Below are 288,358 nucleotides of genomic sequence, written 5' to 3' on the forward strand. Positions count from 1 at the left end.
GTGAAAATATTTTATAATATTAAATAGCTTGACTAGAAGCTGTTTGCAGTGCCTGCTGACACTCCTCGCTTTCCTTATGTTATTTAACAAATATCATTGTGTTTGTTGTCTAAAAATAATATTTTGCTAAAATAATATAATGCTGACAATATTGGTTGAACACTTGTTATGGGCTCATGATTGTTCTAAGCACTTGGCATGAATTGACTAATTTAAATTTCATTAGAATTCTGTGAAGTAGGTACTGTTTACGCATTAGGACTCCAGCGCATGGAGAGCTTGGAACCTTTGCCCACCGCTCACAACTAGTAAAGCAGAACTGAAATTTGATCCCAGGCAATCTCAGACCAGCAATTGCTGGTTCAACCACTAAGCTATATCTGGCTGAAATTGTATGTACCTTACACCTGGAAGACTGTAAAGAATTAGACACAGTTTGTACCTCTACTGGGCTGAGTAGCGTTCCTCCAAAATTCTCGTTCACTCGGAACCTTGGAATGTGACTTCATTTGGAAAGAAGATCTTTGCAGATACAATGAGTTAGGGTGAGGGCATACTGCGTTAATGCGGGCCCCATAAAGTGTCCTTATAAGGAGAGGGAGATTTGCAAGCAGACACATATGCAGAGGGAAGATGGCCCTGTCGACACCTTGGTTTTCATGTTTCTAACCTCCAGAAGTGCGACAGAATACATTTCTGTTGTTTTAAGTTACCTAATTTGTGATAATTTGTTACAGTAGCCCTGGGAAACTACTATAGTACCCTTAAAGTCTCATAGGCTGGTAGGGGAAATGGATAAGGAAATGAATAATTAAAAATGATATGATAATATATACAAAAATAAATATATAAAATATATATTTTATATAACCATCATGAAAATTGTATATGTACAATTATATATAGATATATATCCATCATGATGATTTTTTAGATGGACCGAGGAAGCAATACCATGTGCTAAGTAAAAGGAAAAAGACGGCCTGACTTTGAATCTTGACTGTGTGACCTTGGAAAGTGACTTTAGCTCCCCGCGCCCCACCGTCCTCATCCACAAAATGGTTTTCGGATACCTTTGACATTCGTGGTTTCATCTTGTTCTCACAGCAGCCTTGAAAGGTGGGTGGGTGGGGCAAATATCATCATCCTCATTTTGCAAACATTGCCTAGCGTCTCATAGCTGGTACTCGATGGCTGGATCTACCTCTGTGATCGTGGCCTTCACTGTGCTTTGTTGCAGTTTTCTTACCCACGAAATAATGATCATGATGCTGATGCCGCTGATGCTGGTGATGCTGCTGCTGCTGTTGCTGATGATGATGGTGAGGATGCTTTTGCTGCTGATGGCGGTGATGGGGGGGAGGGGCGGTAAGATCATATGGTCATGATGAGGACTCTGGCTTATTCTCTAAGTAAGATGGGAAGCCATTGGAGGTTTAAAGCAAAGTGACGTGATCTGAATTATGCCTTAAAAGGAACTTTCTGCCTGTTATCTTTCTTTCTCTCTCTTCCCCACTACCATATCCCCAAATCTTTCTCCATAGAAAGCAAGGGTAGCTTAAGAAATGATTATCCATTGAATTTGAGGAAATCTTCATTAGTTCTGACACTGGCACATGGAGGGTCTCCTAGCCCTTGGTTGTATCATTTTTGAGGACCCAGAGCCTTCCGTCTGCTTGAAGACTGACCAAGCTGCTCATTCCATGAGCAGCCCCGGGTCCTCTGAGAAGGCCAGTGTGATCGCCACTTCCCAAAGAGCACTGCAGGGCTCTGCACTCCTCTCTGAAGATGCACTCACCTCTTTATAAACCATTGTGCCAAAGCGCTTAAGTACTTTGAAATGCTGGCTTGTGGTCTAAAAGCCTCTCGTGCACACTCCTCTCAGCTTGAAGCAAACTATATTACCGACGTTCAAAGTGCATTTGCACCAAAGGAGGAATATCGCAACTTTCCTTAGGTGGGGGCATGTGTGACAGTGTGACGGCCATGTTCTCCCCTTCAAAAATGGAAATAAACACTTCTAAATTGAATTCCGTTGGTCATTTTTTCCCATCCCCAGTATCGTTTCGGCCATCAGTCCCATAAAATATTGACTCTGTGAAGATATTCTTAATGCTGTACACACAATTTCTCTTAAGCATTTTGAACAGAAACATTCTATTATATACCCTCCTTTACCAGTTTGTTTTGCCATTCATGAGGGTAGGTGAGTGATACTGTGACTTTTTTCTTTGCAGGCTTTCATTGCCCTCGACACTGTGGGTGTAGCGAAAGGTCATAGGAAACAAGCCGTGCCGAATGTTCAGCCTCTGACGTGGCAGGACTGAGGTGAGATGTTTAACTCATAGAGCTTCGGTTTATCTATTGCTCAAAGGATGGATGCCGACCCTTTGTGGTCTGGCCACCCTGAGCAATTGTTGCAGTTGAATTCTGTTGTAGACAGAAGAACATGTTGTTGGGTGGAAAGCACTGTATGAATATGAGGACGTGGTGTTAGCTTTGGTTCTTCCACTTTGTGATCTCTGAAGAGCATGTATTACTTGAACCATTCAAATTATACTTAAAGAAAGAGAAAACTGAATTGGCGAAAATAAGGAAAATTTATAGCGAAGGTTGAAAGATTCAAAAAGGAATATCTGGTGGACATAGAAATTACATTCATCCTACAAATTGGCTTCGAGTTGAAGGTAGGCAATGCATAAACTTAAAAAAATTCCAACTAGATTATTTTTTTTTGTTTTCCAAAGCTGTGAATCATATAATACGGAATTTTGTGCTGTGTTTTGGTTAGAACCTTCTTACTTGATATTTAGCTAAATATTTGCTAAATATCAAGTAAGAAAAATGTAAAATGACATTTATTTAATCTTTATTGGAAGGTTTGTTTTCAGAATTTGGCGGATCTGTTCAGCAGCATGGATGCGGAGCTTAATGCTAACACTGTTTGGAAGGATTTTTAAAAATCTACAGTCAGCCTGATTTGTAGGGTCTGTTTTGGGCCAAGGTGTTTGAAAATGCCATAAAGACTCCTAAGGCTTAATTTAAAAATGTTTGAAAGACAAATCCCCATTATCTGAAAAATAGTGGCGGTGGTTGGTCACTTCATATAATTGTATGGGTTGGAAAAACTTATAACTTTGTCAACAGGCACAGCACACCCTCCTTCCCCAGCTTTGTTCTAGTTCAGAGTAATATTGGGTTGGCCAAAAGTTTGTTCGTTTTTTTTCTGTACGATGGCTCTAGGACTGCTTGGTTGTCTTTAACTTCATTTGAAACAATTTTGTTAGAGTGTATTGTGACAGCTGTCATATCAACATGCATTAAAAAACTTATCAAAATTTGTGAACTTTTGTGCAGCCATTTTAATATTGAAGATGGAAGAAAATAAACATTTTCAACATATCGTGCTTTATGATTTTAAGAAAGGTAAAAATGCAACTGAAATGCAAAAAGAAAGATTTGTGCAGTGTATGGAGAAGGTGCTGTGACTGATCAAACATGTCAAAAGTGGTTTGCAAAGTTCTGTGCTGGAGATTTCTCTCTGGATGATGCTCTGTGGTCGAGGAGACCAGCTGACTTCCATAGCAATCAGATCAAGACATCACTGGTAATTGAGAACAATCAGTGTGTCATACCACGCAGGAGAGAGCCAACATCCTTAAAGTAGCCAAATAATAAAGTTGTTGGTGAAAACGAGAAATGTGTCTTTTATTTTACAGAAAAAACTCAATGGACTTTTTGGCCAACCCAATGATGTTCATTGGGCATTGCAGAGAGCCCATGAACATACCCACTTTCTTCCAGAAGCTTCCAATCTCACGAAAACAGGTAGTAAGTTCCTCAGGGCTGTGATTTTACTCTTGAACTATTTTCCTTCAAATACTATTACGAGAGAAAATGTCCTAAACAAAAATTCCAGTAACATTTTTAGAGGAATTATCTATTTCGCCAGACTGTGTGGCACTCAGAATCCTTTCCCTGAGATTTGATCTTGTTTATGTAACCCAAATTGGTACATTCAAGAGTTCTTTCCTCTGAATGTGGACTAGAATTAGAGAAAAGCCAAGAATTCCTCTTGCCATCCAGGGTGCCTTTGCCTACTTAAGTGGCTGGCAGATATGTTTCAAGGTAAATCTTTAAAAATTTTTCTAATGTGGAGACTACGCTCCCCAGAAAATTATGTGGTGCACACATTGATTAGACATGATCATTTAGCTGAGGATTTCCCCTTAGGTGCCTTCTCATTTCACCATATGCAGAGGCGGGGCTCTTCCCAGGACACTTCTGGGGTCAGGCCCATATTGGGAGGCATTCAGTCTCAATTTTACTGTTTTGTGGTAGAAGGAACAGAATCAAGACCAAGCAAAGACTTTGCTTTATTAATTTGGAAAGGAATGAGCAGTAAGACGGAAATAGTATTTCAGAAATGCTGCAAAAAGCCTGGCATTAATCTTGCCAAGGTAAGACACTGTGAAGCATTTTACCCTGTCATAACCAATACTATTTACACTAATAATACTTTTATTATTATCTATTAATCATAGAGATTTTACTATGTGTTAGACTAATGGCTTCACTTGCATTTTTTCTCAGTTTATCCTCTTAAAACTCTATGAAACAGAAACCACTCAGAAAAGTCACGTAACTTCCCCAAGATCACTCTGTTGCTAGGTAGCTGAGCCAGGCTTTCTATTGCCCATATTCATGCTTTTAGCCTTTCCGCAATATTCCTCTCTATGGAAATGAGTCACTATTTGAATAGGTTTAAGAGGCCATAACCATTAACCTATGAATTCACATCTTCCTGAAAATATTATGATGTATATCTTTGGCTAAGGAAAATGTACTGCGGTCAAGATGAGTTAATTCTACTTCACTGGGGTTCTCACATATTTTTTTCATCTTGGAACTCTATTCCTGATAAAATCATGATGGGTAGGTGGACAGGTTGGGCTTTTGTATTTATTTTCACTTGGATATTTTACGATTCCTCAGTGTTCTTGGAACATTTCCATATCTCATATGAAGTGTCCAGCATTATATTCCACTTACAATGACTCTATCAATTTTCCACATCTCCATTTTCCTATTTCTACAATGAGAATAATATTTTTTTTCTTTCTTTATGGGGAAACTAAAGCTACTGTTATAAGAATAATATAATAGCTATATAAGGCTTCAAGCTTATAAGGGAGACCAGGAACAAAAATCCAAGTTACCATTGCCATCTAAATTATTCACATTGTTGTGTAAAAACAGCCCTGGCTGGCGTAGCTCAGTGGATTGAGCATGGGCTGCGAATCAAAGGGTCGCCTGTTTGATTCCCAGTCAGGGCACGTGCCTGGGTTGCGGGCCAGGTCCCCAGTGGGGGCCACGTGAGAGGCAACCACACATTGATATTTCTCTCCCTCTCTTTCTCCCTCCCCCTCTCTCTAAAAATAAATAAATAAATAAAATCTTAAAAAAAAAACAAAACCCAGAGAGACTCTCAGCGAAGTTCTGTGGCACACTTAGCTTTATTGAAATTGAACAAATACTTTTTTTTAAATAACCCCTTTTACAGCACATGTAAAATTTAATTTTTTTTCATTATATTTTACAGGTTGTCTTTTATCTGAGTAAGCAAAAATACGTCTTTTATTTGTTTTCTTACTTAAAACATGTAGCCAGGATTCAAACCACATAGCTCTGGTACCAAAAAGGCAACGGGTTATGAAAATCACAGTACAACTTTAAAATTCTTTAAGTTAGTTACGGATATTGAAAATGATATTCACTTGGATGGACAGTAGAAATCATGGGTCAGTTGACATTGGGACTAGTAGTCACACCTACAATGAGAGCCGAAATGGGAAGTTCAAGCTAATACGAGCTACACCGTTCAGGACACACCACCACCTCCATAAATACTGTGGTCGAGAGGTTGCAATGGCTAAGTCACACTTGAGCACTTCGCACAGAAACATAGCCACAGCGGAAAAAGTATATATGCGCTAACTTGGATCTGACATAAAATGGGCATTTGTTTTAAAGAGGGTATACTATCAAAGCAATTACACAAGACACAATTTAACCCCCCAAATTACATCTAGGAAAGACAAATAATATTAAAATGCACACCCACACGGACAGTAAAGTAGAAATCTGTTCTTTGTGATTGGTGTTTATTTTTTGTTCTTGTTTTTTTTTGATAAGTAGAAAGAATTTATGACCCACAAAAGGATTTCTCAGGTGAAACACTAATTACAGGCATTGTAAAGAACATAGCTCAGGAGGCTCGTTTTAAAAATGAGGCAGCGTTTTCCTGAAAAAGTTTGGTCCTCAACTCACTATAGGCTAGTCACTATGGTCAGATGGTTAGCATTTTCCGTGTGTGTCTGTGTGTGTGTGTGTGTGTTTTAAGCTAATTTTTCAGTACCAGAATTAGTCAAAACCAGACCAAAAGACAAATTGCTCTCAAGAACTTGACCTTGCATTATCATGTCTAATTGATGCATCATCTGAAAGAACAATGCTGAAGACTATGAAGGGAATTATACTCACATGATTCTGCAACAACTTAATTTTGTGCGAACATTTTCCTTCATTGCCGTATAACTTTGTTCACATAGGTGCCAGGAAACCCACCCCAAGATCCTCCCTCCCCCTCCCCCAATCTTTGCCTCTGTCAAAGTGATATAAAGACAATTGCACTGTGTATTTACAAGCACAACACTTAGGCAAGAAGGTCCCAGGATTTGAAGGGCACATCTATTTCTTGTGGACATCTTCATGCCGAATGATCTTGTATGTGATCCAGTAAAAGATGTTGAAAATGAGGAAAGCCAACGGGAAGGCAGCCCGAGAAATCGTGTCAATCCTTTTTGCCCGGTCCACAAACTTCTTCTTGATGGCATCTGCATCTTTTGGGGGTTGCGGGATCGCGTTGGCAGGTGTAGGCTTGACAGCTGTTCCGTCCTTCACTTGGAGGCAGTGACCCATCCCATAACCACTGAAATTAAAACGGCTTTCGCGAGTAACATCTTCTTCCTGAGAGAAGAAAGGCAGAGGAAGCACAGAGTGGTTGTCAGTCAAATCAGATGGAAGATGCTTTAAATTCCTCTGAAGTAAAAGTATAAATCACAGTTAACTGGTAGCGTGGGAGGCTTTTAGAATGGGTAGTTCTCTTTCAAGTTTAACTTAATTATTCATGGAACAGATCCAGTTCATTAACTTTTCAGGCTGAGAAATGTAGGGTAAGAATAATCACTTTGTGGTCATTTTAATTAATTAACAAACAGAAACACCTACATTATATTCAGCACTGACTTTCCCAAAATCTAGTGTATTAGTCTATAGCTTTGAGTAGACTTTATTTTTTATTTTATTTTTAGAAATATTTATTTATTTTTTAAATAAAACATTTTTTAATTTTTAAAATTTTTTTAAATTTGATATTTTTAGAGAGAGTGGAAGGGTGGGAAAAAGAGAGGGAGAGAAACATCCATGTGTGGTTGCCTCTCACGCAACCCCTGCTGGGGACCTGGCTCACAACCCAGGCATGTGCCCTGACTGGGAATCAAACCTGCAACCCTTTGGTTCTCAGGCTGGCACTCAGTCCATGGAGCCACACCAGCCAGGGCTGAATGAACTGTTTTAAAGTGAAGTCTCTAAATCCCAATATAATACTCTAAAACAGTTAAGAGGACAATTCGTTCATTTACTCATTAATTAAGTAATTCATTCATTCATTCATTCAAAAAAGCATTTACTCCTGCTCTGTACCTGGCCCTTAGGTAGGAATTTCTAGTATTGTGGCTCATTCACAGCCCAGTTCCTTCTGTTGATATTGAATTTAATGTTAATGGTAGATCTAAGATGAACTCATTAAATGTACACATTTCCCCTCCAGCCCTCTAGTTCATTTCAGTTGTATGGCAGAAATTAAATATTCATCATTTGGTATTGGATATTTATACCATGGTTGATTATTCTAGTGTCAGTTTTTAAGATTGATTCTTCGGGTAGTTATTTATTTCTATTATCTTTAAACATGTGTCCTTTTAGCTGATGTCAGTGGTATTTTGTGTTGATTATTTCTACATGATTTAGATAAAAGACTGAAAAATTGTATTTATTCCTCACTGTAAAGAGTAAATAGCCTTAGTAGAGACAAACATGTGGAATCCAGGTGTGAGGTGGGTCCAATGGCGGTTTGAAAAGGCAGGATTGAAATGCCCTACTTAATAGAAATTTAGCTCTAAATAGCCATCGATTGAATCTTCTTCTGAAACTAGATTACAGCCTCCCACAATACTGTGCAACCCCTTTAAGTAACCAGAAGCACTGCACTCTTTAGCTTGCCAAATAATAATAATTGTTGTGTTTCCTAAAAGGCAAGAAAAATTGGTATTAATTTTATCTCATCAATGTTTACTGCATGTTGATAGTGCCTTCAGCCTCATGTAAAAGATATACTGAACACAGGACTATTAACATAATATGAAAGACAGTCCAACTGTGAGCCAATGGAATGCAACAACAGATTGTATCTTATGTATTGAAATGAGTTTTGTAAGGTCAACAGGAGATCCCTAGATAAGTAAGGAAAGTAAGAAGAGTGCTTTAGTTAATATACTTCATCCTGTACAAAATGGGGAGTGAGAGAGCATGTGGTTTAAAGAAGCGCAAGGTCCTCAGGATAGATTATGGTATGTGCTCCCTTGGTGAGTGCAGCCCCTGGAAACAAAGAGAGATGTGCTTCCCTATGGCTCACTTAGCTAGATCAGTACTCAGGTGCCACTTCCCTCTGTGGGAGCTGTACGCAGGCTGAAAATGAAGAGGAGAGTCCGACAGAGTCCTTAAGGCCTTTGGCTCATCGGCACCACCCGCCCCTGTAATACAGCACGTCTGGTCAGGCCAACCCTGAACATGGCTCAATGGCTAAATGTGGCATTGCCGCCTGACAGTCACTCCAGGGAATCTGAGCTGGAGAAATAGCCGATGTGAATAATTGCCAAACACTCCATGTCACTCTTCACTGCGTCCATCAGATCTCTAGAAAAATCAGGCTAGAAAACAGAAGGCTCATGTACCGGATGCATTAGTAGTTCTTATCAATGAATGCATCTCGTGCTACCAGTAACAGACATGAATTAGAGCCTTTAATCAGCCTGTTTGTCAGAAAAATCAGGCTAGAGCTCTTGTAATAAAGTAACTTTAAAACACTCCTCTGTAAAACCATCTACCCGGTACTTTTATTTATATGGGATTGTCCTGTACAAGTCAGTTTGAGATAGATGCTCTGTGTCATTTCTGAACAAAATGTAATAAGGGATTTTTCATTCAACCATTAATTGTTGAGTGTTGAATCAGTGGCTGACCTTGCACTGCATGCCGGGAGTCAGTGGATGAACTTGGACAAAGGCCTTACCTACATGGCGCTTTCAGAACCCAGTGGAAGAGGCTGACCTAACGGCATTATCATAAAAGAAAGCTGGCAAAGCCCTGGCACGGTAGCACAGCCGCCGAATGTCGTCCCGATAAATGAAGGTTGCTGGTTTGACCCCCAGGCAGGGCACATACACGAATCAACCAATGTATGCATAAATAAGTGGGACAACAAATCACTGTCTCTGTCTCTCTCAAATCAATAAAGAAATATTAAAAGGAAGCCGGCAAAGAAAACCTAGCTTGACATTAGAGTACTTCCATGTACTCAGCTTTATAAGCTCAATAATGAAGATGTAAGTTGGACTCGGATTCAAGTATTAAATCATTTTTCTTTGCCTTAAAATCTGAATCCTATATTTTATGGATGCAAAAGTTTCAATTAAGTATAGTATTTCAAGATATGGAATAAACAGATATATTAATCATTGCAGTGTCATTATTCAGTACTTAGCAAGAAAGGAAGCATAGAGGTCATTAGGGGAAAGGGTCTTTGCTTATCACATGGATTATAGGCGGTCTTAGACATCCTTTTACTCATTGAATATTAGCTCTCAAGCAGTGTATGAGAGAAGAAGAAATGGGGTCAGTTGGTTTAGTAAAGAGAGATCCAGACCAGGAATCCGGGTATTTGGATTCTAGGCCTGGCTGCAAGGGTTATAAGCTATGTTGATCTTAAGCAAGATATTTATTCTTTTAAGGCCTCAGGGATCCCATGCCAAAAATGTGGAGGCTGGACTAGCTCTGTGGGTCTCAGATTTGGCTGCTGGGGAACGTTTATAAGTATGTGTCTGCCTGCCTCCCCTCTCAGCCCCTTCCAGACCAACTGAATCAGAATATCTGGGGAGGAGAACCGAGAATCCGTATTTTTAAAAATCCAGTGACTGTGATACAAAAGGTAGATGAGCTCTAACGTCTGGCTCTGAAATGCTGAACCTATTAGATATTACTGACTCTAAAATGACTTTTCAAATGGAAACGATTCCTTAAATACACTTCCCCTTCTCTGCCTAAATTCACTGTGTTGTTTATTCTTCCCATGTCTGTAGAATCCTGCAAATTGCTGTTCCCACCTCTATGAATGTTTAGAAACTCATGATTAAGCATATAATTTACTGCCTGACTGAGATAAGATAATTTTAAAATTCCTGGGCCCCTGAAGAAATAGAAAGGGTAGTTAGCTGGTAACCTGTTTTTAGCACATAAAACAAAAGGCAACGTAAATGCACACATTCGTATTTCTTCTCAGGCTGACTCATTCATTTACACTCTATAGTCTTTCCTCCACATACCGTGAATGGATAGCTGAAGAGGTTAACTCACCTCACTGCCAGACTAGAATAGAATGATGCCAGTTAGGTTATAATTATGTTGTACGTTGCCATGCAAACTGTGGGTGCTTAATAAACGTTTGCTGAATAACGAACAAAAGGGAACTTGAAGAGGGTTTTCTCTATGCTTGAATATACTTTCCTCATTCATTCAACGGTATTTTAAATTATGCTTCTTAGCATAGTTACAGCTAATTAAATCAATTCTTTAAAATTCTCCACCATAAAAATAAATCTGTCCTAGGTAGAAATTATCCATTTAATGTTTCACATGCAGGAGATTTGACTGCTAGTGTGAGGGTCTTCTTATTTACCATTATGACTCGTTCAATGCCTTTTAAATATAGAACCTTAAATGATCCACATGAAAGAGTATGGTTTTTCTTCAGAAAACATAATTGCAAGCAGTTTGAATTTTTGTGTTATAATGAATGACTAATTGCTTTTATAGCAGGTTCAGAATAGAATGGCATAGCAATATGGGAAGATTCCTATATGAGGACAGAGTGAAGGTGAGCTCGAGTCAAGGGCAAACTAAAGCTAACATAAAGGACAATCTGTGCTCACTGCTTAGTTGGCCGTATTCACAGGGCGAGTCAGTTAGATCCTCTCAGTAAGAATAGAATTTGAGGCACGTATTATCCATTTTTTTCTGCTTAGCCAGGAAACCAATAAGTTAATTATTGCTGCCCACCAGCCATCTTCAGTAACTGAGCAGAAAACACTTCGAGCGCACTCTGTTTTCTTACTCACTGATTAAATTCCCACAGAAAATGACACATTCAGTCCAAGTGTCAATACATACAATTTCTATATCCCACTTTGATAAAATCATAAATCTTATCTGCCCTATGAAGCACTGCCATGAAACTATGCAATTACTTTGAGACTATCTCTTTTTTTTTAAAGAAAATTAATTTATTTTTAGAGAGGGGGATGGAAGGGAGAAAGAGAGGGAGAGAAACATCATACAGTTGCCTCTTGCATGCCCCCAACTGGGGACCGAACCTGCAATCCAGGTACCATATTTTTTGGATGACATGATGCACTGGACCATAAGATGCACCTAGCTTTTAGAGGAGGAAAATAGGAAAAAAATTTTTTGAAGCAAAAAATGTGGTCCTGCTCCAGCCTCCTGTGACCCCGCTGCACCCCTGCTCCCCCAACCCCAGCAAGCCAGGTAAGCTACATTTGGACTATAAGACGCACCTATATTTCCCCCCAAATTTGGGGGGGGGTGCATCTTATAGTCCAAAAAATAAGGTATGTGCCCTGATGGGAAATGAACAAAACCTGTGAACTTTTCCTTTGCTGGATTATGCCCAGACAACTTGAGCCACCTCTGTCCAGGCGAGACTTATTATCTTATTTTATGCACCACTTTTACTTATTATAAAACTTACTCATTCCTGTGTTCAGAATAACTCTTGTCTAGATGTGAAATTAGACCTAAAGCATCACCAGAAATGCATTGTAGTGAATTATTCAAGAAAAGAATTTCAATATAATTAAAGAACATGATACTTATAAAATGAAAGGTTTTAACAGAGCCTATATTTTCAATTATTTTATGCCCTAGAGAGGGGGAGATAAAAGGACTCCTGAAAACTGAGGTAGGGGAAAATTCTTTCCATCAAACTTCTAACCCATTCTTGGATTGGATGGAGCCTCGCTTTTGTTGGAATAGGAAATGGCTTAGTTGGAACTGAGGCTGTACTGAGCCCCAGTCAATGCAAGGACACAATGGGATCTCTGGCCCTCCTTAGGAAACAGTGCGAGTCCCAACACGGCAGGTTTTCACCAGAAAAGTCCCCTGAACAAATGAAGGCTAGAGGATGCTTCATTGTAGGCCTGCTGATGTTTATCACTTGGACTTGGGGAAGAGGGATGACCTTGAGGAGTGCTCAGTTTTTGTGGCCTCAATTTCCTGCCCTGTATCACAGGCACTTGGGGATAGATGTGAAGAATGAAAAGATATCATTATTGATTATGACTGTACACCATGCAGTTAAAATTACAGTCTGTCCTATACTGACCCTGCCAATCACATGCTTTCTGGGGAAATCGAGGCTGGGACCAGTGACGCGGCTTCCCAAAGTTATATTGCTAATCAGTATTGAAGCTGAGATTCCAATCCAGGCATGTCTGATTCCAAAGACTCTGGAAGTACTTGTCCCTATAAAATGCCAAATGGATTTCATTGAAGGTTATGGATGAAGAATGTGACTGAACTTTGCAGAGCAACAAAGTTGAAGTAAACCAAATAGAAGTATTTGTTTCTTAATGACTTGTGGTAGATTAATTAAAACTGTCGAAGTGTCATTTTGGGAAGACAGTAATAGGCAAGTTTTCTAAAAGAAAAGCGTATCAATAGATCATTTCTTTTTCAGTGAAGGATAGAATTATTATTGAGTTTTGAAGAAGAAAGTTCTGGTATGCATTTCTTGAGCACTTGCCATTCATGTATTTATATTTCCGACAAATATTCATTGGGTGCCTACTATATGCCAGGCATGTGGTGGGGATGCAGCAGTGAACAAGAAGACAACGTCTCTGCTTTTTTGAAGGTCACATTCTAGTGGGGAGAACATGTAGTAACAAATAAAGAAATTATATACAAACAGTGGCAAACACATGCTTATACACACATTTGTATGTATGTGTGTGTGTACACAAGACACTTCCACATACATGCACATACACACAGATAATTGTGGGTGCTTTGAAGAAAAGCAGTCAATGTAAGAGACTAAGAGAGGTGAGTGGCAGGAAAATGTATGTGTTAGATTGAGTGGTCCGAAGAGGCCTGCGCAGATGCCAGGCGCTGTGCCATGTGCTGGGATGCAGGAGTGAGCAAACTAGATCAGATGCTTGCCTTCAAGGAGTTTTCAACCTTGAGATGAAGACGAAAATCAAATGGTCACATGAATATATAATTATTAACTATGATAAGGGCCCTGAAGGAAAATTATAGGGTGGTCTGAGAGCTTATTAATGGGGGTCCACATCTAATCTGACAAATAGGGGAAGCTTTGCCCCGAGGAAGTGATATTTCATTAGCAATAATGAAAAATGAGAGGCATTAAAGAGGTGAACGCAGAGCTGGGAGGTTCTGAGATGGGAGGGTTTGCTGCGATTGAGAGATGGTGGCAGCGGGGAGGTGGGGTGAGACAGAGTTTCAGAAGTGACCTGGGGCTAGATCACGTAGGGCCTTGCAAACCATCTGCCTATTTGGAACTTTATTTTAAGAACCAAGGGAAGAAAAAGATGAATAAGGCCTTGGGCTTTTTGGGAGCCGGGGCATAGAGAACTAAATAGAGTATAATATGAGAGATATTTTTGAGATAAGTACAAAGGCTTATGGGCATTCACGTGATCCTGAAATCTCCAGAGTTGGTGAGGTAATACTGCTGAGATACACAAATCATCTACGACTCCCCCGATCTGCAAAGGGCTCAGTAGCCGCCTGTTGGTTTTCAGTATTCATTTCTATTTTTGCTTATTATTATTTTTAAATACTTGCTTCCCAATCACATTAAAGAATATGTAGTCTGAATTTTGATAGCTGATTTCCACTATTGCCTTCACTCACTGGAGGATGAGCTGCTGGGAATGCGCCAGGGTCATCTCTGTAGCCCTGTTTCCTAGTACGATGCTGGGCCCAGGACAGCTGTGCAATAGCTGTGCTTGGAATGGTCCTCTTGATTCTGAGTAAGGGCTCAGAAAGGTCGTGCTCCCCGTGGGAGAGGAGGGGACAGCAGTGATCTCCTAGCTGATTTCCCTTTTTTTTTTTTTTTGTGCCAGTTACAGACCTTTGCATAGCCTCTGGATCAATCTTCCCCAGAGAAGTTCCACCCCGTGACTCAATAGCCTCGATGTTGGATGTTGTACGGGAGAAGAGTAAAACAAAGGGAAAGAGCCTGGAAGGCTGAATTCACCTCTTTACTACCTCCCCAACTGGTGAGTTTAGGACAGACCCTCAGCTTTCCTGCTCTCCTATTTCCTTATCTTTAAAATAAAGACATTAGCCATTTGGCCATTTTCTGAGTTGGGATATAGGACGATAGTGCTGGCTAGTGTATTGCCTTGAGCCTGGTCTCTAGCTGACTGATATGTGTTAAGACTTTTCTTCCCAGAGAGTAGATAGCATGCAAATAAGGGTGTTTAAAATTTTTTTATAAGAGTTGATTTGAGCCAAACTGATGACTTATGCCCAGGAGCAAGCTCTCAAATGCATCACAAATAAAGGTCTGCATATCTTGGTGCTGCTGCTACTGCCAGGGTTGGCCTCAAGGGCACGCATAGGGCCCAGTGCTTGGAAGCGTCCTATAACTGGTTTAACGCTCTGTTGTAGCCATCTTGAAATTCGTAATAAGTTTTGAACAAGGGCCTCATGTTTCCATTTTGTAGTGGGCCATACCCGCTTTCTGCTGTAGTAGAATTGATGGAATGCCATTGGCCCATTGCTTCCATTCCCAGCCTTAAATACTTTTCAAGTTTGTCATCTCCTTAATGACCGCTCCCAAGCTTCTTTGTGTAACATTCCAGGACTCCTATGTCCTGCTTTATGCCTGTGTCTCTCCTGCGGTTTTATGATCTTTGACTTTAGTCATCTGCATCCCTTTGCATATAATACTCTTCCCCTCTCGCCACCTGGTGAGCTCCTGCATGTTCTGCAAGACTCTGCTCAGCCATCGTCTCATTCGAGATGCCTTTTCTTGGCTCCTGAGCCTGGGCCACCGGTTTCTTCTCAGCTCCTGTACCACCTGGTACTTGCCTCTGTAGTGGGACCTCTGTTAAAATCAGCTGTTTACATGTTCGCCTCTTTTATGTAACCTTCAAGTGCAGGCACCCAGTTTTGCCTAACTTGATAGCCACAGTACCTAGAACAATACTTGCCTAAAGCTTCCTACATTGCATATATACAAAGTCAATTCTTCTTAAATGAATGATAGAAAATAAGTGTTTTATAATATGAAAAGTCTTTTCTTTGCTTGTTTATTATGTGGCTTATTTTTGCATATTGAATTTATATAATATAAAGGCAAACCTTAAACTCAACAATACCACTCAGGAACTGAGGTATTTATGATCTGTCTTTGAAACACTGTCCATTTTTGGGCTCAGTGTTAAGCTAATGAGCAGCTCAGATAGTGTGAAAATATGTAAAATTAGATCCACCTTATTAACAATCTTGGTAAAAAAAAAATGCGTGCTTCTTTGCAAAGAAAAGAAATGGAATAGATAAACACTCCAGAATACAAAGGAATATGTTTGTTATTTATGTATCTATTGGCAAATTAAAATAATAAATCTAGTAAATGAAAAGCCAGTATGTATTAGATATATGCAAGTATTTCACCAAATAAATTAGACCTTATTAGTTCTTACCCATAACAAAAGACCAAGGAGGCTCTACATAACAGTAAGGGTATTTGGACCATCGATCATCCATCTGGGTTTGGTAAAGAGAGTAAAATTCCTGTAAATCTATGGTTATCCAAACATCAGTTTTAAGTCCTAAAATTCTAATTAATGAAATGTTTTTCTTCACAAATCTCTTAAAGAAATTAACTGTGATACTGTTTACCATTTGACTGTCATTACACAGAATCTCCTTCATTACCTTGATCACACATGTTCAATGAAGTTAAAATTTATTTTTGTTAAAAAAATCCAGCAGGGTCTCTTATTCAGCATCAAGCTCACCCCCAACAATGGGGAAAATATGTGCATACAGACGGACAGACAGAATTCAGCTGTGCTGTGAGCAGAGGGATGGATTCCAGAATGGATGTTGCTCCAAGGACTGAGGCATAGGGAATCGGGCTGGCTAGATTTCTAGTTACCCCCCGAAACCTGTCTTTCCTTCTTCTTCCTGAGGAGGATCTTCGTGGAGCTCAGGGTTGCTTAACTGAACACTACTGACATTTGGGACCAGGCAATTGTTTGCTGTAGGAACTGCGTTGTGTATTTCAGAATGTTTAGCAGCGTTCCTGGCCTCTACTCACTAGATGCCAGTAGCACCCCCTGCCCCCACCCCGAGTTGTGACAATGAAAAATGTCTCCAGAATTTTTGTCTCATGGGGGACAAAATTGCCACTACTTGAGAAAGCCTGCTTTAGCTGGTCACACAGGTGCGTGTGGGGACCCTGCGTTTTCTAACCTCCCTGCACCTGTGTGGGACTAGGCACCTCTTCTAGTGTCAGGAGGTCCAATCAGTTCAATATCCAAACCAGAATCTGGTCACTTCTTACCACCCCCAACACTACCCAGTGATCTGAGCTCCTCGATGGTGACTCACCAAATCATTCCCACCAGAATTATCGTAGTGTTCTACCTGGTCTCCTGGCTTTTGGACCCTCCTTCCCAACATAATGTTTGTTCTCAATGCAGCAACTGGAGGGATCCTGTTACATGTGAGTCCCATCAGATCTTCATCAGCTCAAAACTCTCCAGTGGCTCTCACCTCACTCAGTCAAAAGCAAGTCCTTATAATGTCCCCTTTACCTCTCAGACCTCACCTCCTGCCACTCACCTTCTAGCCTAGGTGTCAGCAAACATTTCCTTAAACTGCCTGGTAGTAACTATCTTAGACTTCATGGGCCAGTCTCTGAAGAACACATCTTTTCAATGTATATTTTGAAACAAATTTTCTAAAGTGAAATAGACACTCCAGTGTACTTTGGACCACACCTTGTCTACAGCACCATATTTTTAATGGACTGGATGTAATTATTTGAGAATAAGTGTTTGACTTTTGGCTTAAAATCTATAAAGTTGAAATGTTTTCACTTAATGTCCGCTGTAGTCTTAGGGAGTAGTTTAGAAATCGATTATTGGTTGTAATGTTTTGATTCCTCAAGAGGAAAGCAGTACCTGGCACGTGGAAAGTTTTTTCTAGTAACCTCTGTCAATTCTAGTCTATCTAGAGTGCTCGGAAGACACACTGTATCCCAAGAAGCATGAAGGTGAACACCTCCCATCTGGAGTATGAGCTGTTCAATGATGAACATCGTTTGCCATCTGTTCAGGGTGCAATGGGAGCACTGAGGCTGTCTCCACAGCGCACGCTGAAGGAGACAGGCGACCAGGAGATGAGCCCCCTGCCAGGGTAAAAAGAAGAGTGATGATGGCACCACCACCAACTCACATCAGGCATTTATTTGCTTTCTAACTTGGACCATCACAACTGCCAAGTTCTCCAGACCACTATTGTTACACATACACACACACACACACACACTTGGTGTGAAAAAGTGGAATTATCTGTTGTTTACCTGGCACCACCACTCCTGTGGGAGTACCTGCGTAATGCTGGGAAGAACTACATTTCCCAGAATTCCCTTCTTGATTGGTTTTTGGGTTAGGCTTTGCCAGTGAGAGGAACTTGGGAGATTCGGAAGGTGGAAGGGAAGCAGAGGCAACTGTTTTGGAGGATATGTGAGGGTCAGATTAGGCTGCTTTATTAGATACAACAGCATTCCAGACCTTTCTGTGGGATCCCATTGTATGACCTCACTTCAGCAGCTAGACATGGTGGCTTCTCAGATTTCCCAGAGAACACCTCATTTTCCACCCAGTGCTTCAGGTTGAAGTCCCATCTTCTGACTATAGCCTTCCCTTCCCCCAGTTACTTTCATAGTCATATAAACCCTAATTTCTACATTAAACCTCTTATTCTGGTAGCAGGTTTAGTGTCTGTTTTCCTGACGAAACCCAAAAAGATCCAGGAATGCATGTGCTGCAGACCTTTTAACCACAGAACGTTATTTCAATGCAAGCGACTGTAGTTTTCTTCAATGAAAATTTAGTGGGCACCAGAATGTACCAAGGATGAGAAAGAAATAGGATAAAAAGCCGAGTCCTGCCCTTGAAGTCAGTGTAGGTCAAGAACACGTAGATCAGTGGTTCCCGACCAGGAGTAATTTTGCCATGAGGAGACATGAGGCCATGTCAGGGTACATGTTTGCTTTTCACAACAGGAGAGAGGGTCCTATTGGCATCTAGTGGGTAGAGGCGAGGATACTGCTAAGCGTCCTACTATACACAGGACAGTCCCCCACAACAAAGCATGAATTACCTCGCTTCAAATGTCAGTAGTACTGAGGCTGGGAAACACGGGTGCAGAAATGTGAATCTAATGTAATGTGATATCCGCTATGATAAAGGAACACGCCGGCCAGAGAATAGACAGGTTAGAGGTCATCTTATGCTGGAGTAATTAGAGGAAAGCTAGCTGGCATTGTTTCTGTAATAGCATCATGGAATGGACTGCCTCTAGAAGATTTACGTGAATATTAATTACACACATGTTGCAGAAAAGCAACCTATGTAAAGGCAGCTTCATTTTGTTAACCGAGCTTGCTTTTTTTTTTTTAGTGCAACTGCAGAAGAGCTCAAAGGTGCCTCCCTCTGCCGTTTGGCCAGGAGTTAGTATCTTTTAATCTTCCTGTATCTTAATCAGGAAGGGCGGAGGACAGAAACCTACTCACGGTAGCTTATAAATGGGGAATTTCTTTGAAAATTACTATTAAAATTATTGCAAGAAAATCTCATGAGTCTCCAAGGGTAGGGGAGCAGTGCCCTTATAGGTAAGAAGCGCGGGTTCTGGATCCAGAGCTCCTGCTTTCAAATCTAGGCTCTGCCTCTACGCAGTGTGGGAGCTGGGGAAGTCTCTCAAACCTCTACGTGCCTCAGTCTCGTCTGCAGTAAAAATGGCAATAATGAGCCCTTCCCTATAGGATTCTTGAAAGGATTCAGTGAGATAATGCACATTGAAGGGTTGTGACAGTGTCTGCTACACAGTAGGTCTACTCAATAAGTGTTAGTAATGATCACGATGTGGATGATGGTGTAAGAAGGGCTCCCTAACCCAGGAAACTCCAATGAGCAAGTCAGCAAATGAGATTCTTCTCCATCTCCCAGGGCTGTTATTCTCCACCGGTTCTGCTTTCCTCCTTTCATCTTCCTTTATTTACTCATGTTCCAGCTGGGCCCCCCAGCCGCAGCCCAGCTGGAACCTTTTCAACTCCAGTCCTTACCATCATCTCATTAGAGCACAGGTGGCAGACACAAGGCCCTCCACCTTGTTTTATCTGGCCCGGCACCTTGTCTCTCTACCCGGCAGTAGTGCCGAGCTCTCGCTTCACTGTTAAGGAGCAGTTACATGTACACAGTCCTGAAATTACATTCGGCCCTTCGCAGGCAACTGCAAGGCTGACGTGGTCCCCGGTCAACATGAGTTTGACACTCCTGCATTAGAGTTTCTTCCTTCAAACTCTTGAAAGAGAGGTTCTCATTGATACCCCAGTTTATGGACTGTTGACCTTGGGACATTGGATGGAAAGGGGTAGAAGACACCCAGGACCACCTGTGGATGGGATGGGGGGCAAGATACTGCTCCCAGGGTGGTGAGTGTTCCTGAAAGCGCACCACAGGGGAACCATGGAAGAAACTAGAGAGGCCAGCCTTGAAAACAGATGAGGCTGGCTCATATAGAAGGTGTTTTCAAAAGGGTGAAGAGCATTTGTATTAATGGCCGCAAGGCTGCTAACCGGAAGCATTTGGTTGACATTACAGGGCGACAGAATTTAACTCACTACGAGAAAGAACTTTCAACAAGTCTGACTGAACACGGAGCCCAGCACCTTGAAAGGTAATGAAATCCTTGTTGCTAGAGATAATCAAGTGTTTCATCATTTGTCGGGGATGTTGGGTATGAATGTAACTTGTGGCTTCAAGGCAGATGACCATTTATGTGCCTTCTAATTGTGGGAGGCTTTGATTGGGTGTGGAAGTTGCTAAGGTAGGAAGTCCGGAAGGGCAAACCGCGTGGAAGTCGAGGACCCAAGTGCAGGAAAGATGTATCCAACACGCTGTGCCCTGCCGTGCTCGTCCTTGACCTCCTAGCCATGTCTCGTCCGTGTGATCCCCTTTCGAGAAACCCACGGCTGCAGGCGGGTTCAGGAGTATTGTCTCTTCCATTTACCTTCAACTTACAAAATGCTTTATTTCATTATTTCTAAGGGTGTCATTTGAGCGGTAAGTCCCTTGCCGCTGTTATAATTTTGAAGAAAATTCTAATATAGAACATATAAAACATAGAATATAGAATAATAAAGACCATGAAAGAGTAACCTGTAGCCCACATTGTGGAAAGAACTAGGCAGGCAGCGAATGGCTGTGTTCTAGAGGCGAACACACCACGTTCCTAGAGGCCTGTCGTTATTATGTCCAGTCTGGGTAGCCCGGAGGCTCCGAGCAATAATATCAACCTTCCAGATCCCCCCTTCTTTGTTCCTGCCCTTCCCTCCCACCGCTCAAAGCCTGCTGAAAGGAGCTCAGAGGGTGAGGAGCCGATGCTCTTGGCCATCACACTTTGGCAAGCTATTTATTTCAATAAACTCGAAAACTGAGAACTCAGTCAGTAGGGTTGAATCCATGTTTGGTCTCGCCCTTGATCCCTCCTTTTCTACTTTGAGGAGATAGGTTAATGCCATGTTGAAATCACTCAGGTGTGGCTCGGAGAAGCATTTGGAGGTTTTGAAAGGGGGACAGTGAGACATAGCCCAAGGAAAGACATGGCTGTGGGCCATCAGGCCCTTGCTTTCCACAGCTGCAGAGCAAGCACGGGTTCTCCAGGTGAGACACTATAAACCTGCTTTCTCCGGCCAATCTTAATTCCTTCTCCTGAATTTGAATGAACCTGGTAGGCTAGGTCTTCTGTAATAAATGTGGACTGTTAGTTCTGTTTCAAAATCAGCAGAAACTGAAGCAGATGAACGCTGTACCATCAGGAGGCACTTTCCTACTGCTTCTCCCGAGGATGTTCAAAGCCGCAAAGTGAACCAGAAACAGTCCGCGCCTCATTATTCAGGCTTATTATTTAGTTTTGCAGGTTGTCTAACCCCTAGCTCTCTCCTGTCTTCCCTGCAGCCATTTCTTCACTAGCACTTCAACGAGAGCTGCCTGTAAGCAACTCTAGCAAAAAATAATTAGGAAAAGGCAAATGGAAAAGAATGGATAAAATGAGGTGTTTTTTTTTCTTTTAGTGTATCTGCAGTACATTGCCAAGATTTCACCTTCTTTCTGTTTCATTACTATGGTTACCAGATTTAAGATTTCAGACAGAAACTTGTCTGTATCCCCAGAGGGAAGAATGATTGCAGTAAACACAGAAGACAGAAGTTGGGCACAATTTAACAATAATACCAGTACCTGTTGATCTGATTGTTTACCAACTGAGTTTCTAGCTTAGAAAGTGTGTGAAGATATGTAGCATCATCACTTAAATGAGGAGCCTGCCTCCTTTTCCTTCCGAGAGATGTCAACCCAATAGTTACAATCAGGGCCAAGAGGAAACCGGATGTAGTTATACGAAGATATATGTTCCTAGAAGAAAGATTTAAGCCCTGGGTAGGTTTTTTCCTCCCCTTCCCCCAGTGTGTGCCTCCTTATGAGACAGTTGTCACACCCAGCTGAAAATGACAGCTTCCACACTGCCTGCACAGGTCACTGCACGATGAACCGCGGTCATGGGCATCCCAGTCCTGGGGCGGAGGGCAGGGTGGGTGCAGACTGACAAAGCAAGGGCGGGGTGCTCAGTGAGTTTTAGTGAGGTGCAAGGCATGCCTCCTGTCCCTGTCATCATGGCCACCAAAAAAGGACCACCCCCCCGCCGAATGGACCTGTGACCGACACTTAAGGGTATCTGAAAAGATTTAAGCCATAGAAACTTGGGTGAACTTCTTTACCTTCTTTGATATACTGAGAGCACTTTTTTTTTTTTTGCCCCAATCTGAAGTAGAAAATATTTCCCATTACCTACCAGGTCGCATACATGCACACACATGAAGCTCTCTAACAGAAACAAAAGTTTCGCAAGGTGGTTTTTACTTTTCCAAAGCAGAATACACTCCGGTATTATCTAATTTTTTCCCTAAGCTTTATTTTTTTTAAAAAAAGCTGGCGGTGAGCCGCTGAACTGACTTCATGACCCACAAGTCCCTCGCTCCCCACAGTTTGACAAGTACTGCATTTAATGGTCTTGATTGGTTTCTCTGCTGTCAGTATTCATTTATCAGGCATTTCCTGAGCACTCACCGCATGACAGGCATGTGCTAGTTACGGGGATCGGACGGGGAGGCTCCCAAGTGCATGGCAGAGTCCTGATGCAGAGTCACTCAGGTTCAACTCGTGGCTGCTCTCGTCCGTGGTGCTCCAGAAGGTGCTGGGACGTCACCGGGAGTCTGGGAAACAGCCTGCTGTGCGCCAGGCATCACGCTAGGCCCTGAGACTTCCTGCCTCCTTAGCTCAAATTCTAGCACCCTCTAGGGGGCTCTTTCCTCCTGATTCTTCCACTGTGTTTAGTGGTAACCACACCTCCCCCCCCCCCCCCGCCCGCCTCCTCCATTCGCCCCCAAATGCCTGCATTTATTAGGTTGGATTTTAACAATATAGTTGTGAGTCTCTTGTGTACTGAATAGTGGGCAACTGAATTAATCACAATAATACACAGGATCATTTTAAAGAGTCAGAGGATATTTTATATGGTAAGTTGACATAAAGAGCTCAGTTATGCTATTCCAGGTAGCTGTGCATTTGGTTTTGCACAGATTTGTGCATTGGGCTAGAAATTTGATGCTAGTGAGCTGGCTTCTTAAGAAGCCATTGCTATCTATAAGTAAAGTGCCCCCTATAAGACATGGCATGACTTCTGATGGTATAGTACTGGCTGCTTTTCCACCTTCGGACCTCTGAGCTATGAGCCCTCAGTAGAAACCAGCAATTCATTCAGCCAGCAGTACCTAGTATGTACCAGACAACGTGACAGTCTTCAGATTAAAAGATGAATAATAGCGTCTGCTGTTTAGAAGACCTCTGAGACTTTCCTGGGGGTTTTTACAAGACACGTGAAGGGAAAGGAAATATCCGATGAGTGCTGGCTGTGTACAAGGCACCTGTGTTCACGTGTATAATCTTGTTTACGCCAACTAGTGATTCCACGGGAAAGAGTTTCATTAGACCCCTTTGCAGATGAAGAAACTAAGATCCAGAGTGATTAGACAATGGCTCCCAATCCCCTAGCACATATAATCCCAGCGAGGATTGGAATTCAGTCACCTACACTCCTGGCTGAAAGTCATTTCGCTATGCCATGCTTCTCTCCCATCTCTTTATTTGTGTGAGTTGAAGAGCAAAGGTACATATTTTGTAAGAGGACAGAAATTCACCTGGCAGAATTACTCCAGAAAAGGGTACTATAATGAAACATGTTGATAGGGTACTTGGCAGGGATGAAGACAGCTGGCTTTATGACAGGGATTTTTATGTGTTTTTTTTTTAATCACAGGAAGTGTGAAAGAACAGTCGATGATTCTATGATGAATTAAGGCATCTAAAGTCTGGCAGCCAGAAAGTGGCTGTACGACATTTAGCAAACCTCATCTATTCCCTGTGGAGACATTACTGCCAAACCACCTTAATTGGAAGCAGTTTGTGCTTTCCAGAATAAAGCCGTATGACTATTTAGAACAATGGTTTTACTATGATACACGTGTGCAGTTCAATCCTGTTAACTAATGCGAGACCCCTCACCTTGGCATGGATTCTGTCGGATGGCATTTCAGGTCCTCTCCCCTGTGCACGTGAACCCAGAGCTGAGATGGCACCTTCTCAGCTACAGCAAAAGGTGTCATGGGGGCTTCGCATTTGGCTCCCAGCACCAGAATGATAATCCTAGGCCACCGCATAGCTAGTGCTACTCTCCTTAAGAAGAATAATACAATAAGCAACATAGGAGTGCATTACTCTATGTGGTTGAAATCTTTCATAATTTAAGAGAAGTCATATTTACTGAAACAACACAGGCAGCCATAGCGATGAGCGTAGCATTTTTCATGAAGCGAACGTTAATTTTATTTAGAGCTTTCGGGCACTTTTCCATGCCTTAATAGTGTGCCTTGTTTTATACTGTGCATATTGCACAGTAAAAATGTGTACATTTTTAAACAGACTATTTGCACTATGCTCTAGCTCAGCACTTCTCAACCTTCAGTGTGTGCTCCCCAGAGTGGGGCGGGGGCGCGGTGGTTCTTGCTATAAGGCAGATTCTGATTCCCTAGGTCCGGGGTGGGTCCCGAGAGTTTATCTCTCACAAGCCCCAGGTGATGCCGGTGCTGCTGGTCACCAAAAGACACTTTAAGAAGCAAGGATCTAGAGCAGTAATTCTCAAACTTGGCTGCCCACTGGAATCAAGTGGGAAGTCTTAAAAATTCAAGATGTCGCCATGGCTGGTGTGGCTCAGTGGATTGAATGCAGACCTGTAAACCAAAGGGTCGCCAGTTCAATTCCTAGTCAGGGCACATGTCTGGGTTTCAGGCCAGGTCCCCAGTAGGGGGCACTCAAGAGGCAACCACACACTGATGTTTCTCTTCTTCTCTTTCTCCCTCCCTTCCCCTCTGTCTAAAAATAAATAAGTAAAGTCTTAAAAAAATCAAGATGACTTGATTTTTTTCTATCCCCAGAGATGCTCTGATGCAATTGGTGTGAGGTGGGTGGGGTATGGACACTTAAAAAGTCCCCAGGTGACCATAATGTGCAGCCAGGATTGAGAACCTTGCTTTCGTGGGTTAGCTCATCTCTAGAAAATAGGGCTCATTTCTGGTGTGACGTTTACTGCTCTTGAATAAATCCAGCAGCAGAGTGAAATGAAGTAGGAATGTTCAATAACTTAGCCTACTAATGTTTACACCCATGTCAACTTTTTGAAAAGCAGTTATATCATACACCCAACAGAATTCATACCTCTGTTACCAGTGCAAAGAACCAGACTTTGGATCCCTTTTCACTCTCCCAGTGTAAAGAAAAGAAGCTTACACAGAGTAAAAAGCTAACTAACTAAAGAGGAAATTTTTAATTGAAAGGTTTTTCAGGCTGTGTCGCCTTTTGGGTTATACTAGCTCTAATTAATTTCTCCTGAGGGGAGTGATATCTTTGTTCATAAGCAGGTTGTAATTATGGAACTAAGCTTTTAAAACATCTCCTGTCAGAATGCTCCATCCTCTGTGTGCACAGCATGTCTCTCTCCCTTAGGTCAGGGTTTCTCAACCTCAGTACCGTTTGCTGAGGGTGTGGCGCCCTGCGCATTATGGGACACTTAGCAGCATTCCCCAGCCTCCAGCCATGCAGTACCAACAGCACCCAGTCTCCCACCCTCCCAGGCTGTGAGAACCAAGCATGCCTTCAGACACTGCCAGGTGTACCCTGGGGCCGCGGAGAAATAGCCCCTGCTTGAGAACCAGTGCCTTAGACCAACAGAGATTTCCCTGTGACTGACTCACACTTTCATCTGGACTCTCTACTGTAGGAACTAGGATTCTCTGATGGAAATGACAGGCAATCAGCACGGGAGGGTGAGGCCACTTACTGGTGAGCACTGAATGCCACCTTCAAGAGTGGAATTTTCATTGCCTGTTTAATGATTTAATTCTATTTCATTTATGCACAATAACAAGACGAGGTTAGAATAATTTACAGTTAACACTCCAAGACGAAGCGAAGTTTACAAATGCCACTTCTTCCTTGAGAATAGCTCCCCCTCATCAGCTGCAGGTACTTTCTCTTTCTAGAAATTGCCACGACTCCAACTATAACTATTATGATTAATGTTCTTTATCGCATATTAGAAACATTTTGCACTTATTTTTTTTCTCTTACTGATTTCTAAAGCTGCCTGAAAACAGGTTTCAAGGAGTTTTCATGGGCTCATTCTCCTTTATGTAAAACAGACCTTTGAACAGAGCAAGCATTCCATAAAATATTGGTTGAAGAAATGAATTCCAGGGTTGTCCAGCAGCTTAGAGTTAAAGCTAAGAAAACGGGGGCCATTTCTTTATTATTTCTGAACAGAGCCAGGGTCACATATTTTCTAAATGGTTGCCCTTGCTTCTGATGCTAATACATCAATTAAGTGGGAAATAACTCCAGCTTTACTTAAATATGTTGTTTCCAAATGAGCTTCTTAGAAACCATAATCTTGATAGAAGACAAATTAATACTGTGATTAGACAAATGCACATCTCTTTAATGTAACACTAGGGAAGGACCAGACTTGTCTCTTATTCAGTTTGATGTTTTTATGTGTCCAGTTATGTTGAAATGAGCATTCTTCACCATGAAGAATTCTAGAGCAATTAAGAGCTGCAAAGTTAAGGAGAAGGTTTAAGGTGTCTGCCATCGTAGACTTCCTAGGATATTAATAGAGCTGAAGGCACAGGATTTCAGGGACGTAAAGAATTGTATTATGAAAGCTGTCAATTTGTTTGGAAAACCCAGTAGCACAAAAATATTTGAGTAATGCCAACAGGAAGTTGCAATAGCTGAAATTCAATCATCTATCTCAGGGGTGTCAAACTCATTTTCACCGAGGGCAACATCAGCCTCGGAGTTGCCTTCAAAGGGCCGAATGTAATTTTAGGGCTGTATAAATGTAACTACTCCTTCACTGTTAAGTGAGAGCTCAGCGTTGTTGCCCGGTAGAGACAGGATGCTGGGCTGGATAACACAAGGTGGAGGGCCGGATTCGGCCTGCAGGCCTTGTGTTTGCCACCTGTGGTTTATCTGTAATTCGGAGAAAGGACTATTATGCCTTCAAGGATGGCGCTTACTGCTCCTTCTGTATCCTTAGCCCTCTTTCTCCACACTTTGGGCACAAAGGTACCCTGGGATCTGTTTAGCATTTGGTGAGGAGGCAGAGGATGGGGTTAAATGGGACTGTGATTGACATCAGGCTCTTGGCCCAGCAGGCATTGCACCTTAGTTTGTTTTTGTTCTTTCTAAAGCAACCCCAAGATAAGGATGGGAGAGCAAGTAGTTTGTTTGGAAGGCAGTATCAGAAGCGCTGCGAGGGAGTGAGACGGTGGGACGGGAAAAGTAGGGAAGTCAGTACAGGGTGTGTGGGTGACCCGCGGATTACCACTGTTGGCAAATATGGCTCAGATCTCTGAGACTCGGACTTGACCTACCGAGGGCTGAGAGGGCGCTGGGTATTATTAGGCCTCCAACCCCCTAGCTCTCAGTGGTTGAGGGTCACTCCTGGGGCATTCCCCAGCTGGCACTTCTGGTGTGCCTGGAGTTGCGTGGAGCACACTAGAGTGGCCTGCAGACCCTCCCAGATGGTCCCAGGAAACCATTGCTGTGTGTGGTTGTCAGAAGAATGGCTACCAATGATGCCCGTGTCCTAATTCCTGGGACCTGTGAATAGGTCACTTAACAGGGCAAAGGGAGTTTGCCGGCGTGAGTAAGTTAAGGAACTAGAGATGGAGAGAGGGCCCTGGATTATCCAGGTGAGTCCATATGTAATTATATGGCTCTGTAAGTGCAGACCCTTTCTCAGCTGTGGTCAGAGGGAGACTGGACTCTGGAATTACGCTCAGAGAGACACAACATTGCCTGCTTTGAAGAGGGAGGAAGGGGGCTATAAGTCAAGGACTGTGGGTGGCTGCTAGCCATGGGAAAAGACAAGAAATCAGATTCTCCCCTAGAACCCCGTTACGGACATGAGACAGAGGTGACCACTGCGTATTGGTTGTTTATTTCTTCACTGCAGACTGAGACCTGTTAGCTCAAAAGCCTGCTGGCACCAAAGTGAAGCTGCACACGTTGGATAATTTTTAAAATGGCCCAAACAAGCATATTTTAGCCATCTACAGCCTGCCTGCTTCGCATCCCTTGTGAAACTATGTCCAGCATCTGCTACTGGTGATTACAAGACCTCAAGCTGCTGCTGCCCTTCAGAGCTCTAGGACACAGACGCTCCCCGCGTGCTGCTGAGCAACGCCACCTACACAGTAAGTCCCCTTTCTGGTACTCTCTTCCCTTCTGCTGGTAGCTCCTTGCTGTAAGCCTGTGGACCATCTCACGCTGGGACATCTCAACCCTGGACAAGTGCATCCCACACAGCTAGTTGTGTGGTTCTGCCTCTGGTGAGTGTATCTTTTTCCTTGATCAGCTCCCGAATCCCAGGAACTCCCACCAGCCTCTGGAAACAATATAACCTTGACGACACCTTGATTTTTGCCCAGGGAGGCCTGTATCGGATTTCTGACCCTCAGAATTGTAGATAATACATTTGTCTTCTTTCAAGGCACCAAAGTTGTGGTGATGTTATAGCAATGATGGGAAGCATTTGTTACTGCAAATTAATTCAAACCACACAGGCATTTTTGTATTTATGATTGCTTGACAAGCTTTGCTAAGGTCTTGGTATGTATCCCAGATTTGGAAAGGTAATTCCAGCAAAATTACAGAAAGATGAACTAGCGTGTATTCATGATGATCTATGCCTCCGGGGCAGGGGAGGCACTTTCGGGTCAGTGTAGACGAATCATAGAATCAAAAGTGTGTTTCAATAGCAATGCTTGAAGCAGCATTTTCCTGACCTGGCGCCTCATTTCAGTCTGACCCTTTCTACACAGAGTGATATTTCTACAGTCCTATCTGATTATAGTATCTTTAAAACCTTTCGGTGGCTCCCACTTCGTGAACAATGGAAGTCTTTCTTCCTCTCGGGCCTCATTGCCACATGTCCTCCGCTCCCTTCCAGTCCCAACTCTTGGCAGTCCCCTGGAAGCACTGTGTTGTTTTTTTTGCCTCTAAACCTTTGCGTGACTGCTCCCTCGGCCTGAACACCCTCCTCGCCCCCTTGTCATCTGTCAAATTCCTAGTCCTGTCGCAAGACCCAGGTGAATAGTCAATTCTCTGGTGCGACATCCGTGGTCATCACGTAACCCTCACTTGTCTGTGAGTCTGTCTGTCCTAGCATGAAAAGTAACACCAAAAGGTTAGTTGATACAGACTTTTCTTTTCATTTTAATATTGAATTCCCTCTGTAGCAAACATGGCCTATGTGCAATCGAAAACTAGAACTTAAGCTAAGTCTGATAATTAGAGACACATATAGGACCATTGATATTCAAGGCCTGAGGTGACTGTTTTATTGGAAAAAATAAGTGGGGGGGTTACTCTTGTATTTTATTGGTCATGTTTTCATTTATATATAAAATGTTCTCTTTTCATTCTCATTCTTCTCCTCTTTACATTATTATTCATTTCTCTAAGCCCCCCTCCCTCGGACCATCCCATGAGCCATAGTTTTGTCCATTCGTCCATTCTGTCTGGTGACACCCTCACCCTTCATGGGCACGTGACCTGCACAGACGCACAGGAGCTCGTGCTCAGAAGGGTCCTGTTCTTGGTGTAGTGCTCTGCTGTCGTCATCTTGGAACTCTTGATTTTCCACCAAGGGCCCCACATTTTTATTTCACTTGGTCCTGCTGGATGGATCAGTTCTGGAAGCCACCATTTTGTTCTGGTTTGAAGTTGCTGACCCCTCTGGAAAGCCTCAGGCTGACACATTGAGCCCTAACAGATTGAACCTCCGCCTCAGCTGGGCACTAGGGCTGTTAGGTTAGGAAAACTCCTGTGGGCTCCTGGTGATGCATTTCCCAATTCGCCAATGTTTCAAACCTTTCCCACTGTTTTCATCCTTTCTGCTCTGTCACTTTCTTATTTACTCTCTGAAAATGAATATGTTTCCCCTGTCACAGGAAACAATTAGGTTCTGTCACAGAAAACAGTTGGATGCCATCAAGGGTGGACTTCTTCAACAGCCTGCTTGCCCATCCCAGAACATACTCTCTCCTTATTTCTTCCTTCATTCTCTCTCATCAACATTTAAGTGCTCCTCGAGTCTCATTAAAAACAAGTGTAAACCAAACACATGGTCTACGTACGTGATCAGTCACTTCTGTCTCTTTTTCTCGGGGAAGTTGATCATCCTGTGTCCTCACTTCCTCACTTCCCTTTCACCTCTGTCCTCCCCGGTATCTTGTGTCTGCCTCTGTCTCTCCACTGACCCTGCTGCTGTTGAGTTCGCCAACATCCTGTGAGTTTCTAAAAGCCATGGCAACCTCTTAGCTTTGACCTTATTTGAACTGTGCATCTTTAGACACTGTGAACTTGTCCTGGCTGTATTTCTTCTGGCTTCTGAGTGGTCACACACTCCCGGTTTTCTCCTGCCCCCTGCCTGTCTCTGACGTGCTGCAGCTCACAGGGCTTTGTCCTCAGCCCCCTTCTTTTCCCCACCTCCCTTCCTTCTCTTTTCCCTCTTTGTATTTCTCCTAGGTGATCTCCTCCACATACATAGCTTTAACCTGCATCTGTATCCCGATGCGTCGTCATTGTGTCTGTCCAGCCACTCCCCTGTCCTGGTCTCTACATGACCTCATGGACATCTTCACCTCCATGTCTCCCGTGTCAGTTTATCCCTCACTGAACCTCTCCCAGCCAGGCTTCACCCCACAGCATGACATTTCCCTTCTTGATGAAGCCCTACTCCCGAAAGTTCTCTTAAGATTCTTCCCCCTTATACTCTCTATATTCAATTCATGCCCACCCTATTAATTTCGTTTTCTTAAGTATGTAGAAATCACTTAATTTATTGGTACCCGCTCCGGCCTCATCATCTCTGGCTTTGATTTCAGCGAGAACCTTTTCCTGTTCTTCCTGCCTATGATCCGGCTCTGTTGGACTCATTCTTTACCATGCTCCACTGGATTGATTTGTTCTCCATAATGCAAATTTGACTATGCTCGCCTCCCTGTTTAAAAACCCTCGCCAGTCTCCCATTGCCTGGAGGAGGAAGTCCAGCCTCCTTGGTGTGAGGTGGAGCCTTTCCTTGCCTAGCTCTCCAGCCTCCCGTCTTGTTACTCAATTCTGAGGGAGCCCAGGTGTTGGCCCGGTGCTTGTATTAGTTGGCTTTTTCTAAAAGGCCCCAAGACAAGGATTTGAGTGCCAATAGTTTCTCTGGGAGGTGATCTCAGGAGGCACCAGTAAAGGGGTGGGAAAGTGAGGCAAGGACAGAGCATCAATTCAAGGTGCATTAGTAAGCAGGTTATAGTGCGGGTGACTGGAGCTCAATCCCGGTCCCACTCGGGACCGCTAGGAGTCAATATAGAACATGCCTCAGAGGGACAGAGGAGCTGGAATATTTATCCCCGGCCCCCAGCTATTATTGGCACTTGTGTGATCTTAGAACAATCTTCAGTATTTTCAGCTTGCCCTGCAAAACCTGAGCATGCTTCCGGGCCTGAGCAAGACACTCTCTCCCCACACCAAGGCAGTAGGAAGCTATGACTAGATGTGGAAACAGTGAGTGCCACAAGGATATAGGTCGGGCATCAAGAGCACTTACCACGGGGGGTCTCTGCTGTGTTGCCGTAGCGTTCCTATGGCCTCTAACACAGTGCATGTCACATGTACATAGAAAATGTGTCTGCTTATTAGTCTCTCCCTGGACTGGGAGCATCCCAAGAGCCAAAGCTATTGTGGATGTCTTGTAGTAGGGATGCAGAACATTTGCACTAGTCTATGAATGAATGAATGAAGGAGTCAATAAAATGAGATAGTCTGAAGACATCAGATTGGGGGTAAGAGAAAGAGAAACTTATGAAAAGATGAAAATGAGAGCTAGAAAAGTATGATCTAGTAGGAAGGAAGGTAGTAAAGAAAAGAGATATAATGGTAAGTGGCTTGAGATGAAAGGAGGAATTGAAGAGAGACATGAAAAAGACAGGGATTTCACTTGCGAGGCTGCTGCAGCAAATCTCTTTGCATGTTGCAGAGAGAGAATTCCATATTGCAAGCCCTAAAATAACAGTCCATCATAACACCTAGCAAAATGGAACAAGCTTGGCAGAAAAATACCTTAAAAATATTCCAGGCCTCTACGTCCCTGACAAGTGCCAGCTCTCCACCCTGGTGCTATAGGGAAATTACAGAGTGCCATGACATTTTTATTACATGACATTTTTGCTGGCTTTCACAATTAAGTGCAAATTCCTAATCCACACAGTCTGTTAAAGACTCATCTAAACCGCTCAACCTTTAAGACAAAAAACAAACATGCCTTCACCTCGCTGGGGAAGAAGTTACAAGCTCTCCAACATCCTGCTTGCTAAGGAAGCAGTTGTTATCTTAATTAATGTTCTATGAAACCCTCTTTAAATACCTTGTGCAAACATGCAGCGCAATGTGAAAAAATGCTAAATGACAAAAGAGAACACATACTGTTTCACTGTATTCTTCCTTAAGAGAGAGGGGGAAAAAAAGCTAAAATCACGGATATTGTAGAGATTCCTTTCCAAGGACAAGGAAGGAGATCTGTAGAGATTTCTAGTCTAAAAGCGTCTTTATAGAGCACCTTCTTTTCTGTTGGTGAATCTTTCAATGGCTAGTTTCGCACCATGGCATCACTGCGGTTAATGCCCTCGACATGACTATGGACACATTAGTAGCAAAGGTATGAAGTAATCATAGCACTGTTTTTACAAAAAGCCATTTAAGAGTCCTCTGGATCCTTGCTAGTCACAGTGCAGTTCTCTGGACCAGCAGCATCAGCATCAGCTGGTACCTGCTTGGTGGAAAAGTCAAGTTTCAGGTGCTGACTCACTGGGTCAGACTTCCTTGGGCTGGGGCCCACGGATGCGTGTTTTACCGAGACCTCCACGTGATTCTCCTGTGCACCAGTCTGGGAAGCACTGATGTAGAGTAGAGAGACCAAGATGTGGTCCGTACGCCAGTGCCAGTGTGTAAACTGTTGCAGTCTGCACCTGGACAAGTGCTTTTGTTACTGGTTATTCTCAGTTCCTGTGCTTTGTTGCTAGACTAACTGAGAAGAATTCTTATATGCGTTCTCCCAGTACTGATAAGAAACCCAGTATAGAAAATTCCTCCTGGATTCTTTGTGGAATGGATGACATTGTTGTGCTCTTTGTTTAACACCGTCCCACTGCCTTCCCATTTTCTTTAATAGCAAACATCTCTGCGTGCGCCTGTTCATCACCCACATTTACGTGTTAATCCTAAAAATAAGCTTTCATTATGACTCTTCACACCACAGCCCCGTCCCTAAACAGGTGTGATAAAGAACTTCATTTTGTCCTACACACATGCAAGCATCTTCATCTCCCAGAATCTGGATATTAATGCAGAGTCTGATCCTAATATTTCTCAGATGTGGGCTCTGCCTTATTATAGCATCGGAGATCTCGGGTAGGGCATGCGGTGTGTGCATCCATACGGTTTATGTCTTTACTTCATGAAGGAAGCCAATCAGATTTAGTTTCTGTTTATACTCAATTGGGTGTGAATTTAAATGAACGAATCCAATTTTCAAAGATAGGCTGCTGGGTAGAACTTGCCTTTTCCTAATGCAAGGGACAACTGGCTATCACCCAGGGGGCCTCCCTCTCTCTCAGTCGTGCCGGAATCCACTGTGACTGAGCTTAGCAGAACCGAAAGTTTGCCCCTGGCTTCGTGGGCAGATGATTGCAAGGCAGACACAATTTGCCTACAAGGAACAAAATAATTAAGACAGTTTCGTATTGAGCAGTGTAGCCTAACAATGTTAGAAACCAGGGTTTTCTCCACTGAACAGTTAGGGCTGGATGATTCTTTGTGGTGGGGGCTGTCCTGTGCATTGCAGGATGTCACCTCCCCTTAGATGAGCCAACCAAACCTAAGTCTTGCTTCATGTTCCTTGATGGGCAGAATCGCCCCGGTGCAGAACCACTGCTCTAAGCCTTTGGAGAAGAGGAGAAAAAAGGGAGAAACCTGAAGCAAGATTCTCCAAGGTTGACCCTCCTTTGATTATAGTTCAGTGGGTTCCTCATTTGCTTAGATTTGTCTGGTTGATTAGGCTTAGTGGTAGTAACGTCTGCATCTCAACAGCCTTCTTTCACAGTCAGTTTACATTCTAATCGACTTGGAAGGATCTTAATGGGTTCTCAACTTTTGGGGAAAGTGCCCTTGTACTTAATATGTACATCAGCCAAAGTCAGAGTCAGTGGGAGATAAAATGGAAGATTTCAGCTTGTCCCTAATTCTTTCCACTTTTCTTGTTTAGACCCTGTACAGTAAAAGCACAAACTCATTATTTCCATGCTGTGATTATAAAAATAGTTGTACATGGGTCACATCTCATTGTGCGATCTAATTTCTCTTTGTGAAAGAAGGAGGAGTAATATAGGGGAGTATGTAGGCAGCCTTTCGCGGCTATTCCACGATATTTGATTTTGATTTGTAGACCATGTCCCCCAGTAAATTGAGCAAAAGCTTTATGACCCAGAGCCTGCTCCATACTTCCGTGGTAGGAAAAAGTAGATACTGAAATGAGCACTCACTACACATAGAAATTTCCATGTGCCAGGCGTCTTTTATGACCTTTATCCATGGGACACATTTTCTTCTGACCACAGTCCTATGAGGTGAATGCTGTTAACTCCGTTTTACAGATGGGAAGAGTGAGGCACAGAGCAATGTTTTCTTACGTAACTGCTGAGGACACAGAACGGGTGAATTAAAGAGCCCCCGTTAGAATGCTTGCAGCTTGGCCCGTCATTTTAGGAGGCGCGCACCACAAGTCCAAAATTTCAGGCTCGCTCTCAGAATACCGACCTCAGACAAGGTTGGTCTGAGACCGTGAGAACGGGAGACACAACAAGGCCACTTCCTAATTTTGTCTTAAGCACAGGCGAAAAGAAAGTCACGGTGCCATTCACAAAACAGTAAACATCCTCCTTTTGGTTAAAATGAGTGCTGCTGAATTACCAATTTCAGGGTTTTTTTAATCCTCACCCGAGGATATGTTTATTGATTTTAAAAATCAATAAAAATGAGTGTGTGTGTATGTGTGTGTGTGCGTAGGGAGAGAGAGAGAGAGAGAGAGAGAGAGAGATGACAGATGACAGAGAAACATCGATGTGAGACAGAAACGTCAATCAGTTGCCTCCCATAGGTGCCCTGACTGGGAATCAAACCACAACCTTTTAGCGTATGGGGATGATGCTCCAACTAACAGCCACGTGGCCAGGGCCCAATTATAGTTTTATCCTTAGTCTATCTAGTCTGTCCTGTTATAGGTAAGATTTATTGAGATGCCCAGTCATAGAGTTTACCCTGCTTTCTGACAGCATCCAGTCTAGAGTGATCCCCTGCTGCCTCTCAAATCACCCAATTTACCGAGGCACCGTCTCCATGGCTCCCCATGGCATGCCTTCTCCCACACTGCAAAGAGTAGTAAACCCAGCTTGTTTAACTACATACGGGCTTGCTTTTCGTGGCCTTTGGCTGATGGGTGTGGACACCTATTTGTCAATGTTACAAAGCTAGTAATTTTCTAAATCAGTATCAAAAAGCTTAACACAATCTAGAAAAATGGGCGAAATACAATGAGGGGAAATTTTACAGGAAGACATATAGTACTTCTTTTTTTTAGTTTAGAAAAAACCCAAGCACATAATCAAGAAGAGATAACTTGATAGCTATTCATATTAATAATAGGACAAAAAGAGTTAGGAAATTAACAAGCATTAGCAAGGTCAAAACGAGCCAATAGGGGAATATGACTACTTAAAAGCACTACTGTAATTTAATGCTCTATTAAAAAGCGCACACAAAGAGAGGGGATATTACCGCTCTTCTGTGTTATGTGTTGATCATGTAACTGTTTTTCAGATTATGTGACTCAGACTTGAAGATCCTCATTAGCAAACTAGAGAAAAGGTGACCAGTGCGCTGAGGCGCTGTAAGCCGTATCATAGGAAGGACTAGATCTGTTTATCTCAGAAGATTTGAAAAGACCTGCTAGGTCACCATCCTGAAGTGTTTGAGGGGATGTGTCCAGGAAGAGAGGAGATTTTTACCCCTAAGGAAGAGCAGTGCCGGTCTAACTGGGAACACTCCAGGACCCCTTGATCTAAATAAGCCACTCCCAGGTGACCATGTGCTTTGAGTCCTTGTCTTTTGTCCTTCCTCAGTCAGGCTTGGTGTTCTCTGGGAAAAGGAAGATCTAAGACCCTTGGATCTTTGGGAAGGAAATAGATAGTGCAGGGCTTCTGGGCCAATCAAGTGGAGGGACAAAGGCTTCTTCTAAGTTGGTCCCCTCCTGGCCCATCGCACTGGGATTTCAGGCTGACACCTGGATAAAAATAAGGTAGTTTACGGTCCTTGTAAGTTTATTTCCCTCCAATCGGTCAATGGGAAGATGATCAGTTGAAAGCAGTATTCAGGTGTTAATAGGTGAAGTGTCCTAACTAGCTAGCATTCCCATCTTAATCTTGTATTCATGTCCAACAAATAGGTAGAAGTGATACATGTTATAAAAAGGAGCAAATCAGGAAGTATGAGGGCTTGAAAGAGTGGGATTATTTCAGCCCTGTGTGGGATCAGGAAATTCTCCTTTGAGGAATGAACAGTTTAGCTAAGATTCAAAGGATACAGAAGGTTGAGGAGGGCAGAGAAAATCATGGAAACAATGAGTACTGAATTCTTACTTTGCCAAGTTAACATCGCCTGAGACATTGTGCTCAGGGCCTCCCTTTCTTGCCCTGTTGCCTAATTCGGTGATTTCTTCCTTGGGAGGTTGAAGTCTAAACAGTGTGTTAACATCATTCTCTTTAAAAGGCGGCTTATCATAAAAGTCATAACCATGTTCTAAAGCCACAATGTCTGATTAGCCACTGAAAACAAAGAAGGGCTGTGTGGGCAGCTGGGAACCTCTGAAATCAGACACCCTGCCAGAAGTCAGACAGGGTGTGGCCAGATGTAAGAGGAAAGGGAGAAATGCACGTGAGTCTTTACAGTTCTTGTGGGGAAGTTGTCATAACCTCACAGTGTGTGAGAACTGCTTATTGGAGCTGCCGAGGTAATGTAAAAATAGTATTTACCACATAGACCTGGGCATGAGCTTCTAATAAACTGGGGTTAGCTCGGCCATAGGGATTTGCAAGTTCTGTCAGTAATGATCTGGGGTTATTTCTGAGAAACTCGCTTCGGTGAAATTGGCAGTAACTGCTTTTAGAGATGGAGGAAAGATAAAGCAAATACACTGAGTTGCAAATTACCGAGTCCTTCCTTGAAAGTGACTTCATTTTGTAATTTGATTGTTCAATAAACACCAGGCACTCTTCCCATACAAGTAAGTGTAACCTCAGGTGTTTTCTCAAGGAATATCTTCCTTGAATAAATCTTAATGCTAATGTCACTTGCAGAAATAATCTGCTCTTGGTTTACTAATACCTTCTAAAGAATCAACCTATAGTGTATTGCAAAGATCACTTCCCCGGTGGAAAAATAGAGAGATGACTTTTTTCATTGGCGGTGGTGGTGTTTTTCTAACTGAGGCCACAACCCATTAAGGTCTGTGAAAATTTAGTGGTCCATGAGCAGCTGGGCTGGAACTAGGGCCAGGCAAGTAAGGCCTCAGGTACAAAATTTAAGGAGATGCCAAAACCCCACTACTGTAGATAAATAGTTTAGTGCAGCATTAACAAAATTCATTGTTAATGCAAAAATCCATGGTGAAGAAAATACCAATTTTAATAAAAACAGGATCTGACCCTGCACTTGCGTGACTTACCTGCACTTGTGTGTCACTTGCCTTACCCTAATCTCATCCCTGATGACCAGCATTAAAAAAAAACAGAATAGAAAATATGAGAGTGCATTAGAGGTGTCTTGTGTGTGTGTGTGTGACAGAGACAGACAGAGAGAGACAGAGAGAGACAGAGAGAGAGAGAGAGAGAGAGGATGAGAGAGAAAGACAGAGTGAGATGTTGCAAGAATGCACCCTAATGTGAGATGTAAAATGTGAAGTGTGCGTGCAGCAGCGGATCCATTCAGGGATGCTGGAGCCAGACTGCTGCACATGTGGCTTTTGAACATTTTACTTAACCTCGCGTTGCTTTCGTTTCCTCATCTATAAGACGGAGATAAGAACACTGCCTTCCTTATTGGCAGGATGGCCACTTAATTTATCCCAACAAGGATAATTTTGATAGTGGGAAGTGGTACTAACAGACAGTGCAGCTTTCTAATGTTAAGTATTGCAAAAATTAAAGAGGCATTATCCAACAATAAAACAGTTACACATTTATAGCGTGTAAAAATAACAAAACCAATCATGAACGTTCAGATATTCAACAGCAAGAATGTTCTGCCTCTCTTTTGTTTCACGTTCATGGAATTCTCTACATTTTTCACTGACCCCACCAAGTAGTGGCCTAGGAGCTTCATGGATTTTGCATGCCGCGCCATGGACCAAAACTGGTGCCCAAGTGGCCAGCAGGACAGGAGAGTCCGACCATTGACAGAGACTAAGGAAAGGAATCATTTCTCCCCAGCCTCTTGTGTCTGAGTGCACTGCGTTTTATCAGCAAGCCCCTTTGAGCTATTTTGGAAAGAGGGTCAGTTATGACGTTGCTTCTGGAAAGAGCCAAGAAAAGAGGGCAGGGAAAATGATGGTTATTTTCTAGATGATAGCACGTGCTACAGTGAGAACGTGTGCAGTGCACGTGCGCACACCTGCCCCAGGAGATCACACCATGGCAGAACCCAGGTGCACCAAGTGGAGGGCACCACACCCACCTCAGGTTATTTCATGCTAACTCACACAAGGCACTAGGAAAACACCGAAACCAGGACTTTTCATGGCAAGCGAGGCTGTGGGACCTCACCGCTCCCAGAGTTGTGGGAATTAAATCAGTTACTCTGATGGGAAGTGCCTAGGATAGTGTGTGCTATATGGTAAGCACTCAAGCAATGTTAGCTCTTGTTACCCTTTTGTTTTTCTTACCACGGTTCAGAATCAGAAAACTTGAAAAGTGCTGCCTTAGAGAGAAAGATGCCACTTCCTAAGGGACAGATCATTGGAAATGTCTCCTGCTCTTTTTTTCAAACTTGAATAGTCCATGACAATAACTGCCTTGACTACAAAGGTCAAATCTGATTTGTTTTGCTCCCCACTCTCCCTCAAGTCTTACCTCTGTTAATTAAACTTTGTTTTGAATAGCCAGTTTGAGAAGCACAGTGAAAATCAAGAACATCTCCATATAAAACACATAGGCTTGGGTTTCTCAAGTTTTTCAGAAAGCCAAGCAGTGACTCCAACCATAGGAGTATATGACTAAGGTTGAATAGAGGAAAAATTGATGGCAAGCCAGTCCAGGAATCGGGAAGCCAAGGATGGGGTCAGTTATTTCTATGGATATTGAAGCCCTTCCAGGAAAGGTAATGTTAATCAGAGTGTTGGATTGATTGTGAAAAAAGTGCTGAAGTCATTAACTAACAAGGAGCGTGGCTGTAGGTGTGTAGGTAACAGCAGTGATAGGAGAAATCAGCGCCGAAGGTGATTGACCTGAAGCTCAGAGGCTCCAGTGGAGCTGGCTTTGAGGAAGGAGGAAAGCAAAATGATAGTCCAGACATTGCGATGAGGAGCAAGGAGGATGCTTGAGACGGCTGATAGTGGCGGACATTAAAGGGAGACTCCTTAGAGATGCCACGTATATCTCATGTCTTGCCGACTCTACTGGCATGGCTCATAGACATCTAAATTCAACAGCATCAAAATATGAATTTTGAGTTCTACCCCAAATGTGCTCTGTCATAATAGTCCCCGTCTTAAATAGTAATGCTGCCCACCCAGTTGCTTAAGCCCAATATCTGAGTCATATTCTTCTTTTCCTCGCCTTCCCACATCAAATGCATCAGCTTGACCTATTGGTTTTACCTCCAAAGGATAAACTACTAGAATGTAAGTTTCATCAAGGGATTGCTCTTCATCTGTCCCATTCAACAGTGTGTTCTAAGGCTTCAGACAGTGCTTGGCACACAGTAGGAAGCAAGTATTTGTGGAATGAATGAATGAATCTTGAATCTGACCGCTCGGCTCCATTGTCATGACCAATGCCATAGTCGAAGCTAGCAGCGTCTCTCACCTGTATCTCTACCACAGCCTCCTCACTGATCTGCTGCTGCTGCTGTTGACCCCACAGACGTCCGTGCAATAGCCTGACACTTGCCATGTTGAAACTAACCAGTGGACTTTATCAGTTAGAATAAAATTCATTCCTTTATACTGGTCTGCAAAGTCCTGTTTGAACCTGAACTTAGCCTCATTTTCTACTCCTTTGTCTTTCTCATTTGCTACTCCCTGCTGTAGTACTGCCCGGGTTTCCCCACACTTACTTTATCACAATAAGACTCACCAGGACGCTTGTGAGAAACACTTCAGTAATTCACAGTGACCTGTCTGCAGACTCTGATTCATAAGGTTTGGGGTGGAACAAGAGAATGTGTACTTTTAACAAGCACTCCAGGTGATTCTTATGATAAGCTCAGGTACAGATACAGCCTGGGAATCCTCCCCACAGCATTCCAATTATTCAGACTTGAGAAGCAAAATGAAACTCATTTTCTCTCTCCGGTCAAGGAGAACATACAGTCAGTGGCCACCTGCTGTGCTGTGCAGGGAGTCCTGGGAATACAGTGTATGTGCTGAAATGGCCTGACGTTCTAGTAACATTTCCTTGGTAGCACAATGACCTTAAACTTGTGTCACTTTATGCCAGATTCCTGGGGATCAGGTGGAAGAGATGGTTATCACCAATAGGGAGGCAGGGAGGAGGAGACTGGGCATGGGTTGATATTCAACAGTGTGTGGCAATGATAGTATTTGCGTGTGCGTGCGTTTGTGTGTTCCTTAGGCTGTGGCTGGACAGAAGAGTCCTGAGAGGTGGGGAAGAGAAAGAGACAGGGCAACCGGCAGGGTATCGGTCCAGAGTACGTGCAGGAAACATTTTGCACACGTAGCCGGGACTCAGTGAGCTCTTACACTTATAAGCTCTTCAGTGTAAGCAACATCTAAACCACAACCCTAACCCAGTTTTATATCTTGATCTGGAAGCATTAAACTTGACAAGGAAACATCTTTGGTATTGCTCCGATAGGGTAGCATGTAACTATGGCTTTACCGGCAGGCTTAACTTACTGACTTGTAGGGGGGATTTTGAAAAATATCTCTTATCTCCTGTATATAAACATTTGACGTTAGCTCTCTAGCGATATTATTACCAGCACTAGCATTCTCTGTATCAAAGGGCATGTTTGTGTCCCAGAATCTGAAACTGAAAGCAAGGACGAGCCTTCTGGTTTCCTGTCGGAACTTGGCTTATAAACCAGAGCAGTGCTTCTCAAAGGTGACCGACCACACACTGCAACTGCCTGGGGGAGGGAGCGTCAGAAATACTGACTCCTGTGCTCTATCCCAAGACTGGGATTGAATTGGTATGGAGCGTGGGCAGGGCTTGGGACTTTTGAAAGATCCCCCGGCTAATTGAATGTGGAAGCAAGTTGTTTGGGAACCACTGAACTGGAGATTTTGAGCCATGTATTTCAAACCTCAAGCCTCTGGATAGTATAAAGTTGGGGTTTGTGCATTAATGTTTAAGTTGAGACGATAAGATCCAACTGATTGGATTTAAAAGGTTGCAATCAACATGGGTGGGGGCCTTATTTACATAAAGCCAGAGCAATTGATGAAAAAGTTAATCAAGGGAGTTTATGTGCACGGAGTTACACATGCACGCACATACCAATTATCAATGTTCAAAACAACAGGATTTTAAAGTAATTTTGTCAGATTGAGTAAATATCTCCAATTAGAGTTGTCAGATAAAACACAGGGCTCCCAGTTAAATTTGAACTTCAGATAAACAACAAATAATTTATTAACATTAAGTATGTCCCGTGTAATATTTGGGACATACATATCCTCAATAGTGTTTATGGTTTATGTGGAATTCAAGTTTGGGAGTGTGCCCTGTATTGTTATTTGCTAAGTGTGGCAACGCTGGCCCAATGGTAAAGGACTAGCATGAGCAGTACTGCAATAGAGTGGGACAGGTCAGGGCAAAAAGTTAACCTTAGCTTCTCGCTCATGATGTGCTCTGTTTTCTGAATTATGTTGTCTGCCCCACCACCTCAAATGCAACCTGCCCATCTGCTAGAGGCTCGACTGTACCTTATTCTGCCTCTTCTGTCGTCTTCGGAGCCGCAGGAACTCCTTGTGCTGCCTGGAGACAAAGTTCACTGCTGCGTACTCCAGTAGGGCGGCGAACACAAACAGAAGGCACACTGCCATCCAGATGTCAATGGCTTTGACATAGGAGACCTAAGAGAGACAGACAGAGACAGGCGCCGTGAAAGCTTGTGCAGAAACCCTGTTCCTAATGTTGTGAGCAGCAGAAGAACCTCGTTTGCAGATGCTGGGCGGAGCTGGGAAAGTTACGTGCTGCCACAGGCCCCCCCACCCCCCACCAACAATGTCCTGAGCCGGGTTCCATCTCGCTCAGTGTAGGCCCCTCCCTGAGAACGGCTCCACAGATGACTACAAGGATTTCCTTCGTGAAGAAAAGAGAAATAAAAACAAAGCTTTGAGGTAAAATAGAGTGGACACCATGCTCGGAACTGCTCGTTTTCTTGGTTTTTTTTTTTTTTCCTTTTCCCCTTAACATTTAAAAACAAATATAATTAAGATCATTCCAAAACATGGATGAGAAATAAACTATGTATGGCCTTTGACCCTTCAAAAACCAATTTTTAATTTTCATCGACCTGTTGACCCTAACTGGCATGAAAACGCTTTTCTTAAATGGTTTGAAACTATCACCATTCAAGAACATGGAACGAAAACAAGACATCAGGGCCCTAGCCTTGGGGAAGGCACCTGCCTAGTTGAGGATTCGGTACACCTTATAATTTAATACAGCAGATTTTCAGGGCAAATACTTCTTACTTGCAATGGAAAGTGCTCCTCGTCTCACTTAACTTCCAATTCTTTCTTTAAATACAAGGGGGAAAAGAACTAGATGGAGTTGAAATATACTGTCCCGCAGACTACAAAGGATGCTTATCAAACTGCCAGCTGAATGTGTACTAACTAGTCCTAATTTTGAAATAGGAAATTTTTCAATTTTTTCCTAAAATTTTCCTTTTTTTTTTTTTTTTTGGTGGCTAACACTGAGTTCTTGCCAACCAGTATTTTAAACATTTTCTGTGTATTAATTTTGTAACCATCACAACAGTTGTATTGTCCCCATTTTCTGATGAGGAAAGTGGGTTATAGAGGGGTTAAATTATTACCCGAGGTCACAAAGTGAGTAAGTGGCCGAGCTAAGATTGGAATTGGACCCCAGCCGACTAGTGAATTTCCTTTCCGGACACACACAAACACTTCAGGAGGATTGTACAGTTTGTGTCTTGCATTTCCCTTTGACCTTTATCGTGAGCATTTTCCATGTCGTTTAACTTTCTTCTAAACCATAATTTCCAATGCTTGCCTAATGGCCCATGCCATGATCAATCAGTCTGTGCTATAGGACATTTAGGTGATTGTTAGTTTCATTTTGGGGGGCTGTGAAAATTCTTCCTCCCAAATATTTCACTGGATGCTTATTTATTAGATCAACTTTTAGACTGCGATTGTGGGAATAAATGCTATGAAAATAGGTTCTTGAATTAGAAAGTTAGTAGCAGCACAGAGGATGTAAAAGCAGAGATTCCAGAGCGAGATGCCCCGATAAGAAGCGCTGTTCCTGGTGGTCTCCAGAAGTTTGCCTGGTGTTAACCCATCTGTGGCCCCTTCCTCATCTGTACGTGGGGTAATAGTACCTGTCCTATAGAATTATATGGAGAAAATCACTTAATATATACAAAGTGCTTAGAATAGTGTCTGGCACAGAATAAGTGCTATGGAAATATTTACAATTTGGCTACATGTGAGTGTGATTTTGTTAATGGATAAATACTGGAAGAGACAAAAATCAACAAGGAAAAAAGAAATCACTCACACTCCTAATATATTCCGATTACTTTTAAGGCTACCACCTTCCTTACACTGTCTCAGTCAACCTGAACTACTTGGCGGTCCCACATAAGTTGTGACAAAGCAGTCCAGCCTTTTGTCATCTTCAGCCCTGTCAGTGACCACTCTTCCTACCTGGGATGCTCTTCTCATTCTTCCCGATTAACAGGCTCCTCAGAACCCTTCAGGACTTGGCTCATGAACCGGCTCCCCTGAGATGCCTCCCTAACCTTTGTGCTTTCTCCCATCTGGGTTAGGGGCCGCTTGGCTCTCCTCCCTTATCACTTTCTATTGAAACTATCTGCCGTTCCTTTTTTCAACTGCAAGCTTCCCTGACCCCACCACTAGACCTGTGAGTTTTTTTTCCTGCAGAGGCCCTGGGAAGTATTACCAGCACAGGACCTGCAAATAGTGAGTAAGCATTAGATCTGAGGGATGGATGGATACATGAATGATTGAATGATGGAAGGATGGGAGGAATGAAAGAACTATCTGGCCACCTTTCTATTTTCCTGCTTTAATTTCAACAACTCTACACTATATCACATTATCCACAATTTCGTATATTTGATATTTTTAACTGTGGACTATTAGCGCATTTCAGTTCTCTCGGCACACCTAGCATTCCTGGAATGTTTCTTTCCTTAATAAGCAACAATCTGTCTTGTATTTGCTCTTTGGGAGCAATCCTATTCTCTTGTAACGATAGAGCATTTCCAATCACAGGATTCCCAGTTATATATTATTCAGATGGCCCATAAATGTTTTAAGACCCAATAATGAAAGGAATTTGTCAATGCTTGAGATATGTCCATACCGGAAGCTGAGTCCAAGAGAGCTGACCATCATCCCTCCCCTTCCTGGTGTTTAAAACATTCGGTAATTTGTAAACCATTTCCCCATCTCTTTCTAGCCATCGGCAGGCCAAGCACGTATTTGGCTTCTTTTATAGCTGCTCATAAATGAATCCTTTCAGTCTCTTAATCATTTTGGTTGGTTTCTGACTCTTTCCAGCATTGAAGTGCTGGTATTAAATGCATTATTCACATGGATTTAGAGGGTGTTGTGAGACATCTATTACATAGGGTGTGATGTCCCTTGGTGCTAGTCTCTCAGGATTGAAATGCCTTTCTGTGGCTTTTACCCAGCTCTGATGTCAGATTCTCTCTCTGTGGCAGCTAATCCTTAGATGTTTTCAGCTCGCATCTTCCCCTGTCACGTTCTTTTGTATGATTCTTGGGCTTATAGGATGCCTTCTTGAACCACTTTACTACAATCTCACAAAATAGTTTTCAAAGGTCATTAAGCTCTCAAAATGCTATTACGACTCACTGAGTTCCAGGCATATTTCATTTAGAAAAATAAACATTGCTAGCCTACTACGTGGAAGGCACCATACTAAGTGCTGGGAGATGGGATAGAAGACATAAGGATAACTGAGATGCACATTAGTTCTTCCTAGGGCTTCCCGGACCATACTCCAGGAAACCCCATTCACTCTGTGCTCCAGAAAGTGTCATTCACATAGGTCAGGGAGCAGCAAATTAGGGCCTGTGGATCAAATCTGGTTCACCATATGTTTTATAAATAAAGTTTTATTGGAACACAGCCATACTCATTCATTTACATATTGCCTACAGATGCTTTTGAACTAAAATGGCGTAGTCGAGTGGTGACAGAGACCATATGGCCTGCAAAGATTAAAATACTTACTATGTGGCCTTTTACAGAAAACGTTTGCCAGCCCTTGACCTAGACTGTAGTGTCATTTGGTTTGTCCCGGGGTTGTACATCCCAGTGGCCCTGCTTGATACTTGAGAAACCCATGGTCTATTGAGGGAGAAAGTCAAGTGACAAAATGGATGGTCCCACGTGCCCAAGTACGGGAAAGATCAAAAGGCTGATGGAATACAGGGAGGTTGATGTTGACAGGGAAAATCAGAAAAGGCTTTATTGCTGGATGGTGCGGCATTTGACTCAGGGCTTGAGAAAAGCCAGGCCTTTTACGGGTGCAAGAAGCCTGAAAGGCAGAGCCATGAAGATGGGAGAGAGTAGATGGGCTCGGGAATGATGGAACAGCCCAGTGGCAGGGATAGGCTGGGTCCCCAGGAAGTGCCTGGTGAGATGTGGACAGACAGCGGGGGCCAGCACGTTGAAGGACAGGCAGAGGGGTTTGAGTTTCAGAATGCTGCTAACAATACGCCAATGATGGTTTTGAGGTGGGGTATTGATGTGCAAGTCCTTTTCGAGTGTTTGTCAATTTCTTTGTGTACAAAAGCAAGAGTCTTAGCAAGAGCGGGCATTTCCCCCCCTCACAGGAATTTACCTCCCCTCATCTTGCCACTCTCAACTCTGCACAGGTCTGGTTCTCTTCCAGGCTTTCCAACGACACCTCTGAATCTTTTGCTGGATCTTCTATTTGTTATTATGTTCCTTGAACTTTTTCTTTTTCAGTTTTCACTCTTAGTCTTCATGTCCTTAATGAACTCATCTGCTCCTATAGTTTTCTTCTTACTTGTGTGTGTCCTACAGCAGAGGTTGTCCAAGTTCTCATGAATCCCATTTCTTCTTCCTGGGACATCAGTAAACTAACATTTCCATTTCATTTGGACCCCCAGTGGAATGTGGACAGACGTAGTATACAGCATTTCAAGGCCTTTGAAATCTCCCATGAGGTCCTTAGAACTTAACCCTTCTGCAGCCACCTTGGATGTTGCCTATTTAAGATGGCAGTGCCATAAAATAGAAGAAGTCGGGATTTCTAAAAAGGCCCAGGGCTACCCGCTCCGCAGTGGAGTGTAATGTGAATGAGAAGTAAATTTGTACTGTATGAAGCCACTCAGATTTCAGGCTTTTGTGTCCCAACACTCCCAAATTCATCACTGAGACCTGACCTCTCACCGGCATTCCTGTGTTAATTCCAAGAGGCCTGCAGTTAGCATGTGCAAAATCAAACTCACGAAATGCCCCTCCTTTCCCATTTTATCTCATTGGAATCTTCCCACTAGCAACCCTAGTTTCATCATTGGTTCTTTCCTTACCTTCATCTCTAATATTCAGTCTATTGAAAAGTCTTACCATTTCTTTCTGCACAGCACCCTTGGCTTTGCTCCTTTGTCTCCATTCCAAAGATGTCACTACAACCGGGACCATCAACACTTACACCTGCTTATTATAACACTTCCTAACTGATCCCCCTGTATGCAGTTTCTCTCCATGGCACTTTATGCTTTTGCTTCTGCACGATTAAATTTAAAACACCAATTTTATTTTGCAACACACCTGCTTAAGAATGACTCTGGCTGCCCATGACAAGCTCTGGTATCCAAGATCTTGCCCAGTGGGTGTCCACCCTAGTTATTCAGTCTTACTCCACTCTTCTCTAACACAAACCTTGTACTTTGTTAGCGCAATTCTGCTTAACCTTCAGGCAGCCGCGTCCATTCCTACTGAGAATCCCAGTCGTTCTCAGATAGATGTGATTTTGCACTCCAGGGGACACTTGGCGACATCTGCAGATATTTTGGGTTGTGACGGTCAGGGGAAGGTGCTAATGGAATCTAGTAGGCTGAGGTCAGGAATGTTGCTAAACATCTGATCACGTACAGGACAGTGGCCATGATGACGTTATACGGTGCCGAACGTCAATAATTCTGAGTTTGATACATTCTGAGATTGAGAAAGCAACCCTCCCCTAACCAGGGGTCATGTCTACTCCAGTAGTTCTCAGTTGGGGTCAGGTTGCCCCAATAGGACATTCCCAATGTCTGAAGATGTTTTTCATTGTCCTGACTGGGGAGTGGGGTTTTGCCCCTGGCTCCCCGTGGGTGGAGGCCAGGCACACTGCTGGATGTCTGACCATGCATAAGACAGCGCCCATGACGAAGAACTATCCAAGCCCCGAATGCTCATTGCATTAAGGTGGAGAAATCCTTACACTCTTCTCTCAGCATAGACATTCTTCCCGCCTTTTCTATATCTTTATTTCCAGATAATTTCTCAAGAAATAGCTCAAATTCCATCTCCAGAGTGATACTTTCTCTGTCTATTCTAGCTTTGAGCCCAGTGGTCCTACCTGTCTTTGGAATTTGTAATGCACTTACAGTCAGGATCATGCAATTTAGCGTTTGCTTCATGTATGCGTGCTTTATCCGCCCACCTAAAGTATAGGTACTTGGCAGGTAAAGGCTCAGTGGTGTTTTTTGTATCTATGCCACCAGTGACAAGTCTTTGTGCCCCATAGTAACTGCCCCATTGTTTCTGTTGATTGACACATTATTCAGGCCATATATAAATTCAAATTCTTTTCATAGTCTGTGCTATGTACAAAGGCTTGGATAGAAGAGAGCGGCGGTGGGGGGGAGAGAGAATGAAGTGACAGGAAAAAATGGCTTAGGTCTTTGAAAGCTGATAGCTGATGATACCCAGATTATTCTTGATTTATTTTTACTTATGGCAAGAAGAATGCTTATTATTCTCATGACTTTACATCGTGAAGAAGTAGAGCCAGTCAAGTGCTTTAGTTTTTTGCGGCACTAAATAAACAGCAGATACTCGAACAGATCAAGTAGGTGGTGGAATTGAGCTCATTGCTCAGTTTTGGCATCATGCTGACATTTCCAGTTGCCTTGAGCCAGCCTTTTATTAAATATATATTCATATCAGTTTCAAAATGGAAAATGAAGCCATGAATTTATTTACTTTAGTCCCATAGTTTGTTTTGTCTATATTCAAAACCTATACCATTTTCTGTGTCATAAAGCTAGTCGTTCATGAGCTGGGCCATTTTCTTTCTTTCTTTCTTTGTTAATAGTTTTTTTAAAAAGATTTTATTTATTTATTTTTAGACAGAGGCAGAGAGAGAGAAAGAGAGGGAGAGAAACATCCATGTGTGGTTGCCTCTCTCACACCCCCTACTGGGGACCTGGCCCGCAACCCAGGCATGTGCCCTGACTGGGAATTGAACCAGGGACCCTTTGGTTCACAGGCCAGCACTCAGTCCAATGAGCCATACCGGCCAGGGCTGGGCTATTTTCTACCTGGTGTTTATCCCCAGCACGGAAGAGTGGCTCCCTGTGTAAGGATTGTCTAACTGTCCTTACAGCTCAGATGCCCTTGCCATCCCTCATGGACAAGGCAATCCCATCCAGCAACTCGCTAACTAAAATGTACCCACATTGCTAACCAGTAGGCTGACCCCAAGAGTTTGTGACGTCCCTCTAGCAGCCAATCCGGGAGGATTGGTTATGAACATGTATAGACAAGTCCTCTACAGTGGAGGAAAATGACTCGTGACTGTAATCAACCAAGTGTTGTTTTTAATAGAAAAGAGACAGAATGTAATTCATAGGGCAACCCGAAAGTACTCAGATATTTTTCTTTCTTTAAGTGGAATGGTCTGTCACACGTACCTGCTTGAGCCATGTTTAATCCTTCCCGCACTATGCATGGAAACCACTGCTAAAGCAGAATAGAAGCTTTCTGCTCTGTATGGTGTAATTTCCTTTCATTTAATTTAGGAGACAAATTGTAATTAACCCTGATAGTGGAGCTGTGAAGCGAAAGATGCCCGTGGGTCACAGGCACCGGACTGGTTTCCGTGACATGTCAGTAGCTCCGGTCAACTTTTTGGGTGAGTGCTATGGAGTACATCACCATCCTCTCCGTCCTCACTTTCTGGGAGAGAAAAGTAAGCTTATTAAATACATGCCTAAATCTTACACAGCAAGTAGTCAGCAAAGGTGGAAAGGAGAATCCTTGCTTTGATTTTTTGATTTCGTCTCTCACCTACATTCAGTCACTGTAAAAATATCATCAGAAAAAATATAGACTGTCAAATTAATCCTAATGCCAAAGATCCATGGCGGTGTATAATTTTATCTTACAGTTTCACTGCCAAGTTGCCATTTTTATTGCCTGATGAAAGAGCTGACATCTGTTTCATGCCAGGAGAATCAGATTGCCTTGGCAGAGGGGTAGTGGCAGCACCGAGTCCCTGGCCTATCCCGATGTCAACAGTGCCACGCCATTGTCTCTCTCTGTCTTACGCTCTCTTTGGGTTCTGGGTAGTGTATTGAGTAAACACTACTCGTGCAAAGGTGCTGTTTGCACAAACAGCCATTGGGTGGCAGTGCCTCCAAGCCTGGTATCTGCAGGAGCCAACTAGTTAAATGGTACTCGTTAACGAAAGTTTCCTGAGGACAGGAACTGAACAACCTCCGGGGACCACTTCGTTGGGTGCTGGTTGACACCCTGGCCTAGTTAACTGATATTGCTTCCAAAGAGGAATAAGTTTCTGTCCCTTGTGTTGGTCAGAAAACTTCAAAGTATCCACATGAGTTTTGTGAGGAGAGAGGTAAGAGAAGGGTGGGGCTGCCAGCCCCAGAATACCCGAGGAATACTAGATGATACCCATTGTTAGAGGTACCGCAGCGATGGCTTACAGAAAGGTACCCCCAAATGTCAGCCTTACGTGAATGTAGGCATCTGGGAGAGGGAGCCAAGGTGGGCAGGGAGTGGCATCGGGAGGAAGCAGGGCTAGCGGGCACCTTCTCCCCTGTGTTTGCATTGGCCACATGACTCATCACAGGCTCCGCTGATAGACAGGAACACTGATGCCTTCCATTGTCTGCCTCCTGTGGCTGCACTTTCAACCACAAAACAAGTGCAGTGCACTGCTTCTCAAACGGGAGCAGGAGTGAGGACGGAGTGGGAGTCAGGAGCAAAGTGTCCGCTAGTGTAAAAACAACCCCAGTGAAGAGTCAACTGGGTCATCGCAGTATTGGAAAGACAGCCCCAGGCTTTGGGGACTAATGAGATGACGCTCCACTTAATAGAGATTTGTCTAGGTAGTATGTGTGTATGCACACGCGTGTGTGTAGAGCAGGGGAGAAATTGGGGAGAACATGAAGATGGGAGAGAAAGGAAGGAAATGAACAGCTTTGGAACCAGGCCAACTTGGATTTGGATCCTAGCTGAATGGGCGGTGAACTGGGGGAAATTACTTAACCTTTTGGAATCTCATATTGAAGTAGGGCCCAAGGATTCCAATGTTGTGGAGTTGGTGAAGGATCGGATAAGACACTTTATGTAAATCTTAACAGTCATTTGGCAGATTGTAGGGACTTAGTCACATTGGCTTGCCAGGGATGAGCTCTTGAAGACATTGCATAATTCAAAACTTGCATAATTCAAGGCAGTTTTCCCTAGAGGAAAAATGTTAAGTAGAATTTGTTGTATTTCATGTTCTGTGCATGCATTAAGACTCTATTAGTATTTTTGTATCGCCCTATTTCAAATTCACATAAGCTGATGTTGCATAAAATGGAACCTTGGTGGAGCGAGCACTGCTGTATGTCACGGGGAATGAGATACGCTGTTACAAATACAAAACAAAACAGCTAACCACCACCACTGTCAAAAGAGGAAGCTTGCAACAACACAACTCTGTGAGTTACATCCATGATTAATATAAGAAAACTGAGATCACTCTCACTAACTTTGCCAAGATCTCACAGAGAACGAGTGGTTGAACCGCTGTTCACATCTGCTCTGGCTTAATGCCGCACTCTGTGCTTTTCAGGCTCACTGACCCCTGTGGGAGCGTCCCTGTTTGGGGAGTGAGTCAGGAGAGTGACTCACATGCTGTGGTTTCACCAGAAGACAGCATCTAATGTGAGAGAGAGAGGTGAAAAAGTGCATGCAGTGGGGACAGACAAAGGATGAAATGTGTAAAGATGAGAGATGACCACACTGTTCTTCATTTGCTTTGCCAGTCAGCAATAAGTGCCGTTTCCACTTCTGTATTTAGGTCCCCAACCACCCACCCCAAGTTCAATTTTCATACTTGTAAGCAAGGAAGGAGAGGAGGGAAGTTGAACCTAAACTGTCCAGTCTTGTTCTTTGGATGGAGGCTGAGTGAAAGGCTCCCAATGGTGGATAGGGTTTATAGTGATGGCAGAGCTTTTCTCCTGCTTTCCATCTGGGGTTCCTCACAGAGGGGACTTGATGGGAAGGGTAGGCAAGTATGGAAAAGCTGAGGAGCACACACCCCCTAGACGGGGATTTTCAAGTTGGCTACGCTCCTTAGAGTAGGGTGAGGAGGCCAGACTGGGAAGGCAGCATGGAGCAAACTTCTCCCCCGCAACCATTTCTGAAACGCAGCACGTTATGAAAGCGAGTGGAAGGCCAGCGCAGAGTGGGCCCATGCAGGCTCTTTGCCATCAGACCGCAATGGCGGTGGTGTGTCCCGATGCCAGCCTGAGATGGGTAAGATAGCTGGGGAAGGGGGGATTCTCGGCCACAAAATGCTGGCAGCCTTCAGAAGCCCAGTTCAGCCTGCAGCGGTAGAGAAGCCATTTCTTCAAGAGTACCTAGAACCTTGTGATGACTCCAAGGTACAAAGAGGTTTCTCTAGGCGTGGAGTTTCCCGACTCTGCACCTGACGCCTCTGAGCACTGGGATGCTGCATCCTGCCAATGAGGACAGGTATTTCCTTGGTGTAGGGCCAAAGAGTATTTCACAACTGAGAATATAGTGTGAAATCGTAATGTCATTGAACGGCAGGGTCAGTGGAAGCCAAGAAGTTTTACTGCCCAGCCCCCGGCCTGTGGCCTGGTTTTAGCATCGTCTCTGTACTTTAATGGGAGCTCACAGTGGAGGCAGCAAGTTGGTGAGGAAGTCTCCACGGGATCCACCTTGACAGAAACCTTCCATTCTTAGCATGAGACCCCGGGCACTCAGGCCTGGTGTGCGCTAAAGCTCTTGAAGCTAATCAGCTACCTACCGGCTTATATCGTCTAAAGTGAAACCAAAATAGCAAAATCCCAGGCGCCCATCACGTTGCAGGTTACATGTGGGGAGGAGAAACACAGGAAGAGGAGCTGCAGGTCAATCAGGGGTTGGGAGTTAATGTGGCACAAAAGCCTCTGACTGGGTGGGTGACCTCACTTTTCGTTACTGTAAATTACCAGACAACTGGCCTCCACTGCGTCCATTTCCTGTAGCTGAGCAGCATTTTGATGCAAGTCGGCTCTACGCTTTTCTCCTCGCCTCAGAAACCAGAAGCACAAACCACCCACTAGTAATTACTTATTTGCGATAGATATTAGCCTGCTGAAGCCTGGTATAATTAAAAAGAAATCCTACAGCCTCTTGAATGGAAGGACACAAATAGATGTGCAAGCTCTTTGAAGAAATCAAAAAGGCCGTGCCTTCAGGAGGCATTATTATATTGCAGTTCGGAAGTGTACAGACTGCGAAGAAAGATAAATTGTCAATGTGAAGAGATTTCGGTTGGGCTCATTGAGCATATCAGTTGCTAATATATCCGTTGCATGCATCTGCTTCAGAGAGATCAGTCTCAGTCCCTGGGTGGGAATCAGTCCTGTAGGATTATAACGAAGAGGAGGTGGCAGGGCTGTGATGGAGGGAGCTGGGAGATGCCAGGGATGTTTGTGGGTCTTGGCAGAATTGGCCACATCATTTCACCTTGCTGGGCCTCAGGTTCCTTCTGGAAACTATTAAGGGCTTCCAAGAGTATCTCTAAGGTATTCTAGGATTCTCTGCCATTCTAGGGTTCTGTGACTCATGGAAAAGAGAAAGTGGTGAGAGAGGAAGCGGAGTTAGTAGTGGGCTGGGGTCCCAATCTGAAGGTGGTCAGAGCCCCGAGTCCCAGCGGCAGCCTTCTGGCCCTCTGCTCCGCCTTCTTCCTCCCTCCAGGGTCATCCAGTAACGCATACTCGTTGAGTGCCTCTATGTGCCAGGCAAAACTTGCCTCAGATGGTGAATTCCTTGCTTAGAAACCAATTGTGTCCATGAGATTTACATGTGGAAGACTCAGTGTAGCAGATGCACTGAGTTCACCTGCAAATTAGCAGCAAAGTCTGCTATAAACTGTCAGCAACTCACCTCAAGGCCTTGAACCCCTTAGCTTTTTTGTCTAAGAGATTTTTCTGGCACTTCAATAACTTTCTCAACTTACATGAAAGGAAGCTACACTTCAGGGACAGCCCTTATCCACAAACGGATGGGAGATGGCGGATAAAGACCCCAGATTCCTGGTTACTTGGTGGGACAGGTCTGATGAGAATTTTGTAAGGTTATCCCGAGAATCCCCAGCAGGACCGACCCCCTAGTTGCCCTCCAGGGTAACCAACTGAGAAATATACTTGTTTGGCTTTTCTCCTCTCCTCGTTTACACTCCACACGCTCTCACTTGTCCTTGCTGAGACCGAATCCCAACTGAACTGTCTGCACCCGAACATTGGTTATAGGATCTGCAGCTCATTGAAAGAAATGACCCGAACCTCAAATAGATCAGGGAAGCCCGACACAAAAATGATGCCACATCATGCACCATTTAGAACCAGGATGGCAAACAAACCAGGCATCCTCCGGAAAAGCCCTTTCTTATTGACAAAAGCCCTGTATTTGCCTGGTTTGCATGTCATCAGTAAGAATGGAGTGTAGACACAGTTCAAAAACCAATCTGGAGAAGTGGGTAGGAAATCAATTTGGGATCTATATTACCCACATAACTTAACACTCCTCACCCCCCTTTTTGCTCTGCACAGCTAGCTTTAAATTGATGAGATTAGAATTATGTAACTATAATAAAATTGAACATTTCCTATCTAATATGATGCAAGGATTATTCAGCATATACCAACTTTCCTGGGGACTGGGAAATAATGAAGGCACCTTATTTGCTGACACACCATGTAAATAATCTGTTCCTGCTAGGTATGAAGCTTCTTAGGGAAACTGAGTTGCAGCTCTACTTTGAGCCTGTAAGAATGTAGACATTCTGAAGGTGCAAATTACACCTGTTGGCAGGACATCAATTAGAATTGTTAACAGCATTATACTGAAAGATCAGTGCAGACTCCGTGTTAATAGTGCATGGTAGGCAGCCTTCTCTAAGGGCCCCCGATGATTCTTGCCTCCTGTTACTCACATCCTTGGGTAACCCCCTTCCCTTGACAGTGGGCTGGACCTAGCAACTTGCTTCTAACAAAAACCATATTGCAAAAGTGATGGGATGTTACTTTCAGGATTACACTATAAAAGACCAACTTTCCTTCTTGCTTGCGCTTTCTTTCTGGCTGGCATTCTCTCTCTGGCTCTTTTCTGGTTCCCTTGGTGGAGAGGGCCTATCTGGCAAGGAACTGAGGGTCACATTGAGCAAACAGGCACTGCGGAGCTGAGACCTCAGTCCAATGGCTCAGAAGTAACTGAATCCTGTCAACAGCCACATGAGCGATTTGGGAAGTGGGTCCTTCTCTAGTTGTGCCTTCATGTGAGACAACAGTCCCAGCTGACACCTTGATTTAAGCTTCCTGAGAAACCTTGGAACAGGGATCCCATTTAAGTTGTGCCTGAATTCTTGAGCTACAGAAACTGTGAGCTTAAAGTGTTGTTTTTTTAAGCCACTAAGTTTGCGGGAAGCAATTTGTTATGCAACAATAGATAACTAATAATGATGTCTTTAGGTGAGGGAGGGAAAGAGCTGAGAGATAAGTTGTTTATTTTGGGCCTCACAAATCCAGAATTTGGTAAGATTTGATGGTTTACTTTTGAACTTTTAAAGAGGGAATTTTAGCGAAGGAAAAGGAGAAATAAGATATCTGTAAGAATAATTACTAGTATAAGAGAATATGAGCCATAATATTTTCATTTTCAATCTACTCAGTCAGCCTCCTGCTTGAACATGTATATGGTAGCTATTAAAAATAAACTTACTTATGTTGGGATCCAGGGTTGGCAAACTACTGCCCAGGGGTTAGATCAAGTTTGCTACCATACGCGTCCATTTACGTATTGTCTATGGTAGAGTCGCGTAGTTGCAACATAGATCTTACAGGCCAGAAAGCCCAATATATTCACTATCTTACTCTTTTTAGAAAACTCATTAAGACCTCCTGTTTTAATCATATATTATAATTGAAGCTAACCACCATCCAGGGTTGTCTGAATTCATACATTTTCTCTTTATTTTGATCAACATAGGATGTAAAACTGGATAATTTCTACTCCAAAACATTCCATTGTAAAGTGTTTTTTTTTTTTTTCTGGAATCACTTAAATTCTCATCTCAATTTCTTGTTTTCCTTGCATATACAGTTATAGGGTCCCAAAATGAATTGCATATTTTTAGCAGTCAGTCAACAAATCATTGTAAACTATTCCTCCTGTGAGAGGCCGAGAGATAATATTTGGTTCCTGCCTTGAGAACCCTGTTTACAGAGGTGAAGAAAAGAACTGGGCTGGGTCGGTGTAGTGGCAAAACCCATTAGCACCAGCATTCAACTTTGAGGACCCAATCAGGTCTTGCCTTTTTCTAGCTTGGCCAAGATACTTAATCACTCTGTGTCTCAGACCCTCAGCTGAAAAATCGATACATTAAGAGCCCATTTCATGGGTTTGCTGTAAGGATTGAGATTGACATGAAATGAGTGGGTATTGCTTAGAACTGGGCCTGGTACCTTGTCAATGCTCAAACACATTACGTCTCATCATCACGGTAGAGTTGACCTTTTGTACTCCCATCCTGCTATTAGAATTGCTGCCTTGACTACTGCAAATTAGTTAGATTAATTGATGATTTCATCCAATTTAGGATCTTCATTAAAGTTAAATGTGGGAGTCAGGCTCATGTAACTGTTTCCTAGATGGCAGCAGTTGAGAAATTTCAGGCAACTGCTGTACGTGAAATCAAAGGTATCAGTGAAGGGCTAGTTTTCTTGCTACTATTCTTGTTTTAAAATTATCCTTTGGACTTCTGGTCAAGATGGTGGCATAGGTAAATGCTATACTTGCATCCTCCCACAACCACATCAAAATTACAGCTAAACTGAAGAACAACAATCACATAACCACATGAAATCTAGCTGACTGGAAGTCCTGCAACTAGGGATTTAAAGAAGAAGCCATATCGAGACTGGTAGGAAGGGTGGAGATGAGGAATGGGATGTTCACAAACCCATATGTAGCAGATAAACATTGGGAGGAATATCACAACTCTGGAGGTCCCCCTTGAGGAGTGAGGGGTCCCAGCCCCACACCAGGCCTTCCAGCCCAGGGTTCCAGAGCCAGAAAGAGAACAGGAAATATCTCCAGAAAAAGAACTAAATGAAATGTAGGCAAGCAAACTGCCAGATACAGAGTTCAAAACATTGCTTATAAGCATGCTCAAGGAATTTAGTGAGGACTTCAACACCATGAAAAAGGACATAGAAACCATACAAAAGAACCAGTTTGAAATGAAGGATACACTAGCTTAAATGAAGAATAATTTACAGGGAATTAACATAGAGTAGGTGAAGCTGAGAATCAAATCACCAATTTGGAATATAAGGAAGCAAAAAACACCCAATCAGAACAGCAAAAAGAAAAAAGGAATTTAAGAAAATGAAGATAGTGTAAGGAGCCTCTGGGACAACTTAAAGCATACCAGTATAAATTTCATGGGGGTGCTGGAGGGAGAAGAGGGAAAGTAAGAAATTGAAAACCCATTTGAAAAAAATAATGACAGAAAACTTCCCTAACGTGGTGAAGGAAATAGACATATAAGTCCAGGAAATGCAGATGGTCCCAAACAAGATGGACCCAAAGAGACCCACAGCAAGACACATCATAATTAAAATGCAAAAGGTTAAAGACAAAGAGAGAATCTTAAAAGCAGCAAGAGAAAAGCAGTTAGTTACCTGCAGGGGAGCTCCCATAAGACTGTCAGCTGATATCTCAACAGAAACTTTGCAGGCCAGAAACAAGTGGCAAGGAATATTCAAAGTGATGAAAAGCAAGTACCTACAACCAAGATTACTCTGCCCAACAAAGCTATCATTTAGAATGGGAGGACAGATAAAGAGCTTCCCAGATAAGAAAAAGCTAAAGGAGTTCATCACCACCAAATCAGCATTATAAAAAGTGTTAAAAGGGTCTTCTTTGAGAAGAAAAAAAAATATCAAAATTATGAACAATAAGATTGCAATAAAGACATATCTATTGACAATTGTATCTGAAAAAACAAATGTACAAGCAGAACAGAAACAGACTCATAGTTACAGAGAACATTTTCACAGTTACCAGATAGGAGGGGGATTCAGAGGATTGGTGAAAAAGGTGAGGGGATTAAGAAGTACAAATTGGTTGTTATAGAATAGCCACAGGGAGTAAAGTACAGCTTAGGGAATATAGTCAATAATATCCTAATAACCATGTATGGTGTCAGATGGGTAATACATTTATCAGGATGATCACTTAGTAAGTTATATAATGTCTAATCCCTGGGCTGTACATCTGACACTAATACAGTATTGGATATCAACTGTAACTGAAAAATATAAAATGACTTCAAAAATAAATAAATTATTGTTTGTCCTGAAATGGCTCAGTTTTACATTTAAATCTAAAAATGTTAATTTCAGAAAACTGGGCAAAATTATTCCTGTGGAATTTTAGATAAACAGGATGCAAATTGTATTCTCTCAAATGCTACTTCGAGGTTCATTTATGCTTTTATAATTCATAATTGAATTTGATCTTTTCCATAAACTTTTGTTGAGCTTTATCCAATATGACTTATGGTGATAATATTGAAGGCATTCTGTTTATGGGTAACATTATGAAAATACTAAATTTTCATAATATCACCCAATTTTCTCTACTATTCTGAAGCATATTGTCATCATCAACTATTAGTATTATGTATGTTGTGTAGGATACATTGAGCTTTCAAAAATATTTCAGTATAGCCCTGGCTGGTGTGGCTCAGTGGATTGAACACTGGCCTGCCAACCGAAAGGTCATCAGTTTGATTCCTGGTGAATGCATGGGTTGTGAGTAACCCCTTCTTTCTTTCTGCTGCATAGTATTCCTTTGTGTAAATGTACCATAGTTTTTTGATCCACTCATTTACTGATGGGCACTTACGTTGCTTCCAACACTTGGCTGTTGTAAATTGTGCTGCTATAAACATTGGAGTATATAAGTTCTTTTGAATTGGTGTTTCAGGGCTCTTAGGGTATAATCCCAGCAGTGGAATTGCTGGGTCAAAAGGCAGTTCCATTTTTAGTTTTCTGAGGCAATTCCACACTGTTTTCCACAGTGGCTGCACCAGTCTGCATTCCCACCAACAGTGTACTAGGGCTCCCTTTTCTCCACTACCTCACCAGCACTTGTTGTTTGTTGATTTGTTTATGATGGAGATTCTCACCGGTGTGAGGTGGTATCTCGTTGTGGTTTTAATTTGCATCTCTCTGCTGGCTAGTGATGCTGAGCATCCTTAATGTTTGATTGACCAGAATGCTTCCTATAACACCTATAATCCCTCTTTCCAGGCGATTTATGCCTGTGGCTTTGGACCAGATGCTCTCTTACATGCTTCCCCATTCTTTTATTTGTCTTTGATCATGGTAACAGAATTTTTAAAATAAAATTAATAAATTTATTGCAGTAACATTGATTAATAACATTATATAAATCTCAGGTGTACAACTTTACAATACAACATCTTTGTACCCTTTTGTGTACTTTCCCCCAAAGTCAAGTCTCCTGTCACTGTGTATTTGACCCCCTTTACCCTGTTTGTTTTCCTCCCAGCCCCCCTAACCCTCTGGTAACTGCTGTTCTGTTGCTTGTATCTGTGAGTTTGTTTTTCTTCATCAGAACTCCTAACTTTATTTATTTACATAAATAAAAAGTGTTCTCTATTGTTTTTTTTCTAAAGTCCAGGTATAGCATGTTTCTATATTAGCAGCTTGAAGATGTATAATTGTGTCTTCAATTATGCTGCTATAGTTCTTATTTGGAAAACATCTTTCAAAATATTGCTACATTACTTTTAAGGTGATACACAGGAATTAGACATTCAAGTTCTATAAATAAACAGAATTTTAGAGAAAAAAGATAACTAGGCAATAGTCTAAATTATACCATACAATTCTGCTATTGCTCCAGCTTTGTGTGTGTGTGAGAGTGAGTGAGTAGGTGAGTGAGTAGGTGAGAGAGAGAGAGAGACACAGGCAGGCAGAGTACATGAGTGAACTGAGAGAATACCCATGTGTTTTTCTCCATTCGTGAGAAAGTCTTGGGATGGGTGAATCTGTTAGTTGAAAGTCCATCTACTATAATAAATGGAGACCCCAAATCAGCAGGCCACACAGGAGAGTTTGTGACAGTGCTGATTTTAGCTGGTGAATTACAAGGAGACCCTATATTGCTGTTGTTTCTATTAAGAGCATCTGAATGGATGATAGACATTCATATCAGAAGAAAACACATTGGTTATACTTTGGAAAAACCTCTTTGGCTGATATTCCAATACCATGTTATCTTTTCTTTTTAATGATGCAAGGATACTTGATCTTATAGTGTATAGTGTTGGTGGAACTTTGTCTTCTTATTGTGAATTGTCGTGTAGGACTGGGAATAGGACCTGCAAACAAACTGGTGCAACTCAAGTTTGTAACGAGGGAGCAGCTGCTGGTGGGAGAAGCTGCTGAGGATACTGGCATTAAATCCATACAATTTGGACAAGATTTTTCTTTCTAAACTGTTGTCACTCAAGTTCAAACTTACTTCCCAAGATCAACTTTATCTGTATTGTAGTTTGTAATGCCCATTCATGCATTGTTTCATTATTTATTAAATCCATGGTGTCTTTCTGTTTGATTTGATAAAGGTGACTGATAGAAGTAGGCGACTGATAGAAGATGAGAGAAGGTGGCAAAAAGCCAGTGAGTGTTACATCATAAACATTGCGCTGTTTCTTCTAGTTCTTAATGTGCCAGCTTGGAACACCTGTGAATTATCACCGAGCTCATTGATTAAAAGGGCACTGTTGGATCTTCTCAGGATGTTGCCATCTGTGCTGATTGGACTCGGCAGCAGCTCAATGTTTAGTCCCATTTTCTCCTGTGCCATATCCGTGTTGAGGAAGGAACTACTGCTTAGTTCTGAGTTCTCAAGGTTTCCTGGGCCTGTTCACATAAGGACAGGTCAGCTGCTATCTTGGTGCACCAGCCGGGCGCTGCGTCTCTGTACACCTGTACATTTGTTTTTTATGTGTGTGTTTATTTTCTTTGTTCATTTCTTGCTTTTTGTTTTATATCCCACATGCAAATGAATGATACAGTTCTTGTCCTTTTCTGTCTGACTTAACTTATTTCACTTAGTATAATACTCCTGAGATTCATCCATATTGTCACAGATAGCAATATTTTATCTTTTTTGTGGCTGAGTCATATTCCATTGTATGTATGTATGGCATCTAGTATGTATGACTTTATCTGGTCACCTATTGAAGGACACTTAGGTTGTTTCCATGCCTCAGCTATTGTGAATAATACTGCAATGAACATAGGGATGCGTATATCTTTACAAGTAAATGTTTTCAAAATTTGTGGGTACATACCCAGAAGAGGGATTGCTGGGTCTTATGGTAGCTCTATTTTTAATTTTTTGAGGAACCTCCGTACTGTTTTCCATCGTGGCTGTACCAGTTATTTTTTGTCTTAGTAATAGCCATTCTAACAGTGTGAGGTGGTTTTCATATTGGTTTTGATTTGCATTTCCCTTACAACTCATGATATTGAGAATATTTTCATATATCTGTTGGCCATCTGTTTGTCTTCTTTGGAAAAGTTTCTACTTACATGCTCTACCCATTTTTTATTGGATTATTTGTTTTGGTGGTGAGTTGTATGTTGCTGAGTTCTTTACATATTTTGCATATCAGCCCATTGCTAACAGATTTTTGTTGTTCAGTATGAGGATGATTTGTGCCTCAGTGGTGTGCATGACCGAAGACTGACTTTACAATCCCCCTCCTTAATTTGAAGGTTTATTATTCAATATATATTTCAACATTTGCCTTGCTTGTTTGCACTAAGTCTCCAATGGTGATTGAGGTTATTTATAGTATTTTGCAAAGGATAGATAACAGAATACCAATCACAGAATTTTAGAGCTAGGACAACTTTCTAGAGCTCATCAAGTTCCGTAATTCTTTTTAGATAAGGAAAGGGAAGCAGAAGGGCAAGACTGTATATGGGTACCTGCTTTAAACTATGCTGATTCCATGCATTCTGAAAGCATCATTAAGCATGGATGTAATGTGGGCTATTCAGAAAAGATAAGTAACAACTAACTAAAAATTTATTTCCATCAGCGGGCTCCCATTTAGGGATGAATATATGTCCTGAAAAATTAAGTTGAGTCAGTCACAACTCACTGCTAATTTACTTTAATAAAACCAATACTCAATTGAGACTGGCTTTAATTGGCTGGAATTTCCAACACAGAAAGGAGAAAAAGGACTGAGGAGGTTTCTCGACTGTGGAACCAGAGCGGTCATATGAGATTAGTTGCTTCTTCAGGGGCAGGGTACAGAATAAAGGAAGTAGAAAATGCTGGTAATGAACACTCGCCACTTTGCCATTCTTCCTGGTACACTTGGACTGATGGCATGCTATTGGCCACATCTGGGGACCAATATGGTAGGCTGCAATGTCTGGATGGGAATCATAGGACTTGTTTGGAAGACTACCTACTTGCCAGGCACCTCCAATCTATCCTTAATATTTTCTTCCTGTTTTTCACCTTCTCTCTAAGAGGAATTCTAAAGGCATGAACGTTACAGAGATATTCATTCATTCAACAAATGATTCTGAGAACCTTCTATGTGCCAAGAGCTGCCAGGTCCTGAGAATACAACAGCATACAAGACACGATCCCTGTTCTCAAGGATTTTGAATGCGCTGGGAAATATTACAGTGCAAGAATTGTTAAAATAACAGGAAGTGCGGGAGGGAGGGGCAGAAAGAAAAAGATCCAATATGGCCTAGGGAGTGCATCGTTTGAAAACATGTATCAGAGGAAGTGTCTGATGAGCTGAGACTTGAAGTGAGCACAAAGGAAGACCTAGTAATATAATTAATGAGAAAGATCTAACTGATATTTTCTGAACTCTGTAAATAAAGAATATGCTCTCCTTGCAAATGCCTATAGAATATTCATAAAATCAACCATGTACTACACTGCCAAAAAATCTCAATAAATTTCAAAAATTCGAAATAATACGGCAAACATTTTCTTATGATAATATGGCAAAACTGGAACTAACAAAAACAAGAAGAACAAAACCCAGAAAATAAAATGTCCTTACATTCTGGGGGAAAAGTGACTTTCTCTTAATCCTTGAATAAAAAGGGGAAATATTAACTGAAATTGCATACTATTTAGAATATAGTAATAAAACAATATGAATTGCAATTATAAGGCATATCTAGAGCAGTACTCAGAATATTTATATTTCATATTTCTATCAGTAAACAACAAAATAGGCTATAGGAAAAATAGAAGGAGGGATTATAAAGATAAAAGCAGGAATTAATGAGTTAGAAAACTAAATTATTTTAAAAATAAATGCAATGAAAAACTCTTTATATAAAACACCAAGACAAACCACTGGGTAGACTAATATGTATTTTTTTTTGCACAAAAACTTCAGTCAGTAAACATTTTTGAATGAAAAAGAAAAGAAAAAATATAACTATCTAAAATAAGAAATGACGATGAGGAATAAAACAGAAAAGTAACTAGAAAATAATAAGAGACTACTTTGTTCAACCTAAACAGACATGTTTCAAAACCTGGATGAAATAGACAATGTTATAGAGAAATATGATTTGTTAAAACAGATCCCAAAAGAAATTGTTAAAAATTCATGTAGACCATTTCTTCAAGGGCTACCTTATTCAGCATATAGACAACCATGTAATTTGTCTTCTTAAATAAATTAATATGAAGTATTTTAGCAATAGATTTTCTTATAGCAAATTATCATTTCATTCTTGAATAAATCCTAGTTGATCACAACTTACTATTTTGTAATGGCTTGAATTGCCTGTCATATGGAATCATAGTGTCCATTTTCTGAGTAAGACTCACATGTAGTTGTCTTGTGTGTGTGTGTGTGTGTGTAATCTTTCTGAGGAAATTTGGTATCACTGTCACATTTATTTTAAAGAAGTTTTTCTTTCCTACACTAGGTTCTGGAGTAGAAAAACAGATAAGAATTATTTATTTCAAGGTATACCAGAAGTCCTCTGTGAAACCATCTGGGCCTGGAACTTTAATGTGAAAACTTAACGAGGTCATCTACTGATATGCTAAACAGATGTTTGTAAAATTCAACATGAATTCTTGATAAAATATTTAATAATATTAATTTATGGGATATGTATGCAAAGGCCAAAACTATGTTTAATGGGAAAACACAACTAAAATGACAACTAGTGCTACGAACAAGACAGGGAAGCCTACATTACCATTATCCAGCATCATTGTACATTAAGACAAGTAGGCAGAAGAACTTAACTCCGTTTGAAGGTCATATTTGATCCTTTACTGACACCTACTTGAACATGGCTTCCTAAATATCACTGAAAGTAAATGAAACAATGTGAGGTCTTCTGTCTCCCATAGAAGGAAAATATTCCTTTCTCAAAGTGTGAGAAGGAGGCTCCGTTTTGCTAGGGTTGCTGCCTCTGTGATGAGGTTTCATTCACCATTCATCCTATTGGCTACGCAGAGCCAAGGTCAAGGCAAAAGAAGTGTAAAACACAGTAACTTGATTTACAGTGTGAAGAATACAAAGCTACTCTAGTGAAAAAAAAAAAGGATTTGGAAAGAAGGAGAAGGGGGGAGAGAGAGAGAGCACAGGAGCCATCCTGGGATGGGTTTCAGGAAGAGTGTCAGAAGTTTGGAACAACTAGGATTGGCGGCGGCTCCACGTACTGCTTTGTAGACTTGAGGGATGCTGGAGGGTGCGTGGAGGGATGGGAAGGATGGAGATGGAGCCTTAGAAGTGTTGCTCTGTGTTATGAATGCAGTTCTCCTGCTGGAGTTTTTAGAGAGAATGCAATAAAGACGGAAACTACAATTTAATTTTACAGTGTAGGACTTGGAATAAAACCACTTTATTGCCTGGCCTGGAGGCAATCTAACTTTGTAAGGGCTATATAAGTACAGCACTAAGCGCAGAGCCTGACACAGAGCTTAAAATGGTGATTATATAGTTTTTGCTATGGTATTTATACCTGAGGAGGGGGAGAGAAGGGAAAGCTGCATAGACAGTAAACTCTTAAGTTGAACTTTATAAAAATGAGCAGGTGTTTGTCAAGCAGGTAAACGGCATGACATGAGCTCAGGCTTTAGAACCAGAAAGTCTGGACTTTGAAGCCTGGTGTGATCACTTCTTGCATGCCTTTGCATAAGCTGCCCCAAATCTGTAAGATTCAGGTTCCCGGGAATGAAGATGACAGTAACTAATATTTAAGGGGATTGTAAGAATCAAATCTGAGGACCCATGTAAGGTCTTTAGAAGAGAGATGAAATGTAATGAAGTTTATCTTGTGTTGTAATGAGTGGTTAACCTGCACCACTGGTGCCAAATAGCATGTGCAAAAGGAGAGACCGGTCATGGATATATTCATCATCATCATCACCATCACCAGTCATCGCCGTCAAACATTGTTTCTCTGGGGGCTCATATTCTCACTTCAGGATTTTGCAATTGGGGCTCTTATAATTGAGACACAAATCTATGAACCCTAGATGCACTTCGGCAGTTGAAGTTTATAAATAAAACCATGACATCTGAAAAAGTGGTTCAAGAAGGAAGACAGCAACGAAATAATGTCCTGCTTCTCGGATGGAACTAGAAACTCATGCGGTCTGGCAGTGGAGCTGTGCTTCGGCACTCTGACACCAGGCCTGGGGGCTGGCTTCTCCTGGTCCTGGTTTCGTGGGCAGTTCCCAGAGCTCTGATAAATCACAGGGGAAGAGACAAAAGCACAAGGGTACCTGAATGGGCCTTTTCATCACACCAGAGAGCAGGAGTAAATCTGTTGAACTCAAGACACCTAGAGTTGTAAATACTCTCTCTGTATGTGCTTTGGAAGCACAGTCCTGCGGATTCCAAAGTAAGTTACTATATTGAAGAGCAGAAAAGTTGACCCAATGATGATGATGCTCTGGCTTCTTGTTACTCTTCTGCTTCCCCAAATAAAGATATTTTTGCCTTCAGGTAAATTACATTTCCCATAAATGCACTTGAGCTTTGATAGTTTCAAGCTTGGATTATTTTCATCAAGAGTAACAGACTTCTCATGGGAATCTGATCTGATCATCCCCTCGCCCCATGAGAGGCTGAGAGAAAAATGAAGTGAGGCCCCTTCCAGGAGTTCTTTTCCAGAGTATAGAATGGAGATGGGCAAGCCGCACATGAGTAACAGAGAGCCTCGGCAGGCCCTCAGCTCCCTGCCCCACAGATGCTCCCAGCACCCCAAATTGGCTCTGATCTCACCTGCCTTGTTGTTACCTTGCTTCTCTCATTTCCAAAATGAAACCTAAAGATTCTGGGATTTACCCAAGTAAGCTCTTACCTCCAGTTTTAAACAATTCCCACTGTTCAGGTAGCCCCTGCTCAGCATGGCTATCGCTCCTGGCTTATTTGCTTCTACCCAAAGAGCTCTCCCTCTCCTCCATTTTGGAATACCTTGAGAATCCAGGGTACCATGTTCTTCATCCCCAAATATTTTCAGTATCTATTATGCTTAGGGCACTGAGTGTGAGTGTACGTTTCCCAGGGGGGGATTCTGATTTCACAGACTAAAACTGGATGAGGAGCAGAAATGTCCACAGGCTAACTCTGTGTGGGTAGAGCACTGGAACAGGGAGAACGGAGCAGCGTGTTTCCTCTACCTCAAGGACACCAGGACGGCTCTGCCCTCATTTATGTCCAGTCATCCATATTTGAGTTCTGCTCGGGCACGCGAGGCAGTGACTAGATGACAGCCTAGAGAAAGCGTGCTAAGCCACGCCGGTCACTTATGTTCCAAGTTACGTGTGTTCTTCAGAGCTTTACATTTCAATGACCTACATAATGTAAACGTAAAATTACATTTTACAGTGGGATATCTGAATACAATAGCATGCAGTTAAGCTAAAATTGGGTGATATAATGTAAAATGTAAATGTATAGTTTAATATTGTTGTATTTTAAATTATATAGTATAATTTCATATTATAATGTAATTATAATATAATACCAGGCCTAGCTTTACTTTGAAATCTCTCAACACTGTGATCCTTACATCTAAAAAAGCACATTGCTCACTGTCCATGGGTTTAGAATTACAAAGTGTGGGGAAAAAAAGAGTTTTCTGAAATGATTGAAAAGCTCCTGCTTGAACTTCATTTATTAGCAAATTCTTCCCTTGTGAAGCAGTAATACCACCTTAACAAATGATTAAGGTCTTGGTGTTATTCAATTTAAACAGAAGAAGTATAAAGAATATATTCATGTGTGCACGTAGTTGTCTCAGAGATGGCGTGGACTACAGTGAATACTACACTATGATATTTAAACTGTTGACATGTATATTCTGGAATGCAGAGAGCTTTACTGATACCATTATGTAGGTCACAGGTGGCGAACACAAGGCCTGAGGGCCAAATCCGGCCCTCCACCTTGTTCTATCTGCCAGCACCTTGTTTCTACCCGGCGGCAGCACCGAGCTCCTTGCCCCTAGTTAAGGAGCAGTTACATGTATGCAGTCCTGAAATCACATTCGGTCCCTGGAAGGCAACTGCGAGGCTGATGTGGCCCCCAGTGAAAATGAGTTTGACCCCCCAATGTCGATAATGAACAAAAAGGTATAGGAAAAATGCTTTCTTCCACCTTCCATCCAAAAACACACTTCTCAGCATCAACATTCCCAAAAGGGTATTCTTTTAATTTTTAGTTAAGTAACATTCCAGAGAATCCGCCATTCTCTAATTCTAGAATAAGTCACTAAAACAATGAAATCCCATAGCAAAGAGATCAAGGTAGGGATGCCACAGTTAGGCTTTCTCTAGCCTTACAAATACTGGCCAATATGGATGCTCCTGTTTTCTCTTTTGCGGAAGTAAATAAAAATGAGACCCTTGTGTGCTTGGGAGCACTGGAATGGAGAGGAAGAGATTATGATAAAATGGAAGGCAAAAAAATAGGCTGTCTTTATTTTAATAAAAAATGCAGTGCACATTGGTCCATGCTGATTAGATTGCTTCTAGGATTCCTTGATGGGTAGAAAGGAGCTGGGATCCAGTCCTTAGGTCTCATGCGCAGGCGCCATTGGGGAGCAGGCTGGAAGGAGGGGTTAGAGGTTCTCTCTAATGAGATGGGAGACTCTGTTTTCCCAAAGGTGAAAGGTACAAGGAACATGCAGATGGATTTTCCCTTCCTGCCATATTTACTTGATTAACATATCCCGAAAGAACAAAAGAACCCAAGGGAACAGGGATTTTGTTAATTTTTTTTTTTATGAACAGAGCTTAATTTGCACACCATGAAAAAAAATTGATCCTTTTTTTTTTTACGTCTGCTACTCTATTGAGAGTATCCTATGCAGAAAATCAATTTCTTTGTCTCAAGTTGGCTTGCCTGCTTAATTAACTTAGAGGCTTAATGGAGACAAACATGACTAAAACACAATTTAAGAACGCTTTCAAAATTGTCATTTATTATATATAATAATATTTCATCAGAGATCTCTCTGTGGTAATCATGGTGTGTTTAGATTTTTGTTTTCCTTGCAGCACCAATGTTGTATTAGCTCTTGAAGGTGATTAGTGCAGTAGTCCTGTGATAATCAGAAACTAAAATATTCTTCTTATGCTTTAATATATGCAATATAATATTACCCGGGTTGGAGTATCCTGTTTCATATGAATCTGTAACTTGGTGTTTTGTTTGGCGTAGTCAGAAATCTTGCACTGAGCAATCATTACCTAATTGTCAACTAACATTCAAAACAATGAAGAGTTTTAAAGACCAACTTTTATGACATCACTGTTTATATCTGCTTAATATTTTTAGCTCTACATTTTTTTTAGAGTAAGTGACCCAAATCCATATATCTCTGATGAAATAGAGAAGACGACTTAGGAATATATATTTGGAATAAGATTAGGCAGATCAGAGAAAACTTAGATATTAGGGAGAAAGATGACATGTTGCATCTTGGACTTTATTTACCTTAAACATTTCTTTGTAAAATTATTTGAATCTCTAAGCATTAAAAATAAAGTTTGTTTACAGTTGCTTAAGTATTTTTAAATAACTGGGCAGTGAACTTACTCTTCTCATTGTCCGCTAATTTTTGCCCGCTGTGCTGTGTCTACATCATCAAAGCAGAGAAAGCCATTATGCACTGTTGTCTGCTGTGTAGCCTTAACTTATTCTTACTTCTATAGAGAGATAAGTACCACCAGTCCTCACTCTCTTAAAGTTTACAGTATAGATGTACTGCAGTGTGCTTATGTATCCAACCACGGATGGACATTTGGGCTGTGTTCAGTGTTAGGATGTTGTGCTTTATTTATACAACAACACACCTCCGTCCATCTCACCTTAAACACTGGGTTGGCCAAAAAGTTCACTAATTTTTTTCTGTAAAATAAAAGGTACATTTTTTCACCAATAACTTTATTAATTTGGATATTTTGAGTATGTCAGCGATCTCCCGCATTGTAAAATATTGATTGTTCTCAATTAATGTCTCAATTTGACCGCTATCCGCTACAACTGGTGTACCCGATGGTGGAGCATCGTCCAGTGAGAAATCTCCAGCATGAAACTTCGCAAACCACTTTTGACAGGTTCGATCAGTCACAGCACCTTCTCCATACACGGCACAAACCTTTTTCTGCATTTCAGTTGTGGTTTTACCTTTCTTCACATCATAAAGCATAATGTGCCAAAAACGTGGCTTATTTTCTTTTATCTTCAATATTAAAATGGCTACACAAAAATTCACCAATTTTGATTATTTTAGAAATGCACGCTGTTACAACACACTCTAACAGAGTTGTTTCGAATGAAATGAAAGACAACTAAGCGCCACTAGAGCCATCTTATGGAGAAGACCAAACGAACTTTTTGGCCAACCCAGTAAAATACTTTGTGTGTGTTCTTTGCTTCCTACCATTCCTCTCTTGATACCTATCTCCTGGCTGTGGCGTGGTCTCCTCTATTAGTAGCCCCCCCTTGCTGCCCTGTTGCTCCTCTCTCCAAATCGCCCTGCTCATCCTCACGTAACCTCAGAGAAGGAGTCCTGAGATCTGGACCCCAGCTTTAGCTCTCAGGCACGGGCAACAGCTGGGCCTGGGCCCGTAACTGTCTCCTCTGCGAAGGCTGCTCTGGAAATTCAATAATACAATGGATGGCAAAGCCACTTGTAAATTTAACATGCCCTACAAGTATAAACTATGATGATCATTATTGAAATCAACTTTAAGCTTGAATGCATGCATCTCTCAACCCCACTGCTGAAGGCAAACGTGTTTGGGAGGAAGGTGTTAGGGCAGGTGTATTTTTGACATTCCTGAAAATGGCTCTTGACCCCCGAGTCTTCTTATGAGCAAAGCAAGCCCTGAACACCACCTCTTGTTCCTCCCTGCATTTTGCTTCATGTTTAATTAGATGCTTTTGGATCCCTGTATGCAGTGCCCAACATCTGTTCACACATCCTCATGTGAGGGTTTCTAAAGCTGACGTGAAGGAAAATGATGACTTCTTTTGCCTGATTTACTCAGGTTTTTGCAGTTGTGGAAACCTGGCCCAAAAGTGGCTGTCACTGTTTTTTAATGAGGTCCATCCAGGATACAGATGGCAGGAAAGGAAAGCTGAAGCCAAGTAAGCAGTCACTTCCTATTTGCAACACCATCAAACGGTGTTGCCTCCCTAGGCAAAACTGTGAGCTTATGGAAACTGGGCTGCCCACCTTCCTTTGCTAATGAACCCTCCCCGCCTTTGTTAAACCTTCCCCTCTCGACTCTGGCAGCCCCCGTGTTCTCCGTCACGTGTGCAGCTGAACATCCCAATTATCCTCTGCAAGCCCTCTGAATTGGTCTGAGACTGAGTCTGGCTCCCCAAATTCCATTTACTTTCCTGACTCCCTCTCGTAGGGAAGGGTCACGTGAGTTATTTGATGACACAGGGAGACGCCACGGTTAAGCGCACAGGCTCTGGTGCAAGATATGCTGAGTTCCGTTTCCGGGTCTGTCATGCTCCCTTTATGATAACTGCAAGTTACTGAATTTCTTTTGGCCTCAGCTTATACAACTGTACAAAGGACTGCTGAGAGTCCTTACCTCATTTGTTGTTTGATTAAATGAATGAATTGAAGGGTTTGATGAGTTACTCACGTAAAGAATTCATTACATTGCCCAGTACCAAGTGAGCAGTCAGTACAAGCGCAGTATACCAGTTAATTGAATTAAAGGAACCTAGAACATAGCCATAAAGCACACGGCTTCAGACTCTCTATTGTCTAGGTTCTAATCTTGTCTGTGCCACTTACTGGCCACACAATCTAAGTCTAGGCAATTAATCTCTGTAAGCTGAATTTCTTCAGCTGTAATAATAGTGCCTCCACCGTATAGGGTTGTGTTAAGCATCAGATACCATGATACATATAAATCACTTTTCACAGGCCCTGGTGCATAATAAGCATGCAATTGAATTGGCTATTTTTATTTCTTGAGTTACTGGAATTCCCCTCTCTAATCCTTTAATCATGGTCTCCTGGAGCACTCTCCAGTCGTCTACTTATTCCAGAGGGATGGCTTTAATGGTATATTTTTAAAGTTAGGTTGGAAGGTAGAGGAGCTGTTTTCCAAAAACACATCTATCTCATTCTACGGTTAAAGAGCAGCCATCTAATATCGCACCAAGTCCAGCAAGCCCCAGATGGACTTTGTTTCAAAAGTTGTGATGAGTTCTTGTTCTAGTCTTTCCTTTAGGTTCATAACAAAGAGGCAAGATAATAGATTGAAAGCTGTGTTCTGTTTGGATCTATGTTTAAAGAATTTTGCTTTGAAAAATGATGTCATTTGCATATACATGCGTCTAATGATGGACTTAAAGAAGAAAAGACCAACAATGGAGTTCACAGTCATTTCTCTGTGTTTTTCTCAGTTTTTTTTATTGCTAAAACTATAACTTAATTCCCATCCCAGAGAAAGAGCTTGGGAAACATAACCCAGTGAGAATATGAAGCACATATAATTATCAAAAATGGAGAAGAGAAAAATGGAGGCATCAATTAAGTGTTCATCTTTACTAGTGCAAGAAAAGGAAGAATATTTATTAGGCATTTTGATCTGTAGGTGAAGAGGATCTATGGCTCAAATCAAAGAAAATATACATCTCCCACCTCGCAATGGTCTTTTACCCACCCAGGTCGAGGAATCAAACCATGGGCGGAGCCAGCATGGAGCTCGCTGTTCACTTTGACCTTCCTAGGCTATTGCTAGGGATCATGAAAGTCCTATCAGTTGTATCCAATCAATACTTCTCATTAATGCCCAAATAGGAAAATTGGTCAGATCACTTTTATTTATGTCACCATCAGAATTCTTTGCATGAAGATGAAGATTTAAGCCCTAATGTTTTCAGAGATTGAACAAGGAGCAGTATTTACATAACTCATTGAAGTGTTGTGATTAGTACTACAGGTTAGCACTGGAAAGGAATGGGATAAATAAGCAAGAAAGAAATCGCTGTTATAAACTATAAAGCCAAAAGCAAATACTGAACTGAATTATCTTCTCCTGTTAATTTTCCCCCTCAAATCAGCGTGTAATATATGACTAGTTAGAATGTTTAAGGATAGAGTGATACTTTAAACAATTTAGAAGCACTCACTTAGGTAGGAAATAAAAAATGATTGCTTGGTAGACCCAGGAGACTTTTAGGGTTTTTTTAAAGTGTGCCAATTAAAAAGATAAATAAAATCCATCCTCTGAAGCTTTATATCAGCAAAAGAAACACTGTAAGTTATGATAATAAAATACATTACACTGGTTTGACGCCCTGGGCTTTTCCTTTTGAGAGTTTGGGAGTAGCGAATGCCATACTTCTTTACCTTGCTTGAACTGACAGGCTTTGAATCCCCATTTTTTCCCCGTAAAGAACTCTCTATTTTTTTTTAAAGAAAACTTGGCATATCATTTGAAAGAGGGATTTTCCAAATGTCTACATTGCCCCCATGAGTTTATTAAAATTCATGTCCCTTAATTTCTCGATTCCTGCATCCCCTTCATTTCTTTGATTGCCCGTTAGTCTATCAAAACTCCAGCTTTCCATTAAACAAAGCAAGAGATATGTGTTCTAGTGACGAGAGGACTCTGAAAGAAAAGTGTCATTAAGGCACTATCATGGGGAATATCTCCAGGAAAAAAATCTGTCCTAAGAACTGGCACGGCTCTCCTGCTGGCCACAGTGGAGAGGGGCAAAGGAGGTCAGGAGTACAGAGAAAATCCAGCCGGACCGGAGGCACACCTGCGGAAGGAAGCCCAGTGGGGTAGTCCACGCCACAGCAGAGGGCCAGCAGACCTGTTCCTAGCCGCTGTAGAGAGTGGAGCAGCGTGTCCCTGTCTTAGAGGTTTCCTGCTTTAAGGAGACCCATACTTCTATCCTCTTTCTCTTCCAGGATTCCTGAACCCACACATATTATACTTTCTTGTAATACTAGAAATTTCAAAATATTTGTTATTGCCACTTTCCACCTTCCACTTTTCTGACACCTTGTGACACCTGTGTTGTGCTTTGTGATAATGATGCATGATCCCAATTCATTCACCGAGCTGTTGTGGCATGCCTGACCTTGGCCACATTGCTGCAGGAATGACCAAGAGCTCTTCTAAGCCCAGGAGAAAAGGGAAGCGCAAAAGCAATGTGACGTTCCTGCTATGATTCAAGTTTGAGGAGAAATGATTGTCAAGCCCAGCACCTGGTGAAGTCTCTTACGCTTCCACCAGAAGACTCAATATTCTTTTCCTTGCCCCAATTATGTTATGATAACTACTGGCAGGATGGTATCAATTGGAGCCTCCTCTTCTTGAGATTATCTCATGATCTATAATAACCTGAGTTAATCCCTGGGTGTTTCTCAGCTGTTTAATTTTCTTTACCCAATCCACCTTTATTGCTTGGCTATTTAAAAGAACGCAAAGAGAAGAAATCAAGTGCGTTAGCTTTCCATTGCCCTCGAACATATTACCACGAATTTAGTGGCTTACGTATGGGCGTTTAAGAACGCCCATTTTGTTAGCGCGTGCTGTAGGTTGGCAGTCCGAGGTGCAAGGGCGTTTTCAGGATTCTGCCCACCACACCGGGTTGATGAGCCTATGAAAAAGGATCCCGGGGCTGCCTTTCCTTTGAGTGAAATAATTCTCAAAAATCATTTTCTTAAAATCCAAGAAATACAAAGTTAAAAGAAAACCTTAATAAAAATCATTTTCTGCTCGATGGACATATTCATAGCAAGAAATCCGTGTTGCCCTAACTTAATGAATTGTACAAAAAATCCTGACCAAGTGCAAATCACTGTGCATTGTTACCTGAGCGTTTATGGGAAGCTCACATCCTGACGGCGGTGGAGGAGAAAGGATGTGATTCCCTTCTGAATCTAATGAGGCAGCGGGCACAGTCACTCAGCACTGTTCCCTGTTCTCATTGCATCAGACGACTGAAGAGCTAGGTGATTGAACGATCACACCTGGTTGTGCCTTAAAATGTCTCTCTCCTGAAAAATTGTTTCTGACATGACATTGGCACATGCAAAGGGGTGGAGATGAAGACTTATTTCTTCCAGTATTAGGAGGAGCAGATTCTCATTAGCAGAAGAACTGCCAGGCACCTAGCCTAGGCAGATGGACTTAATGAGAGAAAATGGCCATTGCCCCTTTTATCGACAGAGGGGAAGTGCTCTTACTTAGGTGATTTCTCCCCTGCCACATTTGACTGGTGCTCTCTGGCTACTTGGATGTCCTTGAGTATATAACCTTTGTAAGAGTGCCTTATAGATTATATGAAATGATTCTTGTGGAACCCATGTTTCCATTTTATTAAAGTATTTCTGCATCCTGGGCTGCCTGGAAGGGGAGCTGCTCTTTTTATCCTAAATCTTTTAGTTCCTATTCAGAGCCAGACTGAACAATTTACAAGTCATGAATATGTATAATTTGGCCTGGGGTCCTCCAAGCCAAATGGGCCAGAAAGAACATTTCAACAGGCTTTAGTGATCATTTCCGTGGTCATTTCACATGACGAGTTCTGGAGATTCACATCCAATCTCCCAGGTTTTGTCTGAGCGGTCCAGATCCCCATGCAAATGTTTCCCCCCATTCATTAGATAATGTTCTAACCTTATCTTCATTGAACAGACACAATGAGGGCTTAATCTAGCACCCCAAGTAATGTTACCAATAACTACTATTTACTGACGCCTTGCTGCACACTGCGCTCCACTCTGAGAGCATTATATAGGTTTAACCCCATGAGCTCCGCAGCACCATGAGGCAAGTCCTGTCGTGGTCCCCATTATACAAGTGAGGTGTCAGAGGCATGTAAATACAACCGATATCATATGACTTCACCTCAGTCTGTGCTCTGAACTGTAAGGGGTTTTATCTCACTTCTGATAATACATGCAGGGTGGGAATCCTACCGCATAGAATTCTGCGCTTGAAAAAAAAAAAGGTCATTTTGAAATCCCTAGTTTTTTAAGACACCACAGAGAACTGCTAATAAGGCAAAAGTTATTATTACCCTGAAAAATATCGTTAGATCGGTTTACTAAAATTAGGTACAACTCAACACATGTACTCAGATAATAGAGTTCAAACCAAAAATTGTGCTTGGGTAATAATGGAACAAGCTCTTCACAAGAGAAGATAACTAATGCCAATGGGCACATGAAAAGGTGCTCATCATCTTTAGCCATTAGGGGTTTGCAAGTTAAAACCACAGTGAGCTACCTCTGAGTAACAGCTGAATGGCGAAAATGAAGAAGACTGACAATCGTGAGTGTTGACGTCAGCGTGGGGCTGCTGGACCTCTCGTACACTGTGTCAATCAGTTGGGAAAACGGTTAATACAGACTGGAGCCAAGCATATTCATACCATGGCCTAGCAATTCCTCCCCTCGATACATTCTCAAGATAAATGAGTGTGTGCGCCCATGGAAGTTCTGTATCAAATGTCATAATGGATTTAAAACACAATACACTGAGACCTGGAAGTGATGCCCATCAACAGGAGAATGGACAACAAAAAGGAATCAATTACAGCTACACAAACAACATGGATACGTCCCACAGAAATTATGTTCTATGAAAGAAGCCAGGCAGAAAAGAATACATAATGTAAAATTTCATTGATATGAAATTCAAGAAGAGGCAAAAAAAGAGGTTAATCTACAGTTAAATAAGTCAGAACATTGGTTAATTTTGGTGGAGGGGGTATTGACTATAAAGGGAAAATAAACTTTTGCGGAAATATTGATATGAAGCATACGCGTATATACATGTAAAAATTCATTGGGCAGAGTACTTAACACTATGGCATTTTAAGCATTTTAATGTGTTTTGTTTGTTTGTTTTTTTACTCCAATGAGAAGGAAAGGAAGTTCTGGGCCTGGGAAATTTTTTACTTGTGATTGAACAGGGCATTTTAGCTTTTTTCATTTCCTTTTTCACTTACACGATATTCTTTTCCTTATGGTGCAAGCAATACACTTATTGATTATTTTTCTTACGATGAGTTTACCATGTAATGTTAGGTATCTTCCAAACAAACTGTGGAGGCATTACACATTTCCTTCCTCAACAATGCCTGCTGTATGCTGCCTATCTCTTGGCAAAGCAATGGGCAGTTTGAGACCTCCTTCCCCCTCCTCTCCCCTCCCCTCCTCCTCTGTCTCCTCCTTCTTCTTGCCACAGCCACAGATCTTTAACAAAAGCAAGCGTTAAAGTATATGTCCATTTAAAATGTGTATCTCCGCACTGTGGTTGGGGTTGGGTGCTGCTCTACTATGGCTGTGCGAAGGGGAAGGAGCCATGCAAGGGCGTGGAAACAGAGATGCAAAATATTCTTCCATTTAGGTGCTCAAATTGAATTTCAGTGTTAAAATACTGGTAGGATCACCAGATATGTGAAAATCACGTAGAAAATATATTTATTTTATACATCATACGTAATGTTTTTACTATGACTATTTTGACATCTATTTCGACATCTATTTCAGCATCAGCTGTTCTTTATGATTAAGTACTCTGGAAAGTAATAGAAGTATCCAAGTTTTTAAAAAGCTGTATGGAAACATTCACATCAAAGATAAGAAGAGTAAATGTAGCAAACAAACACATGGGGGTTTATTTAACTAGGGTTGAATTTTCCTCAAGTTTGGACAGATTTCAGTCTTTTTGTGGGCTTTCTGGCAGAACTGCTAATGAAGGGCAGCCTGGAGGAGTAGGAATCAGGGGCACCAGACTCAGAACTGAGAGCTGGCATTAACAATTGTCCCTGGGGTTCCCGTACTGACACTGCCACAGGAAAAGTCTTGTCACTAAATGGCAAAAACCATAACTTAAGTGCGGGAGGGAAATTTTTCTAAGAGTGTTAAATCGCCTCATTTAGCTAATTCAATGCGGAGGATTTCCTTGCCTCTGCTGTGGGATTTCCTCCAATGGGAAGGTCCCAATCTGGCTTTAGTCATTCATTTGACAAATAGGTATCGGGCAGCTGCTTCCCAAGCTCTGTCTGTGCTGGGTGCACAGTGGGTCTCTGTCTCCATGAGGTATGTGGCCTGCGGCGCCACAGTTCTCAGCGTTGGGCATGTGATTCCTGTTAAGAGTCACCTGGGAAGGAAAGTTTGGGTGACTTCCTGAGAAAGATGGACTGGAGTTTGAAGGAAAAGAGAAGAGAACTATCTTTTATGGAATATACCATGAAAGACTTGACTTATGGACTATGTTATGAAAGACAGCACAGCAGCCTTAAGAGGCAGCTATCCTAACACTGGCTTGACCAAGGGCGCGTACAGCTAATGAGGGGTTCAGAGCCAAGGAAATTTGAACCCTGACTATTTTATTGTACTGTGGAAGACTGCCTCACCACCACCCTTCCCAAGGATCCTTGGCCAACCTACCTTTTCATTTTTTATTATTTTTATGGCTGTTCAATTACAGTTGTCCCCATCCCCCCCCATTACTCTCCCCTGTCCTATATGGAACTGTAAACGACCCTGAATAGCTTCAGCAATTTTGAGAAAGAAGAACAGAGTAGGAGGGATCGCAATACCTGATATCAAATTATATTACAAGGTCAGTGTAATGTAAACAGTCTGGTACTGGCATAAGAATGGACACATAGATCAATAGAACAAAATAGAGAGCCCAGAAATAAACCCATGTCTGTATGGTTAATTAATATTCATCAAAGGGACCAGGACCATAAAATGGAGTAAAAATAGCCTCTTCAACAAATGGTATTGGGACATCTGGAGAGGTACATGCAAAAAAAATGAAACCCAACCACCAACTTACACCATACAGAAAAATAAACTCAAGGTGGATAAAAGACTTAAATATAAGTTGTGACACCACAGAAGTCCTAGAGGAAAACACAGGCAGGAAAATCTCAGATATCCCATGTGGCAATATTTTCACCGATATGTCCCCTAGAGTGAGGGAGATAAAGGAAAGAATAAACAAATGGGACTACATCAAAATAAAAAGCTTCTGCATGGCTAAAGAAACCATCATCAAAATGAAAAGGGAATCAAGCGTATGGGAAAATGTATTTGCCAATGATACCTCAGAGAAGGGTTTGATCTCCAAAATATATAAAGAACTCACACGACTCCACTCCAGGAAGACAAACAACCCAATTAAAAAATGGGCAAAGGACCTGAACAGACACTCTGCCAAGGAAGACATACAGAGGGCCCAGAGACATATGAAAGGATTCTCAGCATCACTAGTCTTCAGAGAGATGCAAATTAAAACCACAATGAGGTACCACTTCACACGGGTCAGAATGGCCATTATAAATAAATCAACAAACAAGTGCTGGTGAGGTAGTGGAGAAAAGGGAACCCTAGTGCACTGTTGGTGGGAATGCAGACTGGTGCAGCCACTGTGGAAAACAGTATGGAATTTCCTCAGAAAACTAAAGATGGAACTGCCTTTTGACCCAGCAATCCCACTGCTGGGACTATACCCTAAGAACCCTGAAACACCAATTCAAACCTTCCTTTTCATAGGTCCCAATACTTCAAAGAAACCACATAGTAAGTAGCTGTGGTGTGCTTTTACCTACACGCTGAAAGTGCCAATTCAGTAATCCCTTTCCATCTGACACTGTGTGCCAGAGTTCAAGGGCACTGGGTTAGTGGATAGGAGACAGCTGTGACCTTACACTTCATTTAGGGAAACCTTCCCAGGTACGCCTCTCTTACCCATAAACGGCAGGAGTAGTATTTGACTTGTTCATGTCCAAGAATTGTTTTGATAATTAAAAACTAACATAGAAGAGATTTGAGCACTACAAACATTATGTAAAAATAAGGTATTATTATTAATAGAATTAGCCTATCCTCTAAAACTAGCATAGATGTTGTGTGTTTTCCTTTCAGTGTTTTAAGGTTTTGTCTCTTTCTTGTATGATTTTTATTTTCGTGGCTCATGTTTTCAGAGCTACATAGAAATTGATATTTATGTTCTTCATTATGTGTACTATTATATATGTATCCCTTATATGAAACCCGTGGGAGCTGTTAAGCACTGTAATTCAGGCTTTTTCAGGTTTTATTAAGGTAATACCATCACATACACAATTTATTACATATTACTTACTCCTAGTGGGGCTTCGGGAAGACCCTATAATCAAACACATTAACATTTCTTTGGCAAACAGTATGAATATTCGCACTAAATATGTAGAGCCTATAATTAGCTTCCCATCAGTTCCATACAGGTTTGCTGCCAAATGAGCTATGGAAAACCTTTTGGTTTTCAGAGCTTTGGGGATTTCACAAGTGTGGGTAAGGGATTTTGGACCTGTGCATTTTCAGAAGTGCTAAATATTGATGTTTCATATTCAGTCTGTGCTCCCCCCTCAATCTTAGATGCTTTATGGTCATTCCTTTATTGGGCGGGAGCTACCCTGCCCTCTTTTCTGCTCTCCGCCCTGTGAGAAAATCCTCCTCTTCTTCGCCTCCACCTCCCCGTGGCTCCCCATCATCCACTGGGAAGGGTCTCCGGGTGTGTAACTCTATTTCCTTGATGGAAAATGATTGGTCCAGGGTGAACAGGCAGCCTAAGCTAGGCTAATCAGAGTCCTTTCCTTGAACCTGCCTATGGCAACTAATGGAAAGAGAGGTGGACTCCTATTCTGAGTCCCTTTCCTCTGGGAATTTGGAAATAGGCCAGAAAGAAAGAGAGCAGTCCCTCTTCAGGTGTCTGGAATTATACAACGTGAACATCCCGGCATTCTCTACGGCCAGGCTTTCTACCCTGTGTGGATGAGAGATAAAGAAGAGGGAGAGAATAGAACAAATTAGGTCTCTTATTTAGAGAGAGACAGAGAGACAGAGACAGAGAGAGAGAGAGAGAGAGAGAGAGAGAGAGAGAGAGAGGATTCCCGTAGCCTTTTCCATCTCTCTCATCCAGGTTGGAGGCCCAGGCACGCATTTGTTCTCAGATTCTACAAGACATTTCAGTTGTTTAAAAATAGATATCACTTTTTAAATATTTTTAAAGGTTTAGAATAATGTTGGATTTATAGAAAGGGCAAAGATAACACAGTCAATTTCCATATACCCTCCACTCAGTTTTCTGTGATGTTAACATCTGACTGGTATGGTCCATTTGTTGCACCTAATGAACCAATTGTGATACTTGAGTTTTTACCTACTTTTTGTTGGTGGTGTCCATCTCTACCATCCAGGATACCATATTACATTACAGTCTCTCCCCAGGCTTCTATGGGCTGTGACCGGCTCTCAGACTTGTTTTTTATGACCTTGGCAGTTTTGGGCCTTATTGGTTAGGCATTTTATGGAATGCCCCCCAACTGGAAACGGATGCTTTTCCCGAGATCACCAGGGTTCTGGGTTTTGGGGGAGAAGACTACAGAGTTAAAGTTCCCTTGTCATCCTGTTATCAAGGGTGTATACTGTGAACATAACATCACTGTTGATGTCGATCTTCTGACTGAGGTAGTGTGCTCAGGATTCTTCACTGTGAAGGTATCCTTTTTCCCCTTTCCTTGCTGTCTTTGGAGGAAGTCACTAAGCACAACCGGTATTCAAGGGGGGAGGTATGTTCCACCTCCTTGAGGGTTAAATATCTACATAAAACATTTAGAATACTTCTGCATGGGAAATTTGTCTACTGTCCTTACCTATCTTTATCCAATCATTTGTTTATATCAGTATGGACTCATGGTTATTTATTTTATGATATGGGTTATATAATCCAATACTATATTATTAATTTTGTTGCTTAAATTGTTCCAGCTTTGACCACTGGAACTCATTCAGGTGGCTTTTATGTCTCTTTGACATATCCCTCGCATTACGTTTTTTTTCTTTGTTTTCTTTGTCCCTAAACCCAGTGTTGGGATGGCCAGAGAAGACCAGGAGCAATGGTTCCACATGGGCCCTAGGGAAAGTATGTCTTTACTTTCAAATCAAACTGCTATATCTGATCCCCATGATTTCTAGATGAGAGGCATATTCAAGACTCCTCCCGAGGAGTTGTTTCTCATAGAGATAACATGAGACACACATTTCACGTGACCTGATTAATTTCACACAAGGAGGAAATGAACACTTCTCTGGAGACTGTCACAGAGCACGACCGAACTTGTCTTGCATTCTCCTAGTTTGAAGTGTGCATTCTCCTTTAACAGTCCGTTTTCTTCTGACTAGTAACATAGACTCCGGCCTTCATGTTTCTCTTATTTGTTTATTGTGACATTTACTAACCAAAGAAACATTCCTACTCATAAGCCACCACCTAGGTAGTCTCACAGACATACAGGTGTTATACTAACAGATCCTGCCGATGGATGGTGTCACTATTTGCACCTAGAAATCTTCATTAGATGATTCAGGACCTCTTGTTTCAGCCACACACGTGTGCTCAGGCTCCATTTTTGCTGTCTATCTTCCTTATACATATTAGATTCTACAGTTATTTACTCTCATTGTAGTTCAGAAGGTTCATTTAAATGCTACCTGCTTAATTCTTTTCTTTAAAATGCTGCTTAAAAACCATGTCTTTGTGGAACACTATGCATTTTACAAAATGATTTCTATGCAGATACCAGCGATTGCAGGAGGATTTGAGAATCTTTTTCAGCTCTCCTGTCTTCTCAGGTTAAACTTGCCATAGGCAATTTTGTCTGCTGTTACATAATTAATAGAACACATAAGATTTTTACTGATTTCCACAGCTTTATTCATTTTAATACCATACTGATTTAATTTTAACCCATTTGAATTATTTATTCAAAACTCCATGCAAAAATGTATTCAAACATAAAGATTAATTTACTTAATTAACCTTTTGATTAAAAAATAAAACCCCAGTACTTATCTGTATGGATTTTCCCCTTGAAATAGACTGTAGAGAATTACAACTTAGAAGCTGTATTTCAAGTGGCTACTAATTATGGTCCAATCTACATGATGAAGAAATCAAAGGAATTAATCCATTGCAAGCTCTCTCACCAAACCGCTTGTTGAAAATAAAGGCACTAGTGCTGTGACGAGTGAGCATTTCCACTCCTTGTCTGTCAGCTGGTCTTTAAACTATTTCTGCAGGGCCTCGGGGTCTAGTTAGACAGCCCAAATGGTTTGGGCTGAAGTGGACGGTTTCATTTATTAATTCCACAAATAATTTTGCTCCACTGCTGAGTTTCATATCCATGCTAGAAACAGTAGGGATTCAAAAATGAGCAATATATAATCATTGCCCTAAATGTCAAGATTGTCTAGCAGAGGAACAAAGGGAAGTGCGAAAATAACCATAATAGAAGGCAGAATGAGATAAAGGGCCCAAGGAAGCAGCTTAAGCGCTCTAGGAAAGGAAGACATTATTTCTGTCTGGGACAGTCCAAAGGGCTTATACGTTTTCTTCCTTCCCCTCTCACTCATGCGTATCATCAACATTCCAGCTAAGTAGGACTGTTTTGTCCCCCACATCTTCAGTGCTTACTCATCTCTGGTATTTATTTCAGGTCTCCCCTTGTCAATTCTGCTTATTGTAATTCTACCAAATCTTTTTTAAAATTTTTTTTAAAAAGATTTATTTATTTATTTCTAGAGAGAGGAGGAGAGAGGGAGAAAGAGAGGGAGAGAAGCAGCAACGTGTGGTTGCCTTTCACACGCTCCCACCTGGGGACCTGGCCCGCAACCCAGGCATGTGCCCTGACTGGGAATCAAACTGGCAACCCTTTGGTTCACAGGCTGGTGCTCAGTTCACTGAGCCACACCAGCCAGGTGAATGAAACCCATTTAAAGTAAATAAATAGCTATGTGTTTTAAGTGAGAGCATTGGGGGGAGGGGGAGCAAGCAGGTAAGAGAAATTAACATGTGAAGCGGAATTTCTGAATAGGAGATAAGGTCCCCTCTTCGGAAAGCAGTCCAAAGTGTGTTATAGAAAAAGAATTAAGAATGATTAGTCAATTATAAGCCTAAACGTGTTCGAATATAACACTTGGAAGCAAATCTTCTGATGGAACATTTTGTAGAGCAAGACTGGTGTACCCCTTAAGATACTATTTGTGCCCATACATACCAATTATTAATGTTTTTACAAAACATTTGTTCTCAGTCTTAGAGTTCATAGACCATTTATTTAGTAAATGTGGTCTTCATTGATTAGAACAACTGTGCTCTTAGCATTTACAAGCTAATGCTGGTTCTGATAATTATTTCAATTATCTAAGTTGTCACATTTAATTTATTTATATCCCATGTCAAAACTTTTTTGTAAACCAAGGATTCAAAACCATGGCATTAACTTCTACTTAAGGCCAAGATGGAGTAACAGGGACCAGATTTACCCTCTATCCTGAATTAACTACAAAAATCGGGACAAAACATGAAAAGGTGGTTTTTAAGGCATGAGAGATTAGGCGAAAAGGACCCTGATTCCCTGAAACAAGGAAAACAAATGAGAGCAGCCCTCTCTGGCTCCAGCTTGCTGTCTTGAGAGAGTTCACAGGTCCTGCTGCAGAGAGGAGGAACCTAAGCAGAGCGCAGCGAGCTCCTGAAATCGAAGAGATGGAACTGGGGGCCTGGAGAGACCAGAGAAGCCAGAGGTCACAGGGTGGGAACTGAGGTTGGAAAGAGCCAGTAAACCTCAGGGAACTAGGAAGGTAGAAAAGAAGGAAAAGCTTAAAGAACAGATGGGACAAATAAAATAGTAGATTTAATCCTAACCACATTGGCAGTCACGTTAAATGTCAAGGGTCTCAACATCTAATTAGGAAACCCCTGGGTGGGGTGTCCTGCCAAGGGCCAATGGTCATGGACCCACAGGTTGGTGGGGTCACAACAGTGGGGCTGCCATTACTGTTTCCTGTTGATACCAGTGGACTCCCCCACTGCTACTCCGGTTCAGGTGGGCACTGCTTGATCCATTGTGCTCTGACAGTAACCCTGAATCGGGAAGGACACGTTAGCATCCATTGACACTATTCTTTGGTGTATAAAGCTACCAATCAGTGCTTCTTGTGTTCCCAGTGTTTTGTGGAGGATGCTTTTCCATTGTTCCTCACAGCCTTCCTCGCCTAGTACTGAAGTCTGAACCCAGATTATACTCAAAACACCTAGTTCTCCCAATCGTGAGATGTTGTCCTTCGCTCAAGCCTGTGAACCCTCATTTTTAATTCCCTTAAGATGAGTTCTCTTCCAGTACTTGACTTTGCCTTCATTTCTGGCTGTAGCAATGCCTTATATTTATAGACAGTCACTATGTCCCATTAATTCTGCCTCCAAAATTTATCTCAAATGTATCCATTTCTTTTCACTCCCATAGCCAATACCCTATCCAAGCCACCTCTCCCTTGTTGTTGGGATCTTCCCAGCCTCAAATCCTACATACTTGCATCTTCCTCCTCTGGGATCATCCCCTGCCACATCATCTAGACACGTCTTATACTTCAAGCCTCACTTGGACTTCAGTCCCTTGGGAAAAGCCTTCTTTGACGCTTGTTACGTGCTTCCTTGACACCCAGGGTTACTTCTTAATAAGTATTATCAGCCAATGACCTGCTCAATATTTGTCACTCCAGCAGATGTGAGCTCTTTGCGGTCTGGGAGCATGTCTCTTCGACTCACTCTCTATGATTAGTACCAAGCATAATGGCTGGCTCTAAACGAAGTTCAGGATCGTAGTTCATTAAATCTAAGATGCCAGTGATTGTAAAATGCACCATGATTTTACACACCACTAAGGAAGACAAACACCTTCAATTAAACCCTGATTTGTCTTCCACATTAAGCTGCAACCCAAACTCAGAGCCAGTGAAAATAAGAAAGAGTATGTCTTAGAATACAGGATATACTATGAATAGTAATTAAACTGAATGGATGAGAAAAGACTAATCCCATAACGCATATTTCCGGCTTTGCAGAGCATACTTTCTGTGGAGCTCCACCAAAGGAGCCACGCACGAACCCGGTTTGGAACCAATAATCAAATTTAGGGTAAAGGAGAATGGCCTTCTATGAGAGCCAGTCACAAAATGCCAATTCCTTTTTAAAGGGGTCTTTTAATTAGGGTTACATAGGGCAAGAAACCTTATTAAGTACCGATTTCTCTTTAGTATCTAGTACTTTCAGATTCTCACTAATGACAAGAGGGCTGTTAATTTCCAATTTCATAAAAAAGGATTGTTTAGAAAGTGAGCTGGAGACAGCCCTGAGGAGCAAAATAAAGGGTGGGACTGTTCCAGGGAGAAGTCAGAACTGGATGGAGATTCATTATTACCCAAGAGTGTAAAGTATAATTTAAGAATATGGAGGATTATTTGTGTTACAGATTCCTTTGACTGCCATCAGCCAACCGTCAAGCACGCCCCGGGGTGTCCAACCTGTGGCCCGTGGGCTTCATGCAGCCCAGGATGGCTACGAATGCGGCCCAACGCAAAATTGTAAATTTACTTAAAACATGATGAGATCTTTCTTGTGATTACATGTTGCAATGTATTTCATGTGTGACCCAAGACAACTCTTCTTCTTTCAGTGTGGACCAGAGATGCCAAAAGGTTGGACACTCCTGAAACTATAACAGGCATAAAAACGACATCCATTTTAAAGGCTGAGGGGCCATTGATGGCTATAAAATGTGAAGGAGAGTAGCATAGTAAGAGAGGAGTAGAGCTTAGGGTCCAATTAAGTTTGAATTCTAGCTTTGGCACTTATTAGTTGTATAATCTTGAGTCTCAATTTGTTTATATAGAAAGAGGGACCAATAATACCTGGGTCATTTGGCTGTGGAGAGGGTTACACATTATACGAGTGTGAATGAAGAACACTTAGTACAGGTCTGCAGCCTACAGTCAATAAATACCGGCTTCTGTTACATTTATTCTGAAAAAGGAAGAAGAGGAAACTGCCCATGGTGTATGAGTGCTCTCTATTATTTATTCACTATTAGTACAATCTAGATTTTCTAAACTTTTAAAAAAAATTTATATATTTATTTTTAGAGAGGGGAAGGGAGGGAGAAAGAGAGGGAGAGAAACATCCATGTGTGGTTGCCTCTCACGTTCCCCCTACTGGGGACCTGGCCTGTAACCCAGGCATGTGCCCTGACTGGGAATCGAACCAACGACCCTTTGGTTTGCAGGCCAGCGCTCAATGCACTGAGCCACCAGCCAGGGCCAGATTTTTAAAATATTTTTATTAAAATATTTAAAAGTTCCAGGACTAAAATGTTTCTGTGAGCTTAATTAGGGAACCTGTATTTCTTCGCTTTACCAAGCAAACCTTGTCCATGCTTTTATAAAGAAAATTTCCCACTCGTATTGCAAAAGAGGATAGCAGGATCCTATCTGTACAGTTTAGTGAATCACTACGAAATGAACATGCCCATATAACCACAACCCAGCTCAAGAAATAAAATGTGACTCGCCCCCTGAAGCTCCACACCTCATGGTTTCTCCCGATACTTGTATCTTGCTGGATCCAGCCATCATTCTGGTTTAATACCATAGATGAATTTTGTCTGTGAATGTTTTGTGCTTGTTAACTTTTCCTCAACATTTGATTTGAGGGGTTCATCTCTTTTATGTGTATTTGCAGTTCTACATTTTGGTTTCCATCTAGTATTTCATTGTATGAATGGACCACAATTTAACCATTTTATTGTTGACGGCCACCCAATCTGCTTTTGTTAAAACCTTTTAGCTTCCATTAAATGATGCATAATGACTTTTATCTGATTGAGCTCTTAACATAATCATATCTGTCAGTTGATGAAAATGACTGTTAGAATGGCTATAGTTGATAGAAGCAATAAACAGCAACCGAGTTCAGTTAGAAAGTCTGTTGAGGGACACTGTGTAATGGAAGCCTCAGGAACCATTGTAACATTCGTAATAGCAAAGAAGAAAGGGCAATCAGGCGAGCATTGTCTTGTCATCAAAACGATGAACAGAGGTGCCAATGGCATATGATCCACAGTGAATGCAATACGTGTAGACAAAAGACAGGGGTTTTGGAGGCTGGAAAATAACCTCTCACAGTCAAAAGCTTCCACCTGTAATTAGCATGACATGGACAATATGCTGGAACTGAAAGTTCTTAGTTCTTAGTTGGGAACATTTGAATTGATCAGTGGTTTGAATCTTCATTCTTCACTTGATAGAAACATGACTGTGGGCGAATGCCTTGACCTGTTTAGGTTTCAGTTTTCCTACCTGCAAAGTGGTGATGCAAAAGAGTACTTACGACACCTGTGTGCTGTGAGACAACCTATGTGAAGGGTTTGACACAGTGCCAGGCATGGAGGAGGAACTGTTGACTATGAGGGGTGGTGTGGCATAGTGATTCATCATACCAACTCAGAGTGGACTGCGTGCATCAAGATCTAGCTCTGTGTGAATTTTTGCAAGGTATTCAAGGCCTTTGTGCCTTAGTATCCTCATCTACAAACCAAGCATAGCAGTGATATCCAGTTCATAGTGTTGTTGTGAAGTTTAAATGAATATATATTCCATACATGCGAACACAGTGAAAGCCCTTCCCCAGACAACAACAAGATTTAGAGCCACAGTTCTCAGCCATGACCACACATTAGAATAGTCTGGGCCACTTTATCCCTGGCTGGTGTGGCTCAGTGGATTGACTGCCGGCCTGTGGACCAACGGGTTGCCGGTTCAATTCCTCATCAGGGCACATGCCTCTAGTGTGGGCCAGGTCCCTAGTGGGGGGCGTGCGAGAGGCAACCACACACTGATGTTTCTCTCCCTTTCTCCCTCCCTTCCCCTGTGTCTAAATAAATAAATAAATAGATAACATCTTTAAAAAAAAGAAGAAAAGGGAATATTTTCTGATGTTTGGGCCCCCATGAAAGCGTATGGGGCTGCACCGCTGGCCTAGAGTGGCTGCAGAGAGCTCAGACGAGGACACACCTGAATGCCTTGATCAGAATTTAAAAATCTGCTTGCATTCAGACACACTGGAGAGGTAAGGAGGGCAAATAGACACTTGCATCGGTGCACTGAGAAACCTCCAACTCAGTTGTGACTGTGCTGAGGAAGCAAAATGGACATAGAAATAGCCTGTCCACATGCCCTCTCATCGGAACCATTGCTGTTTATTATTATTTCTTTGGTTAGATTGCGTATAAGAAATAGCTGTCAAAGAAAAATGAATGTAACGCTACTTGATATAATCAGTCAGAGAAGCGAAACTTTTATATAAAAGTGTCATTATGTTACAGTAACATAATGCAGGCAACCAGGATTCTCTGTAGTAAAGAACAGTCAGTTAAGGTATCCTAGAGAAAGGTTAGAGGGATGTTTCTCAGCGACTAGGCTTTAGAGGTGTATATATTCATTCATTCACTCAACCAAGAAACATTTATTGAGAATATACCATAGGCTGGGTGCTATTATAGGAAGCAAACCGGATAAAGATCTTTGCCTTTATGGAGCTCATAGTCAAGCTAAGGGAAACAGACAATATACAATAAACATAACCCATAGTGGAGTTTCATATAAATCATGGGGTTGCTATAAGGTAGTAAATTCAGCAGGGAAACAAAACATAAAATTGAAAAGTTGAATCCAGCCAAAGTGCTGATGAGGCACTGTGAGGTGAGAACGGCCAGAACGGGCCGTATTAGGAAGGTATGACTTGACACCACGGAAGTCCTAGAGGAGAACACAGGCAGGAAAATCTCACATATCCCACACGGCAATACTTTCACCGATACATCCCCTAGGGCAAGGGAGATAAAGGAAAGAATAAACAAATGGTACTGCATCAAAAGAAAAAGCTTCTGCACGGCTAAAGAAAACATAAAGTGGAAAAGGAACCAACTGTATAGGAAAACATATTTGCTGATGATACCTCGGACAAGGGCTTGATCTCCAAAATGTATAAAAAACTGACAGGACTCCACAGTAGGAAGACAAGCAACCCAATTACAAAATGGGCAAAGGACCTGAACAGACACTTCTCCAAGGAGGACATACAGAGGGCCCAGAGACACATGAAAGAATGCTTGGCATCGCTAGGCAGCAGAGAGTTGCAAATAAAAACCACAATGATATAGCACCTCACACCGGTCAGAATGGCCATCATTAATAAATGAACAAACAAGTGCTGGCACTGCTGGTGGGAATGCAGACTGATGCGGCCACTGTGGAAAACAGTGTGGAATTGCCTCAAAAAACTAAAGATGGAACTGCCTTTCGATCCAGCAATTCCACTACTGGAACTATACCCTAAGAATCACCAATCCAAAAGAACCTATGCACCCCAAAGTTCATAGCAGCATTATTTATAATAGCCAAGTGCTGGAAACGGCCTTAGTGCCCATCAGTAAGTGAGTGGATCAAAGAACGATGCTATATCTACACAATGGAATTCTACACAGCAGAGAGAAAGAAGGAGCTCCTACCTTTTGTGACAGCATGGGTGGAAATGGAGAGCATTATGCTAAGTGAAATAAGCCAGGCGGTGAAAGACAAATACCATATGATCTCACCTAGAAGTGGAACCTCATGACAAAACAAACAAGTGAGCAAAATAGAACCAGAGACACGGAAATAAAGAACAAACTGATAGTAACCAGAGGGACAGTGGGGAGGGGAATAACGGGGGAAAGAGAGGGAAAGGGCAAGCAAAGAAACATGAATAGAGGACTCAATGGCACGGACAATGGCGGGGATTGACTATGGGAGTGGGGGGATGGAGTTGGGGTGAGCAAGGGGGAAAAAGGTGGGGCAACTGTAATCTGAACAACAATACATTTTTAAAAAAGAAGGTAAGATTTGAATAAAGACTTGGAAAAGGTAGGGATGTTAGTCATGCGAGTATCTGGGGACTGAGCTTTCCAGATTCAGAGAGCAGTCATTGCAAAGGTCCAGGAATGACCCCATGTGCCTGGCATACTCAGGAACCAGCAGGGAGACCACTGAGCCTGGAGCAGTGAGCACGGGAGCGGTGGTCGACTGGCTGTCATCTTGGTAATTGAAATAACCGGGCTGTGGGTCTCTCATCGTTCAGCAGGCTAGCCTGGCCTTGTTCACGCGGTGGTGTTCATAGAAGCCCCAAGAGCAGCAAGACAAAGCTAACTACAATACAGAAGCATTTTTCAAGTCTCTGTTGAAGTCATCTTTGTGATTGTCCCACTGGCAAAGGCACGTTTTATGGTCAAGTTCAGAGTCAGTGTGGGAGGGGGCTATTACCCTAAAGGTATGGATACAAAGAGGAGAATTTTTACAGCCACTTTGGTCAAACAAACCAACCAAACCTACTACATTGCCCTTACTTTACTGAACTAACATCTCCTATTTTATGTATATGTCATTCTTCTTAAGGTCAGAAGTTTTGCTTCTTCATGTCTATGTCTCATGCGGCAGTTCTAAGAACTGAAGACACTTAGGCTATATGACCCAGATAGAGTTATATCCATTTTAATGAAGTGGAAAGAGAGTTCAAAATTATTCGGGACCACACATTGCTATTTCCCCAAAACTTAGGAGCCTTACCAGGACTTGAGCAGAAGCATAGCCCGGGTAGCTTCTCTGGCTGTCAGCTTCCCCACAAAGGCTGCCAACAACATCCTTGAACTAAAGTGCCAGTGATGCCCCGGCTCTGTCCTGAGAGAATTCACCCACGTTATCTCTTTGCATATTTCTATCGCATACTTGCTACATCAATGCCTCTTCAATTTGCTGGGGCTTGGGAAATGTCAGAGGGAAAGTTTATGAGAAAGTCTCCCACATATTCAGACATCTGGCTATAAAGCAAGCCAGCCTGTGGATCAGTTTGCCAAAGCTTGGGCTTTCTGACTTTTTAATCTTTTATTGAAGAACTTAGTGGAATCCTGATTATACAAAACAAAAAGATTTCCCAACCTCTTTCAGAAATACCTAGGAAATTCATTCCAGTTAGCTGGACATGTACCTGAACCAAGAAGCAATTATCTTTTTTTAGATTTAAAAGAGACATCCAATCAGATCTTTGTTTTAGAACTTGTATAGCTACCAGTCTTAGGGACTTCATAGTTTCTCTTACCGCAGTCTCTGGATAGAAACATTCTGGTGAAGAATAAAGCAAGAGAAAATGTAGCAGAACTATGGACTCTTTTTTTTTTTTTTTAAACTCCAAGCTGTCCTGGGTTTGGAAGTTGCTTGAAATGGTCCAGCTGGTCTTAGTTGACCAGATGGCTGAAAAGTGAGGTGCAATTTCCTTCTATAGGAAATAAGGTATCTCAGCTAATAATGGCTAAAGATGCCTCTGGAACAAGATGCCTTGTTCCAAGGAGATAGTTATGGACCTGTCAGAGTCACCTGTGCACTGGTGCCATCCCAAATGTCCCCTACCAACGCTTGCTCTCACCTCCAGAGTCTCTGGGCTGTAGCCACAAATGAGGACTCAAGACATACTTAGGAGTGCCTGCAACACATTCAGCTCTAATAGCAAATACAGAGGAAGGGAAAATAATTGTTAAACTGTTTGGCCACACGCAAAGCCTGCCTGATGTCTGACAGCCTTCTATTCAGTACATCCTGATATTTCCCCGCATGTCAGCAAGATAACAATACGCCCAGCCTTCAGTCTGCCACTAGGGGTTTTATGCTCCAAATGGTCAGAACATTATCAGCTGAACAGTTTCTTGGAGGTTGGCAGAGATGTATATTTTAAAAATTAGTTTAACAGCTTCAGATGCTATGGTAACTATGGAACAGATATGCTGGTATTTCATTATCCTGTATTTAGAGAAGAGATTGAACTTCTGAAAAACCAAACCAAACAAAACCAGACCAAACAAAGCAAAAACCACTAAAGGCTTTGCTTGGCAGGAAGGCAGGAAATGAACTTGGAATCAATAAACACAAGTTTCTTACTTTAAATGTGTTTAAATTTTGTGAAGCATGTTGGAAACCTGCCCGGGTTGTCTACTAGAAAAGCTCATTTTATAAGTGTAGCCCAAATATGAGTACGAAGTCCTCATTGCCTGAAACGACCTGTACTTCCTCCTACTTCACCTATTTAGTCTGTTTGATAGACTCAGCTCAGGCTCCCTCCTTCAGGCCTTTTTCATAACATATTCTTTCTCTTCCTCCTTCTTGGACTCCTTCTCTCTTCCTTCCTCCTTCTCTGCCTCTCCCTCCATTTCTCCTTCCTCCTTTTAATAGGTTAGGCAACTATTTATTTTATTTTATTTTATTTATTTTTAGAGAGAGGGGAAGGAAGGGAGAAAGAGAGGGAGAGAAACATCAACGTTTGGTTGCCTCTCGCACATCCCCTACCAGGGACCCAACCCACAACCCAGACATGCCCTGACTGGGAATCGAACCGGTTGCCCTTTGGTTCGCAGGCTGGTGCTCAATCCACTGAGCTACACCAGCCAGGGCAGGTTAGGCATCCTTCTTATTGTATTTATACAGTCATGTGTTCCTTAATGACAGGGATATATTCTGTTATTGTGTCATTAGGTGGCATCATCATTGTGCGAACATCAAAGTGCACTGATCCAAACCTTGAAGGTACAGCCTCCTACACACCTAGGCTATGTTGTATAGCCTGTTGCTAAAGACTAGACATTTGAAAAGAATTAATTGAAGTAATGGACTTTGTGAATGTTGACAGTGCTGTGGCATTTTCCCTACTCTCCTAAAGATGGGGAGAAGGTGATTTATTTAGCCCCACCCTTGTAGGAGAGGGAAGGGGCATCTTTTCCACCTGTCATATATCTGCTGAGCTGCTCAAATTCCAACAAGTTGCCCTGGATCAGAGAGTAAACGAGGTCCTAGGAGAACCTGCCACGCGTCCTCGGTAGTTTAGGTTTTGTATGAAAACATGGCCACCGGTACTTGTTTCTTACCTGGATAAATTGTGAAGGATGTAGGCTGGCTGGCAGGTCCAAGGTGGTAAGGTGATTTAAGGTGCGTTTCCACTATTTAGTAAGGCAAGAATGCATGTTCTTGGTGAACCAAATAGGGGGTGTGGAAGGTAGCCAGATGTGAATCATCCGGAGAACATATCAACAAGGAGGGTTGTCTACTTGGGCAAGGAGACCACAGGAGTAAGAAGCTGCATGGGATGTGACGCTAGAAGGCGATAGCTTAGATGTGCTTGTGAGCCATCCTCCAGAGAGTGCATTAGTCATCTAGGAATGGTATAGGGTGTGTGGGACCCCCAGAAATCTTTAAAGAATGCAAGTTCAACTCACAAGAAGATTGGGATTTGGAGGCTTCCCATTAGAGAAAGCAAGACTTACAATACAACAGTGTCAGTTACACACAACTTTTTCCCATCCACCCCTTTCCCCCTCAGCCCTCAACAATAGTGAAATCAGTAACAGGATTGGGAAGAGAATTGGGAAAGCAAGGGGGGGGAACAGACAGTGCACTCACTTCCCTGCACGTCTTCAAGCCAAAGGTCAGGCCTGAGCTGGGGGCAAGGCAGGGAAAGGCCATTGAATTGGGTGTGACGCTGAAGTTTGTTTCAGGGTAGATAAAGATCTGACAATGGGCTGTCCTGAAGGACCACCAATGTTTTAGCTGTCTACTGAATTTTAAAATCCGCAGTTGTTCATTCTGAGTCTAATGGCCTGCCATGTAGTCACTGAGAATCAATGGCACCTTACTGAAGTGTCTTCCGGGGCAGGGAAAACAGAACAAACAGGATGTTTAATGGCAGTGATTGGGAGAAAACAAAGCCATTTCTTATTCAGGCCCTCTGGAACTTAACTCATTCAATAAACTGTCTCCCTATGAAAAACGCATGCATATACACACAGTCATGGTACACTCTGGCTCCTCTCATTGGCAGCATGACTATACCCAAATAATGAGCCATCCAAAGACGTGCTGTCTTCTATCCATAAGGCCCTTTATGAGTCTTCTAATATAACTTCCCACCATACTGAGAAGAATTACAACAAAAATAGCCAGAATGAATTGAGTGGGCTAAACACATTATACTGCTAACGCTGCATCTCATCCTCATTTAATTTTTGAAAGAGGTAGATAATATTATTCTCATTTTAGAAATGAGTGAATAGGCTTGGAGAGGATGAGTGAGTGGAGGTTCTGAGTTCTCACTCCAGGCCTGCCTGTGTTTCAGAATGTATCTTTGTGGCTGTATTCTTAGCTTCCCAACGTCAGCTTGGGAACTTCTGGAAAGAGAGTCGTAGTTGTACTTCTTTAGAGAAATTCCATTCCTCTACTGTATATGTTTATGAAATTATGAGATTCTTCCATATATTAACACTTTAATATTTTTTCTGTAAAACTTTTACCCATGGGTTCTACTTCAAGTCTAGTCTATTTTCTACATGGTCTCACATGGGTCAACATGACTGTTCATTAATTTATGCTATCCGTTCAATGGGGACATATCGATCATCTAGTCTGAGTCACACACCGTTGTAGGTACTGAAGTTTACACAATGAACAAGACGACGTTTTTGTCTGAATGGAACGTACATCTCATTGGGCATCTTACCATCAGCGGTGTCCAACCTGCGGCCCGCGGGCCACATGCGGCCCAGGATGGCTGTGAACGCAGCACACCACAAAATCACAAATTTACTTAAAACACAATGAGATTTTTTTTGTGATTGTATGCCACAATATATTTAATGTGTGGCTCAAGACAACTCTTCTTCTTCCAGTGTGGCCCAGAGAACCCAAAAGTTTGGACACCGCTGCAGAGCAACCTCATTCACTCTAATCATCCTCTGTGTCTCCTTTTTCACACTGCAAAGTAAGATTTAAAAACTGTCTACACGTGCCTTCTAGAACACAGTAAGACGTAAACACTCATGTACAAATATATTGTGACCATACTTACAAAAGCAAAAAGGGAATCCTAAATATCCAAGATGGTAAAACAAATGATGATTAACACATCAGATAGACTATTCACTCATTGAAAATTGTGTTTATGATGGATTTTTAATACCATGGGAAATAGTGTAGAACTATATAAAAATTAGATCTCAATTTTCTGTGTGTGTGCACCTGTGTGGGTTTGCCTACAAGCGTGAATAGAAGAAATAAAGGCTGGAAGGAAGTACACCAAAATCTTAACACCAGTTCTTAACTGGATGGCTACCATCAATGATATTTTCTGTGTTTTCTATAACAAGCGTTCTTACTGTTAAAATGCAATGTGCGTGCCTATCCGTGAAGGCCATTGCCACAGGCCCTGGAACACCTTTACAGTCGGCGTAGTGGGGCATCTGCTCAGGGACTGCAGTATTTATAAATTAAAATGAGTATCTCTGTGTGTGTGGGGGGGTGGGGGTCAATTCTTTATTTTCCATGACTCACTTTTCATCCCGTTTTCCTTTCTCACTGTCATCCATATGAGTCACATCTCTCCACAGTGAACTGAGAGCCAACCATGTTTAATAATAGCCCAAGAAAAATACACGTAGGAAGATAAACCTGCTGATGGCAAAAGGGTAACCACTATGAGTTCAGAGCCCAGAATAAAATGAGTTTCGATTATGCCGTCGTTTGGTTCCTGATTATCTCTATGTGCAAAGATCACTGATCCATGACCGTGTGCTTAACAATAGTTTTGACCACTGATGGAGAATTATCATAGCTAATAGGAATGAATGACAAATTTACAAAAACTGAAGCTCCCGTTTTGAAAATAAATGGCTACTGTTTTTATAGCCATAAGTGGTTGGAGGCTAAATGTCTTAGTTTTGATATTATCTGCATACAATTTGTCACCAACACTTTAGCTGTCTATTCAATTGTAAAATAAGGGTTTTGCGTTTCTGGGTTTAATGACATGGCACGCAGTGATGGCAGTGACTAAAGAGAAATAAGCAAACGGACCTGTTTGCGAGGGGGCACAGTGTGGGTTAGGATTTCTGGTAAGTAAAATTCATCGTGATTATGTAGCTGAAAAAAAGGCTGTTAGTATTTTTGACATCTGTATTCCGGCAGAAATACAACACAGGTATTTTGTACTATTTGTTCTAGAAAATAAAAGTATCAGAGACAGACCTCTTCCTTTCTCTCTTAGCATGCAGCACCTAATATTTATCTTCGGAGGCCGGGCGCTTGAAAAGTTTGTGTAACTGTTTTCCCCAGTATCCCATCCATCTCCACTGCAGCCACAGACCCCTTCGTATGTCACCTTATCTTCCAGCGTAGGAAGTAACGTGGGACACCATCTAGCATTTTTCCTCATGTGAAATGCAGCACAGCTGAACCTGAGCTCAGGCCATCAAAGATATGGGACTACATCTCAGTTATTTTCTGGAACTGGGTTTTGGAAAGACCGCAGAACCAGTATGAGGCAGTACTGAACTGAACTGAATACTAAACTGAATTCAGCCTCCTGCAAAGCTGAAGCCAATGGCTCCATGTACTCAGGGAAAGGGGGGAACACAAAGAGGCACAATTCTGGGGAGCTGGGGCATTTCACCAGCAGGATTGGTATCATTACTTGCTTAAGCACTATATACAAATGCAGAGAGAGGGCTTGCCTTACATAACAACAGACGATGCAACCCTTATGGAATATTACTTGACTTGTCACACAATGTCTATGTGTCCCTGATATCCATCCCACTCTTCTCTGGCAACCTCCCACAGTTGCCAGAACATCCACCACCTTGAAGGGCTCCACTGATCTTTCTCTAGCCAACTGTGTCACTCAAAAACAGTAGTGTGTCAGCCATTATGGGAAATTAAGGCATAGCAAAGATTCCTGTATATGATTTGCTGCACCCTAATGTTATATATTACATACACACACACTCGTTGAGATGGCTTTTCTGTGCAAACTTCCAGGAGCTTAATTCAAACTTTTATTACCGTAAGTGACTTTACCGAGCATACGAATCACAATAGCTTCCCCAATAAAAAGTTGACAATACAGCCTCAGTCGCATCAATCTTACTCCAGTTCCTGCAAGCTGGATGGCTTATCAACAACATGAGGTGAAAAGCACTCAAGGGCTCTTTAGACAGAATGCCTGAGCCGTGTTTCTGCCTCCGCTCATTCATCCTCTCTCAGTCCAATTCCCCTCTCCCTTAATCGACCTGATTACGAAGTTACCCCATGTCCTCAGAGCTCTAATGCTCTCAAACTCAGCTCTCCATTCTCTCCTACTGCATTTGCATCACCAACAGCGTCACAGGATGATAAACATTTCTGTCTTCCCAGAATCCTCCAGCCTACAAAACCTTGGACAAACTTCTCAGGTCACATTTTGACAAGTGTGGCGATTGCTTACCTTTGGCAGAGATGCCCTGGAGCCTGAACTCTGGGTGGTCATCGTTAAAACCGTGGTGATGCCCAGTGCGACCCGGGCAGGGGCTGCATCCATGTTTATCCAAAAGGAGACCCAGGACAAAATAACTATCAGGAGGCTGGGGATATACATCTGGATCAAGTAATATCCCATCTGGCGTTCCAGGTGAAACTTAACCTCGATGCAGGTGAACTTTCCTGGAAGGCAAGAAATGACGATTTAAAATCCAATTGGAATTTATCTTTTCTATTATAGACTGCCACTTCATTTAAAACACAAGAGTATTACGATGGATTTGGAAGATTTTACAAAATGCTCACCCTGCATAAGCAATTGAACTCTTTTGCAACTTAACCAGTAATAGAAAAGACAGTGTGGGAATGAGCGAGCTGAGGAGTCACTGGACCGAAACCGTGTGGGATATTTCATTTTCAAAATCTGTGCTTTTTGCAGCCTGATTATTTAGACAGAACTTCAGAATTTGCAAGACTGGCATAAACTGACCTAGGGAAATAAAATATTCATATTTTGTGGAGTTATGTAACATCAAATGTATAACCTATCACATATACATATAGCATATAGTATCCAGCATAAAATATATAATATATAACATGTAATGGGTAATATTTGAAACCATTCCCTCTGAAGTAGTAAAGTTCACCTGGGCCTCCCAAAGTATTTGAATAATTGTATATTTTTGTGATATCAATAGCAAGAGGAAAATATATATTTGTATGATCTATGCATATAATCTAGTCATTGTGAAGGTTTCCTAGCCTTTTGGGTAATTGCTTGAGGACATTTAGAATGTTTCTAGAATCTGTTTACAATGTCACACTGCCTGTTATAAAGAGTGCACATACAGATATTAAAACTTTGAATGTACTGCTGAGAGATAGATGTTCCCGATCCTTGCCACTTTCTCCCTCTTTAACTGGCTGAGAGTTAGAGCCCCAAAGGTAATTTGGCTTAGTCCACACCAATTATAAGAGATAGGGTTGGATTCTGCCTGGTCAGGAGGAACCCTGGGAATCAGGTTGCAGGTGCTTCACAGGAAGCACCGTTGACTGCTGAAACAGGTGTTCGTGGACCATTCTACTCAGCAAGGGACCCGGAGCAGCCACTGCACAAACCATCATGTCTCAATTGCCTAAGTACAGTCAGCTTCTGTGCCATCAAAACTGGGACATTCGTATGAACAGCCATCAATTGTACTGAGCAGGCATAATCTTCCAGGTAACAACGGGTGTCCACTGTTGCTACCAACTCAAATTCTCCCCCTGCCCCATGTGTCTGTTAGCACTACTGACAATACTTGTCTTCAGAGTCTGCTGAATCCCCGCCAGCTGACTTTCCTCCAAACTCCTATTATTGTCCAGTAGTGGAGAGCACAATAGCTGTGTTCCTGGGTTTGCAATGATCTGTGTTATTACTCCTCTCTTCCACGAAGACAGACAGTGCAAATTGCCCTGAGGATTCCATGTCAAAAGGGGTTGCCAGGGAGCCGGCCAGAATTTGCACGCTTCCTGCACCACTTACAAGGTCTCAGACTCGTTGACAGAAGATGGTCAGCAAGAGAACAGCAGAAGACTCTCAGATTGTTTTCCTTCTCTCTCTGTTTTGGAGACGTTCTGTTGTGCTCACTGACCTACTCCAGAGGGTATAGATATCTTATCTGAGGAGGGGGTTTGGGGCCAAGCCCAGTCCCTTCCCTTTAGCTCCATTTTTGTGGTAAATATGCAGCAATTAAAACATTAGCAGCTTGAAAGAAAACTTACCAGTGTTGTAGTGTTTTGTGCAGTAGCCGAGTTCCTTCTCTTCTTTCAAAATAAACTGAGGCAGAGTCAGTCCTTCGGCAACTTGAACTGGACCATCACTCAGCCACTCAAATATCAGGTCGTTCATTGTGTACCCAACTGGGGTAAACAAAGCACAGGGAAAATGTGAATGCATCTTTCCACGGAACCTTGCAAGCTGAGCCGTATAAAGAAACAAATAGGAAAATCATCTAAAGCAGACCCATGCTCAATCAGTTCAAGAGAAATTTTAATAAAATAGCTGCAATCATCGTGGCAACTACATGTTATTGGAGCCAAAGAACGTGAACACAGCAAGCTATTTCTGGATGGTTTATTCCTGTTTAATGAGAAAATGGAATCTATCCAGTCCATTTTTTCCTGCCTTCTTCACCAAATCTGTCTGAAGAACAAACAAGTAAACAAACATAACCTTTGGGAGACTGTCTTTACTTGAAAGAGCTCCGTGTGTGGTAATCCAGTAAGACAAACAATTCATGGTGCTAGCCTTCGAATTTCAAATGAAATATTTTTTTTCCAAAGACTTTATTTATTTATTTAGACAGAGGGGAAGGGAGAGAGAAAGAGAGGGAGAGAAACATCAATGTGTGGTTGCCTCTCACGTGGACCCCGCTGGGGACCTGGCCTGCAACCGAGGCATATGACCTGACTGGGAATCGAGCCAGTGACTCTTTGGTTCTCAGCTCACGCTGCCCACTGAGCTACACCAGCCAGGGCCTTTTTTTTCTTTCTTTTTAATGACAATGAATTCATCACAGGCCTAAAACATTCCCATGGCAGCTTGGTCCCTCTCCTAGGGTCTATCAGCTTTGTTTTCAGAAAACTAATGTTACGGTCCTTATAGTTAATCCTTAGTTACTTTAGTAAGTGGAAAGGCTAGAGGCCGGGAACCCAAGAGGAAGTTGCAGAATATGCAAGTCAAGCATCTTTATTTGTGCTAGTGTCTTGCTAAATGGGTCTACTCATCACAATAATTCATATGAAGTAAAACATTATATGTACGGCCATATTATTATATGACACTTGAACCACTCAAAGTAAGATTGCTATCAGTTTACTAAACCAAAGTTAGCTCTTAGTCTCCAAGTTCCTGTGAACTAGGCCATCATCTATAAAGTGCTTCTGGATCTTTTTGCACCCCAGAAATGACGGCTGCTCTTCTTTCAGACTCCATTTTCCTCTTCTCTCACTTTGTTTGTGATATTTGAACTCTAAACTCAGAGTGAGGAGGACTAGGGGTATTATGTGAGGTTTCGATTGGCCAATACATGTTGACTAAGCTTATAGGTTCTTATAATTGTTTACTGCAACTTAGTGACTCTCCAAAGCTACCCAGAATTCAATGGAAAAGTCAATTGTAATCTACTTTCTTCTTTCTTTGGATCATCTTTTTCATTCAAAGTCGAAAAATAATATGGAAAGCAAGGAACTACAAAGAGGACCCTGTACAAGCATTGATGGTCCACAGAGAGAATGGCCAGCCCTCTTGGAGTACTTGGGTGTCTGCAGCAAGTACTAGAAGCTCTTCAAATGCCCCATATACTTGTCTGCTGAGCCTCTTGCTGGCCACATCAGTAATAGTCCTTGTCAGCCAGCCTGAAGCCCCAGCCTGGGCAGACAGAAGAGGTAAAGAGGTAGGGAAGGAGGAGGTAATATGAGGGTAGAAAAGTAAAGAGTAATTTCTACCCTTCACACTCAAAGTTAGTGGTAAGCACATCACTGCTTCTCTGATTTTCCTACTTCTAGGTCCTGCAAGTACCAACCATGTTTACTAATTGGGGTTTTTTAAACCTTGAGGGAGCCTCAGATGACAGCTATGATCGCTGTTATATAGAGAACATACGTGCTGGGTTGAGGCAGGGGTGAGTTTGGAGCAGTGGAGAAGACACAAAGAAAATGTGTTTAATCATTCATTATATAAGAAAATGTTCACTTTTTCCCCAAGAGCAGGGGTGATAGGGGAAAAAAGAGTACATAAAGTTTATTGTTAATGAGAAATTCTCATTTTATCCCTGACAACTTCTTAAAACAAAGACATTTCATTATGTTGTTTGTTTCTGTCGGAAGTTTCAACAGAATTCTATGGTGATTTTAAATGATTGGTAGGAATCCCTGTCACTGCCTCTTTTTAAATAATAGTTGGTATGTCTTTTAATATGTATTATTTATTATTTTTCTAAATCAAGAAGTTACAAGTATTTTCTCATTAAATCCCTTAATATCCCTATAGGTCAGTAGGACTTATTAATCTCTATATTTTACAAACAGGCAGAGAAACTGACAGAGCAAGCCAAAACAATTTTATGTCTCTTGCCTGAAAATCCCATTACCTTGGAGGCATTAGCAGCTTATGGCATCTGTCAAAGATTTCAGTGGTATCTGGGCCAAGGATGAAAGGGGGCAAAGTAGATGGCATTTCTGTGCTGTCTGCACCAGGCCTTAGTGTGTGCACTGCCCATCTAAGGGAGGTACCTCTCATCCCACGTCATCTCCTGCCTCTCAGCTTTGCATCCTCTTCTGTCTAAGGCTCCTGTATCTTGGCCTCAAAGCAATTACACCTCCCTGCCAAGATTCCTTTGGGGTGATAGTCTATGTGAGCATAAGCAAGAAAGAAACACACTTTTCTGATTAGAAAGCAATTCATTAGAGAGCTTGAGTGACTAATAAACTTAATTTTCCCAGGAGACACTTTCATTTCAAAGAAAAGCTCATTCAATGAGGATTGGTTTTTAGAAAGGTGAGTTATTTGGCATTTTACTTGGAAAAATGGTCTATTAGGTATGAGACATGCACATACACTTTTGCTTGCCCTTTTATTAGGAGCCTGGGAGTTGGGAAGTAGGTGGAGAATGAGACTTCTGGGTCTTTTCTCCTTAATGACACACTAGAAACCAGGTTATTGATTTCAACAAGCAGGCAGTCATGTCAACTGTGGTGACTTACAACTCTCCAGCTGCATTGTGCAAGTCTGGACATCCATCGGAAAGTTCTTCAAGTCCATGGGACAGGACAAGGTCAAAGTGAGCCTTAGGAAAACAAAACCATAAATAAATAAATAAATAAATAAATAAATAAGCAACTTTTTAAAATCTGTGAGATGCGATTCTTGAGAAACCAAAAATACACTTGGTATTAAAGCAAAGTAACACCAATTCAGATAATGAAATCTAAGCTCTCATTCAGGGCAATGCTTTTTATTTTTTCAATGCTTTTTATTTATAAAATTTACCATCATTGGTAGAATTTCACTGTAACCCCTTATGCGCTATTTCCCATCTTATAACCTCTGACTCCTACTTTCCCCAGTAGTCGCGGGTCACATGTTTATTCTAGAATCAACAAGAGCACTGAGAAATCGTGTAGCAAGGACAATGGGCTCTTACGCACACTGCTGTCCAAAAGATAAACAGTTTATACTGTTTAAGATCTATGCTTTGGACAGGTGGACTTTGCTTCAAAGACCATGAAGGATGTGATAAGTGTATTTAGTTGTGACTGAGCATCGGTTCTGTTTTCCTCAAATGAGTGAATGTTAACTCCAATGTCCTTTCATTTGCTAATCTGTGTGGTTGGGTGAGCAATACATTGCAGCCTTCCTTGTAGAATTTTGACAAATCTAGAGCACGTAATTCTTGAGCTGAAAGAAAAACATTTAAGATAGTGGCTTGTACATAGTCTTTACTTCTCGGCACCCCAGAGGGCTACTCTGCTCCCCCCTTTTCCTTTATCCTTGACTTTTCTGAGCTTCCGCCAGCTCTGATCCAGCCTTATGTTGTCGCTCTACTGTTTGAACCGCCATCTCTTTTCCACCATTTCCTCTTTTTAGTCCTCAAGGAGATGGTGCATACCTATTGCTCTTCAGTTTCTATACTTCTGAGATTTAAGAAGGAAATTAAGATTGAGAATTAGCATGTCTGGGTTCCCTTCCCAGTATTGCCTCAAACTATCTCTGTCCCCAAAGCAAGACCTTAAACTTAATAAATATCCATCTCTTTATCAAATGATGGGATAGGGTAACATGATGCTTATTCTCATTTAGCTGCAACACTAGAATCCCTGTTATTCTCAAGTTTACTGCTCCAATTTCTGTTTCTTTCTCTGAAAAACCCTTTATAGCCATAGGCCCCTCTGACTCGGGCACTATAGCTGAAATGCTCCCTTGCTGGCACGCTCATTCTCACTCTCCGCTACTGGTTCTCTTCTCTTCTCTTCCTCTGCTTCATTTTATACATTCTATGTAAGCCACGATGAAACAAAAACTAGTGGCATTGACTTGAAAGAAAGATTTGGGGTTTAAAGTGTGACCAGACAAAAAAAATCTATGCTGACCATCTTCGAACTAGTCAAAACCCAACAGTGATTGGGAAAAGCAAGATACAGAACACGGCAGTGTCATCTCAGTTACGTAGAATATATTTTCATGTACAACACTGGAAGAGGAGATATTTTTGGGTGGTAGGGTGACTCATATTTTGTTTTTACTATTTATTTTGTATTACCTGTATGGACAAATATAGGTTATTTGAAGATGTCTTTCATGTAATTAAACACATCTTCAAACAATAGCTGAAAGTTGAAATTTATAAAATTCTGTTTTATTCAGTAATCTTGTGCTACCGCTATTATTATACTATTTTTATTGTTATTTAAATTTTTCTGTAAACATATAATATTTTACCTTCATTTCTATATAAGTTTCCTAGCTTTTGTGGACTATTCTGAGAATACAAATACCATGTTTCTAAAGGGAAAAAAATAGATTTTTGAATTCTCAACAGCTGACTTAATAACATTTTAGAAAAAATAATTTTTGTCAATCATGGAGTTCATTTAGAGATATAAATATGACATAGATATTTAGATTTTTTCCCAGCATACTAGACTTTATATTTTGGAAAATACAATTTTATTGAGATTAATGGCATGAACTCTTCTAAATGAAAGCAGAGTAAAAGGAGCAAAATGAAAATCTTTAGTAATTACTTTGTAAAAATCTGGCACTTTATTAAGGGATAAAAACCTCAAAAGAATCTTTCGGTTTAAAATTGTTATACACACAAGGAGAATCTATTCTTTTCTGTTTTTTTAAAGAGGAAATATTTTCAAGCCCTGGCTGGTGTAGCTCAGTGGATTGAGTGTCAACTGTGAACCAAAGGGTCACTGGTTCGATTCCCAGTCAGGGAACATGCCTGGGTTGCAGGCCAGGTCCCCAGTAGGGGGTATGGGAGAGGCAACCACATATTGATGTTTCTCTCCCTCTCTTTCTCCTTCTCTTCCCTTCTCTCTGAAAACAAATGAATAAAATCTTTAAAAAAAAAGAGGAAATATTTACATCAAACAAAAATAATCAGTGGGCATGTACAGAATTTAAGTGTATGACAACCAGAAAATCTGGAAACCTCTTACGAGAAATTAGAAAGTAATAATAGTGGACAAATACAGTTTGAAAAGCATGCAACATGGAGTTCAACTGTATTTTGCTTGCTATTGGAAACAACCTAATTTTAATATTCTTCATCATAGGTTTTCTAAATGTTACTCTTCTGTGAAGTGAACTCTTCACATTTATTTAGGGAGCAGAGGCCTCACACAATTATTTCCGCCTTTGTGGCAGATCTGGGAATTCTTGGGATCAAACTATTACCAGCATGGAAAACTCTACTGAGAGAAATTCCCAACCAGCATGCAACTGCCTCTGAATTCTGTCTCAGCTGAGAACTCAGTGGGTTTTTCCCGCCTTCCTTATTTGCTTTCTCATTTCCTTTCTAGATAGGTTTAGCATTGGAACCCACCGCAGGCCAATAGCCAGGAGGAAAGCGAACAGACCCATGGTTTGCTAAATCGTGCCGTCAGCTGAGCAGATGGGAAGCAGTTGTAAAGACCGACATCAGTCCCTTCCTTCATGAGCTACAGACCCCAAAGTTTATGACGTTCCGTTCACTACACATCTGCAGGCCTAAAATGCAGATTTGCCCTTTACTTATTTTTTCCCCTTGTCATTGAAGTTGCTATAAAAGACAGTAAAATTGCAAATATTGTTGTACTGTGATGACTTGTTTTTCAGTGTGCAGATGATGTTTTATTGACTTGCACACTTTTTAAAAATATCTCTATCCACCCGTTTAACAAGCACCCAGATTCAGATTTAGAATATTCCCATTACCCCAGCACGTGCCCCTGTGCTGTCTTCCCAGTCAAGGACCTTCAAAGGTAACCCCAACTGCTTTTATTTTTTTTAAAGCTATTTTTTGATTTAAGAAATATTTGGGGGAAAATGAGCTTAATATTTTGTACAGGTGCAGAAATTGCATCGGAGGAGACGGACATATACGGCATCCTTTTCTCTGTATCTCCGTCTGTTTTGGGTGGGTCTCATAGAAAGTATTTTGATTGAAACTCCAGACTGTTTGCTGGCAAACACTGTCTATGGCATGTCAGAGTTGCTCTCCCCTTTTTGCCATAATGTAAAATATGAAGATCATTGCACCTAAGGGCAGCGAGCTGACGCTGCCCATCTTCCATTTGATTTTTGTTAGAGAACTCATTTCCTGAAGCATTGTCGCACACCCCCCACTGTCTTTGTGGCCAGCGTACAAGCTCCTGTTTGCTCAAGGGAAGGAATAAAGTTCTGTTACAGAGAGGCCCTGCTTCTTTACTGAGAGTAAGAGCCTGAGCAAACATTGCGATTTTAGAGGCAAGAGAATAAAACACAGCATAGGAGTCACACTCTCCAAATCTCACCTCCCTTCCTTACTACTCTCCTATTTAGTCCGCCTTGCTCATACAACCAGCTCTTGGGTTTATACCTCACTTGAAGTGTAAATGCATGCAGACAGTATAGATGGTTTCGGTTCCTTTTAGTTTTTTAAATTAAATGTTATGCTTTTATATTTTGACTTCCTTATTTGTTCTGTATGACAATGCAAGAACCACATAGGCTGGGACTCTGTTCTTTAGCATCTAAAACAGTGCCTGGCACAGAGTAAGGGGTCTGTAAATATTTTTTACAATTTTTAAAATTTATTTTTTTAAAGATTTTATTTATTTAATTTTTAGAGAGGGGGAGGGAAGGAGAAAGAGAGGGAGAGAAACGTCAGTGTGTAGTTGCCTCTCACGCACCCCCTGCTGGGGACCTTGCCCACATCCCAGGCACATGCCCTGACCGGGAATTGAACTGGCGACCCTGACTCAATCCACTGAGCCACACCAGCCAGGGCCATAAATATTTGTTGAACAAATAGGTGAATCAGTGTCCTGAAGTTCTGTGGGAGAATTTCAGGCTTTTATTCTACAGAAATGGGAAAACATAAAGCATTTAGAAGAGAGGAACCTGCTCATCAGAACCTGTATGGTATCGCCAAATTACAAGATAGGCAAAGGAAGCCAGCAAAACTTGGCCGGCCCGTCTGTAAGCTGCTAGCAGACCCCCAATAGAAACAAAGTGAATCATGGTGATGGAAAGCTAGGAAGTTTCTCCACCTGTCTTTGAGCCTTGGTCAGGTAGCTGGGTCCATGGCTAGGACTATTTTCACATTGCTAGAAAGAGTCAAATTCATTATTTAACTTTTCAACATTATGGTGGTCAGAAGCACCTTGGTTCATACTGCTTCATGAGGAACTCAGTAGTGTTAGAATGGGGAGTTTATTCCCAGTGAGAGATTCTTGAGGAAAAGAAAACCTTTTGAAGAGTAAATACCATTTCAGAGAGAAATACAAATTTTAATGAGTGATTTGCTTGCCTAAGATTGCCAAAGATTGCCAATATACTATTTTGGGAGAGTTAATTCTGTTTTTTAAATATATTTTGTTGATAATGCTATTACAGTTGTCCCATTTCCCCCCTTTATTCCCCTTGCCCTGCACCCCGCCTCCCACCTGCATTCCCCTCCTTAGTTCATGTCCATGGGTGATACATATAAGTTCTTTGGCTTTTCCACTTCCCATACTATTCTTAATTTCCCCCTGTCTATTTTGTACCTACCAATTATGCTTCTTATCCCCTGTACCTTTTCCCCCATTGTCCCCCTTCCACCTTCCCACTGATAAACCTCCATGTAATCTCCATTTCTGTGATTCTGTTCCTGTTCTAGTTGTTTGTTTAGTTGGTTTTTTTTTTAGGTTCAGTTGTTGATAGTTGTGAGTTTGCTGTCATTTTATTATTCATAGTTTTTCATCTTCTTCTATTTCTTAGATAAGTCCCTTTAACATTTCATATAGTAAGGGCTTGGTGATGATGAACTCCTTCAACTTGAGCTTATCTGGGAAGCACTTTATCTGCCCTTCCATTCTAAATGAGAGCTTTGCTGAATAAAGTCATCTTGGATGGAGGTCCTTGGCTTTCATGACTTGGAATACTTCTTGCCAGCCCCTTCTTGCCTCTAAGGTTTCTTTTTAGAAATCAGCTGGTAGTCGTATGGGTACTCCTTTGCAGGTGGCTCTGGGGAGTGAATTCTAATGGTTACAGTAGTCTGTATTGTTTGAAAACTAAGGACAAGGGGATGCTTCTGTGTTTTTCAGGAGAAGCAAGAGACTCTCGAGTATACGGCTATTTCTTTGTTTCGGGGCCACATTTAGGGCACTGTGCAGAATACTCCAAAACCTCAGCGGTCTGTGGGTGTGTCAGATGGGGTAGGACCTGTGCTGTTCTTCTAGGATTAAAATACTTAATAAGGAAAAATTAAAAAGTGATGATGATGATAGTATTCATAATCACAATTCTCCAAACACCTGCCATAGGTCAAGCCCTCTCATTATTTTATAGTCATGGAGTACTATCACAGGAGGCACATAGCAGCCTCCCTGTTTTTGAGATAAGCAGATTGAAGAGATTAAGCCATTTTCCCTAAGTCACAAAACCAGTGACCAGAGTTAGGTTTGAACCCAACTTTAACTGATGTCAAAGTTCACTTATTATTTTCCACTCTACCACATTTCCTCCTTAGAAAAAGAATTGATGACTAATTTATCATCCTCTTTTGTCTGTGAAGCCAGCAGAGCAGGTTGTAGACACCTGGTTGCCTTGGACCCCTTTTATTTTTCTTTAGGCATCCAGACTTCTCATGACCTGTCCTTTTTAACGCCCCTCCAGCCTTCCCTGGCAGCCTCAGAGTGGATGCGTCATTGACTGTGGATCATCCAGCGAACTGGGTGGTTGACCCAGCTTACCCATAAAGAGCTATTCAACCTTGGCTACATCTCTGGGCCTCATTCTCCACCCAAATCCCTATGCTGTTCAAAATTTCTCTGGTTCTAAACTGTGAGTGAGGGTGACCAGCTTTAAGGATTTCCTCTTATAGGTGAGTTTGCAGTCTTGCATATGATGAAAGCCTTAAGGGCAAGTTGTAATGCTTCTTTTTTTAATTGAATCCATTGGGGTGACACTGGTTAATAAAATTAAACAGGTTTCAGGGCTACAATTCTATAAGCCATCATCTGTATGTTGTACTGTGTGTTCAGCACCCCCCCAAGTCAAGTCTCCTTCCATCACATTTATCCCCCCTTTACCCTCTTCTACCTCCTCCACCCCCTTTCCCTCTGGTTATCACCATCCTGTTATCTGTGTCTATGAGGGCTTTTTTTTTTTTTTTTTTTTTTTGCTTAATCCCTTCAACTTTTCCACCTGGTCCCCCTAAGGTAGGAGCTTTCTAGCAATCTGCATATATAGGTTAGATATTTATTGTCCCCATATGGGTTTGTCATCCAACATCCTAGGACACAATCCACTCTCTCCCCAAGAACATAAGGAGAGCCTTTCTTTACAATGTACGGCTGTTCAATCCTCTCAGTTGTACCTTGAAATTTCTGAGCCACGTGGCGTGCTAATGTCAGAGAGATTTAACAGGGTACACCAAGTAGCTCACAAGAGTGTCATCTTAATACACCTAGACCTTAAGTGAAATTAGCCTGGGGGCAAGTTAGAAGTCAAGTTAAAAGTGCATCATTAATATAACCCACATATAGGAAGAGGGGTGGAAGAGTTAGGGAATTGGTCCCCAACCTTTTTGGCACCAGGGACCAGTTTCATGGAAGATAATTTTTCCATGGGGGCGGGGTGGGGGGGACAGGAGGTGGAGCTCGAGCTCAGATAGTAATGGGAGGAGCTAAGCTTCACTCCCTGGCCCTCCAATCACCTCCTGCTGTGTGGCCCTGACCAGATCCTGGCTGGCAGGATCCTGTGTTGTGGCAGCAATACACAAATACACACGGACTGCTGAGTCCTGTGGGAGAAAAGGGATGGTGAGGCCACTCTCTCAAGAGGAGAGTGCCTCTGAGCACCTTGGCCACTCTCTCTCAAGAGGAGAGAGCCCCAACCCTTGCCTTGACAGGCTTTTATTGCTTTTCTGGGCACATTACATGGAGGATGGTCCTCATTTACTGTGCACCAGTTTGCTTTAGGCGGTTACAGAAAACAAAGCAGAGGGTGTTGCTAATTACATAAAAGAGGAAGCATATTTGCAAATGTAAAGGGAAAAGTGGTTGAACTGGTTACACTGGTCCTTGGAAGGTTTAGCATAGATTTTAGGAAGTTACTTTAAAGATATGCAGTATATATATATATATATATATATATATATATATATATATATATATTTTTTTTTTTTTTTTTTTTTTTTTTTTTTTTTTTGCTCTCTCAATTCAGGGTGAGGGAGTTTTAGCAAGAGCAAGCCTCATAGCTGTCTAGGTACAATGCAGGCCTGATTCCCCATGGGAGAACCTATCTGTGGGCGTGGGTCCTGTGTGCCAACCTCACTCCCCACTGGCCTTTCTGAGTGGGAGCTGGGCCCTCACCACGCAGAACGGTCTCCTATATGGCCCAGTTCCTAATGGGCCACGGACTGGTACTGGTCAGCAGCATGGGGGTTCGGGACCTGTGGATCGAAAGACACTGCCAGTCTGGCTGTCTGATCAAGATGCCCTTTAACAGAGTGGGTTTTCAACTCTGGTGGACATAGTGCCATGTGAGGGGTGAGGTAGGAATGCAGATTCCTTATCCTTTTGATATGCACCCCAATGTTCATAGCAGCACAATTTACCATAGCCAAGTGCTGGAAGCAACCTAAGTGCCCATTGGCAAATGAGTGGATAAAAAAACTATGGTACATTTACACAATGGAATTCTACGCAGCAGAGAGAAAGAAGGAGCTCCTACCCTTTGCAACAGCATGGATGGAACTGGAGAGCATTATGCTAAGTGAAATAAGCCAGGCGGTGAGGTACAAGTACCATATGATCTCACCTTTAACTGGAATATAATCAACAAAAGAAAAAAGCAAACAAAATATAACCAGAGACATTGAAATTAAGAGCCATCTAACAATAGCTAGAGGGGAGTGGGGAGGGAATAGTGGGGGGAAGGGTTTTCAGGAACAACTATAAAGGACACATGGACAAAACCAAGGGGGAGGGTGGAAGCAGGGTAGGGAGGTGGGTTTGGCTGGGGTGGGGGTGGGGAGAAAATGCAGACAACTGTAATTGAACAACAATAAAGTAATTAAAAAAAAGAAACACTGTTTCAGCATGTTCTAAGGGATGACTTTAATTACTGTCTACATGAGCCGTTTTCAACCTTTTTCATCTCATGCTGCACACAAACTAATTACAAAAATTCTGCGGCAAACCAAAGAATATATTTTTTGCCAATCTGACAAAATATAGGTATAATTTTGATTCATTCACATGGGATGGCTTTTGTTGTGTTGGCTGTTGCCATTTTTTTTATTTGACAATCTAAGGGAAAAGAGGTCAGTGCCCCTGTCAAAATAGTCAGGTAGTGTATGTTTTAAAAATTCTTGTGGCACACCAGTTGAAAATCACTGCTCTCCGTGATAGACTAAAAGAAGAAACTTGAAAGGGAAATAGGAACAAGGATTGAGAAAGGGCTCTGCAATTTTTCAATAGCACTAGCATTTTCTTTGGGAATATTACTTTCTTTTCGAAACCAGGGCAAGGCCGTTTGGCTCAAGGAGGCTTCTAAGTGCCTGGAACAGCGGTGGCGGAGTGAGGGCTTGGCTAATCAAGGGCCTGTTCACACTGGAGAGGCGTGCTGGTAAAGTGAAGGCAGGGAGACCGAGGTTAGTCCGCTGGCAACCAACAGTATGGTGGGTGGGGCTAGAAAACTGGGACAGCTACTAAGACGGGTGGGAGGACACTCAACCAGCGTGCTCATTAACACACACGAATGTGCCAAGGCAGGCAGTGTGTCATGGCGCTGCCTCTGATCTCTGACTAGAAATCAGCCATGGAGAAATCCTAGAGGACATTGGGGAGGTGGATGCAACATGCGCTGGACTAACGTCAACTAAAAATGTACAAAAATTCACGGTGCTCATCAGGGACGAGGGCAGAACACACAGGAGGGCCTGTTCCAGGTCCTTAGTGAGGAGGCATTAGCGTTAAACGGAACTCCACCTGAGCTGTAATCTAGTACATCCACTCAGCAATTTTTGGCAAGCATTAGCGGGGCCCCATGCCCACCAGATACTTGAAAGAACAGTTTCTCTCTTGAAAGACATCATAGTTTACTACCATTGATATATTATTAATATATATTACATGTTTATATATTATTTTAATGGAATATATCCTAATACTTGTACATTTGTTTATCAACTTTTCAAAGTTGTTTCTAAATCCCTGTTTAAAGAATCCGTGCTGCTTATGTAAATCAGACACACATACAGTGAATCAAGAAAAAGACACTTAATTAATCCCTTGGTGCCTACATAAGCGCTCCCACTGATTGGGTAAGTAGATAATCGACCCTTGCAGCTCTAGATCCTGAGGGAGCCCTTTGGGTTTATCAGGGAAGTATGACTTCCAATAATCATTGGATGCCCCCAAGTCAAAACCCAGGGTACCCACAAAAAGATCTTGATCCACGGTGAGCAAAAGCCCAGGCTAGAAATGGAAATGTTGACCTCATCTGAAAGCTCTGTAATTAAATGACTGCTCGGAAATCACACGTCGTATAAAGCATGGAGCAGGTCCTGCTCACCGCAGCCCTGAGCCATTCAGCTGGCCCACGGGCAGGCACATATTGGGCGGCCCCTGGGAAGGCTTCCACATAAGTAAAGGTTGAAAATTCATGCTGCGTAAATTATTAGGAGTTTCAAAAAGCTCCCAGTGCATCAAACACCTGTCAACTGTTAGCTGCATACATATAAATATATATATACATATATATGATTAACTGAAAGCTCCCATGACTGTTAAGATGCAAATCTAGGGAGAGAATGGTGTTTCAAGTGCTGTTAGTTATTTCCTCCAGTTGTGTCTATGCGCGGACAGATTTCTGCATTCCCTACTGATACCCCCACGGGCAGACTGATACTGGGAGTAGCAAACACAAGGGTGACACCGGATGGAAAACAGGGTTCAGAACAGTGTGGCAATGATACCAGACATCAATGATTTTTTTCCCCTATTGTCCAGGGCTGAATCTAAACCGCAGGTTGGTCCTAAGCTGTACGATTAGACTCTGTCCTCTTTGTTAATTCCAAATAAGAAAGTGTAAGGCCTGTGTTCCCCACTGGCCTTGGGGGTTTGGAGGAGATGAATGGCAACACTGCTTGCTGTTTCATCAGCGCTTCTACTCTTCCCCCTGCACTAAAATGCCAGGGAGTGACTAGGAAGGTCCATGTTTACCAAACATTATGAAGGCACTGCAGAAAATCCCCATCCGCATGGAGCGATACTAGCTGAGAAGGACAAAAATACAATATCTCCTCCCATCTGTGCCTGGTTTCTTCAGAAAATGTGCACCCATATGGTTGGCCCATGTTAATTAAGTCCAGATATGGATACGATGCAACTTGGAGCACAACCGATAAATCTGCAGCTATGACTTTTCCAAATGCTTTGATAGTTCCTGAACGAAAATGTTTTGAAGGGGCTGAATTGCAGAGGGCTACATTGAACGCCACAGGAACGAAGGGGTCAAATTATCACAGACTCAGAGAACCCATACTGCCCGCATTTTAGTTACATTTTAAATTTGGAAGTCATTTTACTTCTAGCAATGTTTATACACCCAAACATTCATGAGGCTAAAATGTTATTGGTCTGCACGTTAAAATAATGAGGCCTGGCTCGTGCATGCCACGGCCACTGTGTGTCTAACCCCACAGATAGGTAATGGCAGCCTTGAGGTGAAGAAAGAGAGAAAAGCCCCGTATAGCAATTTTCTTAACATTTTGTTTGGGATGGCTTTACTTTTGGCAAAACAGAAAGAGAACAAGCACTTGTGCGCTGGAAATGTGGTTTTAAGAAAACTAAATCAACTTTGTGTCTGCTGACAGGGGAGAGGAAGATCGTGTGACTTTGCTGGTGTTTTGCTCCATGAAGAGTTCCATTGCGGTAGCTGGCAGAGAGTTGGTGGCCACGTTTCTGGTAGCAAAGGTTGGAGAGGGAACAGAGTGCTGGTCAGGTGGTAGGATGGTCCATCCTTGACTAGATAACACACTGAAACGAAGCACAGTGCCTCAGTTTACTCTTAACAAGCAGCTAAAGTGGAGGCCCAAAACATTATCTGAAAGAAGATGCAACTATCATTTCTGTTATGAGCTACATGCCTCCCAAAGGGAGGAAGCCCAAGGCCAGGCAATCCATTTGCTTGGGACTACGCAGGGAAGGTGAGTGGAGCCTGAGTATAACACACACCAAATGAGAAGTGTCCACATATGTGGGTTAGGAGAAATAGGGAGCTCTGTCTCCCCCACTTCCAGTGAATCACAACATTCACTGAACATTTAGTATGTATCTGGAACTGAGAATAACTGCAGATCGAAGCAAGGTTAAGTGACTTCTCATGGTCACTTAGTAAGACTAGATTTGAACCCAGCTCTTCCTAAACCTCGGAACTGACATCCGCCGCTCTCTCGTAGCATTCTGTCTTTAACCTCCCAGCTCACTTAGTGCTTTCCATCCTTCATCTAACTGCTCGTGTTTGGAGAAATATCCCTACTAAGATGAAACGTCAAATAAAACATTTGTTCTATTGTCCTTTGAAAGGCATGATGAATCGGCTACGGGATGGACTGTCTCTGAGTGTGTGTCCCATGTGGAACTTCCCACAGTTATGTATGTCCTTAATTGTCTTTCAGTGACTGTCCAATGATAACTCTATCTGCTTCAGAACAGATGTTGGTTTGTAATTTTAAATGCCACACGCAAGGATAGCTGAGCTCTGAGGATCGACAGCTGTTTTTCCATTTTAAAGTGGAGCACCTTTCCTTTGGGTTGTGTGAATGTGCTGAAGTAATTCATGTGTCTCATAAGAGCCATAGTGATGCCATGTGTGTTTATTTTGAAATTAATGCCATGCAGGGAGCCTTTCAAGGGCAGCACTGTGGACCAGGGAGAAGCCTATGTCAACATAAGTGGAGCAGGCTCACCAGGACCTCTGAATTTTCTTTGGCTTCCTGCCACAAGAAATTTCAGGTAACAATTAATAGCAGATTAGCCCTTCAACTCTGCCGCCTCAACTCTGCCATGTGATTTCCATTAGTCTACATATCCAAGTAATAATTGTCCCAGCAATCCGTTTTTGTAAACTGTCTAAAAGTGCATAAACCTATAATTCATGAACACATTCTAAAATCATACCTCATGGATACCACTGCTGATCGAATCATAGGGTATGAATGATCTAATCTGAGATCAGGGAATTTCTGTGTAGGGAGTTCAGTATTTAGTACTTGTCATTATGTAAACTATACATTGAATGTTAGGCTGCCCCTTAACTACAGGTAGTTCGATCTTATCTGTCCCACTCCAAAATCAGGTTCCTCTCCTCAGGAGCTAGATATTCAGTTTGGGAGAGGAAGGTTCAAGGACCCCAAAATAGTTTGAGATAGATACCTTAAATTTATTGTTGACACTATTACGCATGTCCCTGTTTTCCCCTTTGCCCACCTCCACCCAGCCCTTGACCCTCTCTTCCCTCAGGCCATCCCCACACTGATGTCTGTGTTATGGGCTATGCATATATGTTCTGTGGCTAATCCCTTCGACCTTCTCTCATTTAGTCCCCTCCCACCTTCCCTCTGACAGCTGTCAATCTGTCCCATGTATCCGTGCCTCTGTTTCTATTTTGTTCATTGATTTATTTTGTTCATTTGATTTGACATATAAGTGAGGTCATATGGTATTTGTCTTTCATTGACTGGCTTATTTTATTTAGCATAATAATGTCCAGGCACCTTAAATTTAAAACCTCCTCTTGCTGACTCTTAAGATCCAAAGGACATGAGGGTCCCGCTTTTATTTCCTCATCCAGAAGGAATTTTGTGGTTTGGGAAGGAGGAAGTCATTTTGAGTAATATACTTATGATAGAGCTAGAAGGAGCCTCAGACTTCATCTAATCTCCTGGTTCAAACTCATTTTATAGATAAGGAAACTGAGACTCAGAATGATAAGCTGATATGGTTAGAGAGGCTGTTCTAGAAGCCTGGAGGATACAGTAAATGGTGTAAGTGGGGAGCTCCTGATGCCCTGAGCTACATTCTCGATAATCTGTTCTTTGCACCATTGCTTTCAAAGCAAACTCTGATGAATGTTAATGTAGTGGGAAGATACCTTCAAAAGGAGGGAAGCCTACCATTCGCTATTGCTAGTTCCACCAGGCAAACAGTCAAGAACAAGTGGTCATGCCAGCTGCCGTGTATTTCTTTGCACAGTGTCCTCTTTTCCCTTACTCTGTTGTGTTTGCACCAATATTATGCCCTTGAGTGTATGTGTATTTCTGGGCCAGATCAAGACCTCTACAGAACTTTAGAGCACTTTAAGAGAGTCTGTCATGTACAGAACACACTTTCTACACTTTAATACTTCTACCCTCTGCCATGCATTTTTGAAAACTACTGTCCAAAAATACCCCCTCACACCGCCTGGCTCAGTGTTGCTGAGTCCACCAGTGTATGGTCATGGCAGCACCTCCCACCTGGGCTCCCAGCCTTGCTTGCCTCTGGGAAGAATGGAATCATTGTTGTTTCCATGGCATTGCCCAGCCCTTCTTTGAGACCTCACTGCTTAATTCTGATGTGGGCGCTTCTGTTACAGTCATTAATTATTGCATTAAATCAAGTCACAAAACTAATGAGGATTTGGACATAGAGTTGGAAAATGAGAGTGTAATTTTGCCTGGATTATAGGATATAAAGATAAACATGGTCCAAATAAGCACACAGAGAAAAAAATCACAGCTTTTTATAGCTGCTTTCTAACAGAAAATATGGCCTTACGTGTCTCATCAAAACTGAGAGTAAGACAATCAAAGTATCACCATTGGTAACATTTAAACAGGGTTTAGTCCACTGTACATTTTATTTTCGGCTCTGACATCTAAATAGGGAACGTTCTTTTTTCCTATGCCGTGGAAATCATTCTATAACTAAAGTTAGAATCTTTGGAAGTTCTCGCAGCAGACCTGAGGATGAGTCAGGGAGGGGAGGCTACGTGAGAAAAGTCCTTTCGTGTGCGTAGGTACCGCTGGTCATTGGGGTTGCAGGGAGAGCACCGTTGCATGTCTGTCTAGAAATCGACACTCCACGTCCTCTCAGTCATGCCTGTAATATCTGTCATTTGAGGGAGAAGGCATGTCAATGCCCAAGACTTCTTTATACAACTCAAGTACTCCTAGGAAGGTGGAACACTGAATCATCAAAACCTGCAATTGTGAATGGAATCAAAAGGGATTAACAAACAAATCATCTCCAGCGCCATAAAAGAGTAAGTTTCCGTTCAGATAGGGTTTCGGAATGAGAGCGGCAGATACCTTGGTGACCTGAGGTGCTGTTGTGGAGGGACAGCCCTATAATTCTTTATGGTTTGGAGGGCTTTCTGCAGTTGGAGCATAGCACAGGCCCCCAGGTACCGTGTCAGTCCAATAGGAAGCCACTGAGGCATATAGTATTTCCTTAACAACCTTGCTAGGGTCACACCCATGCTGGAGCCGTGCACTAAACCTTGAAGAAGTTGTTAACAGCTGGAAGGCCTTTGCTCCCTTAAGAAAAATAAGGACTTTTTCCTTTAAATAAACAAAAAAGGCTTTGAATAACCTGATATGCAAAATATGCATACAGCTTTAGGGGGATTTAAGGGACCCCTGCAGTTTTCATCTAGCTCTCAGATTAAACAGCCTTCAGGGAACGGGGCAGTTCTATCCTTAGTGTCTGAAGTTTGTAGGGATCTGTCTTGGTCAGTGTACTCATTGTCTCAGAAGCTGGAACAGAAAGCACAATCATTAAATTAAAAGAAAATACCAAGGAGCCCTGCTTGCCCCACCCTGATGATTTCCTATGACCCCACCCCACCAAACTTGCAGGCCCACCCAAGCTGTTTCCAGTGCCTTCTTTATACGAATGGCCTGTCTTGGCTCATGCTTCAGGCTCTCCCAAAATCTCTCAAACGAGCACCATCTGGCCTCAGTGTACCCCATACCTCTCACTAAGCTAGGCTCGGCACTAGCGGCAGCCAGCCATAGTTTGCAGCTTGGCCTCTCCTGAGCACCTCCAAGCCCAGTGTAAGTAGCAGTCAGCTGCAGATTCCTTTATAGGTCAATCTGGGTGACCTTGCACAGAACACAAGTGGTGGTTGACCTTGGCCTACACCTCCTAGAAGGCCCCAAGGCCAGCACATCTCATGGACGGCTTCAGACCACATTGAAACACCACCCAACCACCTCCACAGTGACACACTCAAAGGATGGACTCAGTGGGCACCAGAGCCCTGCCGAAGTAAGTCCAGCTGTGTGGGGTAGGCCTCCGCACAGCTGATCCTCCACTGTGGCTGGTAGTTGCAGCCCATCCTTGCAACTGATCAGTCTGGGGATAAATTCCTCCCACTGATGTGCCAACAGCAATCAAGGATCAACTACAACAGGAGAGTGCACGCAGGCCACACTGGTGGGGGAACACAGCTGGAGTGCCCAAACTTGGGTGATCAGGGAGGCTGGGCCACTGGGCCCCACGGGACACCTACTGCATAGGGCCATTCTACCAAGCCCAGGAGACATAGCATCTCTACCGAATACACAGAAACAAACGCAGGGAGGCAGCCAAAATGAGGATACAAAGAAACATGTCTCAAATGAAAGAACAGAATAAAACTCTAGCAAAAGAACGAAACAGAACAGAGACAAGCAAGCTGCTATGAAGAATTCAAAATACTGATTATAAGGATAGTCAGTGAATTTAGGAGAAGAGTAGTTGAACTTAGAGAGAACTTCAACATCATAAAAAAGGACATGGAAAACATAAAAAAGAACCAGTCAGATAGGAAGGATATGTTAATGGAGATGAAGAATAATTTATAGGGAATCTACAGTAGAGTAGATGAATCTGAGAATCAGATCACTAATTTGGAATATAAGGAAGCAAAACACACCCAATCAGAACAGCAAAAAGTAAAAAGAATCCCCAAAACATGAAGATAGTGTAAGGGGCTTCTGGCCAACTCCAAGCATACCAACATTTGCTTCATGGGGGTGCTGGAAGGAGAAGAAAGAGCAGGAAATTGAAAACCTATTTGGAAAAAAAAAATGACAGAAAACTTCCCTAACCTGGTGAAGGAAATAGACATATAAGTCCAGGAAATGCAAATGGTCCCAAACAAGATGGATGCAAAGAGGCCCATACCACATCATAATTAAAATGGAAAAGGTTAAACACAAGGAGAATCTTAAAAGCAACAAGAGAGAAGCCGCTAGTTACCTACAAGGGAGCTCCCATAAGACTGTCAGCTGATTTCTCCACAGAAACTTTGCAGGCCAGAAGGGAGTGGCAATAAACTTTCAAAGTGCCAAAAACAAGGACCTACAACCAAGATTACTCCACCTGGCAAAGCTGTCATTTATAATAGAAGGACAGATAAAGAGCTTCCCAGAAACGAAAAAGCTAAAGGAGTTCATGACCACCAAACTGGTACATGAACTATGAAATGTTACATGAAATATTAAAGGGTCTTCTTTAAGAAGAAGAAGAAAAAATATTAAAAATGTGAACAATAAAATTGCAATGAATACATATTTATCAACAATTGAATATAAAAAAAAAAAAAGAAACAGAACAGAAACAGACTTACAGATGCAGAGAACATTTTGACAGTTGCCAAGTGGCAGGCTGGTGGGCGGGAATGGGTGAAAGCAGTGAAGCAGTGAGGAAGTACAGATTGCTGGTTACGGAATAGTCCTAGGATGTAAAGTACGGCATAGGGATGTAGTCAATAATACCCTAATAACTATGTGTGGTGCCCGATGAGCACTAGATTTACTGGGAGGGTCACTTAGTAAGTTGGACAATGTCTAAGCACTGTTGTGTATACCTGAAACTAATATAATACTGTACATCAACTGCAATTGAAAAATAAAAAATGATATAAAAATACCAGGGACCCTAGAGTATACTGCAATACTGCTTTTGACTGTGTACTCATATACCAAACATTTCATTTTCCTAATCCTCTCAACAAAATCATGTCTTTTCCAAAACTGAGGAAATAGAGCTTCAGAGGGATAATAAATTTTCCTAGGTCACACAGCTCGTTCTGAGGGCAGAGACTCGAGCACAAATGTATTTGACTCTAAAACCCTATATTATGTCTATTAGAGTATGAGGAGTAACCAGGGTCCCATGCAGCATCACCAGGTTCAGAGTAGGGACCCCAGACGTAGTACAAACTGACAATCGTGAGATGAAGAACGCTTTGGTGCTGATGTGGAACACACAGTCTAATTAAATCAGCAACACAGTATTGGCGACAAAACGGATGTCTACTAACTCTTGTGGGACAAAAATGTGTGAAAACAAAACAATGACATAATCCCTCCGTTCTCCCCCAGATGGTAGCCATTTGTTTATCACATAAACAAATGTTGGAAAAAACAACTAATTCAAGTGTGATTTAAGATCAGGAAGAATTTCTGCACGGTGTTAGAGCAACATTATTATTATAGGGTCCGAAGAAGGAAAATAAAATCTCCTTCTCTGAAAGTCTGTAAAAATACAATGTTTTTAACAGGTTGCCTGAAGGTAGGGAGTTGGCTTAATGAGTCTCATCAGCCCTTTGATCTCTGGGCTAGTAAAAATTTTCAGAAAGTAAATATGCTATATAAGCTACATATGCTATATAAAACTACCAAACAGATACTCCTATTTGAAAAATCAATTGTTGCACCTTGAATTCAAACAGTCTTTTCTGATGTTTGCAAAATGTGAAGATACTCTATGTTCTCATCCTAAGTCTTCCCTTCTTCCTCCAATAAGCCTTTAAAAACTAAGCCCCAAAAAGTTGGTTCCAAAATGATGCGTCTTTGCAATTGTATCCGTTTGTGTCTTTGGACTTGAGCTGAAGGCTCGAGTTGAAGTCAATCAGGGACTGGTGTGCAGTAGGAGATGACAGCACTGGGGTAGGAATCAGGAATTTTGCTTCTTGTCCTAGCTTTCCTATGTTTAGGCTCCCTTTACTTTAGCTCTCCTCATTTCCAAAAGAAGTCACTTCCTCATCGGTAAAACAAAGGTGTGAGATTAGATATTTTGCAAGGTAATACCTTCACATTAAAAAAATCGTATGCATCTATAAAAGTCAGAAGTCTGGCTGAAAATTCTCAGAAGCAATGGGAAATAAAGGAAAAACAAGTATTAGCAAAGACATTGGGGACATGTGAGACAAGCTGCTTCTTTCCAAAAATACTCCCCTTCTCTAGTTTTCTTTCACATCGCATACCATGCACCACGATGCCCTGACTTCTGCAATTTATTGTATTTAATTCAACAAATGTTGTTTGAACAGTGATATGTACAAGATTTGAGGCTCACCTCATTATTCCACTATGGACTCAGACCTTTTTAACTAACATGAATTTAGAATTTGTCTCTGAGGAGAGTATAAAAAGCAAGATGTATGACCTTGTTCACACTTTGGTCAGGGATGATTAATACTTAATGGGATGGGTTGACAAAGACTTTAAAACGGAGTGTAAGATCAAACATAATGAGGGAGTGACTGTTGAAGGAGAACCCAGAAGAGGAGTGGACAGAATCTGTAGGACTCTCGCAGGGTTCTGGTCAACTGTCCCCTCTTTTTTTAAACTCCTGCCCCTTGGGAAAAAGATATATAAAGTGTGCTCTTGCTTGTTATGAAGTCAATGGACTGTTGTGTTTGGCCATCAAACCCTTGGGCTTTTTTAAATTCTACCTCTGCTCCTACAAAGCTAAGAAAGCATGGAATTGTTCCTGGATGGAATGCTCTTATCCATTTGCTTTAGGTTTCAGGAATATGTAAATATAAAATATCACCACAGAACATTGTTAATGTGGACCAATGATTAAGAAATTATTTAAATGTGTAGGATGGAGGCAATTCATGAGTTTATATTTGGTACTTCCATCGTATCCCTTCCTTGTATCTTTCTTAACTCTCTTCATTGTATTGGATTTCTCCTCTTAGGCATCCAACGTGCTAGTTCTCACTATTCTTCATGGACATCAATTGTACTATCAGAAAGAAGTTTTCATATCAGCTCTTTACAGCTTAGTATGAATTTAGGCCAGTGGATTTCCTATCCCAAGGGTATATGCATCATAAACCTGAGAGTAGAGGGAAGGTCCTTCCTCATGGAGTGTCAGCAGGGACTGTCCAGGGTGCTAACCTTGCACATACCAGAAACTATAGCTCACTTGGCCTTAAACTTGTGTTAGACCTGGGCATATGCACCTTGGCATATATTAGCACTAATTACTCCATACCCTCTAGTTAAATTGAGTCCAGTGACTCAAGTGAATAGGAGTGTGGGTGCCAACACCCAAGCCCTAACAATACTTGAGTAACACAGTGCATTTGCAAAGTCACAGTCACTTTTCTCTTCCTTGCTTTCTATTTATTCCTGTTAGTTAGTTTATCCAATATCTGCCTGCTGTGTTAGACTGAGCTCTTCCAGAACATGTCCCACATCTTACTCAACTCTGGATCTCTAGGCCCAACACAGTGTCTGGCTCGCTGAAAACCCTTCCAGGCAAAAAATCAGATTCCTGCAGTTCAGATCTGCCAAGAGCTGTGTTTCCCTAAGATGACATGCCCAGTTCTCCTACCAGAAGGATCTCTCCTTCCAATTTCATACAATACCAACAGTGAAAGGAAAGCCAACCCAGCCTGCCACAGGACAAACTCCACTCAATCCAAAGCTATCGTTGAGAGAGTTTCAGAGCCTGTAACATGCTACAGTTGGAACCAGAGATAGAACTGTCTCCGCATGTAGGTCTGGGGAACGTGATATTCTTCATGGTTGTAGAATAGAAAGGCCTTCATGGAACAAGAGAAAAAAAACTGGTTTTATTTCAGCAGTGCAAGATGCCAGGTATATACTACAGCAAATGCCACTCAAAGCCCAGAGGGTTCGCTGGAGCAGCTGATGCCCTGCGTTGCTTTTTATAACTCTCCTTCCCTGTACCACGCTCTACATACGTCCCATTTCATCAGGTCACATCAACTTGGGTTGTGCCCAATACTGCATCTTACATCAAACACATCACCGTGTGAAACATTTTGTTTCCTTAAGAACTTTGATAAAAATAAAGGCAACATTTCTTAAAAATAAAACAGGGGGATTTCCTGGTTCTTTGTGCAAGCAGTGACTTTGCTACTTTTTACAGATCAGCAGCCTCTTGTGTTCCATAAAACAGCGGGGCTGCCAGCCTTCAGCAAGCTGTGAAGTTACTAGATTTTAATGGTGGTGACTCTGTAAACCGGGGACATTTGCAAAGACACTAGCTGTCCATTGTTTTGGGGTAATAATATTGGAGAGAAAGGAAGAATTTTATAAAGGAGCTTTAAAATATCAGTATTTATTCAATATATTAGATATCTCTAATATACAATACATTGCCTAGGCCGCAGGGGTGTCAAACTCACTTTCACCGGGGGCCCCATCAGCCTCATGGTTGCTTCAAAGGGCCGAATGTAACGTTAGGACTGTATAGATGTAACTACTCCTTAACAGTTAAGCGAGAGCTTGGCGTTGTTGCCGGTTAGAAACAAGGTGCCGGGCCGGATAAAACAAGGAGGGCCGGATTCGGCCCGTGAGTCTTGTGCTCGTCACCTGTGGCCTAGGGCCTTTGGGAGGGGTTACAAAGATGCAAAATCCAAATATTTTGACTTTAAAGAGCTTACTAATTAGAAAGAATGTTAACTTTAAAATATAGACAGCCACTATTTTATGTATTGATTATATCCTCTGTGTCATGTACTATGAAGCATTTTTATGTACTGTTTTTCAAGGGTCAGCAACCTATGGCCAAAGGGTCATGTCTAGTCCACTGCCTGTTTTTACACATAAAGTTTTATTGAAATGCAGCCACGCCCAATTGTTGAGTGCTGTCCTCAGCTGCTTTTGTGCTACAATGGCACAGTTGAGTAGTTGCGACAGAGTTGAGACAGTCTGACTTTCAAAGCTAAAACATTTACTATCTGGCCCTTCACAAAAAAAAGAATTTGCTCTACATCATCCATTCCCACATGAACAGTCACAGATAAATACGGTGTTTCCCACTTTACAGGTAAGATAACTGAGGGTTATAAGTTATGTTACTTAGTAAGTGGTGAAGTTTAGATTTAATTTTAGATTTGTTTTCTTCCAAAAATCCATGACATTATGTACAGAAAGAGCCAAAATCTGACATAGGAAAGAATAAAAAGCTTTATAGCTTCACAGAGAAACTGTTACTAGAATTCAGAAAAAAGAGATTATTTTGAGTCTGGGGTGATAAAGATTCTGGAGATTATATTTGAATATAAAAGCAAAAATTAATCTTAGGAGTTGTCTATCCCAAGCTAAAGCTCAAGAAAAGTTCAGAGATCAAGTTCACATGTTTAGTTAGAAACAGAGCTGGGATTAGAACGAGTTTTCCATGCAAAGTGTGAGTGGAAAGTATGCTGTCAGTTACCATGCCGAGCAGTTGAATTTCTGTGTGCGTGTGTGGTGTGGTGGGTGGGTGTTAAATGTTATGGAATGGCAGAATTATTTGAAACGAGACTTTGTACATTATGTTCAATGGTCATTGAACTAAGGGGCCTCTACTTCCTTTATTGAATCAATCCAAAACACAGGTATTTACATGATACCATCACCCCTCCACCATCCTACCAAATATATATATTTTAAGTATATTTTATTGAGTATGCTATTACAATTGTCCCAATTTTTTTCTTCCTTTTATCCCCCTCCACCCTGCATCCCTCCACCCTCCAGCGTTCCCCACCCTTAGTTCACGTCCATGGGTTATACCTACACTTTCTTTGGCTTCTTCATTTCCTATACTATTCTTAACCTCCCCCTGTCTATTTTGTACCTACCAATTATGCTTCTTATTCCCTGTACCTTTTCCCCCCATTCTCCCCTCACCCTCTCCCCACTGATAACCCTCCATGTAGAAAATCATAGTTCTGAGACCATGGGAACCTCTGGCACTCTCGACAGCATTAAGATTCAAATGCTAAACAAAAGACCACAAAAGTCAAATATTCAGATACATCTTGCCATGCAGAATTAGGCGTTTCTAGTCCAGGAGGAAAATGGAGAAGTGAGCAGGTGCAGCCAAAGGAAGCTTACCTGATACTGTAAAGCACTTTGCCGTTTTTTGAAATCCGAAGCAGTTTGTTGTCAGTGGTGACATCATGGAAGTTGGCACCCTTCTCATTGGCAAAGAACAAATCTGGTTTCCAAATGGAGTCGAGCATCGATGGGTCCAAGTCCAGGGAATCATCAGGATACTCGCTATACGCCAGCCGTGAGTCATTCCACTGTTGCCTCAGAAAAATGTTCACTCGGTAATCCTACAGAAATGCCATGCAAAAGAGTTACGTGTCACCCCTTCTGGCACACGAGGTCCATTTACACTTCCCTTTCACTCTTCCCTGATCTGCTGGTGTCTCAGTAAACCAGGGGGTGTATACCTCAGTCAACAACAAACCGCTCAGTTCTATTAAGAGTAGGAACAGAGGGGAGGAAAACAGGAAGAGTCAGCCAAACCAGGTTGACTTGGTTGAATTTTTATGTTTAAATTATTCATTCTGGGAGGAAATAATACCAACTCAAGCTGATTTTGCTACAGAAAAATAATGATGAGTACAGAAGTCAGTCTGTGATGACAGATTGTCAAATAAAGGTGATTCATTTTCCAAATCAAAAATGGCATGATCTCTTTCCTCATTCTGCTCAGATTCTCTGCGCAGAAGCAAACCCATTTTGTACTTTTCGTAGTGAAAGTCTTATTATAAAACTCTTACATAATGGGGTAGTATTTTTAACTTCATAAATGTAAATATTAAAATGCTTCATGTTGACAAGATAATTCCTTCACAGCTACTTACTTTTGAAATTCTTAAATATTTTATCATTTCTCTGAATGGGTTGTATCTACAGTAGTCAACTTGATGCTTCATCAAAACAGATCTTTTTCATGTTCTCCGCATCTGAGCGCCTTCTGACGAAGGCGGTCCTCCCTGTGGGGGCCTCAGGTACACCCTCCTATTCCCGCTTGGTCTGGGAATTTCCTTCTGTGCCAATGAATCAGCTTGGGGCAGCGACTGCTCTCCTGCAGATTTCTACTCAGAAGTCTGTAGGTTCACGAAACTTGTTGCTTCGCTTGATAGAGTGGACTCCGACAGGGGTTTCTACAGTATTTCCTAGTCGAGTGGGGCTATGGCTTAGAGCTAATGGTTGTCCCCTCCTGCCACTTGTGGCCATTTAGGGTAGCATATACTCATTCCTTCTTACTCTTTTTCCTTTACCTCCTTTACTCGTAGTTGCTCTTTTTCCATATCTTTGGCACCTAGATTTTTTGGAAATTGTTTACATTCCTCTAATGGTGACCAACTTGCCCTAGTTTGCCCGAGACTTTCTTGGTGTTAGTCCCAAAGTCCCACATTCAGGGAACCCACTCAGTTCCAGGCCAAATGGAGATGGTTAGTTACTGTCCCAGGTAAAATGGAGACCACCTCAGGGTGGTCCATTTTGCTTAATTACCCTTAGGGCCAAAAGAAAAAAAGACGACTCAATTATAAAGATCAGCGTATATGGAAAAGAGGTTCAACCCAGTTCCTTCTATGTATTACTAAGCCATCTAAATTCCCATGGCTTCTTTTCAAATACAGCCATCCTGATGGTCAGGCTGATAGAGTATTTTGAAGGTGGCAGTTTTTGGAAAGGGTGCCCCAATGTAGGGGGCCTGAAGAATGCTAATAATCAAATAGTTACCAACTTCTGAGAATCAGTCCTCAAACCCAGCTCATTAGGAAAGGCCAAAATAGTTTTTAAAAATATCCTTAAGGTTCTCAGTTGTACAACCTAAGAACTTTCTGACCTGGGAAATTTCATCAGCTGACTGCTACTGGAAACTATACCAGGCAAATTGTTAGACTGAAGAGGGTGCTGTTGCGGGCCCAGCCCTTCTCCCATCCCATCCTATGTGTTCACCGTGTGCGCACCCCCCACAGTGCGTGAGCGAAGGGAATGGCAAAACCTCAGCGTTTTCCTCATTGCGTACTTTGGAGTTGTCCAGAGGGACCAGAAAGTTGTAACTGGAAAGAGATTTCCAGGTCTGTTTCCTTGGCAACAAGAGTTACTGGAAGCTTTGGAGTTATGCGTGAGTAAAGAGTAGAAGGTGTGATTTGTGGAAAATCAAAAACAGGGCTGTTGAAAACATAATAATTCAATGTAAGCATGCACTCGATACATCAACTGTGAGATTTTTTGAAAGTTTCCTAGGGGGGAAAATGCAGCTTCTCCACTGTTTGATGTCTATCCCTTTTATTTCCCTTAGAGTGAGAACCAGTTTTCTGTAACAACTTTTTTTTTGGTGTGGGGTCTATGAGCTCGTTTCAGTAGGAAGTAGGAGGGAAAGGGTCCTCATCCCTTAACCAATCCTGGAGGTAGAGAAACTCTAAGTACAGGAACATAATGCCAGCTGGAAATAACAGAAGTGAACGGGTTAGATATTTTAGGCTGCGAGGGGGCCAACAAGGCGCCCCCAGGAAGTAATCATAGCAGGGAGAGGCCATAAGAAGCCAGCTGGAGAGTATTGGGCAGCAAAATCACCAAGAGAAGTCGTTGCAATCCTCCCTTGAACCTGAGAATGATTTAAAGATGCATATTGACAGGCTCTAGAGAATATCACATTAGTGACATACAATGAAAACAGTCGACCTTTTAAAAATATCTCAATATAAAATTTCCCAGCTAATGTACATATTTTTAAAGTCTTTCCCACGGGTATTCTCCAGTGTTTCCTGGTTTTCTTATTTTGAATTGTATATAGAGAGAAAATAATAAAATCGATTCTCTCAGGATTAGAACTTGAAAATGATCATTGAATCTATCATTTCACAGTAGAACCATTAAAGGCCTAACAGTTAATGTGAAATAAATTAATCCCCCTATTTTTAAACAAGGATAAGTGGGAAACTAAGAGGAGAAATTATATTTCATGCCAGAATTCCAGGAATGATATGAAGCAAGGGCTTTATTAGATCTTTTGGAAGTATTTGTGGTTTATAATATATAGGAATTAAATTGTCCATAATTTTGTTTATGATGACATACACTATTCTCAAACAAAAACAACCCTTACAACTGGTGGGGATAGAAACGGACGCCCAAGGGTCTAGAGAAGTCGATAACCAGAGACAAGACTTCCTGCGGCTGCGCCTCTGTAATTTTTCCAGTTTGCTATCATTTGCAGTGTAGGGTAGACAACGACATGTGTGATTTATCTGTGCTTCACCTCTGCTTGTTTACACATAGGCTTATTCTCTCATGACATCCCAAACCACAGGAGGTAGTTTTATTGTTCTGTAGCATCTCTTCGTCTTTATTTTTGCTTCTAGGGTTAATGAGATATTAAGGAGGAAGTAAATATTGAGAGATATGCTTAAATGCGGACTGAATTTTCTTTTATACTATTATCTCTCTCCAGAGACACATTCTGCTTCAAATATTTTCTTGTATTAAAATTGGTTTTCTTATGATTGACTATCTGTGTATCGGGGTAAGTCATGCAAACGTTCAAATTAAAAAGTATTTATGTGTGCATATATAAATATATACATATATCTAGTTTCTTCAAAAGCTGTGTGTAAGTCATATAATCTTTACTGTATTCAGAACACAGGCAATACAAGCATCTTCATTCTATACTGTTATTTCATATAAAACTGGGAACTTCTAAAGTTTCACTTCTTCTGGTAACTTCTAATAGTATGCCAAATGTCACCAGGGTTGTTTCCTTAAACCCAATTGCACTATTATATTTAGTCTGGCATTTGTACATGGAGATCGCCACTCTGCCTTATTCATGCTCTTATTAAGCCTTACTATTACATTTATTAGTTTTATGTGCACACATGTCTAACCCAGTCACGTAATCATGTCATCAAAGACAAGGGTATGCTTTGTTGACTCCCCTCAGTGCCTATGTGCCCCTTTGGTTTTAACCTCTGACTGCACAGCAGTACAGTTGGCATCATCTGGAGTCCGCGCCAGCTTTGCTATAGGAAGTTGGCCGTGAATTTGAAATTATGGCACAGCAGTTACTTTATGATATGCATTCAGGCTTTAACATTGTGTTGTTAATTTAGAGGCTAAGGTCACCTTATATCTCAGTTTAACAAAATGCCAGGCATGTGGTAGATTGTTAGTTCTTCTTTTCAAAATCGGAAATAAGAATTGCAACTACCTGCTATTCCTGATAAGTTAGCATCTCCGTATGAACTGCTTATGCAGCTGTAGAATGAAAGGGAGTCCATAGTGTCATTTCAGCAGTTACAGCACAGTGTGCGCTCTTCTAAGGAGCTGTCTACCTCGTACCCGGTTCCTTGCGAATGTGATTTCAGATCAGAGATAAAACAACTCTGTACCCTGCAGCGGTAATCAGCAGAGCATGGGGAGTTTATCTTCTGGGGCAGAGTTTTGAGGAGCCGAGGTCTTGTTCTGAAGATGCTTGCTGAATGGACATATTTTGCACACTTTCAGATCTTGCTCCCTCCTTCTTCAAATCTGTTAAATGAGGAGGGTGCCGGGATCCGATGCTGTGGCATGGGCGGCGTTCCAACACCCACAGGTCCAAATTACACTCTTATCTACCCACAACCTTCCAGGCATCATTAGGAAGCTTTGAGGAGACTACCTCTTCTGCATTTGCTGGTGACCTATCTCTGGAGAGAGTTGCATGCAGGTAGCATGCAGGTACTCTGGACCTTTACTGACACGATTGCTATTCCTAAACTATGCCTTTAAATCAGGAAAGAGGGGGTTGCAAATATACTCCCCATCATGTAAATTCACTTGCCATCAGCAGCTAAAGAAAAGGGGGAAAGAACGAAAAGGAAATGGTAAACTGACATTCCAAAAACAATATTTAACCTGTCTCATTATACATCCCTTACTAGTCTTTTGGAACCACACAAAAAATTTGTTCCGCTGAATACTCTGAATGGGGGTTCAATTAGCAATGACCATCGACAGATCCCTGTGGCTTTAATGAACAAAAGTACGTGTTTTGGAATAATGTATGCCATCATAGTGATCCATACAAGCGTTCCTTAGAGTAGCACAAATATATTGTCCCGTGAGCACACAGCTCTAAACCAACATATCGAAGGACTGAGCTAGAGGCCATGTCGGGTCTGTAAGCAAGCCTGTACTTTGTGGGCGGGAAGCGCCAACAATTATTGCATGGCATTTCGTCAAACATAAGAGGGCAGACTGGAGAGCACCAAAAGAAGGTCATGCTGAGTTCTTAAAACAGATCATCACTGCTTCTTATTTAGAAACAAATAAACACCTAAACCTAATCTGTCAATAGTGCTCTTGGGGTCGTAAGGAGAGAGCGGCACATGGGAAGAGAGGAAAATCATGTTTGGAAACTCCAAACCCTGAGACATTCTTGGGAAAATTGACGATGGAAAATTCAGAGAAAGGAAAACTATGATCCCCAAATTGCCCTAACTGACGTCGTCAATCACCGCATCCATTACAGTGCTTGAAGGCTGTGGGACTGATGTTCTCCCTCCAACTAAAGACAGTTCAGGAAAGAATCTGGTTCTGTTTCACGGTTTTGACCATCTTTTTAGTAGAATTTTATGAAAGTGCAGGTAAATTCATGGGTGGTAGAATTCAGGCTTTTACTAAAGGAAGCTCAGGCTGTCATGACACTTGGTAGATACGTTAGTTAGAGCAGAGCCTTAGGGATGTGGGAAGATAAGACCCCTTCAAGGTGTAGTGGTTCTTACATTCTTCTGAGCGTCTGAATATTTAAATGCGGATAGCCTTAGATCCCGGGCTGGCAACCTATGATCCGTGAGCCAAATTTGAATGCAGCCTGTTTTTGTAACTAGAATGTATTTGGAGTACAGCCACACCTGTTTGCGTAGTATTGTTTATGGCTGTTTTCCTGCCAAAGGGGCAGAACTGAGTTGTGACAGACTGTCTGGCCGTCATAGTCTTAAATATTTACAGAATGGCCTTTTATAGAAAAAAATTGGCCAGTCCCTACCCTACGTGGTATGAGGATTTATTCTTTGATTTAAACATGACAGAGTTTCAAAACCTATTTTTTAGTTTCACACAAATCCATATTGGAGAAAATAAAAGGAACTTTGAAAACACCAGACGAAGTTTGTCATTACACCAAGAGCTAAGAAATAGAACCACAATCCACATTACTCTTCTGACCCTGCGATTCAATGTGTCTCATGCAGCGGAAGAGACAGGCCATTGATATTGCACTTGAGCGATGATTTCCAAATTCCCTCCCCGGAAACACGACACAGAACACCTTAGTCAGTGACCGGGAAGCACCAACACAGCCCATTTATTAAGCACCTTCAGTAGCTGCTAAAGACACTGGAAAAGAAGGATACCCCCAGTTTCCATTTTCATCTCCTTCAATATTAAGCTTTTTCTTGCATTAATGAGCATCAAAAAGGTGCACATTTCCATTTCTGATTGAGGGTAAAATGCTATGAGGAAATTTAATCAAAGCAACTTAGACTAATTAATGCAATCAGCATCAGGTCGTGCAAATATTGTCATTGAATGCCATCGTGTAAAGCTGGTGACAGTGATTTGGGCTCTTGGAAGATTTATTGGGATAAAACCAAGAGGGGAGGGGCAGAAACTGAATGCCAACCTCAGAGTTTCATTATTCTTTCCATGTCCACCTTTCCTATGAGTCATTTAATAACCCTATCAAGACTCATCTTATTTGGGGAAAATTATGAATATTCTACATCCCGTCAAAGCCCCAGAAGCCTCATTTCTGGACAGTGCCATGCCAGAGTAGTATTACAATGGCTAGTGCGGTGGCATTTTACCTACTTCTGACAGTGGAAAGGAGTGGTGAGAATGAATGATTTCTTTCTGGCATCAAGGATACCAAAAAATACAGTAATTTGTGAGACATGATTCTAGTAGCCTAAAATAGAAAATTCATAAAAGCAGGGGACTTCATGCTGTTCCCTGATGAACTGTTTGTGAATTAAATTAAAAGCCTAACAAAAGTAAAGAAAGAAACACTAAATAAAAACAGGGGAACAGTATGTTTTACATCTCAATGGCGTTATGCTCATTATTTCATTTCTTGGGTGTTTCTAGGCCATCAGCCATCATAGTACTTGGTCAAGCTCAACTGTATCTTATTTTGATCTCATCCAATAAGATAGCTGTATAGTTTAATAGTTATGAAAATTAAAACCAGCCAGTTGACTCAGGCCAGAAAATAAATTGTATGGGGACAAAGAAAAGATTTCACCCAAAATGCATTGTCCATCCATGCTCTAGCTTAGGACTGCAAGGCTCCTGATGTCACAGGCTATGTCAAGGCAGCATCATTGCTGTGACATCTGTAAGGGACCCGGTGAATTTTATAGTGTCTAAAATCTTTTTCATGTACGTGAAATGTGTTTCCATGTGCATTGTGATGAGCTTTTAATGGTTTTATGTGTATGTTATGTTTTTGTAAAAAAGCGATGAATGTGATGTAATTGCTATGGACTTGGGACTACTTTCTATTGCCAACAAAATTGTGTGTGTGTTTAGTGTGAAGTCAGGCCCTTGGCATGTACTGTGTTTTGCCGTAGTATAGTACGTGTCCGTGCTTTGGCCCAAACTTTCAGAAAAAAAAACCTTTCATTTTAATTTTCAATTCAATTATTTATTTATTTATATTTAGAAAGCAAACTGATTAGCATATTCCAGGGTATTATTTTGCATGTGAGTGTCGTTATTGTTTTCTGGAGTTACACTTTTAATGCATAAGCATAATAAAAGAATTAAAAACACTTATATAGATATGGAATTAATATTACCCATATATAATGTACTTCCTCCTTTTCCCCTCAAATTTGCAGACAAAAAAGTGTGCATTATACACAGCAAAATAGAGTATCTTAAATGTTGCATATATGAGGCTTGACTATATTAAAACCTACATTATATGAAAAAGACTGGCTATAAAAAACATTTCCCAAACTTTGAAACTTATATTTCTGAAACATTGGAGATGCAAATATTTAAACATCTTTAGCTGTACACCATGCTTATTAGTGATAATTTTACCTAAATCTAACCAAACATCAAGTGATCCTCAAATTTCTCTGGCATGATGGATAAAAGATTATTGAATTTTAAGTAGCAAACACTTGACTAATGACTTTCTAAAGTGCTAAAGTATAAATAATTGCCCTCTAGAGGTGGGTGGACTTGGAAATTGGCACTCAGGAAATGCCCCACAAATATACGACGGTGCTCTTTCATCCAGTGTCCCATTCCTTCACACCATGGCTGCAATGCTCCGTCCCACTCACCATTGTAGGTTCTGCTATTGACCCAAAGCTGTTGATAAATATGTTGCAGGTAACATTTACAGGAGGCCCTGCAAGTTGAACAATAAATAGAAAATTTGACAGGTTGTGTTCATGGCACGATTGAGTCAAGTTTTTCTCTTGCCAGCGGCATTGTAGCACTTACCATGGTGGTTTCTGTGACCGATCCAAAACTGTTGATAAAAATATTGCAAGTAACGTTTACTGGAGGACCTGCAGAACGCAATAAGAATATTGCAATAGAGATTGAAGCAAAAATACAGCTTCATCAACACCTGTGCAAATGACTAGAGATGTAAACAAAATGAAAATGATGGTGAGATTGCAAAAAATAAGTTTTACCCAGAGGCTTACAGTGATAATATTCACACTAGCATTTCAAATAATGACAGTTAAGCAATGATAACTTACCCTGAGGAGTTTCGGACTTGGAAAATATGAGCTGAAGATAATTTGACTGAATTCATTGTCAATAGTTGCTATCAAAATAGCCTTTTGAGTGGGTGGATTTCTTTGACCATAAGCTCAACAACACTGTGGATGTCAACAGTGGGCACCCATGGGGATAAAATAGCCTAGGTCATGAATTTAAATGGAGCCAAAGTTTGAACTGTGGATGAGTCAGGAACATTCGCCTCCTTCCTCATAACACCATTTAAATCAGATTGGTCTAGTCTGGTTCTCTCAATACCTCTGAATTTACCCTATAATTTTTTGACCCCCTCCCCAATGAAAAGTGATGTACAGAAATACAAAAACAAAGAAAATTAGCTCATTTTAAGAAGAAAACAGAGATGTTAATTAATATCCAGATTGTTGCCTCAGTAAATATGATGTAAAGCAGGGGTTATTAATGCTAGACGTGCTTGTAACAAAAAGCCTAATTTTTCTCCAGAGACCCAGGGACTAGCTGTCTCTTCCCTTGCCCCTTGGCTTCCATTCAACCACTAACCAGGCCAGACTCTGCTTAGCTTCAGGGATCAGATGGGATCAGGTGTGTTCAGGGCAGTGTGGCCACAGATTCTTTGCTCTTTGACAATAGATAAATCACTCTGATGATTTTCAGCATCACGTTTTTGCTGGGGAATATGTTCATCGCCCTCATGTAGTTTCCCCCGGATGTTTTCTGAGATAAGAGAATACCATGAACCACCTTTGCCTTCCCCCGTGTAAGTTTGTCTGTCTCCACTCAAAAAAGGCACAGCGACCTGGTGCAAGCTACACACACCCATTGGCTCTCTGTACCCAACAAGCCAGTAGGATCTGAATGAGGAGGAGTTTGGCTTAGGCCCTCCCTCAAAAGTTCATGGTAAAACACAGCTGTGGTGGCAATTGAGCACGATGTCTTTAAACTCTCCACGTGCACATGAGGTTCTCAAAATGAGGAAGGGAAACTTGGGCTGAACAGCTCATTTAAATCCCCAGGCAAGGACTTTTGGTAAAAGAAGGACTAAAGAGTTTTAGCGAAAGAGATGTGTTATGCTGTTTTTCTTTTTAATATAACTAACTTTTCTGATAAATGTGTTTATTTAAAAAAATGTTTGCAGACATGGAATCGTGGCAGCACCATATTACTGAAACATGGTTCAGCCTTCAAGTCTTGTAACTCCCCTCTTATTTCCGCATCTGCCAAGATGGCTTCTCCATGGACACTTCCTGCTCTGCTTGATTTTGTCTTTTTTGGTTATTCAAAGCAAAGCAAAAATGAGTCTCTTTCTTGGCCATAAAATTCTATTCCATAACCACTATTTTTTTTCTGCTGATAAGAAAAATTTATACAAGGTAGAGGCAAATTATGAGAAATTGTGTATGTTTGCTTTTTTGTTCTTTTTACAAAAAAATATTTTCTTTTAGATAGTCCAATTCAGGATGGAAAACTTTTGTGAATTTTTATACATAAGATATACAGAAAATAAACAATGGGGGAAAGAAACAGGAAAAATGGAAATGTAATCTTACCAGGAGGATTGTCTTATACTATGCAATTTCTGTCTGTCTGGCCTCCCCAACTGACTTGGAAGCATGTAGAATGCTGGGTCATACCGCCATACACTCGTTTTTATCCTCCCCAGTAAATGGCAGTGTGAGTATATTGCTGGAACTCAAAATATTTTTTTTAACATCAGTGTGTGGTTGCCTCTTGAGTGCCCTCTACTGGGGGGGGGGGACCTGGCCCACAACCCAAGCATGTGTCCTGACTGGGAATTGAACCAGGGACCCTTTGGTTCACAGGCCAGCACTCAGTCCACTGAGCCACACCAGCCAGAGCAGAACTCAAAATATTTTTTAAGCTACCACACGTACTGATGCACTGTACTAAGCATATTAAAAATTATGTACTTTAATCCTTACAAAAGAGGAATTATTTTACTGCTCCAGTAAATGTTTTCAAATGAGGGAACTGGGGGTTACAGAGGTGAAGTAACTTGTTGAAACTCCTGCCACAGTAATTAGAAAAGCAGAAACTCAGTGTCTCATCATTCTGATCCCCAAAACCTAAACTTTCAACCACTTTGATGCACTGCATTCATTATACAGTATTTTCTCTCCCTTCTGAACCACCAACCATAGTATTTTCCATTGGTTTGTACATTTCTGGGATAATATTTTTCTTTACATCTTGCCTCTTCAATCTTGGGCATTGTCTCAAGGTTCGTTAGTATTTAGATGTAAAACCAAGAGAAAAAAGTAAGTTTTTTTGATGCATTATTAGCACATGCATATAAATAAGAGCTGACATATGAAAACGTCACTGCATGCCAGTAAGTGCCCTATTTCATTCTTCAGTAGTTAGATGCTACTGTGTCTCCCACCTTGTAGATAAGGAAAATGAGTCACAAAGGTGGTTACAGAGTTTGTAAAAGGCAGAAATTGCATAACGTTAGGGACACTTTTTTTTAACTACAGGGGTAAAATGTCTGAGGCCAATAGAATTATCCTAATGATAGAAGCTACAAATCTTTCACCTCATTGGTTTCATTTATTCTTAGGTGTGTTATTCTTATAGATGTTATTGTAAATGGAATTTTTCTTAATCTCTTTCTCAGATTGTTCATTGCAGTTATGCAGAAACACAACTGATTTTTATGTGTTGATCTTGTATGCTTCAATTTTCCCAAATTCATGTATTAGCTCTAGTAGTTTTCTCTTGGATTATTTGGGGTTTTTTAATATAGAAGAACATGTCATCTGCGAATATAGTTTTACTTCTTCCTTTCAAATTTAGATGCTTTTTGATTTTCTTGTCTAATTGCTCTGGATAGTATTTCCAATAGCAATGTTGAATAATAGTAGTAAAAGCGGGCATCCTTATCTTGTTTCTGATCTTAGGGAGGAAACGTTTACTCTTTTACCATTGAGTATGCTGTCTGCAGATGACATATAGTTGGATCATGTTGTTAGCTTTGAATTTTTCATAAATGCTCTTTACCATGTTGAAAAAGTCTCCTTCTATTCCTAGTTTTCTGAGTAGTTTTCTATTCTCTGTTGTGAAAGGGTATTAGACTTTGTGGACTGATTTTTCTGCCCCTATTGAGATGATCATGTGTTTCCTTTCCTTCATTCTATTATTGTTGTGTATTACCTTGATTTTATTATATTGAACCACTTTTATATTCCTAGGATAAATCCGAGTTGGTTATGGTGTGTATGATTCTTTTACTATGCTGTTGGATTTGTTTTGCTAACATTTTGTTTAAGACTTTTGCATCTATATTTATAAAGGATATTAGCCTGTGATTTTCTTGTGGTCTCGGTCTGGCTTTGAAATTAGAGTAATGTTGGCCTCATAGAATGAGTTAGGAAATTCTTTCCTCTTTTATTTCTTGGAAAAGTTTGAGAAAGATTTGTGGTAATTTTCATGTAAATGTTTGGAAGAATTCACCAGTGAAGCCTATGGGTCCTGAACTTTTCTTTGTTCCAAGGTTTTTGATTACTCATTCAAAGTCTTTACTTGTTCCAGGTCTGTTAAAATTTCCTATTTCATCTTTTGTTAGTTTAGGTAATTTGTGTATTTCTAGGTATTTCATCTACATTATCTAATTTGTTTATAATCTTCTTTTATAATTTTTTTTATTTCTGTAAGATCAGCAGTAATGTCTCCACTTTCATTCCTGATTTTAATTGAGTCTTCTCTTTTTTCTCTCTCAGTTTAGCTAAAGGTTTTTAATTTTTTCATCTTTTAAAAGAATAAGCCCTGGCTGGTGTGGCTCAGTGGATAGAGCACTGGCCTGTGAACCAAAGAGTTGCTGGTTCGATTCCCAGTCAGGGCACATGCCTAGATTGCGGGCCAGGTCCCCAGTGGGGGTGCTCGAGAGGCAACCACACATTGATGTTTCTCTCCCTCTCCTTCTTCCCCCTTCACCTCTCTAAAAATAAAATAAATAAAATCTTTAAAAATAAATAAATAAATAAAACAATCAACTTTTGGTTTTGTTGATTCTCTAATTACTTTTCTATTTTATTTTTATGTTTCCACACTCTAACCTTTATTATTTACGTCCTGTGAGAACTTTAGGTTTAGTTTCTCTCTTTTTTTTTACTAGTGCCTCAACTTGTATTATTAGTTTATTGATTTGAGATCTTTCTTCTTTTGTAATTCAGACATTTACAGTTTAAATTTTGCTCTGAGCACTGCATTTACTGCATCCTGTAAGTTTTGGTATGTTGTATTTCTGTTTTTATTCATCTCTAATTCCCTTGTAATTTCTTCTTTGACCTATTGGTTATTTAACAGTGTGTTAATTTCCAAATATTTGAATTTTCTGGTTTTCTGTGTATTGTTGATTTTTACCTTCTTTCTACTATGCTTGGAAAAGGTATTTTTTATTTTAATCTTTTAAAATTTGTTGAGATTTGTCTTGCAGCCCAAAATATGGTCTATCATGGAGATGTTGCACTTGAGCACTTGAGAAGAATGTGTACTTTGCTGTTATTGGGCAGAACATTCTATATAAGGTTTGTTAGATCTGGTTGGTTTATAGTATTGTTCATGCCCTCTTTCTTCTTAATGATCTCTATAGATGTTCTATTCATGATTGAAAATGGTGTATTAAAGTTTTCAGCTATTATTGTAGTAGTGTTATTTCTTCCGTCAATTCTGTCAAGATTTGCTTCATATATTTTGGATCTTTGTTGTCTGGTGTATATATTTTTAGAATTGTTATATCATCTTGGGGATTTGACCATTTTATCAATAATATAATATCATTCTTTGTCTCTTTTAAGAGATTTCTGCCTTTAGATATTTTCCTTTATTGAAAAGTAGACACATACTGTCAGGTTTGCCTTTTCAGTTAATGGGGGTGATTGACCCATGGTGTACATTCACCTGCCCTGGCTTGTGTTGAAGACAGATACAAAGACACAGGCACAGACACAGCAGAGGATTACAGAAAGCAAAACCTATCAGATTAATTGTTCAACCACCTCTCTCTGGAAAGTCTGTGATTGTACTTGGCTAGAGACAGCTAATTGATCTTTTAAGAAATTTTGACTTCGAGTCTATTTTGTCTGATGTTAGTATAGCCCCCTCAGCTCTCTTTTGGTTACTATTGACATATATGGAATGTGTTTCTATCCTCTCACTGTCCCTCTGCTTGTGTCTTTGGATCTAAATTGAGTCTAGGATAGCCTATGGTTAAATCGTAGTTCGTTTTATCCATTCTTTTAATCTATGTCTTTTGATCAGGGAGCTCAGTGCATTTACATTTAAAGTAATTGCTGATAAAGAATGACTGACTTCTCCCATTTGGTATTTGATCTCTGGTATATTTTACAGCTTTTTTTGTCTCTCATTTTCTCTATGATTACCCCTCTTTTGTGTTTAGTTGATTTTTTTTTTTTTGCAGTGAACCATTCTGATTCTCTATAATTTCCTTTATTGTGTACTTTATTTTCTCTGTGGTTCCCATGGGGATTACATTTAACACCCTAAATTGGTAACAATCTACTTTGAATTGATACCAACTACACACAGAAACTCCACTCCTAAACAGCTACAGTCTTCTCTTGTTATGTTGGTTTTACAAAGTATATATTTTTCATTGTGTGCTTGATAGTGTAGATAAATACATTTTTAAATGTACTTGTCTTTTGGAGATATTCTGTTGGAGATAAAAGGTGGAGTTATAAACCAAAGATACAATAGGACTGTTTTTATATTTGCCAATGTACTGACTTTTACCAGAGATCTTTATTTCTTCCTTAGGCTTTGAGTTACTGTCTAGCACGCTTTTATTTCACCCTCCAGGGCTCCTTTTATCATTCCTTGTAGGGCAGGTCCAGTTGCAGTGAACTCCGTCAGCTTTTTTCACCTGGGAATGTCTTAATTTTTCCTTCATTTGTGAAAGACAGTTTTGCTGGATATAAACTCTCAGTTACAGGTGTTGAAAAATTTTTTCAAAAAAAATTTTTCAGCACTTTAAACATACCCCACTGCCATCTGATTTTCAAGGTTTCTACTGAAAAATCAACTAATGATCTTATTGGGGATCCCATGTAAGTAATGAGTTCCTTTTCTTTTACTGTTTTGCATGTTCTCTCATTGTCATTGGCTATCAACAGTTTGATTATAAAGATTCTCAATGTGAACCTCCTTGGGTTTTCCTAATTGGAGTTCATTGCTATTACTGGATTTGTAGATTTATGGATTTAATCAAATTTGTGAAGCAATATGTCTGCAAATATTCTATTTAAATATTCTTTCCACCTCTTTCTCTCTCCTGTTTCTGGGACTCCCAGAATGTGTATGATGGTCCATTTGATGGTATAGCATTGGTCCTTTAAGCTCTGTTTAGCTTTCTTTATCCTTTTTAGTTTATGTTCTCCGGACTTAATAACTCAATTGTCTCATCTTCAAGTTCACTGATTCTTCTGCCTAGTCAAATGTATTGTTGAACTCTTCTAGGGAATTTTCCATTTCTGTTATTATAATTTTCAGTGCCAGAATTTCTTTTGGCTTCTTTTAGATAATTTCTACCTCTTTGTTGACATTCTCATTTTATTCATACATTACTGATTTCCTTCCATTCTTTGTTCTTGTTTTCCTTTATATCTTTAAGTATATTTAAGACAGTTGTTTCAAAGGCTTTGTCTAGTAAGTCTGATATCTGGGCTTCCTCAGGGATGATTTCTGTCCATTTATTTGCTTCCTTTGAATGGGACATACTTTCCTGTTTCTTTGTATGTTCATGAATTTTGTTAATAATTGGATATTTGACTATTATAATGTGTTAACTTTGGAAATCGGATTCTCCCCCTTCCCCAGAGTTTGCTGGATATGTTTTGGTTGCTGATGGTTATAGGAGGACATCTGTTTAGTGACTTCCCCAAACTATTTTCTGCAAAGACTATATTCCTTCTTATGTGTGGCCATTGCAGGCTGTGTTCCTCACCTTGTGTTGAGCTAGGGTTTACACAGAGATTTCCTTGAACACCAAGGGCTAAAATATCAACGAACAAACTAAATACACAAAGCACACCTCTCCCAGTGTTTTCAGATCATCTTTGGGCTGGGGCATTCCTTCAATACTTAGCCAGGCTTCCGCTTACCTAGGGATCACCCTAAGATGAAATCCTAGGGTCCGCTCAGATATTTTCTGAGCACGCATGCATCTTGCCTTGAGAATGAATATTGCTCTAAATACCCTGCATACGTGACTGACCCTGAATTACCTAATTTCCCTAAGAAGCTCTCCTTAGCTTTTTCTCTCGGGATTTAGATGGTCTCTTGCATATTGCAACTGTAGTCTTTTGCCCCAGGCTTATGAAGGTCTTTAGTGTGGGTTTCTTTTTTCTTTCTTTCTTTTTTTTTTTTTTTTTGCAGTGTTTCTGATCAATACCTACTGCTTTTCCATCCTGAGGTTTAAGTTAGGTGGAACAGAGAGGAGCACTGTTATGGACTGAATTGTGTCCCCCAAATTCATACACTGAAGTCCTAATCCCCACCAACTCAAAATGTAACCAATATTTGGAAAAAAGGTTTTTAAAGAGGTAATCCAGGATTAAATGAGGCCATGGGGGTAGGCTCTAATCTGATACAAATGGATACAAATGGTGTCCTTATGAGAAGAGAAGAGAAGAAAGACCAGGGATATGTGTACCCCAGGGAAAGACCATGTGAGGACACAGTGAAAAGGTGGCAGTCTGCCCTGGCCAGGTGGGTCAGTCGTCCCATACACCATAGGCACGCGGGTTTGATTCCCGGTCAGGGCACGTACATAGGTTGCGGGATTGATCCCCAGCTGGGCGCCTGTGGAAGGCAACCAGTGAGTGTTCCTCTCTTACATCGATGTTTCTTTCTTTCTTCTTCTCTCGCTAAAGTCAATTTAACCATCTCTGAAAAAGTAATAAAAGGCAAGGTGGGAATCTGCAAGTCCAGGGGATAGTTTTCAGGCAGACTGGTTCTGACACTTGGGTCTTGGACTTCTAGTGTCCAGAACCGTGAGAAAGTACATTTCTGTTGTTTAAGCTCCCCTGTCCGTGGTATATTCTTACGGCGGCCCGAGCGAACACACGTGCCTTGCGTCAGTCCTTCTGGTAGCACAGAGATGTTAGAATAGACAGACAAAATAATTTGTGAATAATCACTTTTCTGCCCTCTTCAGGGCTTCACACTGAGAATGTAGGCTGTCACTGATTGAAAACCGAAACCACTGCTGAGAGAAGGTGGGACAAGGGCAAGAAAAAACACCTCAAAACTTTCCTATCATTGTGGAGTTGGCTTTTTCTTGATTCAGTAGTCTCTTGATTGCCATAAGCTTTTGACTGTTTTCCAGAGTTCTAACCAAGTTGTTTCTGACAGCTTGTACTTACTGTTTGATGCTTCTGTGGGGGAAACAAGAGCTTAGAGCTGCCTACTCTGCTATTTTGTTAAAGTCAACCTTCTCCTCCCCCAGACTTTAATACACTTACGTGAATTATGGTGCTCCTGAGGGGGAGAACATAGTATGTGTTGTTTTTCCCTAATTTATTTGACTATAAGGGATCTTTTATTAGACTATCCTTTGCATGGAGAACATTACAAAGGTGGTAGGCATTCTGCAAAACGTGGTTTTGAAAATGCTGATCCACATTATTAATTCAATTAACACATTCTTGTTGGACAATAAATTTGTTAGATGATAATAATAGAACTATGAATATGACTGAAGGCAAATATAGGGTTATTATAAAGCCCTGTGCTCCTGCCAAGGAAGGAATGTTTTATTGAAGGCTGTAGGGTAGGTGAGAAGTAATGGAAGAAGAACAAAGAATCACTGAAGATTGGTTTAACCTCTCCAATTTATTTGTCTAAGATTAAATTTATGTAATGATCTCATAGTATAGATGTATAACTCTGGGATGCAAATGAAAAGCTTTGCTAGGAATCACATGTGACAAATGTATTAATTCCCGGATGTGTTCTCTTAAAAAGTCAGTGCCCTAAATGATGGGTCAGCAACATTTTTCATAAAGGGCCACAAGGTCTCTTTCACAGCCACCCAATTCTGTCTTTGTAGAGAAAAGAGCCATAGATGGTATGCGAACAAGTGAGTGTGTTCCAGTGGAAATTTATTCACAGAACAGCCGATGGAGTAGATTTGGCTTGTGGACCAAGTTTGCCCAGCCCTGCTATTGACTCTCAGAGTAGGAGGTCGGAGAACACCAAAATTGTTTTGGAATTCCATGCTCTTTCCATACCTGGAAGTGAGGACCATCCATGGACATGGAGGAGGATACTGGACTATCTATAGTGAGTTTTGATATTATGCTTTGTGGCCTGAACAAAATACACTTTAGTAGAAAGGCTGGGTGTTAAATGATGCCATTTGGGCCAGCTGCACTGTAGTGGGCCCAAGTGAACACCATGAAGTTTGAATCTGACCACTGTGTTATCACAAGGGGTAGGGAGCAGTGCGTAAGTAAAATGGGACCAGGCCAAAGAATGTGCACAATAAACACTTAACATATTTAACTAAGTCATTATAATTAATATGACTCGGTCATTGCTCATAAAATGAATTGATGGTAAGAGCATTCAGTATCTTTTTTTAAAAAAGATTATTATGTATTTACTTTTAGGGAGAGAGGGGAAGGGAGGGAGAAGGAGAGGGAGAGAAACATTGATGTGAGAGAGAAACATCAATCTGTTGCCCCTTGTACACACCCCAACTGGGGACCTGGCCCACAACCCAGGCATGTGCCCTGACCAGGAATTGAACCAGCAACCCTTCACCTTGTGGGACAATGCCCAGCCAACTGAGGTACGCAGGTAAGGGCAGAACATTCAGTTTCTTGCATATTTAAAACCTGCACCAATTTTTATAACTTCTACCATGATAATGAATATTTGATCTATTATTCATAGTGACTTTAAAAATAAGCATATATCTATATGGCCCTGGCCGGTGTGGCTCAATGAATTGAGTGCCAGCCTGTGAACCAAAGCATCACCAGTTCGATTCCCAGTCAGGGCACATGCCTGGGTTGTGGGCCATGTCTCCAGTAGGGGGCGCATGAGAGGCAACCACACATTGATGTTTCTCTCTCTCCCTTTCTCCCTCCCTTCCCCACTCTAAAAGTAAATAAGTAAAATCTTTTTAAAAAGTTTTAAAATGGTGAAACTTAAAAAAAATAAGCATATATATATACATATGTATATACCAAAGTTTCGAAATTAACAATAAATATTATTTTTAAAAGCTTAATTATAGATTCAGTTTAAATGTAAGCATCAGAGACAAATATTGCATGATAGTACTTATTTGTGGAATCTACAAAAGCCAAACTGGTAGAAAGAGAGAGTGGTGGGGGGTGAGGGAAATGTTGGTCGAAGGCGTATAAACTTCTGGTTATAAGGAGAGTAAGTTCCTGTGACTGCAGTTAACAATACTATATCGTGTACCAGAAAGTTGCTGAGTAAGTAGATCTTAAATGTCCTCACCACAAAAAGAAATCATAACTATGGGACGTGATGGAGGTGTTACCGTGGTAATCATTTTGCAATATTAAAACTAGGGTGGTAATTATTTTGCAATATGTAAGTGTATTAATCAATACATTGTACACCTTAAACTTACACAATGTTATATGTCAATTATATCTCAATAGCTGGAAAACAATTTAAATTAGGGCTGTGGCAAAGATTTAAAAAATAAGCATTAGGGGAAAATAGGGGATCTTGTATAATACGAAAACAACTGGTCACTGTTCGTTAGTTTTGTCTCAGTTAATGTTATTTTCCCACACCATTTTAAGGTAAAAGATGAGAGCAGAGGTCATTGTTTCAGTTCCAAGATGAAAATGTTATTTTTTTTCCCTCCTTTGTCTCAAATAGACAAGAATGGCATTTTCATTTTGCATTTTATTCCTCGGAAAGAATTTAATATGTCCTCACCTAGTACAATTGCTTTCGTATGGGGCCCTTGCATGGGAATAGAATATTAAGTGTATGTGCTTGATTTATATAGAAATTAAAGTCCTTTGGCATAAGGTTTTTGTCTAGTAGAAAGATTCTTGCCATTAATTCAAGAGGTAAAGGGGGGAATCAAACACACAGAGTAAGCAAGAAGGTACGTACTTAAGGGTCAGAGCCTTACTATTTGAACAGGGGGAAGCACTGTTTCTTAAGATGGGTTTCTGTGTTGCGTAGGGCTTTGCGCCCATGAAAGAGAGAGCCTTGGAGGATGGCAGGACTGCAAGGGGAGGGAATGGCTTTTTGTGGTGATACTCCCTTTGTGAGGGGTGATTTGAGGCATCTAATCTGAAAGAATAAAGGAAGTGTTTAAATATGTCATGATTGTGATAATTAGATACACAAACTAACCCACTGTACTATTTTAATCTTGAAAATTCACCACAAATGAATTGTATATCATTGATTCTTCTTCCCCAACACTAGGTCAAAATGGTCTTACCGGTCCTACAATATTCAGTTTGGTTGCTGACCTCCAGGTCTGCACAAGGACCAAAATATTCAGAAAATTAAAGACATTGGGCATTTGCTGATTCCTGCAGCCTGGTGAGATTGTCCAGCCAACCATTTGCTTTGGAGCAGCCATGTTGACAAAATGATGAAATTGCCAGACAGAGAGATTAATTAGCACTGAAGGTACCTTCAACACAGAGAACCCTTGGCCGGCTCTGTGAGGCCTTCCTACTAATGGCTGCCAGTTGTCAACTGCTCTCGCACAAGGATGAGTGAATGGGCAGATGTACGCAGCTCAGACCCACATCAGAGGACTTCGAGAATGCTGGCACGTTTCTATCATTGCATGCTATCAATTTCTTCATGACTTAAAGAGAAGGAGTAACACAGGGGCCTTCATCTCACATAGGAGAATCACTTTTATGAGAGCAAGTGGGTGCTATTATTAATTACACAGGAGCACCTGGCACAAACCAGGACTGTCCCGAGAAAACCTGGACATGGGTCACGCTATTCGAAGATGCATTTGACCTAGGGTGACTACCAGTCTGTCTTGGTTTTGCCACTAGCTCTGCCTATTACCACATGTGAACTTGAAACTCTCTGAGTCTGTTAATTCTTCTGTAGAATGACAGTAGTGCTGCTTACCCTGATGCTAATTGTGAGAATTAGTATTGATGTATGGCAAGCTCGAATAGTTGTTCAATAAATTGTAGTTCATTTATAGTAATAATGGTGGTATTACTATCATTATTACAAGTTCATTGGATTATCAAAATATGTCTGAAGAAGGTGCATCATTAAACATGTTTTATTATAGGGTACTTTGAAATGTTGAGATTATAAGTTAGATCTCCTAACATTTCCTATACTGATCTTTACTGAAACAGTGCCCACCTCATCCCATTTCCTTTCTCTTCTCTCCATAACTCTGTTTTGCTCTCAGCTCTGTAGAATGTTTTATCAGGATCAAACCACCTTTTATAACTTTCTTGCTTCCATAAACATTCTTTGTGTCTGGACAACCACGTAGCGCTGCGGGCTTGAGAAACTTGCTGCTAGCTTCTTTATTTAAAATAGCATCTCTCAGCCTCAGGACTATCGGCATCTGGGGCCAGATCATTCTTTGTATTGGAAGCTTGCCCTGTGCACTGTAGGATGGTGAGCAGCTTCCTTGGGCTCTGCTCACTAGATGCCAGGAGTTCCCCACCTCCCATGGCCCCTATTTTGACAACCAAAAAATGCATCCAGACATTACCAAATGTCCCTTGGGGGATAAAATATCATCTCTGGTTGAGAACACTAACTTATAAAAAGGAAGTAAAAATGGCAGCATGAGTGGAAAGGTTATTTGATATGGATTACATGTTATATAATAATTAAATGAGCTTTAGATTATTCTGGTGGTCAGCCATATTGTTAATATCATGTTAAATATATTAAAATATTTGAGGTCATATGACTTTCTCAGAAGCAAGTCATGTCTCATATATTTCAACAAAGAATGTAGATTTAGAAAATACTTAAACATGCTTTAGGTGAAAACATCGCGGCAGTATTGAGTTGATATTCCTTTGTTGGGTTTGTTCATTAGAAAATTTAATTTGCTTCTTCTTTGTGAGTATTTGCTGAATTCTGTGCACTTCCACTTTTCATAAATCTTTAGTCAGTCATTATATCAACAAACAATTATTGAGTATCTAGGATGTGTCTGGTACATTCTCAGTCTTCTAATTAGCATGTATAATGAGAGTGAATTGAGGGACTAAATACAGTATAAGAAAAATCCAGCATTCAGGACAATTTGCTGAAAAGCCCTGGAGACATTCTGCAAGAAATGTCAAATGAGATGGAAAGTGTGGACCCAAGCGAGCATCACAGAGGAGACATTTGTGTCAAGCCTTTTTCTAATAGAAGCGAACTGCTACTTTTTTTGTTCATTGCAGGATCATAGTAATCTTAAAATGTGCAGTTTACATTCTGGGAGATTTAGGGCACTTTGTTCGTGGTGACAAGGTTCATTTCCCATTTTAAAGATCTCAGACTAAATGGAAACCTTCATGTTGGGAGTAATTTGTAAGTATAATCTACCTATATTTCTATTTCTGCTATAATAAAGTGTCATCAGATGGAGAAATGCTGGAAAACATGAGGTTTTTGCTATCTTGAGTTTCGGATGGATAATAAATACAGGCCCGTTTAACCTTAGAAGAAGACACTTTTAAATGCCATTTGGAATTAGTTTTGAAATGAAGAGATCTAAGAGCTCCTCATGAACCCAAATGATATTTTCTTTCATTTTAGGAAGTAACCAAAATAAAATTAAGGACAACTTTTTCTCATGTTAATTGAATCCTCTATTATATTGCAAAGTGAATAACAAGTTCATCAACTTGTTAGATTTTGACAAATTGAAAATAGAGGTTTTTGCATTAACAATTTTTAAAGAAGGAACTATGCTATATTTGGGGTTATAATAATGGGATTGGGTGCAGCCCACACATCTATACATACGTGTCTGTGTTCAAATCTTCTCATCCTTCCAAGTCCAGTTCCAATGACACCTACTCAGTGAGTTTTTCCATGATTCTCCCCTTTTGAATATCATCGTTTTGGGCACTTTCATAGACCCATAACCCTTATCATGTGTATTATACTAAACTTTTCAAATGTGTTTAATATTTTCAAGTACGCTCTAGAGACAGCGTACGATTCGGATCTTATGCCCTGTCATATTTCCCAAGGCATCTCAGTACACTACCGAGCACATGGTAGACATTACATTCAGTAAATGCTCAATGTATCCTATTGATCAGAATATAAGCCTCCTTGTGTAAGGAAGTGCCAGTGGCATCTAGAGAAATCTATGCATTTCCATGTCATTTCAGAGCAACTTGCAATACAAGGCACTCTAACCCCACCAGTTAGTCTCCATTCCTTCAGGTTCAAAGGATAATTCTTTCGAAGGCTCATTCATTTAATTCATTTGTCTCATCCGAGCCTGTGAAATCAGAAGTGAATTCTGTTTATCTTTCCAGAGTGCTCAACAGAATGACAAAATTAGGAGAAAAACATGGTTGTCACCAATGAGCAGCATTGCAACACAGGCATTTGAAACTGCTACCGAATTGTTCTCCTTGAAGACGGGGCTGGGTGACGTCTTACCTGTTACCCTCCCTCCCGACATCATCCCTGACCAGTGAAGCATGGAAAACGGTCCTAAACTTCAGAGCTAAACTGGATTTAAATCCTGGCTCCACTATGTACTACTTGTGTGATCCCCTGTAGGTTGGTGAATCACTCTAGGGTCCAGTTTCCTCATCTACAGAAGAAATATCTTTACCGAACTCTCAGGTTCGTTGCGAGGATTGGGTTTGATAGTGTGCGTGAAATGCCATCTATTTCTTTTCTCTTCCCATCTCCTTCCCCTTTCAAGGAAGGATCTACCTCCTAAACTGTGAGATAGTCCCCTTTATTTAATGATCAGATGTTCTTTTGTCAAGCACTGTATCTCTGGCCTACATTTCAGTAGGCTCACCCCTGCTCACAGTGTTGAGAGAAAGACCTGGATTTTAAAGGTATAAATAGGCTCAAGAAAAAAATGATCTTATTGGCAAAGGATTGTGTTATTGAATCTAACAATCATGAGTTAGAGAATAATTGTACTTCAGTGGGAAGCTGTGCGTTGCCTCTAGTACCCTTTCCCTGTTATCTGACACTGGGTCTACTGGAGCTCTTTTACAACTCTATGAGCTCTATAACTGATAGAACTGTAAAATATCTTTGCTTATTCTTGCAAATCCTGCCCTGTCCTGTCGAGCTTCGAGTGACTTCCCTCCCATGCTGTGGGAGAGACTAGTTCTGCCCCCATCTGCCCATTCATTTCGATATTCTTGATCTATACATGTGCTTGTTTTTCGGCATTTCTTTTGAACTAGTTATGCCATCTGCCTGGTTCCCTCATTAGTTAATGAGTTAAATAAAAATCTTTACCATGTATTTATTTTATATCTGCATGAGAGTCATGATTTTATACCCTTTAAAAAAAAACTATCTCTGAGTGTGAGGTTTTTAAAAAAAGAAATTATGGAAGTGTTAGAGTCAGAGCCAGACTTTGGAAGCTCAGAGGCCTAAATCCTGCTGAAGGCCATCGTACTGCTGGGCAACTCAGCACTTGCTGTTTTGCTGACAAAAGCGATCTCAGAGCACCATGTCTTCCCATGCATAGTACCTAAGCTCTCATTTCCCTCTTCTGCTCCTCTGTGGCTTCCACAAAAGGGGGCTTGTTTCCTCATTAGCCATTCTGCACCGTTTCTCTGAGGTAGGAAGGTCACTATTGTACTGTTAGCAAACAGAGGTTTTCTATGTCAGCAAGGGATCTAAAAATAGAAGCCAGAGTTCCTGACATGCTCTCTTCTCTACTAACAACTAGGACAGCCGCTTCCCCACTGCAGAGGGAAGCCCTGAAATTGTAATGCTTGTGTTTACATGCGCTCACAATTTGACGGATAGGTGTCGAGCACTTGGCGTGGCATGTTGTTTTCATGTCTCTTACCTCATGCTATACAATGCATCTTTGTAATTCCATTTAATTAAAAGGACATTGATTGGACTTCTGTATGTTGGCTGCTCACTTAGTCTGGGTTACTTTCGAGCTGAGGATTCAAGTGGAAGTAGCGTATTAAGGAAGTGAACAATACGCCAGTTGGAAAGTGGGGAACACAGACAGGGCGGGGAAGGAAACCGAGAAAAGGTGCTTTAGCAAGTTAGTTATCTCCTGGGGGCAAATGAAGCTTTATTCCATGAGTGACTTTGGAAGACATCCTCTTCTGAGCTATTCTGCCTAAGGGCAGAAGGAGCTGGGGCACTTTACATCAGCTCCCATCAGTCATTAGACGAGAGTATCCTTGGGGGGGAATTAGCTCCTCTTCACTTCTGGTCTGCCACAAGGGTGGATAAGGTGGCTTGGGTCAGAGAAAGCCTTCGAGCAGAGAAATGCAACTGCTGGCATTTGAAAGTTGGATGATGCACTAACGTGGTGAAGGACGGGGCGTGCGGGGTAGGCACTGATGGTGGTGCCTTTAAGATGCTGGGCATACCAAAGGGTATATGGCCCTTGCATTCAATAAATTCAAAGTCCGTCATGGCAGAAAGACATACATTAGGCTAACTATAATGTAATGTGATAGGAAGGGTAATGTTTTAAGGGAATATAGCAGGCGTGGCAACAGATTGCACACAGGAAAAGGAGAAAAGGAAAGGAGAGGGACCCTGTGTAGGGAGGTTGATGTGTTTCTTTACATGCAGAGGAAGGGAAGATATGGCTGTGTTTTATAAGAAGTGTATATCACTAGCCAAAGGGTAATCAGCAATTGAAGGTCAAACCTGCATGATTGCTCCTTTTATTCCATATCTTCCCTGAAATTGAAAGGCCCCCCAGTTTCTCATAGTTTGAGATGTTTTACAGTGGTGGAGGAACGGTACTGTGTCTGGATTTTAATATGTATCTCCACCTCCATTTCCGTGTGGCAGGTCTCTGATGCTGAGCTGAGTAGAGCTGTTCCTCTTAGCAGGGGTGTCCAACCCATGGCCCGCAGGCCGCATGCAGCCCAGGATGGCTGTGAATGTAGCCCAACACAAAATCGTAAATTTACTTAAAACCTTATGAGATGTTTTTGTGATTACGTGTCACAGTGTATTTAATGGGTGGCCTAAGACAACTCTTCTTCTTCCAGTGTGGCCCAGAGACGCCAAAAGGTTGGACACCCCTGCAGAGTAAAGAAGGCTCTAATTCTGTGTGTTATCCCAAACATGACAGAGCTGTATCGTACTAGAGAAAGTCCTTTGATGAGGTGTGGCCCCGTTCCCAAACTCTCAGGTACTGGAGGCAGAAAGTCCCCCATGTTAAAATAAGGCAAGAATCTTCCTAAGAGAGTCTTCTTTCTGGGGATTAGCCCAGGCTGATGACTAACTCTCCAAAAAGCCCTTTCCAGTCAGATGTGCTGGGTGTTTGCAAACGTGGGCCCTCATCATCATCTAGGCCTCCACAAGGACCGGCGCAGTGGGTGTGTGGGCTCAGGTACCACGTAGCCTGAACTTCACCAGCTGCTCTGCCCCTCCCAGCAGTGCCAGCTGCAAGGATTCGGAGCATTAGTTTCTGGATCTGAAAAGGGGAATTAGTACCAATAGTGCTTATCAATACTGTAGGGAATAAGTAAGATCACGCATGTAACACACTGCCTGGTGCGTCATCATGAGGCACGCATGGTCTCTGTAACCCCACTTATACTCTGGGGCCTCGCTCATTTTCCACCTCTTCCTTCTACTGTAGCCATTATCAACTTCCCTTACTGTGTCATTCCACATTCAGCTGCATGTGAGTTGCCTCGTGTTGCTCACGCTTGTTTTCTGTCCATTGTTTCATTTGCTCAGGAAGATAACTAACACACGGGTAGAGAACAGGGTTGTCTGTTACTGCTCTCAGTAAGTTCTCTAAGTCCCTACAAGTTAGGCACATCCTAAGTGTTTCTACCAAATACTCTGTGATTAATTTGTACCTTGCTACAAAGTAAACTTGACTTTGTACAGGAGCAGCAAGGGCTTCCTTTGCTTAAGAAAATACCACAAAGGTCATTTCAGAGAGCAGTCTCCTGGGTTCTTAAAGAACCCTAGCCCAGCAAGCAGCACTCCAAGCCTTCCCTCCCTTGTTCCCTTTTCCAGCTTGGGCTTTTTCATAGACGCTGTGAAGGAATCATGCAGAGAACCGAACTGCAGACCTCAGGCCTCAGACTTAGCATTTCCTGCCACTATGCCCAAGGGACTGCAACTGTTGAATGAAAACACTCCAGAACCCAGATAGCAAACCGCACTAGGAAGTAGACTAGGATTAGAGAGAATGCCAGAGGGAAGGGCATGCTTTTGGTATGTCATAATCAGCATTTTCCTGGAATATATTTAAACATATCACCAATTCGTACTTCAAGAAGATGGAAAAAAATCACTGTGAAATGCACTCGTCAGAGACGTAATCACAGGCTGTGTAACCCACAAAGGTAGCAGTCACTGGAACCCGTCCCCTTTCCTCAGCTGCTGGCTGCTTGCCCCCAAGATCTACAAGCTAGTTCCAGTCCGCACCAGGAAGAAAGCCTTTGGGTGACTGGAGAGAAATCAGCTAGGCTCATTCATTTAATTATTCATCAAATATTTATGGAAGATTAATTTGCTCTAATCTATGGATGAAAAGTTGAATAATAAACAGATTCTGAGGCAAAAAACTACAAAGGCTCTTCCCTCCTTTTTCTTCTCGAGACTCACAGCCCCAAGCATGGCTCTGTAATTAAGAAGTGGAGACAAATCCAACTCACAGACTCGGTGTACAGCAATACCAACCTTGTAGGCCTTTCTGGTCCTACTAATGGTAGCAGGGTAGACTCATACCAGACTGCAGGCTAGCTCTGCACCCGTACGAGCTATATGAACATGAGCGATCAGATAAGCTTTTTCCTGTTTCCCTATCTATAGAAATAGGGATAATAACATGCATGTGCTTTATTATAAGGTTGAGAGGATTAAATGAATTAATATGTGAAGTGCTTAGAAGAATGCATGGCCCATGGTAAGGGCTGCAGTAACATAAACTAGTGGCTTTGTCACTAACTCTTTCTGGGCCCCTACAATGAAAATGGTGTCAAACGTATCAGTGAGTGCAGGGAGCAGCAAAGGGTTTGCCAAGAAGACAGATGAGGAATAACTTGAGCACTGAGCCCCTTTACTTCCCCTCATCTTTGAGTGTTGTACATTATCGCTCTGGCTTCCCCTTCTGGTTTTATATTTTAAATGCATTTTAAAAAATCTCCCTACTCAATAAGTCTACTGAGAAGTATATTTTTAGTGTACTTTTCTGGATGTCTAGGTGGTCTGTGCTGATGGTAAAAGGGGCCATATGGACAAAGCATCAAGAGCCTGGTGCTTTTTTTCAGCTTCGTATACTCGGTGACTATGCCTAGGATGAGCCCATGCCTGTGGCCTCGGCTCCTGTGGGGTAGATAGCAGAGCACTACTTCACTAAGAAAATAGGGGCCATCAGATGTGAACCTGCCCTGCCTACCTTCCCCTCCACCCATAGAATTAACTATGGGAGTAAAGGAAGGGATAATTCTCCTCCAGTGCAAGAGTCCCTCCATTTCTCTTCATGGGATTGCTCCTTCCTTCCTCTTCCAGAACTCTGCTCCATGCATTATCTTTTATCTCTTTTGTACTTTCAACCTCCCCTTCCTTTATTTTACACGTATACTTTCCTCATCTTAATAGTAAAAAAACCTACCTTCACTCAAGCTCTGTAAGCTAATATCTGATCTGTCTTTTTCTCCCTGGCATTAGTCCTTTAAATAAGAAGTCTACATACTCACTTTTCCTCACTGTCTCAAATCTCATTCACTGTGCAACCAGCTACACCCTGGGCTTTTGGCTCACAGCTCTAGAGAAACTGCCCTTGCTAAGGTCAAAACTGTCCCAGTGACCGAATCCAGTGGCCTATTTATTTCTTTGCCTCTTTCTATTCACTATCCCTGCTGCACTTGGCATGGTTGGTTTCCTCTTCCGCAAAGCTCTCTTCCCTTAATGTCTATGCCTACATCTTTCTCTGTTTCTCTTCCAGGTTTTTTGATGACTCCTCCTCCATGTTCCCGTGGAATCCCCTTCCCTGCCTCCTTCCATCCATGTTCGCGTTCATGGAAAGTCTCAACCTTTTTTCTCTTCTCTATTCAGCCTACACATCTGCACTGAGTGGCCTCAGTTAATATTGTTGCAATCCGATGCCTCCCGTTTCTACATTTCTACCCCAGCTCCTCTTCCGGACTCCATATTAACGTTCGCAGCTGCAGATTAGACAGTTCTATGTGGGTTTGTTTCAGTGCCCAAAAAACATGTGCCCAAAGCTGAACTCCTTATCTTCCTCTCTCAGCATCGTCTTCCTCTCATAGCTCCTCTTTGAGGAGACAAAACCACCATCTAATTCATTGCCTAAACTGGAACCGTGAGTCAAACAGATTCCTGGGATCTCATTTACCATCTTGTGCCTCTCACCTCAGTGTGTTTTTGCTTCCAGTAGCCGTAACACGCGGTCTCTCGCAGAGCAGTGTTCTGGGGCTACCGGAGCTCACTTTGACTACAGGGAGAGATAGAACCCTCTGAGAGTTTCCTCTCCTCACCCACCCAAACACACCCTGAGGGCAGTCTTTCCCATTAACTGACGGGGGAATAGGAAAAGCCAGCTTTCTTGCCTGCAGTCAGGACAATTCTGGGATGTAGCTTACACGCCAGCGTTCCCCTGAGGGATGTGGTCGAACCCACCCTCTGGTGGACCTTGCCTGAGATCACGCCCTTCCTGGGCTTTCCTGTCCCGGTCTATCCCTCTCTTATATGCCTCCCCTGCTCACTTATACTTAATCAATCACTTGCACACAGGGTGTGCTTCTCAGAAACCCAAACTTAGATGTAGTAAAAAAACCTAATCACCAAGACCCTTGTAAGCTATTTGCAGGCGTATGAACTTTATCGCAAAGTGATGAGAAATCCCGGGAGAGTTTCGAGAGTCAGGAGAGGCCTAGAGCAGCACGGGTACCAGTATTTTGAGCTCTGTGCTCCCTTGGGGGACAGCTCAGCTTGCTCTTCCTGCGCATTCGGATGAAGATAAAACCAATCAGGCACCCCAGAGCAGCTGCACTATGGATTTTCTAAAAAAAGTATAGGAGTTTATTTCTGATCTTAGCTTTCCTTTGGGATCTATTTATTATCCATTCTATATTTCTTTGCCTTCTTTGTACCTGCCACATCACCCCTGATAAGTCAATAACTTTTTTAAAAGGTGTCATTCTGTGATGTATATGGCATATTGCATGACGTCTCTGATGGACACTTTTTGTTAACATCCTCAACTGCTTTGCTCTACCTCTGAAGCGCATCATTTATTCCAACATTTATATGAAAAGTTAGATGCTGAGTGGATACCTCCTCACTTGAGACTTTACCTATGTATACAGTTTATTATGGCACATGGTGGTAGCACCTGGTTCCAGATTCTTATATAATAATTCTGTTCTTTCGGCGTGTGGAGGGATGAGAAAGTTCCCATGGTAAAGGACTCATAACTCAATCACAGAAGCTTCCCATGTCGGTGCACTTCCGCTGAGCTCCACAAAGATTCCTTCACGCAAGCTACAGATTTCGTTCACTCTACGTTGACACCTCCTAAATAAATGCGATCGGGGTGAGTGGGTACTATGAAAGGTTCTTTACCCGGGGGCCCTATGCAAACCCAGTTTCAAAAATAGGCAGGAAATAAAACAATGTGCGTGTAAGCATGCTATTTGCAGAGTCTGGTTGACAGGTGGAAGTGTGGAATTTTTTCCTTGAGATAAGTGTATTCTCTTGCTGAAGAAATTTTTTTTTTTATGGGCTTTGGGTTATTTGCCCCAAGTCACAAATGTATAGACTTTGCAGAAAGCCCTGCATGTTATAAACTTGGTTGGCATCAAGAGATCCATAGAACAGGAAACCTCCTGCTAGGTTTAAAGGGGGAATATTCGCTCATATTTGAATAAAGGATGAGCTTAAATGAGACATATGTGCACGATAAACAAATGTGAATATTGCAAATGTAGGTGCTTGGGGGAAATAAAAGGAACACATAGGCAAGATGGTAGGTAATTCCTCCTATTTTTGGACAGCTAGAGAAAATACATCTGAGAATATAGGATTAGTTCGGTGAGGAGCAACGTCAAGTATGCCACCGGTCACAGAGTGGTCACGAACTCCTGAAAATGCAATAGGGGTATTCCAGAGAAAATAAATGCTGAGTAGTATAGCAACTTTGTTACTAACAAGCTGTGACCGCAAGTTTTAGAGCAAGCAGAATGACATTTTATCTATAAAAAGTCCTCCTGAAAAAGCAGTTTCTGGCGCCAGAGCTTCCTGTTCTCAAGGCGTGGCATTGAGCCCATGTGACGCTTCCTGCCACCCAGGGGTGACCTCTTCTTAAATTTTTATATTTTTGGAATATAGTATGTACTTCACTTTGAAAGCAAAACTTGGAACCCTGGGGAAAACGTTATCATCTTGTTGTATTCCATGCCTTTTATAACGAAGGGTTCAGCAAAGCCGTCTCCCTATCCCCATTAGCTAATGCCTCTGTCTGCCTTCAGAAATGCAGAAACAGAAGTGGTGCGTCAGCTACAATCGAAAAGTAAACCCAATTAATTTGGAAAGAAAGGAAGGACGGGAGGAAGGAAAGAAGGCAGGCAGGAAGGAAGGAAATGATAACAAGGAATCCGAGTCAGATACCCAGACTATATAAAGCCCAAAGTGAAGATAAACTAAGCGAACTGTATAGATACTAAGTACTAGTAACTTCTTTATAGTTAATCTGCACTCAGTGCTTCTTCAAGGTCCATTATATCTGACACTCCCACCCCTCAATCACCAGAAAAGCTTACAGATTGGTATTCCATTGTCTGGGTTGCACAGTGGAATATCAGCGTGCTTATGCCGTCTCTGTGGATACCATGAAGCAGTTGGGGCTAACAAAGGACTAATGTCATACAGAATGTGTAGTGGCTTCATTACCCATGTGTCTTCATCTACTGTATGCAATAACTGACATGACTTATGAGCCATTGATTAAGTCTAAGGTAGCTTTCATATTTCTTCACCCCCTACTTTGTTCTATTTTCCTAAGACCCTGGAGTAAGAAACAGGAAGAGAAAAAAATCATACTTGCTCATTTAACAAACTCTCTCAGAGAAAGCGTGAGGAAAGAACTAGTAATAAAGAAGGTTACATATATACAGACACACACATACAGGAGTTTGTATATATATATATACCATTCTCAAGATATTCACGATAGTTCAAAGATGTTTCTCATTCTGCATCCATCCACTGAAAACAGTTTCAGGAGTTTTTCCTGGGAATTTATCTAAGTATATGAAACATAATCAATTTTGAGCAGACTAACTTAGAATATATTTTAATACTAATAAATAAAGATCTAATCTTCAATCTAGACAAGTTACTAGAAAAGTCTACATAAATATTGCATAATTTCAGTTTTACATGAGTGTTTTTATATGGATTCAGATTTTTTAAATTTCAGTTCAAGGAAGTGATGGGAAAATTTTTTTAACAAACAGTTGAGGAGAAATTGTATAACCACAAGATTTATCCGTGAAAGAGAAGATTGCAATCTAAAAGGAAATTTTTCATCCAGGCATGAGTCATATTCTGCTGGAGAAATGTCTTTAGTTTGTCAAAGATCACTTGTTTAAATGTGTATTTGTCGCTCAGCCTTCAAGAATCATAAAGGCTAAAACAGAAGGTGATTATCAGATCAAAGTATTTTGCTGTATTGACTAATGTCTTTTCTTTTGTCTCCAATATTTGTTTTTTTCTGAATGCCACTGTTTGCTTCTTTATTCATGTGAGTGAAGCAGGAGATAAATAGCCTGCAATAATAACTTGGGGAGCAATTCTCTTGTGGCATTGGAATGCTAATGTTGATCGTGGGTCAATAAGGAAGCCACATCTACCGAATTGTGGGCCTTCTGGCTCTTATGATTCTTCTCTTTCTGGAAGATCATTGTATTTTATGTATAGTTAGGTTTCCCATCATCGTCATTTTTTCCATGGGAAAATATTTTAGATTTATTGGTTTTACCAAGACCACGTTTTCTAAAGCGTATTCCATAAAACATCAGTTATCTGGAACGTTACTCATTTAAATAGTCTATTATCAGATAAGAAGAGGAGAAGCCCCTGTGTAAAAACTAGTTTTTAAAATATTTTTTTAAACTTTATTTTTATTGCTGACACTATTACAGATGTCCCCATCACCCCCTCCCTTTGCCCACCTCCACCCAGCCCTCCCCCGCTTCCCTCTGGCCATCAGCTGTCTGTGTCTTCGGGTTATGCATGCATGTTCTTCGGTTGATCCCTTCCCCTTCTTTCATCCTCCCCCTCCCCTCTGACAGCTGTCAGTCTGTCCCATGTATCCATGCCTCTGTTTCTATTGTGTTCATCAGTGTATTTTGTTCCTTAGATTCCAGTGTATTTTCACGGCAGGTTTTCTCAAAACCTTTTCACATGCTAATGAATATTGGTGCTCCCTCAGAGGATGTGGTGTCAAATTCTCCATTCTTATTTTACATATTCATCCTTATATCTGAGAACTTTTCCCGGGACTGGTGTTTTGAGAAACAACTTTCGCCAGATGCTAAGCTAAAAAAGCATGGTAGCTGCTTTCCCCAGACAGCCTCTGTACATGGAGTTGCTTCCTGCAGACCAAAAGCAAGGCAAACATTTTAAATGGCTGGTTTCCTCAGTAATTCCCTCCTAGGTTTCCAGAATGTTCCCAGAGTATAGTGATCATCCTTGCAATATTGGGTGTTGAAATAAATTATGAGCAACTAACTACAAAAACAATTCTGGACAGAATTAAGCATTTCTCAGAGAGACCAATTCTCTAGGAATATTGGATGCATCCAAATTCTTCTGTGGATGAATGGATAACTTACAAAAAAAACATACACAAAGATATTGACTACACAGACAGGGACTATCAGAATTGGAGGCAACAGAGAGGGATATCTAGATGCAAGTCCTTTATTTTGGAGATGACAAGGCTGAATCCCAGAGAGGCCCAGTGGTGCGCTCCAGGTCACAGCTGGCAAAACTACCGGCAGAACTGCAGTGAAAACCAGGTCTCATGAGTCTCAGTTTAGATTTATTTACATCACTTAGGATTTTTCTCTCGTTTTTTGGTCAGGCAATGCCAGCACACAGTATCTTGAGGAAAATACTGTAAGGAGGGTACTGCCCTTCAGGTGCATGGGAAAAAAATCTCTCATTCTAGTCCTGTTGTTCTTAAGCTGCAGGGAGTAATGAATTTGTTAAAGTGACCATTGCAAGACCCCATCGTGCGGCGATTCTGGGGAGGTAGAGCTGGTGAAGTGCGGGGCCTGGCTGCGTGCCTTTCTAACAGCACTCCTGGTTGGCTCTGAAGCAGGCGCTCTGAACACGGTTTGAGAAATGCATCTGCTTGGTCGCTAATTTGGTTTAGTATTAAACCCTGCGTCCTTTGATTTGGCATGTGCTATATAGTGCTCAAGTACTAAAACCCCAGGTAATGAAAAGAAAACACTAGAATGCAAGCTATCCGTTGTGAACATTGCGCAGTACCTTCATAAGTTATTCTGAATCACATCATTTAACTTGACTTGTTATACAGTGTGTTTTGCCAAATGTATCATTCACTATTGAGAGACTTCGAGGTTCAAAGCTAAATACACAGACCCCTTGTTTTCTGCAGACTTTCTTTTTGGGGGGCAAAGAATGCTTTTCCTAAGGGAAAGCCTAATAAAAGGAGTCTCAACTACCTCGTTGGACATGAAGTGGTTTTTAGGAATCAACATCTTGAAGTATGGGGTTGGCTAAAAAGTCCATTTAGTTTTTTTCTGTAAAATAAAAGACACATTTTTCATTTTCACTAAGAACGTTAGTGATTTGGATATTTTGAGTATGTCAACTGTCTCCCACTATTGGCTTCTAGTGGATAGAGGCCAGGGGTTCTGCTAAACGTCTTCCAATGCATAAGACAGCCCCACAGCAAAGAATTATTTGGCCAAAGTGTACTAAGGAGCTTTGCAAACCAGTTTTGACATGTTCAATCAGTCACAGCACCTTCTCCATACACTGCACAAATCTTTTTTTTTTTTGCGTTTCAGTTGCGTTTTTACCTTTCTTGAAATAATAAAGCATAATACACCAAAGATGTTGCGTATCTTCTTCCATCATCAATATTAAAATGGTTGCACAAAAATTCACCAATTTTGATAAGTTTTTTTAAATGTACGCTGCTGATATGACAGCTGTCACAATGAAATCTAACGAAATTGTTTTGAATGAAGTTAAAAACAACTAAGCACTACTAGAGCCATCGTACGGAAAAAGCTAAACAAACTTTTTGGCTAACCCAATATTTAAATGTAAATAAATCAGAAGATAAACTATGTCATCTTCTGTGTACTCTTAGATTTTTAAAATGAAAGAAAATTACGTGGTCAAGTGGTTCTCAGGTTTTCCTAAAATAGCAGAATTGCCATAAGTAGCTGTATTTCAGATGCAGTCATCAAAGCAGCCGAAGAATGGAGAACAAACACCTGTTCTTCAGACTCGCCCTTTCCTTGAACCGCACACTACTCTGCGCCTGTCTGTGTGCTCTTCCAACCACTGCCGCCCCACCCAGTCCTTCCTCCTGCAACGCGCCTTCTTCAGTTCTGTGCAGAACGGCAGAGCGCAGGGGGAGAGAATGTGTCCCAGCCGCCCTGCCCCAGAGAGACTTGCCATTACACCTTGTGCTCAGATCCAAGCCTACAATGCATCTCAGTATGCAGATCCTGGAGGGGTTACTGTGGGGCAAGACAATGATACTAGCAAATGTCAACACTGAATCAGATAGAAAGGAAACTATACTAAAAATTGTCATATACTCCACAGGAAGACCTCCCCTCCCACCACCAGTCCGTTGGTTGTGCCTCTTCCAGTGGTCTGTTTAGGAGGCAGAACTACCATGTTACATTATCTTCCTCTCTCTTCTGCTGTTCGTGGTATCATGTATCTATTGGGATAATATATCCCAACGATATCCTTTTCTCACTTCCATTCCTTCTCAAAGGAAGGCTTTGATAAAGGAAGGCTTACTGAACTGACCATGAGCTTTGGAGCTGTCTGCTTAACCACCTGAAGGTTGAGGGATGGCTTTGCTTGTAGCTTGACTTGTGCTGATTATCTTCCATTTGCCCCAGAGACACTCTGTTTTCTGCTCTGTTCTTTGCTGTACCCTGGGAAGCTGACCTTCTGGATTCGCATCATTGAGCTTGCTCTCTGACTTCTAGTTGTATTTGGCCAATGAGAGGCTCCCACAAGAAAATGGAAAGCAGGAGGAGAGTGAGGTCGGACTGTTCCCTAGCTTTTTGCCTGCTAGGACCGTACAAACGAACTACTTCGCTCCACAGATCTCATTAGGGGGCCTCTCTATATAGCCACCATCTCTAGGCTCTTACAACCATTCTCTCCCTTGCCTCTTCACATACACTGTTGATAGTCCCAAAGTACTGTACTCTCTCTCTCCAGATTGGTTTTCCAAACCCTGCCATACCCCACTAGAGTGTGCCGTTCCTCTTCTGCAAACATACTAGATGATAGAGCATTCAACTTAGAACTGATATTCTAGTTTTTAGTAAAATGAGAACTGACATTTAAAACCTTAGATTTCTTTGAAGAAGATATAAATAAATGGAAGCATATACCGTACTCATTGATAAGAAGGATTAACATCATTAAAATGCCTATACTACCCAAAGAAATCTATAGATTTAACACAATTCCTATCAAAATACCAATGGTGTTTTTCACAGAACTAGAACAAATAATCCAAACACTTATATGGAACCACAAAAGACCCCAAATAGCCACAGCAATCTTGAGAAAGCAGAACAGAGTTGGATGTATCACACTACCTGATATCAAACTGTACTATAAGGATATGGTAATCAAATCAGCATGGTAGTGGCATTAAAACAGACATATAGATTAATGGAACAAAACAGAGAGCCCAGAAATAAACCCACACCTTTTTAGCCAATTAGTGTTTGACAAAGGAGGCAAAAACATGCAATGGGATAAAGCCAGTCTATTCAATAAATGGTATTGAAAAAACTGGGCAGATACATGCAAAAAAAAAAATGAAACTATACCGCTCTCTCACACCATATACAAGAACAGACTCAAAATGGATTACAGACTTGAATGTAAGACCTGAAACCATAAAACTCCTAGAAGAAAACATAGATAGTAAAATCTCTGACATTTCTCTTAGCAGTATTTTTTTCTGATATATGCACTTGGGCAAGGGAAACAAAAGAAAAAAAAATGGGACTGCATCTAACTAAAAAGGTTTTGCACAGCAAAGGAAGCCATCAACAAAATGAGAAGACAACTTACTGAATGGGAGAATGTATTCACCAATGACATATGCACTAATGGTTCATATACGAAACTTATAAAGAACCCATACATGCCCCCGCCAGGCAGCTCAGTTCATAATCATGCCGTCCTGATATTCCATGGTTTGATCCTCATTTGGGGCACATACAAGAATCAGTCAATGAATGCATACATAAGTCAACAACAAATTCTCTCTCTCCCCCACCCCCTCTCTCCCCCTTCCTTTGTCTCTCTAAAATAAAAAATAAAAAAATTTTGAAAAGAACTCATACAAGTCAACACCAAAAAAACCCCCACAAAAACCAGAAACCCCAAAATAAATAATCCACTTAAAAATGGGCAGAGGACTTGAATAGACACTTCTCCAAAGAGGACATACAGATGGCCCATAGACATATGAAAAGATGCTCAAAGTCAGTAATCAACAGGGAAATGCAAATTAAAGCCACCATGAGATATCACCTCACACCTGTCAGAATGGCTATCATCGATAAATCAACAAATAATAAGTGCTGGCGAGGATGTGGGGAAAATGCAACCCTCATGCACTGTTGGTGGGAATGCAGATTAGTGCAGCCACTGTGGAAAGCAGTATGGAGATACCTCAAAAAGTTAAAAATGGAACTGCCTTCTGACCCAGTGATTCTGCTTCTGGGAATATATCCAAAGAAACTCAAAACACTAGTTCAAAAGAATATATGCACCCGTATGTTCATTGCAGCATTATTTACAATAGCCAAGATTTGGAAGCAGCCCAAGTTCCCATCAATAGGTGAGTGGACAAAAAAGTGCCAGTACATATATACAGTGGAATATTACTTGGACATCAAAAAGAATGAAATCTTACCATTTCCAACACTACGGATGGCCCTAGAGGGTATTATGCTAAGTAAAATAAGGAAGAGAAAGACAGATGCCATCTGATGATACTTATATGTGGAATCTAAAGAACCAAGTAAACGAACAAACAAAATAGAGACAGACTCACAGATACAAAGAACAGATAGATTGTTGCCAGAGGGGAAGGGGGTTGGGGGACCGGGTGAAAAGATGCAAGGATGAAGAAGCGCAGATTGGCAGTTACACAGCAGTCACAGAGATGGAAAGTGCAGCACAGGGAATGTAATCAATAATACTATAAGTATTGAGGGTGCCAGGTGGGTAGTGAGAGATCAGGGGCAGGGGGATCACTGTGTAAAGTATACGATTGTGTGGCCACTGCGCCGTGCATCTTACACCTGAAATTAGTAGAACGCAATATTGAATGTGAACTGTAGCTGAAAAGTAAAGTTAGTAAAACAAAAGAAAAGAAAACTCATGAAGGTTCAGCTTCTTGATATTTTAAATCCCCAAGAACAGTCAAATCGCATGACGACAAGTCTAAGGTTCGGCGTCTCTAAAACACGGTCAGTTTCGTTCTGGCTTCGTGAGTAATAAAGCAAATGTCCGTAAGAGTGCTTGTTTTATGGAAACACTAAATACTGAAGTGAGTTCTTGTATTTTGCCAATTTTCAAAAAAAATAAGTAAAAGCTCAAGTTTCTGTTTACCACTATGTAATTAGCAAGTAATATGGCACCCAGCACATAGTAATTATTCACTAATTATTAAATGAATAAAAAAATGAATGGTGTGTTCAGACTCAAATATAAAGATGTAAGCCTTTGCATATAAATTTTGTGCCCACATGTGTGCTCCTTGACCCAAATTTATTCCATTTCTTTGACAATGCAAGGGCAAAATGTAGTTTATTTTTTCTCAAGAAAATATGAACGCCCCTCCCATCAGAGAAAAAGGAGAAATAGAAAAGAAGACTTATCCAGTCACATTCGTAACAATTGCCTATTGCGTTTCCATATTTTGACTCGATTCGAGGTCCTCTTTTGGCCTCGTGGTTGAATGTGTTAATAAAACAGAGTCAGCACCTGGAGTAGTCACGCTCATGAGGGAATGGTGACTACTTGAGCCAGGGCGTGAGTCCGAGAGAGTGTCAAGCTTCCCTCTTGTATCGGCCCCGTGACCGCACTGGATTGGCTAGCCAGACCAGGCGTAAAGAGGGTGACCTAGTGCCTTTATTCTTAAACATCTTGCACACTTAAGAATACCACTTAGAGACCTATTCCTTTCACTCATGTCCTTCTTTCCTGGGTTTTATGCGGCTGAAAGTGCCTGCAATCAGCCACAAGTGTCCAGAGTAGCCCTCTCATAAAAGAAGTCAATGAGCAAGCGCAGCATGCCGCGGTGAGGACGGCCTCTTGGGTGCTAACTCCAAGGAGAACCCGGAATGCTTCTGCTGACCTTGTTGTTAGGAGGCTTGATCAACTGCATTTCATTTTTAAGACCCTATTCCAAATGTGTCTGATCTAACACACCAAGAAAAATATCCAACACTACCAAGATAAAAACTAATGACTATTTTTTGTCACTCTAAACCGGACTGTCCCAACTGGACACATTATAATATTCAGTCATTAAGTACCAAGACACCCTGATATCTATGAGATTATCTTTTTTCAAAAACAAAGCCTCAGATTATCAGCAAAATGGGCTGAATTGTCTTTCAGGATGGGGAGGAACAGTAAGCACTACAGAATTCGAATAAAATGTTTAGGCTCTTTCATAAAGAAAACTGGAAATATGAAGTCTCCCAGAATCAACTAAAGAGCAAAGCAATACATTGTCCAAAACTAAGTTATGGGCTTCCATTTCCAGTGGTCTTAACCTGCCATGTTGTAAAGACCAAATGTTCTCTTAAAAACACTTATTCTAAAATAGGAAATAGATTCAGTATGATTGTGCAGCGACCCTTGCACCTGCACTAACTGGACAAGAAAATACACCAGAAATGACAATCATACATCTTCAGTTACATTTAAGATTCTTTCTAGGACCAAGTGCAATTAGTTCCCTGTCTTTTACTTTGTTAATTTAAACAGGGTCCAAGAAAACATCAGGGATGGGATGTGAATGGATAAAGATGATTCCTTCCTAAAAATGGCTCCCTCTCTGTTTCACAGTTAGGAATAGAAATAGCCCTTTCAAGGTTGGAAATGTTCTCAGTGAACTAATAAAGGAGAACTAGCTGAGACACACACCATCTATGTTCTTGTATGGCAGTTGAACCCTAAAATGCTACAACTTCTTTGACGTGTTTTTTTCCATTAAAGATGAATTATAAAGACCCAATCACCATGAAGCTTTGATAATATAGTCAGTGTTGGTTATAAAAGAGAAACGGAGGACTAGTAATAATAATTCAAACTATTTGTAATAATCTTCGTACTTCCATACAAATTCAGATACATGATCTCCTTGGATGCTCAGAGAACCAAAATGAGGTAACAAAGGCAGAAGAAAACTTGAGGCATGGAGAGAGGAAGACACCTTTTCCAAAAACGTCTGAATGAGGACGTGAACCTGGGTTTTCTGGATCTAAGTCCAGGGCTGTTTCCACTCTACTACTTGGTCACCATGAAGTGGAAGACATATTCCAGTGAGGTGAACTTATTGGAATGTACTTTGCTAAAGTGTGTTGGAACACTATAGATACCTCCTCCTTGATGCCACCTCCAATCCCTGACAAGCACCTTGTAGGCCCAGAGTAGTAGCCTAGTATATACAAATGTGTTAGTCGGTATCCATCCAGCACACAAAAGCTAAACTAAATTATGACACAGTGGATTTCAGATGTTCAAAAATCTTCAATAATATCCCCGAACAAAACTGTCATATATAAATGTCCCTTTCTTACTCGCAGCCTTTCCTTTCAATACTTTTTTCCCCCTTTTATCTCCTATCGTCTTGTTCTAAAATGCCTTTACCCTTTCAGGTGCCTGAGGGCTTCTGTTACATTCTATACTCAGATCAAATACTTGTGATCTTGCAAGCATTCCACTCTCCGTAGTAACGTGTGAGGCCCACGCCCACCACGGTGATCGAAGAAGTGATCACACTGGGGCTGCATCATCACTGAGAAAATCGCCCTTTCCAAGTGTCCCAGCCAGATGGACATTTGTGCACAAGCCACCCCCTACCGGGATTGGGAAGGACAACATTTGAACTTCAGCTTTACGAGGCTACAGACAAGAGCATTTCCAAGGGGAGAAACCTGAAGACCTCTGGTTTTTTGGAAGGGGATAGATTTCTACTTATATCTCGAACACCTCTTGAGCTGATAACTCCCTGGGAAACGAAGGAAGCCATATTGCATGCAAATTTAGGTTTTAATGTCACACATCACACTTTCAAATTTAGGTCTCCAGACATGGAAAAAAATTAGTGTTCATGGCATGCACGAGGAAGTGGAGTGAATAATTATCTCCTGGCATTATCTTTTCTAGATCCTACCCCAAAATGACTGTTATGGTGAAATGTGTTTATTCACATTGGAATGAAATTTAGGATATAACCCTAAGTTAATTTCATTTTCAAAGAAAATTTCATTACACTAGATAAAGGCTTTGTTTCAAAGAAAGAGAATTAGAACTAATTCATTTTGCCCAGGTTTGAGCATTTCATCTGGCTTCTTTAAAAGCTTAATGTTTAAAGTGGCATTTTCAAGATACAATTTTACTGACAGAGTAATATCTAATAAAATGATGGGATAACAATGTGAGAAATTAACTAACAATGAGATAAAACACCCAGGTGGGAAGTAAGACTTCCCTGTTGACGTAAACTCAACATTTACCATAGTTTCAAAGCCAGGTAATCGTGAGTGGACATAGCTTGTGTTTTTCTCTGAACTGAGGATTTTGGAAATTTATGGTTTGACAAGATCTGACCCAGGTCTCTGTGGATCTTATAGATGTAATGCAGTTGGCAACTCTGACTCATGACTTTGTTTATATACTGGTGCTTCACATCAGAAAAGCTATTTTTTCCTATAGCTTCTAAGAATGGCTCTCGATTACAGACCCAAGTCTGAATCATTCCTGGTTCCCTTTTCTAGCTTACGTCCATCTTCCTTCTTGTATATATCCCCGTTATGACATCTTTCACAGTCTGTGAGGGACATGAAACAGACATGAAATATTTTACTGACTTGAAAGCATGCAGGAAAAATGCCTTCCAATAAGAAAAATCACGCATATACATTTCTTTCTCCCTTGCCAATCTGTGGCAGCAAGGAAACAGAGAAATGTGCTATTATTTAGTAAGACTTCTAGAAAAGCCATTCTGTTTGACTGAGCAGCCAATATCTGGCTCTTGCTTTTATTCTTGTGGCCAAATCTTGCCCTTCTGTCTTCTTATCAATCATTATATTGTCATTTTAAGCATCATCATCATCATCATGTTTATTGTCATCATAGTCAGTTTATTTTTTGGCATTGACAGGGAACCTGTCACTGTTCCAGATACAATTACATTTCCTAATCACCCTTCATTTCTACCCATCATATACATTTTCTCATTGCTACATTGCTAATCAACTATAGTAAGCACTACAGTGTTCTTTCTAGCCTCCTCACTGTTACAGGTTCCCCATCATCTCTTTCTTTTATTTCTTTCTGCTCAGCTCAATGAGATCATCTTAGCCACCGTGACTACTGGTGGTCCCTCCGAAGTTCCCATCCAATGACTACAAATCATTGGGCACACTAACCTTCGTAATTGATCTGAATTTTCCTGTCTCGGTTGTCATTTCCTCATTCTGCAGAAAAAGATAACTTCCTTTCCCTAGACTATATATAAATATATAAATAATACTATCTATATCTATATATAGTATATTTATATATCTATATCTATATAATAAGGTACCTCACTGCCCTCTCAGATGTGGTGTGGAGTGGGTTGATAAAACATAAATATGCAAAATAACCATGTTAAACATACAATGTTTTATGGGAACACCAAGGAAGGCAAATTGTTTTTGTCTAAAACAATGAGGAATGGCCCTGGCTGGTGTGGCTCAGTGGATTGAGGGCCGGCCTGAGAACCAAAGGGTCGCCGGTTCAATTCCCAGTCAGGGCACATGCCTGGGTTGTGGGCCAGGTCCCCAGTAGGGGGCGCGTGAGAAGCAACCCCACATTGCTGTTTCTCTCCCTCTCTTTCTCTCTCCCTTCCCCCTCTCTAAAAATAAATAAATAAAGTCTTTATAAAAAATAAAATAATGGGGAACGTTTTATATCCCCAAAAAGCCAAGATCATCAGAGTAAAGAGAATTGCAGGAGCTAGTAGGTAATTAATCTGTTATAAATGGTCTGTGGAAATAAAACTTATGACAGTATCAGGGTTCATTGAGGTGGAGAGTTAAAGGGAGAGGGAGACAAAACACAGTGAAGTCCATTAATATTAGAATCTTAAATGATATCCACCCAGTTTCCCTTTTACAAGTCTTTAAAACACCCTGGGCTTAGGTCTTCAAGGAGTTGATAAATCTCAAAACATGACCCTAGTTTGCTATACTTTATTCTTTTCATTTATTTATCATTTGAAATCATGAGAAGCATTATTTCCAAAGGGTGACACCCCCAACAGAACCAGAAACAAAGCTGTGTGTGTAAATGATGCTCATTTCATGTGGTCACTTAAAGTAGCAATGACAACATGGATGGTGTATAACTCTTTGTACTTTTACATCCTATCAGATAGTTTTTCCTAGAAAATGATGGGTAATAGCTGCTGTTCAACAGGATGCTCATGAACTTGCAACAGTTTTCCATCTCTGGACCGTCTCTCTGAAGCTTTCTGTGACTAGCTTAGTAGGAAATCATCTCCTCAGTTGTTGGAATGCTGTAGCATTTTATCTGTACTCCCTAATGCTACTTAACTATTAATGGCTTCATTTCTACATAATATACATTTCATATTATTATATTTTATAAGTATTCACGCAACATCTGCTCTCCTCACTGAAATTTGTGATGTAGCACCCAAACCTGTTTCACCTTTCACCATAGTTACTATTTGGCATGTAGTTTGGACTCCAAGGTTATTGAATGGCTAAGAGAATAAATGTGTAATTGAGCAGTCCCATTGAAAGCTGATTCTTGACTGGCTACTTATAGGATTTTGTTTCAAATATTGACTTCCAAAGCAATGATCACAAAATTAATATGAAATGGGGTGAACATGAAAATCGTTTTCAGGAATATTAAACTTTGAACTTAGTTCTGTTGTCTCTTTTGGAAATACTCTATAAATCAAACTCGTGTGGTTCATCAAAAGTCTTAGGTATTTCTTTATGAAATGTGCCCTTAACTGGGTATATTCAGAGGTGTAGTATTTAAAGGAGAAATGAATTTAGAATTCAGTTTTCATGCTCATATTTGCCAATAATAAAAATTAATCAAAACTCAAGGAAAGCAATCCAATTAAATTACTGATAACTAAATAAATAACTAAATGTCATAAATAACTAAAACCGAAGCAATGAATGAATTATGACATAACATCCAGAATATTATAGGTTTCTCCTCTTATAAAATATTATAAACACTTTACAATGCATTATATTAAATTAAATTAAAAGGTAAAATACAATTGTCATTTAATATATGTATTTAAAATTAAAGCATTAAAATAATTCAATAATTAATGATTGGTTCTTATTACAGTATTTTTCTGATTCAGAATAAACATAAACCAAATAGTTAAAAAGTAATTTCTAGAGACTATAAATTACATTTTTGTAACGTTAAATGAAAACACCAAATTTTTTATTTGTTTCTAATTGAACAAAGAAAGTATCTACCATCTTTGACATGTGCAGTTTATAATTCTATTATCTTTTTTGTGAATTTCACATAAGTAACATCAAATAAACAATTAGAATGTTTAAATAAGAGGAAATCAAATTTTTCTGATGTATTATTAGAGTCTCTTCTCACACCATTGAAAAGTGAGAGAGGCCTGAAAATGTGTACAATGGTGTGTTTTATGCTGAGATTTAATTTTCACTTTCGCAGTAAAGTATTTAAAACCCCAACCGAGGATGCTGGTGTAACAGTCGAATCTTGGATGAGTCCTGATGGGCATTCATACAAGTGAAGCCCCTCATTTGCTCTTGTATTTATTTCCAGTCACACTCTCACTTAAGATAAAATAAGGACCGTGGCAATAATCTCTGACATTTCTTTGTGGAATACAACACAAGTAAGGAAAGTTTTCAAAAGTGGCAAGCAGCATGTACAATTTCAGCTATTAAATCGACTAGTTCAAAAGAATGCCCAAATGAAATGAATACTATTCTTGTTTTCATCTGATAAGAAAAAGCCCTGGAAACTTTTTTTTTTAAAGAATATTTAAATGTCTAGAAGATTCCCCACAGGCGTAACCGATGTTGAAGTAAAACCTACCTTTAAAATTTGGTCTGATTCTTGCATCGTATCCTGATGTCCTTCCCATCAATTTGTCCAAGAAATCTGAGGGAGAGAGGGTCTGCGAAGGTTGTTTTCCAGACCTGGAGTCATGGTCTTTGCAGAAAGCCGCCCTAAACACATCAGTAAATCTTTTAGCAATCTCTCCATCCCCACTGCCTGAGGACTCATGCCCACAGAATGTTGGGCATGTTTTGTAAACATATTAGATGCGTTGCCAAGAAGAAAAAGAGAATTACAAACCCTTTGGTCAACTTCTGCAATTGTACAGGGTCCAGAGTTAACTTTAAATGATGAGAGGTGTAAATTCTGAGTCATACGTCTTAAGTTTTCAAACTTCAGCCATGCACAAGGTGTTTAAAATTGACACAACATGCATAGTGTTAGATTGTAGCTTTTATGGCTGTATCGTTGAAGCTGTTTCTTTCTAGAGTCATCAGAGAAATGATGATAATTTCTAAAATTTAGGTGATTGTCTTAAAATTATTTCCTCATAAATTTCAGAAACTACTTCTAGCATTTTAGCCCTTACTCAGTCCTCTAGTTTTTATAAGAAGTATGTATTGAGATGGGCAGAACAAAGTATCATAGGGTACTTACTAATTACTATAGGGTAATTAGTAAGCATGAACTAATTACCCTATTGCTTATTAATAGCTGAAAGAAAATCTGCACTTGGAAATTTAACTTCCTTCTAAAATAGGTCAACAGTGAGCCTGTCTGTACTTCTATTATTTTATCAGTTGTTATTCATAGAATAGCATTTAAACAGTTGACTCTAATAAAGTATTCATAGGAAAGAACTTCTAAATTGTTTTGCCTTTGGAATGATCACAAATACTGAATGTTGATTGGAAATATTTTTGGATTTTTATTTTCCTTAAAGGGCTCGTAGGAAGAGCATATTTAGTTTGTAGTGAAAATTAATTCTATCACAATACATAGTGGTGACCGAATGTTGATTTCTACTCTGAAGTATGTACCGTACAAGCTTTGTTTTCAATAGTTTCGAAAATAATCTCGTTAATTCTATAACTAAGACAGTGCCCCATTCTTTCCAGCTTTTCAAAGAAGCAGCATTAAATATAAGTGCAAAGATGGTATAAACCTTTTGTAAGAGTTAAAAAATGATACAATCATCTGGAAATACTCACATTCCCATATGCAGCATCTTCGGATGGATCAGGTCGATCAAGTACTATTTGTTTATGCTGATGGCGGTGGTGGTGGAGATGAAGATTGAGGATGAGGATGAGGATGAGGATGAGGATCCTAAAAAAACCCAGCCTACAAGTTTTCTTAACCATAGCAGGAGGTGAGAACCTGAAAGGAACACAGTGGGTTTTCCCAGTGCTCATGGTATTGCTGCTCTATGTCTCATTTCTCTTGGTTCTGTGAAAAACACCATAAAATGGGGTGAAGATCACATGAAGAGTCCTACACTTTGTTGTATGAACGTCTCCCATTTGTCTTAGAGCCTCCTTCATTAGCATGGCTATTCACTTACTGCTGATAATCTGATATTTTGAAGTGTCAATGGATTTGACAATTTGTAAATTAGTTAGAAAATGCAAGCATACAAATAACGATTTCTCACTTATTTGAATTATTCATAGTCAATTTCTCATGTATACATAAATACAAAGATGTCATTTTAATTACACTTGGATAGGCAATCAATTTCAAATATACCGAAGAGTAGAATGTGGTGGCAAAAGGAGGTTCGAAGTGTTTCTGATGTGTCAAGCCATTTCCTGAGTTTTAGCCCTCCTAGTATGCGTACAGTTGCTGAAATACAATAGAAGTCCCAAGTTGACTAAGAATCATAGGTTTTTAATATCTTAAATAAAAGGAGCATGATCTTGGCAAATTAATCCAGTCACCTCCACCATATCAAAACTATTGCATCCAACAACCCCTTTAAATGACTTCCAAAAGAATTTGAAAGCAAAAAATAAATAAATCAATTCACCCTTATGTAGAAATGTGAAGAGCATGCAACTCGTCCGACTACTTTAATATCACATCGGCTTGGAAATGTGTTGAAATGCATAGAGTGGGTCTATGCATCATAAAACTTGCCTCTCTGAAAATTTACCACTCTCCTACCATAATTAAGCTTTTTAAAAGAACAAAAGAAACCTAACTCTCCTTCACAAAATTAAAATAACATGGTCCCGGACATAAGACATTGGTAGAAATTGCACAACACGGTATCTTTTAAGCAGTTTTCAGGTGGAAAACGTCACATGCGAAGTCTTTTCACCTACCTGAAGTGGTCTGTCTCTAAGGAAAATGCAAACAAGGCTGTCAAAATGTTCACTAGCTGCCGGTTCATTCCTGTTTCTGTGATGCTTGTGGAAAATATCCCCGAAATGATTCCAGAAAGAAGCTGGGACAAAGTATCTGTCTATTGTCCGGATTCAAAATCTGGCAGGAATCTAGTTTCCTTGAAAATCAAAAAGAGATTTGGGTCCGTACAGTTTGCTGAGAAAAAACAAAAAGTGCCAGTTCTAGGCATCGTGGTCAGGTCAACCCGGGGCTCAGGACCATCGGTTAACCCAGGAAAGACAAAGCCTTAGAACTGATGGGTCCCCCAGCTGCTTTTCCTAAAGAACAACAAAAAAAAGGCTGCTCCTGAAATCACATCACCATGCAAAGGGGGCTGGTGACAATGCCATGCTGGAGGTCGGGCGGCTGTGGCTTTTAAGTCCTTTCTGTTTAGCAAATCCCTTTTCTCTAGAAAATGTTCTCTTTCTCAAAGAAGTTGTAAATGAGGAAGAAAAAAGGACTCTGCGAGCTGGGGTGGGTAGGGAGAACAGGGCAAAAATGCTGCGATCCTGTGCTGGAATGAAGGCTACAGAAAGAGACGGAGACGTGATTTTACCCAGCCTATAAATTTCAGCACTAGGACAGCTTCTAGCTCTGAAGTGCGCATGTTTCCTTTTTCAGTCGCTTGGGGCGGGGGTCGGGGAGAGGCGTGCAAGAGGGGACAAGCCTGCCGTTCAAATGCAAAGAGTGACTGGCCGTTCCGCTTAGGGGTGCTGAAAGGGGTGCTATGGCACCCAGGGAAGAGCAGAGGTCAGGGCAGGCGGAGAGAGTGAAGGAGGCTAGGGTCTGAGCTCCTGGAAATGCGAGTCTGTGGGTGGGTGGGCGGGACAGGAGTTTGAAGCAGAAAAGAGAAGGGAATAAGGTCTAGGCGTGCGAAAAGGAAATTGAGGAAAGCAGAGAACAGGACTTGGAGTACCGAAATTATAGCAGGGGACCTGGCAGTCCACTCCTTGTTGGTGGAACCTGGAGGCAAAGGGGAGTCCTGTGCTGATGAGGAGGGGCTATTTCCTGGGATAGAGAAGCCCGTGTGCGGGAAAAGGTGCATGGGGATATAGATCAATCAATTTAGAAATCCTTTGTGCCTTCCTCACTCCCTGAGTGTTTTCATTTGATCGCCTTCCCAAAGGATCTCTTTACCTCTTTACAAGGGAAAACCCCTTCCACTGAGTTCTCTTCGGTGGCTCAAAATCCTTGGGCATCCTCTTGAAGTCACCGCTCTGTAGAGGAGGAAAAATACAATGGGCCAGAAGGGGGCAGTAGCAATCTTTTCCTGCCCTGGTGAAAGGGTAGAGTAGGGCTCCACCGTAAGAAATGGAGCAAGATAGGGTGAGACTGTGGGTTCAGTACCCCCTCACCCCCGCTCAGGTTTAAATATTTTATTGTTATTCTATTACTATTGTCCTAATTTTTGCCCCTTTACCCTCCTCCGCCCATCCCACCCCCCTGATCCCACAGTCAATTCCCACCCTGTCGTCCATGTCCATGGGTCATTCGTGCATGTTCTTTGACTAGTCCCTCCCCCTTCTTTCCACCCTTATCTGTCCTGTCCAAATCTTAATCCCCAGGAAGGGCCATGCAGTAAAGTGAAGCTCTTCTAAATTGGCAAAAGAGACAGACAGTAGCTAAAGTTTATAAATCCTGTACAAAAGCATGACAGGTAATCTTGCTATTTCAAAATAAATGTATAAATATCATTAATAATAAAAGAGGAAGGATAAATAGTTTGATGCAAGTGATTAGCAGTTTCTGCTAAGGTGAAATGAAAATTACATGTTACCCACGAGCTGGGTGAGTAAGCAGCTTTCTGTCTATAAAATATACCTTGTTAGTCACCTGGGCACTCCACCGCAGGTCTTCATTTTAAAACAAAATATGATGAATTTTCGGTCCATAAATGACGAATCTGCCTCTGGATCGGTTTAAATAGCATAGCGGAGTAACAAAGAATTTTAGGTTTTTAAAAAGTAGAAAAAATTCAGAGGGAGAAAAATGGCGAATCCTTGTCGCCTTTTACTGTTAATATAAATCACCTGAGAATGTTGTGGACCTGCACTTTCTGCTCTAGTAGGTCTGAGATGGTGCCTGAGGTTCTCCATCTCTAACAAGTTCCTAGCTGAGGTTGATGCTGTTGGTCCCCTGACCACACTTTGAGAGGCAACGGTTTATATACCTTTTATTGGATTTCTATGCCACCCAGACAGTGAGAATAGAGGAACTTGTCCTTAATGAAAAGCAGCCGTGCCCAGGCATTCTGCTTACATACAAAAAAAAAAAAAATCAATTTTGGGGATGTGTTCTCTTAACTCTCAAAACCCAGAAAAAGTGATTCGGTTGAAAAGGAAGACAGTGTAGTGTAGTGTGAGACATACCTGCTCTGCAGCTTCAAATCCGTTCACTTCCAAATTCATCCAGGTGGAAACTCTAGACCTGGTTTTATCCGCAGAGCCCTAACCCAAAAAGATATAATCAATTCCTGGAAATATATTTCTTCAGTTGGTGCTCTGGAAAAATCATACAAGTTTTTCTTTGCGCTCAAGATTCTTTTGAAAGAATAGATATGAAAATGATTTGTCCCGAATTTGTTTGAGGTTGTAATGCTGCTCAAAGCATATAGTATTTGGAAATAATTTCTCTCAGCAGCGGTCTTATTATTAACCGGGAGTAGGATGAGCAGGGAAGCCAGCAACAAAGGGACGCCCTGGCTAACAGCATGAAATGTATTATTTTAGAGTTGGAAGGGGCTTTTAGAGGATCCAGTCTAGCCTCCTCATTTTCCTTCTCAGCTCTCCTCCATTTGGATTCCAGCTCTGTCAATCCACAGAAATAGCTCTCACTAAGTCTGCCAGTGCATTCCATGTAACTAAGACTAAAGAATATTTTTTTGTTGTTGTTATCTTACTTGACAGCCCCATGACACTGAACACCATCGGTTTCTTTTCCCTTTTTTAAAATTTGATTTCTATTTTATTGTGGTAAGAACCCTTAGCATGCGATCTACTTTCTCCACAGATTTTCACGTGCACGGTGTTGTTAACTATGGGCCCGGCATCATGCACTGGGTCCCCGCAGCTTACTCGTCGTGCACAACTGGAACTTTATACCCGTTGACTAATAGCTCTGCATTTCCCTCTCTCCTCTGTCCCTAGCAACCACCATTCTGGTCTCGAAGCACTTTCCTCCCTCAAACCTGTGACACAGTGCACTCCTGGCTTACCTCCTGTTCTGTCTCATTGGCAGACATACCCTCCTCTAGCTGGCTTATGACAATTGAATCTCCTAAAGGTTGTATTCTAGGCCCTCTCTTCTTCTGCTGCACTCACTCAATACAATATGCACATCCATAATTTCCAATACCCTTCTGTGCAGATGAAACACAAATATGTAATATGTGTTTCTCTCCAGACCTGTACATCCGACTGCTTCCTAAACACTTTCTGTTGGATGTGTCAAAGGCTCCTCAGACTCCACATGTCAAAACCAAACCTTTAATACTTCCTCCGAACCCTGTTTCTATTCTGCTGCCCCTGTTCATAGTTGCCAACCAAAAGCCAAGGCATCCTCTCTAAGACTTCCTCTCCACCACCCACCATATTCAGTTCTTCACCAAGCGCTATTGATTTGATTTCAAATATTTCCCAGATCTGACCACTCTCTCCGTCTCAGCCTCCGTGACCCCAGCTGAGCTATCTTTATTTCCTGCTCATATTGTAGCAATAGTTACCTTACTGATCTACCTGGACTAGCAGCTGATCATCCTCCACTTTGTTCTCTACACTGCAACCAGAACGATTGTTCAAAAATGCAAACCTGAGTATGTCACACCCCCTGGTGAACCCAGGGGCTCTCCAGGGATCTTTGGGTAGAACAAGAAAACTACCGAACACGGCCTAAAAGCCTCTCAAGGTCAGGCATATGCCTACATTGTTCTTCCTCTCGTCCGCTACTCATCGCATTTCTTCCCCTCCAGTCATGTCAGTGCTTGCCGTGTTGCCTACTCCCACGGCATGCTCATGCCTCAGGTTTTGTCGTGTTAATGTTAGCTTATTTTTCAAGTCTCTGCTCAAGTGTTATTTCCTCAAGAAGGCCTCTCATGAGCTGCATGACTCTACTAACTCTCCCTATTACGTGCTCCCTTAGTACTCAGCAACTCTGACTCATAGAGCTTGGCATCACTGCATGTATACAAGTGTATGATTAATTGCTCAGACAGTGAGCTCTGTAACGGACAGGGACAGCATCTGTTCGGGTCCACCATTGTGTCTATCCCCTGTACATTCAGTGATCATGACAACAATCATAACGGTATTGATGCTGATTAGGATACAATATTTAAAATGCACCCTGGTTTGTGTGGCTCAGTGGATTGAGCACCAGCCTGCAAACCAAAGGGTCACCAGTTCCATTCCCAGTCAGGGTACATGCCTGGGTGGTGGGCCAGATCCCTGGTGGGGGGTGCACAAGAGGCAACCACACATTGATGTTTCTCTCCCTCTCTCTCCCCCTCTTCCCCTTTCTCTAAAAACAAATAAAATATTTAAAATAAAATAAAATACACCCAGAAGTGCTGCTTAAACAAAATAATATACTTGAATATGTGTAGTTCTGTCAAAAATTGCTTATTGGGGACATTTCACAATTTAAGAACTATGATTATTTGAAGAGGAAGCAAGCTCAGTGGCTCAAGAGTCTATAGCATGAGATGCAAATACAAGTAGGAAACAATGCATGTGATGTCCTTCGTTCACATTCCACCTCTAACACCGACCAATTATGTGATCTTCGTCAAGTCATCTACTCCCACTACGCCTCATTTTTGTAATATGTAAAATAGCGATGGTAATGGTGCTACATAAAATATTTCCACATGGAATACTTTTGAAAGTCCTATTAAATCATAGCTGAGGATGTGTTTTAAGTTCTTAATCTCACTTCTTAGCATCTATTGACTTGCTGGAATTTAAGTTTTGGATTTTGTCCTTTGGACAGTTATACTTGCAAGTACGGTATGTGGTGGAGCTTAGAAAGGTCCTATTTGCAATGCGATAGAATCTTGAAGTCAAACCCACCTATACTTCTCATTCACCAAATTACAACTGATTTAGGCATGTGGTACCCTAGCTCTGTGTTCTTCTTATGAGAGAAATGAGAACATTCTGACCCATCCTGTGATGTCATAAGGATCAATACACAATATTTGGTTTGTATGATGCTAACATTTGAAAATTCTAAATAAGTAGAAACAAATACAGACATGTCTTATGCTCATAAGTATCATTTGAAATCAGTATTATTTACTGACACTGACAGCCATATGCATAATGCTTTATTTACAGTTGTCAAAATACCCACACTATGTGGTAGGCAGAACAATGGTTGGCTGCCATATTTTTCCAATGAGGAATCTCAAGTTAGTGTCAGTTGATCAATTTTCCCAAGTACACATGTTTATTAACTGACAGACATACTTTTTATGTTTATTACCTAGTGAATAGACTTATTTCTCATCCTATGTACGACTGATGTTATTTTTCAAGTCACTGAAAACCTATTATATGCCCACAACTATTTATTTTTATCTTTATTTTTAATTGAATTTATAGGGGTGACATGGCTTAATAAAATTATATAGGTTTCAGGTGCACAATTCTATATAACACATCATCTGTATATTGCATTGTGTGTTCACTACCCCAGGCCAAGTCTCTGTCCATCACCATTTATCCCCCTTTTACCTTCTTCCATCTCCCCCAACCCCTCCACTCTGGTCATCACCATGCCATTGTCTTGGTTTTCGGTGGGGGTCTAGTAACAAAATTAACTAGCAAACAAAATACAACAGGCCGACAGCTGTCAGAGGGGAGGGGTGGTGCAGGGCTGGGTGAAAAAGGTGAAGATATTAAACAAAACAAACAAAAAAAGCCTACCACTATTTTTTAAATAGCTGTGTTTATGTGTTCCTTTGCAGTAAGCGCCCCTTTCTTGATGGCATTTATATTGAGTTTTACGTACCCACACAACAGATGGAAAGACCATTATTAAGAGTCTCAGCATCCCGTAGCAGGTCTCCTTGTGAACTCTTACGGGTCTTCCTGCAGAGAAGGTCATCCCAAAATACAGGCATTCTTTCCCCACTTGAAAAGATAACATAGAGGTTAAGACAGGGCTTATTAATTACAACTGACATCAACCAAGAAGTAGAGTTTCGAGGCAAATCAGACAGGGCAAGAAGTTGTCTCACCAACCGTTTGCTTGCTTGAGGATGCTTCCTCACAGAGAACAATAGAGGCCATTTCATCTTGATAAAATGCACTGTCTGAATTTTAGGAGTCTCCTGTCTCAAACAGACACTCTTCTCACTGTAGGTTAGAATGGATTTCTGGTTGCTAAAACCCTCCGACATGGAGATGTGTAGTCATGATATTTGTTAAAATGTGTGGCTTGTGAGATAAATGAGTGATTGCCAGTTTTGAATGTATATCGTATGTTAGGGATCAGGTAGAGAGTCTGTTTCTTAAGTCCGAGGTCTCTCAGCTACCACTATGTGGTCAACAAATGGCTCTCAAGTTTCATGGCTGCCTACTGACCCATATGTCCTTTATCCCCTTCCAATGATTGTTTGGGAAATGAAAGGCACCCTGTGGAGCCCACTCTGTTGGATTAAATAAGTTGCCAGGAGGACAGGAATTCAAAAAGAAAGAATGAACATGAAGCATCACTCCTGCACGTTGACTTGTAGCAGACTGCTACAAGTGCTAGTACTAATGAGTCTAAAAGCTATTTTCAATGGCCAGCATTGTCACAGAGCGAGGATGCCTAAAGAGCTGATGTCACCCTGCTTTTACTCCCTGCCATTGTTTGAAATCCAGTTTGCCTCTCTCTTCTTTATCATGTGGAAAGAATAAAGATGCTCGGCATGCAGAGAGGCAGGCTTCAAGGCCACAAAGTCTGAACTATGAAATCACTGCTCTTCCAGGTTCCATGCAGCCAACTGGATGTCAGTCCAAAGCATTTCTGGAATAAATTACTTACAAGTCAGAAAATTCACTTTAGGACCTGAACTCTTCTGCCTAATAGTGTTCAATGTTCACGGAGCACATATGTGTCCATACTTGAAAAAGCTTCTATTTCCAGAGATGATTCATGTGAGTGAGTACTTCTCTTTTGGCTAATGGGAGAAATGCGGCATTTCTTTTCATTAACATCAGGTGGTAAACATTAATTTGCAGGGGAAAGCAAATGTAATACCACTTGAATGTATTAGAAAGCTTCCTCTGCTACAATTCTAAAAATGAAGATAATGAATTACAATCAGATGGATTGTTGTGTATCGCTTGTCTTAGAGTCTCCTACGTTTGGTTCTGCAACTCATGTGAAATTGCCTTGACATCCCCTTCATTATCCTGATACTCTTGCCGAAAATTTCTCTTGGAGAGTTCTTCGATTTTAAAGTATTATTATTGACCTAAATAATGTTTATTCTCCCTTCCCATAAAATGCCTTTCCTTGGTTCACAGAAGGCTGAAAAGAAGCTGATTTTGAAAAAAAAAAATCATTTTAACTTGAACAATAGCAATAGTTTTACATTTGCAAGTAACCTAGCACTTGGTAGTTGAAGTGGAGCCCCTTTCATTGTATTCAATGACATTTTTATTACTGTTGTAAAGCATAGTATAGATGCTAACGAGATAGTACATATGTAATCAACAGGCCAGCCAATCAACCAGTGAATAAATATTAATTGAACATTTACTATATACAAAGTACTGTGTATTTCTCTGAAGATGAGGCAAAATAATATGACATTATTTCTTCCCTTTAAGGGCTTATAACCCATATATTAAGATATAGATATAGCTCACTGGGTTGGTTGGAGCGTTGTCCCGATGTGCCAAGGTTGCGGGTTCAATCCCTGGTCACGGCACATGCAGGAATCAACCAGTGAGTGCATGAGTGAGTGGAGCAATGAATCAATGTTTCTCTTAGGTACTATACAGTTAGTATGTCGCATCCCTGATTCATAACATATTCAGGACACTGATGAGATTAATTTTGTGAACCTTCCAAGCTAAGAACCGAAGTTTAGACTTCATATACATAAAGTACATAGGTGAATGCCTCTTTTTGAAGCTCTTGGGTGTCAGCTCGCTGATCTTCCCAGATGATACCCTGACTTAGAGCCCCACTTCTATATTTATTCTCCTAGAAACACAAAGCTATTTTCAATATTAGACTAGATAGAACTTAACGAGCTAAGTATTGAACTGGAAGATAGAACAAAAGTATTGTCCAGAAAACAGCACCCAGAGACAAACATTTTGAAAACATGAAAGAGAAGTCAAGAAACATGGATGGTAGAGAAAGTTTCAAAGAAATAGAACGTTTTAGGAGCAGAAATTCTTGAAGAAGCAATGGCTAATTTTTTTAGAATTGATGAAAAATTTGCATCATCAGAATCAGAAATTCCAATGGAAAGCAGAATAAATGAAGATTACCACACCTAAATATATTGTGCTGAAAGTGAAACTAAAGCACTGAAGACAAGGAAAAGATCTTGGGATCAGTCAGAAGTCAATTTTTTAAAAAAATTACATGGTGCCAACAATTGGACGGACAGCTGAATTCTCAGCAATAGTAAAGGGACAAGACGGTGAAATGAATTACTATTCAATGTCCTGAGTGACTGTAGCCCGACCTAGGATAATATATCTGAAAGGTTCTTTAAAAAAACAACAACAGTGAGATAAAGATATTTCCAGGCAAACAAAACTGGAAGTGTTTACTAACAATGGGACACCAAGAAAGAAATAGAAGAAAAATAAAACTCAGAGTGAAAGACGATTTCAGAAAAAAAGGAAAAGGACTCCAGAAGGATGGGAAAAGATACAAGAAAAACCAGTGAACATAGAAATTGCTCTACAAGTAGATAAATATAAATAAATAATAAGAGCATATATGAATTTCAGACAAAAGCAGGTTTTAAGACAAAAAAAATTATGTTAGGTAAAGCTAGGAACAGTGCCCAGGTCAATCTAATTAAAGCTAAACTGTGCTACCGCATTGGAATAGAGCAAAAGGAAAATTCAGGGAAGAGGATGAAGATGAATAATAGACAGAATAATAGAGGAAGTAGAAGGCCAGAGGGGCATCCTGATAAATTTTTGTATGGTATGTCAACTGTAATTTTACAAAAGAATAACAAATGTGTACAACATAATGATTTGATATATGCATATATTACAAAATGCTCCCTATTGAATGTAAACTGTAATTGGAAAATAAATAGAGAGAATGTTGTTAAGAAAGTAAATCTTAAGAGTTCTTGTCACAAAGAAAAAAACTGTAACTGATAAGTTTTTAAATGCTAAAAAAAAGTTAAACACAATGAACATTTCCAACTGGAGAATCAGAGGCTGGACCATGTGCACGCCGTCACATACTACCCCTGCCCCTCCTCAGAGACCAAGATGCTGGAATTAGTTCACTTTATAGCAGAATGTTAAAGGACAATTTAATTTCTGCCTTCAGTAATGCAAAGTCCTTTTGTAAGTCTATTTTCTAAAATACGCCAAACCAGCATATCTCCATCCTCTGTCAGGACAGCCATACAGGGGCCATACATATAGAATACATGAATGATGGGGATTCTCGCCCATCAGTTGACTCTTGGACCAGGCAAGGAAGAAATGCGTAGAATCTCCACCAACAGAGCTTTAAAACATATGTGCATCTGTCATCAGCGCACTCGCTCCCCTCCAGGCTTGTGCCCCTGTGGCACATGATATTAACTGAGATGTTAGAAAATGCATATCCAAGTCCTAGCCCCCCTGCTTGCTCCCACTACAAACTCAGACAAATTACTCTCTCTCTGCGCTCTAGTTTCCCCTTCAGTAAAATGGGAGATAATGTCACCTTCCTTGTCTGTCATCCCTGGTTGTAACAAGGATCCAATGACATGGGTTGCCGACCTATGTAACTTTCAAGGACTCCAATAAGTGTAAGTTGTTGTTGTTCTTGAATAAATGCTTTCATTATCACAATCTTACGAGGCTATTTTTATAGTTCCTTTCTTAATCATTTCCTCAATTCTAAGGAGAGAGTTCTAATTTATAGTCAACATTTCACATTAATTTAGGAGAATGGAAAAAAGATGTATTTTTCAATGATGATGAATTGTATATGCAAAATATATGTAGATAAAAAAGCAAGATCATATTTTCACATAAACAATTATTATATGAGCTTCTGGAAAGAAAACCTAATTCAACTTTTAAGTCACTAACTTTAATAATAAAAAGCGTGGATAATAGTCATGCCAAATTACTTGGATAAATCACTGCATATGAATAGGGGGAGAATTCAATGGACACAAAACAAAGGTCTTCTTGTCAGAGAAAAAAATGTCAGGGAGCTGGAGGTAATTTAATATAACCATATGACCCACTCTGTGGAAATTATTGAGTTGTGTTTGCTTTTTGACCAGGATACCAAGAAATATAATCAGCTAAAGAGACTGAAATAATTGAGTAACAATTCATTTTTCTCCTTTTAAGGACAACTGTTTTTATTATGGCTTGCAATGCCTTGAAGACAAGGCCAAATTATATTGCAAAATGCAATCAGTTTTTAAGTAAATACCTACTTGTACAGGCTCCCATCACGTAATTAGAAAATAAGCTTTTCTATTTACTTTGAGGGTACCATAAAGAAATGATGAATGCAATTCTCAGCGTCATGTATACAAAGTCACATTGGTACAGATAAGAATGGAAATGAAATATGAATAAAGGATAATGGATCCTTACCTTGGATCTCCAGAATCTACTTAAAAATTAAAATTAAAGGATGCCAGGATTCAACTTGCATAAGGACATTGGAAACAATCTTACCATGGTCATCAGACCCCTTGATTCTGCTATGCTATTTAGACCCATTATCCCCAAGGGTACGTCCTTTCCACTTTCCAGTTCTGTCTGGCAATCTGTTCTCTTCTTCATCTTCTCATCGAGAGAATGTGTAGGGCCCTTGGGCACTGAGTTTTCCTGTTCCCTCCAGATCCCACCCCCCACCCTTCACCCTGCTCTGTGTCTCTGGAGGCGGACAGCACTGGACTGCACCAATCAGGCTTTATTGACATCCCGCCTCGAGGAGATTTCAGCCAATAGGAGGCACCAGCGAGGAGATTTCAGCCAATAGGAGGCACCAGCAGGAGATCCGAGCTGGGGAGGAAAGAGGAGTTGCAGTACTTATTCCAGAGCTCCCCCCTAGCTAAGCAGACGTTGGGTAGACGCTTTGCTCTTTTGTTGAAAGCCAAATTCAAGGAGACAGAAAATAGATGGGTGGTTTCCAGCGACTTGGGGGGAGAGAGAAAGGGGAGTGATTGATAATGGATATGGGGTTTTGGTAGATGATAAAAATGTTCTTGAATTGGACAGCGGTAATAGTCGCAAAATTTTGCAAATACACTAAGACCATGTATTTGCGCATCTTAAATGGGTGGACCATGTGATGTGTGGATACTATCTCAATTAAAAATGGATAGGAAATACACAGTAGAATATTATTCAACCATAAAAAGAATGAAATCTTACCTGTTGCAACAACATGGATGGACTTTGAGAGCATTATGATAAGTTAAGTCAGACAGAGAAGGACAAGTACTGTCTGATTTCACTTTTATGTAGAATTAAAGAAAAAACCCAAGCTTGTAGATAGAGCAAATTACTGGTTGCCAGAGGTGGGGGAGGGGTGTGGGTGAAATGGGTGAAGGGAGTCAAAAGGTACAAACTTCCAGATATAAACCAAGTCCTGCAGATGTAACGTACCGCAGGGTGACTTTAGCCAATAGTAATGCATGTTGGAAAGTTGTTAACAGTAGATCCTTGAAATCGTCATCACAGGAAAAACATTATAACTATCGGTGGTGGTGGGTGTTAACTAGACTTGTGATGATCATTTTGCAATATATAAAACTTTCAAATCATGATGTTGTACACCTGTAGCTGATCTGTTATATATCAATTATGCCTCGATAACAAAATGGGAAGTTTCAAACCGAACTTGTGCAGCACAAACCAAAGAAAATAGAGATAAATAAAAGAAGAAACATGAAAGTGAAATCGTACCATAAAAACAGAAGCCAAGAAAAATGTCATTTATATCAATTAAAGTACATAGAAAAGCAAGGAAGGCATGGAGGGAGGCCGGGAGGGAAGGAGGGAGAGAGAGGGAAGGAGGGAGAAAGGGAGGCAGGGGGGGAGGGGGGAAGGGAGGAAGGAAGGGAAGACCTACAGTTCCTAGAAACTGGCTCTTTCTTAAAGCTACAGCTCTTTCCAGTTTCCAGAAATAGCTCCACTCTTGTGCCATCCAGCCTTCGGGAGGTAACAGCTCCCTGCTGTTGTTGGCTCCTGGGTGTTTCACCATCCCCGGTTGGCTTCCTTTAATCCTGACCACAGACCTTTGTAAAGAATCCTTGTAATAAACCCCCTTCAGTTAGCCCACTTGGGTACCCTCTGTTCCCGGCCAGGACCCTACTGCATGTGGGATCGTGTCCAAACTCCTTTCTGACCTTTAACTCCCTTTTCTATTCTTCTTCACCCCCCTGCTTTGCAAGCTGTCATTGAATATACTCTGTCATCTTCCGTATTACCTCTAGCACACATTTTTAATTCTCTAACTATTTTGACTTTGTTTTAAATTTAAATATGATTATTTCATTAAGTGTAAGACGTGTTTTACCTAAAGAGGACACAGAAATCCATTTCTCATGCCTCTCTTAGCCTTTAGTGCAGACAGATGCAGTAGTTAGGAGCTGGGTTTGACATTTTCATTCATTAGTGCTCGCTTTGTTTCTCCTCCTTTCTAGCCTTTCTTATTTTCTTTTCATCTTAACCCATGCCTTCATCCCTAATTTTTTCCTGGACCCAATTATTTTAACCCTATTATTTCCAAGCCCTGCCTTTATGAAGCCACTAATTCAGATTATTGGTGACAAATCAAAGGACTGTGTTTGTGAGTCTGAAAATCTTTTGCTCTCTCAGTATAACAAAGTCTGAATTTTCTACCCTTCAGGGCACAATACAGAGCTCATCTTATATGTTTTTTGGCTGATCAAAGAAAGGAGGTCCATTTACTTGGAAAGTGCCATCATGTTTACTTAAATTAAGCACTGTTGTAAGTTCTTTTAGTGAAGTAAACAATTCAAGTGAAGATCGCTCAAGGGTCATATCACCTGTTGTCATGGAGGAAAAATAAACAGGAGACCGGAATGGATTTTTAGAACCAGATTTCCTTTTGACTTTATACTTCAATCCATTACAGTCCCCTCTTGTCCCGCCACAGGCCAGCTTGGGTTCTTCAAGACATGGTCAGAGCACATTCCATGGAGGATGATAGAGAAAGGGAGGACTTCTTTGCCCACAGAAGAGCACAGTTTTATTTCCCTGATAAAAAAATTAAGGTGGCACTATATATCCCCATCCCTGTTCAGGGAGGAGCGAGATAAGTGAGGGCTAACTCAGCCCCATGGAGTCTGCGGAAGGGTGGCCCAGGTCAGGCATTCTGGGGCCACCCCAGCTGTGCAGGGCATGGTGTCTATTTCTGCTGTCATCTCTGAAGCCTGCTGTTGGACAGTGAGCACTGACCCCTGAAGCTGTGCAGGTCTGTGTTTGAATCCTGGTTCCATCGTTTACTAGGGCCGGAGCAAACTGGACTGACAGAGCGAAGGAAGCAGATTTCCGGAGGGAGTCTGGCTTTGGTGACCTTGAAATCATGTATTCATTCAACAGATATTTTCTTGAGTGCCTGCTATGTGCCAGGGCCTATTCTGAGCATGGCGGATATTAAAAATGGAAGCAATATGAAGTCTCTAACCTCACTGAATTTAGCATGACCGATCAGACGGGCCTTCCCTCCGGCCGTCCCTGGACCCTAAAAGGGTTAAATGGCATATTGCCCCTCCTGTGTCCATTGGCAATCAAGCAGAATGCACTAATTAAATGTCTCCATAATGACTGTGTGCTTCAGGAATGGCCCGGTGCCAAGGCCTTGAAAAGACCGTGCTCCAAATGCCGCTCACATCCTGAAGCGAATGGATACAGTGGCCACAGTGTATGCGTCCAATTGATTGTTTCCTTTAGATTTAATCAAGCACGCCTTCCTCCTCCCCTGAAAATGTTAATGCGTTCTCTCCACTACGGCCACTACACCTTACCGTGAGAAGAATCAAATTTTCCCCTCTGACTTTTAATTATCCCCTGACAGCTTTGGGGAATGGCGCAGGTAACACAAATCAAAAATGCCAGTTGCCTTTGGAATGCATCCTGCGTGCTTTCGAAACAGATTTTCTGAGTTATGTTTTGAACCAATGTTAACATTAATTTGTGTTTCCTTAGCAGACACCAACGGATAAGCCGGCAAGGGAAGGACGCCCCTCGAGAAAGTGACGCTGCGGCGGGAGGGCTGTCAAGGACTGGCGATACCATGAAGGTAATTGGCTAGCAGAGAAGGGAGCGGTCATGGAATATTTGTTTTCCTTTTTTAATTACACTTACTGGGGTCACATCGGTTAATGACGTTATATAAATTTCCAGTGGACAACTTTAGAACACAACATCTGTATCCTCTGTTGTGTGCTCACCAGCCGAAGTCTAGTCTCCTTCTGTTACCAGGTATTTGACTTCCTTTCCCCTCTCCGTCCTTCCTTCCCCCCCCTTCTGGTAACCCCTTGGAGTATTCTTAAGAATGCCTTTTCAGGTGATGTATGCTAAGCCTCAGACATGTCCTGGACTGACGGCTCATTTATATCAGTGCTTCTCTAGGAAAGGACTAGGTTTTTAAAGAAAACTCCCAATATAAAAGTTTCTAAGTGCTAACTTTCAGTTTCTGTACTTTTTTTCCATCACAGACCAGTAATGAACAACTAGCACCGGTCCGTGTACTACACTTTGAGTAGCCCCAGGTTATGTAAATAAGTCATCACCTCTTAAGGGACAGATATTATGCCAGTATTCTGTAAATGTCATACTTGAGTCTTCACCACAATCCTGTCAGGCAACGTTTTTTCTGTTTTACAGAGGTAAACGTGAGATTTAGAGAGTTTAGATAATATACGCAAAGCCACAAGATCAGTCAGTGGTGGGAAATATTCCTCTGCCTCTCTCAGACCTATCCACCACCATCTTTTCTTAAGAATCGATAAGGAGCAAGTTTGGCTAGTTTGTAATGTGCATGGCTGTTGACAGAACAGTGACATCAGGCAGGAGCCGATGTGGTAGTCCAAGGTCATAAATTAATGCTGGAAGCAAAAGTCCAGGAGAACCAGGTCTGGCGTTAGTCAGTTACTAGGTAACCAAAGATAAGAATGGTTGAAACTGGGTTGGCTGCTGCACTATGGAGTGTTCCTAGCAAGCAACTGCCCCAATGGAAAAAAAAAATAGAATACAGTATTTTGCTTCTCTTAATCAGCCTTTTCCCCGAAGTAACCAAAGACCTGATTCTTCCATCACTTTCCAATGTACTGCCTGTGAGTCACTGTAACTCAATGGCCCTGACCCTTTTAAGGTGATAGGATCATCGGTATTGATCTGCAAAGCTTTACTGTATGTGGCAAAGGGAGGGGCATGTCCTTGGCTCTGTCTGAGGGTAAGTTGGAGGTTCTTTATCCTCAGACACCAAATGGTACCATCCAGGGTCATCAAACTCAAGGACCTGTCTCCTCTTTAACAGAGAACATCCTCTTCACAAGGTAGCACATCCTGTGAGACCAACTGGGAATTGCTCACGCCCTAAGGCTGGGAGGCCGGCACAGGGTGATTAAAGCTGTTTGTAGGGAGAGAAGTGGACTTTACCAGGGAATTAGCTCCCAGGGAGACCCACTGGAAACAGAGTGTGGTGTCTTGGGCCGGATCAATCTCTTGGGAGCAGGGGACATAAAGCTAATATTAGACACACATCAGAAGCTAAAGTATGAGGAAAAAATACAAGGTAGAAAATAATATAGGAGAAACCGAAAAAAGTACATTGTCAAAGCAGGGATGCAAGGTGAAAGGGAGGAGCCAGGAAAAAAGAGTCTGAGCCACATAGGTAGTAGGTCAAACATAGCAGACAAGGCCACGCCTAAACACCAGGGTTTGGCACAAGATCAAATAAGTGTTTCATCCAAATCATTGAAAATACAGAAAAGCACTAACAGACACACACCCTCTATGAGAAATCAGTCGCTCATATTTCCACAACCCAGAGATGATCACTTCAGTATGTTTTCTTTATATTATTTGACTTTGAGAGTAAGCAAAGCCCAGCCAACCTGGTTCCCTGACTGTAATCTGAGCAGTGTGTGTGTGTGTGTGTTGGAGAGAGGGAGAGATATTGAGGCCAGGACTCTGAAAATAGGGTCAGCTAATCCAGGTCTGAAATATAGCGATAATGTTGCAGATGGCCGAAGCATTGTGAGATTTCTGACCCAGAGAGGACTTGAAGATCATCCAGTTGGCGATTTAAAAAATCTGTTCTTTAGAGCTGTGTGGCTTTGGCTCAGATACCTCAGGGGCTATCTGGGGGGCAAGATAGGGGACCCCTGAGTATATAGCAAAGCGGTCAAGGTTATAGGTCCCCCAACCTGCCTTCAACACAGTGGCTCTGCTTTATCTTGTGGATGGATTCCCTTCTGAGGAAGATTGCATTTGAAGAAAGGATTCTGCTGCTTTTAAGAGAGGAAAATAAAAATGATTAGAAGTCATTGTTCTAATACCAATTAAGGAAAGTGACGTGCCAAGAGATACAAGGACTTCTAGAATATCCTGTGGCCATATATGGTGGCTATAAGGAGCAATTTTTCACATGGAGGGGAGTAAAACTTTGCTCCTTTAAATTCCACACATAAAGGAGATGCTGAGAAAGCCCTTGTCATCGCTAACCGAGAAGCACAGCAGCTGTTTCATGAATGGGAGCACAATGAAAGCTAAAATAATGTAAAAGTAATTTGAAAAAGTCCCTTTTACTGTACATTCTCAAATCAAGCAAGAAAGATAAACAACAGTTTCTTTGCTGCTAGCCAGAAAACATTTCTATTCCTTTGGGCTTTGTGCTCAGTGTACCCCACATCTGTGCGCTATACCCCACATCTGTGTGCTTGTACGTGTATAGTGCATGCAGTGTAGCAGCCCCTAATCTTCTCAACTACTTTGTCTAATCACTAAGCTACTTAACCAGTTAGAATACTACTCTGAGGAGCATTCTTGATGCCCTAGCTCTTCTCTGACACCCCCTCTCGAATCGCCTGTATCCATTTATGGTCTTCTTTACAGTTGGCCTCCTCTTGCTCGGAAAACGCCTGGTGTTGGTTCTGGATTCCACAGCAGTGGGATAAGCTGCAGCCCCCGCTTTTCCAGGTCTGCGAGGTCGCCCTGCATGCAGGACGTGGAGTGCAAAGACTGAGAAAGCCCCAGACAAACCAGGGTGGTGGGTCACCCCATCAGGAAGCCCCTCCTTCCGAGATCTTTCCTCGCCAACTACTGTGTCTTCGTCGTTGAAAGTCTGAGTCAGTTTTCATCCCACATTAGATTCCCAGTCACTGAGCCTTTGGAGGCCAACCTTTGCGCCTGCTTTCCTCAGTTCTGCTTTCTGACCCCACTTTCTGATTCAGACCTGTGTCGATGCCTTTATCTGCTTACTTTCTCTCGGTCAAGGACAACAACCTCTAGCCAGCCTTGATATTCTTCCCCTCTGGGATCTGATTGCATGTAATCCTTGAAGAAGATGTCACGGAGTGTCACTTGCTGTCCGTGTGAATTGCAGTAACTGCCAAACTTTGGGATGTTCTGGAAGCTCTGAGACCCTAATTCAGACTTTTGCACAGCTTCTTTCCATCACCCTTTTACTTCACTGCTGACAGTTTAGAAAAGCATTGTGTCTTGGCTGGCGGAGGCCAACTACATATTTTATCCCCCTATGCAGTCCCTGTAGGAAGTGCCTGGACGTACCAGATTAACAGGGGATAATTTTTTTTTAAATCCATTTGTCAAATACCTAGAAAAAGTGTGTGAACCACTGCTGCTCAGTACATCTAAATTATTCTCCCCTCTTGCTTTTGCTTTAAGAAGACTTGCTTTAACTCGAGCATGGGATTTCAGTGTCTCTTCTGACAAGAACTCTGCCCAAGTGCTGCTGTTACTCCCCCCAGCATTTGGCCTGTGGGGAGAGCCCTGTGGCCTCTGCTCCACTCATCGGCCCACTCACATCTATTCTAGGCTCGTCTCGTAGATTCTGATCTGAGCTATCTTTGTGAGTCCCAGGCACGATCTTTTGCAAAAACAAAAAACTGGTTTGGCTCAGTGCTGGGTCTTTCCTTCTCCCTGCAGTGCGGCGATGGCGCTCAGACCTAAGTGCTCAAGAAATAAAGGCCATTAGGGATGAGAAATGGCACCGACATGCCTGCCATAGACCATTCAAGGTTGGCCGGCACGTGAAAGATCATGGCGCTTGTCTTTCCACTTAGGGAATATTGAGTTCGATTTTTGCTCCTTTTATGTTTTGGTTTTTTTGGAGGGCAAAAATCACTTTACTTCCTTCCAGTGTTATAAGTAAGGAGACAGACATAAATCACGTTATAAACATATGATGGGGAAAGAAAATCTATTAACGTATTTCCTATAGAAGCTACATAGGAGATTATGTATTGCTCAGTTGATGAAAATGTTGCGAGCAGAGACTCTGAGGAACCTCGCCCTGTATTTTCCCTAGGAGCAGTGTGTGGGTATTCACTAATTCAGTGTCCGTAGTGACGTACAGAACGTGACCCCTGCGCATATAATAAGAGTCAATTGTGTATGGCGTGTGCTCAATAAATATTTGTTAGGCAAATGAGAAACTAAATAAAAACCTCACATTTGCATACTTTTATGTACATAAAGATTTTTATATGTATTTGTATTGGATTCAGTGTTGCTGCTGGGGCCTCAAAGACACCCCAAATTGCTCACCCTTACTGAGTGCTCGCTATGAATCAGGGTGGACAGATAGGCAGATAGATAGAAAGACACACACATACATATAATTTAATCTTTACAACAGTCCTAGGAGGCAGACAGCGATCTTCTCCATTCTATAGAGAGGATAACTGAGGCCCAAAGAAATGGGAACACTTGCTCAAAATCCCTCAGCTAGAAAGAGGAGAGTGTGTTTGAACGCATGTAGTTTGAATGGGCTGTCACGGGCTGAAGTGTGCCCCCCCCAAATTCATATGTTGAAGTTCTACCCCCCCCCCCCCCCGCCATTCTTCAAAATGTGACTGTGTTTAGACTTACGTCTTTAAAGAGATAATTGGGTTAAATAAGGTCCTTGGGGTTGGCTCTAGTCTAATATGACCAGGGTCCTTATAATAAGAGATTAGGGCACTGACGTACACAGAGGAGGGACCATGCAAAGACGCAGGGAGATGACCATTTACAAGCCAAGGAGAAGAAAGCAAGCTGCCAACACCTTGATCTTGGACTTCAAGTTTTTAGAACTGTGAGGAAATAAGCTTCTGTTATGTAAGCCACTTAGCCTGTGGTGCTTTGTTATGGAAGCCCTCGCAAATAGATACAACCGTAATCTTAATGCCTGGCTGACGAATCAGCCATGGTCCAAGACTCCAAGTCACCCGGGGTCTAGCCACTTGTCATAACCCTCTGGAGGCAATTCTCGTCAGGGAGAGAACAGTACCATTGTGAATGAGGCTATGACTAAATCTGGCATTCTGGAACGGCCCGCACGGATGGAGCAAGGAGAAAATGTGCTGGGTATTGGGCCGAAGCCAAGTGGAGCATAAAGGTGGCCAAGCCAGAACAAAGCACCTGGAGGGGCGCCAAGTCACAGAACTACCGGCCAAACAGGGAGGGGTTGTGCTGGGTGAGATACAAGCCAAATGATCCAGTCAAGAAGCAGGACCAGGTCACAAAGGCGGTGGTGTAGAAAGTGAAGCCCAAAGGCACAGGGCATTGGGAAAGGCTTCATAAGGAGTCCATTCTGCATCCACAGCCCCCCTGAGGCCCAATTGGCAGGAAGGTCCTGTTTTAAAAAGCTTAAACCCACTTCTCTTTCATACTCTTTTACCTGGATAAAAACCACAGCACTGAAATTGAATTCTGACAACACCACTGCAGTGTGGTTGAGCGACACACCGGTCACAGCTGTGTCGTGTTGAGTTCCCCAGAAGCAGGCAGTGACAGGAAGGTTTTGGAACACAGCAGTTTTTAATTTCAATGGCAGAGAGGATAAATCTCTTCTCATATTGTACCTTTTGAAATACATTCCGGGCCATTTGGCATACTTTGCTTTCATAGACATATTCTTAAATCATGCTTTTCAATTTAAAAAGAAAGGCTGTTGCGTGTCTGGTTGAAATTGATGAACATTTTTATTATATGGAGACTTTCAATCCAGGAGCACGTTATATCCCTGCGTTTACTATGGCCTTGCTTTCTGTCCCTCAAAATTTATAGCTCTCTCAAATAAATCTTACACTTTCTTTGTTCAAAAGTTTTCATACATGTTTTGTAGTTTTTGTCTCTATTGTTAAGGGGATGTGTGTGTCTGCGTGTGTGAGTTTCTCCCCATTTTATTTCTGTCTGGTTTTTACTAGTAAATGAATTGATTTTTAAAATACTTTTTTTCTCAGAACCAGTACCTTACTAAATTATTTTACTGGTAATCCAATAATTTACTTTTAATTTTGCCTATTAGGTTTTCTAGGAAATGATCATATCATTTGCAAATCAGGATAATATGAGTCTGACCCAATATTGACATACATCTTTGTTTTTAGGCTTACTGTATGAGGGAGACCTCCGAAGCATGAGAATAGTCGCATCTCTTCCTTGAGAGAGAACAAGCTGTGGCTGAGTGTTTAGGTTAGAGCTGTTGTTGGGACGGCGGGTTGTTTCTTTGCACGAGAGCTCTCCTACTGTTCGTCTTACTCAGGATTATATTGCTGGGTCACAGCACCTCACTGAGCAGGACCACGTGCAATCAGAGGGGTTTTTTTTCTTTTTTTTCTTTTCGAATTTAATTTATCAGAGTGACAGTGGTTCGTCAGAATATATGGGATCTTGAGACTATGCTCGGTGAAATAAGTCAGACAGAAAGAGGTAAGAACCATGTGCCTTCATTCATAGGTGGGATATAAAACTGAAAACAACAGATGAGCACACACGAAAAGCCAACCGTCGGAGGGCTTTTTTAAGAGACACAGTTTAAAGAGTTGCTCTGCCTTGCCGTGAGGTCGATTTGGCAGGGTGTGAGGTACTTCTCCGCCAATGGCCCGACATACATTTTTAGTAATTGTAGCAACATTTTTAAAAACGAAGATAATTTGACATTTTTTACTTTTTAGGTCTGGTCGAAATGACCCCTCATTCAACAAAATGGAGTGAAGTGTTCCCCACAATATATCCTGTGCGCCGTGGGAAGCCGGAGGCTCCATCTGCCACTCCCTTCCCATGCCTTAGGAACTATGCTTTAGGTCAGTGGCTCCAGTAAAGCCCTGGACCACATCTCATACCCTTCTCTGTCCTCCGTGACGAAACCTACTCCACATAGCCAGGCCCTCAGGGCTTCACACAGTGAGGACTGTAAATGACTGCACACAGCTGCTTTTCCTCCTCTTACTCTTATGGGTACTTCCTTGTTATGCTTTAGCAGTAAGTAGTGGCGGTACTCTGCCCCCTCTACCTTTCCCTTCTTGCTCTCCCGTTTCAAAATGACCATGTGAGCTTGTGAAGCTAAGCTCAAGTTGGCCTGGTTATCAGATGAGTTCTCCCTTCTCTCCTGACCCCTCATCATCCTCTTTGCCTCATCTGTCCAGGCGGTACAAGTATTTGTTTGAGCGCCTTGGGCTCTGAGCTCTGCAGAGCAGGCAGCTGTAGTTTATTTTTCTTCTCCTGTGCTCTAAGGCACCTGTAATAATTATCAGCCTAAAATTAACCCGATCCATCAGATGCACGGTGTTAGGTCACCCTTGAAAGCTTTTTGTTTTTTCCTGGCTGACCCTGGCTGGAATGCCACGGTCCCGCACTAAATTTAACGTGTGTACAAGGAGAAGATTTTTGTCTCATTTTTAAGGACTTTGATGCCCCGGTACTTTGAACCAGCCTGGCTGTGAGAGCTCAAGTTGCCTAGTAACCAGCCAAAGACCAGCACCAGAGGGGAACCTACAGAAGCCATGTTCTTTAATAAACAGAGCAACAGCCAGGAACCAGCAGGTCTAGGGTCACGGTTGGGCTGGATCTTCACTCCTCTGAGAGTGTGACTGACACATCTTTTGTTAAGCTGCTCAAATCCACCATCTGTAAAATGGGCTTGACATTTGACAATGGGTCCCTCTGGCACATGTTGTGAGGATTCATAAAGAATCCAGAAAACTGTGTGACTCTTTGAGAATAAATGCACTCGGGAAATATGTTACATTTATACCAATTTAGTACTAGCACGAAGAAAAAAACATTGGGAAATGGGATCAGCTACATCTCCAGTTTCCAAGATTCTCAGGCAAATACAGTGATATCAGCCTGTCTATTTGTCTTATAGATGAGATAACTGCATTGGTATAATGACCTCAAGGACATAAAGCAGTGACAAATGCAATGAGAACTGAGCAAAATCATACGGAGGTATTAAAAAACAACCTGAGTTATGTGTGAGGCCACTCCAACATATGTGGGAATCATGGCGCTAATTTGGCGAGTCTTTCTTAGAGAAGTTTGTCACTTCATTGAGTGGGAAGTAAAGATACAGGGTGTGCATACCATAAACAATATGAACATGGCTTCATTTGGGTTTCAGTCGCTTCTCCTGATGCTCGGGTGGAAATTTGGGTCACTTGCGCCAACATGCCTTGCCCAGGGTTCAAGCCCCTGTCCCACCCCTGCAACATGAGCTTGCTTTTGGCCCCCTCTCCAACCCCCCCCCCCGTGCACGCCCTCATGCTGGTTTATTTCTTCTTCCCAAACACGCAGACCTCTTCACACCTGCAAACATGAAGGCCCTCAAACTTCTGCCTTAAAATTTTGTTTACGTAGTTCTTCTCTTGAATGCTGTGAAACAAAATTATACTGAAAACTCCCAGCTCACGTCCTTCTTTGTAAAAGGGACTGCTTTATTTCCCAGGCTGCAGTAATCACAAAGCCCCTGAGGTCTCACCAGGCAGGAAGATGAGATGAATGCATCTCAGTGACACGTAGGGACACCTGTTCTGCTTTGAATCGTGTCTGCCAGTTTGTTGAGAGCCTGCTGTTCTGTATGATAGGCTCCTGCAAGAGTCAGGTGGGCACAAGAACTTGTGAGTTTGCTGAAAATGCTTGTTTTCTGACTGTTGGCACATATTGCTTTCCAAGGACCCAAGTTCACCCATTTCCCCTTGGGCTGTGGTGTTTGAATCCGTTACCTTAGAAAGTAACTGGATCTTCTGTGGTACTCTCTCCCTTTTGCACAGTCCTACAGGAATAATTGGACTCAGTAGTTCTCAGAGTAAGGAAGCAGGCTTTCTCCTGAAGTCCACACACCTCTCAGTTAGGCTGCCTTAAAAACAGAATTGGGAGGGGGCATGGGGTTTGATGATCAGCTATGACAATACATTTGTCAAACCAGAGCTGGTCTCAAAACATTCCATCTCTGGTGTCACAAGAGCTTAAGTCTTAAGATACCAAGTGTTGACATCCATCCTCCCTTATTAGACAGGATTACTTGAACCCACACATAACCCTCTAGGAGGATGTGTGGTATTTTGAATGGCTCCATTAAGTTATCCAGGCCATTCGAATAGGGCTACTCAAAGTTCGGCCTGCAGACAAGCAGCATCAGCATTACTGGGGAGTTTATTAGAAATCTCAGGGCTCTGAATCAGACCTCTGGTGGTGAGCCCAGGAACCTGCATCTTACCAAGCTTCCCAGGGCATTCTCCTGTGTTCTGAAGTTTGAGAACCACTGACTGTATTCCCTGTGCTGTAATTCACGTCTCTGTGACTATTCTGTAGCTACCAGTCTGTCGTGAACTACTCAATCCCTTCACCTTCTTACCCAGTCTCTCAACCCCCTCCCCCTGCAGGCCATCAGTTTGTTCTCTGCATCTGTGAGTCTGTTTCTGTTATTTCGTTAGTTTATTTTATTCTTTAGATTGCACATATGAGTGAAATTATATGGTATTTGTCCTTCTCTGACTGGTTTATTTCACTTAGCATAATGCTCTCCAGGTCCATCCATGCTGTCCCAAAAGGAAAAATTTCATTCTTTTTATGGCCGAGTAGTATTCCATTGTGTAAATGCACCACAGCTTTTTTTACCCACTCATCTATTGATGGGCACTTGGGCTGCTTCCAGATCTTGAGTATTGCAAATAACGCTTCAGTGAACGTAGGGTAGGGGTGCTATATTCTTTGCAATTAGTGTTTCAGGTTTCTTCAGGTACGTTCCCAGAAGTGGAATCACTGGGTCATAAGGCAGTTCCATTTTTAGCTTTTTGAGAAATCTTCACACTGTTTCCATAGTGGCTGCACCAATCTGCATTCTCACCAACAGTGCACTTGGGTTCCCTTTTCTCCACATCCTCACCAGCACTTGCTGTTTGTTGATTTGTTAATGATGGCCATTCTGACAGCTGTGAGGTGATGATATCTGATTGTGGTTTTACTTTGCATCTCTCTAACGATTAGTGACATTGAACACCTTTTCATATGTCTAGTGGCCATCTGTATGTCCTCTTTGGAGAAGTGTTTATCCAGGTCCTCTGCCCACTTTTTCATTGGGTTGTTTGTTTTTCTGGTATTGAGTTATCTGAGCTCGTTATAAATTTTGGATAAAAAAAGAACCACTGACTAGTAGTAACTTACACTTATCCTGAAGCTGAATTTAAAAGTTGGGAAAAGGAAATGAGATGCCTTTGTCAATATTCTAAAATTTCTACTGAGTATTGATCTCTTACTCATTTAGGACCAGACTTCTCCATCGCTAACCCTAACCCTAGCTCTAACCCTAACCCTAACCCTAACCCTAACGCTAACCTTAACGCTCGGACAGAAAGAATGACGATGCCTTCAATAACAGTGTGGGCAAGACTGCCAGCTTCCAGGACAGTATGTGGGTCTCCTTTTACAGTCAGAGGTAGTAAGTATTATTGTGAAGCAGAGGTAAAAAGGCAACTGTATTTTGAACTATTTTGAAGGAATGCATACAATAAAGTCACTTTTCAATGAAGACAATTTGTTATTTTCATTAAAATTAATGTTTTAAAAAGTAATACTCAGAAAACCTGAGGAAAAAACAAACAGAGCTATTGATGCATTTCTGTCAGGACAGATAATTGTTTTCTGAGCAAAATACCAGGGTAAAGGGAGTACGTTTTAATAGTAATTCTGACTCTCATCAGCCTCGAGCCTAGTTAAAGGAATTCTAATTGCTGAAATCAAGTAAACTGGAAAACTGACCAACAAGACAGAAGCAGTCTTCTAAATTGGTCTCAAATTGGTCAGATGCTGTTAATAAATATTTATTGGGTACTTATTATGTGCAGGGTGTTTGCCTCATGCTGAAGCTGGCCATTGTTATCCCAGTTTGGAAGTATGATCAGCTAGCCTTGTAAAATGTCCACCGAAACCCATATAGGCAATGGAAGGCGATGAAGCTTCATGCCTTCCCTCTCTGCTCTCCATCCACTTCTCCACAATCTCCCCAACCCTTACCAGGGTGTGTTTTCTTCCACAAGAAGCTAATACTGCTGATGTAGCATCAGGGGCACCGAATTTCACTTAGCTGAACGAATTTCATTGTTTCTTTGTTTCATCCAGTCATAAAGGTTCTCTGCTTTCCCCTCCCCACTCCCAGTTATTACCAAGAACATACGCATGGCAGGCTGATGACCTGAAATCTGAGGCCCAAAGTATGGATGCAAAACTGAGCTAAAGAGGATTATTATACAGAAGGAATTTATTTTTTGGAGAATTGTCTGTCCCTGCTGTTCAAACTTTAAGCAAAAGATACATATCATATTTTAACGGTTTTTCCAATTAATTTCTCTATGAAAAATTCATCAGAAGTGAATTAGTCATCGTATCTTATATCGATCATGGGACTAGAGCCCAGGTGCATCACCAGTTTTAGACTCCACTCTGCACCCCCCCCTCCCAGATTTCAATTGCAGCTTGCTGAAGAACAGATAATGTTGGCTCTGTAACCAAAACTGCAGGGATATTCGACACGTTGCCCATGCAGCCCCTGGAGGGATCATAGCTGCCTACCCATCTTCCTACAGCTTGAGTCTCAGGCAGATTAGTAGCCTTAGAAGAGCAAATAATTGAAAGTGAGGGTACTAAGTAATGCGTTAACCAGGCACTGCCTCCACCCAGGATGACCCAGGGAAGGCAAAAGCATAACAAGGGAACGCTTGGGTGAAGGACTGGGTGGCCAGGTACCTGGGATCCCTTGACTCCTCATCATGCTTTCTCTGATTATTCCCTTATGTTTGCAAGGACATAGTGGTGTTACAGGATTTTTCAGAAAGAGGAAAGAAAAATCATGTTCGGTAAGCGAGAGGATTCTTTCTTTGGTTGTGAGAGAGCTGTGCTCCTTTTCCTTTCTTAGCATCCAAAGTATCTGTCCCAGGTTCTGCTCCAGGAATATTCTAATGTAGTCACTGCTCAGCAGTGGCTCCTGTCACTCGAGAATTTGGAAAGTCCATTGGCAGACATGAAATCACAGTGGGGAAGGACCCACCTTTGCATGACTTAAGACAAGAATTTTCTAACCCTTATGAATTTGAGGACCCTTTATACCATCAGAAAAACCTCCTTGGGGTGGTGATCACACAGTACAATGTGATGTCTAATAGAATCGTACACCTGAAACCTATATAATTTTATTAACCAATATCACCCCAATACATTCAATAAAAATAAAAATCTCCAAATTACCATATAATTTTATTTGTTGCTAGTGTTAGTTGATTGAGAAAATATTTATAGTAGAACAAAAAGTGACTAGTTTCACAAACAATTTTAAATGGTTTTGTTTGTGATTGATCGTAGCACCCGCAGACATTTGAAAATAGCAGTCCATATGTAGGAAGACCTGTTTTTATCCATTATGCAGCCAATCCTTGGTGAACGCAGGAGGATCCTTTTGTGCGGTGCTTACAGTTTCTGAGCGTCCACAATGCACAGATTTGAAACCAGTGACTGAGACAATGAAGGCTATCAAAGAAATAGATGAATTGAACAAATACAAAATGAATAAATGGGGAAAAAACCAAACCTGGACTTATTAGTAAAGAAGAAGGTAGTGGACCCCATTGCTGAGTCTGGAATTACAGTAACTTTGGTTGGTAAATGGGAAATTATTTTGTGATAATGGATGTTACTGCCGGGAACATCTGTGATGGATTTAAGGCCACTCATTGCTTTTGGATCAAGAAACTGTGTCAGTACATGGACAAAGCCAAAGCGGGGTAGGCTCCAGGGTGGGAAGTGGAGATGGCTGGGGTGGGGGTGTAGTGGGGGGGGAATGGAGACAACTGTACTTCAAAGACAATAAAAAATGTGGAAAAGAAAGAAACTTTGTCGAACAATTAGATGAAATATGTATTTTGCCATGTATAAATCACACTTTTTTGCCCAGATTTTTGAGGATAAAATAAGGATGCACATTATACATGGGTATAATAATCTCATGTATAATGCGCACACACATGGGTGCGCATTATACACCGCAAAATACAGTAAGTCTTCTCTAGAGGTTATTTTAGCTGTGATTTGTTTTTTCCTCTTTAGGGATTCAGGACTGCAGACTGTGTAAAGACTCGTGCCTCTGAGATGTAACATTGCCAGATGGACAGACACAGCCTAAGTGCCCTGAGGAGGATGGAAGCTAACTGGATGCCCCCTACCATACCACCTCTGCTGTGGATGAAATGATGACAACCTATGGGCGAGGGAAACACCTGTCTAAGGAGGTATGTCGGCTCCTAGCAGAGCCATGCTACAGCCCAGGGCCGGCTCATGGCCGCTATTTCTCTAATTTCCCATTGAACCCCGAGTCATGAATTCCCATCTAAGATATCTGGCGGTGAGGATGGGGCTTCAAGTGCAATTAAATGGAATTTCGAGCTTAGGATAGATAAGGCGTCGACTGAATCTTATGTTGGTTCAGCGCCTCTCTTCTCCTTGAAGTCCCCAGAGTCACTGCGCCCACAGTGCACAATGGCAGGGAAGAAAGGCAGCATCTCTTTTCAATGAGCCTATGCCTGAAACTCCAATGCAGGACTTTCTAGGTAACCGGACAAGAATTCCATGGCTTAGACTCAAGTGCGGAGGCAGAGTCCATCCCTCCCTTCATCCCAAACCCCACCTTTAAAATTTTACCAATTTTATGGAAGCTATATTAGAAATACGAGGCCAGGGTTTAGAACATCCAAGTATATATGAGATGGAAAAAAAGGGAAGGAAGCCAGAGCCCAAGACCGGTTTCTGCTCCATGGAGGCGAGCGGAAAAAAGAAATACACCCGTGTATTGGACCCTCTAACACACAGGATCAAACAAGCAGCCGAGTACCAGAATCTGTGCCTGCTTCAGAGAGAGGACCTAGAAAGTAGGCGGGGAGGAGGCGGGTTCCGTTCCCTATAGTGCCTATGGACCTCGTTCGGGAAGTTCACTCACAAATTCTACTCTGGAACATATGTAACTTTGCCGATCTTCATACGATGACATTTTTTGGCGATGAAATTCTGCTCACTGCCTTGTTGGCACGAGAAGCTGCACGGGAACAGTCTTTGACTTCCTGAAGCAGAAGAGGAATCAGGCTCATGGTGGCATTTGATGAGTTAAGCGAACCGAAATACTGAGGCTGACAAATTTGTTAATGGAATTCCCTTTACCAAGGAGATCAACAAAATCCATAGGAAGCAAATTTCTGCTTCATCTCCTGCTGTTATTGACAGAATTTTGGAGACTTTTTTTTTTTTTTTTTTTTTTGCAGAAAGCCAATGAATTGCTTGATTTTAGAAAAAGTAGATAAAAACTCTAAGATAAGAATGTTCTGGAACAGTGCTACCCAAGAGTCTGCACTGTCCAGTAGGGCAGCCAGACATCACAAATGGTTATGGAGCATTTGTAATGGGCCAGTATGACTGAGGAATTGAATCTTTAATCTTGTTTAATTTTAAATAATTTGATTTTAAATAGCCCCATGTGTCTAGGAACTATCACATTGGAAAGCACATGGAAGAACTGTCCCACTCGGGTGCTATATTTTTATTAAATACACCATAGGCACTAAAGAGTATATAATATAAACTCTTTAAATAATAATAAAGTAGTCCATGTAGACTTTAACCCTTCTTAAAAGAGAATATTACCCAAACCTCTGACGTTTCCCAAGTGGCCCTGCCTGGTCCCTTTGTTTCCCTCCCCACCCCTAGCGGTAACTACTATCCTGAATTTTGTGTTTATCATTCTCCCATTTTGTTGTATGTTTTTATCAAAAATTTTATTCATCCCTAAACAATTTTATTTCACTTCACGGTTTTGGACATTTGGGAACCAGAATGGTACTGTGTATATTCTTTTGCAACTTGATTTTTACTCCATATTATATTTAGCAGTAACCCATTATTGATGGATATAGCTGTATTTCATTGTCACTGATCTTATTAATACACTGACATACCTAATTTAAGTGGGAGCACACATTAGGCATTCTTCTGTGTCCTGCTCTGGTGTATTAATATACTATAGTTTTTTAATCCATTCTCCAGTCCATGATAATAGTGTTGTTTCTATTTTCTTGCTATTACAAACACCCAGGATATTTTTCACATGTTTCTCAGGTCAGATAAGAAAGATTCTCTCTAGGGTACATGCCTGGGAGTCAAACTCCTAGGTATTAAGCGTACACATATTTTCTTGGGTGGGGTGGTGAACACACAATACAGGGTACAGATGATGCCTTGTGGAATTGAGCACCTGAAATCTGTATAATTTTGTTAACCAGTATCACCCCAATAAATTCAATACATTTTTTTTAAATGAAGATGGATTAGAATTTGGGGAGAGGAGTACAGGAAAAAAAAGTAGTGGATAGAAAAAGATGCTCCTAATGACTTTTCATTCTCTCTCATTCTTGTATTTATTAATTCAGTACACAATTATTAAGAGTTTGCTATACACCAGGCACTGTGCTTAACTCCAGGAATACCAAGTTTAAAGTCAGTCTCATTTTAACTAGCTCATGTGCTTGTAGAAAGTGAAATGAGGTAACCATAAATTCCTTACTCTGTAGCAGAGAGTGTTATAGAGTAGCACTTCTCAAACTTTAATATGCATTCAAATCACCTGGAGATCTTATTAAAATGCAGATCTCCTGCGGTATCTGAGGTTCAGAATTCCTAATCATCATCCCAGGTTTACCAACCACGGTTTTGAACATTTGGTAAGTCAGTAATTAAAGCATCATTTGTCTAGTTGTTCCAGGCCAAAGTCTGGTTGTCCCCACCTTATCCAGACGACTTGACCTTGTAAATTAATTTCGAATCCATTCTCCTCTCCTTCTCTGCTACCACCAGGCTGGTTGAAAATTCAGTTATCTCTCATCTAGATGATAACAGTGGCCTCACAGCTAATTATTAGCTTCTATTGTACTTCATCCCACCCAATCCATTCTCCACACTTCAGCCACACCCCAGGCAAAGGCTTGGTTTGTTTTTAAAACAAAGAGAAAGCCTTGTTCTTTACATTTCGGGGGGCGTCTTCTATCACCATCACCTTCCTCGGCTACATTTCCGCAGGCGTGATGGCCTTCCTTTGATCGCCCTCACTCCCCAGACTCCCTCCTTACACACAGCCGCACCCCCTGCTTCCTTTGCCTGGAATGTTTCTCCTCCCCGCCCCCCCCCCCCCCCCCCCCCCCCGCTAATTTCCATCTGTTCTTCCCATCTCAGCTTACTCATCACTTTCTCAGAGGAGCCTGTCTGACTCCTGTGTGTAGATCAAATGCTCCTGTCATAGGCTCTTCTAGCAAGTTCACCTGTTCTTAGGAGCCCTTGTCACAGCTGAGCTTTTTCCCTGGGTTTCTATGATTATTTCATATCCGTGTACTTGAGGAGAAAGGAACGGTGCTTGACTTTATTTGCCATGTATTTTCAGGCACTAGAACAGCATTTGAACAAAGTAAATACTCCAGAAATACTTGGAAGAAAATGTTGATTAAAAATGATCTGCATCTAAATCTGTGTGTTCACAGCCAGATAACTGAGCAACCTATGGGGGCTCTGCCCACGCCAGCGCCAGCCACTCCTATTACACGACTCTCCCCTGGGAAACGATTTTTAAATACAAAGTGTCCAGTCGGCATTTGTTTGAATTAAATATATAGGCAATGCAATGTGCCCATCTTCTACGAAATTTAACCCAAACAAAGAGTTACCCATAGTTTTACTTTACCAAGGTAATGCCAAGTTGTCTTCCAAGTGGTGGCATCAATTTATATGCCCACAAGTGGTCCAAGAAATGGCTGGACCCCCACCTGCAGGCAGTAATCACCTCTGTCAGATATTTTAAGTTTCGTTATCTGGCAGGCAAAAATGCCATCTCCCTGTACCCTTAAATAGCATTCCCTGATCATTAATGGGATCAGGAACATTTTTAATCATATATCTTTTCTTTTAAAATGCCTGCTTCATTGTTGTTGTTGTTGTTTTTTATTGATTTGTGGGATTTTAAAACATATTCTGAATATTAATCCTTTGCCAGTCATATGTACTGAAAGTATCTCCTCCCTATTTGTGGCTTGTCTTTTACTTTTTATGGTCATTTTCATGTCCCTCAGTTTAGCATATATTTCCTTTGTGCATTTGTCATCTTTTTAAAGAAATCAGCCCCAGAGGTTCTAGCACTCGTCTACTGTATTTGTTTTCATTTCAGTTTTTCGTTTGCCTTTAAGTCTTTTATCCACCTGTAGTTGACTCTGATTTACAGGGCTCTTTCTTTCCATAGGGATAACTGTTCAGTGCAATTCCAGTTATTGAATAGATGGGTTATTTACTCACCAATCTCCCAGGCCCTTTCTTTTTATGTATCTTTCATTTCTTTTCATCTTTTCCTACATCTTTTATAACATTTTACATAAAAATTATAGACAAGATTTTTATCAAATGTTTTCGTCTCTGCCATGTACGTGTGGGCACCATTCCAGACCTTGCCTTTTGTTCCATTAGTCAGTTTAACCCTGAGATGAGACCACGATCTATTCATTACTATAATGTTGAGAGAAAGGAGCCAGACACAGAAGAAGAACTCATCTATGCTTCCATTTACATAAAAGTCAAAACAGAGTGCTCCACATTCTCCCCAGTGAGGCGTGGAGGAGAGCAAGAGTGAGGTCAGAGAGGTACTGGGTGGTACAGAGGATGGAGTGAGATGGAAGCTGCTGGAAGGTTCCTCAAAGAATCCGTCTGGAGCCTAACTGAGAATAGACCTTTGTGAGGCAAGAGTGGAAGCAGGGATAGCAATTAGGAGACCAGTACAATAATCCAGGTGACAGAAGATGGCAGATGAGACCGGATTGGTGGCAGTAGAGGCAGTGACATGTGGTCAGCTTCCAGGAACATTATGAAGTTAAAGATGATTGTGTTTGCTGATGAATCCATTGTGAGGTGTAAGAGAAGAGAGGCATCGAACGTAGAGGGCAGGTATCAAGAACAACACATTAAGACTTTCGAGCGAGCAACTGTAAGTGTATGTAGTGTACAGTACATGTATACTATATAACATATATAGAACTTATGTAAAGTACACACACATACATAGTGCCCAGTACAGGTTTGGAACAGGTATATATATGTGTATAATAAATAGTCCTTCTCTCTCCCTCGCGGGGCATAGATTTAAGTGAGAACCTAGTTCAGACTTCACTCTCCTATGGTTCCTTACAGGGAGAGATACCCTCCCGTGCAAGCAGTGACCCTTGCCCGGTAAAGGACTGTCTGTAAGCCTTGATTCTCAGGCAACTAATAGGCGCTCACAGCACTGGCCATCTAGGGAAATAAGCAAAGTAAAGGACAGTAGCTGTAATGATGTCGCTTCCAAGAGGACAGTTTTTTTTTAAGACCAAGTGCTATTTTAACAGGAGCCTAAGGGTGAATGTTTACAGTAGAGAGCTTTGAGATTCCTGCGTCATCTGGGTATAAACAGAACACTTGAGCCCCTTGGAAGAAAGCTGAGTTATTGACCAAGACGACCATCATTCTCTGCTGCTCCTGACCAGTGGCATGCTTTCCAAATGCTGTTCTAATTGCATCAGCCCTTGGTGACAGATGGCTTGATATGACCTTATTGACTGTGACTTTTGGAGATGTCGGAGCGCATCATCAACGTGACACAGTGTCTGCCCGTGCACCTCAGTCTGCAAAGCCAGAGCCGGGCACTTGGTTTCCAGGTGAACATTATCAACACCTAAGGAACCTGTACGGCTGCCGTGGAAGCCGTGCTTTCTCCATCCTTGGGTGTATAATAGCCGTCTGACCAAAAGACTTTGCCCAGAGCTGCATCCCTCTGCGCCACTCTCTGGCCTTCTGTACCTAACATCACTCATAGCTCTAAGGACACATACAATTATGCCCCAATTCTGCTATCCATCCAGTTGTGCTCATTGCTAATATAAGGTCGGCGATATTATGTGTTCTTGAGTTGGTGTTCTTCATTAAGTTAAAAAAGAAAGTACAGGGTACTGACTGGCAGTATACATTGACTAGGTTAAAGCAAAACCCTTCCTTCAAGGTAATGCAAAGTATGTAAGAGATGCTTTAATGCGATTTGGAGATCCTTTTCCATTTCTATCATTAGTCAAGTACGGCAGCTATTTTTATATCGTCATGACTGCAGCCTTCAAAATCTATAAAACTAGAGTCAGATAGGCCAAGGAACCAAATAAAAGGTCTTCCCTGTCACCCACACTTCTCCGGTGTGGTAAAATGCCAAGGAGTCCTTGCGCTCAAAAAAGGATTTGTCCTAGGTGCCAGGGGCTACAGAGAGATGACAGATGGCCCCTGTCGTGAAGGAGTTGCCATGGGGAGACAGTGATAGAAGCTGCTGGTTTTAGAGACAACAGAACACCCAGTGATCACTTGCAGGGGCCAGTTTAGTAATGGGTAAGAGACGAATGCTACAGCAGGTAATAATGCAAGTTAACACTGATAACATAGTTTTGCGTTATGTGTAGCATCTCATTTAATCCTTAACACAGCCCTAGGAAGCAGGATGTTTTTATCACCATTTTATAGACAAGGAAATTAAGGTATGGTCAGGTTAAGTGACTTCCTCAAGTCACATAGGTAGCAAATGGTACAACCAGTATCTGCAAGAATCCAAACGGTCCTATTCTAGAATCTGTGTCGCAACCTACGTGTTGTTCTGCTGTTCTGCTGGGTAGGCAGATCGACTGTACCACCTACTGTAGTGACAAAGGGTGGGCGAAAAGAGGGAACTTCTAATTTTGTGCCCTTCTCTGTCTGTGCACCACTTTTATAAATTTGGCAAGCAGGAGTCATGACAATGTTAAAATAGCTGCCTCTTGACTAGTCAGGTAATGGTAAGAGAATTTTTTTTTTAATCCTTGACTAAGGACATTTTTTCATTGCCTTTAGAGAGAGGTAGGCGGAGAGAGGGGGAGAAACACTGATGTGAGAGAGAAACATCAATTGGTCGCCTCCCGTATGCAACCCCATCGGGGAATGAACCCACAACCTAGGTATGTGCCCTGACCAGGAATCGAACCTGCAACCTTTCAGTATACAACCAACTGAGACACACCGGCCGGGGCAGTAAAAAGGTTTTTAAATGGCATTCCAATGTCGCTTTCATGCTCCACATTAGAAGAGGGCTGCTCTTCAGTCTAGCAAATGTTTATAGCGTGCTTCAAACTTTAAGTGTGTTACCTTAAGAAGAATACCAAATCAAGAACCCTTAGTGTTGCCGACTCCGTAGAGGCACATAACCAGATGGAGAGTAGAATTAGAACTTTAGTGATATATAGTTAGCGACTCTGAGACTTAGTTTGTTCCTCTGTACAAGGAGAATAATAACTTCTACCGCACGGGGTCTGTGTGAGGATGCAGTGAGCTATTGAGAGTGAAATACTTAAGTTTATGCCTGGCACTTAAGAAACCCTCCGTGATAACGATGTTGATGATTATAATGACGATGATGGTGGTAGTGATGGTAATAAGAACCCTGTCTTTTGTTGGCAGCTCGGTTTTAGACCCTTCAACTTTAGATGCTTAGCTGAGATGTTCTATGTTTTATGCTTACAAATATAATATATAGAATTAGGAACATTTCTTTGTCGATGTGTTTTTCTGTGGATCATTAATGGTTTTTACAGGCGTCATCTTTGCCATCTCTCTGAGACCTTATAAGAGGTTTGAAAGAAACCTTTTACCAGTTGCCCTATAGCTGGAGTTCACTTGAATAAAATTGGGTGAAGATTTTTGCTTAGGTAATAGATTCTTCTCCCCTGCCTTCCCACGTGGCTCCGGCACTAGAATTTGCAGAAGTCTTGTGCACAGATTAGAGCCTTCCCGGAGATGAAAGAAATAGTGCGATGATGTTGCTGCCTGGAGATAGAATACCACACCTCATTCCCGATGCGTGCTATGCGGACATCTGTTTCCCATACAGAGTGCACTGTGACCAGGAACACTGGGTTTCAATAAATAATTCCTTGGGCATTCTTTATTCATTTATAATCATGCTCACTAAGCATATGTGTTCCATGTGATCACGGATGAGACATCGAGCAAGGCTTCGATTCTGCATTTCCTCCCCCACTCACTCTCACAGGAAGTTTACTCTCAGATTTTAGAATACCAGTTGGAAGGGAAAGCATTTTTAAATATCTGGAATGTATAATGAAGCCAATAGTTAGTCCCACTTGCTATTGTGTGTGTATATAAGCATTTGAATTGTATTCAATTCTATAAAATAGAAACATTTTATTGATTTTTTTCTTTCGGTTTTCTAAAGAAGTATTCACAGTGCATTCTTAGATGTGACAGCGGGCTAGAACACAAGCTTTTCCAGGATCGAATTTCGTTGAATGGGAAGAAAATTTCACCACGGAGAGCATGTGCGAGTGTATGAGTGTGTATTGTTTTAATGCCCCTACTTTGTAATCACTCTGCAGGCTCTGAAACAAAAAGAGTATTTTTGCGGATCTCGTGGAATTCATTTAGTCCCACAGTGAAGGCAAGTCTGTCCAGATCAACATATCAGAGTATCCAGGATAGAGAAGTAACACAGCTTTAATTTCAGTAATGAAGACTGGGTGATGTTTTTTATCTTGCGATCTTTCTTTCTGCACAGGCCTCCCTTCCCCTGCCAGTAAACATCCACTGTTAAAATGTGGAAGAGCTCAAGGGACAGGCTGGATTTTCACTGTAAATTGCTAGCTTGCATGCAGAGCCGGCTGCCAATCTCAAGGGCTCATCCCCATCTCCTGACTTGCCGTTGACCTTAGTGAGATCAACCATTGGGTGCGGGCCTAATGCCGACTTATCCCTGGCTTTGGGGTGTGCAGTAAATATCGAGGGCTTACTGAAGGCTCTGGTAGGCCACCCGAGCATTAATTAGGCCAGTGGGTGAAAAGTAGCATCCAGCAACACAGATCAGAAATAAAGCCAGAAAGCCTATTGAAGACTAGTCCAGAAATGAAAAGAAAAACACGTCCCGGGTCAGCAATATGAAGTCTGAATCAGTTAAAGGAGGTTTAAATGATGATCCCTCAGTGATGGTATAAAAACGGAGGGCAAACTCTGTCTCTGATATTCAGCACGCAGCACACTTTTCTTCTAAACACCCAATAAAGCTCTGGAGGATAAAGGGGAAAATGTGTGTGGGTGAGGAGAGCCCAGTTTAGGGTTACATTCCCTACTCTGCCTCTCTGTTTTCCTGCATGCCTACTGGTATCTTCCTCTCTCTCTCTCTCTCTCTCTCTCTCTCTCTCTCTCTCTCTCTCTCTCTCTCTCTCTGTCTCTCTCTCTGTCTCTCTCTCTCTCTCTCTCTGTGTTCTTGGCCATGTCGTGACTTGACTCCTGAGCTAATATCCATTCAAGGATCGACCCAAATGGAACCAAATTTCATTAGCATGAATTCCAAATAATCTGTGCCCACCTTCTCGTGAAAGTATCGGAGTTAGCCTAAAATAAAAATGTGTAGGCATGTGAACTGAGCTAGTCAAAATGAATTTAAATTGTGGTCAGGAATCGTATAAAGAAAGTAGGACTGTAAGTATAACAAGAATAAAATAATGGAATGAAATAGTCACCACAGCAGACATATAAGCTTAGCTGGGAGCTTGCTGGCAGGCAAGCCTATTAGGGAAACATTATAGATCATAAAACTGTCACCACATAATAGAAGAAATTTCCATTGCTTTAAAACCAGGTCTTATCACAACGTTTGACACACAGTAGGGCCTCAGGAAACATTTGTCAAATGACTACAAGATGGTAAACATTTTCACAGAGAAAATGGAACATCATATGCACACAGAAACATACTCACAAAAATAAGATATAAATCTGTGTAAGTATTTTTTACCCAACTAGCAATACAAAAGCCGCCACTTCAACCATGGCTCTATATAAAACACAGACATCTTTTCTGTAAGGATTCTAATACGAGCTGAGAGATAACATCAGCCAGTAGCTCATAGAAGGCATAAGTCCTATTTAAAACTCCTTTAGTTGCATATAACAGACATAAAGTCAAGTGGACCCAACCTAGTGTGAGCCAAAAAGCCAGCATTTATTATTAAGATATAACAACATGGACTCCAAAGGCCTCGGCAATAGATTAGAAGGCAGGCTTAAGATACCATCTGTTCTCTCTTGGTTCTCATCTCTGCCTCACTACAAGTGTTCATTTCTTTCTCTTTTCTCTAAGTCTCCATCTCTCTCTCCTCCTGGGCTTCTCTGATCGCCAGCCCACCTGGTGAAAACAGGATCACCCTACCACCCATGGACTTGTGGAACCTCCTTTCAAACAAGCAGTCCTGATGGAAACTGGAACCTCCACCCGAATTCCAAATTTTCAGGGAAGGTCCTCTATTTTGTCTAGTCTGGGTCACACATTCACATCTGGACCAACCAACCGTGCAAAGCCAGCCAAGGCCACTTCACACCAGCTGAATCCAATGAGTACCAGGAGACTGCATTCCCCTTCAGGGGCGAGTGGGGTGAGAAGGATTCTACTGAAACCAAGATACGATTGAGTGCATTGCTTTCAGGGGATCGAACACTTAATTCCAGGCTGGAAGTAAGAGATCCTAGGATTATTGCTGGATAACCTCATCCATCTGTTGCAAGTACAACCCTTCCCGACCACGATTCTGGCCAAAGCCGCATGTCAGTTCAAAAATAAGCTTTCCAGTGAGTATCTGACATGTATATGTTTTGTGTCTTGAATGAAATATGACCCTATGCTTTTGCTTCCAGGTGACTGTGTGGTAAGGTGAAAGAAACATGGCTTTTCTGAAAATTAAAGAAACTGATTTGTATTTTGACTTAGGTAAAATGTCATCCTACTTTTCAATGGAATAAGGCATCAGATGAACCAGGGCACGGAGTCCTGACTTTTCTCAGAGAAGAACTTAAAGTCTGCTCAAAATCCTGCACCAAAATCCCACTCAGGGATCCCACCTCACTCCCCAGATAAACAGAAATCATAGGGTATAGGCGGATCATTTTGATCTTGGAATGATTTCTACAGGGAGATTTTAGGGTCAACTGCCATGAGCTCCTTAACACCATGCAGGCCCTGAGGGGTATCTGGATCACAAGGAGAGAAAACACGTGATGACATCAGATTCCCGGGCAGTTGCCCCTTGAGAGCACTCACAACATAGGCATTCATTAGCTTCTCATGACCCGGACAGGAAGGTTGCCCATTGTGGGGCCAGAACACAGGGGTCTTGGGACAGGGATGAGTTCCCTATCCCCTGTATGATAGCATTCAAAGCCGGTCCATTCTTGCTATGGGCAATCCGGAGTTTCCAGGGAGGCCTAGAGTTATCTGTATCCCCTCCTCCTCTCTCTTCACAGCCCAAAGAAGCTGGATAGAATGGCTAGAACAAGAGTCACATGTATGCATCAGTAGAAGAGAATGCAATCTAATAACTTGCTACTCTGCCCAACTCCCATCAAACATATAAAATTTCCAAAAGTGTTTCCCCCTCGGCTTGTTGCATTGAATTTCCAATAGCATAAGGCACAATAATACACACAGGCCAGTAGACACAGGCTGAGACCTAGCAGAACCTTGGAGGAAGAAATAATTAATAGTATCAGACCACCATGCTTGAGGGACTGACCTGCTATCTCTGAGTTGACAATAATCTGACTTTACAGAATGAACAGCACCACGAGACTAGGACTTGAGCCACCTTAGTGCATTCTGAAGAAATGGAGGAACTAAAAGAACGGCTTAGAATCACAGTCAGGAAACATGCCAGTAAGACAATGGTTAGAATGCAGTTGGCAGACGTTAGCAAAGTGCCAGCTGAATCCAATGTGTTTATTACACAAATGCAAAGCTTAGTCTCAGTGAGTGGAAACCCAGTTGAAGCCAATGTAGTTGGAAAGCAGTAATAAGAAAGCAATCAGGAAATGGTGCAAATATGATTAGAAAAAAGAGTAATAAAAATCAGTCATGAAACTTCAGAATTTCTTATGGCTTGTGGACCAAATAAAAGAGACTGGAATATATATGGCAGTGGTTCTCAACGTTAGTCCCTGGAGGAGCAGAGTCGGTCTGGACAGTTGTTAGAAATGCAAACTTTCGGCCTCTCCACCTTCTTAGTGAATCAGAAACTCCGGGGGGGTGGGGGTCCTCGGAAAGCTGTGATTTAACAAGTAGCGATGCATACCCAACCTTGAGAACCACCAGCACAGGGGAACGGACAGTAAGACACACTTCTTCATCATAGAGGGAGAAGCATTATACGCTTGTCATGTATACATGGGAGAAGAAAATATATGTTTAATAAATGGACCATGAGCGTGGTCCCTGGAGCTGTGATTTTTCAAAAGCCAGGCCATGACACATTATTGGGCCATGAAGTACAACCGAGTCACTGATCCGCATTTAGCAAACCTACGTGGATTAGAAAATGTTTATTGTACTTGGTGTGTTTGCTCCTCCCAACCTTTGCTTTCATCATCTGTGTGTGTGTGCACGATTGGGATGTAAAAATTATTTATTACCCTGGCTAGAGTTCAGAACATTACAAAAACCACTTCTCTAAGACATTGATTCTTAACCCTTAATGTACACGGGAAGTACTCAGGTAGGTTAAAGATAAAACTTTAGGCCCAAAGCAGAGATGTTGGTACACTCTACCTGGGGAGGGACCCAGGAATCTGTACTTTAACAAGCACTTTAGCGGACCGTGATTCAGGCGGTCTGCAGATCCACTTGGAGCAACATATTTCTAGGGCCCAGATTGTGACTAACATTCATGGTAAAAATTTAACAATGTAGATTAAATGTTTTTGACCCCAAATTAATGCTAGAATAAAGGCTGTGGAGTTTACAAAGTTGAATTGAAAATGGATCTTTCCCTCAAAGACATAAAACTTTAAAGAAGCAGTTTCTATTGTTGGGCCTGCCTAATTTGGAAACTCTGCAAACCATAAAAAGGGTAAAATATCCCTGGGGCTGTTATTTACCATTTACAATCTCCTTAGGAAGACAAAACATATGTCGGGGCAATCGGAGTCTCTACTTGCACATATGGTACCTTTGCAAGTAGTAAGAAGAGTTGCCCACTCTGGGAAAATGAATTAGGAAAAGGCACAACTAATGGCTGGACCATCCAGAAAGCATTGCTCCTTCCTCCATGCTAACGTGAGCTCAGGCTAGTGCCGTGGCTTTGTGTAGTAGATTACAGCAAGGGCCACGAAGTATTCTCTCTTGTCCATACTCTTTGGTAGTAGCCTCCCATACTAATTCTGGACTGTCATTAAGCCTCAATTTGATTGATGGAACATCAGCAAGTGTGATGTAAACAGAGACTTGAAAAAAGCTTATACATTGGAGATTGCCCTTTTGCTGCTCTCGGTAACGTTTCTTACCATGCAATCAAGCCCAGGCTAGCCTGATGGATAATGAGAGTCTATAAGGGGAGAGGTTTCAGACATCCCAGCTGTCCCAGCTGAGGCCACCACAAACCAGCCAGCTCCAGCCCACAGCAACTTACCTGACTCCAGGTGGCCAAGATCAGCCAGGCCTAGAAGAACCACCCAGCTGAGCCCAACCAAGATTACCAACCTATAATACTCATGATAAAAAAAAACAAAACAGTTCATGTTTTAAGCCACTAAGGTTAGAGGTATTTGGGTAGTAATGAGGGCAAATGAGACAGTAAGCTCTGATTGGAGTTCCGTTTTCACTGAAGCCCCCTAAGCCCAACTGTCTATGCCAAGCGCAAGCTGCACCATTGCACACTGAGCTGTATAGGCTACAGGTGGCCACCAATAAATCTCCACCTGGTGGAGTGGTTCAGTTTTGATGATTTGATCATACATGAGAGACTGAAGTGATCTGATAAGAGCCTGGTGAGCGGGGAAATTGGATACACTAATGATAAGATCAAACTCAGGTCAATGCAGAACGGGTTGCACAGCGTCACAGAAATTCCAGACTGAGTGTTGTAATTCAGGTAGTCATTATAGACACACAGACTCTTAGGCCTGAGAATTGTTTTGTTTGGGGCCGTTTTTCTTAAGAAAATCATGCATGTTGGGAAGATAGAAGTACTTCAGTGTTTCATTACCAATCTGAATTGTGTGCAAAACCATTCTTAAAACGCGTTCCCATGTCACAGGGCGGCAGGAATCAGCCAGACAAGTGCCAGTGACAATTTACTCCTACCCTCTACTGCTTATCATGCCGTCACATGGGAAGGGGAAAAAATTGGAACCTGTCTTCCATATTTTCTTCAGTTTGGAGAGTTTTCCTTTTAAAATCTGAAACAGCTTCTTTTCGTGACATCAACGAATACCTGCATTGATCACAGAAAAAGGCAAGTCATATCGCTGCCTAGTCCTCTGTGTGCAGAAGTGCGGTCTGAGCGGGCTGGTTTATCATTCTAAAGTGGGAGCAGATAGCCACTGAATGACAGATGAGTCCAGTGCATCGAGGATGACAAGACACAGAGAGGACCGCAGCACCAGGGCACCGCCTAATACAGCTTTTGGGGAAGGGAGGAAACCTGGGACAACACAGCGGTGCTGGTGCCCTTTAAAGGGCTCCATGGACGGGCCATGGCTAGGATGCCGTAGCACCACGGTTCACTGCATCCATTCATGTGTGTGAATGCGCTTTAGAGAGGGTTCAGTCGCTTTCATCACATTCCTAAGGGCATCTTTGTCCTCGATACCTTTCCTGAAAAGCTAAGAACCACTACAGTAATGGAATCTTACCTCATAAGCATCTCAATTCATTAGAGGATGGCTTGGTTTTCCTTTCTTTTTCTTTTTCACCACTATGTTGAGAAATAATTGACAGACCCCAAACCACACATGTTTAATGCATACAATTTGATGAATTTGGACATACGCATACACCCATGATGCTATCACCACAATCGAGGTAATAAACATATCTGTCACCTCCAAAAGTTTCCCTGTGTACCTTTTTGTGCGTGTGATAACAGAATTTAACATAACGTCTACCCTCTTAAGACATTTTTGAGTGAACAATTCTGTGTCATTAGCTTTAGACTCTGTCGTGCAGCAGATCTCTAAACCTTACTTATCTTTCATAAATGAAACTTCATGTCCATTGAACGACCACCCGTGGGCAGCTGTGCTTCAATTGTTTTTCTTTCCAAACCCTCCCCTGATTGTCCTTTACACGGATGTACTTTGTACCGCATTTGTAATGTGCAGCTTTTCTTCCCCTTGTATAATGAAATTAGTTGTGTGTTCCCATGGGGAAGAAAACAATAATCTTCAGTTGTTACTTGGGAATCTCTTGGCCCAAAAGGGGGGATGTCAAGCAAGGTGGGGTAGTTCCCCAAATTTCGCCAGCGGTTTCCCTATAGACTTCTTTTATTTCTTTTTTGGTTCTTTTGCCTATTTGAATGTTGTTTTTTTTTTTCTTGCTCTAGGACATTCCTGAGGCTCTCTGCCTCTTTCCATGGTCCATAGGAGTTGTCCTGGGTCCTGAGCATCCGCTGTGGTCCCCTGGCTCGCTTTAGCTGGCAGAGCTCGGCTGTCTGTCTTCTTACGTATTTAGCAGAACTGAGATGCACAGTATATTAGCCTTCCCTCACATCCCCCGATTCACAGATGATGCCCCCGATTTGAAGGTTCCCCATCAGATGAGCGTGTGGGATGCAATTGACTGGACTACCTCTCTTACTAGCTGTGTGACTTGGACCATTGCTTACCATCTATTTGTATGAGTTGTTTCCTTCTAAAGTAAAGATAGTAATGATCACTAGCTAAGTGCCTTGTTGAAGAGTTAAGTGAGACCATCTTTCATTTTCTAAATGTTTATTGAATTTATTGGGGTAACATTGCTTAATAGAATTATATGGGTGTCAAGTGCACAATTCTATATAACACATCATCTGTATATTGCATTGTGTGTTCATCGCCCCAAGTCAGGTCTCCTTCCATCACCATTTATCCCCCTTTACCCTCTTCTACCTCCCCCACCCCCTTTCCCTCTGGTCATCACCATCCTGTTATCTGTGACTGAGGTGGTTTTTTTTTTTTTTTTGCTTAATCCCTTCAACTATTTTACCAGCCCCCAACACCATTCCCTTCTGACAGCTGTCAGTCTCTTCTCTGTATCTAGGAGTCTGTTTCTAAAGGCAATCTTTTAGACAACATAGCAGAGTGTCTGGAACATAGTAAGTGTTCGGTACATACTGGCTGTTAGTATTAGAAACAGCGCACCCCAGCATTTGTCGGTGTGCGTTTCCCACATACTGCTTACATTGCCTGGGCCGGGAGCACAGAGCCCCTGAGTCAAAAAGAAGAAAGACCGCTGTCATCGCATTGTGATCTGTACTTGTCATAGCTCGTTCTTCAGGGAGAATGGACTGCATGCATTTCGCTGCCGGCCTCGTGCTTGTTCAAGATCCCAGGTCGGGTGAAGGTGCCCTTGTGAGCCGACTCAGCACTGCTGTGGTTTTCTATCACCATCAAGCAGGGTAGCACAATGCTAATTAACTGTCGTATTGTTTTTGCACATGAGTCATTGGGCCTCTTTTCATTAATGTGTTTGATCAAAAAGAAAAGTAATTAAGGGGGGGAACAGGGGCAGCAACACATACTTTGTGCCAATTATTAAAACACAGAAGTTCGGAGGATGAGAGAGCCCGGTCAGTGATGCTTAAGTCATCTGGGGATCTCAGCTGACAGGCAACCTTCTAAACTGTTGCAACCTCTAATTCTTAGATTCACTGTTATTTTTCTAACAGTACTAAAGAGAAATATATTTTGATATTTACAATCAAAGTGTCAGCAGCTGGCAAAGGAAGACTGGCATTGCACAATCTTCTCTTTATCCCTTAATCATAGAAAGTCAATAAAACTCCTCTGTAGTCAAAAACCTGTGATTTGTCCCTTAAATATCAGTGATATGACTTTGGAAGATAGGCATCTTGGAAAACGACTGCACAATTTCAAGGGGGAGAACACATTTTAGGGGAAAACAAGTTGCATTATTTCCTCCTTGTGTAACTTCTTTTTCTAATGGAAGCATTCATAACAAGTCGGAAGGCCGCCTCGGGGGTCATTGTGTGCATCCCTCCTGTTTCTAGGCAGGGTTACACGCAAAGTCTCCTAGAATTTGTTCTAGACTTTTCCATAGAAGCACCCACTGTGAAGACTATTGTGTCAGGTATTACGATTCATCTTGCCATTCTGATGAATCTATAAACTGAAGGTCATCCTTTCCTACCCTCAGAGATATTTAAGAGGCTATGAGCTTTCAATGTCTTAAAGCCAGGGAGTTTTAATACTAGGAGCCAATTTCAAGATACTTGGTCATCATAAATTATGTTTGCAACAAGGTAGGTTATAAATATGCCACTGTCGGGGAATATTCAGCTATGACATGAGTTTAGCCTCAGAACATTATAATGGGAATAATGTATCTGACTCGAATGATGTAATGTAATGATGAAGCTAACTTTCTACTTTGTAATGTATTACTATCTTTAATTTAGAAGATAGAGGGCATTTTAAGAGTCAATATTCCACCTTATTTCAGAAAAAAAGTTTGTATTTTAAGGTCATTTTAAAGAAATGGGGCAAATGTGAAAGTGGCGTGACCACATGCAAACTTGAATATGAGGCCTGCTACATGAGAGATAAAAGTTTAAGGATGAAAACAATAATGTTAACTTGGGAAATACTTTGATTTTGAGAAGGATCTCTGTGAAAATACTCATGGTTGTGACTATCTTAATAATTATAAGTTTTTGTGCACTTCTCTGCTTTTCACCTCAAATTTTACAGGAAAAGTGCATTGACTTTCGGATTAGATCGAGATTATTTTTTAAATAGATTTTGTCAACTTAAAACAGCACTAATTAAAAAGTGTTAGCATCATTGGTTTTTAGTTTCAGTTTTGCATGCAGGTAGATTTCTGGATATTCCCGATTTGACTTCTGCAGCGGGATGATACGGCGCTCCAAGCGGAAGTAGTCTTAAAGCACATTTCCAAGAATAAGTCCCATGGGATATTAATCTTGTAGGATGGTCCTTGTAAAAAGGGTTTCACAAGCAAATAAGTTTGCGAAGGAACTGCTGTCCTTACACACGTAAGGAATTCAAGAAGCTTGTGCTAATGAAACCTGTTTAAGTATAATTAACCCCGTATCTGTGTGTCTGCCTCATTTGGACGCAGGCAGCAGTTTTCCATGGGACTACAGTTAGCATTCCGTCGCCCTTTGGGAAGTGCTAGTTTAGATGAATCCTCTCAAGAAGGAAATTTATTCGGGAAGTTGTTGCCCAAGGTCCAATAGCTAGTTAATAGCGGCGTTGGCACTGGAACTTGGATCCTCTGACTGCCTGCCTAGTGCTTGTTTTCATTATACCCAAGTGCTCAACGCCCTTCCTCTAAGATGAAGTGCCCATTTCTCCTTCCATATCCATCCAACAGTCCTTGCCTCACCTCAACGAGACAGACCAGGGAAGGTCCCTTCTGACATGTCCTCCCAAGATGCAAGTCAACCAAACCCTGTGATACAGCCTCACGCCTGCAAATATTTGGATGATTATAAACAGACTTGAATAGTTCATTAACTGACCCACTTAAGAAGGAAAATTCTGCCTCAGCACTTACTATCCCCATTTCTGCTCATTTGAAAGGCTCCTTTTTCCCCAATAACCTTGAAGTGAAAGATTTTTTTGTCTTTAAACACTAATGCCTCTTGAAGGCCATTTATGTCACACTTCAGGGGCTTTTTCTAATTACCTGAGGAATCATGAGAGTGAAAAATCTCTATCCCTCTGGGGACTGCAGTGGAATACACGTTCAGAGCAGTTACTGCTTATCTCTGTAAGCTCCATTCTCTGTCTGCATAGAGCTTAAATGTTTGGGCAGGCAGGTCCCTCACATCTTTCGCCATTTTGGAGTGTTTCGTCCAGTGGTAGTAAATTATTTTACTGCCTGAAAATCCAGGCCTTCCCATATTTTCTTTATTACCTGTTTACTTTCTCTTTTCTTTCCATTTTAATATTCTAAGTCATTTAACGAGCGGTTAATACCTCTGAATGACAGTATATCTCCAGCCGTCATCCTGTAGTCTGTAGATTAGTAGATTGGCCATTATTTGGGGAGTTGGTTAGAAATGCAGCATCCCAGGCCCCGCCCAGACCCGCGGAGCCAGACTGCTCGTTCACATGATCCCCGTGGGAGCATCCAGAAAACATTGGCCTGGAGCATGTTACAAAGCAAGGATTTAATTTGTGAGGGAGAAGCTGGAAAGAATATTTACTTGCCACTCCCTCTGAACTCAAGGCTTCTTTTTTGTTCTGAAATATATAGCGAAGCTAAATATTAGGTGTGTGAACTTTTGAGGTTTTTGATACGGAAACAAACCTGGAGTCTTTCTGAAACATTTGAAAGGGAATATCAAATATGGCCCATGTGACTAATTTAGCCCATTCGACTTTGATATAAAGTAAACTCACAGGGAGCCTTCTGCCCGCTCAAGCTGGGCGGCACACACAGCTTGGCATCAACCAGAGCTATGGAGGGGCGTGGATGGAATGAAGGCAGCCCCCTCGCTGCCCTGCCTGGAGCTGTCTGGGGGAGGCACTCGCATGCACAGCAGAGATGAAATTAGTCCCTGGCTCTGTACGATCCGGGCACTTCGACTCTGATTTTCCTACTTCTTGGGACTAATAGCAAAAAGCAATCAAGTCTTTGATGCTTCCTTGATTTAAACAACACCCCCTGCCCCGAAGTGTGACTTTCCTCAGGATACTAAGAGGGGGTTATGTGTGACCATGCACTAATCTCGTTTGATTTCCTTTCCGTGCATTTTGAAGTGCTGTATCTTAGCAGGAGCTTTCTCTAAAGAGCTGTACACAAGCAGCTCATTACACTGCAAAAATAAAAAATCCCTGTGAGGTAAAGAGATCAATATTTATTATGCTCAATCGTAGAGCAGATGGAGACAACTGAACACAGTGAGCTCAATTCCAGACTACTAGCTCTCCGCTAAATACCCTATGTAGTGGCGTCCCAGGACTCTGCTTTTTAGAATTAAGGAAAACTAACTTCTTAGTTTCATTAGGTTTACTATTAGGTAATCCGATCCATCCTCTCTATTTATAATAAGGAGGTAAATGAATGCCAGGAAGCCCTGAGGATACTTCTTAGTCAATACAAATCTCAAGGATAATGAATAACTATGTTTCCCGGCCATGGGTTGTATGCATACTGATAGCCCTGTATTTGTCTGTAAGTTACTTAATTGTTAATTAGCTTTTCACCAGCTCATCTGTGGTCAGTGGACATTCATGCACCCTCAAGTATGCATCTAGTGTAGGGATTCTGAATTTGCCTGCTGAAGGATTATGCCTTAGTTAACCAATGCTCACAACCCAGACTTAAACATCCAAAATCAAGCACACAAGCAAAGCAGAGGTATAAGTTAGGTTTCGATTGCCTGGCATGGAATAAAATCTGGAATACAAAGTCTGGAGTAAAACAATAAGCATCGCTATATTTCTCAAGGGCAAGCACTTGGGGCCATTTATAATTCAATTACAAAACCATGGATTGTACGTCCCACCAGGACATCCAAGGGTCTGCTAGAGTTGAACAAAATTGTGATGTAACGTGGAGAATGTGACACTCCTTCCATAGAGCAATTTTTTTTACATAGCCTGGGGTCTCCAAAATCTTAATCTAGAGAAGTGAATAATTGGTGCAATTCCTCCTTCTGGAGATCAAGAAATAGTTAAGAATTTGGGGCAAAGGGGCTTTTGGTTCCCTTGAACACATGTTCTCTGGGCAACTGCCAGTTCCGACCATGTTGAAAGAGTAGAGGACCCTTGAGAAGCTGAGACCTAATTTCTGCCACAAATAGGTCAGGAGATAAGACTGCCTAAATCCAGATAGTTTTTGATACGATAGCTGGTATAAAAAATACCAGTATTTTCAAACTGTGCTTTGCCCAAGTTATTCAAAAAGCATGCACGAGAATTCCACAGTTATATGCCAATAGCTTTGAAAATATACATGATTGGAACATTTTTCCAAGAAAATAAAAATTATTAAATCTGAGCCAAGTAGAGTTAAAAAGACTGAATAGACCATAAAAAGAATTGTTTTGTAATTGTCAAAATGTTTCCTTCCCCAACAAAAGCCGTATAACCACTTAGTCGTATGGAGCAGGACTGTCATATCTTTAAGGAAAAGATATGTATTCTATTTAAACTCAGAGCTAAGGAAAAGATGAAAACCCAATTTATTTCTAAGACACTAAGCTATCTCTCGTACACTCATTAGGTAAGAATGGCCCCACTCCCCCAAAGAAAACTATCGTCCAATCTCAATTAGAAATATACTGAAAACCTAAGCAAATTGAATATTAAAGTAGATTTAAAAGAATAATATACCACACAAAAGAAATACAAGAATAATTCAACATCAGGAAACAATTTATAAAAATAAAGAGGGGAAAAAACATATGATCATCGTAATAGATTTATGTGTTAAAATTAAACAGAAGTTAATGATAAAAGTTATTAGTAAGTGATGAATACAAAAGTGTGTCTGTAATGTGAGTGAGCATATTTATCAAGGGCCAAGAATAAACTTCTTACTAAATAGTAGAGGCATTTCCATTAAAAAATAGGATGAAGACAATGACCCCTATCATCAAACAATTTTTCAACATCTTCCTGGTCAATAAGAAACACTCATTTAGTTATCAAAATCATTATTGAAAACAAATACCACTTTTAGTCAAGCAAGTAGATTATTGAGCCTTAATTAGTTTCATTTTACCCTCAAAATTTTTTGCCAGGTAATCTGCTCAAGTACCACATTGGTTGCCTTTCACAGGCATGCAATATCAGTGTGCTATGTGAGTTTCCAGATGTTTCTCTGAAATCGTACTGATTCTCTCCTGTCCCAACATGTGGACTGTGATTATCTTCTATGTGTCAAATAAATCAAACAGGGGAGAGTCGAAAGGCCTAACCCCACCCTCTCCTATTGCTTTCTACCTTGCATGGTTTCAACATAGGGGCATCCCTCATCTTATAAAGCACGTTTTATATCTTTGATCCATCACTCTGAATTCTCATTAGTACTAGATGTACAATAGCGGCTCTGATTTAGAAGCTGCAACAGGGAACTGGTTTAGCAAATCACTGTGTGTCCTGAGCAGAAGAAATAAAGATATATTCTTAGCAGTAGCAAATGAACAGAAAAACAAACACAACAGGCTCAGCATTTACATGGGTCAGATCTATGGACCTCTAGTTAGAAACATAAACATATTAATTAAGAATGCTAAGTAAATAAAACTCATAATGAAAGAGCTATTTTGAAAACTTCATTTTTAAAAAAATTCCACTCATTTATAATATTGGGTGAGATTATGTTTTATACTATTCTTCTTTAGTTCTGTGAATCACAGTACACTGGGGATAAGTTAGAGTGTAATAAAGGATGGCCTTGTTTTTAGTGCCCATTTGTATTGATGGCGACTGGCTGTGTTTTCTTAGCATCGAGAAGCATGGTGGGCAGGAGGGACAGTAGCATTTGCAAACCAAAATGGTAAGGTGGATGGGAATTACTGTAAATTTTTTTGTCTTCTTTGTTTTATTATTTATTTATTTTTAAAGTATATTTTATTGATTGTGCTATTACAGTTTTCCCAATTTTTCTCCCTTTATCCCCCCTCCACCCCACACTCCCCAGCCCTCTAGCATTCCCCCCCTTAGTTCATGTCCATGGGTTGTACATATAAGTTCTTTGAATTCCCTGTTTCCTACACCATTCTTAACCTCTCCCTGTCTATTTTATGCCTACCAATTAGCCCTGGCCTGGTGACTTGGTTGGAGCATTGTCCTGCACACCAAGAGGTCGCGGGTCCATTTCCGGTCAGGGCACATCCCCAGGTTGCAGTTTGATTCTCGGTTGGGGCACATACGGGAGGTAACTGATAGATGTTTTTCTGTCTCTTTCTCTCCCTTCCTTTCCCTAAAATCAGAGAACATATCCTCAGATAGCATTTTAAAACTTAATTTTTACATTCAGTGACATTGAGAAATAATAAGGGTGAATACTGGACTTTCTTTTAGCTGGAGGCCTTACGTTTAAGGAAAGAAGACAAATATCATAATGGACTTGATTGAGCACAAAAAAGAAAGATTGGGCCAATCAAACCATTAAGATTGTCAAAGGATGTGGATCTGAATAGTTTTTTAACTTTTAATTTTGAGATAATTACAGGTTCACATTCACTTGTAAGAAATAATACAGATACCCTATGTACCTTTTAGTCCATTTTACTCAGTATAACATGTGACAAAACCACAGTACAATATCACCACCATGATATGGACATTGATACAATCCACTGAGCTTGTTCAGGTTTCCCTAGTTTTAATCGTACTCGTGTGTGTGCGGGCATGTGTGTGTGCACATGTGTGCGCGTGTGTGTGCATGCGTGCATGTGTGTGTGTGTGTGTGTGTAGTTCCTTCAGGTTTATCACCTGGGTATGTTTGTTTACCCACCACTACAGCCAAGATGCTGAGCAGTTCTGCCACCACAAGAATCCTCTATGTTGACCCTTTAAAAGTACCCCTACCTCCTGTTTTCTCCCCCACTCCCCTGTCCTTAACTCCTGGCAACAACGAATCCATGCTCCATTTCTATAATTTTTCATATCAAAAAAAAATGTTATATAAATGGAATCATATAGTATGCAACCTTGGGGAATTTGCTTTTTTCACTCAGCATAATTCCCAGGGGATTTATCCAAGTTGTTTTGTGTATCAATAGTCTATTCTTTTTACTGCTGAATAATATTATGGTGTGGATGAAGCATAGTTTGTTTTACCATTCATCTATTGAAGGACATCTGTGTTATTTCCACTCTGGGGTTATTATGAATAGAGCTGCTTTGAATATTTGTGCACAGGTCTTTGTAGGAACATACATTTCCATTTCTCTTGATTAAATGCCCAGGAGTGCAATTGTTGGGTCCTTTGGTGGTTGCAGGTTTAGTTTTATTAGAAATGCCCAACTGTTTTCCTGAGCGGCGACACCCTTTTACATTCCCACTAGCAATGCATGAGTGATTCTATTCAGTTTCTCTGCAGCCTTACCAGCTCTTGGTGTGCCATTAGATTTTATTTTAACGAAACTGACAGGTGTTTCTCAGCACTGCTGACATTTTGGATTGGATAATTCTTTGGTCTTGGGGGAGGACTGTCCTGTGCATTGTAAGATATTTAGCCATATCCCTGACTTCTATCTACTAAATGGCAGTAGCAACCCTCCCCATATTGACAACCAAAATCATCTGCAGACATTGCTAAATGTCCCCCTGGGGGGGCAAAATCTTCCCCTCTTGAGAATCCTGGTAATTTACCGTGACATTCTACATCCAAGTAAAACAAGATCAGTAACGCTCATTTATCTCCCCTGATAATAAAAGATTTTTAAAAAGCTCTCCCCTCATTTTTGGAAGTTAAAACTTTTCTTAACCACCTATTCACCTCCTCTTTCCCAACCAAACCCCTCAATTTATCTCCCAGATCCACAAGTTTATACACCAGTTATGATTACTTACGGGACTAAGACTGAAGTAAAATTGCTTTCGTGTAATCTTAACTATTAAGGCTTACCTAGGCTATGAACTCTCCCTTGGCTACAAATGTGCCCGCTTCAACTCTTTTATAATATGCTAATGCATGAGGGAGAAAATTCAGAATATTTACAAGATGAGAAAGGAGAGAAAAGTCTAGATAATATGTTTTCTTAAGGAAGACGGAGGCAGATCAGAACACACGCAGGTTAAAACAGATAATGCTACAAGTTGGGGAAAGCTATAATTCTAGCGGCTGCACCTGCAGAGTTTTACCTCTGAGCATAGTGCTCATACTTCGGGTATATGTCAAAACACTAATTCCCCCACTTCGTAGTCTATTAAAATGCTTCTCATTCTCCAAAGCTCGGATTAAGTGCTATCGTTTCTGTAACACCTTCTCCAATCCTCCCAGCTGGAACAAAATAATCCTTCCTCTGGATTCTGCCAACACTTATCTCCACTTTAATCATTACTAGGACTTATATCATTCTGACCATAGTTTGATTATGTGTCCATCTGTCCCCATAGTGAGATGGCTAACTTCTTAAATTTTAGTTAGCAAACATTTGCTAACTAAAATTTAGCCATGACCGAAGGACCAGAGCAAGAATGCCTAGGCAGGGGTTCAGCAGGGTACCTAGAAAGCAGAAGGGGAAAAGATGGAGAAGCATCAGGCAACTGAAAGGCAATGGAAGAAAGAGTGATTTTCAAGTTGAAAATTTTAGGGCGCCTGCAGCTGAGCCCACCTAGGAATTTGGATCTAAGTAATCTCTAGGTTTGGGGGGAAAACCTGTCTACTGTGAAATAAGACCAAGGGATTTTCTGGGCCAGTGGATCTCAAACCAAATAACACGGAAGGCTTCTTGAAACACAGATGGCTGGGCTCCATCTCTAGGAATTTTGGTTTGGTTTGAGGGGTATGGCCTGAGAATATGGATCCTTAGTGGGTTTCTGTGTGATGTCGATGCTGATGGTCCAGTGCCACGCTTTGAGAACCACTGTTCTAGCATGCTCTGTTGACAGCGTGGACTTAACCTCAAGGTTCCGACACAGCTTGTGGAAGTCAGCCCAGCTGCACTTCAGTGGGAGTGTGGGGGGAAGGACTTGTGTAGGGTGACCAAAGTGGGCAGTACCTGTTCTTTGCTGAGACAAGTCTACAATCTCCCTATAAACGTGTGCTCTAGACCTCTTTTAATGACTTTAACTAGACAAACATTTAATGGGGCATCCATATTCAGCTTTGTATCTCTGAAATGCTTTACATGTAGTAGGCGGAGGACATTCAATAAATGCTTATTAAAATTTTAAAAACAGATGAATGAACTTATTCTTGTAGTCCTTCATGGTCCTTATGTAGAGCAGTTACCCAATAAAAGTTTGTCAGTTTTGTGGCTGCTGAAGATGATGATATGACGCCCTTATCGATCTGATACTAAACAAGATGTTACCTATGGAGGTCAGAGGATGAGGAAATAGTGGAATGAATAATCAGTTTTGAGGTGACAAAGGTCTGTAAAGCACTTCTAGGCTGCAGATATTGCCCACAAGCTATTTAACTAGTGGAATCTTTTATTTTTTAGACTAGAAGTTGAAAATGCTACCATTAATTCTTTTAGGAAAACATATCAATGCACAATTATAATTATAAAAAAGAAAATCCTGATATATTCAGGAAGAGGCTCTGATTCTGAATTCTGTCAGTTTTCTTACAGGATGTCATCTTACCTATCTCTCTAAAATTAAAGGAAACTAGCTTATATTCTTCTTAGAGCAATCTTGGTTGTAGGTCCTTGCCACTCTCTTCTAGCCTGCAAAGTTTCTGTTGAGAAATCAACTGACAGTCTTATGGGAGCTCTCTTGCAGGTAACTAACAATTTTTCTCTTGCTGCTTTCAAGATTCCCTCTTTGTATTTTAACATTTGCATTTTAATTATGATGTGTCTTGGAGTGGGCCTCTTTGCATCCATCCTGTCTGGGACTCTCTGTGCTTTCTGGACTTGCATGTCTTATTTCCTTCACCAGGTTAGAGTATTTTGTTATTGCTTTTTGAAATAGGTTTTCAATGTTTTGCCCTCTCTCTTCTTATTTCAGCACCTCCATGATATGAATGTTGGTATGCTTACAGTTGTCCCAGAGGCTCCTTATACTATCATCCTTTTTTGGATTCTTTTTCTTTTTGCTGTTCTGATTGGGTCTTTTTTGCTTCCTTATATTCCAAATCACTGATTGATTCTTGGCGTCATCTTCTCTACTATTGTTTCCTGTAAATCATTCTTCATTTCAGTTAGTGTATCCTTCATTTCTGACTGGTTGTTTTTATGGTTTCCATATGCTTTTTTATGCTGTTGAAGTTCTCACTAAGTTACTCAAGCATCCTTCTAACCATTCTTTTGAACTGTGTATCTGTTAGCTTGCCTCTATTTCATTTAGTTCTTTTTCTGGAGATTTCTCCTGTTCCTTTATTTGGGACCAGTTACTTTGTCTCCACATTTTGGCTTCCCTATGTTTGTCTCAATGTATTAGGTACAGTTTCTGTGTCTCCTGGGCTTTGTAGAGTGGCCTAATGTAGTCGGTGTCCTGTGAGGTCCAGTGGCACAGCCTCCCCGTTCACTGAGTTGGGCACTCCAGGTGCAACACCCCCATGTGGGCTGTGTACACCCTTCTGTTATAGTTGAGCCTTGATAGATGTTGGCACTTCAATGGGAAGGATTTACCCTCAAGGCTGATTGACTGTGAGGTTGTCTGGGACCACCCTGAAGGATCAGCTGTGCACAGGCCCACCCCATGGAGCAAGACTTAATGTGGTGGGGCTCTGGTGCCTGCTGGATCCACCCCTTGAATGTGGTGCTTTTGAAGGTGGTTGGGTGGTGCTTCAATGTGGTCTGAAGCTGTCCACCAGATGTGCTGGCTCTTGGGCCTCCTGGGATGTGAAGGCCAAAGTCAGTTACCACCTGTGTTCTGCTCAGGACCTCCCAGCATGAGCTACAAAATGATCTTCAGATGGCTGTTCCTTGTGCTAGACTTGGAAGTACCCAAGAGAGATCAAGCTGTGAACCAAGTCCAGCTGCACTAGTACCAAGCCTGGGGCTACTTAGTGAGAGGTATGGGGCTCCCTGAGGCCAGGTGTTGTTTGTTTGAGAGGTGTTAAGAAAGCCTGAAGCATGAGCCAAAATGAGCTATTGTATGTAAAAGGCACTGGAAACACTTGGTTGGGCCCACAAGTTGGTGGGGTGGGGCCTCAGGAAGTCACCAGGATAGGGCAAACAGGGTGAGCTGGGTTAACGGAAACTCAGATATGGTACCGGCCTGCTGGCTCTGTGGTGTGGAGGAATGGTTCAGAAAATGAACAATGGCCTCTGCCAGCACTGCCGTGTGAGAGAAAGACACCCATCCAGCTCTGGCACTGATGCCAGACACTTCAGTTTCTCCCTACATGTCCCTGGTGCCTTTCAAGCTGTTTGTCCCAGCACTGGAGCTCAGAGGGACTGAGTCCAAGTAAGTCCATGCACAAGCCCTTTAAGAGGAATTGCCTGGGACTCCAGCTACTCTCCATCTCAGCCACACTCCCTGCTGGTTTTTATAGGCAGAAGTTATGGGGACTTCTCTCCTGTCACTGGAGCCCTGGGCTGGGGGGCCTGGTGTGGGGCTGAGACCCCTGGCTTCTCAGGAGGGACCTCTGCAGCCAAGATATCTCTCCCAGTTTTTATCTGACACACGTGGGTGTGGGACTAGCTCATTCTATGTCTCTGCCCCTCCTACAAGTTTCCATGTGGCTTCTTCTTTATATCTTTGATTGTAGGACTTCCATTCAGCTAGACTTCAGGCAATTCTGCATGATAGCTGTTCTGTAGTTCAGTTGTCATTTTGATGTCTTACTAGTGGAGTCTTGATAGAGATACATTAGGAGGTAGGTAGGTGGATGGCTGGATAGATAGATAGATAAACAGATAGATATGAATAGATAGATGGACAGGTGGGTAGATATAGTGATATCCCCACTCTCCCTCAGGGATTCTGTGTCAGGCACACTTCTAAGATGGCCCCAAGGATACCCACCTCCTGGTATTCATGCCCATGTCTAATTGACTTCATTTGAGAGTGGTCTGAATCACTGTAGCAACTTGTTCTAAAAATTAAATATAGCAAAAGTGATGGGTTGTTACTTCCAATAGAGGAAGTAACAAAACCTCCAAATCAGTGTGACTTCTTTCTATCTTATGTTCTCTCTCTCTCTCTCTCTCTCTCTCACTCTCTCACCTTTTCATGTGCTCACTCTTATAAAGCCAGATGTCATATTGAGAGATTCCCTATGGGGAGACCACATGGCAAGGCACTGAGGGAGACCTCTGACCAACAGACAGTGAAGAACTGAGGCCATTAGTCCCACACGGTTCCGGTTCCACAACCTCATGAGTCAGCTAGGAAGCAAATCCTGCTAAGTTAAGCCTTGACATAACAGAGATACTTGTTACAGCCCCTGAGACAATGGACCTAATTAAGCCATTTGTAGATTTCTGACCCACAAAAGCTATGAGATAGTAAATGTGTACTGGTTTAAGCCACTACATTTTGAGGTAATTTGTTATGCAGCAATAGACAATGAATACAGATTTGTTTCTAAAAATACCAAATAATTCTTCAGATCATGAAAGAAGTAGTGTGTGTCAGAGAAAGACAGAGTGGGGAAGCGGGAGGAAGGGGGAGGGAGAGAGAGAGATCAGGCAGGGTTCCAAAGATATTTACAACCCCCTCCTAACAGGCATAGGCTTATTTCCTGTGTTTCCTGTTACACAAGACTTGTTGTCAATCTGATACCCTAAAAAAGTAAATAATACAAGTTCCAGGGTTAATTAAGATTATCATTATTATTCATTCAAACTTTCCAGTCTTCATCATGCCATCTTATGCATCTAACTCACATTTCTAGCTCCATACATGTCTTCTTCCAGACTGAAGTGAGACTCGGCAAGGTGGCTATGCCCCAGCCATGGTTAGAGTTTGAAGTAACACCACCATACGTAAACTCGTTTACCCATCAAGAATAATAGATAACGTTCATTGACTTATCCATTCAGTTTGGAACCAATGTTTACTGACTGGCTTCTATTAGCAACGCACTGTGCTAGAAACGTTAATGGGAAGATGGCCACGACTGTAATGTATTCATACGTTCGTTCAAATTGACAGTGACCAGTGATTTCTTTTTTGCAGAGTCTATGGAGAAAGTATGGTGGGAATATTTCCATTTGTGAAATACACTCAGTGAAAAAGCTGATTCTCAGGAATAAATAAGAAATTTGCAATTGGCATGAACTTTGGCCAGCCTTTAAAAAGATAACACAACCCGTGGACTCTTTTAGTTATTGCTGCCATGGCACCTGATGTAAGATTTGAAACTTTGGCTGGCTGTTTCTCAAGGGACCACATGGAGGGCTTAAGGGGTGGTTTTAGGGGCTTCTTGGTAAGGATGAACCCCAGAAAGGCAGATGCCAGTGTGCATCTGATGTGGATTCAATTCTAATAGCATAGTCGGCAGGGAGCACAACCACAGCTCATAATATGCCATGTCCCTCAGGATTCCCAGAGATCATAGGGAGTGAGCAAAAGACAGAATAAGCTTATGAGGCACACTGCTTATAACTGAAAAGCAATATATAAGTATTAAAATCAATCCAGAAAAGACAATTTGGCAATGCACATGAAAAGGCTTAATTTGTATTTTGCATATCTTTTGATCTGGCAAATCTACTGCTAGGATTTATTTATTCTAAGGGAGGAAAACTCACAGGGCTTTGAAAATCTATGGCTACATGGGTATTTGTGAAAGTTATGTACATGAGAGAAAAAACTGGAAACAGTCTAAATAGGCACCAAGTGGAGACTGAATAAATGAATTATTATATAACACAATGGAATATAATCCGGCCATTAAAGTAATATTGGGAAAAAATAATTAAGAATTAGGGAAATGTTAATGTTCATTAAATAGTATAAAGTGAAAATAGTTTAAAAACAGCATGTACAGTGTTTTTGTTACTGTTTAAAATATGCGTATACATGTGTATTTTATATAAATATATACACACATATAGATATCTATATAAAAATATATATACACACATACAGGGAGAAAAAGAGAGATTTTAATAGTGGTTCTATGTAGATGTTGTGCTTATGGATAATTTAAATATTATTATTTTTATTTAACTATATGTTCTATATTTTCCATAATAAGTATACATTGTTGAAATTAGGAATCATTTAAATTTTATTTGTTTTATTTTGCTATTGTCTATATTTTCTACAGTGACCATACATTGTTTAGAAACATTAAATTATTATTAGAAAAGGGATAGATGACCTGAAAATGTACATTAAGAAATTATTAAACTGAATCTTGAGGTTTTAGGTACATTAAAAGAGAATATATGTAACTCTGGCATCTTTAATTCCGCATTCTCTCCAGCAATTTAGCTGTCTCAAAGACAATAGAAAGTTAAGGAGTTTCAAATGTCACTATCAGGTTACAATTCTACATCCTGTTATCTTCCGGAACTGGGACTTCCCTTTTGCCAGTGAATGAATGACTCAGAAGAAACTTGCCTTTGGGCTGCAGAAGAATAAGGAAACAGCCTCTCAAGGAGGAAAGAGAGAAGGAGGGCTCTCAGAGAAGGACAAACAAATGCCCGCTGAGGGGAGGTGCAGATATATGACTGCTACCTAGAGAGGTAGGTCCTCAAAGGCAGTTCAAACATATACACATCTTCTGTTGAAGTGCATTGGGAGTTTTTCCATTTTTTAAAATACCGTGGTTTTCGGACTATAAGACGCACCGGACCATAAGGCGCACCCAGGTTTTAGAGGAGGAAAATAGGGGGGAAAAAACCCTCCCCCACCAGCGAGCCACATAAGCTACATTTGGACTATAAGATGCACCCCCATTTTCCTCCCAAATTGGTGGGGAGGGGGACAAAGTGCACTTATAGTCCAAAAAATATGGTAAGTCTCAATAGGCAAAGTCAAAGAAACAAAAGTCACGGAAGATGTAAATATATAGGTGTAGAAATATTTGGTCTCCTCCTGAAATGAAGCAAAACCTGAGATTTGATCAGGCGACTATTTTTTTTTAATTTAAATAAAACTAACACTTCACATTTAAGTAATGCTCCTCTGAAAATCTTTCCATTTTTTAAATCTGAATAAAAAGGAGAGTATTCCAAGCAGAGTTGAGTTGACGCGTACATAAACTATCTAAGTAGGCCAAATCCATATAATTTAACAAATGCTCTGACTCAATTATGTTGCTCCTTTCTAGGGTACACAAAACACACTCCAAGAAGACATATACTCACTAAATGCGCACAGAATCATTCATTTATAGTCATTGAACATGAATTTACTTATCGCGCACTGTTAATTACCTGCGATAAAGAGCTAAAGACCAATCCTGCCCTTGTGGAAGCCACAGTAAGAGAATAGATCGGACAGTTGAAAGGGAAGGCATGTTAAAGCAAGGCAGACAAGCACATCCAATTTTCAGTGCAATGAATTAGGTGCTTTAATAGATTGAGGCGCAGTGTGAATACTGTGGGAGACCGCGGGACAGACATTTAAAAAATACCCAGCAGGAGGGAGGCATTAAGGAGGCTTCCAGAGGAGGAAAAACTTGCTGAATCCCGAAAGGATGGGAAGTTAACCTAGTAGATGAGTGGGGCACACATGCAAGGGCACAGGTGTGACAAAGCAAGGGGCACCAGCTAGGTAGGGAAGTTGTACGGGATAGGGCAGTAAAGATAGGCAGAGGTCAATGATGTTAGGATACGGGCTTAGCTGCTTTAACGATGACACCAAAATATCAGTGGCTTAAACAAGGTAGACATTCATTTTCCCTCATGTAGTACCCTCAATCAGATCACCCAGGGCCACGACACAGATCTGCAGTGTGGGGTGCCCAGTCCCTTTCCATCTGGTTGCTCTGTAATCTCCAACCCATGGCCGTATTCCAGGAGGAGCGTGGAAGGCATGCCCCTTTCCTTTAAGGTCAATGAACCAGAAATGTCACTCATTACTTCTGCTCGCCTCCTTTTGGCTGGTACCTAGCACTGTGATTGCAAGAGACACTGGAAATGTGTTCAGACAAATGTGCAGCAAAACTCAAAGATACTATTACTAAAGGTCAAAGGAAGAATGGATAATTTGGGCAATTAGCAGTTTCAGACACAGCTATCCAGTTGGTGAGTGGCTGGATGGTGGGATCTAGCTGGAAAGCATGTGAAATAGCATTATGACATTGATATTTTTGGAAAATCACTTCAACTCAGCTTTGGAATTTGGATTAGAGGGGATCAAATCAGGAAGTATGGAGACGAGTTAGGAGGCTGCTGCAGTAGACTGGATGAAAAATGAGGGTGGCCTCCTACAAAAAGAAGTGGTCTGATTGGAGGGAATTTTAGGAAAGATAACCCATAGCATTTGGGGGTTGATGGAATACAAGGAGTGACCAAAAGAAGGAAATAATCAAGAATGGTTTCCAGGCTTCTGCTTAGAGATCTGGATGGACCATTCTCAGAAACTAGGAAGAATGGAGAGAGAGCCAGTTTGGACAAGTGGAACCGAAATCCTAAGAGAAGACAGAGTTAATAAAATGGATTTTGGACTCATATTTTACAAGAGATCATGTCACTGGATGAAATGTGGACTGGATGGATATGAAACAAAGGAATTATTGGGTCAACATAAACATACCTGTGAATTTCTCTTATTTCATTGAAGCAGAATTAGATTACACATTCGCAGACAATAAGCTCATATGGTTTAAGTACTTGTAAAATTTCCCAACTATGGTATATGTTAAAAATTATTCACTCACCCTTCTCCCATTTTTGTGGGTGGAGTATACTTGCCCATCCTTTGATTCTGGGTTTGTCCATTTACTTGCATTAATCAGTGGGATGTCAGCAGACCTGAAGCTTGAAAGCACTTGAGTGGTTGGCCTTTGTCACTTACACCTCTGCTGTTCACCATGAGAAGAACTTGCTCTGGCTATCTCCCTGTTCCTGGCAAGAGATGAGAGACACAGACAGTAAAGCCTCCCCAACCCAGCCTTCCTGAATTAGCCATCCCCCAGCTGATCCTCAAATGTGTGAACTTATTGCTGTATGCCTCTGAGACTCCACGGTTGTTTGTTACTCAGCGGTATTGTGATTACTGTTACTGTAACTCATCACAGTTCTGTATTGTGTTACTGGGTGATGCATGAGTTTTGATTGCAGAGAAGCAATGTGAAATTTCTTTGAGATGAATGCCCAGACACCCCCCAAAATTCATGAAGTTCCTGGGCTTTTGGTGGTGGAAAAGGGAGAGGAGAAGATAGGAAGAATGGAGAGCAAGATGGAAGCTGATCTTCACCTTCTTTACATCTTTTTCAAGGACCTATCTGGCACTTAACTAAATGTGTGGGGGGGAAGCAGAATTTATTCCAGATCTTTTTAAACTTTAATCCTATTCCTCCAGATACACTCTATTCATAGACTGGAAGACTTGATATTTTAAAGAAACTATTTCTCTCCAAATCGATACATAGATTTGATGAAATTTCAGTCATTGTGAAAATGCGTAAAGTGACTATAAAATTTATATGGAAAATACAAAGACCAGTAACATCCATGAAAATCTTGAAGAAGCACAGAGCTGAAGGACATTGCCAGATATCAAGACCCATTATAGAGCTAAAGCAGTTAAGTCCATGTGATTTGGTGCAAGGAGAGACAAACAGACCGCTGGAACAGAATAGAGTCAAGAAACAGACTCGCCCATATACAGTCCCATGATTTATGGCAAAATTGGCTCTGTAGGGCAAGGGGTGAAAGAGTCTTTTCAATAAATGGTCCTGGATCATTTAAATGTCCAAATGGCAAAAATAATGGGTCTTGACCACTACCCCACACCATACAGGAGAATAAATTTCAGATATAATGTGGACATAAATAAAGAGGAATGGAGAAAACATCGGATTCTCTTGTCATGGCACAGAAGTTCTTAAACACAATCGTAAAGAAAACAAATGATGACTTGGTCTATAATCCAATCATGCAGCGTCGAAATGATATTACCAGTATAATCACGAGTGTAATGTGAACTACAAGGCATTATTCCATTTATGGAATAGACACTTAAATTTACTATTGCCATGTCAAGCCTCATTTTATAAGATCCTTAATCTCTGTGAGTGATATGGATGGTGAGTATAGAATGAGTGAGTTTCCTTTCTCATATCAGCTATTATTCTATGGTATTAGACTCAATGTTAGGAAGCAATTCTAAAGAGGTCATTTTTTCCAATATAATTTTCTCCAATATTAGTGTGCTCACCACAGAGAGACAACACAGAGCAAGGAAATCGTACTTCCTTGATCCATGACCCCAACCCTGGCAGCATTGCATTAAAAGCCCCTGTAAATAGCAAGCTCCGTTAGTATATTGTGCCGTTCTAGAGACCACTGACTTTCTTGATGGACTGGTGGTGCCAAGCTCAAGTGCTAGATCACTCTGAAATGAAAATAAAACATCTCATGTGATGATGTGCGTCCAGTGGACAGAAGATTAACCCTATGCAAGCAATTATTTTTTTTTACATATATGAGTATATAATAATTACAGTTTACATTCAGTATTATTTTGTATCAGCTTCAAGTGTACAGCATAGTGGTTAGGTAATCATATACTTTACAAAGTGTTCCCCCCTGTATTTCCAGTTCTTAACAGCACCTATCGCATAAAATAAGGTAAACATATTCAATTCAGGCATTTCAAGAGCAAAGAGGTTATATGGAAAGGGGGACTCAAAAGATTAACTGCCGAGGAAGCATGGATATGAGCCCAGCAAAGGGCAGCCTGAGCCGTCGTCCCGTGTTCTCTCTCTGCTCTGTGATGTTCACAAACCTGCGGGGGGCAGACCTCACCTGAGGTGGCCCAGAGGCTGCCAGAAAGGGCTGTGCCTGAGCGAATGAAGCCGAGCTATTTTTTCCCTGCAGATGCATGTCAGGATGGGTTTTATTCCCAAGAGAGGAGTCAGAGCATCAGCACTGAAGTCGGCCATCCCGCAGCAACACGTCAGCATGCCCCACAGAGAACCCTCCCTCCCTGAAAGCACACTCTCTGACGTCATACAGCTGACCTTGATGGTTCCAAATGAGGCCTGGCAGAATGCAAAAGTTCTGATCGCAAAGGACAGATATGTGTGTGAGCGGGTGTCTGTATTATCCTGCCACTTAGCTGGGTGAGCAGTGTCTTGCAGCCTATTACATGGGGGTGCTCAGACTCAACCGTATGGTGCTACGTAACAAAAAACTGCCTACAAGGGTTGCTCTTTTGTTTCTTGGGGAAAGGAAGGAAGCAAAATGCCTGCCAGGAGAAAAAGGTAATGTTTATTATCAATATTAAGGAAATATTGTCAAGAGGTCATTTTTAAACATGTAATTTGCCATCAAATTAAGTTGCTACAGTGAGAGATACTACAAAAGAGTAGCTTATCAGCTCTCACTCATATCTTACAGTAAGTCAGTTAACCCCTTCCAGATTACTTTACCAGAAAAATTAAAATGTAAAGTATTTGTTAGTTGCCTGCCTCACAGTTTCCAGAATACAAATAATCTATGATTTTTAACTTGGCCGATTATTTTCCCTTCTTCCAGCTCACTGTATTATGCAATAGCATGCTAATACCCAAATGTACTTAACCTTGGTAAAGACTAATTGATCAACTTTATTTCCTTTCCTTTTTATTGAATTTATTAGGGTGACACTGGGTAATAAAATTACACAGGTTTCAGGTATACAATTCTACAGTGCATGATCAGTATGCTGTGTTGTGTATTCACAGCCCCAAGTCAAGTCTCCTTCCATCACCATTTATATACCCGTACCCTCCTTCCCCTCCCCTTCCCCCCACAATCACCACACTGTTGTCTATGTCCATGAGTTTTTTCTCCCTTTTTTCTTTTTTGATCAATCCATCCACCCTTTATCCAGTCCTCACCCACTGACAGATGTCAGCCTGTTCTGTATCTATGAGTCGGTCTCCATTTTGCTTGTTACTTCATTTTGGTCATTAGATTCCACATATGAGTGAAATCACACGGTAGTTGTCTTTCTTTGACTGTTTATTTCACTTTGCATAGTGTTTTCCAGGTTCATCTATGCTGTGTTTTGATTGGAGCATTTAAACCCTTTACATTTAAAGTGATTATTGATAGATACATGTTCATATCTTTTTTATTCTTTTAACTGCGTTCCTTTGTTTTTTTCTCCTCTTTCCCCTGTTCTCCTCCTCCTCCTTTTCCTCCTGCTCCTTCTTCTTAAAACAGGCATTTTAACATTTCATGTAATAAGCATTTCACATAATACTGGTTTGATGGTAAAAAAATATATATATCTTTTAGCTTTTTTGCATCTGGGAAGCTCTTTATTTCCCCTTCAATTTTAAATGATAGCCTTGCTATGTAGTCTTGGTTGTAGGTCTTTGCGTTTTATCACTTTGAATATTTCATGCCAATCCCTTCTGGCCTGAAATGTTTCTGTTGAGAAATCAGATGACAGTCTTATGGGAGCTCCCTCTTAGGTAAGTGACAGTCTTATCAGAGCTCCCTTTTAGGTAAGTAGCTCTCTTTCTCCTGAGGCTTTTAAGCTTCTCTCTTTGTCTTTAACGTTTGCCGTTTTGATTATGATGTGTCTTGGTGTGGGCCTCTTTGGACCTAACATGTTTGGGACTCTCTGTGCTTTCTAGACTTGTGTGTCTTTTTCCTTCACCAGGTTATGGATGTTTTCGGTCATTATTTCTTCAAATAGTTTCTCAATCCATTGCGCTCTCTCTTCTCCTTCTAGTACCCCTATGGTGCAGGTGTGGTTATGCTTCATGTTGTCCCAAAGGTCCCTTAAACTATCCTCATATTTTTAAATTCTTTTTTTTTGTTGTTTGATTGTTTGTTTGTTTGTTTTGCTGCTCTGCTTGGGTGTTTTTTCTAGCCCATCTTCCAAATTGCTGATTTGATCATCTGCCTCATCCAACCTATTGTTTATTCCTTCCAGTGTTTCTTCATTTCAGATATTGTATTCTTCATTTCTGACTAGTTTTTTATGGTTTCTATGTCCTTTTTCATATGTCGAGGATCCTTATAACCATTACTTTGAACTCTATATCTAATAAATTGCTTGCCTCCATTTTATTTAGCTCTTTGCCTGGAGAATTTTCCCATTCTTTCATTTGGGCCCTGTTTGTGTCCCCATTTTGCCTGCCTCTTTGTGTTTGTTTGTATGTATTAGGTAGGCCTGCTATGATTCCCATCTTGGTAAGGTGACCTTATATAGTAGGTGACATGGGGGATGTGGTGGTGCAGTCTCCTTGATCACCTGAGCTGGGTGCTTTGGGAAAGTCCTCTGTGTGGGTTATGTGGGCCTTCTTGTTGTAATTGAGTCTTGATTTCTACTGGCTTGTTTGTGCATGGGATTGACTCTCAGGCTAACTGACTGTGAGGATCAACCCCAACCAGGGTGTGTGAGCTGTTGTGCAGGTCTAACTAATACATATAAAACAAAAACCACACAGAACACAATTTGTCTCAGCAGGGTTTGGTGCCTGCCAAAATCTCCCTTTGGATATGCTGTTTGTAAGCTTATTGGATCTTCTCTGTTGTTGTCTGAAGCTGACCACTGGGTGGGTTGGTTCTGGGCCTCCTGGGAGAGACTTTGGTGCAGACCCATGTCAGAAGCTGCCTGTGACTGGCACTGAGCATCCTGTTTGGAGCTATCAGTGACCCACAGTTTGTGGCTGCCTCTGCTGGGCCTGGGTATGTGCTGGAAGGACCAAGCTGTGCACCGAGGCCAACTTTTATCAGCACTGGGTCTGGTGGCAGTTCAGCAAAAGTCCCAAAAAGAACCCCAAGGTCTGCCTCTGCCTGTGAACTGCCTGTTAGGCTCAGTCACTGGAAGAGACTCTGGCTGTACCCCTCAGCAGGGTGTAAGCTTCACAGGGTGGGGTGAGAGGGAGCCCAGAGAGTGGGGCTATTGCTTCCCCCAGGCTTATGCCACATAGAGGGGAGTGCTCCACCCCCCCCCCCAAAAAAAAAATGGAATCTGAGGTATGGTACAATGACCCAGCACAGGCATCCCGGAAGCTGACCCTTCAGCTTCTCCTGCAGAGCCACAAACCCCAGACTCCCCTCGTGACTCTAGTCTGCTCTGCCTTCCCTCCACCAGAGCCCAGGGTGAGTGGCTGTGAATGAGCATTGGCCCTTTAAAAGGGTGCCTGTGTGTCTCACTGTCTCTCCCTGGCAGACAGAAACCCTGCTGCTTTTCACAACCAGATGCTATGTGGGCACCTCTTCCCAGCTTGTCAGCCCAGCTTGAGGTTTAGATCCCATGCTTCTCTGGGGGAAGCCCCTGCCCCACAGCTGAGATATCACTCCAGACGTTAGCATCGCCCGTGGGAGTGGGGCCAACCCTTTCCATGCCTCCACCCTTCCTAGCATTCTCGATGTGGCAGCTTCTGTAAATCCTTGATTACAAGGCTTCTCTTCAGCTAGTCTTCAGTTGGTTATTCAGGATGATTGTCCTATAATCTGGTTGTAATTCCAGTTTTGCCCTGGGAGGAGGTGAGTGTAGCTTCCACCTACTCCGCCACCATCTTTTATCCCCCTCACTTATCAACTTTAAAATAACTTCAACTTTTACTTTAAAAGTGTACAAGTACAAAAATATCTATGACCATTACTGAGAGATCTTTGATGATTTATTTCTGTGTAGCAGAACCAAAAGAATTTTCATTAAATAAGGAATTGCTGCTTAATCAGAAAATGACTTTCCCCTTTAGTAGAAAAATCAGAACCAGCCATTCAGGTGAGATTCATGAGTAACTGGTTATGTGTTAAAAACACTAAATAGGCTTAGAGGATTAATAATGTATTTAGAGATTTTAGAACATTAGGAGCACTTGTCACCTCCATTTCTCTTTATGCATCTCCTGCAACTCAGCTCCCAAATGGACACACGAAAAAAGAGAAAAACCATTTGTCAATTCAGAAATATTTTGCAGTGTAGATACTCTTGAGAAGCAACGACCAGATGACACGACCGTATCAACCTGTATGTCTGGAAGACAAGTATTTGCAATGGATTTAGCGAGCACGTTAAGATCCTGGCAATGCTGGTTCTTTTTGTTCTGTCCCATCAGTGTCCGTTGCAGTGGCCATCAGCTTCCCAATCTCCCTCCCAGGAAGTTTCCCTCCCTGTTCGTTCCCGTAATTAAGTGAAGTTAGCTGCACTCTGTTGGGCCATGGAGATTAATTCCGGATATGTGCAGAATCCGCCTGGCAAACCTGATAAAGGCAGCTTCCAAGAGTAGAAGCAGAACAAAGGCATGAATAATAACGTAGAGGATTTACAAAGGACAAAAATATGGGCCGCCATTTGAAAGTGACAGTAATTACTTAAGTAAATGTCAAAACGCTTGAAAGAAACAAGAGAAAGACAAGTCATGAATATTTAAAGTTGAAACATGCCATTCTATTGATGTGCCATTTGAAAAGAGATCCTTCTCACGCTAGCTCAGGTAGTGTGCTTTGGAAGTGGTATACAGCCTATCTATCTTTAGAATGGGCAAACCGACTTACAATTAATCAAAAATCCACACACATTTTATCCAGTACCTTAGTGCTTCACTACTCAAAGAGCTGTCTAGCAGCATTGATTTCAGCTGCGAACTTGCTAGAAATGCAGAATCCCAGAACCTACCTCAAACCTATTGAATCAGAACCTGCCTTTTAACAAGGTCTCCGGGTGGTCTGTGTGCATTAAAGTTTTGAGATACCCAGTCTCAGAACATTTTTAAATGGCTTCTTTTCACTGGTGCATTGTTCCAATCTTCTGCATTTAGAACACTTCACTGGCTAGTAAGAGGGCTTCAATTACCTCAGAGAATACAACTATAAATAATTTGCTAGCCTACCTGGTCTGTTCATGAATCAGCATGTAGGTTCCTAGCTGTCCAGTCATGGTAATTTAGAAGAGAACCCCTGGACAATATATAATGCCATATTGGTTCACAGTTTTAAGGAGAAAAAAAAGCAGTAAATTATTGGTGTATTAAATATAAAATTCCTGCTACGTAAGACAAGTCCTGAATCTCCTTGTTTGCGCAAAACATTTGTGTGGCATTTTCTTCAAAGAAATTTAGGTTATCCAAATATTTATGACCTCAAACAGAAGACTGAATCAAACCAGTACCGTGAAAAGTGCCTTGTGCTCTGAATCTTAACTGCGTTCCCCGGCTACTGCAGGAATAAACTAGCACAGCACCGTCCTGTTTTTACCGTGCAGAAAATAAATCCCCGCATGGCGAAATGACATGTTCGAGACTTCACGAATAATTGATGATGGAGCCAGAATTGCAGGTCCAGTCTTATGAATCAAATCAGTGCTGTCGCTCTGCTCCACGTGCGTGGATGTGATCTGCATGATGACTGAGTCGTGCAAATATAAAAAGCGCGCAGCTTTTCCTGTCTCCAGTTGCATCATCCGGCATATTTGACAACGCCTTTACCTGCTCATTTAGAAGCAGTTATTTTAAAATGAATTTCAAAGGCAGTGTCCCAAAATAGAAAGGGGGTGTGCCTCTTAAAAATAGAACTGTTTCAAAAGGAGCCAGGTGCCTGCGTGAGTGGTAAGTGGATCATCTCACGCATCCGACGGAAGTTGGTGTTGGTAACGATTAAGCCTGCTGATGTATGTGCCTTTAAAGAAAAGAAGAGGTGGTTTGAGTAAATCACTTTTTCAACTTGAGACCTGGAATGTCACAATGAGACCTGCTGCTTTTCCCCTTGGCTTTGCCAACTGGAGAAGAGGACATGAAGAAGTTAGAAGGGCAAGCAAGTTCTCTCCCCTGAGCAGGGCAGAATGTGGCCAGCGAACACTCTGAGATGAGAAAGCCGAGGTGCTGCTCCAGTGCCTCAGGGGCCTGGGCTGGCGCCAGAAACACTGTAAGGAAAATGCTCACGGTGAATTGCTTTATTAAACTTTGGAAGACAAAGTGGAATTAAATTAAGCAAGATCATAGTTAACGTTTGGTGTTAAATTGGGTATTGCTTTTCCCTAATTACTGAAGAGTATTTCTGTAGTATGTTTTTCCTTAAAATACTTGAATGTACTTCAAATGAATAAAATAAGTAATATACTAATCTATAATATCAGTTCTGTTCAACAAGCGTATGCCCTAACTAACCCCATCAGCAAGGAACTGGCTTTCTTCGCCTGGTTTACTTACCTAAAATACAGCGCGGAGGGATCAGTAACTTCCCGAGGATTCAACATGTCGATTTCTTGTAACAGGATATTCAAATGAAACTCTCAGCCTTGGTTGACAGACTGGAGAACAACACAATCAGTGGTGATAATGCGCACATTCCGGAGTGAGGAGCTGCACCCCTTCTGCAACGCTTGAAAGGGAGGCATCTGAAAACCTCAGTGAGTTTCCTTTTTGTCTGACTCTTGCCTCTCAGGACCCGGCATTCCACCTTTGGTTTGGTCTCCCACAAGCTAGTCCATCATTACTGGAAACGGAATTTGTAACCCAGGCGGCCTTAACCAGCTGTGTACATCGGAATGCACTGTGGAGTCATTTGATTCTATTGCTCTGTGCAGGGAACCAGGCATCTTTCTGTCTTTGGAAAAAATGCCACAGCGGTCTTGAAATGAACTCCAGTAGAGAACCACTGCCTTCACCCAATGGAATGAAACTGAATATTTCTCTGATACTATAGCAAGGGAGATTTTTTTTAAAGAGAGAAAGTCTTCCTAGCATTCCTGAAATCACAGTGCTGTCTCCCACGTCTATGAAACAAACGGACACGGAGTTATGGTGGATGGCTAAATAGAGGCTCCCAGAGAATCGCGCCTCCCAGGAGTCTTGCCCTGTGCAGTCCTCTCCCACAAGGACTCTGGACTTGGCCATGTCTCTTGCTTTAGACAACAGAACATCAACAAATCTGATTCAAGCAGAGGCCTGATACATGCTTGTGCTTTGGGGTTTGCCCTTCCGACACCCTGAAACCGTGGTGGAAAGTGACATGAAAGATCATCTGAAGAGACAGGCCCACACATGCAAGGAGAGCCACCAACTGACTGCAATGAGCTCTAGTGAGAGCAGCGGAACTGCCCAGGCAACCCGAAGGACTGTGGGGAGTGACCCGTCCTTCCTGTTCTAGTCCTCTGCTGGGACAGCCTGATATGCAGCGGTAGATACTGGAAACGCAGTGTAGGGAAATCGTTCACCATGTCCATTTAAAAAAGCAACTAGTCAGCCAGCAAATGAAGATCTAAGTTTTAAAGTTCATCTTAGAAAGGAAAAGTAAGATATGCAAACTCTTGAGCAAACCTACATCTCTGTGGAATGGATTCCCAATGAATTACTAAACAGAACAAAACGAGCACACACACACCCCTCATCCGAGGGTCTTCCTGTTTCACTGCTTATATGCAAGTCTCTGACTTCCAGTTCTTTCTAAGATTATACAAAATTTTCATGTTGAATATTTTTAGTATAAAAAGGCCCCCAAATATCATTTACTGTGTGTGTGTGCGCGCACAGCCGAAAGGTCAAGTTCTTTACTAAAGCCACTTAACTAAGTAGTAGCAGAACTGTTTAAATCTCAAGTCTGATTATTTTGAGTAAAGCGTCTCTCTCTCTGCTTCTTCAACTGCTGTGCATGTGTTCTTGCAGATGTCAGGCAGATGGGAGCCCACAGAAGGGCCCTGCTGCATCGTCGTGGCATGTCAAGTTTACTTGATGGAATGTCATTTGATACTATTTTTTTAATTAAGCAAAAAATAAATATATCGTGAAAATTTAGTATTCACAAAAGGCTTAGTTCAAACAGATACTAAGCCCATTAGTTCCTAAGAGTAGATTTGGTTTTGGCCATAACGGGTACTCTGGGCTAATCTGTGTATAACACCATGTATAGATGACCACAAACCATAAGTCACTGCTTATTGACTATCCAGATTCATACTGAGCACCTAAGAGAGATCAGTGGTTTTCACGCACAGAGATTGGACTTGGGTGGGGCATAGGCTTCGTATTTTTTTTTCAAGTCCCCCAGGCCTTTTTCTTACCATAGGACCACGTTTTTATGATACTGAAAATAAGAGGGCTTACACGTGTTTATTCTCTTAACTAGGGATAGAAGTATTTTCCAGACCTATTGGATATTATAATTCTTCAAGTCTTGAGAATGCACAGGGTAAAAGGAGATGAGGGATGGAGCTCACATCCTCTGACCTAGTGTCCTTCCCATTGAGGATGTCTCTGTGCCAATATGGGCGGAGGCTTGAGAGTCAAGATGTGTAATTTTTCACGTCCCATCTTAAAACACCAGCCACGTCTTCAAGCTGTGCAAGTGGCCTCCATCTTCATTTTGTTTCATGCATTGCCTTCAATGTTACTGTCTAAAAAACACACATTGTGTTGTGATTGCCCGTCTCACAAATGACCGATGACTGTCCATTTACTAAGAAGGTGCCACATTTCTTAGTCCAATGTTCAAAACTCTTTCTGAGGACCAAACTGTTCTTCAAGTCAAATCCCAGTGACCCAACACATCAATCTCTTCTGCTGTTACTCCTAACCTATTTACTACACTTCTACTCTCTGTGGCTTTGCCAAAAATTTCTTTCATTCACCTCTGTCCTTTTTCATGCTTCAAAGCCCTAGGCAAATGCAACCACTTCCATTAAAGCATCTCTAACTCTAATCAGAATGAACAGTTCTTCTACCTTCCCAGTGTTGATTTGCGTGACAATTAGCATTTGTCACACTATGGTTTTTCTTGTAGGTGTTTGTGTGCCTGCCTTCCCCCACTAGGACATGATAACAATAGAAAGAAAAAGACAAAGACAATGAAAAAGAGTATTGACTACTTACTTTTTACCAGCTTAGGAGCTAAGTGCTTCCCATATCTCATATGACACTCCAATTCAGACAACAACTCTGGAGGGAGGTTCTATCATTAAGTCCATTTTAAAGATGTACAAAGTGAAGCTTCAGGGTCAAATAAGCGAGGAAACTGTTGCTCCAACTTAGAATTCATCTCAGAGCAGGGTCCAAACTTATAGCCCCTGTCCTCAGGGGCAGTATATAATCATTTGTGTGTCCTTTGTCATCTCTCAAGTTCCAGGACAATTCCTTGGTCAAAGAAACTTTGAAAGGTTTATTAAATTATAGGTTTTGACAGGTAAAAATTGACCCCATTGGCAATATAAACAACCACAACTTTTTTGCACAGGCAAACTTATTGTATGTGTCTTGTGCTTCAAGATACAGTCTGAGTTCCCTTGGCTGGCATGGGAATGGCCTATGGATCGGTTTTCAATAGGGCATATAACGGGCACAAAGAAGTCTGGTGGGGAGGATAAGGGGACACTTTGATGGTTTTATATAAACTCCTTTTTCCCACAGGACATATTTTGATAGGAGTTCAGTTACATAGGCTAGCAGATCGTGTTTGATGTCGCTCCTGGGAGTGTGGCAAGCTGACCCTGTTTGGAATTGCTAGAATTTCCACATTGGCATTCAAAACATGTTGGGTGCGTATAACACCTACCATCACTTTGAGGGACTCAGGCTAGGAAGAGAACGTTTTCTAGATACTGGACAGATCGTGGTCCCTTCTGCATGTGGTGTTGGGATAATCCAGCTGTCATTTACAGTCCTGACAATGAACGGTGACCCCTATCGGTGCCAGGTGTGCTCATTTGGGATTTCAGGTATAATTACTACTGAACGCTGCTATTAGGAGGGAAGGAGGACTAGAATAAGTTTTGAGAGGAGAAAATTATCTCAAGTCGAGCTGTTTCATCTGTTTGTATAATATACGTGTGTAATTACAAAACCAACCACTTGAAAACAGGGCAGACGTTTAGGTTTGTGGCTCCTTAGTACCCTTCCGCTGCTGACTTCCCCTGAAACCGCAGGAATGACCTTTCCATACGGTAGCCACTTGCCACATGTCGTTGTTAAGTATTTGCAATGTGACTAGTGTGGATGGAGGTGTGCTGCAAGGGTAAAACACCAGATTTCTAAGACCGTGGATGAAAAATAATGTAAAGTAACTCATTATTAATAACTACAGGTTGAACTAATAGTATTTGGCTATATTGGGTTAATGAAAAAATACTAGTATTACCTCTTTTAAAAAATAGATTTTATTTATTTATTAGTTTTAGACAGAGGGGAAGGGAGGGAGAAAGAGAGGGAGTGAAGGATCCATGTGTGGTTGCCTCTCATGCACCCCCAGTGGGGACCTGGCCCGCAACCCAGGCATGTGCCCTGACTGGGAATCGAACTGGCGACCCTTTGGTTCACAGGCCTGCAGTCAATCCACTAAGCCACACCAGCCAGGGCTAATATTACCTCTTTTTTATATTGTTTTTCACATGGCGACTAAATTTAAATTTTCTTATGTGGTTCACGTTATACTTCTATTGGACAGCAGTCTATAAGAAGATCTGACTCCAGCATCATATTGGTTTCAGTCCTGGCTTCAGTACATCCTAGCTGCATGTCCTGGGCAAATTACTGACCTCGGTGCCTCAAGTTTCCTCATCTGGAAATAATAATAATAATAATAATAAATACTTCATAAGGTTTCTAAGAGGATGAAATAAAATCATGCCCACACAGCACTCCACTCTGTGTGTGGCCCATGGTGAAGGCTCAGTCAAGGTTAGGAGTGTTCTAAGCTTTCAGGAACAGCTTAGACACTGATCGCTTCCCTGCCAAGAACCCTTCAGCCGTGCCCCTGTGCCCGCAGGGCTCTGAGCACCTCAGCAAGGCTAAAGGAAGAACCTACACAGCAGGCCCCCGCCCGACGTGCCAGCCTCCTGTTCTACTACGCCCCACCTTGAAATGAACCTTCTGCACTCCACATTAGCTTTCTCAGCACTCGGTGTCCTCAGTTGCTTTTGCAGTGTTGACATTGTTAGCTCTTTCTTACAGGTCCTTCCTCTTTTTGTGCCTGGAAAATTCCTTCAGCGTGTGTGTAGGGGTCACTTCCTTTGTAAAGCTCCCCCTGATTCTACCCTTCCATTGCAGTCTTGAAGAGGGACATGCTGTACAAGTGTGACTTGTACATATATCTATTACGGTCAGTGTCATACTGCATTGTAATTAGGGCTTTACCTGTCAAACTCCCTAACTCAACTGTGATGTTCTTGAGGGTAACAACCATGTTTTTAAAATTGAATTTATTGCCGTGACATTGGTTAATAGGACCATGTAGGTTTCAAGTGTACGTTACTATGATACACGCTCTGTATTATTGCATTGCGTGCCTGCCACCCAAAGTCAAATCGTCTTCTGTCACCATATATTTGACACCCTTTACCCTGTACCACCCCCACCCCCTTCCCTCCGGTAACCACCATGCTGTTGTCTGTCTGTACAGTTTTCTTCCGTGTGTGCCAAGCACCTAGCACAATTCTTGGCTCACAACAGATTCGCAATCTGGGTCTGCTGAACTCTTGATACACACTTGAACTGCTCTGTTAGTGGAGTACGTAAATCTCTGCTCGTATGATTTGTATATTCCTGAGATTCCCTCTCTCCCAAACATATCTCATTTTGCTCTCGATATTTCCTAGCTGTCATGCTTCTCTGTGACTAATCCTAACCAATGCAGCTTGTGTAAAGGTGTGTCACATTCAGTTCCAGGATATTAAGAGCAGGCTTCCTTTTCCATCCTCTCTCACTCTCAGGTCCGTATAGCTAGAAGCAAATGATCTAAGATGTCAGAGTTGCAAAATAAAAGTCACCAGTCCCTGAGTCAACAGTGGAAAGAGCAGCAGGCAGGAGAGGCCCCCAATGCACATGAATTTGAGCTCTAAATGAAGCATCAATCCTTTATAGTGTCAATCCATGGAATTTGGAGTTTTGTTACTACAGCAGAGCTTTGCCTATCCTAACTAATAAACCCAGTATGGTAAATGTAATTAGAAAATTTCATCCCCATGACATTCTCTTAAATTCAAATGCTCGTGGGAAGAGGAACTAACACATGAAACAAATCCACCCTGAAAATCAGATTTTCCTTCTTTCCAGAGGAATCCAAGAAACAGAAGATGTCTTTGAATTTTAGGAGATTAAAAAAGGCATCTCTGAGGGGACAGGCTTGGCAACAGGGCACGGGAAGTAGGATCTTGCGGTTTCGGGACAGCAGACACAGTCCTCATCTACTTCAATGGTTAAAAATTATACCAAAGGGAAATAAATGATAAGCCAAAAGGAATTACTACGCACACACCCAGCTCACTCAGATATATAACACGGCTTCCTTCGTTTTATTTTATGCTAGATAAAGCTGAGCAGCTGTATAAATAGAAATGACTGGAGCCTTTATATCTAATAGCAAAACTCATTTTTATTTCTTTTTTGGCCTCTATAAAGCTAAAGGATAAAGTCTCTTTTAGAAAGCTTTTATTTTGGATCTCTTAGGCTGTTCTACTCGAAAATGTCATCAATATTCTTTAAGGCATCAAAACTAATTTTAGCAAAAAGCTCCAGGAGATGACTGTTGCTGGTCTGATAATGGATATCAATTTTTTAAACTGAAAACAAATAAGAGCTCCTAAAAAAATCCCATGAACCAAGCAGACTTTTCTCCCCCAACAATAGACTCTATGCTTTTATCACTTCTTACAGTTGTACCTCCTCTTCTAAGCTACAAGAGCTGTATCGGAACCAGGACAATGATATAATCTCCTTCATCTAGAACTTCTCACATTTCCTGATCCGTTTTATCTTCTGACTACAGGCGATCTAACAACAAAACCAAATTGAGTTTCAAATTTTGATTCTAACAAGCTATATTGACGTATGTGTATATACGTATATATGTATGTGCATTTTCCAGCTGTGTTCATTTTCTACATCTTTCTACACTATGAAAACTCCTTTCCCGACATGATTGTATAGTGAGGAGTTTGACCTTGCCCAAAGACAAGGTCTGGCCTTTGCCCTCCTTCTGGGAGGTACCCTCTGGCCTGATAGGAGTGTGTTTGTTAGGCTGGGCAGCTAACAAAGTGATTTAGGGCCACACTCATGTAGTCCTAAGTGGGGGGGGGAGTCTGGCCACGCCAGAAAGGCCAACACTGTGACTTAGGGTATGGGCTGTGGGTCATGTGCTATCAGTCGGCCTGGAGCCTGAGATCAACCATGTGGGCAACCAATTGATCAAACATGCTTACGTAATGGAGCCCCAGTAATAACTCTGAACATTGTTGCTTGAGTGAGCTTCCCTGGTTGTCAATACTGGTACATATTGTCACATGCTGGTGCCTGGAAAGTAACGTGTCCTGACTCCGTGGGGAGAAGACAATGCACATTAAGTGCTTGGCGTCGTCCTAGACTCTGCGCTGTGTCCTTCTTCCCTTGACTGGTTTTAGTCTGTGTTCTCTCCCTCTAATAAACCATAACCTTGAGTGGAATAGCTGAGGACATATGTAACTGCGGGTGCTTTGGGAACTGCCCAGGCTTGCAGTTCGTGTCAGAAGTGAAGGCATTCTTGAAGACTGTGTCCTCTAAATTCCTATTTTTTGCCCTAAACTCTTTGCAGTGATATAATTCAGTTGAGAAAAAATTTGAGGGGCAGAAAATCCAGGTTCAAGGGCACACTTTGTAACTTACCAGATGTATGAACTTGGGCGATTTATTTACCCTGTCTGTGCCTCAGTGTCTTCATCTGTGAAATGAAAATACCATCTATATGCGAAAGAACTACTGCAAGAATTAAATAAGATAATGTGTGTGGAGTGTTTAAAAATTATAAACTCTTACATACATTTTAATTATACAAATGTTTCCTGGTTGTCTTGGAAGTCACTCCATGTGAAACGATGCTTCTTGGATTCTTAACTTGCCACTAAATTATTTTTTTCCTAAACACAAACTATTTCTAAGTTGTGAGTATTGTTACAGATGTGCATAATCTCATATCTCATTTCAAAGTTATAATGCACTTAGTGATTTTAATGAACACTAATGATTTTATTTAAAGTCTAAGTATTCAGGTTTCATTTTTACCTTTCTGTAATATGAGAGCTTATTAATCCTTTTTATTTATTCCTTCCAGTAACTGCTGGTGTACTCTTCCATATTTTGCCCCTACAAACAATGCTCTCAATTTAGACTGTTGCTTCCAATTTAGAAATCTCTATTTTCTCTTCTTTCTCTTTTGCTCAACCACCATGGAAATTGGTACCCAAGTATGAAAGCCTAGGTCAGGGATCAGCAAACCATAGGTCTTCACCAAAATCTGGCCCATTGCTTGATTTTTTAAATAAGTTTTAATTGGGACGCAGCCATACCCATTTATTTACATATCGTCTATGGTGCTTTTACACCCTAAGGGCAGAGCTGAGTGGTTGTCATAGAGACTCCCTAGCCCAGGAAACCTGAAATGTTTACCATCTGGATCTCTTAGCCTCAGAATTTCCCTGTCTGTACCTGTTAATTACCAATTGTCTAAAAAAACAAAAGAAATCCAAACATCCTTCCAAGGAAACACCAAGAATACAGAGGCACAAGCTGCCCAGTACTTCAGCTAAATTCCATACAGTAAATTTACCAGCAATAGCAAGGAATGGGTCAATATAAATTAATACAGACCTTTAAGGTTTCCCCCAAAGCTCTTTAACTTTTTATTTTTATGGGTCATAGTGTCATAATTTATTGTTTATCATCGGCACCTTAATATTGAACTGCAACTTTTTAAAGGCCTTTTTGTTTATATGTATTTGGTAGGTTGATTCTATCAATAGTACCAGGTGTTCACCCGCACTGCCCCTCTTGTGTCCACACCCTTTACCATGTAACTTTGAAATTTAAGGACGGTGTATTTTACATCTCTTTATGAGCTGGCCTCGTGACATGCTTTAGCCACTAGAATGTGGCAAAGGTGATGGCATGCCACTTTTCATCCTAGTTCTCAAGAGGCCGTCTTTGTTTCTGCTCTCTCCCTTGCATCTGTGACCCAGCTGTGAAAACATACCCAGGAAGATAAAAAATAACATAACATATCTGAGTTACCCTATTTACCCAAGCCACAGCCAGCCAGGATCAACCAGTATAACAGCACGCACTAGCATGCATGTGAGTGAGCCTAGCCAAGAATGGCAGAGCCGTGTTAACCAACTACTCTAGGTATGTCAACGTAAACAATCATTGTTTTATGCTGCTGAGGTCTTCTATTTGTCATGTGGCATTATTATGGCAATAAATAACCAATACAAAATATATTAAAATTACTTATCCCAGTGTTATACCAGTCTATCTTTTCAAAAACTAATTAAGAGTTAGAAAGTACAAATAAAACTTAATCCCAAGAGTTCAAGTAGAATAATTTCTATGAACTTCTAAATTCTACACGAGCTAACTCAGAAAACATAGCACATTTGGATTTACGGCACATTTTATTTGCATTCTGTAACCACATTACATTTGAATATCCCCAAATCTCTCTGTACAAGTAATTCTCCCAACATTTTTGGACCTATCCCAGAACTTTTAATCCCCGTAACATGACCAGAGACATTGAAATTAAGAACAAACTGACAGTAACCACAGGGGAGGTGCGAGGGGATAATGGGAGGAAAAGGGGGAAGGGTTTTCAGGAACATGTATAAAGGACACATGGTCAAAACCGAAGTGGGGTAGGATCGAGGGTGGGAAGTGAGGATGGCTGGGGTGGGGGGGAAATGGAGACAACTGTACTTGAACAACAATAAAAAATGAAAAATAAAAAAATATGAGAAGTTAGCAAGTTGTAGCTATAGAATATTTTGATGAAATTATCCAACATTTTGCAGGCATCTTTGCCCCTTTAACGTTTAATTTTGTTTCACCTGCTATAGACAAGGAACAATGAGTCATTTAATCTACAGGACTCGGTGAAATGGGCATCATAAGATCTTCAAATGTGAGACATTGCTTTGCCCAAATCTAAACACACCTAGTGTATATTGGGATTCCCACTCGGATCTAGAAGAAGCCAGAAGCAATTAATTTATTTTTAATAGTTTGGTAGTCTATGTGGTTCAGACTTTATGAGCTGCAATAATTTAACTGATTTGGATGCTACTTGCTTAGGGTCTGGTGAGTGATTCTCATCCTCCGTGTTTAATTAATACCTGCATTCGGGTAGGGACCACACCAGTACCCAAGAGCCATGTGGTTGCACTTACAGATATCCCGTGGTGTTCCTTTTAATGGCCTCTGCTCTGCTGGCAAGGGTTGTGTCTCAGCCTCTGATCTATTTTGCAGAAAGGCTTAATCCGTCTTCACTTTGGGGGATCTAGTTTTCTAAACAATTTCTTATTTGAGCTGTGCTTCCTCCCTGTTTGCCCTCCCTTCCCCCAGGATCCTTTTTATTTTGCCTAAAGAAGCTAGAAAACTTTTCCTTCTATTTTGAAATCAAATCCCATTCTGCCAAACTTGTGGGGAGGAACTTCCCCAATTTTGAATCACCTTTCAATGAAAAGGTTGGGGTGGGGAGGGAGGCCCTTACCCCCACCCGACTCCTACCTCCACACCCTTGCATGCGCTTTCTTACAGTTTCAAGTCAAAATTCCGAATGTAGCAGACAGGAAAAGAATAGTTGGTCTTTTTCCAAGATTTGAGAAGATCTACAATTTGTGCCAGTGTCTCCTTCTTTATCTCAGTTGGTTCTGGCCCAAGAAGGTCATCTTTTCTTAAAGAAAATTTTGTCTTCGGATGTCAGTTATTTAACGTTGTGGTTGCATTGTCTTGAGACAGTTTCAAATCAGTGTCCTAAGGAACCATATCTCACCCTGGACATAGTTATGAATATAGTTGACAACTTCTCAGACACTCTTAATACTGTACATTTCACTGGGTTACATGCACATCTCTTCAGCAGAATTTTCCAAAAGACATCACTTTTTATTATTTTTTTTCCATGGGTAGTTTCATGTCTTAAATAAATACTTTTCATTTTTCCACTTGGAATGTGTCTAGTTCACACTGAAAATTATTTGTGAGAACCAATTTCTGTGTACCATTACAAAAATTTGGAGGATGTGCCCTGGCTGGTGTGCTCAGTGGGGTGAGTGCCCACTGAGAATCAAAGGGTCACCGGTTCGATTCCCAGTCAGGGTACAAGCCTGGGTTTCGGGCCTGGTCCCCAGTAGGGGGCACGCACGAGGCAACCACACATTGATGTTTCTCTCCCTGTGTTTCTCCCTCCCTTCCCCTCTCTAAAAATAAGTAAACAAAATCTTTAAAAAATTGAGGGTATGTTCAAGTCACCGAGTTCCTAGTTCATAGCACATTTTCAGAAGAGGATTTTCAAAACAAAATAAAACATAAACAAAAAACAAAATACAGATTAGCTTCTACACATAATTTCATCAGCTCAAAATAATGGCAAGGTTTTCAGTATTATTTTTTTCCTTTTGAGATCTGCCTCCTGGGTTAATGAGCATAAGCATATCTCAGTTCCTTTCTTCCCTCCTCACACTGAAACCCAATTTTGCCTAATAAACAGCCCATCATCAGTCTGCAGGAGGTTTGGTTGGGCAATATTTCCTTCATCCCAAATGGTACCATTCCTGATGGAGTTATTCTAGGGTTGTTGTCATGTAATCAGTGTCATTTATCCTTAACAGCCAGCCACTGCGGTACCGACGTGTTTCCCCCCTTCCTCCCGACACCACAGCACTAGTGACCACTAACCTTTGTGCATCTCTGAATTTTCCTTTTGTGGACATCTCATATAACTGGATTAATATGATATGCGATCTTTTGTGACTGGATTCTTGTTCTCAGCAGAATGTTTTTAAGGCTCACACACATTATAGCGTGTATCAATACTGCATTCCTTTTTTTCTGAGTAATATTCCATATAAATATACAACATTTTGTTTATGTTGTCATAAGTTGATGATAGCCATTGGTATTGTTTCCACTTTGGGCTATTATGAACGATGCTGCCATGAACATTGGTGTACAAGTTTTTGTGTGTGCATACATTTTCATTTCTCTTGGGTGTATATAACCTATAGTAGAATTGCTCAATCGTGTATTCAGTATTTAAGGCATTGCTAGATAATTTTTCAAAGTGGCTGCACCATTTTATGTTCCCACCAGCAATGTATGGGGGTTCCAATTTCTCTACATCCTCATCAACCCTTACTGTGCTCTGTCTTTTTTATTGTAGCCATCCTGGTGCCTATGAAAGTGGTATATCCTTGTGGTTTTGATTCTGCAATATGATTTTAATGTTCTTACCAGTTAAAATCTAGAATGCAGGATGCTGGAATTGATGCAGAAATCTAATACTCAGAACCTTGAACTTTGTGGTCATTAATGCAGCTCGCTTGGGGCTCTTCTGCCTTCCAAGTTCTAGGTCAGATTGCACTTCCTGAATGGCTAGTGGTTAGGTGGTGTCGAGTGACTACTCTGGCCAATGAGTTATGAATGGAAACAATGCCTGGCACTTCTATGCCAAAGCATTTAATTGCTGATGCAAGACCACCAAGAGCTCTTTCCCTCTATCTTTATGACCAACACCTTTCAACATAGTGGCAGCTTTGATAGCCTGGGTCATGGGGTAACGGGGCATTTAGCAGAACTGACCTACGCTGCACATGCTGCAGAGTGAGAAAAAAATGTGTGTTACTAAGAGATCATAAGAAAAGGGTTGCTTGTTACTGCAGCGTAACTGAGCATATCTGAGTGAGGAAACGATCTTTCTTATGATTTGTATGGTACTTGATGGTTATAGAGTTCAGCAGATCTGGCAAATAATTTAGTATGTCTAAACTTCAGCCTCCTCCTCTATAAAATGGGCACCATAAGTCTACCTCACGATGTATTGTTCAGCAGTGCTTAGTACAGTACATGATACATAGCAGGTTGTTAAGAAAAGATTGTTATTAATGGAAGGGAAATGAGTTGAGGACTATAACATTGGAGTTATCTTTATGCAGAAGATGATGAGGTAGACTTTGAAGGACCAACCTATAGAAGCAGGGAGGCAGGGAGGAGGAAAATAGTTTTTCTTTGGGTTGTTACTTTGAGCCTTGCAGCAAGCCTGCCTAGCAAACATTCTTATTGCTGGATGGATTCATGCTATTATTGCAGGGTGGGAGGGCCGTCTTTTGGGTCTTTTCTTCCAAGAAGAGAAGTGGACCCAGTATTCAAACTCATTTCATGGAACAAGGGGTACATAATTTGGAATATAATTACATTTAAAATATGCTGGGAAGTGATTTCATGAATCCAAAATTATCAATCACTCTTTAGAATGACAGGCAGAGGGGGAAATGCCAAAAGAAATTCCCTGAAGAACATTTAGTGTCAATGTAAAATATATTTTTTCTTATGCGCATACCTTCCTTGAGACTTGATGAGGTAGGGACCTGGTTCAGCCTGGCAAGGAGCAGTCAATAAAATTTAATTAATGCAATGCAGAGGTTTCCATACAGGGTGAGGAGAAGGAGAATTTAATAAGCCAGAGTAGTCATTTTCATACATTGGACATCAGTGGCCATGAATTTCTTCTTTCTTGGCTTCATCTCTTTCTTCTCTTCTTAGATGCTTGATTATTCCTCCTTGCTCTTTAGCTGACTTGCTGTCCTACACTGTTGGCACTTTAAATATTGGTACTGCAGAGGTCACACATCAGACTTATTGTCCCCTCATCCTACAGGCCTTCCCTCAAAGTTTTCATTGTCTGCCATTGTTTTACCTGTCACCATGGATTGAGAACTTCATCTCAGATCTTGTTTCTGGGTGCATGTTTCTATATGATATCGGAAATTTCCACGTGGCTGTCTTACAATATATAACATGCCTTGTTCCATGTCTGGCATATGGCAGACACTCATTAGAAAAAAACAAAAAACGTTGAATAAATGTGATCAGTGATCCAAGTGACCCCATAATACTCATCACCTCTTCTGTTTTTATTCATGTATTCCTGGACATAATGAATGTGCCCCCCAATTCTCCCATTATTTCAAGCAGACTCCGGGAACCATCCTATATAGCACTGTCCCCCTCATCTATAACATCTTAGCACTCACTGACGTCTACCACTCCCCTTAAATATCTCAGGAATTCATTCCCTCCTCTCTCTTTCTGCTATCACTGCTTTGTTTAAGTTCTTGTCCTTGTTTTTTTCTGAACTCATTATCTTCTCATCCTTCCCCATCACTGCAGGACATTTTCTTAAAATGCAAATCTGACCATTTTACTCTGATGCTTAAAACCATTCATCAGACTCCCTATTGCTTTGAAGATAAAACTTAGATTCCTAAGCCTGACCTGCAAAGCCTTCCACAATCTGACGACACTGTAGTGTCCACGTTCCATGCCTTACCTCCTTCCATGGCTCCCATTCCTTCTGGTCATCCAGAACTCACAATCCCCAAACCTACCTTCCTGCCTTCTCACAGAATCTCATTGCCTGAAATGTTTATTTACAAATGCTCACTGCCTGCACAACTCTTCACAGTTCAAAACAAGGCTTTAAGTTCCCTTCCTCTGGGAAATCTTTCCAAGCTCTCCCAAGTGAAATGTACTGTATTCTCTTGTACAATCCCATGGCACTCTGCAAGAGTCTTGGTTGTACCCCCTAAAGTCTTCAGTGACTATGTTTTTAAATTTTAAATTACATTTTGTCACTTATGCTGTTACAGTGTCCCAATCTTTCCCCCTTTCCCCCCCTCCACCCAGAACCCCCCACTCCCTCACGCCATCCCCACATGCTGTCCATGTCCATGGGTCATGTGCTCATAGGTATTCCCTATGCTGTCCTGTGAGTGATTATTTTTATTGTCCTGACCCCTTCGCTGAGCTATGAGCTCCTATAAGCAGGGTCTGGCTCTTACTTACCTCTGAATCCACTGAAATACTAGCTCCATATTTGGAAAACATTTTTCTGATAATACACTTGTATCCAGTATATATAAAGAACTCTTAAACTCAGTAAAAATAAACAAACATTCTGATATAGAATGAGCATACGATTGAACAGATACTTCATCAACGAAGACATACAGATGACAAATAAGCAATAAAAAATGCTCAATGTCATTAGTCATTAGGGAAATAAAAATTTTAACCGCATTGAGACACTACCACACATATTCAAAGGTCTAAAAAAAGAAGACTGAGCATATCAAGTGTTGGCAAGGATGTGGAGGAACAGGAATTTTCATACCCTGCTGGTGGAAATATGGGATGGGACAGCCACTTTGGAGAACAGTTTGTGGCAATTTCTTTAAAAGCTAACCACCTGCCATATGATTTAAGCACTCTACTCCTAGGTACATATCCAAGAAAAAAAGTATATGCCCATGTGAAGACTTATCATAGAAGCTTTATTTGTAATATCCAAAAATTGGAATCGACCCAAATATGTATCAACAAACTATGGAGAAACAACCTATGACATAAAATTAAATATTACTCAGCAATAAAAAATGAACAACTTAGATGAATCTCAAAATAATTATGTTGAGTGAAAGAAGTCAATCATAAAAGGATATATTATTGAAACGCCATAAAATGCAAATCAATCTGTAGTAACAGGAAACAAATCAGTTATTCCCTGGGGACGAGTGATGTGCCAGAAAAGATGACAACAGGCCACAGGGAAACTTGTGGGTGATGTATGTGTTCATTATTTTATTGTGATAATGGTTTCACTGGTGTATACCGATGTCAAAAATTTAAACTGTACTCCTTCAATAGGCGATATGTATTATAGATCAATTTTCCCTCCATAATGTGCTTTTAAAATAGCCCTTAATTTTTTAAACCATGTTGTCAAAGATTAACATTTCAAATTACAAAAGGCTCCTTTAACACCATTTTTAATTTATTGCACAGACTCACAAAAGCCTTCCTTCTCTTAGCACACGAGATGCGCACTTGTCTACCCACTTAGGCAAAGGAACACTGGGCCAGTCTCTCGTAGCACCCTCCCCGCTCCCTCCTCCACATCCTGTTTCCATCCCGCTGGAGGGGAATATGGCTTTCCTTTTGATTGCTCTCATTATCTCCTCTGCAATGTCTTGTGCATGACTAATGACGAGCACTCGACATGGTGCTTCACAAGCGTTTATCAACAGTGTGTGCATAGACTCGGGGAGGCAACACTGCCATGGATAGAATGGTTATGCTTTTCCAACTGATTAAAATTAACCAACTCGAGGTCAAGAGGCTGGCTTTAATCCATGTGTAGAAACCCACAGTGTTTTCCAGCTACAGGATAATTGAACCTGTGCATGAGAGAATGTGAATGATGTGGCTGCAATTGATGACTGAATAAGTTCCTCAAGAATGTAAATTTAGCCATCATTAGCAGGACCGAGAAAATGAGGAAGACTAGGGAGAAAGGATGAAGTGGAGAGGAGGAATATTCTGAGGAGAAAGTGACACATTTATGAAGTTAACCTTTAGCCATCCAGCTCAGTCATACTTATAGAAGTGGAATCAAATGTGAGAATACTGAAATATAGAGATTATTTTCCTTAAAATGAACCTCAGTCGTGTTTACAGCCAAATGAAAAGGGAGCACATGAACAGCAACTAAAGGCAGCAGCGGAACTGGGCCGCCTCCCTCAGGAAACACAGGCAGCCATTGCGTGGTGTGCGAGGAGGAAAACTCACAGCAGGGCTGACCTCCCCTCAAGCAGCCCTGGCCAGGAGATCTCAGAAGCTCCTTTCAAGATGCAAACTGCAGTTTTCAGCCTTTCTGCTCCCTCCCCAAACCATGGTGGCAATTTTTCTTCTCTACATTTCTCCAACCTCCACTTGACTTATTGTTTGCAACTCCTCCCAAGTCAAGGGTGAGGAATGATCTCTTCGCACCAAATTGGGAAGGAAGCCCACTTTCTCATTCATGATGTTATCTAACACTGTCTTCCTACTCAAGATGTGGTTCCTGGATCAGCAGCACAGATCTCACCTGAGAGCTCATTAGAAATGCAGACTGTCAGGCCCCATCTCCCAACTCCTGGATCAGAATCTGTATTTTAACAAGATGCCCAACTGGTTTATGTGCACGTTCAGTGTGAGACGTGCTTATCTAGCCCTATCTTAGACCAGCCTGTCTAAGGTAAGGATTGTCATTCTCATTACTCATTGGAGAAAACGAGAACAGGGAGGTAAAATTACTTGACAAGGATCAATAAGTAAAAGTGCCAGAGCTGAGATTTTCAGTTAGTTCCCATAGTTCTGAATGCCCAGCACTTCTGCCTTTCACCTTGCTTTTCTCCGTGTAAAATGAATTCAGCATTTCTGGTCATAACCACTCCACTCCCAACCCCACGTGCTGATTGATTGCTAACACCCATCCTCCTACACTCAGTCACGCGGGATTTAAACACTGTCTATCCCTTGAAATATTTTAAACAACAATATCTATGGAAAGAGTGACTTAATAAATCCCTTAAGTGTTATTAGTATTAGTATTAAGTATTATTAGTGTTTAGGAGGTTGATCAGACTGCTTGCTTTTCCCATTGATGGGCAAAGCAAAGCAGCTTGAGGTCCACATTGCATGTGGAGGCAAAGGAAGGAAAAAAGGGATTAAAGGAGAAGGAGGAAGGAAAGCTGAAGACTGAAAGCCCCCGGTTTATAATTCAGAATAAGCCAGCCCTTCCAAGGACCTCGTCTGTCCTTGAATTTCACTGTAGTTGTGGGCTTGAGCTTTTTCCATGGCTTCTGCCCCGGGCTTCTGAATACTCTGAATGAGGCCCGTGTCCTTCCCTGGTGGTATTCCCAGGGAGCTGACCCCTGCAGATATTTACCACAGCTACCCAGGCCCATGGTGAAACAGCTGTGTTTACCAGTGCTCAAGGCAGCAGCGTCATAAAAACACTCCAAGATGCTACGGGTACCCATAGCAGCTATGGTTTTTGAGGTGCTACAATATGCCAGACACTGTGCTAGATACTTAAAAAGATTCCCCATAATAGCTTCGACAGTATGTATTATTTAGTAAATGCAGCTGGTGAGGGGTATAACCTGGCTCCTAACCCAGGGCTATCTGAGGCGCGAGTGAGTGTCTCCCTGTTATAACACACTGCTATGGCACGCTTAAATTAACCTCCTACTCAGCCTTTAGTGCCGGGCTTAACTCACCCCTTCACTAGGCAGTTCTCTCTCAGTGACCTTGGCAATGTCTTCTCTCCGTAGCCCAGATTTGGCACTTTGCATATGATTGCCTGAACTCCTTCCTTTCTTGTCCACATTTCTCCCACCCCAAGTTGCAGTATGTGTACGCGGTGTCCCACTCCCCCATCCAAAACCTTGAGCACTTACTTCAGTGTTCTTTGGATCGCCAGCCCCGACATCGTAGCAGGAGTCCAGTAATGTCAGCAGTTGGCCTATAAGCCGAGTTAGGCATGAAGCCCACCCTCTGGGAACCTCTGGAAGTCAAACATTTGCTGTTGTTTAAGCCACAGCGTGTTGTTTCCATGTAGCCCCCCAAACCTAAGAGCCCCGCTTCCTTGTGACAATGGTTGACCCTTGGGAATTTCGTACCCATTAACGGATTGCTCTTGCACTGGTTTTGAGCTGCTTCTCTTTCCCCTGATTCTTTCCCAAGAGAAAAGAATCAGACAGAGAGACATGAAGTCGGAGAAAATACGTCTAGGCGAGTTGAAAATTGAGAGCTGAAGAAGAGAGCATTAAGGGGGCTGCTTCTGTCTCTGGGAATGCAAGCATTCTATACACAATCAAGAGCATTCAGTGAGGATATCAGGAAGATAACCACAGGAAAAAATAATAATTTTATTAGGGAAAGAATGCAGCTGCCGCTAATATCTTCCAAAACTCAATATAAATGATTTTTTTAAATAGTTCAAATGTTGGATTATTTATATGCACTTGACCTTTTTCCAGTAGCATGTACCTTTATTTTTATTTTTAATTTTTATTGAATTGATTGGGGTGACATTAGTTAATAAAATTATAGGGGTTTCAGGTGCACAATTCTGTAACACATCATCTGTATATTGTACTGTGTGTTCACCACCCCAAGTCTAGTCTCCTTCCATCACCGTTTATCCCCCTGTACCCTCTTCTACCTCCCCCACCCCCTTCCCTCTGGTCATCACCATCCTGTTGTCTGTATATGAGGGTTTGTTTTTTTTTTTTGCTTAATCCCTTCACCCTTTTCACCCAGCTGCAATCCCCGCTCCCCTATAAAAGATTTCTGCTGCTAAAGCCTGTTTCTAGTTTGTTTGTTACTTCATTTGGTTCATTAGACTAACAAACAAACTGGAAACAGACCCCAGTGACAGAAATCTTTGAGAGCTGGCAGTCTCGCAGGTATTTGAAGAAGCCATTATGCGAATGAAAATACTATGTCTGCTCACACATTTGTTGTAGGCAAAAGTCAATAGAATTAAAATAAGGAGCAATGAGAGGAAGGCCGTAAAGGGTTAGACAGAACCGGATGCAGAGCTAGACAATCCATGATAGAAACAGTCTTGATGCATAAACAAACCAACATCACTCTTGGGCTTACTTTGAACTTTGGGTTTGAGTGAATAGAGAACATCCCTGATTCTGTTTGAACTCTGTGACTCTCCGCCCAGAGACATTTGCCAGGTTTCTCCGTAACAAAGTTCAACACTGCAGAGGAAGCAACAACTGTTACCGCTTGCTTGGTGGGCTCTGCAGTGACATCGCAGGACTAGGTTTTGAGGCACATTAGATGGAATATCAGCTGTAGAAAAACACTGCTTAGCACGACCCAGTCCTGCTGCAATAGGCCCCCCAAAGCACTTATCACTTAAAAGTGAGACATCTGCACGTCAATGCACCGCACGGTGGGTCAAGCTCAGTGACTCTCAGGGATGCTGCTTGGGGCTGCCCTCTGGAGGGAGTAAGCATGGGTGTCAAACTCATTTTTACTGGGGCCCGAATGTTGCCTTCAAAGGGCTGAATGTAATTTTAGGACTGTAAATGTAACTACTCCTTAACTAGGAGCAAGGAGCTTGGCACTGCCGCAGGGTAGAAACAAGGTGCCGGGCTGGATAAAACAAGGTGGAGGGCTGGATTCGGCCCATGGGCCTTGTGTTTGCCACCTGTGGGCTAAGAGTACCCACCACTACCAGTTCTAGGCACACCTGCAGGAGGACTGTATACATCTCTTGTCGATATAGCTATAAAATCAACCATGTTAAACTGTCCTGAAATCTCTAAGAGGTAAGAATTATGACTTTAATTTTATAGATGGCAACAAAACTCAATCAGTTCCCCAGTGGCTTCACAGATTTGAGATTCAACCATGTGACTACCTTACCTTAAGCAACTAATAATTTTGGTGCATCAAGAAAGGAAAGAAGAGATGAGAGTCCCCAACCAGTCACCTGCCTCTCTCTGGGCATAGCCAATGCATTCCAGGCTTCAGAAGTGGGAGGAAAAAAATCCATAAACCTAGAACCTGGCAGCAGTTCCAGTTGAAAGGAAATCTTGAGGCAACCCCAAATCTAGAAGCTACTGAAGGAGAGCACCCAGAATAAATGACGAGGACGAAGAGTAGCCTCACAAGAGCATCGCCAGCCTGCCCAACAGTATGAGTCATCATTCGTCCCAGAAGGCAGTGAGAAATAGTCTCTCTTCTTGCTGACATATCGCTGGGAAGTTTATCCAAGGGGAGACTAACTAGGAGGGGATGGTTGAGCCTTCCAGCCAAAGAGAAAAAGAACGACTCTTAAAATAAGTTACTCTCAAATTCTGAGTGCAAGATGTAGCTTTGTAAAACACCATTCCACATATACAGGGTCCGGCACAAATAACTCCCCTTTTTTTGTTACAAAATCTTTTATTACAAAATCACAAGTCTGTCATTCTGTAACATAACAATTCACACTTAAGCACACCATAGGACGTTTCAGGCGAAATGCTGAAATTGCTGTCCATCTCGTGTCGACGCGCACGTACCCTACCAACCACGCTCAAGCAGGGCCCTGCACATCGGTGCTTCCCAGAAGCACATTACATAACGTTCGGCAGACATACTAAAAGGGTCTTTTCCCTGAACGAATGGCACAGCTAGTTAACAAGAGGACTATGGCAGAGAAACAAAGGAAGGCCAATTCCAGGTCCGCTTTGGCATAAGACTTTTCTTTTACCCAAGTAGTAACTGGTACTGTGCATATCGAAGGTCTAGGAAGATTTGCATCCCGTTATCTGCATTTAGACATCACGTCAGTGCGACCTGCAACTCGCCCATTTCTACTTAATGTTACTTTCTATAATCGTATCTACGAAACAGAAACATCATTGGAAGGCACATGCCAGGACTGACTTGCACTCATGCCTCATTTATTTGAATACCTTTTCTGTTTAAAATTATTTTTCTGATAAAAATGAAGGGTTTGAAGAAATCAGCTCTGGAGAATGTTTTTCATATAAATGTATATCTGATGATTTAAGCTGAAGTTTGAGTCCGTTGCTCATACGAGATCAGTCATGGTCTCATACTCTCTCTGTTTAAGAGGAGTGACCGTTTTCCCTTCTTAAATGGACAAAAAAAAAAAGAATCTCTTACAAGAATACATACTTTTGACATAAAAGTGCACCTATTTGACTATAATTTTTGACATATACCTTCTGTCTCAGGAGAGGGGAAAAAAGGGAAGTAATAAAGTTCAGAGAGAAAATTTGATTCAACCCTATGACACTGACAAATGAAGAAATCCACCCGAGAAGGCTTTAAACACAAAAACAACACAAGGAAACATTTGTGTGAAATAATTTCAGACTTACAGAAGAGTTGCAAAGAAAGCACTCATCTTCCCGTAACGTTAACATCTCACAGAACCACGTGGCAAGCGCTTTTGATACTAAGTTGGTCTGAAGCCTTTGCATGAATTGATTATAGAGTACAAGTCTCAGTATCATGTAACAGTAAGATTAAGGGCAAATATAAACTGAAAAAGTTCAGTAATAAAAGAAGAATGTGTACTTTCTTGGGTAGAGACTATAGATTTTCTAAACATTCAAACTTTTAGTAACACAATTTTAATTTGCCTTTTTAGATGGCCAATAGAGTGTTGTATGTTTCACGGAAGAAGGGGAAATCTCTTCATTTTGGACAAATCCTACTGTAGCGTCTAGCAACACACACAAATAAATACGGTGAGTGTGCCTCTTGTGTCGGATGGTGAAATACCTCTCACAAGTGTGGGCCTGCAAAGACAGTATCTATTGAAACATATGACCAGCATTACAGGGTGGTTCACCAAACCACTTGTTTTCAATGATTTTATTTGATCATGTTCCCTCGTGATAAAAAGAGGTGAGGGAGGCAATGGGAGCACTGACTTGAGAAGAGAGCTTTGAAAGGGGGCATAGAATGGAAGGTCAGGGATCAAGGACAAAAACTTCATGTAGAAGGCTTTTTGGCCCTGCAGTCTTTAATTTTTCCCCTTGCTATGTCTTAAATACTACCTTACCTGGCAACTCTAGGTTATAATGACGTTGGAGTTCGTATACCTATTTCCAAAGGAGATGTGGCCCTCTATCCAGGTATCATTCAGCTTAGCCTCCCTTTGAGTTCCCTGATGCGTTTGACAGACTACGCATTGAAATCTGGGATGTTGACTCTCTTGTGTTTATCAATTGATGATCTTGTCAGTAGACATGCGGGTCAGGCTTCCATGCATTTAATGGTGCTGTAGTAGGTGTAATGTACATTTGTTTCAGAGTCTTGTTGTAGTTTAGGTTTCGTCCGAGTATAGTCTAAAGCTCGGGTTTTGGTGTGGGTAGTTGATTTTGGAAACGATACCAGGAAGAAAGAATGAGAAATGGGTATGATCTCACCTATAAGAGGAACCTAATGAACAAAACAAACAAATGAACAAAATAGAGCCAGAGGCAGGGAAACAAGGAACAGACTGCCAGCAGCCAAAGGGGACGGGGCAGGGGGATAAGGGTGGAAAGAAGGGAAAGAGATGAGTTAAGGAACATGTATGAATGACCCACGGACATGGACAACAGGGTGGGGATTGAATGTGGGAGAAGGGGGGTGGGCTGGGCAGAAGAGAGCAAAGGGGGAAAAACTGGGACAACTCTAACAGGACAACAATAAAATGTTAAATGAAAAAATAAAAATGCATAAGGAAATGGGAGTAAGATAGGGAAATAAGAAAACCAACAAAATAATGAGTTGGCCAAGTTATTGCTGTAGGCAACCAAGCTCGAGTCCACCAGGACCTTCTGAGAAGCATATAAATGTCTCCAAGAGTGGTTTGGAAGGTTGGCCCCCCGGGGGGTTGTTTCTTCTGCACCTTGAATCACATGGGCAACCACAGGGTCGCAGAAGATTCTAAGAAAAGTCAGGAAAAGGTGCAATGTTGGATGACACACTATCAACACAGCGCGCCTAAACTTGTGACAAACGGCCCACCTGGTTCATCGGGGACTGAAATCAGAGACGGGTTGAGAGGCTATGATGTAGACATGAGCGATGTCTGCTGCAAAGCCCTCACCTGAAGTGGCTTTAGACACAAGGCCATCCGGGAACCTGACTATGAAGGAGGCCACAGAGAGCGTAGGGCTTAGTTGGGACTGTTAGACAAGAAAACACATGAACGGTTCTCTGGCGCTTTGATTTTAGGTAGAAATCTTTTTGCCATCATGAAAAGGGCACCGAGCAAGGCATTTTCTTGGACACCAAGACTCTGAATATTTCCATCTGAGGAGGGGATAGAAGCAAAACTTCTGTGGTCGAGACCTTTGTAGCGGAGAGAAACTTAACAATATTTCTTCTCTGACAAAATAGTATTCATCATGCGCAGTGATGATGTTTCAGATGATGAAAGGTGGAGGTGGACTGGAGGGTGTGCGTTTGCGCTTCTGTTACCAGTAGACATTTCCCTCTTTCCCTCCATCTTCACTCTCTCCCCTCTGCCCTTCCCCCTAATTTGTCATTCGTATTTTACTGATGACCAGGTGAATAGGTCTCACCCTAGCCATGGTACTTCCAAGATGAAAAAAAATATTTATAGTGGCCATGATTAAGGAGACAAGTATAGTCTTCATCATTGAAAAAAAGCTTCAACAAATCTAATCACCGTTTGAATAAAGGTAAAGAGTGGCTGAATTTTGGTCTGTTAATAAATAGGGGGCAGGTGGAAATTTCTGGAGCATCAGAAAGACAGCTCCAGAGTGGAGCAGGCACTACATTTACAAAAGTTCAAAGGCTGCCCAAGCCTACAAGAGGTAGGTGATAACCAACACATCAGCCGGGCAGCACCAGATTCGACTCACAGGGAAGGCGGTCTTCTCCAGCACTTCACTCAGCCTCCTGCCGAGTCAGCTTTGTACCAAAAGGGACAGCTTCATAACAGCAGTGGGCCACTCTTCTCTCCAAAGTGATCCACTCTCTAATTTGTATGAGTCTAATTCCTTACTCTGTAAATGCGTGAATGTTCCCCCCAAACAGCATAAGGGTGTGTTAAAAATGTGCATATACACATGCCTTTGTGGTTTTCTTCCTTGAGGAGTAACGGATGGAATCGACTTATGTCCTATTGGCTATTTTCATTAAAATTCAAAACAGCGCCACTTTCTTATCCACTCCCTCCTTTCCCTCTGGGATTCTCCCTTTGATATGTAGCTTTTCACTAATGAAATACATTAACTAGTATGGCATTCTCAGGACCATTTGTAAAGCTCCAGGATACAAGTAAAAACGCACGATCACCAGTTTTGACCGTGATACATCATAAAATGGGTGTTAGTGGGAGGCTGTAACTGGTGTATGTGACCAATATGTCCAGTCTCTCATTCCTTGTAGGGCGAAAGTCTGCAGAACATGCCTTTCTTGAGAAAGATCCTGTCTGAATGGACTTAGTCACTAGCCTTATCCATCACATCAACCTAAAAGGCAAGTATTGGCAATGAATGAGAAATAATTCTACCCCCAACCTGCTAGCCTAGGGTGCATTGCTGCTGAAAATTAGAAGCAAAGCCTCCAGGAGGGAAAAAAACCAAAACTTCACTCTCAATGAATCTAACCTAGTTATTTATGTAAACTAAAGTGGACCGAATCTAGAAATTTACATACATATGAGTAAGAGAAGATGCACCATCAGTTGTGAAAATTGCTAAGGAATTCTACAATAGGAAATCTTAATGATCCTGAGCAAAAAGAACGAGTTATTTTAGATCTCTAAAAAATATTTATCTGAAAAAAAATCAGCCAACGCAAGACCTTAACTCCCTGCTGCAGAATCTGCTCGTGTAGATCCATGACACGGCGAGGCTGACAAGACGACGCTGGGCTTATGTTTTTAGCCATTTCTCCTCCCTTGGAGGGGCAGAAGGGATGAGAGATGAAATACTGTACACTGTTCAAGGAGTCCGCATGAGTAAGAGGGGCAGGTGATTGATGATTTAGCTTCCGGAAGTAAGTGGAGAATGCAGCACGTGCTTGATTGGCTAAAGGGTGGTATTAGGGGAATGAAAGGGTAAATAGAAAATTGGCAGATCTATTGATGACAGAAGCCGTGACTACAATAATATATGTTATTGCCATAAACAGTGGGTCCTGCATTAAATGACTCCATGCCTCTGAGGTTTTGCAGCTTGTTTCTGGATAATGTGTTATTTTTTCCTATTCCTTGAAGTTGATTGTCACTTCTTATAGTTATTAAAATGCCGAGTGGCAGTATTTTTCAAAGTGTCACATACAAGCCTTTCACGCATGGATTTTTTGACCTTGGCTGCTAATGAGCGTGCGGGTGAGAACATGATGTGTACCCATGCATGTGTGTGTGCCCATTTATGCCCGAACATATGTATTTTCCACTTCCTGAAATACAGTTTTTGTCTGTTAGTTGAGGTTAGCAAGAAACTGAATTCTAGGAACTGTACCTCTATGGTCATTTTGATGATACTCGTTTAAGAGAATCTTGGCTTTGGTGTGTGAGTTTTTGTGACATAGTGGTAACCAATGTTTTATAATTTTTAAGTGTATTTTGAAATAGTTCAGTCATAGAAAAAATTATTAAAATAATATAGCAGATACACATGTCCATCTCATCCAACTTATGCTATATTACCCACATAAGTGATATTACCAGAAGAACTGGCAATCCCTGTTGATGCCTCTTGGATCAAAATTCATGTACATCCACAGGTAATTACAGCCTAGCGTGCAGTGGGTTTCTTTGGAATTTTATTATGTATATATGTTTACTTGAATAATATTTAATATTTTAAACTTTTTATAAGAGAGATACCCTTTGCCTCCTTCTGAAAGTTGCTTTCCTCGTTCACTATTAAACTTGGATTTTCATCTAACTATGTGGATACATGTAGCTCTGAGCCAGTGGATTTTTCATTGCTGTTTAGAATACTGTGGGATAGATAAGCAGTAACTGAAACATTCTCTTGATGATTGACATTTGGTTTTTCCCTATTTTTGCGGTCGTAAAATCGCTTCTAATAGTAGTTAGTGTTGCATTTCTGTCTGTGTGCATGTGTGAGTTCATCCAGTACATGGACCTAGGAGTAGAATTTCTGGGGTATAGGACACACATAACATTGATAGATACTGCCAAGTTAATCTGTATTGTACAAATTTATACCCGTAGCTGCAGTGTACTGTTACCAAAAGTAATATGAACAGGTATTCATGTGCGTGCCCTTGATTACTAGTGAATTTGAGAAAACTTTATCCATATACATACATATGCTGATAGGCTTGCAAATTTTGCCTAAGTTTGAGGGGAGAACCAACTGCATGAGCACAAGGTGGTGGTGGGCTGGTACTGTGGGGTAGACAGGAAGCCTGCCTGTGTCCTGGACTCGTCCCTAATGAGAGGCAAAAGTCATCTGCCATGGGAATGGCAGGGTGGGACAAGAGGGGCGGGAGGGTAATCAGGATATACGAGATCTGCCAGCAAAAGTCCAGCCATTGTTAAAATAATGGGGACAGTTTGCACAACATCCATGTAACCTGGCAGGCAAGGAGAGTGGACTGGAATGCGCATGTGTGAACAATGACACGTTTGCTGTACTAGTCAGTGGGGGCTGTAGATGCCATTGAGTGAGCGTGTGTACTGTGTGGCCGTCACATTCAAAATGGCTGAGCGAGTAGGGCAACAAATCTGCATCCAGTTCTGTGTTAAGCTTGAACATTCCTCTGCTCAAACTATTCGGATGGTTCAGAAGGCTTTCAGTGGTGATGTAAATGAGTACAGTGCAAATAAAAGTGTGGCACAAACACTTCAAAGATGGTCGAGAATCTGTTCAAAGTGATCCATGTTCCAGAAGGCCTGCAACAAGCAGGACACCTGAGACTATTTTATCGTGTACGGGCTGCCATCAACAAGATCGGCAACTGACAGTGCTAGAGCTAGAGGCTGATCTGGGGGTTCCAAACACTACTGTGTCCCACTACTGTGTCCCAGATTTTGACACAGAATCTTGGCACAAAATGTGTCATGGCAAAAATGTCTTCCGCAGCTTCTGCTAGCAGAGCAGAAGGAAGATCGTGCTGTAGTTGCTAAGGACTTGACTTAAACGGCTCCCAATGAACCAGATGTCCTCAAGAAGACCATAACTTTGAAGGGGACTGAGGCGTCATTGTCCTGTGTACAACGCTTCTTGTGTCTTCTATGTTCTTCGATAAATGTCTCTATTTTTCACAGCACACGGCTGGATACTTTTTGGACAGACCTTGTATGATATCCTCTCAACAGCAGTCATGAGAGCAGATTTCCCTAGGATGACGCCCTCAATGCTATTGGAACTGTAGCCATATCCTTCAAATATTATATGACCCAGAATAAGTATTCAGTTAATGTGATACGCCTACTCAACCACTTCATTCTGCGAAGGTAGGGGGAAAGGAAATGGGAGAGAATGCATGCACAGAGAAATTCCTAACTCATCGAACTGAGTGAGATATGATTAAGTGTAATAATATACAAGGTGCTCAGCCCTAAAGTTAGAAAAGAGTATTCACTCAAGAAATGTAAGCTTGAAAAGATTTTTCTAAAGGACAGTAAGGATGACGTATATTAAAAGTAATATGTCACAATGTTTCACGAGGTTACCTAAGGACATCGTCCCTGAGCCCCACTTCATTCAGTGCCTCCAGGCTATTTTGAACTTGAGAACAGACAATCCAGCTTACTAGAAGTGTGTGTAAAGTAAGAGTAAATAAGTGTTGAGGTTAGTCTGGGTAGATTTCCTCTGAGTCAAGAGCAGGGGACAGATATTGGCACTTCGGTCACTCAGAGACATTTTGACAACTTAGTTTCAAATCTTGGCCATGTTCCAGATAGGCGGCAACCTGAGAACTGAGAAAATACGGACTTTTTCCTTTCTTCCTGATAAGTGTTAGTAGACTCTCACAGCTTACCCTCCAAGAATAAGTTGTAGTCTGGAAAAGTACTACAGAGAGGTTTGTTTTCTCCCCAACGAGCCAGGGAGTGGGTCAGTTAAGACTTTTTACAAACTCAAAGAAAGAATAACTACTAATTAGACATCTAAGTTTTTACTGTATGTGGCCGCAAAATTTATATTCCAAAGAGACAGAGATGTGATTTGATACCTATAACAACTTAGCAATGATCTGTAATATCAAAAGTATGATTATACATCAAGGTTTGAATCTCAGCCTATCTTTCCAATTTCAGAATATGTATTTCGAATCAATAATATATACTTAAGTGGTAGCTAGGTCATGGAGGGGGTTTTAACCAGGCCCTAATATTAATAGTATGTGCCTGACGACTGGATTATTCCGGTGTTAGGAGAAAGAAGAAAATGCCCTTTCTTTAGTGCTTTCCCATTTCTCTTTACAAGTCTTCTGTTCCCCTTTTTCACCCTTATCGTAAAGATATCTGTGTCTTCATGCTGTCCCAGATCCTCCCTCCCTTTCCCATCAAAAGCTCTGAAAGTCTGAATCTTCAGTGACATTGAGATAATGTTTTAAAAAAGTTAAAAATTAGTGATTGAACTAATTTACACTAACATGAAAATGATTTCTTAAACCTTCCAAAGGAATTTGAATTCTTAAAACATAGCCTTGATAAGCTCACTGAATCTCCAGTATCAGAATTTCAAGCACTTAGGTAGGAAATTCAATCAATGTCCGATGAGATATTTCTAGTGAAGGGAGACGATTTAGATGCCACTGCCTTGGGAATTGCTTTTCATAGTCTATTCTCTCCCACCAATAGAGACTTTGAAAACTCTGGAACAGCATCTCCTTCCCATAATAGTAGAAGTTATATCTACAGAGAGCTTTTGAAATAGTCATGTTTTTATACTAAAGACTGGTATGTCAGGCCTTCTTTCAGAACATAAAAATGATCACTTTTGAAATGTTTGTGTTTTGTGTATTTTTATATTTTGAAATTAGTTGTTTGGGCTTTGTTTTTTATCTTCCTGATGGAATTAATGGCAAAGGATAATTAGTAGACTCCAAAAAGAAAACAACTCATCCTTTATGTCCCCTTTCATTCTGCCTCCACCGATCAATAAGAAATAAACGGGAAATGGATGAAAGAAGCACAGAATTAATTATTTAGCCTGGATTTTGACATAGAAGGAAAGCTTTAAAAAGAGACTTACCTCTGTGTCCTGCAGTAAAAATGAATATTGGCAGGAAAGGATGTTATCTGCAAAAGCAGGGGAAGCTTAACCTTAAAGTTAAACAAATAGAATCAAGTTCCGCGTGGTCATATAAAAGTATTGGACATGATTGCAAATTCTGGTCGTCACATCAATAAGTACCTGAGTCTGGCAATAAATGGTTTTGGAGATAGCGGTGTAAGGACCATTGTGCCACAGTGTTGGTTACACAGCCCAGTGATTCCATGCTTACTCTGTACTTGATGGGAAGACGACCTGCTCTTGACAACACAGTGACGTGTGTCCTTAGGCTGTTCTAAGTCCTGCAGGAGGTCACTGGTCCAGAAGAAATAGAAAACTATAGTTGCTTACCCTTTAAAGATTCCTTTGAGTCAGCCAGGCGTTCTCATTGATGCAGTCTCATGCCTATGCCTGTGCTGAAGTCTTGTAAACTATGCCTGTCGTTCTCCCTTCTGGCCTGTCCCGCTCGGAGCCTTCTTTGCACTGGGCTAGATTGGAAGAAGCATTTGGGTTTCTCCTTCACTTTCGTCCTCACTTCTCAAGTATCAGAATTCTCCACACACACTATTTTTTTAAAAAAAGAAACCTCCTTACAGAGCTGCTCTGTTCTTAAAGCCAGGCTGCAATAAGGAACCCCATTCACAAACGGAGGGCTTAATTTGTTCATCGGTTCACAAAGATTTATGAAGCCCCACTTTTTGCTAGGTTAATTGCTCGACTGAGAGCAGCGAACAGGATAGACAGTCTCACTTCCTAGGCAGCTTTTCACCAAGTCACATCTTAGACAAAAATTAGGAGATTGAGGATGTTAGGAAGTGGGGAGGGCGCTGGCCTTCCCAGTGTCCGCAGTGCAGGCCTTTGGGAAGAAGTGGCATTTAAGCAGGAACCAAAAAGATCAGGAAGAATTAGAGATGCTGAAAGTGGGGAGGGGGATGCAGAAAGAATAGCTTATGTGAATGCGCTGAGGTGGAAGAGGACATGACCCATTGGCCGAAAAACCATTCTTCACGGCCCGTGTGCGGAGAATGTGGTCACGAGCGCTGAGGGTGAGGCTTTAGACAAAAGAGTCGTTCATATCGTGGGGAAATTTTTAGTCATGCCAAGGAGTTGGTCATTTTCCTTGGGGCCATGAAACAAATTTAAGTTAGGGAGTAACATTTGCATTTCAAAAATACTTTCTCTGGCTGTAATTGTAAAAATAGATCTGAGACTTGTGAGATTAGATGCAGGGATTCCAGTTAGGAAGTTGCTATCTGATTCCAGCAACATAGTAGGCCTAAGATAGCAAAAAAAAAAAAAAATCTTTCTAAAAATCTAGGCATTCTGAGTAATTTAAGTAAGTGTGTGTGATCATAAGAAGCACAGATGGCAGAAATGAAAGAGCTAAGGTCCCAGAGAAGCCAACAAGTGCCTTCCCGGGGGAGTTGCAATGACTCAGTCATTTGCAAGCTTGGGTTCGAAAGCCCAGGTATGGACCAAGGTCTCCTGGGCATGAATGAGGTGAGAAGCTGGAACTAAGATACGGAAGCCTCAGTGAAAGGGTGAAGACAAGTAAAAATCTGCCCATTAGCAGAGGGACACAAGAAGTAACTTGGAGTCCTTGCCTTTCTAAAGATGGTCTTGAGAAGGAGGAGGTGAGAGAATCATTGCCGCCCTTGTGTTACAATTGAGGCGATGGATACAGAAAGAACAGGAGTGTGGGTCCAGTGACATGGCCAGTTAGAGGCAAATTTGTGACTAACCCACACTAGTGCGCCTTTATCTAAAATAAAAACAAGGGGTGTGAGTTTGAAAAATGGGAGAGATCTGTGAGGGGAAAGTATTTGGAACCAAATACATTGTCAGTGAATTCACACTTGCTATGGTTTCCGACCGTACAAGTTAAGTCGTGGGAAACAGACTTCTAAAACTGACGGATGTTGAATTGAACAAATTAAGAGTCCAAATATGCTCTTCCCCATAAATACCTACAGGATGGTTTACTTCACCATATGTGAATAATGTTCCGGTTTTAATCAGCAACATATTCCATAATAAATGCTTTCCTTTGACCTGGTCCGGTAAAATCAGTTGATAAACATGGCTGTATTTTTACACTGTAATTGCAACATTTATTAATGAAGGCATGAAATGGCCTTTCACGGTTACATGTCTTCCAATGAAGATTTTATAAACGTATTTAATAATATTTTACGGGGTCCTGGGTTGAGACCTCATATTACATTTTAAATAAAGATCAGGGATGATATATGTTGGAAAAAGTGATTGTAAATATGCATTAAGAAATATATATATAATATAAATACATATAAAATATATACATATGCATATGCATATTCTGTAGATTGAATTCTCCGTTGCTTGAACAGTCACTAAAAACATTAGCAGCAATAATAGTTTATAGTATTATTTTATATACTTCTATAACAGCCATCACCTACAGAAGTTCCCATGTGCCAGATACACTTTTAGGCCTTTCAAATGCATCAGCTCATAAAGCACAGGGAATGAATGATTTGCAAGTAATTACTTATAGAGGACTTCCTCATTCCTTGTGCACAGGACCGACCCCCCACAAAGCCCCTATGAAAAGGAAGCCACTGGGAGAAAATGGTAAATTTTCTCCAAGTTCAGACTTAGGAACATACAAAATGCAGGGAAAGGTGTTTAGAAGGCCTGATTAAGAAGAGACTCGCAGGCTATGGGGCCCCTTCCATGTCCCTTCCTGTACCTTCAACCTCTGCATCACACGCACCGGTGCCTTATATAAATTTCCACACCAAAATTTTTCACTTCAGCTGATTATACTCTTAAGATTTGTCGTGAAGAAATTTACTTGCGATAACAGGGATCTGCTTTCAAAATGCTACTTCCCCAATCTGTTCAAGTATAAATCAAATAGAAACTCCTGTGGATTCATTCAGGGGGAAGTACCCTTCTTCCCACCTGGGGGAAGAAAGCTAGGAGGGGTAAGTTCTATGGCATTAGGGAGGGCAGCGAAAGGGTGAAGCGAGTGACAGTGATGGGGAAGTAAGTTGTGCTTTTTCAAATAGAATGGTCAAGAAAGGCCTCAGCAACATGAGACTTGAAGCTGGTAGAGAGTAAGCCTTGTGAATGCTGGGCAAAATGTTCCTGGCAGAGGGAACAAGACAGGAGCCAGCCTGGTGTGTTGGGGGAGCAGCCAGGGTCCAGGGTCCGGGTGGGGTGGGTGGAGGAGGAGACACTGGGGACGAGAGGAAGGGAACAGGTCAGCTGGGAATGGTAGCAGGAGGCCATGTGGTACTGTAAGGTACTGTAAGGGTTGTCATTCTTAACTCTGTGTGAGGTGGTAACACATTTTTCACGATCACTGCGGCGGTTCTGTTGGGAAATGCCTCTAGGTGGGGGTGAGAAACTCCTTTTCACCGGGGGCCACATCAGCCTCGCAGTTGCCTTCAAAGGGCAGAAATAATTTTAGGACTGTGTACATGTGACTGCTCCTTAACTGCGAAGGAGTTGAAATTACATTCGGCCCTTTGAAGGCAACCGCAAGGCTGATGTGCCCCCAGTGAAAATGAGTTTGACACCCCTGCTAAGAGTCAAGGGTAGAAATAAGTCAGGCTGCTGCAGGCAACGGCAAGCGTCTGGTGGGAGATACTGGTGCTTCTGCCGAAGTAGCACTGCATAGGCCAAAGTGGTTAGATTTAATAACGACCAGACGTGCGGTGTGACAGAAAAAAGAATCTACACTAACAAGATTGTTGACCTGATAAACTGGAGCCATTAAGTAACCATTATCTGAGATGAGGTAGGAAAAGGTGTTGGGGAAAAGCTCAGCAGTTCAGATGTCAGTAGATATCCCAGTGGAAATTGTGAGAGGTGAAAATGGAAGCAACAGTGACTCAAATCATGTGCAATCTTCAGAGAGTTGCAGGATGGCCAGAAAATGCCGGGCAAAGTACTTTCCCTTATATATTGTACTGTGTGATGGGTGGCGCACGGAGCACTTGGGGATAGGATATGACAGTCTTAAGTAGGTTGCTGAAGATGGGCCGAAAGTTTCACTAGGACACAGGGACCTAGCGAGAAAGGCAAGGAAGCAAAGATAGAGCATTGAAGACAAGAAGCATCAACCATTTTAAATATTCTCTGAGAGACAAATTTTTAAAAATCCCTGTGTTGCCCCTCCCCTCTGCATGCCATGGATTCCTCCCACCCCACCCAGCTTTCCAGAATCCATGCTAATACCATTAATTCAGTTTCTGTGGATCCTTTGTCTCCCAAGGAAGGAAGTTTTTGGTAACATTGTTTAATGGATAATTCCAAACAATACCCGCCTCACTTGAAAATACAGAGCGACCTAGTTCTTAAGAACAACATCATCCCTCTTCACGCAGTTCAGTTCAGGTCTGAAATTATCTGGTGCCTTCAAAATCATTTCCTGTTTTTTTTCCTCCCATAGTTGCCACTCGTCCTTAGAGAACAAGTATTCGCTGCGAACAGGAGGTCAAGGGGCTTCACCATGGGGCTTTAGAGGTAAGTGTGTGGCATTCCCAGCAGTTGCTGGCCTTCTGGGAATACAACAGTCTGCCACTGATAGATTTTGTGACGACTCAACGTTCTCCCTCCGCTCCTACTGTCTCCAAAATTTCTGGTTTTCTTTAATATATTAATTGGAATTTTGTGTGGGGAGAACATTTTGACACCTCTTGAGATAATTGGAGACGTCCTGGGGAGTTGAAGAGCCAGAGTCAGGAATCACTTCTCTGAGATATTTTCATCTGAAGACTAAGAAAATTGACACAAGGAAAATAAATGACATATGGATTCTTGGGCGACTAAAAATTAAATGGTTTCTATTGAGGAGCCGAATGAAAACACAGATAATTCATGATACAGAATTATCAGCCCAGTTCCAATAATAGGCTGAATGAGGTAAGATGGCGGTTTCAGATCTGAGCAGCATAGGAGCGGACCTTGTTCCAGAAAGAACACGGACACAGGATCTAAGAGGCATTATGCAGTTACCTTGCCCTGAACACGAGTGCCAGGGGTGCACAGTAGGGAAGGTTCCCCAATTTTCCAGCAGAAATGATGGAAGGATGGTTGTCATCAACCTAGTGCTGCTTGACTTCTCCTTAAATGTAGATATGGAGTTAGGACTTCTACTTCACTCCCCATGCCTCCGCCACGGCACTAGTCAGAACCCCACACCGAATGAAAAATTGCTAAACCGGAACACGATTTGCAAACCTATGGACTTCTATTTTGATGACTTCTAGCAAATGTCAAAAAAAATGGAACAATTTAGATTATTTTGTGGGTTTCCTTTGGCTAGGACCTCAGCCTTGCTAAAAATCAAGTAAGGTAAGTCAGGCAACGAAGCTAATTTTGACGCGAAGGGAGAGAATGAAAGGGTGCCGTAATTCAAACCTATGGTCGGCCCCAATAGTCATTCATTAGATGTAAAATCCAGGAAAACACATAATGAGATGCTCAGCTCCCTGCTCACGCTGAGCAGCCGTCCACTTCCTGCCTTCTCCTCTCCTCCTAGAGTGCTTGCTGTTGCTGCTTCTAGACTGTCAGCAGGTTTGATGAAAGAAGAGAGTGAGTTGTGCTTTATAATCATAAGATTATATCTAAGGGGAGATGAGAACCCCTAAAATAAAAATTTTGCCATAGAAAAAAATTCAAAGTGTCATCCAGTCCAACTCCCTCATTTTATAGATGAGAAGGTAAAGTCAAGGGAAGCGGAATGGCCTGCCTGAGATATAAAAGCTGGTTAGATCGAATGCTACTGAGCCATAAAAACGAAGGAACAGTTTACACCTGCAGTGAGGGGGATGGGTCTCCAGGAAGTTGCACTGAGTAAAAGAAGCCAATCCCAAGGGGAAGGGCCTGGTCAAGGAACATGTATGAATGACCCGTGGACATGGACCACAGGGTGGGGACTGCCTGTGGGAACGGGGTGGGCTGGGTGGAGGAAGGCAAAGGGGGAAAATTGGGCCAACTGTCATAGAACAACAGTAAAATATTTAATAAAAAAGCCAGTCCCAAACATTACCTACTGTATAATTTCACTTGTAAAACTTTCTTAAAATGACAAAATTGTAGAACTGGAGAAAAAATCGTGGTTGCCGGGGGTTGAGGGGTGTACATAGGCGACCCCGTTAAAGGCCAATGGGAAAAATGCTTGTGGTGACGGCGTCAATGTCGGTGTTGTAGTCTGACAGCATCGTTCTGGGGATGTTACTGGTGGGAGAAACTGGGTAAAAGGTGTATAAAGGGTATGTGGGATTTCTCTGTTTTATTTCTTCAAAATGCGTGTGAATATATATAGCTTTTTCAAAATTAGAAAATTAATTGTAAGAAAACTCATTTTAAAACAAAACTGTTACAATCATTCACAAAAGAATATTTCCTATATCTTAATTAGGTGAGAGTTACAAGGTTGTACAGGTTGGTCAGTATTATTAAGCTGCATACCTAGTATCTGGGCACTTACTGTATAGAAATTATAGCTCAATTAAAAAAAAAAAGAAATCCAACTACAAAACCAGTATCTGCAGTACAATTGTTCGTCCAACATGTGGACCTGAAAAGAAATATGTATAAACCTTTTTGCGAAAAGATATTTTCCTCTGACTTGCCCTCTTAGCCAGGAGCAACATACGTTCTGTTAGCGCGCCATCACCAGCCCCTCAAAACAAAGCGAGTCAGAGACACAGAGCGAGACTCCAGCACAGTGCCTGCTCCAGGGCCAGGGCGAGGTATCTCAAAAACGGCCTCCATCCGTGCGCTCCTTTCTACAGGGTTGCAGACTATGAGTAGAAGGACGGTAGAGTAGTCCTGGAATAAAACGAGAGGGTGGAGCAATGCAAGCATGAGACCAAACGTGGGTAACTAGCTGCAGAGTTCCAGTTTTGGAGAGTCTGAGGATTGGGACTGTTAAGGAGAGAATTTGCTCATGGAAAACTGACCCCCAGTTCGCCCAGGTTTGCCTCAGCCTCACTACGTCAGTCGTGTTACCAATTATTTGCGCCAGTGTTCGGAGCAGATGTGTAGTCAGAGGCTCCAGAATAGTTGGAAGAATGAGAAAGGGAGGCTCTGGAAGAATCTGGAGGGATTTAACCTCAATCCGGTGATCTTGCTGGGGGTCTGTAGGCCCCAGAGCTTGCCCCATTGTCTGGGCAGCGACTGGTCCCCTGACTCTGTGCGCTCACATGTTGTCATCTGTGGGCAACGAGTGTCTGCCTTTCCCTCCCGTCCCTCCCATCGCTACCTCTTCATGACAACCGGCCCAGAATCGTTGCTGCAGTTCAAACAAAAGGCACCGGTAGGGTAGGGTAGTGTGATCAACTTGTCCTGGTTTGCTCGGCACTGTCTCAGTTTTAGTATTGACTATCCTGTGTCTCAGAGACCCTTCTCAGCCCCGGACACTCCAGGAACGGTCAGGGTCAGAGGTCACCACAGGTCATATGTCCCTGAAAGGTTTCCCACAGTGTCATTTAAGGTGATAAATTTGCCCCAGTTCAGACTTGGAAATTTGAGTTTGCTGTCCCACACTGAAAGAAGAGCCATCTTAAGGGAAGACTCACATCATCCACGTTTGCTGAAAGAGATACGTAAAGCCAACTACCACTGGCAGACTGGCTGTGGCAGGTGGGGCATTGTCTCCTCATGAGGAAGCTTCACGCAAAAACGAATGATTGTCAAAAATGTATCACGTGAGCAGAGAATCAGAAGAGGGGATGTAAACTTTATGACGCTCACAGAGTGTGCCAAAGCAGAGACAAATGTGCCAGCGCCCACAGGTGAGGACGCACACACACACCACTCTTTCTCACACTAACTGAAAAGTTTCCCTGAGCCATTCTCACCCTCGCAACTCCTGATACCCTCAGATGCTCCCTATTTCAGTCTATTATTCTATTGCATTTAAAAATATTGGTCATTCAGAAATGTTTGACAAACACTGTGATGAAACCTGACGATCAGATGTTCGGAGCCTTTCTCCACCCAGGTGAAAGTACAGTGGATTAGCTTCCTGCTCCCTAAAGTGCACCCACTTTCCCACTCAGCCTCCCCGCGCACGCAGCTTCCCGACATTTCAGGTGCAGGCTTCCCCCCAGCCCTACCTCTGCATGTTCTCTGTGTGTGATTGTGTGTGTGTGTGTGTTCTTACATTAATGTGTTTTCCAAGTTCTTCGGGAGCATGACACTCATGTCCCCAACGAACATCCTACCGTTGTTAACTAATAACTCATTTTCTAGGACTTGACAGTTAAGCAAGTACTTTGCTATATGTTATTTATTTGAGTGACTATCCATGAAATAGACCAAGCAAGTATTATGGTCTTCAGATCTTACAGGTAGAGAAACTGAGGCTTAAGGAGATTGATTTCCCCAAATGGCCCAGCCGGTCAATGACAGAGATTCAGTCCACTGATAGGGTCAGCAGCAAGACTGCAGGAGGAAGCCTCATGCGCTTTGGATTATTTCACCTCGCGACAGGCATCTATTTGCCCCCCTCATGTTTCTGCACAGAATATCCTGTCGTGCATCAGGACCTCATCCTAAGGAGGAAAAAAAGGAGAAGCCAACATGTAGCTATCTTTCAGGGTCCAGCTTGTGTTCCCATGCCAAGCATCCCCTTTGTTGTCTTACCTTTGACCTCTTCTCCGTCGCCACCTCTCTCCCACTTCATGGCCCAGTACGCTACCTCAGTTCTCCCCCCTCTTCCCTCTCACAAATGTCTTCCTTTCTATTTCTTAGTCAATGCTCAGCAGTCTGCTCTGTTTATGGAATCATGGACAGGGACAGCACTTTCTGGCACCAAAGATGATCCAAGCTCACTACAGACCATCACTGACTTCTAAATTATGTGTCAGGGGTCACATGGAATTTTTGAGATACCCCAGAAGTAAGAAATGGCACATGGACTACTGGGCTAGTTCAATAAATACCAGCCAGATGGCAAGCAAACCATTTAGTAAATTGTTCTGAGCCACCGTCTCCCTTACCCGTATTCTTGTCTGTCATTCCCGGTCCTGCTCACTGCTTGCCAACTTACTTTTACTGGGGCCCCTCATGTTTCTAGTTTTCTCCATCAGAATGGCCTCCCATGGGGACAGCTCGTGGCTGCCCACCCTGTCGCCACCTCCAGGAGGTATGACAAACCTGCTGTGCAGCTCCGTATCCCTCTTGCTAACTGTGTACATGCTGGCATTTCATTTTTGCAGCTGCTTCTGGGCTTGGTAGCACCCGGCTTTGTAGTAGCAGACTAGGCCTTCAAGTATCTTGAGGACAAACAGAAAACCCACAAAGTAACGTTAGCTTTACTATAAAAAATCATGAGGCATTTTCAGGGGACAAGAGTGATGTCATCAAATCAAATTATATTAGTACTTCGCAACTTCAAATTGCTTATGTGCCACTCTTTCAGAGGACCGTGGCTCTAGCATTTGCAAACAGGGAAATGTTGTATGGCGAGTCAGAACGTATTCATACTAATAAAGGAAAACTGTGGATGTGTGGGAAATATACAGACCCAGTGTCAACACACATGGGAGTCTTTTGCGGGCCGGGAAGCTTTATCAGTGTGTGCATTTACATTGTTAGAGGATTGAGTAATAGCATCTTCAATGTCTGAGGCAGAGGGGAGAAAGGGTTCCTCATGCTTTGATTTCAAAATGGTGGTGCTGTCGGAAATGCAAGCCGTGTGTTCTCAGGAAGGCTCCCGTCCTAGTGTGGGAATTCTCTTTACTTCCTAGTTCTCTTTACCTCCTGGCTCAGTAAAGAGAAGACCAAACTCAGGCCAGAGGAAACTGGGTCTCCAGGGATGTATAGGATGTAAAATGTTGAGGCATATGACCTCAGAATGTTCTGGGACGCGGCTACGTCTTCCCACATGAGCAAGGCTACAGTTCAAACTTGCAAGGCAGCCTCTGGTCAGGGCATGCCCAAACCTGAGATTTTCTCCGGGAAGCTCAAAAACGTTTCAACAAACAAACAAAAGAACAACAATAGCAGCAACAAAGCCCTTCATGTTTGTATCTTGATGTGATGTAACACATTTTCACTTGTCCAGTAGATCACTTAGGCATTTTTGCCTGATAGGAGGTAAAGAAATAGTTTTAAGGAAAAACGTGCATGTATGCTTTAAGCTCATTATGCTGTTAAATAATTTAATATAAAGTTTGATTACACTACAGTGATCATAATTCATGAAGACAATTTTTACTTTTTTCTGTTTATGTGTGATACAGGCATTTAATTTATTTTAAATTAACTTCTAAAGAAAATGTATAATTAATTAAAAATTTAACCTCCAAGTTACATAAATATTTGAGTTGGTGATTGAGTAGACAAAGCATAGATTAATGTTGAACTGTGCGTTATGGTAGTTAAAATTGGTGAGAATCATTTGGATGGCCTGGTATTTAGAATTCTTGCATTTTGTATTTCAACACCCACCTTGCTTATTTGTATAATTTGGAGTTTTGTTGCGAAGTGACAGTAAGATTGGCACTGCTTCCTGCCATTGCAAGTATGCAGACGACACCTGGCGGGTGTGGATGGGCTTCACTTCCAGTGGATGGAAAGTCACAGTTACACAATTTTCACCACTTAACTTTTCACAAGGTCTTTGGGAGTCTTACAGTAACCCTGATGTGCAAATTGAGAATTTGGATCAAATGGATGTAACTCATGGCTCGAAGGGAAGTCATCTTTCTATGCTCCTCACTAACCAGTGCTCAAAACATCAGTGTGTTTTATTAAGTCTGCCTTACCCTTTGGTCCATTCTTAAATTAAATTTAAATTAAATTAAATTAAGTTATTTAATTGTAATTGGTTCATAATAGAAGCAGTGTGAAACATATTACTGATAAGCTCCTTAGGAACTTTGTAGATAACTGATCATTTCAGTCCCTGTTGAGTATGTTCTTATGATTTCCATCAATCACCATGCATGACAAATATCATATAAAAATACTGTGAACTCAGATAATTTGAAACACTTCTCTTTTTCCAAGGGAAAAATATTCATATAATGATTTTATCTTTCAATCATTTCAAGAGAGAAATAGAAACCAATACTCTTTTAGTAAGGCTGGGCTTTGTTATGCTGCCATAACAAACAGCCCCAAACTCCCAGCGACTTAACGCACATAAAAATTATTTCTAACTTGTGATTTATGGGCAACACAGATCATCAGGGGTTTCTTCTCATGGTGTCCATTCAGCACTTGCTTTATAATCACTACAGATTACTTCTTGCATTTTATTGGCTGAAGCAAGTTACAAGGCTGCGTCAAGGAGGCAGGAAAGTGCAACTGTGTCATATTCCTAAACAATACTGGCAACCACCACAGATACCACAGATGGAATACAGTTATATCTCAGTCCTCATTGCCTTCAGCACTTGTCAAACCCTGTACTCATTGCATTTTGATGAGAAAAAATATTTCAGCACTCGGCGCTTGCTCGGGACTTCTCACACTTGCTAGGACTTGTCTGAGTCACGACGTCACCCCACCAGAAGAGATGCTTCATTGTTCAGCACTCATCACGAGTTCCGGAACAAATTAACCATGAGTACCGAGGTACCACTGTACTGTCCAAGTTGAGACAGGAAAATGCTCCTCTAAAGGACCACTCTTCACACCATGACAGGTTCGGGCATCCCTATGCTGGTATTTTACAGTTACCAACTTCTTTTTGGTTTTGCCTTTTTACTAAGTCCCCAGCTTCTCCTTTAACATTTTTAACAGCTAAACATTAACAAATGCTTCATAACTTTTCCAAACTTTTCAAGTAACGTTTTAAAGGGTGTCTACTCTCTAATGAGGATTCTAGCCATAAACTTAAATCATTAAGGTTGAAAATAGTGCTATCAACACAGATATGACCCACTTTCCTCTGGTAATCACTGGGTGTCGTTGGCTGGTTTTGTAATACTACCCGACCCAAGAGACAGTGTTAATGAGGATTTGGCATTTGAAGCTTATTTATGGTCTATTATCTTTATTTTCCTGGCATGTTAAAACAAGCTGTACATCCATGCTTCATAATTTTATTTATATAAAGTTCAAACATGAGCAAAACTAATCTATAGTATTAGAAGCCAGCATTGTTATTACATTTGGAGAGAAAAGTCTGAGACAGTGAATAGGGTGCAGGATTCTAAGGGTTTTTATAATCTTTTCTTTTTAAATGTGGATGCTGATTACACAGGTGTGTTTATCTTATGTAATGCATTAAACTCTACTGCTATTCAGCACTTTTTGGTATGATATCGTATTTCAATACAAAGTTCATTTTAAAAGAACTAATTGAACTTCAATGGCAGTTTTAAAACTTCCGTGATAGGATTTCATCGTGTAGAGAACATAGAAGATGGATGGAGAAGGGTTTGTGCCCCTTCCTCATCTGCTGCCGATCTCCCCGCCCCCATCTTCTCTACAAAGCGCATTTTCTTAATACTTTCTCAAATCTTATTTTGTGTACACCTGAGGGTGGGGCATGAGGAAAATGTTGAGGAGGGTTCAGGCCAGCCCAATTATGCAGTCCCCAGATATCTTGCACTCTCTGGTCAGTACACACGAAACCCATGCAAATTTGTCAAACTCTCGTTGCCCTGTGCGGTTGGGTCTACCCCCCGGTACATCGCTGCTTGCCTCTCATCTGTCCCTGAAGGCGCCCACCTCTCTGTGGATATTGGGTCCATGGTTGCTCTGAAAAGTCGGCTTTTCAGTAGTTCGAGGAGCTTGGGGATTCAGTGTTTCCAGCTTTTTGTCACTGTAAGAAAGTAAAAGGTGGTGGCAGCACTCCAGCTGTCTGAATCTCTGAGCTTCTTTGTCCTTTTAAATCGTGACATTGTCGAAGAGACAGGCCAGTGATCTTTCAGAATGCCCCTCATAATGTTTCCTCATGACTGTGTTGCAGGGTATTCTTCATCGGCAGGGATACCACAGCAGTCATTCTCCATCCGTGCCCCGGTATAGGTGGCGTGAACTTCATTTTTAATGGATTTTTTAATTGTTGTTCAAGTACACTTGTCTCCATTTTCCTCCACCACTTTCCCCCACCCCAGCCACCCTCACCTCCCACCCTCCATCCTTCCCCTCTTTGGCTTTGTCCATGGGCCTTTGTCCATGTTCCTTGACGACCCTTTCCCTTCTTTCCCCTGTTATCTCCCTCCCCCCTCCCCTCTGGTCACTGTCAGTTTGTTCTTTATTTCAGCGTCTCTGGTTGTATTTTGCTTGCTTGTTTGTTTTGTTGATTAGGTTCCAGTAGAATTCTGCACTGACTTATTTTTAATCACATTAAAGCCTTCCATTCCATGTCTTCCAGGCTGCATTGTTTCTGGTGAAAGATCAGGCATCATTTGAATCATTATAATGTGTAGAAATGTACCACTTCTGTTTGGCTGCCTTTAAGATTTTTCTTTTTATCTTTGGTTTTCAGCATGTTGACTCTGATGTGCCTGGGTGTGGTTGTCTTTGTGTTTATCCTGTCTACGGTTCACTGAGCTTCTTATTAGATTCACACGTTTACATATTTCACCAAAATGAGAAAAAAATACATCGTACATATTCTAGATTATATCACCTTTTGTTGAAAAGAGATGATTTTTATTCTACTACGCAATTAATTTGGCAGGATTCAAAATCAAAACTCTCTCACTGTAAGCAGCAGCTGAACCCGCTCAGTTCTTTCAGCTTTCCAGTGGTTGGCTTTTCCCGGGAATCACCCAGTCTCACTCACAAAGGCATGGTTCACACTATTTGAATGGAGTTAATATGCAGATTTCAGGTCTTGCCCCCCTTCCATGGCTCCCTCCTTAAGGATAAGCCCCCTCACTCTCTCTAGTATCTCAGAACTCCAACTTCAGCTTCCTCAAGCAGACAAGGCTGGTCCTTTCCCCCTGAGTTTGAACTTGCCCACCAGGGGCCCAGGAAAAGTACCCTCAGGCAAAAAGTCACATAAATGCATATTTAACCCACTGCAGTTTTTCTTGCAAGGGTCAACTTCTGTCTTGTTTCCTCCTGCTTTTTTCATTCTTCACACTTTCAAAAGAGTTTTCTTAAAATATATATGTATTTCCAGTTTTTAATTGTTATCTATGAGACTGGTAGTAAGTACAAGTAACTGCTACCCTGAATAAAAGTCTTCTCTCTGTTTCTTATTTTACTTTTTGAATCCTTTAATCTGTGGCATTTTGTCTGATATATTTTATTCATTTGTTTATTTATGTGGATTGTATTTTATAGACACATTTATTTTTAAAACTAATATATATAAATCTATTATTCCCTCTCTCTCTCTCTCTCTCCCCCTCTCCCTCCCCCCCCCCCATTTTTACTATAAATAATCTTTTCTTCTTTCTGGCTCTTTGATGGTTTGAGTTTTATTTGCCCTACTCTGAACCAAAGTAAAGAAGTATACAAATCCTTCCCTGAATCAAGCGAAAGAATTAACATACCCAGATTTACCTTCTCTCTGTCATCTCTTTAATGTGGTGGTGTATTTTAGAACATGTTTTTAAATTGTATAATTAGTGCTTAATTTGACTTAATAAGAAGTCTTAACTAATTTCTCTGCTTAGCATTGCTTTTGGAACCCCCCTACCTCCTCCTGTATTCATTTTTCTTCTTGCTTGAGTACAGTTTTAATTAATTGTTTCAAAATGGATTAGTTGTTGGTAGCACTTCTGAGGCACAATGTATTTTTGTTGTTACATGTGATTGATATTTTAACTTGAGGAAGATTTCTAATGTCAAAGTGACCTTTTTGCTATGCACTTTGAAGATACTGCTGAACTATCATGAATTCGTAGTTTCTGATGTTTATTCTGATATCATTATAAATGTTATTCTTTCACGTATTTTTATCCACTCAATCTTCTAGGATTTTCTCTTCACTACTGATGTCGTAAAAATTAATTATGACATGTCTATATGTCTGTTTGTATATTTGCATAGGGGAAAATATTATTCTATTTTATTTTGCCCAGCAATTTGGTTGGGCCATTCCACCTGTATGCTATTCTTTATTTACCGTGGGAAAATCCTCACAATTGAATCATACTTCCATTATTTCTATTGCTTCTTTCAGAAACAGTTAAGGATATTGAAATCTCTGGATTGGTTATGTACTTGTTGAGGTTTTTTTATTTTATAATTATAATTTTTCATGTCTGAGACTGAACTTTAGTTCTTATTGATAACACTCTGTTTCAGATCATAGTTCCTAATCCCTTTTGTTCTCTAAGGATACAAATTAAATGCACTGTACAGCCCTGTCCCATTTGCTCTTTTTATTATGTTTCCTTAGATGACAATTCTTTCATTTGCTTGGTTAGTTGTGTCTCCTTCATACTTGGCTTTTCATTAACTATATAAAAGTTTTGGTTTGTGCCCTGGCTGGTGTAGCTCAGTGGATTGAGCGAACCAAAGGGTCATCGGTTCAATTCCCAGTCAGGGCACATGCCTGGGTTGTGGGTCAGGTTCTTGGTCGGGGGTTAGTGATGTTTCTTTCCCTCTCTTTTTCCCTCCCTTCACCCCCCCCCAT

At 41.5% G+C, this 288,358-nt stretch overlaps 1 protein-coding gene and 1 pseudogene across 1 annotated transcript; both read right to left on the reverse strand.

Moving 5' to 3' along the window:
• Nucleotides 1-5,636: 5,636 nt before the first annotated feature.
• GLRA2 (glycine receptor alpha 2) lies at nt 5,637-174,123 on the reverse strand. The gene is made up of 9 exons (XM_024569903.3): nt 173,662-174,123; nt 171,371-171,504; nt 134,249-134,316; nt 125,834-126,057; nt 103,176-103,258; nt 100,194-100,331; nt 98,395-98,609; nt 42,682-42,831; nt 5,637-7,029 (listed from the first exon to the last, which is right to left on the reverse strand). The coding sequence occupies exons 1-9, from the start codon at nt 173,727-173,729 to the stop codon at nt 6,751-6,753; spliced, it is 1,359 nt and encodes a 452-aa protein (XP_024425671.1). The 5' UTR covers nt 173,730-174,123; the 3' UTR covers nt 5,637-6,750.
• Nucleotides 60,855-61,458, reverse strand: LOC112313251 (P2R1A-PPP2R2A-interacting phosphatase regulator 1 pseudogene; annotated as a pseudogene).
• Nucleotides 174,124-288,358: the final 114,235 nt, after the last annotated feature.

This window comes from Desmodus rotundus, chromosome X (genome assembly GCF_022682495.2).
Source record: "Desmodus rotundus isolate HL8 chromosome X, HLdesRot8A.1, whole genome shotgun sequence".
NCBI lineage: Eukaryota > Metazoa > Chordata > Mammalia > Chiroptera > Phyllostomidae > Desmodus > Desmodus rotundus.

Coding starts and splice junctions, on each gene's coding strand:
- GLRA2 (XM_024569903.3), bottom strand. CDS start 173,729: ATGAACCGGCAGCTAGTGAACATTTTGACAGCCTTGTTTGCATTTTCC. Junction 171,505..173,661: donor TTAGAGACAGACCACTTCAG/GTAGGTGAAAAG, acceptor TGATGTGTTTAG/GGCGGCTTTCTGCAAAGACC. Junction 7,030..42,681: donor GACAGAAGAGGCAGAATAAG/GTACAGTCGAGC, acceptor TTCTTCTCTCAG/GAAGAAGATGTTACTCGCGA.